Source organism: Crassostrea angulata, chromosome 1 (genome assembly GCF_025612915.1).
Source record: "Crassostrea angulata isolate pt1a10 chromosome 1, ASM2561291v2, whole genome shotgun sequence".
NCBI lineage: Eukaryota > Metazoa > Mollusca > Bivalvia > Ostreida > Ostreidae > Magallana > Magallana angulata.
In genome coordinates this window covers 47,721,624-47,988,191 of record NC_069111.1, presented here as the reverse complement: position 1 = coordinate 47,988,191, position 266,568 = coordinate 47,721,624, and the positions used below count along the sequence as shown (strand labels likewise).

The 266,568-nt window shown below is 34.0% G+C and overlaps 13 protein-coding genes, 3 long non-coding RNA genes and 1 other non-coding gene across 28 annotated transcripts; 7 read left to right on the top strand and 10 right to left on the bottom strand.

Annotated features, from left to right (window-relative positions):
- Nucleotides 1-7,124: 7,124 nt before the first annotated feature.
- Nucleotides 7,125-19,297, bottom strand: LOC128181268 (triadin-like). 5 transcript variants are annotated; one of them, XM_052849610.1, is made up of 11 exons: nt 19,140-19,295; nt 18,108-18,293; nt 15,986-16,085; nt 13,362-15,071; nt 11,830-11,935; nt 11,449-11,527; nt 11,177-11,218; nt 10,701-10,757; nt 8,729-8,874; nt 8,422-8,553; nt 7,125-7,974 (listed from the first exon to the last, which is right to left on the bottom strand). In XM_052849610.1, exons 1-11 carry the CDS (start codon nt 19,152-19,154, stop codon nt 7,734-7,736), a joined length of 2,814 nt encoding a protein of 937 aa, XP_052705570.1. In that variant the 5' UTR covers nt 19,155-19,295; the 3' UTR covers nt 7,125-7,733. The 5 variants fall into 5 exon arrangements, with proteins under 5 accessions (XP_052705570.1, XP_052705600.1, XP_052705583.1 ...); XM_052849640.1 differs by lacking the exon at nt 18,108-18,293 and having other exon boundaries at nt 19,140-19,297; XM_052849623.1 differs by lacking the exon at nt 10,701-10,757.
- Nucleotides 19,298-28,607: 9,310 nt separating this feature from the next.
- LOC128155245 (uncharacterized) lies at nt 28,608-30,459 on the top strand. Its single transcript, XR_008239585.1, has 2 exons — nt 28,608-28,900; nt 29,936-30,459. It is a non-coding gene; the product is annotated as an uncharacterized LOC128155245 (long non-coding RNA).
- Nucleotides 30,460-40,365: 9,906 nt separating this feature from the next.
- LOC128174230 (uncharacterized) lies at nt 40,366-60,115 on the bottom strand. The gene is made up of 9 exons (XM_052839831.1): nt 59,990-60,115; nt 59,055-59,225; nt 56,273-57,615; nt 55,636-55,829; nt 53,447-53,716; nt 50,965-51,169; nt 50,412-50,785; nt 48,781-48,812; nt 40,366-41,739 (listed from the first exon to the last, which is right to left on the bottom strand). Exons 2-9 carry the CDS (start codon nt 59,178-59,180, stop codon nt 40,609-40,611), a joined length of 3,675 nt encoding a protein of 1,224 aa, XP_052695791.1. The 5' UTR covers nt 59,181-59,225; nt 59,990-60,115; the 3' UTR covers nt 40,366-40,608.
- Nucleotides 60,116-72,674: 12,559 nt separating this feature from the next.
- Nucleotides 72,675-78,585, bottom strand: LOC128168120 (eukaryotic translation initiation factor 3 subunit M-like). The gene is made up of 10 exons (XM_052834229.1): nt 78,471-78,585; nt 76,697-76,838; nt 76,315-76,456; nt 75,844-75,967; nt 75,602-75,696; nt 74,779-74,862; nt 74,132-74,231; nt 73,615-73,696; nt 73,345-73,488; nt 72,675-73,007 (listed from the first exon to the last, which is right to left on the bottom strand). The coding sequence occupies exons 1-10, from the start codon at nt 78,510-78,512 to the stop codon at nt 72,808-72,810; spliced, it is 1,155 nt and encodes a 384-aa protein (XP_052690189.1). The 5' UTR covers nt 78,513-78,585; the 3' UTR covers nt 72,675-72,807.
- LOC128170259 (small nucleolar RNA SNORA14) lies at nt 73,967-74,096 on the bottom strand. The gene has a single exon (XR_008241768.1). It is a non-coding gene; the product is annotated as a small nucleolar RNA SNORA14 (small nucleolar RNA).
- Nucleotides 78,586-80,094: 1,509 nt separating the features above from the next.
- LOC128168630 (cysteine--tRNA ligase, cytoplasmic-like) lies at nt 80,095-154,205 on the top strand. 3 transcript variants are annotated; one of them, XM_052834789.1, is made up of 21 exons: nt 80,095-80,192; nt 81,383-81,532; nt 81,829-81,920; nt 143,687-143,872; nt 144,187-144,285; nt 144,372-144,500; nt 144,612-144,752; nt 145,074-145,162; nt 146,716-146,837; nt 148,654-148,766; nt 149,318-149,446; nt 149,890-150,123; nt 150,501-150,601; nt 151,144-151,184; nt 151,373-151,521; nt 151,959-152,024; nt 152,120-152,201; nt 152,673-152,818; nt 153,253-153,300; nt 153,408-153,491; nt 153,697-154,205. In XM_052834789.1, the coding sequence occupies exons 2-21, from the start codon at nt 81,394-81,396 to the stop codon at nt 153,829-153,831; spliced, it is 2,325 nt and encodes a 774-aa protein (XP_052690749.1). In that variant the 5' UTR covers nt 80,095-80,192; nt 81,383-81,393; the 3' UTR covers nt 153,832-154,205. The 3 variants fall into 3 exon arrangements, with proteins under 3 accessions (XP_052690749.1, XP_052690746.1, XP_052690757.1); XM_052834786.1 differs by lacking the exon at nt 80,095-80,192 and adding an exon at nt 80,993-81,145; XM_052834797.1 differs by lacking the exons at nt 80,095-80,192; nt 81,383-81,532; nt 81,829-81,920 and adding an exon at nt 142,723-142,862.
- On the bottom strand, nt 89,733-136,295 carry LOC128168661 (uncharacterized). The gene is made up of 7 exons (XM_052834815.1): nt 135,995-136,295; nt 107,273-107,359; nt 96,997-97,094; nt 93,912-94,029; nt 93,380-93,556; nt 90,522-90,700; nt 89,733-90,325 (listed from the first exon to the last, which is right to left on the bottom strand). Exons 1-7 carry the CDS (start codon nt 136,092-136,094, stop codon nt 89,936-89,938), a joined length of 1,149 nt encoding a protein of 382 aa, XP_052690775.1. The 5' UTR covers nt 136,095-136,295; the 3' UTR covers nt 89,733-89,935.
- Nucleotides 90,872-142,662, top strand: LOC128168683 (uncharacterized). Its single transcript, XR_008241432.1, has 6 exons — nt 90,872-90,928; nt 106,012-106,097; nt 127,125-127,262; nt 136,345-136,478; nt 137,061-137,163; nt 142,524-142,662. It is a non-coding gene; the product is annotated as an uncharacterized LOC128168683 (long non-coding RNA).
- Nucleotides 137,376-141,965, bottom strand: LOC128168652 (DC-STAMP domain-containing protein 2-like). The gene is made up of 4 exons (XM_052834809.1): nt 141,843-141,965; nt 139,998-140,130; nt 139,568-139,763; nt 137,376-139,470 (listed from the first exon to the last, which is right to left on the bottom strand). The coding sequence occupies exons 1-4, from the start codon at nt 141,921-141,923 to the stop codon at nt 137,571-137,573; spliced, it is 2,310 nt and encodes a 769-aa protein (XP_052690769.1). The 5' UTR covers nt 141,924-141,965; the 3' UTR covers nt 137,376-137,570.
- On the bottom strand, nt 142,455-143,655 carry LOC128168672 (E3 ubiquitin-protein ligase DCST1-like). The gene is made up of 2 exons (XM_052834825.1): nt 143,155-143,655; nt 142,455-142,978 (listed from the first exon to the last, which is right to left on the bottom strand). Exons 1-2 carry the CDS (start codon nt 143,156-143,158, stop codon nt 142,455-142,457), a joined length of 528 nt encoding a protein of 175 aa, XP_052690785.1. The 5' UTR covers nt 143,159-143,655.
- A 2,571-nt stretch (nt 154,206-156,776) lies between the features above and the next one.
- LOC128190034 (histone-lysine N-trimethyltransferase SMYD5-like) lies at nt 156,777-160,145 on the top strand. The gene is made up of 3 exons (XM_052861948.1): nt 156,777-157,453; nt 158,326-159,058; nt 159,227-160,145. The coding sequence occupies exons 1-3, from the start codon at nt 156,916-156,918 to the stop codon at nt 159,888-159,890; spliced, it is 1,935 nt and encodes a 644-aa protein (XP_052717908.1). The 5' UTR covers nt 156,777-156,915; the 3' UTR covers nt 159,891-160,145.
- A 699-nt stretch (nt 160,146-160,844) lies between these two features.
- LOC128190109 (DDB1- and CUL4-associated factor 7) lies at nt 160,845-168,200 on the bottom strand. Of its 2 annotated transcripts, none has more exons than XM_052862054.1 (10): nt 168,106-168,200; nt 167,732-167,857; nt 167,399-167,559; nt 167,069-167,170; nt 166,873-166,971; nt 166,452-166,565; nt 166,033-166,165; nt 165,378-165,529; nt 163,211-163,328; nt 160,845-162,724 (listed from the first exon to the last, which is right to left on the bottom strand). In XM_052862054.1, the coding sequence occupies exons 3-10, from the start codon at nt 167,552-167,554 to the stop codon at nt 162,552-162,554; spliced, it is 1,047 nt and encodes a 348-aa protein (XP_052718014.1). In that variant the 5' UTR covers nt 167,555-167,559; nt 167,732-167,857; nt 168,106-168,200; the 3' UTR covers nt 160,845-162,551. The 2 variants fall into 2 exon arrangements, with proteins under 2 accessions (XP_052718014.1, XP_052718091.1); XM_052862131.1 differs by having other exon boundaries at nt 167,732-167,853; nt 168,106-168,198.
- Nucleotides 168,201-176,888: 8,688 nt separating this feature from the next.
- Nucleotides 176,889-195,276, bottom strand: LOC128189954 (uncharacterized). The gene is made up of 6 exons (XM_052861824.1): nt 194,895-195,276; nt 193,564-193,681; nt 185,735-185,932; nt 185,482-185,608; nt 184,350-184,455; nt 176,889-182,028 (listed from the first exon to the last, which is right to left on the bottom strand). Exons 1-6 carry the CDS (start codon nt 194,973-194,975, stop codon nt 180,253-180,255), a joined length of 2,406 nt encoding a protein of 801 aa, XP_052717784.1. The 5' UTR covers nt 194,976-195,276; the 3' UTR covers nt 176,889-180,252.
- A 262-nt stretch (nt 195,277-195,538) lies between these two features.
- On the top strand, nt 195,539-240,477 carry LOC128167815 (transmembrane 9 superfamily member 1-like). Its single transcript, XM_052833743.1, has 15 exons — nt 195,539-195,811; nt 201,311-201,400; nt 201,506-201,587; nt 221,221-221,325; nt 221,800-221,918; nt 225,435-225,544; nt 226,638-226,701; nt 229,437-229,508; nt 231,129-231,276; nt 231,558-231,683; nt 232,514-232,606; nt 232,864-232,974; nt 233,885-234,047; nt 237,084-237,275; nt 239,525-240,477. The coding sequence occupies exons 1-15, from the start codon at nt 195,719-195,721 to the stop codon at nt 239,724-239,726; spliced, it is 1,770 nt and encodes a 589-aa protein (XP_052689703.1). The 5' UTR covers nt 195,539-195,718; the 3' UTR covers nt 239,727-240,477.
- On the top strand, nt 204,976-212,875 carry LOC128167857 (uncharacterized). 2 transcript variants are annotated; one of them, XR_008241264.1, is made up of 5 exons: nt 204,976-205,063; nt 211,575-211,617; nt 211,951-212,019; nt 212,371-212,445; nt 212,698-212,875. It is a non-coding gene; the product is annotated as an uncharacterized LOC128167857 (long non-coding RNA). The 2 variants fall into 2 exon arrangements; XR_008241267.1 differs by having other exon boundaries at nt 211,951-212,025.
- Nucleotides 206,109-209,633, top strand: LOC128167825 (uncharacterized). Its single transcript, XM_052833754.1, has 3 exons — nt 206,109-206,530; nt 206,724-206,797; nt 207,194-209,633. Exons 1-3 carry the CDS (start codon nt 206,186-206,188, stop codon nt 208,194-208,196), a joined length of 1,422 nt encoding a protein of 473 aa, XP_052689714.1. The 5' UTR covers nt 206,109-206,185; the 3' UTR covers nt 208,197-209,633.
- Nucleotides 240,478-241,610: 1,133 nt separating the features above from the next.
- Nucleotides 241,611-258,898, bottom strand: LOC128167834 (uncharacterized). Of its 4 annotated transcripts, none has more exons than XM_052833784.1 (5): nt 258,775-258,898; nt 248,133-248,217; nt 247,904-247,969; nt 247,414-247,607; nt 241,611-243,688 (listed from the first exon to the last, which is right to left on the bottom strand). In XM_052833784.1, exons 2-5 carry the CDS (start codon nt 248,212-248,214, stop codon nt 243,239-243,241), a joined length of 792 nt encoding a protein of 263 aa, XP_052689744.1. In that variant the 5' UTR covers nt 248,215-248,217; nt 258,775-258,898; the 3' UTR covers nt 241,611-243,238. The 4 variants fall into 4 exon arrangements, with proteins under 4 accessions (XP_052689744.1, XP_052689726.1, XP_052689734.1 ...); XM_052833766.1 differs by having other exon boundaries at nt 258,757-258,880; XM_052833774.1 differs by lacking the exon at nt 258,775-258,898 and adding an exon at nt 251,785-251,831.
- Between the last annotated feature and the right edge of the window lie 7,670 nt (nt 258,899-266,568).

Genomic DNA, 266,568 nt, shown 5'->3' with positions numbered 1-266,568 from the left:
GAAAATGTAAATGAGTTGAAATATTTGGGCATTATATTTTCCTCATAAGGTTCTTTTTTTAAGGTGACTCTATACACCCAAGTTTATTCCAATTTTCAATAGAAGACCACAAAACATATACTTATCAAATATTAAAGTGATGATAGGGATACTCTAGGTATTTTTAAAGAATTTTTAAATGTTTTTTCGTGTTTTTGTAAAATATTTTTTAAAAAGTTAGCTATTAACAAATTGAGAGAATTTTTTTTTGTCATATGATGGATATTTTCTTCGGATACATAAAAAAATATAACACTTCTTAACATTTAAAAATGTTATTGCAATTTTTTTTAGTATTTCCCCAAAACATAATTTTTCATATTTTCTTACTCTGTTGACAAATCATCTGAAAAAGTTGCTTGATGTTATAAGACAATGTATTTTGATAACTGTGACATAAAAAATTGAATGAAAATCATTGCAAATAAACACAAAAAATATTTTAAATTTTATTTGGTATAAAAGTTCCTCAGGTAAGGGTTATCGTTCCTAAGTTCCAAGGCCCAAACACCTTGAGGACTTTTCATTTCTGAGTTGAAGAAAATTTCCTAAATATAATGTTGGAATGATAAATACATACGTATTTCATTATAGGCCTGTAAAAGTGAATATATTCGCTTAAATGCAAAACTAAGTCAACTAAATAAAGGGGAAAATTGACTAGGCTAATAGGATTTATGTATCCCAACCTGAGAGAAATTCAAAGCCACCCTCCCATCCCCTTAAGGTGGTAAGGAACATCTTTCGATATTAATGTGCATTAAAGTATATTATAATTGAAACACTTTCACTGGTTTAGAATTTTCCTTCACAGTATTCAACCAAAAATTACGGTTTAGAAAATTTTGGAAAGTTAAAAAATTTATGGTTCTCAACGGGAATCGCACTCATGACTACAAGATTGTAGGGAATCAACTAAACCACTGCGCTACGCTTTTACATGTCGATGGTGGGAAAGAAACTATTTTTAAATTTATACTTGATTTTATTGTTATTTCGAAAAATAAAACAACACAACGTGAAGGTGTCATATACCATAACTTGAAAGTAATGAATTTTCCAATTATGAAATTCAATCTATTCATTTAACAATTTCATTTTTCAAAAGAGCGGTCCCCACACAATTTGCCTCGGTTTAAATCAGTCAGACTGGGTTTAAATAAGCCAGTACCGGAATTGCATGCTTCCAGGTTTACTTTTTTGCGTACTGCGTCATCAAAAAGTGGTGTATAGAGCCACCTTAAAGCAAAAAAAAAAAAAAAACAACAACAACAAAAAAAACAACAACAACAACAAAAACCTACAATCCCAGAAAGCCATGCACGTTGTTAAATATAGGAAACGATATCTGCATAGTAAATAATGTACAGAGCACATGTTTTAAAAGATTCAAGAAATGATGCCTTGTAGTAATGTAAAAACTTGTTTTTTATTACCAAAATACATTTGTTAGTCTGCTATCTTAAAATCTTTACATGCCATATCTACGATGGCCGATACTCTACACTATAACGTTTTGTGTGTAGCGTGTACAACGTTTCACTGAAACCTTACTGACACATTACAACTATAAGTAAAAGTGTACATGGTCGTATCGAAAGTCCATGTACACTCTACATCAACATTGTGTGAAGAGTTTCATGTACACTCTACATCTAAAGGTGGTATCAAATAACAAGACACAAAATATAACCACGTGGTTTCTTTGAATTAGGTGCCTCTTTGGGCGTTTTACAACAGACTGTGACATAGTAAAATGGCGACAAGATCACATGGTAAGTTAATGAATTGAAACAAAGCAATATTTTTGTCTATTTACATGTATAGGCTATAGAAATTTATTACCTTTTTTCAGCAAATGAAAAATGCATTGGAGATGAATCCAAAAATACATTGACAAAGAAAACCATAAGTACAATTTACACGCATTTCTATCCAATCAAATGAGGAGTTACTTTTATTATAAATATAAAATCAAATTTATTTTATAAAGAAGACAAGTAGGATAGATATAATTATGTATATAGATTAACATTTTTATTTTGAAAATTAAATGGGAAGCACCGCATGTTAGGATTATCCAGGAAACAGTAGCAATGAATTGTAAATAACTATATAAATATCTATTTATTATATATTAATTATATTCTGCAAAATTAAACGACCAAAATCTAGTTTACTCATTTTGGTTTGCCGTTTTTGACAAAATGCGATGAGTATTCTAACTGATTGTCTTTGTAAACATGTAATACTATGACAATACATATCATTACATTAGCAATTAACATTTGTATTTTATTTTAAAAATAAAGTGAACTGTAAAGTTTTTGTTCGATAATAGAGATTATGTGATTAATAATATAGCGGACAAAATGGAATGTAAATATTTTTAAAAGCCAAGCAGTATTTATGAAAGTCCCTGATTGTCAAAGGACGGTCCTTTGGAATAGGAAACAAAACAATCGTTTCATTATCATCCCCCGAATTACGTATTGGAATGCACGAAGACCTACAAACAAACAAAAAATAGGCAATTTCCCTCTTTGTTTTCGATTGCGCATAAATTTGGAAATTATACTAATTAATTATATTTAAAATCTAAACATTTCAACATTTAAAAATTACATGTAGTAACTTACATGCTCCATTTTAAGAGTTTTCTCAAGAATTTTCAAGTCTGTCGCATAAGCTACTGTGAATCCAATAAACACGTAAACTTAAAACTAAGGTTCGACGATTTATGAACCAATCAAAATAGGAAAGGGGGACCGATGGGGGAGAAGAGAAAGAAAAAAAATAGAATATTACTTTCCATATTGTTACTTGATACCACCTTTAGATTTCCTGACAAATTATGCACATAACATTGGTGTAGAGTGTACATGGAATTTTGCAATGACATTGTACACTTTGTACACTTTTACTTTTTAGGTGTAATGTGTCGGTAAGTTTCAGTGAAAATGCTGTAAACGTTACACACAATACATTTGTGTAATTTATAAACATAATTCTTGCATCAACAATCGACCATTCATATCATAATGTCACTTCATATTTTTTTTTGTAGGGGGGGGGATACTGTAACTTCTTATGACGTTATATTGTGTGATTTTATAATATGTTTTAAACTTTATCTACCATCTTTAGTATGGTCTGAATGAATAAACTAGACATGAACTTGAACAGCGTTACATGTAACTATATATAGTTGTGAACTGTGGTTTATCCATATGAAATATAGAATAGCGTCGTAACATAAGTTTACAGCCGATTATAATTCAAAGTTGATTATATTTTTAGCTCATTTTTATGAAAATTTGTGTACCATAATTAACCAAGTAATTTTTTTTATTTACTGATGATGGTTTGGACTAATCAAACAGAGCTTAGTATACATTTTTGCACAAGCAGGGTTTTTTATTCACGTCAAAAAATATTTATTAAACATTCTCGATATTTCTTACTCAGAATTTAACTTTCCCATATATTATAAATATGAAGTCATGTGAATCGTTTTTGTTGAAGGTCTACTGGAAAAATAATAATAGAATTTCAACAGTCTAAGTCATATGAGCTATTATACGTGTACTTTTGTCCTTGATACATCTAAATCTAGGGCAAGATGAGGTTGATTGTTCACGGTCTCTTTATTATATAGTAAGTGCACAAACAGCCCCATAATAGCTACTAGTATATAGGTCTGAAATAATTAAGATGAACAACTCTCCATGAAACAATGTGCACATTTTGTGTTTATGAGAGAGAGAGAGAGAGAGAGAGAGAGAGAGAGAGACTGTTTCATTCGTATAATTAGTGAATTTGTTTGGGGTTTTTTACATGAGAGCATTTATAAGCATTTTATTTTATGCTCAGCTCTTAGAATGATTTATTACAAACTCACTGACTTCATAGTGATCTTAAAATGTTAAAAGTTTTATAAGTTTTACTCATCGTTTACCGATGATAATGACAACAGAACGATTCTTAATGAGTTCGTGTTTCTTTTGACTGGATGGAGAAGCGGCTATGAACACAAATGTATAATATACAAATTAGCTTACATAATTATGCTTTGTAATAAAATATTAACGTATTATATAGACTTAAAATTGTAATAATTGATATAAAAACTATATTTTTATTTCGTTTGCATGTCAACATTCCCGTTAAAACGATTTTTTAAGTACAGGTTTATCTAACAACCATGCAATAGGTGATAAGTCCAAGTGGTTGGATTTACTTCATATATTGCATACAAGTTAGGAATAAAGCCAATTATAAATTTATGACCTTATTTTAATATTTCCTTTGTAATGATTACCATGGCAACAGCATAAGTTTTCAGGAACAGACGTACTTAATTTCAATGAAAAATTCTGATTTTTTTTACAATATTAAAACTATGTTTTTAAAAGATGTTAAGTATTTACCTTCATTTTTTTCACTATTGATTAACGAAGTAACAATCTTTTAAAACCTGTTTGTGTTTTGCAGGCACGTAGCATCAGGGGGGGGCGGGGGGGGGGGGCTGGCCCCCCCCCCCCCCCACTTTTTCTCGCAGCAGCAAATTTTTTAAAATTTACATATAAAAAAATGAATTATAATGGAGTTGGCCCCCCCACTTATTTGGAAGTTAGTAAAAAATTGGTATGAAAATTAGGAAATGAGTAGTCAAATTGAAGTTACCCCCCCCCCCCCCCCCCCCCCCACGGATTAGGAATTTCATGATTTGGAGGGAAAAAAATTTTGGTAGGGAAGAATTTATTTTTTTTTAGCTGAGTCTACCCCCACCCCCCCCCCACCCCCCCCCCCCACCCCCCACCCCAACGGATTAGGATTTTGAAGATTTTTGGAAAACTTTAAATTTTTTTTTTTTGCTTGTCAAGATTTTTTGGATGGGTCTGGCCCCCCCACTTTCAAAAACGATGCTACGTGCCTGTTTTGTTAGTTAAAGCTTGACTTATCTTGTAAATGATTCCAGAGTAATCCCGATACCTATTTTCAATTTGAAATCATTTTAAGGGAAGGTCAAGAGCTTGTTTAATTCCGTTTTGGGGGAGACTGTAGGCATTCTAGATATATTTTATTAGTCAAAAATTGAGAAAATTCCGAATTTTGTTCCTCAATTCCTTCATATTTTATTGAAAATGACAGTTTAAAACATGATTTTTCATTGTGTTTAACAAAAATTTTAAGCCCGGCACACCCTATCAAACAAAGCTATTGTTATCAGAATCAGAAATGTTGATAAGGACTAAAAGAACTCGACAGAAACGGAAATATATGACCTTAAAAAACTCGAAAGAGTCGGGAATATTTGATCAGGACTAAAAAAAAAAAACTCGACAAAAGTGGAAATCTGTGATTAGGACTAAAGGAAAACTCAAAAAAAGAAAAACCAAAGGTATAATTACGTCACAATTATATGTTGATATTATAGTAAATACATACACTCAAAACATTTTCAATAATTGTTTGCGCACTAGTATCAAAACCTATGAATATGATGTTCAAATAATCGTTATGTTTAAAAAAGAAATATGAATATAATGTTTAAATACTGTTCAAACAGTTTTTGTGTATAAAACCTATTAACAAACATGTATTCTTTGACCAAATTCAATTTTGATTTATTTTTAACATTTCTTTAGCTCATCATCATTCCAATTGCTATGTTGCGTGGAAAACTACATGAATTTTAATCAGATTGACCATATTCATATCAGTATCTTCAACAACCAGACAATGTTTACAAAGCGAGCTGACATCTATGTTCCATTCACTCATGAATATTCAGATAATTATATAAATGCGGTTCAAAAGATAATTACCTATTTTTATAATGGTGATAGGCAAGCCACATACACCACATAAACTGTTTGCCTTAGCATCTGAAGCATAATTTACTTTATTATACTTTCATGTTAAATACTGAAATCTTATTGGTTTAGACGCAGTTGATAATCCGTTTTGTTATACTTTCATGTTAAATACTGAAATCTGATTGGTTAAGACGGAGTTCATAATCCGTTCTATTACCCTCAGCGTTAGCAACACACTTAGCAACGGGTAACATTAAAAATTGTTACATGCGCGAAAACTATGCGCGTACGCTTCGCTGTAGAATTCACGTTATTCCTATATAAAAGCAGTAACATTTTCTTAAAAATTAAGACATTCAGTATAAAAAATAAAAAGTGCCTGTTTGGGAGGGTAACAGTTGAAATTGACACCCCGAGAAAACCATTGTCAACCGACGCGAAGCGGAGGTTGACAATGGTTTTCGAGGGGTGTCAATTTCAACTGTTACCCTCCCAAACAGGCAATATTTATATAATAGCAGTAAATGACATGCAGCCAGTAAAGAGTTTAAACTGACTAGTGTGCAGTATTTAGATAAGCGTTTAACATGTCAATATTCATTAGCAAAAGGCCAAGAAAATACAATCTATTCTATTGATACCGGTGTGTGATTAAGTAAATAACATCCGTCGGATGATTTTAAAACACTGCCATTTTCATCACTCTGAAAAGCGGTTGTTTTTAAATTGTTACTAGACATGACCAGGGAAAGAATGTTTCAGTAGTTTAAATCTATGTCTAGACACAACACTGAATAGTTTTTAACCTTCAGCAGACTCATTTTGGAAAGTATGCCACATTTCTATTACTGAATTATCCTAAACATGGTTCAATAAATAGTAGTATCTGGTCGTGTTCTATAAGATCCATATTTGATAAAAGTTATTTAGTTGTTTCTTATGATGCAACTTACGATAAGGACATGACTGTGTATAATTTTTATAATGGGGGGAGGGGCAATTTTATTTTCATGTTTCGAATAAAATAAACGGTATCCAGCATTGTATAGAACCCTTCTTTATAATGTTTTGTTAATATTTGCACTCGCACAGAATGTGTGCATATCAAACAAATGAGAGCAAGCAGTTGGCAGTAAGCTGTGAACAGAAAGTAACAGCTAGTAAGCAGTTTTACTGTCAACGGTAGTCAGCAGTCGGCATCCTACAATCGTACATCGAATTCTATTATTGTATTTATAAAAAAAAAAAAACAAAAAAAAAACCTTCTTAAAAATATATTTTAATGTGGTACATACGTTCGTGTAAACGTGAATCAATACATGCAAGCGTTTACACCTTAGACAGAAAACACATGCATGATGAAAAGGAATCTGTCGACTTTATGCTCAGTAAACATGTTTATCAAACTTGTCAATACAGAAGAGGTGCAATGCCAATGCATTCAGAGTTATCGTTCTTGCAATGCCATTGGTGACAAAGACTGTTTCTTATGCAGCACTGTTTTTTACCGTGTAAAAAAAAAACGACAAAAAATTAAAATAGCGAAAAATGATGTAGAGTTGGCCTATTTTGAACTCTGTAGGGAGTAATGATTGACTTATATCACAGTTTCGCCCTTTCTATTATAAATCATGTTCTAGTAATCTCTTGAATATTAGAGGGATTAAAATTTACAAATCACAGAGAGTCCCTCATATAAATATCTACTTTCCTGTCATACGTTAAGACATTTTCAAATGACCTAACCACCATACAAGTTTTTTTTATAACAATAAAATATAAGAAGTAAAATAAAGATAAAAGTTCCTGAATATCACAGACATAAACTATAGATTGAAGCAAGCACTGTCTCTCTTTGAACACGACCTCCCTTCAGTGAACTTTCTGCTCTTGCTCGCCGTTCAGGTCTTTCACACATTCTTTGATCGCCTTCTTCGACCCGGGCGTATTCTGAAGGTAAGCAAAGTAGGCTTTGCGCATGTGCCGGCGGTTAATAGGATGGACCTCGTCAAGTCTGTCCAAATCCATGCGGTAAAAGTCGTCCTTGGTTCGACTGTAGTCGGCATTCACCTTTTTGGGAGCATCATGCTTGTAGCGACCCATGACCTCCTGCCTGTTTTAAAAAAGACAATTCAATTTCAAATTATTTTAGCGTTAATTTTATGAATATATAAATGCAGCCGTATACACAGTAACGATTGTCAGGAAAAATAAAAGTTATCTACGATTAATGAGAACGAGAACCATTATGATTATGCATAAAAAATACACCAGATTAGAAACTTTCTTTACAACCCGGTACGACATAAAATGTCTATCAGATGACCTCTTAAGCTTTTGAAATAAGAATGCATCTCGTATCTAATATATAATACTAGTATGTTAATCAATCCTATTTTTATGAATACGTATTCTTAGAGCCTCAATTATAGTTTACGTGAATTTAGGCACCCCGCTGTACATGCGGTTTACATTAGTTGAGTCAAACTAGCGTGTACTTTTAGGCCTTTTTGTAACTACAGTACTAAAATCTGGACATTTTGCTGTACGTAATATTTACCTAAATTTGGGCACTTCGCTGTACGGGAAACATTTGGTGGCGTTTTCTTTGCCGGAGGAGAATTCCACCACTGGGAACTTTGGCAGTCGGGTGCTTCCCTGTTTTGGTGGTTTCTCCTTTTTACCCTTTTTGCTTTAAAATGAAATTAGCTTTTAGGAAATATACTAACTTCATAACTAGTTGAATGTAAAAAAAAAAATGTACCTGAGCCATAGCTTGACTTTATGAATACACAACTAATCATTCAGATCATTTTAAATGTTAAAAATTTCTAAATACACTGTACATAAACTATTAATATACTGACGCATTCTGTTGGCCCTTCGCCCGGGACTTCTTCGAGGGAGTTTCCAACCGCGGCAAGAGTTCCCGGTCCATCCGGAGGTCAGTCCATGGATCGCAGAGTCCGATTGCGGTGTTCCTGCTGACGTATCCGGGCTGGGGGTCCTCCGCCTGTTAACAGACACCAGGTCAAATCCTGTAGTTTACAGCATTTACAGCAAAGTTACATTTACACCTGTCAGTACATGTCTGTTTTATATATTTTACAGGCATTAAGGGTATGTTTACCGTATTTTACAGCCATTTACAGCATCATTCTCAAAATATCCATGTATATGATGTATGCCTAATTTTCAATTAGTTCAATTAGTTCTACCGTACTTAAATACATTTCCTGTTTACGATATAATTTGCAGGCATTTACATTAATGTCACTGTAGAACTGTAAACAAAACGAATGATTGCAGTTTTGATGAATTAACTAGTTATTGAAATGAGCACTCAATACTATGATTATGTCTATCTGGTTTTACAACAACTAGATTTAAGAAAATTATACATGTATTAAAACTACCACAAGTACTCTAGGTTCTTGCTCACAAATGCATAAATAAAAAATCTTTAAAATCTGCACTGAAATTCCTGAAATGTACTTAATGTCACTGAAACAAATTAACAATAAATGAGTGTAACCTTGGGTAAGGCGTAATTAGTGCAAAATCATATGGCTATACGTGCATGTTATTGGGAAGTAAATCAGCATCAGTATGTGTCTATCAGTTCCAAGATATGCATTAATATATATTTCATGGATGAAAGATTACATGTGATTGTATTTAAACAACTTACTTCAGATCACATAATTAAAATGTAAGACAAGGAACGCGTGAATGGTACAATTGCTTATCGAAAATTAGATGTACAAGAGAAATCATCTAACCTCCACAATAGAAATGACAGAGGAACAGAAGCACAACGCCAACTCACTTTCCAGTCCCAAATTAATAGTATGGTTTTCTTTAACAGCTAGGGTAATTAAATTGTGTTTTCAAAATACTTCTTTGTTCTATTTCCAGGTTTAAAACATAGTTGGATATTAATGTTCTTTATTAATGAAGCACATTTTCCAGAATCACCACATTAATAGCAAAAATAGTCACCATTTGCACAATTTCTAATAATAAAATGAATTGGGTTTTTTTTTCAAAAACAATATTTCTATAATAAGATAAACCATGCATTGCTTCGGCGGACTTGAAAAAACGAATGTTAGAAAGGGACACTTCCTGAAAAACAAGTACTCAGATATGTTTTAGGCACATGCATTTGATAAGAGAGATTGCCGTGTATTATTTGATAATCTTCAAGGAGATAAGTAATGTATGGATGGATTGTTATCAAAGGTCAAATGCGAAACTAGAGGATTGGCTTTACTTAGAGAAATAGCAAGGGACATAACTGAGGACAATTTGGTTGGGTATAATAAACGCGATATTTTGGTGGTATAATACACGCGATATATTGGTGGTATAATGCACGCGATATATTGGTGGTATATTGCACGCGATATATTGGTGAGAGACTGACATGTTAAACTGCATCAGGTACGTGGATTCTCAACTCTTTGTCAAACCAAAATCTTATAAATATGAAAACCACAGCAAGGTATATTACAAGGACGAAGTTTAATGGATCTTTTAAGGACTGATTTTAAGATACAGGTGACGAAAACCTGAGTTGAGAAATTCCACGGACAGTGCTGATTCGACCCCCCCCCCCCCCCAAAAAAAAACAAAAAACAAAAAAAAAACCCAAAACAAAACAAAACAAAACAGTGTCATCTTTTTTAGACTCCAGGCAATAAATAAAACTGAAATTTGGAGTAGCGTTAAGACAAACAGTGCTCATGACAACGGAAAAAAAATTGTGCTGTGGAATGCATTGTACTATGGCCCAAATGATGTGATTCCCACAATGGCGAGTGAGGAATATCTTACATAGAGCTTGCCCCGACTTATGGGTCGGGCGCGGCTGACAGGTCGCTCAGTCTCCGACTGGAAGAATAAATAGGTCAAGCTATAGTCTACATTGCCACACACTTTAACCTACTACATGTAATCTACTGGGGCTGTAAATTAAACATCAAGTGCGAGGGGCACATCAAAGTAAATAACAGGAGTAGTAAATAGCTGAAAACCAACAGAAGCGAGTGGACACAGGGTTTAAGATTGTTGATTGTATTTTGTTATGCCACCGAAGTCGGTCAAGATAGGTAAACTACATGTTTTACTCAAACAACTACCCCCAACTCCCCATCCCCACCCCACCCCCGAAAAACTTGTCGCTGTCAGAAAGGTAGAATCACAAACTGAGCGACAAGTTGCTGGGTACACAGAGTAAGAAATTATACAAAAGCATCCTACAACATCGTCCTAAGGGGACGCAGATACAGATATCAAATCAAGCTTCTTACGGGGGTTTTCCGTGTAATAGGGTGGTAAATGGCTTCTTCTTGCTAAAATGTACAAGATCATAAATGCAACAAACAATTCAAGGCCATCACAAATCTTTAATTTTTTTACTGTAAAAACCTAATGCCTAATTCAAAAAGCAAGTTTGTGTCCTAATTGTAACATATTTCGCACGGACAGCTGTCGTTTAAAAGCAAAGTGAAACAATATATCCGAGAGCAAGTTGACCAACGAGCGACACCGGAAGTCGCCCGGTTGACATTTGAATACTTACAGCATCGATCAAAAAGCGAGCCACGTATGTATTGTAGTAAGGCTCGAGACTAGTCCACACAAACGGGTAGTGTTCTCTACTGCAAGAGAAGAAATAGTCCCAGTTAGTAATTATCGAACTTGTCCTTGTTTAAAAGGATTCTACAGTAATATTTATTATACTTGTAAGAAAACAGATACTACTAGAATTTTAACACGCGGTATAAGTAATTTGTTTCTGTTTATAACCATTCTTAATTTACAAAGAAAATTGCAAAGACTGTTCGACAACTGTTCGTGTATATGTACATTAGAAACAGTGTATTGTTATTTTGATTTATCATTTTGGATTACGCAATTATTTGAAATAATGCAAGTTAATAAAAATATGTCGTGGACTAACTGTTTGGGTTTGGATATTTTGGATGATTCGTCCTTCAGGCTTCTCTGTAGCCTGGTCAGCTCTGCTTTGAAGAACTCCTTCTGTCTCTTCTGTCCATCTTCTGAACCTATTGTCATTATCATAAACAAACTTTAGAATGAAAAATCCATAATTTTCTCATATAGTTTTATAAGTTTTACTTTTAGGATGGTGTGTGGTTCTCAATGGTTGTTAAATGTTTCAGCAAACAAAATAAGTGTGAAAGAGAGTCAAAGTTTCGTTAAAGTGATAGAATCAAACAAATGTCAAATATGTTTTCAAATTCAAAAAGTAAATAACAGATCAAAGTGAAATTGGCTTTGGTGCATTCCACATGCAAGTTAGACAACTCTGACTATTGAAGATCATGCTTTGACAGAGGAGTACGGAGAGAGGGATTCTCTATGGGTATCCAGATGTGTGAACATTTCTGTTTGACTTTTTAGTGAGTGTTGCTAATATTAATTGACAATTAACTGTTACGTTAGTTCACACATACAGACTTCAGATAAAGTGACATAACTGTAAGTTTTGTGGTGTTAGTTTTACACTCTATGATACTTATTTTGATTGATAGTTTTGTGAAAATACTGAACTGCATTGGATTAAATAAAACTGTATAAAAGTGGTACGTTAAGTAAAATACTAAATGCCTGGTCACAAAAAAGCAACATACATAATAACATAAAAATGCCTTGCATTAACAAAACAAATATTCATGACCATAAAACATGCGCAGCTTCTACGTAAAAACCATGGCAACACTTACCCGATTTCTTACCAGTCTGAAATTTTACTTTCTTTTTCGCGGATTTTTTTCCTAGCATTTGGGAAGGGACAATTTAAAATTAATTTCAAATCAGAAACCTACAACACTACATGCAACCTGGAAATTAAAATTTTTGTTATCTAAAGATTTAGTTGTTCATGCAAAATAATTGGTAAAAATTGTTGTAATGAAAGGTAAGACTCTTGAATACAAACTATACAGAACTGAAACAATACAAAGCCGGTGTTAAATACTAGTAATATAATTAGAACAATAGAATAATAAAGAATAAATACAAGTGGACAATACACGAGATACCTAAAGCTATGAGGCAAAAGAAGCATATTAGCCTTCACTATAATTTTACTTACATTACCACCAAACGTGACGTCACTGACAACGCATGGACATATTTGAGCATCAAATATTGTAAGTAAACCTTTGACTACAATCAAGTAAGTGATAAAATACGTGTACGAGACGTGAGCATTAGTAAAGTGATGTTTGAGTGGAAATACGGAGGTCTACCAGAAATGCATCACACACCTGTCGTACTGTCTTGTGGGGTCACTGAGATTATTTCTACACCCTAAGATTTTTTTTACTTCTGGCTAAACTTGTAAGATTTTCTCCGACCGAGCTAGCTACGCTCTACACATTTCCAAATAAAGATCTGATAGCATATATAAGAAAAAGTCTGGCTGTCTAAATTGCATGCGTGAATGGCTAGGATTGCTTTTGTCACCTATTCTCGAGTGAACTCGTGGTCCCCCTGGCGTGGTCTTTGGTCTCTGTCGTGATCTAGGAGTGCTTTGATTTCTAGGAGACTTCATCTGAGCGGGGGAGAGAGCTCTGCGGGATTCGCCGGGTCGACTGGTTGGCTGGGCACTCCGAGCTACCGGTCTCTGAGTGTTCCTGTTGGGTTGGGAAGAAGGCCGTGGGGAGGGGGAGGGATAGGAACCTTTCTTTGGCTGGTCTTTCTTCTTCTTCGTCTGTGGTTCTTTGGTTTGTTTTACAGGTTCTTGCTCGGGTTCCCTTTGAGGCTCTTCCTTGTATTGTGTAGTGTCATGCACTGATATGTCGTCTTCCGATTCGGAATCGAATTTCTTCTCGTTGTATTCATCTTCTTGATGAGCAATGGGGATCGTCACCTCCTCGTTTTCTCTATTATCATCATTGTCAGAAATTTTATCTTCATATCGCCAGTCATCTTCATCAACCTCGTTTTTCCTATCTCTATCTGCGATTTTTTTCTCATTTGTAGCTTCCTCCGTTTCGTTTTGGGAATAATCGGTTTTCGATTGATCTTTTTGTTTTGGAGAACCGCAAGATTCTGCTGTATTTTCACTGTCAGACACTCTTCGTTGAGCGTTAGACGACTCTTTTGAATTTCGTGCTTCTTTATTATAATCAGAAACATCTTTGGCATCATCTTCATCATTAGCTTTTGACGGTTCAACAACATTTGGCTTTCTTTCTTCGTTTTTACCATCATCTTCTTTGCTGTCTTTTGTATCACCAATAGGTTGAATTAACGTTTTATTGTCACTTGAATTAAGACTAGTTTCTTTCACACTATCATCCCTCTGTTCCTCGGGTTTCTCTGATTCAGTTTGAGAAGCTGCTTTTGCTCTTTCTTCTGATCTTTTCCTTTCAAGATAAGAGGAGGTTGATACAGAACTGCTTTTGCGTTCCGGTCTTTTTTCAGGTTCACCTGATTCAGTTTGAGACTCTGTCCTTGCTTTTTCTTCTAACCTTTTCCTTTCAAGGTAAGAAGAAGTTGACACAGTACTGTACTGGCGCTCCACTCTTTTTCCAGGTTCATCTGATTCTGTTTGAGACTCTGCCCTTGCTTTTTCTTCTGATTTTTTCCGTTCGAGGTAAGACGAGGTTGATACAGAACTGTACTGTCGCTCCACTCTTTTTTCAGACCCATCAGATTCTGTTTGAGACTCTGTCTTTGCTTTTTCTTCAGATCTTTTCCGTTCAAGATAAGACGAGGTTGATACAGTACTATACTGGCGTTCCGATCCTTTGAATTCCCTCTTGGGACTGGACCATAATTGGTCCAATGGCACATATCCGTCGCCTCCTTTCTCTTCACTTTTATTTTTATCACCGTTATTTTCTTTATTGTCATTGTCCTTAGACGTAGATTCTGTAACGTGTTTGGATTGCTCGGGCTCTGGGGAGCCTTTGCGTTTGGAATTTTGTTCGGGTTCAGTATTTGAGTTTGAATCATGAGTTTCTGTGTTAACAGTCTGGTTCTCACTTTCTATACGTTCTAAATCCACTAAGTCCATGTTATTGCCTTTCTCTGCTTCTTTATCTTGTTGTTTGTTCTCTGTTCCATTTTTATTTTTAAGCATATCATTATTCTCTGCGCTTGGATCAACTTGAGTTTTGCTTTCATTGGAGTTATCACCATGAGAATCGAAAGTTACCTTACGCGCACCTGTTTTCAAATCAAATTGGTCCCAAAATAAGCATACGAATAAAAGTGCACATAACAATAACAATGATAAATCTATAGCTGTTAGTAAACATTAAATACTACTTACTTTGTCATGATCTATTTTCAAAAAGATGCATATTTGCTATACAAACGTGAAGATCGCAATGTACAAAATTAAGTCGTTAGTTATAACATAGTACATATTTTATACCGTCAGTATTACTATATAACATATTAAAAGCTAAATAAAGGCATATTACCTTGCAACACGTCATACATATATCTGAAAAGTATTGCTATAAATCGAAGTGACCAGTACGCATGCGTGATGCATTTCTCCTAGACAATTCAAAAGAAATTTCAATCCCAAAAGCGAATATTTTTCCATATCTACGTAATATACATAACGATCCGTGAACCGAGCCTCGTTTTGACCACTGCTGCAGAGTAACCAGGTCTTTATACATTTGGTAGTGCATCAAATTAGAAAAAGCCCCATGCAATGATAGTAATTACAATACTATAGTGTTGATTATTGGTGCTAAATCAACCCCAATATTGACCGTTGTTCATGCATCATCATTATTTGTGCCATTCTAGATACAGTTGATTACAAGCATCGTAGTAGTATAATAAATTAATCTGAGACAGGGAGACCGATGATCTCGTTTAAAATGTTAGTACAAAGCTGTTGATATTCTCATAAATTTCCCCACCGAGATTTCACAAGCTTTAGTATACCTAGTGTTTTTTTTGCATTATTTTACTGTTGTTACTTATTATGATAAATCCTTGTCTGTTATTGATTACCGACGATGCCCCATTGTAAGATAATGTTAGGTATGAACTCGGAATTATGTTTGATTAATTATGCAGTGGTAGGTTTGGTCCACTTTATCACGTGACATATTTACCCGTGTCGTCATCCTTTTCCTTGTCGTCTGCTGTATGTCTCTGCTCATCGTCTGCTTCCTCCTTTGACTTCTGCTGCTCCTTTTTGTCATCTTTTTCTTTCTGCATAAAAAATATAGTACCTCTAAATTATTTGTTGCGTTTAAAAGTAAGTTTATCTACAACTTTAAGTCAATACATGTAATATCGATGAATTAGACGTTGCAAAAATTGCTAATTATTCATTTAAATCAAGTTTTCAAGTCGGGTTTGACATACATCTTGAAATTTATTGTGTGATTAATAACTACGGTTTCAAATCTTCACCTTTAACGTATTGTAACTAATATGTTTGGTTCTTGTTTTTATATTTTAAAAACCACAATAGGAAATATGCATTGGCATGTAACCTTAGCTTAGAATAGGTTACAGCGAGATAACACCGACAAACAGCCAGCCGGATAAAACTGATAAAGGTAATCGATCTATCTGCTACTGTATCTAGAATTCTGTATCCACGCTATGTCAAATATGTTAGGTATATATGTGAAGCATACTTGGTTTCATTCAATTTTGTTATTATTTTACTTTTTTGTAATTATTTTATGAGTTAAAATGAAATAATTAGAAACTAGTGCATACTTGTATTAAGTTGACTAGAATTTATTTCATGTACAAGTCAATTGGTACCATACTATAATAACTTCAAATATTTAACATTCTTTTCATAATAAATAGGATAAACTCCATACGACCGCCCCAAAGTAGGCGCTTTAGAATGAAACCTAACATCGACTGAAAAACAAACAGAATTACATGAGTTTTTGTATAAGCTTAAAACATCAATAAGTCTAAACATATACGTAGCTCGAGACTTGGAGCTTTGTTGCTTATGATTGAGAATAAAAGAGCAGAAATCGAACGCCAATTTCAGTCAGTGAAATTTTAAATGTCGATGGGCAGTTCAATAGGCTATGTGTTCTTAATGCACAGTGTTTTGTGCCGAAATGGTGAGAAAATGAGCCATTGTTTAAAGGGACTTGGACACGATTTGACTTCAAATTTTCCAAGTGTTTGTGTTATTTTTCCAAGTTATTTTTCTATTTTCAATGTTTATACTGATAAATATAGAAGTTTATAATCCTATGTCAAAATTTGAAAGTCAAATATCAAGTTATAAGCAAGATACAGAGTTCATAATTCTTTGTTTTGTAAACAAAGCTCAGATATTGCCATTTTTACATATGTGTTGTATTGGTGTAAGTTTCAATCAAATGTATCTTTCTTTTGTTGATAATAGTATTTATGAAGATACTGAATTAGTTTAAATTGTTTTTTACACGTCATTTTGTCCAAGAATGGTAATTCTCTACATGACATTTTTTGTAAACAACTATAAGACTCGAGCTTTGTTTACATAACAATCAATTCTTACCTCTGTATCTCGCTAGTAATTTGACTTGAACATTCAATATTTTGGTCAATCATTTAAAATGCACCAGTCAACCAGTTTATACATAAAATATAAAAATAAAATTTTTGATCTCAAATCGTGTCCAAGTCCCTTTAATAACCCCTAGAGTACAAATTCTTCGTTGTTCTTTCGAACAGACATAAGCTAGTCTGTCTCACTCTGAGCTTATATAGCATACATATATTAAAGATAGTGTAATGTTCTTCACTTATCCAATGGTTGCTTTATCTGAGTTGTGAAATCAAATCTAAAAACAGTTTATTTCTCTTCCCTAGCTTGTGTAATCATTGCAGGGTTCGTGCGCTGTGTACAGAAGGGATCAATTTTTTTTCTTTCCATACATAGAAGACAAACAATATTTTACATTAGTTACTCAATTATTTACATCATTAAATGGTCGACAAATTGCTGTAAGCCTTTATGTTATTCCTGCAATGCTTTCCTATCGACGTCGTGCCCCGTTGGTGAGTGAAAATATTAGTGCTAATCAGTCGATAATTCCCTTGTCCAATTATTTAATGCAGAGTGAACCAACGTGAACGCGCCGTGAAAATTGAAAAATGACCATATTCATTTTCCTTCTTTGGCCCACACAGTGCGGCTTTGTGAGTTCGGGGTGAGGCACGGCACAAACACTTGGACCACGTGACGTGTAACTTGTAAAACTGTACCGTCTTCTCGGTGTTTGCTACAGGAGCCTTTTGAGGAGCAGGTTGCTCCTCCTTAGGCGCCGCAGCTGATAAAGGCTTTTGAGGAGTGGATTCCTCTTTCTTCGAAGGACTTTCTTCTGTTTTAGATTCCGATTCGTTTTTAGAATCGGAGGAATTCTCGTGGCGGTTGTTGTCTTCAATGTCTTTCTTTAAATCAAAGTAATACACATGTAATTCATTTTCCGTTTTTCTTTAATAATCGTTGTTTTAGGACTTGTCAATTCTTTCAAAATGCTGCTCATAATGATTGTGTATCGTTGGATTTAAGTCATAATGCATGTATAAAATGCTTAAGTGAGACATTCTCGACAGTTTAAGCTAGTTCTAACGTACGTTATGTTAAACAGATTACACATGATCTGGAATTTGGAAAAGATTTTGTAACAAATAAATAAAATCAATTGTAATCAATATATATATATATATATATTAATGCGCAATTATTTTACCCATACAATAGACGTATTTATATGTGTTCAATACAAGCAACACTCATTTTAAATATCTTGCAAATCTTTTTTTATACGGGCTAATGACAACTTTGCGATTTAAATGTCTTTATTCTCAGCCCCATAAAACTTCAAATCCATGAAATTATGAAGCATTTTATGTGCTTTGTACGACCACGAAACTAAATTTATAGAGAAAAAGTGAAAATAGATTTAAAACGCACTAGATTCACCTAAAAATAGAAAAAAATTTATGACGATTCTCGGTTTGCAATTATTTCATGTTGTCTTTGGATAAAAATTTAATGTTTTCTTTGGATTAAAAGAATTCTAAAAAAAAGATAATTTGATAAAACACGAACAAATGGCAGACTTTCCCGTACTTTAATCTGGTCTTCATGGCTTTCCGTATAAATCCATTCAATGTTCGTGTAGAGATCTACCCCTTGTGTTAAATAACAGAGATAAGCCTACCGTGCATGTATAAACCCCTCGTCGAGGTCCCATCTTACTCCGAACACTCATAATTAAAAGTCTTGCTTACCTCTGTATCCGACATTATGGCAGTTTAGAGTATTTTCACTTATATTCTTTCCAAACTTCTTTTATTATTTTGTTTCTTAACGTGTCACAAATACCATGATCGAGCAGGTAGCGTCACGTCGCCTTGGTGACAACCGGGAACGGAACACTCAAGAAACAGTTCAGTTGATTGGTTTAGATTTCTGTTTAAAAGCCACCTATGTTTGATTTTTATTTTAACCCAGTGTGTGGCTATCGAACTATACTTAAATGTTACAGGATATTTAAATTAACAAAGATTGTTCTGTCCAGAAGGTTTTAATTACAGATTTAATGGCTAACGAACTATGAAGTAAACGCTATCACAGACACTCAGGTGTTTTTCTATTATACCTGATAGTGTGGACTATCACGCCAGTTTTATTCAAAACTTTGTCCCAAGGTAAAGTTTGTTGCATGAAAATCAATGGATTTGTTTTTTATGTAGACTGTTTTATAGATTTTTATGTTGCTGAGTTGATAAAAGGAAACGTCTCAATTTTTGTTCTTCCAAGTGTCATTTCAAAATCGATAATTTCAAGACGCCCTCTTTTTTGCATTTGGTACGTGAAAATAATTCATTTGCAATAATAAAAATGTTTTAAAAGTTAAAATCAATTCTATTCTCTGAAGGATTTAAATTCAGTAATTCAAAGCCATGCTATAATATGAATATTAGACCACTATCGATTGCAGGTATAACGATAAATGTTACCTTTTTGTCTATGAATGAGAGTTCGCGTACTAAATATTTAATTGAGTTCTTAAAGGACCTAATGCTGAACAATTATTGTTGAGCTCCTTTTCATATTGCACCTTGTTGCATTGATCATTCATGGATATTCTCAGAATGCAGAATGACTTACATTATTATGTTATTACGAACATTTTTAAATAAAGAATGAGCTACGAACACACAATCTCTCTCTCCTCTCTCTCTCTCTCTCTCTCTCTCTCTCTCTCTCTCATTTATAGCAGTTTATTAATAATTTTACTTTTACATCTTTCTTTTAACATATTAATGAACTGATTGTGAAAAGTAAGTAAAAATCACTAAATTACTGTTAATGTACATCTGTACGTTAGCTAAAAGAAAACAGCCGGTCTCCGGTGGGAATTTGAGTCTGACATCATCATGATTACAGTGTAGTCCGTGATTATTCATAGGTTGCTGTAGGTTTTGACCAATCGATAAACGGGGCGTGTAGATTTCAGTCTGCCTGTTTCTATAAATTTATGAAAGCATACAGTTGTTAAAAGATGTGCACAAATCAACGTGGTTGGTGTCTTCATAAAAGTGCGAGGGGCCCAGTCGGTATACACGAGAACAAAAGCATCATTTAGTTGCAGTGGTCCTTATTCAGCAAGGTGTAAGCAAAAATAAGTTTCAAACAAAGGGTGTTTGTATTCAGGAAAGCATTATAGGTAGTTTCGCTTACGATTTATTGATTAATTGTAAGAATGATCTGATATGTATAAGTTTCAGACCATGACAAGATGACGTGTTTGCTTGTATTCTTGAATTTTTGTTGATATTCTAACCAAAAACAATTTTTCTACTTTATTCTAAAGTGAACTACAACAAAAGTAAAACTCTTTTTCATACAAATTGTTTTTTATTTTAAATATTTTGTTGCATTTCACATGAACTTTTAACCTTGAATTTGGATAATTATTGCTTTTACTAAAGTGAACTACATGAAATGTCTTCCTTATACATATATTTGGATGACTCTCTCTCTCTCTCTCTCTCTCTCTCTCTCTCTCTCTCTCTCTCTCTCTCTCTCTCTCTCTCTCTCTCTCTCTCTCTCTCTCTGTTGTAAGTCTAGCCTCAAATAGGAAAATATATATACAGATACAGAAATATGTGGATATATGGTGTGTACATGCATATAGCAAAAATTGAAATTACGGATTGCTTTAAATAATAATTAACTGACATGGTTATGGGTAGATCTTCGAACGCATCTGAATAACTACCACATTAAAACTGAAAAAAAAGTTTTAAATCTTGCAAACAAAAGGAAACAAAAAAACCCATATTCCTTTAGAAATTATCGAAAGCCTTCTAAGCTCCTGTTGTAGGTACATATTTGAAAGGCTAAATACATAAAATTCAGTCAAAGGAGTATACGTGTTCTCGACAAACCACGTACATGTAATTATACCGCTATCTCTGGTCTACCAATCCCTTACAAACCGACAGAGTATCAATGTGCTGTCCTCTGATTCAGTCATTCATTCGTTCAATGTTAGCGTGGCGACATTACGATGCATTGCGTTGTCTTTCTTTTACCCTGTGCCTGGCTCTGAAATGACAACGTCCGTGTTTACAAATCTGGCGGAACAATTGTCGTTAACTCTGAACCTCTTCTTCTGTCTGAATGTCAACAATGGATGACCAAATGTACTTATAGTATATCTCATTGAACAATATTTAATTTAAAGAGTCAAACAGGGTCAGTGAGTAGGCTTTAAATGAACCATTTGTAAACTTTGATAGATTATGGTAATTAGAATAAAGTCTGGGTTTTTTTTTCTTTTTTAAAACTCTGATCGTTGCACAAAATAAATATTACATTGTAGAAAAACTAACAACTATACAGTTCTAGATTTTATGAAGCAAAATACCTGTTGCAATGACATGAGTGGTCAAAATCATTGTCAAGTTTAGTAAACAAAAAATATATTAGTTTTGAAAGATCACTGTTTTGGATGCATACTGAGTAAGTAAGTAAGTAAATATTTTATTATACTGACATGTGTATGTCAAAAGTATACTTGCAATACAATATTATACATCATCGAATGACACCCGGTCCATTGGACCTATATGTCACTTTGAAATCTTAGAATATACAAATATAGTATGTACAGTAGATTGAGCGCATGAGTTTACATTGATTGGTACAGATAATTTTGTCTTACTGAATAAATTAAATTGAGATATTTGGCAGCTATTTCATAAATTTCATAATAAATGGACATGTCTCTACGCGATCATTTCGCCTTCATTTTGGGTTTTTTTTTCACAAACATGTACACAATCATGGTGAATAGTGGTGCTCTATGTATGTACAAAAAATGCATACCCACAAATGATGTCAATCTTGAGGTTTACATGTATGCACAATTAAGATAAACTGTTTATAAATAAGAAAGCGTACTCTTGGTTTTATTAATAATTGTGAAAATCATCCCTAAACACACTACTATAAGGTTATTAAAACATGTTAAAAGAAATGAGAACAAACACAAAATAGTCTTAGCAATTTTCTCGTTATCTCCGGTAATGTTGGATTTAATTAATTTCTTTAGTAAACCTTTTTTATATGTATTAAGTATGTTCGTGTAATTTTCTGCTCTTCGAATCATATTATTTCCAGTTCAACCAGGAGAGGGTCAACAAAAAGGTCATTTGTCTTACGAGTCACATTATGGGGGAAGAAACAGAGATATACCATAATGTAGTTTGCGTGAGACCAAAACCGAATTCTTTGTTCTAAACTCTCCACAAAGTGAAATAAATTTATGTTTTTGGTTAGATTTAATGTATTTCTCACTATTACACAAGTCTTATCACGATGACGTAATCTGTGGGAACGCGGTCATTGGTGCATGTTTAATTAAAGGTATGTTTATCATCATGATTTATCTCATAATTTAAGAAAAATGAGCAAATACGTATTCCAAAGGCTGCTTGCTTTCGAGATACTACCGGTATATGTAGTTCATGTTGGGGAATGCAAAATAAAAATCAAATATTGTTTTCACAGTAAAAAATTTCAAGCTTGACACATTATAACATGATGCATAAACTGCTTTGTTAATTATGTTCAAAAAGTTTTACCTTCAAATTAATACATATATTTCCTCTTTCTCTGTACAGCGGAAGTCATGGTATAATTGATATAGACAAAACTAAAATACATATCCACTAATCTCATTCTCCAAAAACAGAAATTGTTTATATTAAGATATTATTCGCATCATATTAGCATAATCCTTACTACAACTTTCTGATCAGGCCTGAAAGGGTAAAATAAAACACACAAACCCTTTAAATATACTTTTTGAGTGTTTCAGCGTTTATGGCATACTATGTCTACACAAACACTACTCCGAGACTGCGTAATTATGATATTTTGCATTAGATCGTTGTAAAAGCTAGTGAATTCCGTGTTCTTTCTGTCATTTTTTTTATGTTGTCAGAAATGAAATTGCAAATTCTATTGAAGTAATAAATATGTCAGACATGACATTGAGCATCAGCGTGCATATCTACATATTATACAGAACTGTTTTAATAAATTAACACGAACTTTTATTTAGATTAAAAAAAAAACTCAAGGTATATTGTCTTTAGTTCATACTAACAGTCTTGAACCAATCAAATCAAGGTACTGAAGGTAGAAATACAAACAGAACCACATTTTAACAAGACCTTGGACTTTCAGTAGGACGTAGCTATCTATTTTTGCGCCAAAACAAGTTTAAAATGACGCGATTTTAACGAAATATGCACCGAGTGCGTAGTCTTAGCTCAAAAGCCAGACAAATCTCTATGATTACAAAAAGCCATGGCTGAGTGACCAGCAATGAAATAGACAGGCCTACGTCACAGTGCTGTTTGACACAACTACCTAAAGTCCAAGCTTTATCTTGTCGACCTACACAGACTAAAGTATCATTGAACCTAAGTTTACAGTAGTTTTTGGCCTATATCGTGACAACTGAATTTATAATTACCTGATTCGTTCACTCCTAGCTCTTTGATTGGGTGAAAACCAACAATCTAGAAATAATCAAATGTTATATTTACCTGCATAGACTTACCAGGTGTATATCATATTCAATTTTTTTTCTACATGGGACAAACTGAGATCGAGGATTTCCAAAATTTTGCGATTGGTTAATATTCCTGTTGTCCAATGAAATTGTGAGCTTCTCATGACTTAAGGTTGCAGGTATCAGTTTTATTTACAACAATTCACTGTAGCCAACAAAGGGTTGACCTTCCGTACAGTGTGCATGTTGCACCATCACATGTCAGAAACTTACCGGTGTATAGTTTACAATGTCCCACCCAACTACTTTTCGTGTTATTTACCCTCCCGTCTGTAACTTTCAACTCCACTGTGTAGAGTCAACACACCAGTCTTAGCCGCAAGTTTTTACATTTTACGTCTGATTCTCATGTACTTATCATTGGGGGCCTACAAATTGCATAGAATTTTAAACAAGAGACACCCCTCTCACTAAAGATAATCATTACAAATCATTTTATGAATTTTAGCAACACTCATAACCCTTCAAGTACAGCAACTCTCAATTTTACAAAAATATTGACCAGGGGCTCATAACGGACAATTTACCTAAAACTTAGGCGGCCGGTAGAGGTGACTTAAGTATGTCTTAAGTATTGTTTTCACTCATTTAAAAGTTTTATTGTTAATTATTTCATTTCAGCATTTGATTACAGAGTATTAATCACATGTTTACAAAGAATCAATATCTTAATATTCACCAAAATAAAAATTTTGATTTGATTGATTTAAATATTAACAGTGGTCGTAGTGATATGTAATATTTTCTATATACCGGTAGTATTCAAGTGGGCTGCTGAATAGGTTGTAAACAAGTAATGGTCGGTTTACAAGAAGTCACTGTATACATAAAGTCGCGAAACTTGAGAAATTAAAAAAGGACATTTGAAGACAGAAAAACCCTCTCAGTCTGTGATTTTTAAGAAAACGATTGCCTCCTTTCAATATATCGGCTTAAAAAGAAAATATACCCAGAGTAGGTAAATTGCCTTATTGGTGAGGTAAGATGTAGAACAAAAGATAAAAAGAAATCCACTATATAATCATATCAAGTTCTAACGGCGTCGCGATATTACGCCACAGGCACTCTTCGAGAAGGACTAAAATAGTGAATATTCGTCAAAACAAAGAAGGAACAACAATAGACTGAAAACATTGCCTAAGATCCATCGCTTTGAGCCTTTTAAAATTGTATGTATACTCATGCTACCTTGAATGTTGTGTCTGTACATTTACATTTACCCCATCTAATATCAAAGATGTCATGCACGTGTATCTATAAAAATATATTTTTTTACCAATGCATTCAAATTCGACAAAAGAAATGAAAATCACGTTTTTACTTTATAGCATAAACATTACTTAGCTAAGACATTGCTAAGTTTGCTTTATGTTATGGTATAAGACATACTTAAGCAGGACTTATGTAGGTCCTAATATTCGGCCTAAGTCCTACTTATGACCCTACTTAAGGTCAGACGACACGTTCCTCAATTTTAGATAACTTTTTCCAGGAATTTGTTAATGGTTTACTACTACTTTGACAAGCTTTCTTTCAAAAAATTAGGGTACCTTACTAGGCATTTCTGCAAAATACTAGAGTATGCAGTTTCCTATATAATCTTCTTGAAAATACACTTGAATTGCCGATATAAAAATAAATAAATGTACAGCACAGCGAATTTCACTATATAAGACTTATATCTCCGCCGGGGCGAAGTTTTGAACTCACGACCTCTAGAACCTATACACTTCTGGTAGGGTGCGGCCACGGTTCTAACCACTCGACCATCTAGACACGTAACCAAATCTAAGTAAATTTTGAACACTTTTAAAGTAATTATAAAATTTATATTTTTTATTAGAACTCTTTATTACGAGGAGATAGAAAAAAGATTCTCGAGGAACGTGTCGTCTGACCTTAAGTCAAAATCTTAGCATGCTTTATGTTACGAGCCCCAGGTGTTTGTCCGAAACTGTCCCTTGCTACCTTATCCTGAGCAATAACAAACTAAACTTCGGGCTCGGTGAATGGGTAGCTAAATCATCGTTTTGGCCTTATAAACAGCAATGATTGTATTATAACTTGGGTCCTCGGTATATGTAAAGTAGTGTTTGCTTCTTTATCGTGCCTACACAGACGGACGTACTGTTATATTTCATTTTATAGAGGTGATGGTATTTGTCCGTGTCATTCATTCGGGAGTTCGTTTCACTAAAGAACTTGCGATATTTTCTCATGGAAAGCTCTTTCATGAACAAAAATTTATAACCGTTAGTTTATGCTTGTTAAGATTTTACAGCCATTTATTTGAATTAATGTTAAGTTTGTAGGTAATAGGCATTCATTTATTTGGTTGTAGGTTCTTTTGTAAAACGCAGTCCTAATTAAAATTATCATGCCTACACTGACAGAGAAGGGACATGACGACATAGAACAATCTCGATCATATAGAATACACTTACTAATTGGCCTATGTTAAAAGAATCAATGGTTTTATTTAAACCTTACTTCATAATTAAAGCCTCCCACAAAAATAATATTATTCATGTAGAAAGAATTACTCATAAAGATGAAAAAAAAAATTATTTCAATGTATTTTTTCATTATCTAATGTATCATTGAAATGTAGAATGTGAAACTTGTGAATGTTTTGTGCCAATCAAACTGAAATAAAACATTACCACAAGATTTTTTTCCATTGGATATTTTGTTTTTATTTATTTATCAGTTATTTGTATTTCAATTATTAGATTTTTAATGTGATCACAACCAATCCATTCTTATTATCGTATACATTTAACTTGTTTAGAAACCATCAATCATTAATGAATGATTTGATAGTTAGAAAAAAAATACATGTAAACACACGATTCGTGAATAATCGCTGGAGCCTCGGGTCAAAAAGCAAGTACACCGTTACTCTTTTTATGTAAATTAAAACAATGTCATGTAACTAAATAGAATGTCGATTTTGCGCACAGGGAGGGGATTACTTTTTAAAAAAAATCGCCGTTCTCGTTGAATTCGTTACAATTCGTGCAACGTTATTTGTGATGGAAAAAGTACGTGTACCTACCCCCCCCCCCCCCCCAGCCTTTCATATCAATAGGCACTTGTGATTACAATGTACAATTTATCGGTCGCATACATACATGTATTTTTAAATTTTATAGAATTGTTGTATGAAATGTCTATGCAATGCGCAATGCATTCTTTCTTTCGCTGAATATTTGGAGCATATTCAGTAAATTATAACTCCATTATAATATTTTTTGTAATCTCTAGCTCTCTCCCCCTCCCCCCCCCCCCCTCTCTCTCTCTCTCTCTCTCTCTCTCTCTCTCTCTCTCTCTCGGATGGGCAATGTTCACATCGTACATGAAACGGCATCTTTTGTTACAATGCCTAATTCTGACTTTTGTTATGGATTGATCACTAATTATAAACGTGTGGTTGGGTGTGTCAGATTAAATCAGCATTATGCACATTGAAAATGTTCACTGAATACATATAATAGCTAAAATTCCTTAAATGGTTTATGTATGATCGATACTGATAACTCTCTCTATTCAAAAGTTATATACTTGTGTTCTTTTTGAAATTAAATTAAATGAGCATAATTTAAAAGGTGAGATTAAATCTGTCGAAAACATTTTGCTTATAAATAAATAGGAAATCTGGATTCACTGGCAGTTTATTATTGACAACCTATTAATGATCATGGGAAAAACTTAAGAAAAATTTAGAACTTCTTCTCACTCTTTGAATATTGAAAAAGTCAGACATAATGATATAAATAGAAGAGATTTTGTATTATGTATAACCATATTGATATAGAGGATGAGTTCCATATTATTTTGAAAATGTCCATTTTATCAGGAATTAAGAAAGAAATATATTGAACGTTTTTACTACGTAAAACCTAATGTGTAAATGTAGATAATACAAAAGAACTCAATCTTTACTCCTAGCTGTAAAATTGAGAAATGCAACATTGAATTTTTTTTCATTGTTATTTATTCATCTTCTCTGTCTTTTTACCAATGTTACCTCGTTTATCGATTGTTCTTATAATGTTATGTACTCTTATAAGTTGTACAAATTAAAGTAATAAATTGAATTGACAATTTAAAAAAGACACTTATGTAGTTCATTCATATATCCTCTTTATATTCTCAGATCTTTCATCTTCTTTTTGATATATTGACTACCAAAGAATGAGATAGATGCCTTTTAAAAGCAATAATGGAACCTTTCTTCAGACCGGAACGAAGGCCATGTCTGAGGTCAAATTCTTTGTTTCTGAGTCGACACGAATGATCGCATTGCTTGTAGCGGGGGCGTGGATGATTTGATCACACCCCCCCCTCCCTTAACAAATATTCCCTATAGTTTATACATCAGATTAAAGTGGCCAAATTTCCAAGAATACCAATCAGAAATATTCAAAATTTCTATATGCATGTTTGTATGTTTTACCTTACGCTTATCATAAATTACATTAAAAAAGCAGATTGTTCCGGAACAAAAACGCATGCAGTACATATATGGTAATAAACTTGCTGCATATTTTGTTATCTTGTTTTGTTACCATTTTTTGAATGTGTGGCAATTCATTAAAACTATCCGCGACCTCATACGTCAAATCTAGAATAGAAAATGAATTCTCGTTTGAATACATCAGAAATGTGGCGCGGTAACGCCCAGCTAATTATGCGCGGCTGTTCCGATGTGTATATATACTCCATCGTTCGGAACGGGGCTAGACAGGTTTGTCAACACACATAAATTAGCGGTGTAATCAGCCTTGTGCCCTCCGTGAAGACTTCGGACGAGGACAACTTTGCAGTGTAACATGGAAATGTATAGAGCTTTCTGTGTAGCCTTTCTGGTTGTTTTTATCTTCTCTCAAACAGGTAAGATTATTACGGGTTTCTTATATTTTTTTCTCATGTTTCAGATTCATAAATTTCATTTCATTAGCCTGAGTGAATTGTTTGGGACGATATAAATGATCTCCTAGTGAACAAAACTAGTATGATTGAGGCGTAAGCCATGGATGTAGGAATATAATGATAGTGTGCTTTATTGTCGGAAATAAGTAAAACGTACAGTTGATTATTATGTATTTAAGGTTTATTAACCCTCTTAAAGTCAAGTGTTACTCCATTTGACTATTTAACTAATATCAAATTCCCCCAATCTATACAAGGTTAAATTAATTAAAACAAATTGAAATTAATAAATCTATTGAGGTTACAGGGGAGCAATTTGTGAGGTGAATAATTTATCGAGCTGTTTAATCTCGCCAGTTGTTACCAGGCTATACATCAAAGCACGTCAAAAATTCGACCTCGTCAATAAATCTGTACCTACATATATATATATATATATATATATATATATATATATATATATATATATATATATATATATATATATATGCTTCAATATCGTTTATCTCATAATCAAAACTTTACATGTAATCTGTAAGTAACACCTTTACCTGTTAAATAATTCTGCAGCTCGTGATGTATCAATCATTCCCGATTTTTGAACGCTCTACTTTATGCCATAGAGCCCTAGTTTTGTGATATGGTTTTTGTAGGATAACATAGTGACTACGATAGAGCAGGTGTTCACTACTTCCATATCATTGTTATGTAGCACTTCTCTTAAAATTCAGAGCTTTTTAATATATCATAGCAAAGTCTTAAGATGTTAGTTGATAGAAACTAACAGAACCTTGAAATAAAGGGGGTAACGGTAAAAACATTTAATATTTACGAAGTTTAAAAACTAGAAAATCGGGGGAAAATGTCTTTGAGCTTCTATAAGTCCATTCTCAGAATGGTCTTGGGGCCTGAATAACTTTGATATGATACGACAAGTACCAAACATTTGTCTAGTTTCATTACAGTACATGTATATCTTTTACTCTTTTTTCTTAGGCGAGACCATTCCACTTCGTTTAAAAAGGGATACGAAAAAATATGTTTCTCCAATTGAAAATTTCATTATTCTGACCAACAAATACAGAGTGCAACTTGAGACAATTCAGAACGCAACAGACCCAAAAAATGGCACCGAAACAGCTAGTAATATAGCTGTCCAGAATCTTCAAGATAGCAACACACAAACTGATGACGTCACAACTACACAGGGAACAACCTCCTTAATTTAGACAAGCAAATTGTCGTGATTGCAAAAGCTAGGAGACTTTTTACTCTCCCAAACAAAACTTGCCCAATGAAGATATGAATAGGTGCGAGGCAAGGGGGAGTCTGTGTAATCCAGTCGGAAGAAATCCAATTTTTTTATTTCGTCTTCTGTTGTGTTTGCTGGCGAACAACAACTAGTGACTATGAACTTGTAGACACAATATTTATTTATTACAATTGCAGCTTTCATTCTATCATTTCGTTCATAAGTTTTCATATGTCAAATTGTGTTTCATTAAATTATTCTTCATGATTTTCAAATGATTTTGTATTATTTATTTCATATGCTCAGGAGGAAGTTTTCAGTTATATAATAGTTTAATTAAACCATCATTTGAATAAATCTACAAACCGGTTCTTACTATTAACATGTCTACACATCATTTTGTATCTACATTGAAATGAATAAAATATATGCGTTGACAATAAATTACACAGTCTATTCTTATATTACCAGTGTCAGATTAATTAAGAAATTTTAATTAAGAAATGTTTATTAAGAGAATTATTCTAAACTGAGCAGAAAAACGGATTGCTAGATTAACAAACGTTCAAACAGGTTATTAATATTTTATTACTTGGAAAAACAGTAATTTACTGTTCCATAAGGCGGAGTCGCTTGTATGCTATCTTTTTAATGAAAACTATCATTTATCACACTAGTCATTTGAAGTTGCATTAATAACGACTGCAGTATATAAAAATATTTTATGCTATATATACACATGCACGTGTATATTATTAGCAATAATGAATATTACATCTTCGGTTCGTCTATCTTCTCAACAAATGTAAATAGTCATTTCAAAATCCTGCAAGCTTTAATCTCAACCATAATAATTGCTTTGAACGAACAGTAAACAGTTCGATCTTGTTCCTTATCATCAGTAGAAACTTCGGCGATTGTTAACAACTACATGTAGCTAAAAATCACATTCACTTATATTGCTACCATCAATTACTTAAGTCAGTCAAAAACTAATGTCATATTTGGCATGTAAATTTACTGACTTTATTTTAACAGCTATCAATAATTCTCAATAACATTTTAGAGACAGCCATTGCTCTCTTCAACAGTAGAAGGCATTTCAATATCGTGTATCATCAATAACCTTAGCTTCACCAACGGTAACTTATATTTTTTGGACCAAATAATTAATAAATAACCTGGACAATTTAAAATAAAATTTGCTAAAGCGTATGAATGGTCTTTCATTTAGTTAGAAACAACAAGGAAAGGTCACCAAGAAGGAAAGACTAAAAATTAGAGCATTGCAAGTAATTGATTGAGAAACTATATCGGTTAGACCTGATGGTGTGTTATGACTAGAAATATATCGACTACTGCATGTAAACTTACCTAATGAAGAAAGGACTATATATGATAAGGGCCTAAAATGGCCCCCTAAAATGAACATCATCATTTTACTATCATTCTTTGTTTTCTTAGTACAGATATGTATGTGATGTGTTTACATAATAATCATTTTAGTTCAAGTGCCCACAATTTAGAAACATGACATTGTAAAGACAACCTTTTCCCGCCATTTTTGCATTTTTAGCGTAAAACAGCTTGTTTTCAAGCAGTTTTTCCTTCCGAAAACATAGAGCGCATTCTTGAACAAATAAAATATTTTAATCAGAGATGTATCTAGCCAAGACTGATGAGTGACAAAAAAAATTTCCTTGTTCAAGCATGCGCTCTATATTTCCCATTAGTAAATAGATAAGAAAAATGTCAATTTTTGGCTGATTTTGATTGAATTATAGAAAGGGCGTCACTTCTGACGTCATATACTGCCAGTGAGTGCAGATAAATCAAATAGATAGATGAAAAATATATTTTATATCAACTCTTCTGAAAAAATTAGTTAACATTTTATTGTACCCGAAACTCTTAAAAAATGGCGAATTATAGGGGCCAAATTGAACTCTTATCATATATAGTTCTTTCCTAGATGGAGTATTTGAAATATTTGATTTTTATTGTTCAAAGCCATCGAAATTATAAACAATGTCACAAAACACGAAACAGCTGGTTCGCTTGCTCTAGATAACAAAATTCATACTAGTATATATTTTTCGTTTCAAACTAAAAGTGCAAACTATATACCCTAAAACTACTTTAAATTCATCCTGAGGATAACTCGACTGAAATAACATATAATTATGCATGTATTTGCTCTCAGGTTTTGTACACGTACGTCAAAAATACCGCGTCAGGTTTGACTTATTTCTGACTTATTTTATTTTGTTTTAGAAAAATGGTTCACGATATTTTTAAGAAATAAAACACGCAAAAAGACCACAAGCCTACGTTAGAATTCTTATACCTTTTTAACATATTAAAGAAAATAATTGTATATTAACAGCTAGCTAATGGTCGCTCTGTACTTCAGTACTGTGGAGTTGGGCGACAAGACTTCATTATTAATTATCCAATATTTCGATCAGGGGTCAATAAAATACAAACGCCCTCTCACGCACAGGTCGATGAGACAGGCATGTTTAATGGCGTGTCAAACAAGCTTTACTGACAACCCGGCCCATTATGTACTTTCAATGAACGATTATTTCCTAGATTACCGTGACGGCGGTATAACAAGGTGAGCGAGGTAACGGGGATCACATTTTTACACATATACGTGATCTGGCGACGAGCATATGAAATATAACCTTATAAAACAATGTCCTTGTTTACTTTGACGCCATTTGACCAGTAGTGACGTCATATCGTTCCAAAAAGATATTTCTAAAAATAAGAGTGTGTATGTTTTATGTCAAATGATAATGACGAAAGCCTTATTTTAATAATAAAAAAGAGTATAGAAAACGGCTTATGCCCTGAATTGACGATAAACTAGATAATTATTTTAATAAGTAAGGAATTATATTTTTGTAAAGAAATTGCGAGGTAATTGCATACCTAAGTTTTGAGTTTTTTTAAAAATAATTTTTAAAATTTAAAGCATCAAACAAACAAAACTAATCAAATTAAAGGAAGTTGAGAGGGTGCTCCGATGAAAAAGGATATTTTTTTTTCCTTTTGATCACCTGGCTAATCATAACCCAAATACTAGTACTTGAATGTCATCTGATTTTTTGTCGGTAGATTTGATATATAAAGTACACCTGTAGTTAATAAGTTACACAATGAAAAGTTGGAGACAACATAAGTTCAACATATATTGGGATTACAACAATAGCATCAAGATAACAGGTAAACTCTTGGATGCTCCCATTGCCAACAAGTGCTTCAATTAAGCCCTAAAACCTCGACATATCGGTCGCTTCTAGTCGGCCTGCTTTTAGAGATTGTTTACCTTTTTGGCTGTATGTCGAGATACCGGTAATTCTGTACATAGTAAATAAAACACATTTCTCCTAAATAATTTTTTTGTAAATAACTATTTTCCCTAGAATGAATAAAAACTGATTACAACAAAAACAACGTGACATGTCCCGTGAGCCAATTTGCGTTGATCTGTTTACCATAATGTATATTCAAGGTATTATAGATAAGTGTACTAATATATGTGTTTTTGATTTTTTGTACTTTTTTGATTGAAATGTTGTTGTTGTTTTTCTAACCTTCATTGAATCTCCATGTACGTGTATCATATGTATCTACGGACCACGAAGTTGTCAATTCATCACAAGCAAAACGCAATTAGGAATCCGTCGGCGTGTTGCACAAAAACAATGAACTCAGGAAACCGATAACACCTTAAAAGTCCCACTGATTATTAATGATAAGTAACATTTAATATATTAGACAGTCTGACCTTGTCTATTAATGTCCCGTTTATATATATATTTTTGTTCTTAACTTTAGAAGAAAAAAACCTTTTTTGTCTATAGTTTGCATGACAGCTATTATATCATTGACACTGGCGTCGGAAGCAAATTGAAAGTGGGGGGGGGGGGGGGGGCTAGACTAATCCTCAGAAATATTGAGGAAAAAAAACTAATTCCGGAAATCATGGAAATCCAAATCCGGGGGGGGGGGGGGGGGGGGGGGAGGGGAAGTATACCTATACTTCCAAAAAAAAATCTTACATTCCAAATTTTTCTCCCCCAATTCCTAAATCATGGGGGGGGGGGGGGGGCTAGTTTGCCTATAACTCCAACTTCTCAGTCTTTCAAGGTAAATTTAGGAACAATTATCTTTGCTCCGAGATAAAGTGGGGGGGGGGGGGGGGGGGGGGCTGAACCCTATATGATGCTATGTCCCTAATGGTTAGGTCTAACTTTGCAAAAAAAAGTGGGGGGGGGGGGGGGCTAAGCCTTAAAATTTATAGTATTTACATATACTTTAAACTGGCAAATTTGAAATGACAATCACGTACTCATTTAAAGAGTTTAAATACAAAAATGTTGATTACTTTCTAAAAATATTTTATTTACTAATTTACTCAGTCATCATATACAACCCCTAACGCAGGGGAGTCGACAAAGAGTATGGGGGAGTCGATTCCACCATTTGTAGTAGTCGATTTTTTCCGCTTCGGAAACAGGAGGAATTAAGGTAACACCTTTTGTAGGAATTTAAAACAAGTTTTTCCAAAAAAAAATGAGTGGCGTCGGAATCAAATTGAAAGTGGGGGGGGGGGGGACTAGACTTGTACAAAATATTGACAAGCAAAAAAAGGTCTTTGGAATGTATAAATTTTGCAAAAAAAAGTTAAGAAGGGGACTTGTTATTCGTCACTGGTCTTACTTTGTGTTGGTCATTGGTCCGAGTGGTCTATGTGTCTTCTGGTACAACTACTATGCTTTTTCTTTCACAACAAAACACGCATTTGTAATGTGATTTTCCTGCCGATACAATTGGAAGTGAAATACATGCCTAATTAATCGTTGAATTTTCATTCAGCGCACACTGTACGTTTGACTTAGCTTGTATTCTGCATTTTGAGCACAACTACATGCTTTTGTCCAGCGTATGTCCCTGTTGTGTTAACAAGACTCTCAAGAATTCAGAGATGGAACGTTTTATCTTGCCATTTAATTGTTTCTTGCATGCACAACAACCATCTGTTTACAATATGAAATCGTGCAATCTTAAAGAGAATAACATACATTTCATATTTTATAAAAGTAGTAGAAAACGCATATCAAATAATTTCAAGTTATTATTAGCAAATTTTTAATTATTCAGAAAAGAAAAGAAATATACATTTTAACAATGTATATTATTAAGTATAAAAAGAAAATTACATTTTAACAATGTAAACAAAAAGATAAACAAAAAACCCAAAACGCGTACGATTCGAACACCCGCTTTTACAGTGACATTTGTTCAAAGAACTCCTCGCTTACCACTACACCACCGATTCACTTGTTTAGAGGGTATAATATAGCTGATTGTATTGTTATCACTATTACTCAAACAACTGGACTTAGCCATTTAAAGACCAATCTTAAAAATTAAAAGAAGAAAACTTACTTTTTACCATAGAGTGGGTTTTCGTACCAATTTTTGGAAAATCGAAAAAGATAGACGTTAATATGTGTTATCAATATTCGTTCTTTAAAAAATGGTACGATGACCCACTCTATGAAAAAATATAATTTGAACATCCGATTTCTATATCATTTTGTTGCCAAATAAGCATATAACTATTTTGTTGTCTTAATAACAATTAAATGTGAAGTTACTTTTTGTGGGTTATGGCAGCACTGAATGTATATGATTACATATGTTTAATAAATGTAACAAAAGTGAAATTTGTTAGCAAAAAAAATGTTAGTTTTTTTAATGGACCTGTGTGGTTTTTTGCCCCGGCTTATTCCCCCAGATTCTTTGATCCAAATTAAAGGAAAATGCAATATATTTAATTTTGCTTTATAAAAGAAATAGTTATTCTATTAGCAAATAATATCAAAACAAACCGAAATCAAGAGCAAGTTTACAAACAAATCTTGCCGTTTTGATAAACATGTATTGTACTTGTATACACCAATATAAATGTCACTCAAAATTCATTCTCCTTTAATATAAAAACAAATCAAAGCAAAAAATCCCGATGATATTATATGAAGCTTTAAAATATCTATTTTGTTAGGGTTTATTTTGTACTAGTATACTGTTATGCAACATATTGCCTCTGACAAGGGAACCCTCACGAATTTTTCTTCTGATCGTCCTGCACTCTTTTACTGTTCTACTTAGTCTATAATACTGGTCTGTAGTATATGGTCTATTTTCATCATTACAGGATGTCCCTTTCTGTGGACGGCTTGTACTTACCGGTAGTTAATAAACCGATACACTTTTTTAAACTTTAAATCAATTTGATATTTGTTCACTCACAGGACTCGGTATGCATATACTGGGATAAGTCCCCATGGGTCATGCTTGATGTCCACGTTAACTTCTATGGAAACTTTTTTACATTTTACTCACAGACTTGAAAACGTAATTTACCTATATCAGCTACTTTTTTAAAAAATGACCCAACCTATATTTATATACGAAGATACCCTTATATAAATACAGTAAAAAACCAACATATGCTTGGAACAATGTACTTATATAAAATAACCTTTCTAGAATCTTTACCAGGGCAATAGTTTTTAAACAGATTTCTCAGAGATCAATCCTCGATTACGTCATGAAGTTAGATTCTAAATTATATGTTCTCCGAATTCATTTGTGTTTTGTATGAAGGAAAGTACGGGGATGTTTTCCGTTTGCAGAAATTGAATGAAATTCGTCAAAACATGCGAACTTCCTCAGGTATAAACACATCCGCATGGTCAAGATATGCATTGCAGTAGTTTTATTCGTGTATGACAACAAAAAGGAATTTAAAGGAGGAATGTCTTGTTCGACGTTTAAAGTTAAGGGAATTTTCCTAATGATTGCAATGTACTATACAGTGCAACACACAAGCAATATTATTATACTTTCATGTTAAATACTGAAATCTGATTGGTTTAGATGCAGTTGATATTCCGTTCTATTACCCTCAGCAACACACTTAGCTACGGGTAACACAACGAATTGTTACATGCGCGTAAATCATGCGCGTACGGTTCGCCGTAGAATTCATGTCATTTCTATATAACACTAGTAACAAATTCTCTAAAATTAAGTAATTCAGTATAATAAAATAAATAGTGCCTGTTTGGGAGGATAACAGTTGAAATTGACACCCCGAGGAAACCATTATCAACCTACGGTTACCCTCCCAAACAGGCACTATTTATATACTAGTACATGTAATGCTGAAGTGTGGCCCAGATGTGGCTCGTCGCAGCTTTTGTGCTGCAGTTGTAGATAAGGTGTCGTATGTACAATATATCTCCAATTATGAGTGCTTTCACTTTACTAAAATATGCTTTAAATTTATATAGATTTCAATCAGATATTTCAATATTATTCGAAGACGGCTATAACGTAACTAATGTTTACTACATTGCGGGATGTATTGTTCAATTCTTCTAAAACTTGCTTCATATATTTGTAATGTGTGAAATTAATCAAATTTTAGAAAGTGATATACATATACGATCAAAACACGGCCTGCACAAAATAATATTGATGATGTTAGGCTCAAATCCAATATAAGACAATTTGGTTATTTTTTTTTTATATAACGTAATGATGTAATTTAGCTATTTTACTTTTTACGATTAATGCATTCGTTGTTAAAAGAACGATGTAAATATTATAATAAACTGCTTTATTTGAGTTAAGACGGAAGCGATCTTTGAAGAAAAAAACATAACCTGCGTCAGCAATTTTTTTCTGTTTAGATAACGACAAATAACACAACTTGTGTTTATCAAATGACAGTTCTATAACAGATTTCACATTGTATTCGTTTCCTTGCCAAAATTACTATCATTTCTATCAGTATCGGTCTGTAAAACTCTTCAATTACAACACTGTGGTTTCATCAATATTTGTTGATTACTACTGATTTTTGTGGATTTCGTTGTTGAGTTGATCCACAATTAATCTAAATGTTCATTAAGTACAATATCCATATACTTATTTTCTAATTTGTTTATGGTGAAAAATTGATAGGATCGTTGTCCACGAATTGAAGTCTCCTTGAAACTGTACTTTTTTTTTATTTATTCACGAAGACTTATTCTAGCGAATATTGAAGAAACTACATAAGTTATAGAAGTGTTGTACAGCGAAACATCTAAGCTTTTCATCTCGTACAGGAAATAATACTTTAAGATCTTCATGGATACGTTAAAGTGTACAAGGAAGGCAGTTCACTCCAGAAATGTCCACTTCCTAATAGAGGTCATGAAAATTAAAGCTACTTATGAGACCCTATATCCCTCTAAAAAAATGAATCCTTTATTTATAAATATATTTGTGCATTTTAAAGTCAATATGCATTTCTATATCTTTTAAACACATAGCATTTTCCAACACATTTCTTCGATTTTAACACCATAATCGGAAATAGTAATATAAAAAATCAATAGCACTTTCCTTGTACTAAACAAACGTCATCCTGTTTACGTTTAGTTACGGACCTCGTTTAAAACACGGTCTGTGTGTGCGGAAAGTTAGTTCTTAAGTGTTGTTGTTGTTTTGTTGCTGTGTTTTTGTTGTTGTTGTTGTTGTTGTTGTTGTTAACTTTCAGTTCACTATTTGCTAGACAGATACCTACCCCACCCCGTCTTTCAGATATGTTAATATACTGAATGGCCGTACCCATTGTATGACTACCGGGTATTTAAAACTTCTAGGAAAAAGCAACCATCTAAGAAAATAAAGGTTGAAAATTCAAATAAGATTTAAATTGTTTTTTATGCATGAAACACTCGGACTCTTTCCTGGGTCTCACTGTACGCCTCTACACGACGGTAAAATGCTCTTTACAATATGAATATTAAGTTTTTACTACGAAAAATTATTTTCATGTTTTATTGGCCGATTTTATTGAGCTGATAATCCTTATCGAACTTATTGTCTGGAGTTTCCAATTTTTAAGTAATATTTCCCTTTTCCGCCGCAATCTCTGCATTGTAACTAATTAATTTTTTTAAATGAGTGTTATATCAAATAATATAGAGTTAATGGTTTACATTGCTGCAGTGTAATTAGATATCAGGAGGGAAAGTACAGGAACAACCATTCAACTATAAACGCCATTAGACATGTTCTCTGTCTTAGTTCCTGTAAACTAATATTTCAAGTTGTCTGTGGTATAATCTTCTAGTTCCTTTGTTAGTTTCCTATTAAACAGGCTATAGTAACTACACATTTGGAGAATGCACAAATTATTTTCCATATTCAGCAGTAACTGTCTCGGCTACAGATCGAAAAAGAACCAACCCCTACCCACGAAACATTCCCCATGTAGGGTCATTTTCACCCTGCATTCGCCTCAGAAGGACATTTTATGCCCCCCCCCACCTCCTCCAGTGCAAAAACAACTACCGACACTGTTCCTGTAAGTGTTTTACAGAGAAGGAAATGATATGTAAGACATTTTCATAGTTTTAAACTAATTAATCAATTTTTAAAAAAAAAAAGGGGGGAGGGGGGAGGTTATTCTCTGAAAATGCGATAATTCTTTAGGATCAATGGGTTATATCACCTTCCGGGAAAACACATAGGGTTTTAAAATACTGCCAAAAAAGTAAGCGATGCAAACCAAAACTATATCGAATGCAATTACATGAAAACTTTTTACCGGAAGGGGCGGGGTGATGGTTCATTGCCGTCAAGGAAATTGTTTGTAAAAATCATTCGAAGAATGGCTATTAATTATTCCAAAGATTCAGAATTTTTGACATGTTCAAGATTTGTCAACTAGCTTTCACAAGGAGCAAGCAATATCCCAATATAGTCCTAAAGAGACAACTCGAGCGAGAGCTGTCTTGAGGGACTCGGTTGGATTCATCGCACTCGTTACCCCAAACCAAGAGCCCCAAAAATGAACAATTGGTTTTTATGTGGTATCGTTAACTTAAAAAAAAACAAAGAACAAAACATGTCTCTGTAAGTGCATTTATGTGCAGTGATATCCGTTAGTACTTCAACTCCATTACATACAACGCTTAATTAAGAAGATCTGCAATAAACGCTAGTAAATCGCTTTTGGAATAATTAAAAAATGAAGTAATTTAAAAACGACGTATATATACTTGGATTATTCGTGAACTGGTGTTATTAAAACAAATGTTATTTGCTCTCTCTCTCTCTCTCTCTCTCTCTCTCTCTCTCTCTCTCTCTCTCTCTGAGTCAGAGGCCACTCTCTCAGTAGATGATATCACCCCATAATATAGATGACAGATGCATCCTATTGTTCTTCGGTCATTCCTCTTTTGATTGCACTCTATCTTTTCTATATAGGTTACTACTTCCTTGCACTATACACCCCATGAGAACGTCAATTACTTTCTACGCCAACGTGAACGTCTCAGTTACTACCACTGCCGTTCATGACGTACTGTTGGCCGCGGAACTCGCACAGCCCCGTGCGGAGGTGCTTGCGGAACGTTTTGTCCAGCAGTCCGTATATTACTGGGTTCGTGATATGGCTGAGTATGTAGAGATACCGAAGAATCAACAGTTGATTGTTCAGCTCTGTCCACGGAGTTTTGTCGTTTGACTTCACTATCACCAGAATCCACGGCACTACGTACGACAATATGGCTTTGATTGTTATAATCATAAATATATAGGAGTATCTGTACAAAGAAAAATGGCCTTTCCGCTTGTGGCAGCTCTTGCGCCTGAGTTGTAGCGTATCGTAAGTGTCTGTAATAGCGGGCGTCTTAATCAGCTGTTCTATCTGCTGTTCTTTAGACATGGCGTCGGCGCCATTGTTCTTGGCGTCCATTCGTACAATCACGGCGCTGTGAAGTGTCTGTGAGCTATGGATCTCTTTCCTTTTACGTGAGGCTTTTATTCTCACCCGTAAAGTTCTGGCTACGAAGAAATACATGATGGCCATGGAGATAATTGATATTAAATAAATGCAAATTAGGAGCCCCTGAAACACAAACATGGCTCGCTTGGAGATACCTTTGCTTGGGGCAGAGCATGTATAATAAGTCATATTTGTGTTAAGGTCTGAGATTTCTTTTATCCCATACACGTAAAACACAGGTGAGAACAGTACATATGATATGAATCCAACCACAAGTATAGTATATTGTTTAGCCCGGAGGCTCAGCTGGTACCCGAATGGTCGGACGATCTTCTGGAATCGGTGAAACGCTATAACGGCCAACATAAAGAGCGCCATGGAAGACGTGGAGAATCCGAAGTAAGTCAATATTTTACAGGCAGATTGATCGCGAAACTTGGCGGGGTAGAAAGACTTGGCCAACATCACTGCGGACACCATAATGCAGGCAAGGAGATCGAGAAAAGCCAGGATCGGAATGAAGAATCTCTCTTCGATTTTCGACTTTAACTTCGTGTGGTACACTAGGATCACAACAGAGTTCCCAACGATACCGAAGACCAAACAGAGTACACAAAACACGATGTTCCACCAGAAATCCTTGACCAGGCTGTAGTTAAAGTCACTGAGGGTCAAGGGCTGACCGAGGGTTGATGTATTCCAAGACATGATTATCACCAGAGTTCTTCCAATGTTTTTTTAAAATCCATTTTAAACTTCAGGGAAAAAAATACTATATAATTTTACAAGCAGCTGTGCCTCGCGTGTCAGGGTTTAAAATACTTATGCGAGACTGTGAATCAGAGCGGAAGCGGTCCAATTGACGCTCACTTTACCCACATCCTGCAATACCATCAGGCCCGTTAGCACTGGTACTGTGACTGTCTAATGATCAAAATCAAAGTATTCGTAGTACCAACACACACAATAAATGTCCAATGGCCTTGGCGCACGACTAAAACCTTAGAGAAGTTTCGTTTTACTCACGATGACCTTATTAGGGAGTTGCTTGTTTATCGGACCATCAGACTTCCTCTTTAGAAATGTTCTGCGATTGCAATCACACGTATGCATTTTTCAGTAACAATAACGACCGTGATTTAAAGCGGGGAGAAAAGGATTTTTGTAAGGTATGCGTATCTTTGGAATACATCAAAAGACAAAACTTAACATGATTTTTGTTTATAAAGTTTTAATGATTTCTCACTATGAGAAAGATGTCAGATAGTATACAGTCACTAAATATTCATGAAAGGTTCTTTCGAACAGAAAAATCCACACAAAATGAGCAATAATTTCTGACACAAGCACTGAAGGAATGTTGTCAACTAGGGTATACAATATATCTCTGAATAATCAACTAAAAATCTTATCACACACTGGTTCCTTGCTATTTATCAACCTAACAAGTCCTCAAAGGTAAATCAAACATGAGGTATATTAATAACTCGCACGCTATCTACAACACACTGTCTCTAAATCTGCACAAAAAACAATAAACGTGCATGTGTAAATTGTATAAAACATAAACACTTTGAATAAAAATGAAAGAGATCTATAAATACAAAAGAAAAGTTTCAAAATAAAACTATCTGGGAGCGTCATTTTTGGTTATGCTCGGGAGAGTCGAATGACGGCTGCTTCTCGGCAGACGACGAACGTGGTGACGTAGCCGATGACTCAGCAGTGGAGGCTCGGGCTAATAACAGTAAACTATCTGTCTCATGAACCGTCTCCTCCATAGAAGCTCGTCTGGATCTTTCCCTGGAAAATTGGTCTTTCTGTTTTGGTCCATCTAAAATGTCAGCGGACAATTCTTCGGATTTTTCAATAAAGCTGGGGATGTTAAACGTCATTTCCAGTTGACGATCGGGCGGAAAGGGGGGTCCCGTCACTTCCGGACTGAAAACGATATATCGACTCAGCTGATCCAAGATCCATGCCATATCGATGTGTGTCTTTGGTCATTCCCATTAAAGCGCGCTCTTGACCGACAGACTTTCTGCCTGCTTTACGAGACATTTGTTCTGTGTTAAGTTCACTTATTCTTCTCATAAAACTACTGGATTTCTCTAGAATAGATTCATTGGATCGTTTTTCTGTGGGTTTCCGCCTACTTTCTATCTTTGGTTTCAGCACAAGGTTTAGAGGGGCCTCCGTATTAGGGAATGGTAACCAGTTGTGAGCCTTTGGTCCAAACTTAAAGCAAAGTTTCTTTGGATAGCCTGCCCCTTTTGGCAATTCAGCAAAATAACCCATCGTCTTACTGTACCTAAATAAATTTATACACAAAATACATAATTTAAACTATTGAATTCAATTAGGCAAAAACTAATATATCAAATGCAAATATTGGTTCTGATTTATTACCTGAAAGCTCTCCCCATGTGATCGTAAGTCATTTTGGTGAATTTCTTGGTCTTTCCCCACAGTCTGGCTACTTCCGCGGAATCCACGATTCTGAACACGCCGTCTAAGATGTTCTCCCATTGGATGATGGAAGGGTTATACTTGGGGTCATGCAGAAGGTCCCGGATAAACTCCCACAGCTGGTACTTATCATGCGAAAACTGTGCTGTAAATAAAAATAAGAAAAGAGTTATATTTCAGGAACATCAATATAAGATTATACAAAGATGTGTACATAAAACGCTAATTTCTTCAGTGTTTTACTCTCGTCAGGAAGGTGGCGATCATTGCAGCAAAAAAAAAATAGCATGAACTGCCGGCGGGGGTTATGAATTTTTCTGCATTAACCAAAAACCTCATACCTGCATGAACCACCAGCGAATGTATTGCTAAAACAGTTGTTTGTTGTTTAACATCGCTGTAGCGAATTTCCAGGGATTGCATAACAGTTAATTACAAACATAAATGCAACAGAAAAATTGTGTCAACAAAAAGGTCAAAATCGGGAAAGGGGCGGTGGTGTGTGTGTGGGGGGGGGGGGGGGGGGCGTCGTCAGGTTAATAAAGCACACTCGGAGTAAACCTCGGCATCTCATATCGTGTAAAAACGTTGGCTAAATATGAAAATAAGCGATAGCCTAAATGCAAGTTACATAACTTGCTGTTACTCGGAAATGAATAGATTAGAGATCGGAGCCTTAGTTCTATTTTAGTAGTAATATTTCTGGTGACGATTAATATTTAATCTTAAATTATTGTTACACAAATATACAAATATTTCCCTATAACAAACTGCAGGCACGTAGCGACATCTGAGGCTGAGGGCAGGCACGTACATGTACAATTAACATCGGGGGGGGGGGGAGGGGGGGCTGGCCCCCCTCACTTTTGGCGCAGCAAAATTTTTCTTTAATTTACATGCAAAAAATAAAATTAACATGGAATCCCCCCCCCCCTTTTATGGGACCTGTAAAAAAATTGAATGGAACTAAGGAAATAAACAGTGAAGTTATAAGTAAACTTGTCCCCCTCGCCCACGGATTAGAATTTTTAGGATTTTGGAAAGTAATCTTGTCAAGACTTTTTTATGACCCCCCCCCCCTCGGCACACGCACACACACTTTCCATAGGCGTCGGAACCGGGGGGGCTAGGGGGGGCTTAGCCCCCCCACTTTTTTTGCAAAGTTATACCTAACCATTAGAAACATAGCATGATAGAGGGTTCAGCCCCCCCACTTTTTCTCGCAGGAAAGATTATTGTTCCTAAATTTGCCTTGAAATATTGAGAAGTTGGATTCAGAAGCATACTAGCCCCCCCCCCCCCCCCCCCACGGATTAGGAATTTCATGATAACATAGCATGATAGAGGGTTCAGCCTCCCCACTTTTTCTCGCAGGAAAGATTATTGTTCCTAAATTTGCCTTGAAATATTGAGAAGTTGGATTCAGAAGCATACTAGCCCCCCCCCCCCCCCCCCCCCCCCCCCCACGGATTAGGAATTTCATGATTTTGGGAAAAAAATTAGGGTAAGTAGTTTTTTTTCTTTTGGAAGTATAGGTATAACCCCCCCCCCCCCCCCCCCCCCCCCACGGATTAGGATTTCCATGATTTTGGGAATTACTTTTTTCTCAATATTTCTGAGGATTCGTCTAGCCCCCCCACTTTCAATTTGCTTCCGACGCCAGTGCTTTCAAAAACGGTGCTACGCGCCTGGAGGGAGGAATAGTTCCTCCACATCTTCCGCTTCCTTTTATCTACATAGAAAAAATAAATATTTTATCTATATAGAAAAAATAACGATGCTACTAATATAATCTTGTTACTATTCTGCGATCAGTGCGTCCTTGCTCCTAGCACTGACTGGTTCTCGGTCAGCCAGTGCAAATACATGTTGGATTTTAAAATGATAAAACAAAACATCATCCACAAATTCATATCCTGTTTCTCACTTTTTAAAAGTGCATGCACTTGTGATGAGAGTTATGGGAGATAACACCAATCTTTTATACTGTCCGCTATTTCGTCATCCTTCATGACTTGCCATAACCTTTACCTGAACCCCAGGAAAATGGTTCACATGTTTCAAAGTTTCAAATATTGGAAGAAACATCCGGGCTGGGTTGCTCAAAACTCTGGTTAACTTTAACCACTGGTTAAATTAACAATTGGTCAAAGTCAGTATAGAATATCATCTACAATCCACATCAGCTAGTGCTAAGATATCATCTACAATCCACACCAGCTAACTCTAGGACATCATATACAATTCACATCAGCTAATGCTAGGATATCATCGATAATCCAGATCAGCTAATGCTAGGATATCATCTACAATCACATTTACTAATGCTAGGATATCATCTACAATCCTCATCAGCTAGTCATAGGTTATCATCTACAATCCACATTTGCTAATGCTAGGATATCATCTACAATCCACATTTGCTAATGTTAGGTATCATCTACAATCCAAATTTGCTAATGCTAGGATATCATCTACAATCCATATTTGCTAATGCTAGGATTTCTTCTACAATCCACAACAGCTAATGCTAAGATATCATCTATAATCCACATTTGCTAATGCTAGGATATCATCTATAATCCACATTTGCTAATGCTAGGATATCATCTATAATCCACATCAGCTAGCGCTTATAGTTTTCTTTTCAAACCATTTATATACTATAAAAGGGTTTTCTATGCAATCTATAATGACGAATGATATGTTAGATATGTTATTTTTTCGCATTTCTACATGTACATGTAGTATCCTTTGCAATCCACATTTGCGAATAAGAGAATATTTCAATCCATATCAACTAATGCTAGGATATCATCTACAATCCAACTTTGCTAAAGCTAGGATATCATCTACAGTCCATATGAGCTAATGCTAGAATATCATCTACAATCCAAATTTGCTAATGCTAGAATATCATCTACAATCCAAATTTGCTAATGCTAGGATATCATCTACAATCCAAATTTGCTAATGCTAGGATATCATCTACAATCCAAATTTGCTAATGCTAGGATATCATCTACAATCCAAATTTGCTAATGCTAGGATATCATCTACAATCCAAATTTGCTAATGCTAGGATATCATCTACAATCCACATCAACTATCACTAAGAAATTTCCTGAATTCCATATCTGCTTATTGTAGGACACTTGCTACACTACCAATGCTAGGATATCATCTTCAATCCACATATGCCATTGTTTTCCCTTGGACTGAAATGTCACACTTTCATTGGTTTAAACATAGCATGTGATTGCTTCATATATCTCTATATTTGTTCAGTGAGGAATAATATTAGGCAATATGGGCGTCATTGGCCGACGCTTCGCTTACTCATTTCGACATTTCATAGTATTTAATACATAAACCCGCATGCTGTAAGTTCGTAAAGTATTTGGAGTAGTTGCCCTTTGAAATTCTTTAAAATTAGAGTAGTTGCCCTTAGGATATTGACGTCACATTGTTTTGTCTGGAGCAGAACAAAATGGCAGTGTCGAAATTTGCTCAAATTTCTGGAGAGGAAAGGGAGAAAACATTTAAAATTGAATAGCAACAAAACATTGTAAGTATACTTGGGTGATGCAAAGATTTTTAAAGAGTATTTGAAAGGTGAGATTGAAAATTTTGAAGAGTTTAAATGAGTTAAATCGGACAAGATGTTAGGCATCTTTTACATGGCTTTGCATAGATCACCGCTATTTGTGAATAAATATGTCGCTTGATAGTCCTCGGGAAAACAAAACACTTATTAGGTTAGTTACTGACTCACTACGGAAATATATTGGGTTGATCAATCTCATAGACAGCTCCGCTTCACCTCGCCATCTATGAGATAGATCAACCCAATATAACTAACCCAATAAGTAATAATGCTAGGATACTTTTTGCAACCCATATTGACTATTGCAAAGATATCTCCTGCAATCTGTACAGGCTAACTGTTACACTAAGATATCTCTTGCAATCCATATCTGCCAGTAATGAGATGTTCTAATGCAGTCAAGTACTGCATCAAAGGAAGTTAAGTCAAGAAGGTACTTTAAAATTATATAAAATCTGAGGGATATAATACAAAAATAAACAGAAGTTTCAATGTTTATCCCTCTAACAAAACAAGAACTAAAGGGTCACATTTTTATTTCAAAATAGACTTTATTCAAAATTTATGTAAGCACTGGAGATGACATAAAGTGTGAAAAAATAACAAAGCTTTAAAAAGTACATACTGGTACAAAGTGCACCATCCAATTAATATTATATCTCTATAGCTGATGTATAATAAAATGTCTGATAAATCCAGAGAATTATCATACAAAGACAATTCTTTAAAGTATCTGTACAATTAAATTATCCAGATAAATCTTCAAAATCTCCATAATAGGAATAGAGTATAATAACTTAACATTTTGTACTTTCATTATTCCATGAAATAGACATGTTTTTTTTCCTACTTTCTGTTAGCATAAAATTGCTTTGTGTTGTATTATAGCTAGATTTTCATTATATACATGACAATAAGTTCAGCGCCAAACTATTTGTAATTTAAATTCAACAGGTAATGCCCAAGGAGAACATATAAGAAACTCTGTTAACAATACACTACATATTTCAGTGAAAACAAATTCAAATGCCCATGTTCATTTCTCTTAGTAGTCAATTCTTCAGATGGGGACATCTCAAGATACTTGAGAACTCATGATTAAGGGGGAAAAACCACAAGGTCCTTTTACAAATATAAGATACTCAAATCTTATGTCACTTTGTATAATAAACAAACCATCGAACAAAAGATAATCTAATCAAACTGACTAAATTGAATTCACCATTAATAGCTATTTGGTAAATGCAAGAAAAGTAACTCTAGGATAAGCAATAAGCAATTTTATGTAAGAAATCTCAAAACGTATATAGTATGAAAAACTATATATATAAGCTTGCGATAAGTAAAGCTATATTTCATCACTTTTCAAAATAAGTAAAATGGAATGCTTCATAACAGTCTTCAAATATCTTTAATGGTAATAACATATATTTAGAAAAATACGATATACGCCCCTGTGAAAAGCAAATAACCAAATCTATGTACTCAGTGTATTCTCTCTTTACTTTTATCAAGGCATAATTATTGATTGGTTGATCCAATCAATCTGTAAGATGAGCAATAAGTATATCAAGTATTGGTGAGTAACATTTTTCAAAAAATGAAAAATAAATTTCATTTTTTTAAATGTTTTGAAGTCCTACCCCATATATCCCATACATGGAAACTCCATAACCTGCACCCAAATATTCACTATTTTATGACAAACAAGACTAGAGTTTGAAAAGAACTCAGACTGAGAAGAAAAAAATAAGCATAGATCAGCTGTTTCACTGGTTATCTAAGCAAAACACAGGAATCATGGGAACAAAGGTAGACAACTCCGCTGATGTAATCAACACAAACACTTATATTACAACCATTTATATAAAAGATATATGAGGCCAAAAAAAAATCATCTTAAATTTAGTTTCTCAGGTCAAAAATTTCAAATTATATTATGACAGGCAGACATTTTATTTTTAAAACAACTCAGTTTTTTCTTAATTTGACTTATAATGGAGAAAATGAGCCATTTCCCATTTTAATACATCAATAAATATACATGAATGTTGCATTATTTTACCAGATGTAGCATTGACTGAGAAACTATTTTTATGCTATCAATAACAGTTTTAGTGAAAAATGACCTCAACCAAAATATAAAGTTCATTTTCTATGTTGTTCAACCAATTCAATGAAATATAAAATGTTAAACAACCTACTAACAACAAAACCTTTTAGTTTCTGTAAATCATATACATGTATGAAAAAAATTCTTCGATTAAAATAAAGGAGAATACATTTTTCTGCTTAAGGGTAAATAATCTGTATACTGAAGATTTTTTATTGAGTGTGAAGTAATGAATACTTAGATATTATTTATACTGAAAGATTAGTGAGTTCAGATTTTCACAAATACATGTGCATTTTAACTACCAAGTACTAAAAAGCACCTTTTATTTCATTAGAACTTTATTCAAATGTAATTAATTGAGACTTGGCAATAGGATATATACCTTATAAAAGTTAAACTTCTGATCATTTATTTTTCAACAACATAAATAAATCAAAAATTGTATTCATGTGAACAAATTTTTTTTAAAATCTGACAAAATAAACTTGAATTAAAGTATTAAAGAAATAAAGAACTAAAAAATGTTTAACCTCATAATTAAACCTGGATTTCCTTTTACTGTCGCAAAAGTTGAGAATTTTATGTATCATTAGTCATGTTCGTAGTTTGTATTTGGTAGCTTTTAGCACAAAACTGTTTTTGTTTAAAATCTGCATGCTTCAGAGAATTTACTAAAGTATACCAATACGAAATATCTTTCAAAATAAATTATTTCTTTGGTAAAAGAATCCTTATAAAAATGAGCTCATTAAAGCTATATAACAGATGCACAGAGGCTACAATTAAGACTTAGACAAACAGAGAACAATATATGAAGTCTAGACTACAAGAAAAGAGAAGAGATAAGATTTTCCAGCAATTTAAAGCAAACTAAGAATATGCTAGAGAGGTGTGTAAAGCACATTGATAAATGTTCGTCTATGATCATTCACAATTAAACTAATAATAAGCAGTAGACTTCTTATGTATATATACATATAAATACACAATCAACCAGTAAATAAAAATGAAATGTGACCTGCTACATACTGAATATAGGTCATGTAAGACCAATGCAAAATACAAATGTTATATGATAAATAATACATAAGAGTGTACAATATTTTTTAATCCTTGCAAGTTTGATACCACTAAATTTCCACAGCGATCAAGTCTTACTGCAGTCTGAATCGTCTGAAGAAGTCTGCTGTTGTTTTTGTCTTTTCTCAATTGATGCTGCAGCTGCCAAAAAATGTTCTCCTACGATTCTCGAGTGTTCGCTCACGTTAAGTGACGAGACATTCTCATGGGAACTGTGCACAGACTCGCTCTGATTGGTCGGTTTTCGTGTCACAAGGTTCATTGGTTCGTCGTCCTTCTGTGAGGTTTTCATGGTGATCCAGCTAGGTGGCGCTGGCGGTTCCGAGTCCTGCTCTTTGTGATCCGTTCTTGGATGCCACCCATGAGCCTTGGGGCCAAATTTGAAGCACAGCTTCTTTGGGTAGCCTGCATTTTTGGGGAGATCAGCAAAGTAGCCCAAAGTTCTACAGTACCTAAGGATTTAATTGTTTCTATTAAATATAAAAGTTACATAAAACTCTCTGGTAGGATGCAAATCACTGAACAAAAACCAGAGAGCTAGTCGATCGAGGAAAAATTTATAAATTGGAATTAGAAATAATGGTATGAAATTTCTTATTACTTTGAAAAAAGTAATTTCTACAAAACTTACCTGAGAGAGCGACTCATATATTCATAAGTCATTTTGGTTGATTTCTTAGTTTTCCCCCAGAGACTCGCAACCTCTGCTGAGTCGACAACTCGAAACACCCCATCGTCTGCGTTCTCCCAGCGAATTATCCGAGGGCAGTACTTAGGGTCATGTAAAAGGTCTCGAATGAACTCCCACAGATGATAAACATCGTGTACAGCATGGGCTGAAAACCACGGCAGAGCATTATTTGTAATGGCATGCAGGGGACCAGTTTATCTGTTCACTTAATTCAGTGGATATCATCATACTAAAACATTTTCTCTCTACAGGGTTAATCAATTCATGCATGGAAAAGGAACTGAAGGCTCATAATATTTTTTTTACTTTGTCCCTTTGTACATGTACAGTTTCGTATGGAGGATATGAGCAACAAATATCTTCTTTCATTATGCAATTTACGATTCCATTCTTTACTTTTGCAAAACTCTCTAAAAGAGGACCATAGAACATAATGAATTGTTTATCAGAAAAGAGATCTGTATTCGCTCCATAAGTTACCTAGTTTAAACAGTGGGACACTTCCTTTGGAAACATATAAGCAATAAAACTACACCCCCATGCCATCCTCAATATTCAGAAGTAATTCACAATTCACTCTTAATAACATCATAAATACATTGCCATGCTTTCAAAAACTGTCAAGACACTTCGGTCATTCTTATGTAATATAAGGAAAAGACAGTTTATTTTCAGAAAAGGAACCTTGATTCACAATTCATTTCCCTGATACTCAGGTGTATCTCTGTTTTTAAGTCCACTTGCTCTTGCTTGTCATCATAAATCTTCAGATTAAAAAAATTCTCTTTGCATTTTCTATCCTGACAAAGTTTCTTACAACATTGCAATATCTAAAGACTTCATACTAGTATAGATCGTAAACTTTTTAAGACAATGTAAGGAGTCTTTAGCTGAGAGTCACATGACCCTCCTTAAGTGACCGTGAAAGTACTTCCTTATATTATCCACTTTGTAGTTGTTGATTTTTTCAAATATTTGATGGTAAAGAGGTAAATCTGATTTAATACTACATTAATATTGTTTGGAGAATGCAACAATAGTTTAACACAATATACATATGGTTATACTAATTCTTATCATCTTTTAAAAATCAAATCAATTTGACCTAATTACAGTTCAAACAAATATTCAACAGGCCAAGAGATTATGCATAAAGGTTAAGAAATCCTTTAATTTAACAGGTGCATGGCATGCCAGATAGACTTCCTTTACTTTCTGTCCTAATTTTCATATTTCTTAATACACACACATACAAAGACCAAATTTAATATTCATTGAAAATGTGGTATAACTTGTGCTATGGATGGGCCAACAAACTTTACGTAACCAGAGTTTTACCCACAGGACGGTAGCTTGTCTATTAATTAACTGAATGTCAAACCATTTCCTTAATTAATTCACCTAAGGATTGGCTACATGCTCAGAAATGCTACCTTTAGAATTTTGCATCTGCACGTTCTAAAACACTTCTATACCTTCTCCATTTATTTTTATAATTCATTCCAAGTGCATTATAAAAATAAAACAAATTTCAATTTTAAAGTCTACATTCCTTTGAGGAACAACCATTATACACAATGCTGAATTCAACCGTGACCTTTTAACGACACATCTCACCATTTCAATAGTTTTTTAAACTTTACTTCCCCTGTCAATTTCCTGGTTGTTATTCAGAGTCATAAAAAGCAGGATATTTAAAAGAATAAAAAAATAACATGATAAAACTAAGTAAGCCCAGTGGCCTGGAACTGTTACGATTGCGTCGCCATGCCGATTCACTGCTAACCTTTCTCAAGAGAGGAAAAAAAAATGCTTGTCATGTCATCAGACATTTATTGCAAAGTATTTAAGGAAAGTAAAACTAATTTACAAAGTTAATTATAATGAATACAAATATTTTAAGTTTATTTTGATTAAAAACTACTCATAAAACGCTTTTGTTTCAAATGCGATACACATAGGGATACTGTTAAACATGCATTCACCAATACTGATAGTTTTTCGTCATCATCCTTTTAAGGAAGGAACAAACATGTTGGTTTATATTTTGATTCTTCAATTCAGTCCTTAATCATATAACTGGTACAAGTTCAAATAGGTTACATATTTACAAAAAGGCTGGATGAGCAGAGCTAGATTATTAGGGGAGGTAAAAATCTACCAACTTTTATAATTGGTTTTTCAGTGATTAAGGGATCTAATCATCTAAATCAAGTAACATCTCATTAACATATTAAACCTGAAAAGAAATTAAAATGCAGTTGGCCAATCTTTCATATAGTTCATTGCTTAGAAGCAGGGTTCACATGACATCCTAGCATGTGTCTCTTCAAGTGATACTGGTTTTTGAAGCCTTTGCGACATCTATAGCAATGGAACGGTCGCACTGTGGAATGAGTTCGACGATGAGAAACAAGATTACTCACAGCAGGAAAGCGCTTGCCACAAATGTCACAAGACGGACAGTCTGTTGCATCCGTGTGCTGCATTTTGCAATGATTACGATAACCTTTACTCGACTTGAATCCCTTGTAGCACTGTGGACATATTTCAGAGAAATCGTGATTGTGAACAGAAGAGAAGTGTGCCATAATGGCGAGATGGTCTGAGAATTGGGAGATACAGTAACGACATTTGAACTCGGCCATTTCCACTCCACAGAGGTCAACTATGCCATATGATTCATCTTCATCTAAAACAAAAACAAAACTGCCTTCAGAATTCCTGGGAGGGGAAATTTTTTTAAAATGCTATGTTATACAAAGCATGCAGGATCATCTTTACCCAGTAAACATCATTACAATGTATAAAAGGGAAGCATCAATCCATTGTTGTTCATTTACCAAAAAGTAAACTAGTACTTGAGACGTAGTGATGGAACTCATTGAGCCCCCGTCCCTTATGGAATAGTTCTGTGGAGTGGAAAACATGCCTGATGACAGAGACACTTTAGAGTAACTGTTTACTTTAGTCACTGGCTATTTTTACAACTTTGTTCAGAGCAAAAGCAGCAGACTTTGGGATCAAGCATGCATGAAACAAATCTAGAAATTTCATTTATTGTTCATATCAATGCACTTGCAACACAGTATGATAATAAGTAAGACGGGTGTAGCCTCCAAACAAAAACTTCAGGCATTCTAAAAGACTTGATATCCAACACCCCGTTCTTGTGTCTATTCAAATCAAATTACATTCGCAATACTCCAGATTTAAAAGTCTAACTTTAAGGATTAGGGCTTGTGAGCATGAAAAGGTTGCGTGGGAAGTGGTAACAATGGAGCTACAAATAACTCCGTAAAACTGCACAGATCTTTTTTCTATTTTTTAGCTCAATCTGACATACAGGTTCAACAAAGTTTAATGATATGTTAAAAAGTCTTGTAAAGAATTATCTAAATAAAGGACTAGGTTTATCAAACACACTCCTTCAAAATTTTCCATTTCAACATTAACTTGACCCTTTTCGAACAATATCATGATAATATCATAATGAAAACAGGTTTTTATGGCAGAAAGTTAACTGCTTGATTAATTCTATCTTCTGGGCAAGGCAACATAACGTCAAACATACTAGCTATCATGACTACAGTAGTTCAATTCAAATCTAAATCAGGCTTTGAAATACATGTACAAATTTTCTTTGCACTTTCAAAATGAAACTCCAAAAGTATCAGTAATTTCTCAGCTATATTAGTTACAAGATTTGTGATCACCTTGTAGTGTACTTAGTATGTCTGTACATGTAATATCATCATAATTTATATAATCGTTTATTGAATCAAATAATAATTGATGAAGACTAAAATGTTGCTATGTATTTTAAAGCTATAACCAAAGTCTGGCAAGTACAACTTTTTTATATGAAAGTTCACTGACTTACATGTATGGGTCAAAAGTAAAACAAAGCAATGCAAGGAAATGGATATCATATACAACACCTCATTGGTCAATCTTATATATTATAGTTGAATAGGAGAACTGCATTTCATTATTTTCATTATTTATATCAGGGTAAATACCAGTATCATGAAAGATCAAGCATGTAGGATAATCTTAAAATTACATAATACACATATCAATTGCGCTTTGCAGCATTCACAAAATAATAATGCACATTTATTACCGGAAAACAAACACCATGCGCTTGTAACCATGATAATTGATGCTCTATATCATAGCTTTGTATCAACTTCAGTTCTTGTTTCATAGATAAATGAACATGCTAGCACAAACCCTTTTTATTTTACAAGCATGTTCATATGAAAGTGTAAAAAGGGGAAGGGTGTAAAAAACCACACCAGGTAACTTTAATAACATCCCAGGAAAACAATATTCATTTTTTCAATGTTTCTAAAGGCTAAATGAACTAAAACTAAAGTCAATGATATATTTTTCGTCAAGAAAAAAAAAAGCAAGCATTTGTTAGATGTAAGAATTGAATAAATGAGAAAAATAAGCAAAGAAGAGGGTGTATTATCCTAAACAAGAGGTGAAAGAGAATAACAAGTACTGCTGTCATGTGAAATCTTCAGAATGTTGATGAAGAGAGCTGCAGCCATGTAACAGGTGAGAGAGGACATGAGGAATTAATGTGCAACTGTTATTTACCTTTAACAGAGTTGTCCTGCCACAGCGACCCCCCGTCACTTCCCTGATTACTGCTGTCGTCACCAGGGGGCTCTTCCTCCGTGTTGTTGTGTGGTGACGTTGCTCCAGAGGCAGAGCTTTCCTCCGGAATGTCGATGTGGAGCTCCTCGCTCTCCCGCAGCTCCTCTGTTTTGATGATGGACATATCAGGACCACTGTTAACAAAGGCAGCCACATATCAATGCCATCAAGGAAATATTAGAAAAATTTGGAAGAACGTTATCAATTTACATGTATGCAGGCCTCAGTATGTTAAATGTTTGTCAAAGTTATACACAGCCTTTGAATTCTGACTTCTGGATTTTATTACCCCCCCCCCCTTTTGTTGTTCCATATAATGAAAGTACAGTCAAACTTCTTTATCTCAAACTAGACGAGACTGTTAAAAACTTTGAAATATCTGAGTAATCGAGATAATGAGGGTAAAATACTTTTTTAAAAAAGGGGGCAGGGACTTACAAAACACTTCAACATATCTATTGTATTTGAGATACCGTATATCAGTGTTCGAGATATTGAAGATTATCTGTATACCCATATGAAAACAATGAACAAACTTTGTATTACAATGTTACATTGTGTATTGTTTTTACAGTACCTTGGAGTACAAGGAGAGCTGGGTACAGACGGACCACTACCGTGGTCCTTGATGGAGTCCTCAGCATTGTACGACATTGGTAGAGGTGGGGCCATTGATGTAGGCAGCAGACCAGCTAGATGCGACAGAGAACCCATTGGAACACCAGCAAACGAGCGGCCGTCATATGGCATCCCTGTTCTAAACATTGGCTGGAGGAAAGATTTCTGCATCTGGGCTGCATTGGGTTGTCGGTGAGAGAGAGGGATGGGGGGTCTGTAGGGAGAGGAGGGTTGGGAGGAGACTGTGGGGGAGCATATGGACTTAGAGCTCAGGTCATGTAGACCTGTAGTCCCCAGTATTTCACTGCAAGGTAGGTTAGATGGGTATGATTCATGCTTTCGTGAAGGCATCTCGTGGGAGTTCTGTCGTATGTGATGTCTGGAATGTGTCTCCCCCGTTAGTAGATGTCGCCTGTCTTGATTTTTGTGAGTGTCGGGCGTCCTGGGTTCAGACTCTATGGAATGTGCCGTTTCTGGTTTACGTAAAGAGGAAGAGGAATGTGGTGAGCCTTGAATGTGAAGATTTTTTGTGGAGGATACTCTGGAATGAGGTAGAACATTTGACATATTTACAATCTGTGTATTCCGATCACTAGGAATTTTACTGGCCACTGATAGACCCATAGTCTGTTGTACTGGAGGCTCTGATTGGTTGATATTGTTAGGATCAGGTGGTTCCCTGTGCACAATTTCTATACTGTCCTTCATTATTTCAGCTTCACTTGTAGATGATCTAGAGCTTTGAATAACCTGAGGTGAATATTCAGCTTCCATTAATCTGTCTGTGTCAGAAATCCTTGACATATCAATGCCATGTGACGACACTCTCTCGTTGTTTGTTGGATTTTGCATGGGCAGTAGCAAGGGTGGGGGAGGGGTGGGTCTGTTGGTCTTCTGTCGCTTCCTCTCTCCCTCTGGGCTCACGGTCTCTTCCTCTGAATGTCGCTTCACCGTTTCCTGAACTTTGAGCAGATCAGAGGACCTGACATAAACAGAGTCCGAGTTCTCACCAAATCCAAACCTTTTTTCACAAGGAACACCTGTTTTTTCACTGAGGCACTTGCTGAAGTCTACACAACATCGCACAACACTCTCCACTTGTAACAGTTTGGCAATTTTTTCCACGTCTTTATAATTGTCTCCAGTTAGCATCATAAAGCCCTCGTATAAATATTTCAGGAAAGTTTGAACAGACTCTGGTTTAATTTCTGCAGAGAGCCGAACTTCTAAATGAGAGCCTATGGCTGCATTTTCCATGGTCTGTAGCATTGGACAAGCTGCTACTAGCACTAGTCTGTGGGCCTGGAAAAGGACCAGAATAAGAAATGAACATGAACCTCTACAATCCTTTACATTTCAATACCATTGTCCAATAATTCGATAAAAATTTATCTGCTTTAGTGTGAAATTACATTGTATTTGATGTTAATCATCAATTTATCAACGTTTACTAGAATAAACAATGTCTTCCATTCTTCTCCTATTGAAATTCCGAGGCTTAAATCTTTATCAACTGCATAAACTGAGTAAGAAAACAAGTGATGTAGCTAAAATTCACTTAGTTCTAAAATTGTAGCAAACAATCAGGGACTATGTGCCCTATTTAGAAGATAAGACCCCAGCCTGACCTTAACTTCCTTCCCAGAACAAGCAGAAAAGTTCTTTATTACAGTCCTTATCAAGATTTCCTGTGTCCATTTAAATCTGGCATGCCAAAACTTTTCTGTATACAAACTATTGATCACTGGACATACCCATGACTTCCAACTCTGAATATGATCGATCAAGAAGATTTTAACTTGTACCATTTTACAGTCTATTGGCTGGTTTCATATAAAAAATGATTATTTTTTTACAGTTAAACAAACAAGATATCTGTGAGCCCATGCTCATTAGTGATACAAGTTCACTCTAATGTGAATATACAAAATAAGCAAATTCAACATCTAACAGGAATTTTAAAAAAAATAAAAAATCCCACCATATGGCATGCCTAAACAAAGTCCAGTGCGCTAAAATTTCAACCATCTGCAATGAATAGTTGCTGAAAAATCTTTGATGAATATCTGTTTGAAAATTTTCGGCTTAAAATAAACAAAGTCGTTATTTAACAGGAAGTTGATGTCTGATTTGTATTAAAAATGAATCCTACCATGTGGCATACCTAAACAAAGAGTGTGTTGAAATTTCAAACAACTTTGATTAATAGTTGCTAAGAAAATTGCGACAAATTTGCTAAGAATGGACAAGCACACAAGTGTAAAACAATCTACCACCCACTCCTTCAGAGTGGGGGAATAATAACACTTTTATTATCAATCTTATGATATTATGAAGAGAAATAAATGCATTTAGCCTTTTTACCTCAAATCTTTAAATAACAAAGAATTAAAGGAAGAAATTGTTTGAATAAATACGGGATTTAGAACTATCTACATACCAGATTTCAAAATGCAAAATTTAATGAAATGACAGCTTTAGATTGCAAGTCTACATCCAGTATTAACTGTAACACAGTGAAATTTAATACACAAGTGTTAGTTTGAGAAAGATATTCTACAACACTTCACAACCATTTCTTGCTACTGTCAGTATAAATCTGTCACACTCAGTAGTTTTAATTTCACAAGTTCGATCTTTTCAGCAGAGCTAACTAGGTTTTGACACATTAAGTACTCAACACCTAAGTGACTATAGCTTAAGGATCAGAGATATCTTATTGATTGTGGTCAGTTCCATACCTTGGTGTCTGTGGTACCAGTTTTGATAATGGCGTCACACAGAAGCTGGTTCCGCCACATCTCTGCTACCTGTCCCATCAGAGAGCTAGAGAATATCTGGTTCATATACGCTTTCTGGTAATTCATGGTTGTTCTCCTGTGATGCTGTCCGAAAAGTCAACCTTAGTAGTACTACAAAATATCAAGACATTACAATCAAGTCCCTGATTGAACATCAACAATTCTTCAAACAAAATTTGAATTTGAAAATCATTGGTATATTCATGGGAAAGTACACAGAACCATTTCTGCAGAAAAAGCATTAAAGATTTATGAATAAAATATGGCAATTGCAACAGGTATGAAGACAATCTTGAAATCATTACCTCTAATTTGCAAGCATTTCAATTAATTTTCACATTTGCATATTTTAAGAGTCAAAAGTCACCTATAGAGAGTGTGTGATTGAAATGAAAATGGTCTCATTTACAGGGATGCAGTAATCTGTACTAGTAGTCTAGTACATACTGTTCTCGAACATTCTATCAAAGTAATATAGGTGATCGTTGAAGGATTTAACAAAACTTAAGACGACTCGCTCAGCATATGACTATAGATTTTATCTGCGTTATCAATCGAAACAGAAAACAAATAGGACGGGACCATTAAAAGGCGTATGAGAATATTCAGAATACGCTTCAAACAGATTAACTAATCTCAAGATAACAGCGATTAACTATCGAGAGGAGTGTCTCCCCAGTGACTGATATGTTGTGTGTCATGCACCAGTACGCGAAAACTGGACCATGAAAAAAAACATGGTGCCTGGGTTATTTTCATTTGACATGAATGGACATATTATATAAACGGAAAACATAAACAGGATCTCAACAATCAATGCAATAGAAGCAGAGAAAAGAAAATAAATACATAACAAGCAAATAACACAATCTTACTTGGTTTTTATCTTGTTTTCTTGACATATTTCCGAAGTGGGGCAAACATGTTTTGTTGTGACGCGTTTTGGAGTAACTAGTAGTCGAGTCGAGTCGCGATTGATAATTCCGGTTGCATACAAGGAAGGTCATGAACCCGGGGATCATTTTGCAGGGCGGATACTTCCTGCCTGGATTAAAAATAAAAACACGACATTTTATGATACATAAATCCTTATGGTCCATTTAATGACGATATACATTTATTTTCTAATTTTTTATCAAATGAATATTCAATATTGTGAACCATGATTCATCAGAGTTAATGGAATAAATGATGAGTGATTTTATGACTTCGTTAAGGATGGATCAGGTGTAACATGACCGTGCAGTTTTGAAGTTTGGGTTTTGGAGGATGTTTTCTAAGTATATGAATTGTGCCTGAAACATCTTTATTGACAGCAGACTGAATGTTCTCAATACACGCCACTCTATCTCCGCTCAGTTTCTCTCTCTCTCTCTCTCTCACACACAACTGTAGCATTATTTTAATACTTTTTTTATTTTTTATTTCATTTTATTCAGTAGATTAGTTTGTTTTCATTATTTTATGCGTATCCCTTAGCTTAGATTAATTGCTTTGTTAATCCTGACTGTGAACAGGTCATGGGGAGCAGTTAATTGCATTAGGAGGAGAGTGTTAGATAATAGATAGTGTGGGGAGCAAGGGGAGTAGTGATTTATAGTCTTTAGATTTATAGCTTAACCTTAGGAAAGTTCATGGGGAGTAAAGGAGGAGTGAGAGGAGTAATTGGGTATATATAGCCGGGATAATTAGAGAGGGAGAGAGAAGTGAGAGTAGAAATGTTTTGATTGTTTAATTGGATTTTAGTGCCTTTCATTCATTTACACGTATTTTGGATTTATTATGTGATTTTTCATTTGAATTATATTTTATTCTACTTTTGGATTTTAAATAAACATTTGTATCTTTTTGAATTGCGTTTATCTTAAAGAAGAAATTAATTACTACAATGATTTACATTACGCTACCAAACAGAAGGAAATTATGAAAGTGGATTAATATATAAAGCTCGGAAACGCTACAAATGGTGGCAGCGGTGGGATAAAACAATGTGATTATCCTATGGATTCAGTGATTCGTTGGATTTATTTGTAAATATTTTATTGTGAACTACAATGGATGACAATGGATTTAAATTTGCAAAAGTGATGGATTACAGTGATAATGGAGAATTAATATTCATTGGATTTATTCCTGTGGATCATCGAAAAGAGTGTCCGAATTGTTTTGCTATGTTTTTGAAAATGGGAAATCGTCATAAAATCTTTGCGGACAATGGAAAAATTATTAGTGAATTCTACAGATGTTCGTTTTGTAAGTGCAGGATCAAGGCACACAGTGATTAAACTGAGAAATATTTCGATTGGAATTTTGTGATGTGTTTTGTGAAAACGTCTGTGTTGAAAAATGAATGAAACTTCTTATTCTTTAATGGATATGGAAATGACAAATTGTGTCAGAACTCCGAAAAGAAGGACACCAGGATTATTTTCTAATTCAGGAAATACAAGTGTGAGACGAAGATTGGAGGATTCATTCGAGGATGAAACTGTACAACATAGGAAATCTGAGGAGGAGGATTTAACAAACTCAAAATGGAATTTCTCTGTGTTAATATGGATTCTACTATTGACCATTGGATGTGTTTTTGTTCTTGGATAATATCATTATTTTCCGGGATATATGTTTCTGTGCTTGACCAAGGAATTTCTTATTTCCTTTGGAATTGTTACCGTGTGTGCGTTGTTCATAAATGTGATTACGAAAATTTCTACAAATCCAAACAAACCTATTACTACACCAGAAATCTATGGCAATGGAAAAGAACGCAATCTTGGAACACCTTATTCAGGAACTACGCATCAAATTAATGTCAAGCGTACTTTTAAAGGAGATGGAAATGAAATTTGGAGTGAATTCATCCGATATTTTGAAAATGTTGCTGTTCTTAATAACTGGAATTTGGATCACAGAAGACGGATTTTATTTACAACTTTCAGAGGCCAAGCTGAAACATATGCATATGGATTACCAGAGGAACAGAGAAATGATTATGAAGAACTTGTTAAAGCAATGGACAACAGGTTTGGACATAAGGCAATGAAAGAGAGTTATGTTGCTGAGGCAAAACTTAGAAGGAAGAAAGAAGGTGAATCGTATAGAGATTTTGCCCAATGTCTGGAGGATTTGTATCGACGTGCACATCCTGAGAGCAGAGAGTATGTTCAAGAATGTAGTCTAAAAACATTTCTTGATAACTGTAGTGAAATGGAAAATTTTAGACTTGCAGTTAGAAGAACTCGTCCTAAAACTCTACAAGAAGCAGTAACCGCAGCAATGCAAGAGGATTGCATACGGATCAGTGAGAAACAAAACAAAGATCCTAGAATTTTCACAAAGCCTAGAGTTTTCCAGGTTAGCCAATGGAATGATGGAAATAACGATATTGACAACAAAAGATCAGGTGTGAAGAAGACATGCTATAGATGTAATTCTACACAACATCTTATTAGGAATTGTCCTGTCAACAGTAATTTGAAAACAGGCAGTGCAGTGGAAGGAGGCACGCGATTTGGTAAAAAGCAGTTAAACAGCGGGAGACCGAGGCAGTAGGCCGTGCGTTGGTCGCTGATATGAATAGGCCTAGTACAGAACCAATCACTCACAATAATTTGCAAGTAGTTAATAACAGGGCTCATGATGAGGAACCGTGCAATTCTGATTATACGGCGGGAAAGCTCAATGAAAGTAAATATTGTGATGTTGAGAGGAAAACAGAGGTATGTGAAATTTTAATTCCAGGAAGAAAGGAATTTTTGATTAATGGTTTGATTCAGGGAACACCGTTAACATGGAAGATTGACACTGGAGCAAGGAAAACATTTATCACGGAGGAAACGTTTTATAGCATTCCTGAGGATAATAGACCTGTACTAGAGCAAGTGAAAAGTAAATTTTTATCAGCTGATGGACGTAAACTGAAAATTTTGGGAACTGCTAAAATGATTCTTACTTTGAAGGACATTGATATTGAATTTCGTGTATTTGTTGGAGGTGTCACACATGATTTATTAGGAGAAGATTTTATTGTGAAGTTCAAATGTAATTGGAATTATGAACTTTGTGCTTTGAGTTTGACTTATAATCAAGAAGAAGGTGCATATGTAAATGAAGTTTGTCCAACAAGGAAAATTTATAATTTGGATTCTGTTTCTATTCCTGGAAGACATGAAATTGTTGTGAGATCTGTGCTTAAGAATGCAAATGGAGAAATTGGAATTCCAATGCCGTTGACAGTTTTTGTGAATTCGTATAAACTAGGAGTTGCGAGAACACTTATCGATGCAAAGAATACAGAATTGTACATTCGTCTCTATAATCCAGGAGATCGTGAAATTACTGTACCAAGAAATACTGAAATTGCATTGTTTGTGCAAGTGACATATGTGAGTCAACCATTTTGTGACAAAGATGATATTGTAGCAGCAATTAGCAAGAGAGATACTCAAGAACTACCAGAGTATTTGAAACCAGTCTATGAAAATGGGATTGTGAATTTAAATTCACAGGAGTCTGAAAAGTTTAAGGAATTTCTCTATGAAAGGAGAAATGTGTTTGCTGACCCAGATGGAGTTTTGCAGAGAACTAGTGTTGGTGAGCATAGGATTAAGTTGAGTGATGGAATGCCGTTCAAGGAGGCGCCGCGGAGAGTTCCACTATTTAAGAGAGAGATTCTAGATCAAGAAATAGGGAAACTACTTGATCAGGGAATAATTGAGAAATCCAGCAGTCCATGGTCGTCGCAACTTGTTCTTGTACAAAAGAAGGATAAAAGTTGGCGAGTGTGCGTGGATTATCGTAGACTGAATGCAAAGACGATAAAGGATGCATATCCGATTCCTAGGATAGATGATAACCTGGATGCGTTGGCTGGATCAGTTTGGTTTTCGTCATTAGATTTGAATATGGCGTATCACCAAGTGTCTATGTCAAATGAGGACAAGGAGAAAACTGCCTTTGCTACACCAAGAGGAGGGTTATACCAATACAATGTTATGCCCTTTGGATTATGTAATGCTCCAGCGACTTTTCAGAGAATTATTGAGAGAACATTAAGTGGACTACAGTGGAATGTGGCTGTACTTTATCTAGATGATATAATTGTGTATGGGAAGAGTTTTGATGAGCATTTGGAGAATTTGAAGAAGGTGTTAGATAGACTGGATGGAGCTAATTTGAGGCTTAAAGCAAAGAAATGTTCATTTTTTAAGAAAGAAGTGTCATTTCTCGGATATGTGGTTTCTGAGACAGGAATAAAGACAGACCCTGCCAAAACTGAATCAATTGAAAAGATACCAACACCAAACAATGTCACAGAATTACGAAGTTTTCTTGGATTAGTATCTTATTATAGGAAATATATAAAGGATTTTGCCAGTATTGCAAAATGTTTGCACTCTCTAACGAGCAAAAACAACAAATGGATATGGACAGAGGAGTGTGATCGAGCTTTTGAAGAACTAAAGAAGAAATTACAAAATGCGCCAATTTTAGGATATCCAGATATTAATGATGGAAGTTTTATTCTAGACACAGATGCAAGTAATGAGGCCATAGGATGTGTTCTTTCACAAATTCAGAATGGAAGAGAAAAAGTTATAGCTTATGGAAGTAGAACATTGAGCTCCGCTGAGAAAAACTATTGTGTAACCCGAAAGGAAATGTTGGCAGTGATTTACTTTGTGAAATATTATAAGCATTATTTGTTAGGAAGAGAATTTATCTTGAGAACGGATCACGGATCGTTAACTTGGCTTCATAAATTCAAAGAACCAGATGGACAAATATGCCGATGGTTACAACAATTAGGACCATATAACTTTACAATCATTCATCGGGCAGGAAAACAACATGCAAATGCTGATGCACTTTCAAGATTACCCAAAGAAGGATCAACTGAGGGAATGTGTAAACAGTGTAAAGAAAATCATAAAGATTATGATGGTGATTTTGTAACACGTGTGAAAGATCTGCGGGAAAATTCAAATGAGACCAAAATGACGAACGACATCATATGTGATATTTTTCAGCTATTCAATGTGACAAATGAAGAGAAAATTGATTCTGAGCCTGAGGAAGTAACAACTAAAAAAAGGAAACAAAATCGTCCACGTCGCGCAAAACAACGAGAAATACCTGAATTACAACTTACTTATGAGGAAATCCGAAAACAGCAAGAAAATGACACAGGAATTGGACCTATTCTTCAATTATTTGAGAAATATGGATCTGAAAATAAACCACCTACTAGTGAAGTGACAAATTTTGACCCCGAGTGCAAATTTTGGTACAACAGATGGGAAATATTGGAGATATATCAACGTGTTTTGTGTATTAAGTGGGTTGAAATTGAAAATGTGAAATTAAGGATTTGTACACCAAAGAATATGCGTGACGTAGTGATGTGGTACCTACATGATTCGCCAGTTTCTGGACATCTTGGAATTCAGAGGATTATTCGAAAAATGAATCAAAGTTCGTATTATTGGCCAAAAATTCGAGAATTTGTGACCGATTATGTGAAATCGTGTCATGTGTGTGAGGAAAGGAAAAACCCACAACGAAAAAAACGAAGCGCTATGGAATCATTTATAACTGGAGGACGTTGGGAAAGAATTGCAGCAGACATCGCTGGACCGTTTCCAAAATCTGAGAGTGGAAATGTGTATATTCTTGTGGTAGCAGATTACTTTACCAAATTTGTGGAAATATTCCCGATTCCAAATATGGAAGCCGAAACTGTAGCCAATGTTATATTCAAAGGATGGATTAAACGTTATGGATGCCCTTATGCTTTGCATACAGATCAAGGTCGACAATTCGAAAGTCAACTTTTTCAAAACTTGTGTTCATTACTTGGAATCCATAAAACCCGTACAACTCCGTTTCATCCAAGATCAGATGGAATGGTAGAAAGGTTGAACCGCACAATAAAGGATATGCTGTCAAAATACATTTCATTACATCAGAATGATTGGGACAAATTCATTGATGGAATTTCAATGGCTTACAACAGTACAGTGCATGAAACAACTGGAATAAGTCCGTTCAGAATGTTATATGGATCAGAAATGGTGATGCCTGTGAATTTATTCTGTGATCAGGATAACAGTGTCATTAGTGATCAAATCAACTACCATAAATATGTCCGTGAGTTAAAACATGACTTAGAACAGTGTCATGAAGTTGCGAGGGAAGAAACAAAGAAAAACAGCCAAAATCAGAAGAGGTGTTACGATCTTAATGTGAAAAATATTAAGTATTGTGTTGGTGATATTGTGTGTCGTTTCCAACCACAACAGTTACTAGGAACAAAACTTAAATTGGCAAGAAATTGGAGTGGACCGTGGATAGTGATTAAAAAACTTAGTGATGTGTTATACAGGATTCAACATTCTATTTATTCTAAACCTGTTGTGATTCATGCAGACAATCTGAAACCATTGCAAGTGAATAAAACTGTGTATTTGAAACTTCAGCGTATAATTCGCCAGTGTCCGGAAGGTGATTCTGATGTCATTATTCCAAATTTATATCCCAGTGATGAAGTGGCAGGAGAGAACAATGAAGACCATTCAGACATTAGTGAAAATTCTGAGAGCCAAACCACCTTGCCAGATACAGATAAGATGCAGAAATTACCGTTAGAGAGGAGCAGGGAGGAGAATGATGGACATTTGTCACCACCAAAACAGATGGAACAAAAGAAGACAAGACATGGCAGGATTATAAAAACCCCAACCCGATTCAGAACATAAACATTTGGATATGTACCCACAGAGATGTACCAATGTTTTGAATGTAACATAACTTATAAATACAAAAGGAATTTACAGAGACATTTAGAAGAACATCATTTTTCGACAAAGAAAATTTTCAACTGTGAATATTTGTTTTTATAATGTTTTCGTAGCATTGTTAGATTTTTTTTCTTTTATTCTTGCTTATTTTATAAATGTATTATTTTTGTTTTTGATTTTTTACATATTTTTGTATATTGATTTTATGTTTGAAAGGCATATTTTATTCATGCGTATCATTTTTTAATTTGAATTTTTCTATTTTGAACGGTGTGCAAAATCTAAGTAGGGGGAAATGTAGCATTATTTTAATACTTTTTTATTTTTTATTTCATTTTATTCAGTAGATTAGTTTGTTTTCATTATTTTATGCGTATCCCTTAGCTTAGATTAATTGCTTTGTTAATCCTGACTGTGAACAGGTCATGGGGAGCAGTTAATTGCATTAGGAGGAGAGTGTTAGATAATAGATAGTGTGGGGAGCAAGGGGAGTAGTGATTTATAGTCTTTAGATTTATAGCTTAACCTTAGGAAAGTTCATGGGGAGTAAAGGAGGAGTGAGAGGAGTAATTGGGTATATATAGCCGGGATAATTAGAGAGGGAGAGAGAAGTGAGAGTAGAAATGTTTTGATTGTTTAATTGGATTTTAGTGCCTTTCATTCATTTACACGTATTTTGGATTTATTATGTGATTTTTCATTTGAATTATATTTTATTCTACTTTTGGATTTTAAATAAACATTTGTATCTTTTTGAATTGCGTTTATCTTAAAGAAGAAATTAATTACTACAAAGATTTACATTACGCTACCAAACAGAAGGAAATTATGAAAGTGGATTAATATATAAAGCTCGGAAACGCTACACAACTATAGTGATTATTCCCTGAACATCCATGCGGTTTCAAAAATTTCGTTTGTGGATTAATATTAAATGTATTACAGATCTAATTATGTATTTTGTTATTTCAATAAAGAGCGATCCCGTACCAGGAAGGTATATGAAATATACCCTCTTTGTTTCGTTATTTATAATATATCACTGTATTTGATAAAAGAAGACGGATGTATAAGCCAGCGCTTGCAAATGCTCATTTGGTTTAGTTGTAAAATAAAATTTCAAATTTATTTTTCCCCAATTAAATCTATTAGATAATGTTATAATACAAGTTTGTAGAACCACAATTTCTAACTGTATTCACGGTTTTGAACATTATAACAAACGATAAAAGCAACAATATTACTTGAAGATTTCGTGGTGTCGAGCCCACAACCTTAAAAGGACCCACTCTATACAAGAGGCCCAGGGGCCATATCGCTCACCTGAGCAACAATTGCCTTAATTCTGATCAAATTAGCATTACAGAACTAAAATATCTTGACAACTGAGTACAGTAGATCTTGCTAAAAAAAATTGAAAATCTGCCAATTTTTATCAACCTCTTATTTTTTGGTAAATACCAAGCCCCTTTTGTTGTTGTAACTGTAAGAAGATTTGTCTCTATTCCTATATACCCCCCCCCTCTCCTCATTTCATGGCCCCATTTTTCTCTAGGGAATCGTGGTTTCATCAGACTTAAATCTGCATAACCTTTGCTTTCACACTAAGTACTGAGTTTTGAACCGAACACTTTCCCAGAATAGTTTTAAAGATTTTCTCTTCATATTCCTATGTAAAAATTCAAACCGCCATCACGGTCCCGCCCTACCACTAGGGACTGTGATTTTGCAAACTTGAATTTACACTACCCGAGGATGCCTCTACACAAGTTTAAACCCTTTCTGGCCAAAAATTCTTTAAAAAGAAGATTTTTAAAGATTTTCTCTATATATTCCTAAGTAAAAATTCATCCCCCATTGTGGCCTCACCCTACCCCTGGACTATTATTTAAACAAACTTGAATCTATACGATCTGGGGATGCTTCCACTCAAATTTGGGCTTTCCTGGCCTAATAATTTTGAGAAGAAGACTTTTAAAGATTTTCTCTATCTATAAAAATTCATCCCCCATTGTGACCCCGCCCTACCCCCAGGGACCATGATTTGAACAAACTTGAATCTACACTTCCTAAGGATGGTTACATGCCAATTTGAGATTTCTTGGCCAAATATTTTTGAGAAGAAGATTTTTAAAAGATTTTCTCAATATATTCCTATGTAAAACTTGATCTCCCAATTGTGGCCCCACCCTACCCCCGGGGATCATGATTTGAACAAACTTGAATCTACACTACCTGAGGATGCTTTCATTTCAATTTGAACTTTTCTGGCCTAATAGTTTTTGAGAAGATTTTTAAAGATTTTCTCTATATATTCTTATGTAAAACATGATCCCCCTATTGTGGCCCCACCCTACCCCCGGGAACCATGATTTGAACAAACTTGAATCTACACTATCTGAGGATGCTTCCACTCAAATTTGAGCTTTCCTGGCCTAATAGTTTTTGAGAAGACTTTGGCTCAGGTGAGCTAAAAAAGGTTAAGTTTACAATGCAATAAGTTGTTAAAGTTGGTTTCTGAAAGAAGAGACTTTGAAAATTTTCTTAATAAATATTGAAATTTTTTTTTAGTTTTTTAATCTTTAGTTTTTAAGATCTGTGTACAAACATAGAATTGTGAGCAAATCTCTGTATCTTGCTTATAATTCGAAGCTTAACACTCAAATATGGTTAGTAAATAGAAATTGTAAACAATTATATAAAACACAAGAAACATGCACTATAACAAATAAAGAACACAATTTATTTTTTCGAAATGAATCATATATATACATGTACATGTATATACCTACATATTTCCGACAGCGATATCAAACTCTATTTAAATTGAATAAACTCGAGAAAATGCCGAGCATCTCAACAAAACCTATTGCATTAATATACCATTACGCAAAATATAATGCCGAATTACCGATAGAATGAATTGTATTTCAGTTCTTTTTTGATACATCAGATTTTGCTTAATTTGCGCAGGTAAACAGTTAACTGTTTGATTTACCGAAGTCTCTGTTTGATTTGATACGTAAAAATCACGAAATACAGACGATAGTTCCCAGGTTACAAAGCATAAATAATGAAAACGAAACGAAAATCAGAACAAGCTAACACCAACGTCATGTGTGAAAACTGTCAACGCATTGAAATATTTAGCCTCAATTTACTTCACAAAATCGGCACAAATACATTTTGCATGTTTCAAAACTCTCCCTTCATTCGCGAACTGTTGCAAAACAAGCAAATTCATCATAGTCAGATCGACCCTTTTTCGTATAATGTCATGGCTGCTTTAAACAAAGAACCTCGTTTTAGATGTATGGAATACGAGTCTTGGTAAAATGGGTACGCAAACCTGGGCCGTGGCAAAATAAAAGCCGGGGCAGATCGGCAATCGTCAATTCCAAATACGCATTATTTTGCAGCAATATTTACAGCAAATACAAATATACTGGTCCATCAAATATCCTGAAATTTTATATAATAACTGCCAATCTTTTGTTTTGCCGAGGCCAAGTCTTGTCTACCCATTTTACCGAATGCCGAATCCGAAGCTATTAAACTGATTGAAACACGCCTTTCCTTTATTATTATTTTCGTAATAACTCAGATTTGAAACATAATTAGACCTTAATTTTTGCAATTTATATTTTCCTTTCCATAAGGATAATTTATGCTAAACAACGTTGAATTGGAATCAGTAGTTCTTGAGAAGAAGATTGTTTAAAATGCACCCCCCTTTTTTTACAGTTTCAAAGTTTTCTCCGCTTTGAATACAGATCTGACTTTTATTTCTGCAATTTATATTCGCCCTCCCATAAGGATGCTTTGTGCCAAATTTGGTTGAAATTGGATAAGCGGTTTTAGAGAAGAAGTTCAAAATGTAAAAAGTTTACAGACGGACAGACAGACGGACAGACGGACGGACAGACGGACGGACGGACGGACGGACGACGGACAAAAAGTGATCAGAATAGCTCACTTGAGCTTTCAGCTCAGGTGAGCTAATAAAACGAAAGGCATTGAAGTACTAACAAAATGACACTATTTGGAGATTTTTATACCTAAATACGCAAGTTTAAATCAACATGTTCCAAGTATTTAACATATTAAATTAAGTGTTACAAATCGGTATCATTTTAAATATACATCGTTTTAAATGATTTTTAAAAAATATCAGATTTGTTTATATTTCATTTTTTAATATCTTATCAGTCCTTATAAGAAGGCATTTTACACGGTTTTATCCCCCATCTCCTTTTTGAAACAAACTCGTACATTTTAGGGCTTAAAGGCGTTTCACAATTCATATTTCTATGACCAGTTAAAAAGTTAGCTAAGAGATCACAGCACAGGAGTCTGAAGTTTTATCAAGCTTTTATAGAGCTTTTATAGAGCTCAACATTTTTAAAAATAATATTAATATACCCTCCATTACTGGTAGAAATACCAGGTGTTTTTTGGAAGGGGATGTATTTTCTGTGTGATCATCATCATCACAGTATAGTGAAAACTTCGTCACAGAAACATTTCAGTGTTTGTACTAAATGTGGATAAAGGACTTTTCTCCCTCTCAATGTTACGGCAACTAGTATTGGCCTTAAAAACAAAAGTCAGAAAGGAAACACCATTTGAATTGCCTCCTCAAAAAGTGACTGATAAATTTTGAGAAAGAAAACTTTGCAGTCCTTAGTTTTCTGACATGTCCAGATGTTCTGATTCAGTCAATAATTTCTCAGATTCTCAAGCCACGCTGCAAAATATACAAGCGAGTTTAAAACCTAATTCCTTTACGTTTTCGAAAAGTTTCAAAGGATCCTAATTTATTCATCTAACTGCATTTATTTTCCGTTGCCATTAAATCTGGACTGAGTTTGAACAAGCCGAATTGAATGTACGAGTATATTTTCAAAATTGAATCGAAATAGAATATTTTCAACCCTTTCTATAATCAGTTTGAAATGACAGATAACGGATGAACAGTGGTATATCGGTGGACTTGAAAACGTCGATAACCAATACTATAGTTTAGCAAGAGATCCTATACATCATGGTTCATAGGTTTAGTTTTTGCACGGATTCCTCTGCTCTCAATCCGACGCAACTCCTGGATATTGTATAGTTTGTAATACATGCATTTGAGCGACATTCCCTTTTGCGAACAGTGTTGTGCAAGTTTGTGCGGACCTGTACTACATGTAATATAGCAATCTGTCTGTTTTAGCCAAAAATGAGCATGTATCTGTCCTTTAACTGTTATAGTATTCAATATAGTATGTTTATATCAAATATACCTGTAAATACATTTATTTCAAATATTAATACCTTTGCACAAGAAATAAGTGGCTATTTAGTATGATTACATGTACATAAATCTACTTTATCAATTTTTAACAATGAGGGAAAAAATGGGGATATTCAGGCCAAAATTTCAATCATACAGGCATGCATCTTAAAATTGAAAAAAAATATTCCCCCTTTTAAAGTGGCAAAAAAATACATAAATGCAATCAATATGGCAGTGTCACTGACCATCTTTTATGGCATTTGCCACTTTGGGTAAAGTTTGTTAATAATACATTATTTTACACAAAAGAATTATAGAAGTCCATGTTCTGGGCATTCAGCCTCCCATCCGACATATTCATTAATACTTTTCCTCCAACTTTTAATGATCTTTCGATTATAGCTAGTGCACATACTCAGAGAAGATTTTTTATCTTCAGTCAAATGAGAATTTCATTTTTCTAATGAACAGACACGGGACTCCAGTTAATGAGTTTATTGTCTTTAAATACATGTACATGATTTGACATATTGATGTCCATTTATTACACTTATAGAGATTTAAATCAACAGTTTTGAGTCTCGCTGTTTTAATCCTCGGGTTATGCCTCGTTCTATGCTGGTGTTTGGGTCTGCATCAAGTCGAGCTGCTGAAGACTAGTCTGTACTTGGCCGAGATTTTCGCGCCACTGTGTCAGCGTCTGTCGCAGAATCTGCCACTGCTGTCGGCCGAACGTCCGGTGAATGGTGGACATAATCATCACCTTCTTCTGAAGCTGGTCAATCTTGGCTCTCACTGATTTAGTTCTGAGCACTGTAAGACAAAACCATCAAGCAATGAACAAAACATCAAGAGCTCTTGAAGAACTTTCAAATATATTTCATATTGATAAGTTTGTGTTATTCTTAATGGGTGTAAACTATACAAGTGGTTTACGTAATTAAAATTGAATTTCTAACATTTCTGCAGAAACAACATGAGACCTGAAAGAAATGAATAAATATACTTCAAAGACACTTCTTTTCAAACCCGATCTTGACAAATGTACATAAAAAGCTGATAATGATGGCAAATAAAACAGTTTTTTGATTTTACAACACAGAAGAAATGATTGTGTCACACTGGACTAGATATCAGATCAGACAATTACCATCAATGATGAAGTCCTCAATCTCAGCCTCTTCGAGCTGCATTTCCTTTTGAATGACAGCGTAATCTATTTCTTTCTTGTCCTCGGCTAGCTGGACAAATGACAGGAACCGCATCTTGCGTAAATTCTGCTCATGGGACAAACCTTCAGGGGACAGAAATTGAATGTGCTTTTGTGGAGGTTATAAAACACAACAAAGTGATTCAGTAACTTTAATAACATGCAACAGCTTTTTTTTCTGTAATCTTTAGATCAGTTTGTATCACCTACCTAAGGATTTAACAAAGTCTGTGTTATTCTTATAGTATTGTTGATACTGTGAAATCTTCCCAGACACAAAAATTGTCAGTAACTGAAAAAAAAACATGACAAGTTCATCTTAATATGAAATCTAAAAAAAATCTTTATATTGTCATAAAGACAAATGGCCAAACATTTACAGAAATCATACTTGGCTTTCCTTGCTATAAATTCTTTAATAACTTGTATTTTAAAATGTATTGCACAATAACTTTAATGTTATGATACCCAGCTCAGGATATACATGTATGTGTCTGAAATACAAGTCCTATCAAGCATTTATAATCTTATGTGTTTTTCTACTATCTTGTAGATAGTTCACTGATGTTCTTGGGGTGAAATGACAACCTCTTACAGAAAAAGAGGCCATCTTGGAATCCAAGGTTTCTGTTGCACCAGCGATTTTTCAGAGGAGCCAAAATAAGACATCTACTGAAATTTTCTTGATGCAAGGAATGGAAGACTGTGTTGTCTTTTTGTCACTTACTTCATGAATTAATTCTCCTTCCAGAAATTTGACCGGTTTTAGCAATAAAAGATGGTCCATCAAGAATGTGTTAGGATCTCCTAAATGTGTCACTATACACCTGAAGAGAAAAATGTCAAATGATTCATAAATAATCTGTTTAAGAAATGAAATGTGTTTGTTAATTTGCATCCAATCATCACCTCAAGAGATCAATTTTACCAAATACAACAATAACAGGGTATCATCACCTTTCTTTGATTTAGGGGCAGAATTTTAAGCATTGGATTTGAATTTGTTGTACAAAGACTTTCTGGTCAAATTAATTGAGAAACGTCTGACAGGATAAACTTGTGTGCAACAGGTTCTCCATGGCAGTACATTGTAACATTCTAGTATAAGTTTCAGTGTTGCCAGATCATTGCTTAAACTGTTACATGTAATGTTACAAGGACAGAATCATCATACCTAATGAATCTAAAACTATAGAACTGTCTTAATTGGACTAATACCCCCTACCAGGTTAATTTCAAATGGGAAATATATGAATTTAATTAAAATAACCAAAATAATTGAATCATATAGGCTTGTGACACATAAATAAAATTTTTTTCTATATGTACAGTTACAAGACTTAATGTATCTACAAAGAGGGACGACTGCCGTACCTGTGGGCATCATCTCTGGCCTGTGAGGCGTTGTCTTCTGTGTATGTACCTAGCAGATCTATCATCACTTTTGTGGCTTTATCACTGGAAGATAACGGATAAATGTAAACATTTCATACAGTTTATAACTACTCGTTAAAAGTTGAATGACCATTTCAATTTCTGAACTCCCGCTTTGAATTTCATATTTGAACTTTTAAAAATTGTTCAGACAAAAATGACTTTATATCCTGTTTCATAAGCTGGCAATTAACATGAGCATCATATAATCAAATAAAGACTTCTGTACTTCATTTATTTCAGAGCAATATCTGATGAAGTATATAAAGGATTTCACAAAAACATTTAGCACCAGGAAAAATCAACCCATTTAAACTATTTTATTTCAAATGAAGTATTCAGATAAATGTAAAAATTGAAACTTTGTTCCTGGGGTGAAATGACAACCTCTTACAGAAAAAGAGGCCATCTTGGAATCCAAGGTTTCTGTTGCATCAGTGATTTTTCAGATGAGCCAAAATAAGACATCTACTGAAATTTTCTTGATGCTTAATAGAGAATCATACTATTCAAATGATTGGACCTATTTTTCTTGCTCATTCATTTCAGCTATTTCTGACTAAAAGTTTAAAACGTCTGTATTTAACAAATCAACCAAAGATCTTATCAGAGGTTTTAACGGGCCAAAAAAGAAAGATGCTATCAAAAACAATACACATGGTACACTGTACAGGATTAAAATCATCTTAACCAATTCAAGATTGAAAATGGTATACTATACTCTGAAATTAAAAACTTTAATGTAATGTCCATTTTTACTTACCTCATTCCCCCCTCAACCAGGGCATCATGCACAGATCTGAGGAGATTCTGTAGTTTGGTGGTGCTAATATCCCACTGTGACACCCATTTCTTCACCTACAAAACCAAAAAGTAAAAGTGCTTTGCATAACTTTGATTTCTGTGCTCCAAACAAAACGTTCGGATTCTTTATATTACCAGTAAATTCAAAAGCACATATTATTATATGATAAACATCCAATTTGACAGACAAGTAAGAAGTACCTGTTCTATGTTAATGGCTAGCTGGGGGACCAGATCAGCCTGCTGTGCCAGTTTGACCATAGACACATACAAGTCAGCCCTTAATGGAGACCTCTCATCCAGTCCATAGAATAAATTAGATAAACTGAAACACAATTCAACATCAGCCCTCAGTGATACCCAACAAAATCAAATGTACAACTACTAATGTCTAATAGAGTAAATAAACTTGCATATAGCCTTCTACTGTCGATTCCAATTTAAATGCATGTATTTAATATAAATATTAACTTGCAAAAACATCCTTCAGGGAGTCTAAAATCTCCCTTTTATTTTCTGACAGTTGTGAAATATATTTAGTCATGACATAATATCAGAGATTGCAATTCATTTTTGTAAAAAGGAAATACAAAATGGTGGAATCACGGAATTTAAATTAATACTTGGTAAAATGAGAAATTCACGGTATCTCATGCCATAGTTGTAACTCACAGCTTTAGACGGAGAGAACCTCTGCGGTCCCCCTGTGGACACTTGACGACTTTCTCACAGAAATGTGTGACAGGTTCCAGCATTTCCTCGGGTGGCAGGACCAGGATGAGGGAAATGACACTATTGAATACCATCTCAACGTCTGAAAAAACAAAAAAAAAACAGTGTAAGGCACACCTTGCTATGAATTTCTCGATACAATCAACTCATAACTTAACCAACTCAACATATGAAAGAATAGTGCAATGTATAATAGGCTATGCTTATAAATCTTTTAATTTTATCTAATCAAAGATAAATTTTTTTTGAGAAATAATGATGATAAATAGTAAATTTGATATTGCAAAGATAAAATGTAAAAGAAGATTGACTTAATTTGTACCATTTTCATTGACATCTTTAGAATTCCAGCATATCGTGCTTGCTTCAATGATGTGTCGTAAATCTGTAAGAATGCCTGCTTCAGCTTTTTCTTCTGAAATGTCTGCACTCAGTGATTTGAGGTATATTCTTAGTTCTTGTGCCTGCAGTTGTTTGAAAAGAAAACAAATTGATAAAAAGGATAAAGCTATGTAGCAAAAGCTGAACTGAAGTTAAAAAATTTAATGTAAACGTTAGAGTAACTGAGTAAGTCTCCAAAAGATTTGGTTTAGTGGTTTTACTCCTATATGGCAAATCAATGCATATATGGTATCTTTAATATACCAACCTGGGGAAAATCAAATAATGTCAAACTATGGGGTAAGTACTCTAGCATATGTACTTCAAAAATAAATCTTCTCTTCAAAAATGTTAATTTGTTAATTTTTAAACTTATACCTTGCAAATAGCTACTAACTGTTTACAGGAATATATATGCCCCCGTTTTATTTTGCCCTTTTTGCCCTCATTTTCAGCAGGTGATTTTAAGATAGGGCAAATTCAGAACAATTTTTAATTAACTGTATTAATTAGAAAGTGTATCTATTTCTATAACTGTGTCTTGGCAAATTCAAGATGGGGCAAAACCATTAATAGCAAGTGCAGCTCGCTGGGGCGAACATCTCGCAAGCATTGAGAGCTCTAAGGACGATACTTTTGACACACTGAAAAATCTGTCGTCAGATTTGTACCCACAATTCCTTCTAAATTGCATATGTACACCAATGAAATGTCCTCCTGAGAATAGGTAAAGATATATATTAAGAATGTCATGCATTTAAGATGAATAAAACGTTCTGCTGATTCTATAAACAGGTTTTCAATTAGTCATTATAAGCTATTTTCTTAGCAAATTGTTCGAAACTTTGACAGAAATTGCTGAATGTCTGCTCTTCTAACGTGATGTCCCAATTAATGTTTAGACTGAGCATGTGACCTTTAGCGTAATGAATAAATATATAGTCGGATCCATTCACTATGCATTTTTCAAATGAATCTGATAGCTAAATTGTAATTGTGTTATTGTCTTGCATATCTTTCTCCACATGACCACACCCTAAACCAGAAGTGTTTATACATGTAAACTGGAGCGTAAAATTTTTATTTTCATATTTTTTTTTTTTATCATATTAATGCATCAATTTCGTAAACTACGCTTTAATTTATTATTTATCTGAAACATAAATACCCATGTGTATTGAATTCAATTTATGCTACACTTGCCCGAAAGGTTACATCGTAAAACATATTAACTCGGTATACAGTATTTAGAAAATAATTGAACCTTATCATGAAAATAATAACATTCGACTAGTACTTTCTCCTTTTTGATTAACAATCCGTCTACCATGACAGATTATATTTCACTGGAAAACTCAAAGAGTAAGACTGTATCCAAATTGAGGTTATAGCATACCTCTGTAAAAATCATGTGGTGGGCTGTGCCCAAGCTGTTTAATGCCAAATACACGTTTATAATTTTATATGGCACTTAATTGATACTTCAACAGCATATTTTATTGAAAAAAAATGTTCATCTTATCAATCAAATTCTATATAACAATGAATGAACGATTGACTATATTACAGGTTTTGTAAAATTAAGAGGAAATTCGAACTCATTAGACAGATGGCTGGCGATACCTCAGCATACTGGAAAGAAAACCATAAACATTACAGTAAACCATGCATATTGGAGTTGAAAGCACCACATGACGGTTTATTTTCTTGCGTACCTGTTCGGGAATAGGCAAATCTATGAACACCGGCGTACTCATGGTTCCTTCTCGTGGTTCCAGCGAGACTCAAAACGAGGTTTATGCAACTTCCGTCGTATTCTTATTTCTGGTGTATTCGATTTACAATTCTCCGTCATATGCATGTTATATAAATTATGAATGTATATTTACTGCTTATTAGTTTAGCAAAAATTTTACCAATTTATAAAAGTATAAAGACAGAAATTAGCCCTGAATTTTACCTATTTCCATTCGTAACCAGTAACATTAACTATTAGCCTAGATATATGAAACGCCAAATTAACATATCGGTTATAGTATACTGTACTCCATAATACACGATTTTCAAACTCTTATGTATTTGTTACCAAACACATTGCTTACTTGTAACATTATTGGTTAGGGTTACAGTTAGTAGTTACAGTAAGGGTTAAATGGTAAAGGAGTAGTATTTGGGGTTATACCTTACTATATAGAGTTGTAGGGGTCCCGGGTTCGATTCCAGCCATATGTTTTCAATGTATTTATATGCTCAGTCCTCCTTTCATGTTACAAAGGGTTTCGGTAACCAATGTAACTTGGAACGAAACCAAATAAAACTGATACGACGTACCCCTTTTAAATAGGAACTGAATAACACACTGTTATACTCTATATCACCAAGATAATATACACGTGCTCGTAATCATTGTATCAAATAAAATATGTATTTCACACATATAAAGTAGGCCACCACCACGTTACACTTTGTCATCATTAGAGTATATAACTGTAACCATTGTAACTGGATGAAAAAACCCCATCCAACTGGTAACAGCTAGTTTGGTCACATATCTTAAGTTACATTGGTTAGCAGAAAACATTTACAGAGCCTTGATATTGGGACTAAAAGTGACTAAGGTCTATTTATCGGCAACATGAAAATATGCTCAGCACATTTTCAGTATTCAGTTTGTTTGTTGATTAGCTCAGAGACCTAAATAACCGTTATTTATGTCTCTGATTAGTTTACCTCTTTGCAACAAACTAAATCCAAAATAACTCATAATATTATAATTCCTTGCTAGCATAGGCGCTAACAGTGGCTAAGTCACGTTTTCATCTGTAAAACTATACAATATAAAAATATATAAACATTTTACATTCGTTAATACTATAGTAATTTAAAGCTGTTTACCAATGTTTCGAAACATGAAACTATAAATATCAAATAAACTGTGTTTGCATACATCAGAGACATAAATTATGTCTCTGCATACATTCATTAAGTATTATATCTTGATTTTGGATGAAAACTAGCCATTGTAGCTATAGAAATATGCCATGATATGCCATGCATACTCATAAACTAAATTTATCAAGTTTACTATTCGTCACTACATCATCGCATATCATGCATATGCAGCTGCGATAATCATAATAATAACCATGATAATGATATAATAATTTATACAAAACTTTAATCTATGTCAATCGCTATAAATTATCATTCACATTTATGAACTATAAAGCCTGTTTTGATTTTTAAAATATCCATATTACTCTAGCAAACTGATGTGGTTTGTTCATACAATATGAGTGTACGAACTATCATTCCGCGTTTAAATCAAGTAAACCCAAATGAAAATTAACTCGCGTGAAACGCACAGGAAGTCGTTGGTCCATGTGTTTTCTGACCGTATTTCTTGCATCATCAAACCACTTAATAACGTTTCCCCGGTAAGTTCAAAACAATGCAATATTTACAAGAAAAGAAGAAACCATAACTCTTGTTTTCATGTCTTTAAGTGTACTTTGACATCTCATGTCATTCTATTGTGAAAAGAGCGAGCAGAAAAGTTTCACTTTCTAGTTTCTCTTCTCAATCTGTTAATGGTGATCTATGACAGTCACTCGCAGCACAGGCAATATGTAAGGAAGCAAGACATAAACAGATTGTTGAATCGAGACCAACACTCCCTCTTCTGATCAATATTTCAATGTCTTCAAGAAAGCAGGACTTCACTTCACGTTCTGTATAGCAATATTTAAGAAATCAAATTGATTCATGTTTAACTGTTTAAATAATCAACCAGTTGTTATGTGGCACATCTTGGAGCTAAATAGTTGTCAAGAGATCTGAATTTACATATATCACTCTACATTGAACACTAAACTGATTTATCTGCTGAAATAAGGTATAAAAAGAGATCTTCCACTAAACAGCACTATATTTATTAAAAAATAAAATGTGTTAAAAATTCCAACAAACAGTATATGTACAACAAACATTTCTTGATTTTCTTACACGTCCAATTATGTGCACAAGCAATGCATCAAGAATCTGTATTTCCATTTGTCATAAGTCTGTTTTTAAAGCCAAGTCACTACTTTCACAATGAGATGCATGTGTTTTCCAGTTTTACTTTCAGTTTCTAATTCATTTATGTACTTGTACCACATGGTAAACAGCACACAAACAATGAATTACCCGTTAGTTTCCTAGAAATGCCATGATGTCAGTTATAAATATATTTTTATCATATAACTGCAATTTCCTTGAGTTGCATCATTTTCCGTAAGGTCTTGTGTCTTGTTCAGGTGGACATAATATTTTAGCTGATCACTTGATATTTGTTCTTATTTTAGTATTCATTATTTTAGAGCTGTAAAGACATTTTATTATTATTCAGGTAGGTTGTTAATATGGTAATAAGTTTTTTAAAACTCATGCTTATTTAGTCCTTTTTTGTTTAAATTTCACCATTAAAATACCCAGCTGTGAAACCTAAAAATAATATTCTACACTGTGTATAAAAAAGATACATATTGAGGGATTTTGATTGCGTGTATTAATTGGCTGTCCATAATGCTATTTTTGTGAACTATTTCATTGTTTTGTTATCTGATGTTTGTTATTTGTTTTCCAGCATGGCAGTGAATGGCCATTATTAGATCAGTGGTTGGTGTGATACTTAAACAGCCTCTTGTGACAGGAGATCGTTTCATTTCTTTCCGATTTTTACACACCTCATCGTATAGTCTCAATAATATCAGGAGATTCAAAGAGAGAATGGCTGGTATGTATCAAAGTTGCACTTTGTAAGCAATTTTTTATTTAATCATTTACTGTAGCACTGTTGAATTGCTCAAAACTTTCAAGAATATTTACAAAGATTGTTACTGTAATTAATTTGTATATTTTATACATGTATCGGTACTACAAAGAGAAGGGATTGTTTTTGTTACAGGGTTTTATAATAATGCACACCTGTTAATCAGTTAGATGAGGGTGGCGCATGCAGATTAATTAGGATAGATACCAGTAATGCAGAGTGCAGACTTGGATAATTTTTACCATCTCCTTTTTTTCCAGCAAAATCCAAAAATGTCCAGCCCCCTTGGAGTCCCCCTGAGGGGACAGAGGTCCCTAAGTTAAAGCTGTACAACAGTCTAACCAGACAGAAGGTGGGTGCACTATAACATTGCTTTAACCCACAGCCCCCTTTCTTGGCTATCGTATATTGTACTCGCTGTATAGACTCACAGAGGGAAAAAGACACTGGCTGACATGGGTTGATTGCTATTGAAAATTTCCTATTCATTTGATAAGACATTTTACAAGATTTTTAAAGAAATGCTTTAAGCATATCAAGAGATGTCCCAAGTCTGTCGTGGCACACAGAATTGGATCAGCATCTTACAAAGATGGGAGATAAAGAATTAAGGGACCCATGTTCAGGCAATGTTCTGTACACTACACATTGTTATCTATTGCGATGAAATTAGATTGTTTTACAGGGAGGTAACACAGGTAGGTAATGTTTTTAATAGCGCCCCGTCTGGACTACATTGAAGGCCCAACTATTGTGTTATCCTCCACATTGTGGGAAAGAATCATCAAAAGTCTTTTAACCTATGACAAGAAAGATGCATGGAAGTTCCCAGAATCCTGCGCTGGGAAGGATATGCCTATGGAGTTTCCACATCTTACTATAATCCTCTGAGAGATGGAGTTTGTCAGTTTTTTGCTGTAAAAGAAAGCTTTAGTCCTTTGGGTTTTTTGGTCAACCATGCCATTTTCAGAGCAGAGAGGTATGTGTTATTTCTAAAAAATGGTGTTCTGGATTGATTTTGAATTAATGAAATCATGATCATGTTTAAATGAGCTTATTAAAGATGTACATGAACTAAAAGACAATGTATAAAAAAAATGATTGCAAAATCATAGTCAGGCTGAATTCTGCTGTATGTTGAAAATTTTTGTGCGTTATGCTATCTGAAAGCTTTAAATTATTATGTATGATTTTTCTTTTCAATTAATTTCAGACATAATCAATCTTTCTAAAAATTTGTGGACAAGACAACTAAATTTCTTATCAATTGTCTAGCTGGCAACTAATGGTTCATCATCAGTGTCAAAGAGAACAACAGTTTGATGCAGAACCAGTGACATCTTAAATCATGTTGCAGGTCAGTACATGTGCAGTGTGACTAAAGGTGTTCAGCTTCAAGGCTTTATTAAGATGGATCCACCGTTAAAACAAAAGTGGGGTAGCAAGGTTAAGCAAGTTCACACCAGGTAAACAACATGAGTTTATGATGGGAAAGACCAACTATTTAAAATGTTAAAATAAGCACAATGAGATACATTTTTAGCTCACCGAGACAAAGTCGGGGGGAGCTTATGCTATACCCTCGGCGTCAGCGTCGGCGTCCGGACCTGGTTAAAGTTTTTGTTGCAGGTCCTGTATCTAAGTTATTACTTGTCCTATCTTCACCAAACTTGCATGGATGATGCATCTTGACCTACTCATGGACTTGAAAGACTTGAATGCTGAATCAGGGCCATGAGTTTCAGATGCTGGAGGAGGTTAAGGTTTTTAGAGCAGGTTAAAGTTTTTGGTGCAGGTGCCCTTTGATAGCAATTTCTAGGTTACTACTGGTCCTAACTTCACCAAACTTGCATGGATGGTGCATCTTTTGATACTGATGCACCAGACATGCTTTAATGCTGAATCTGAGCCATAGGTTTCAGATGCTGGATGAGGTTAAGGTTTTTAGAGCTGGTTAAAGTTTTTGGAGCAGGTGCCCTTTGATGATTACTGGTCCTAACTTCACCGAACTTGCATAGATGGTGCGTCTTATGATACTGATGTACCTGGCAGGCTTGAATGCTGAATCTGAGCCATAGGTTTCTGATGCTGGATGAGGTTAAGGTTTTTAGAGCTGGTTAAAGTTTTTGGAGCAGGTGCCCTTTGATGATTATATCTTAGTTATTACTGGTCCTAACTTCAACGAACTTGCATAGATGGTGCGTCTTATGATACTGATGTACCTGGCAGGCAGGAATGTTGAATCTGAGCCATAGGTTTCAGATGCTGGATGAGGTTAAGGTTTTTAGAGCTGGTTAAAGTTTTTGGAGCAGGTGCACTTTGATGATTATAACTTAGTTATTACTGGTCCTAACTTCACCAAACTTATATGGATGGTGCGTCTTATAATACTGATGCACCTGACAGGCATGAATGCTGAATCTGAGCCATAGGTTACAGATGCTGAAGGAGGTTAAGGTTTTAAGAGCTTGTTAAAGCTTTTGGAGCAGGTGCCCTCTGATGATTATATCTTAGTTATTACTGGTCCTAACTTCATGCTGAATCTGAGCCAAAGGTTTCGGATGCTGGATTAGGTTAAGTTTTTTTGAAACAGGTCACATGTTTAATAAATATTAGTACTATTTCAAACTTGCATAGTTAATTGAACTATAATATAAATGAATCGCAGAGATAGCTTCAGATGCAGAGCCTGATCTTCATTATCAAGGATGCTAAAAAATATATCTTAGTTATTACTGGTCCTTACTTTACTAAACTTGCATGGATTGTGCGTATTATGATACTGATGCAGCTGAGAGGCATGAATGCTGAATTTGACCCATAGGTTTCGGATGCTGGAGGGAGGTTAAGGTTTTAAGAGCTGGTGTTTTTGGAGCAGGTGCTCTCTTATGATTATATCTTAGTTATTACTGGTCCTAACTTCACCAAACTTGCATGGATGATGCATCTTATGATACTTATGCACCTGGCAGGCTTGAATGCTGAATCTGAGACGTAGGTTTCGGATGCTGGAAGAGATTTGTTCTTTTGGAACAGGTCACATATTTTATAGATAATAGCTTGCATAGTTGATTTAACTATAATATTGATGAACTGCAGAGGTAGCTTCAGATGCAGATCTCCATTATCAAGGATGCTAAAGAAATTCTCCTATCTCAAACCTGCTTGATAGATGTGTTCGTTGTAAAATGATATAATATGATTCCTATGATATAGTATTGTATGATATGATACACTATTGTTCTATATGATACAATATTATATCATATATTATATTGTAAAAAGTTATATGATACAATATTATATTGTATCAATTTTTTTGTACATTATGATAAGATATTGTATCATGATATTGTTATGTTTAGTATTATTTATTATGATACAATATTGTATGATATGATATTGTATAATATCACATATAATATATTTTATCACATGCTATTTCATATGATATTGCAACATATAATATTGTATCATATGATATGATATTGTAAAATATGATATTGGTTTATATAATATATTATTATATCATACGAAAATGTATTATATGATATTGTATGATGTGATATTGTATCATATAATACAATATAGTATAATATGATTTTGTATGATATAATATAGTACTATATCACATGATATTGTATCTAATTTTATTGTATCATATCATACAATACAAATGTCATACTTTAATATTATACAATATAATATGTTACAATATTGTGATGTATTATGTGATATCATATTGTATCATATATTATTATATTGTATCATATAATATCAATATCATAATATATTATGATATTGTATTATGTGATCAAATACAATAATGTATAACAAGATACAATGTCAAATCATATGTTACAATATCATATTTCATCATTATTTATTACAGCATTTTATTGTAATATATGATATATATTGTAGGTATCATAGGATGCAATATCTTATTTTATATTATTGTATTGATGAACATTGTATCATATAATACCCTATGAAATGAACATATGATTATTATACAATTTTTAAACATATGATATTGTTATACGATATTGTGTCAAAACAGTATCCATGTATATCCAAGATCATTATTAAGTATGATTTTCAAATAATATGATAAAGGTGGTCTCATAAAGGTGATTCCTCATAAAGGTGATGCCTCGTCTCGCCGAGCTTTGTAATCTGTGATTACCTATGTTTCTTCTTTCACATATACATAGATTTTGATAAAAATACCCTGACCAGCTGAAAGCGGAAAATGTACTTAATTGTGCTTCTACATCTTAAAGGCCTTTTAGTTGGTGACGGAGCTTAAAGTCTACAGGAATTGAATGCAAACAGTGAACCCCTACTATAAATAATGATGCATATCTTTCATGTGGATGTTTTATTTTGGATTAGTAGGGATTCTATAAGGATACATATGATAAAGATTAAGTTCATGAAAAATGAAAAAGAAATTCCAATATTATTTTTTTGTTAATTTACTGAACGCTTTATTTCACATCATACTTTTACATACTTCATTTTCTGAGGTCAGTACGCATGTTTAAGAGAAAGTCTGGGGCAAGTAAAGTAACAACATCTGTAGTAAATTGTCTGCAGAATGTCATAGTGCTAATTCTGTCTCCATAATGTGATTGAAAATAAGTTAATCAATAGAAAATTATTGCAAGTTTTTGTGCGCCATAAATTGCAACTTTTTAGAAAGTAAGGAACTGTAACTCTGCGATCGCCCATCTGAATTTATTCTGAACAAGAGAGCTTAAGTTCTGAAGCTAGATTCATATATAGATTCATTCTTATCCATCATTTTGTCTCTCTGTCAGTGCAATCATGTCCAGTCATCCACATCTTTCTTATGGAGAAACATTGTAAGTTCATACTTCACACAAAGATTGCTTATGACCGGAGGGTGTATCATGGTTTGACTTAAGTTCATTTGGGCAATTTCAAGGTTGCTGGAAGGAAAAGTGCATAATTTGTGTCCAGTTTATATCTTTCTTATGGAGAATCACTGGAAGTTCATACTTCAATTAAAGATTGTTTATGACCTGGGGGTATGTCATGATCTTGACCCATGGTCATTTGTGCAAGTTCTTTGTCATTGTTAAAAAAATGCAAGATTCGCATCTAAGCCATATCTTGTAATGGACAATGATTAGAAGCTAACATTTGACTAAGAGATTGCCTATGACCTGAAACTATGTCCTGACCTTGAGCTTTGGTCATTTATGAAAGTTTAATGCCACTTTAAGAAAACTGGTGCATCCATTATTTCCAATAAAGAAATACTAGAGTTATTATATTTTCTTTTGGGAGGGGGGTATCATTTGTGAGCTTGCTAACAACAAAACCTCTAGTTTAGATTAGAGGTGTATTTCATTTTAGTTTTCTTTGAAATCTAGTTTACCAATAGGCTATTAGTAGGTAATAGGTATGCAGTGACCTTGAACCAAGTTTTTAATTATTTTTTAGTCAGAGATGAAAGTAATGGCACATCTGTGAAAATAATTGTGTCTGGACAGTTTTAAAATATTTCGCCTTTTGGCCATATCTGCCTTAAACTATGCCTATAGAGTGCTTGTTTGATAAAGGATGTGATATGAACTTGAACTTAATTTTGAGTAAGAGGTTAATGTCAAAGCAAAGTCTTCTAATGTGCTTTTTATCCATAATGTAGCTACTTTTCATCCTAAATGCATTTGCTGAGAATTTTTCTTTTTTACAAATACTGTAAATTCCTTATATTTTGCAAGAACTTAATTCCGCGATCCCACTGTTTTGTATCAAATCGCTAGTATATAAAATTGCGAATGCAGAACTTTTATCCTTATTTCTTATAGTTCTCAACTCTAAGAAAAATAATAGCGAGATTTTTAAACACGCGAAGGGTGCTTCTCATGATTTTACGCGGGTATAATTCCTCGCTTTTAATTAGGAATCTACAGTACTTTATTGAAAATTAGGCAAATTTTCCCAGCCAGCTCACCAACTTAAGTGTCAGTATTTTTTCTATCATGACAAGATTTAATGCTGGAAATTATAGAAAAATTGTCAATTGTTTACCATGTGATTCTAGAGAAGGTGTAGAACATAGGTAATGCTTGGACACATAAAAATTCAGTGTGCCACCCTATACTATATATATGTTGGGAAAGTGTTTTAATGCTGTTAAATTTTTACATAGTAATGTTTTCTCTTTTGTTTGTTTGTGGGAAACATTTTGATTCAGTACAACCTATGCCATCTTTATATATAGGTCTTGCATGATCTGTAGACACACCATACATATGGTAATCTGTGCGATTCTTTTACTCTGTTATTATGCAGTATATCAAAACATCATCATAAAATTATTCATAATTCGATATGGCTGCATGCATACATAAAATGATTTGCAATTCAAAAAAGGAACACTCAACTAATTAGCATTAATTTATTTTATGGTTTTTTGAAGTTAAAACAAACAAAGTCATTCATACATATTAATACATTTGTATCTATATACATTCATATCACAAACACACCTGTACAGGTAAGTAATAATTTTCATGTACCCCACCAAAAATCAAGTTCTCAATGTGTAAACTCACAACTGTTCATCTTACTACATCGGTCTACGTCCATTCACGATACTCTGGACACTTCAAATTAGTGAAAATTTTGTTTATCAGACAGACATATCACATTACATACTGACATGCAAGCATGAGATTCAAAACGACAAAACACTCAATGATACATCGATCGATATAGATACCCTCGGTGTTGTTGGAAATGGCCAACGTTCACAATCACATGTGTTTGATGTCTTTCTACATAATATAAAGATATGACTACATTATAAACGAACAAATCTCACGCACCAAACAGACCCATATATAAGGCTTGTGTCAATAATTATAGGAAAAAAACACGCAGAACAATTGCATTTAAAGTGAAAGTAAAATGCTGATGACTTATTTAAAGCGAAAGTAAAATGCTGATGACTTATTTACATTGAAATGATTTCCATACATGAAAAATAAATTTTCTAGATGAATCGATGAATATAAAACAAGGAATGAAAGTCATTTTCTTGGAAATCAGCAAGTCCGAAAAATTAGCACATTATCAATGCAATAAGGATTACAAAATGAATTAATCGTAAATTAAATTTTAATTTTTATTGAGTCCAGCTTTCATTGAAGGTGTAAAAGTTATAAAAATAACACTTTCAAGAAAATTTTGCAAAGTTCATAAGAACCTTGTTGTCAAAAATATTTTTTATGACAAGCAAACCAAACTTTCCTTGTGCCTGTCGTAAATTGTTGATCAAGTTGCTGTGAACCAGTTTATTACTTGTAAATTGTAAATTAGTCATAATAGAAGTTGGTTTTCTGTACTTAGGCATACTTAATTGGTATGTGTGAAAATTGCCTGTTCTGTTCTGTTTGACTGTAAATGTTTCATCCAAAACCTGTTTTGGTATTGAAGAGGTGACCACTTGCTTTTTTCAGTTCTCGATCTGCAGGATATTTTCAGATTATGTGAGTTAATAACTATGAAAAAATCTTAATACAGCTCAAGAAAAGAAATTCAACAGTTCAGTATGGCGAGGTTAAAGTAAATTGCTTGGATTCTTGTGAATTTTCAACTGAACAAAGGTATGCATCTAAACAGAAAAGAAGCAAATTACTGCTATCAAAGAAACAAACAAATGGTTGTAAGTTGCAGGAATAATTAGACAATTGTGTTTCATTTTGATGATGTTTAGAGTCACAGTTACTCCCCTTTGAGTTGAATGTTATATGTTCTAATCTACTTCATACAAAAACTCTGCCAACTAATATCACAGCATAGGTAGTTCATAATACATTGAATACAATACAAAACAAAATCATTCATTAATGTATGAAAATAGCTTAGAAATACATGTAACTTTGTAATTCAAACTTAAAGCATATAAACAATGTGAAATATAATACATGTAATAAACTTACAAATGCATGTTGAATGAATTGCAAAAATGTGAATGAATTTGCAAAGAAATGCATCACTATTTTTTAATATGTTTGGTGTGTCCTTTTCATTTAATATGATAGAAACTGACACCTTTGTTTTAAAAAGGATATAAAAAAAAAAAGAGTAAATTTTCTTTCTGCAGATTTTAAAAGTACCGTGGTACATAGGCAGAGAAAACAAATGGATCTGTAAAAATGTATTTACAAATTCAGCTAAAACTGTACGTAGCATAAACAAAACATTGATAACACAGGTGTAACCTAGTCCTCACGTTGAGCAGTTTCCTTCTTGTGTTTAAAATACTATTTCAAAGATGAAAAAAAAATTGTTTTACATTAACTTTATACAAGATATGATCATCTGTTATACATTTTGTACACTAAATTGAGATAAAATTGTCCTTAAAACAAAAACAAATAAAAACAAGCACTTGTTGAGGGAGTTGGGGACTGCTGAGTTTGTCCCCGATTTTTTGTTTGACAGCGGAGGCTGAATATTGTCTGACCTCCGATTTTTCACTATCTGGTCTTTATCACTTTGTTCAAAGCCCAGCTTGTCTTCATTTGGGCCTGCCCCACTGCCACTGTGGGGCTCTTTGTAGGTTACCGTGGTTCTCGGTTGTGGCGCTGGGGTGGAGGGAGGGTTGCACCTCATGTTGGTTTTGTTGTGGTTCTGGAGCCATATATGGACTCCGAACACACGGAAATTTGGGTTAAGCATGCATGGTGGAAGCTGATTCACATCAAAGATAAACTGAAATAATGGTAAATTTTACCGTTAAAAAGTATTTGAATTTTTAGAATGTATTTCAGTTACTAGATATATAATGTCAGCATTTATCCAAGCGAGTCATTAGCTTAATCCCAACTTGTGAAAAAAAAAAGATCATTTATCACACAAGTTAAAAGGCAATATGACATGGCAACAATTAAAAATTGATAAGTCTTACATAAAAAGTTTCGGGTCTGATTTGGTACCAGGAGACGATAGAGTTAGGCCCTTCGTAGGGCTCCCCCTGGAAACTCCACCCAAAGGCGGCCAGTTGTCCCTCACTGTCGTACATCAGAAACACCGGGTATAATCGCTCACACTGCATGTCTCTGGATACATTGTAAAAGTAGTGGGTGCCTGGGAATAGAAAAACAGGTTCTTAATTTAAACATGTTAAGTAACGGTATTACGTTGGATACTGAGCAATCAGTTTGGACATGTGATGAAACTGTATATTCATTGTAATAATGGCAGTTAAGGTTGATGTGAATCTAAATTAATTTTCAATTTTTAATTTGATTACAGGAATGAATTGCACACTGAGAAGATCAAAGCTGGGATTCTCCTGCATAGATGAAAGACCAGGTAATTCTTGTGCATAACAATTCTGTTGCTAGGCTTTGATCTGAACTATGTTCAGGTAACATGTTAGATATGTGGCTGGGTGATTGGAGCCAGAGGGTAGAGGTCTTGTATTGGAAGCTTAGGTGTACCAAGGCCGTTCTGAGGCAGATACTGTGATTCTCAGATAACAAAGGGAGAGAACTAAGGAAAGATCTCCCCAGACTCTCTTGTATAAAAGGTTACTTTAGATTTGAAATCTAATGGCTCTGTAATGATTCGTAAATGTACTTTTATGTTCTGCTTTTAAGTTGGTTTGACCATGAAAGTAAGATCTGCAGTGTGGAATGCAAATAAGAGGCAGTGTAGCTATTAATCAGTATCAATCTCAGGTAATGCTAAAGTTCCCCAGCAATTGTAATCAGAATGTCGTTACAGTAACATTAGCCAACAATAGAAGGAACGACATTTTTTGTTCATTTAATGAGATATCCTGTTTCTCTGGTTGAGGATTGAAATTAAAATTAATTTTCCATTTGTGATATTGATTTATATTTGAAAGAAAAGTTACTAGTGCATACAACATACTTGAATTAATTAATGGTCGAAATCAATCTTACACTTTTAATCATTGTAATGTTGCTACTACCTGGTAGTATGTAATAATCAAATTTAATTGTGATGGTTGAGGGTCAAGGTCAGTCAGATGAAACGTACTGAACAAGATGGGTGAGATTCCTATTGATATCTATAAAAGTTACTGTATACAGGTTCATTTAAACCGCGTGTTATTTTCGCCCTTCTACACTTGCAAACGGCTTCATCCATATTTTTTTTTATTCGCCCAGGTACAATCATGTTAAAAGAGATATAATTTGAGACATTGGAATTTGCCCAGTCTTAAGGTGGAATGACACACCTGGGAAAAGTCATTCAAATTAACAGTAAATTATTTGATTATGAAAGATATAATGACAAATAAACTGTACATATGTCAAATAAGCGAAAAATTTGCAGTTTGGGGATAAAAAAAGGAATATCAAAAAATTCAATTCAGTAAGCAACAACAAAATTTTAAGCCACTGCAAGATTCGAACTTGGGATGTACGGATCGCAAGCCCAGCACTTTATCCACTCGGCTATAGAGTATGTTAATTATTGCTGTCGATAAAATCCTTTAGTAAAACGAAATGTCGTTTCAATCAGAGGTCAGCCATTTTGTGATGATGTGTTATTGCACCTTAAATTTGCCCACTTAAAACGAGGGTATAAAGGCCAAGGGCAAAAATAAAATTAGGGCGAATATATCCCTGCATACACTGTGTTTCATTGTTGTCACTGCCATTGTCTTAAGCTCCTAACAAATCAGATGGAAGTTTACGTAGAGTCTAAGAGTAGATATAGAGGACCCAATATTTTTAGATACTAGTAATCATCACTTACATAAGGCTTTGATCAGGAGATTTATCAGTGAAGTTTTTCTGATTATCAACAGTAGTAGAACAAACAAGTTATACCTAGAATTAATGGCCATTGCATGCAAACAATCTAATAAAAATTAGAGCTTTCATCTTGTTCTTTGATTTGATTATGTCAATAGAAAAAAGCTAGTCAATCTGATTTGGGTTCTTGTGTAATTTCTTTATGTATGTACTAACATTTACAGTATATAAATAGAATTGTAGGGCCTTTGATGTTTTACTGGAAGTTATAGAAAAGTATATTGTTATAATTAAATGGGATATTTCAAGGAGCAAATAATTCTATGAAATAAGTTTTACAGGATGTTTATACATGTACCACATTTAAATGAAGAGTACAGTTTTGAGGCTTTATGAACAATATATGATTCAGAAAAATTTTTGTTTTTCTTTATCGCCGTGGATTTTTTGTTTTTCTTTATCGCTCTGGATTTTACCTCGCACTCATAAAATTTTCACACACTTCACATAAAGTAGGATTTATGATAATAAAATATCAGAAAATCGTGCTAGGTGGATATTAGGAAAGATTTTACTCTGTGTCTCATGGAGGGTAGTCTCGCAATAAAAACGGATTGTGATGATTACATGCACTGAGGATGGAAAACTTTAGTGCTGGATGCTAAGCTCCAGTTTGATTAACAGTAAATAATGAATGATTGAGCAGAAATAAAAATGGGCTGAGTTTCGTAGAAGATTGAGAATGTTCTTGAAAATTAACTTTGAACTCATCAGAAGTGTACAGCTTCATCTATGTGCTAGTGTTGAATTAATCTTAGGACAACAAGAATTAATGTTTAGATTCTCAGGCTCTGCAGTGGTAAGGCTGAATACAACACTAATCAATGTTAGAAGGGGAATAACTCTTTCTATTTCTAACTATAAAATGATCAGCCAAGTATTTGATGCACAGTCTTTAAATTCTGGCTACGGACCATATTCAAGCTCAGATTGGTTGATCATGTGATAGACAGAGTATTCAGTAGCTGATTACCCATAGTTGTGAGACAGAGGGCCTTTTTCCATAACGAGGACAGGTTTTTTGCTTCTAGAGGAATTTGTTCGTGGTGCTTTATTGGATCATATCCGGTCTGGATATGTAGTCCCTTCCCTGTGGGCACATTGCTGAGATAGGTCGGACTACACAGCAACTGGGGATGCTTGAAATATGCTGGAATAGAGAAATACACAGTATATGTCATCAATATACATTGATGTATTAGTTACACATGTTGCTCCATTATCAAAATACATTAAATGTTTAGCAATTTTCATATCATGTAGCATTACCTCTATTAATATTAAAATGCAAATCATAATTATAGCAACATGACTACCGGTAGTTGAAATTTTTATACAACTATTTTAGCTTAATTGTAATAAACATGTTGACTATATCTATATATTATATATTTATTCTTTGAATATTTGAATTTTTCCAGTGAAAGCCCACTTTGTTAGCAGATCTAAGACAATTGAATTTTGTCTACCTGTCTGTAATTGTCTATGTGACTAGAACTGTCTACCTGTAATGGTGTAGGTTTGTATGTCTGATTTGCCTACTAAGACAGGTGGCATGATTTCATGAGGTGGAAGCTCAATGGACTCATTGAAGGAGTTATACCCTTTCATATCGGAGGGAATCTGAAACAAATTATACCGTTATTATGATTGGCAAGTAAAATCAAATATTTGATGTCGGCCATCAAATTACATAATATGCTGAGAATGATGCATCATTTTCAAAGGAATTTCTAAAATTGTAATTTGATATACCAGAGATGAATTTTTGTTGGAATATGATTGGATGTAAACTTTTACGGGAATAGAAAATTAGCTTTGTTATTTTCTCTATACGAATAAAATGTTATTACAAGCTTTTTATGAAGAGAGTAAAAAGAAATGAAGTTATCATAAAATTCTGATTAGCTTAATTTACTTTGTTTTTATTATCTTGGGTTTTATGGCGCTACTTTTCTGTCGGCATTAGAAATCAGTGAAACACCTTGAATCTGTGCACTTTCTGATTAGGGGAAGTTCTGTCCAATTACATTTCAGCCATAGAATGACAATTGTTTTAAAGCTTAAAGAAAATACCAAATAATATACTGTAAATTGAAAATTGAATTCAAGATAATCCTGAAATATTCAGAGCTAAAGGCTTCAGATTTTCTGATGGGAAATCTGTAGTTGAGAGTGTCACTTGTCTTGAATGAGACATCCCCCCTAGGATTAAATAACTACGGTAGTAAGACTGAAATTAGATAAACAGTTTTAAAACGTCTCAATATATTTCTGTCATACATTGCAGAAAACCTGCTGAGAGAAAGGGACTAAAAGCTGCAAAGCCCCAACGCCTTCAATTAAAATGTAAGAACAGAACCTCATCTTTTCCTGAAAGTGAGGTGTTTCATTATCACTTCCAGATATAGTATGATGAAAAATAGATGATGTTTTCTTGTTTCTGAGATTTTTTTCTTCTGTCCCAATCAATGTAAGTGGTATTGAGATAATCAGATGACAAAGCTCCTTCTCTCGAAAGACAGGATTAGACAAATATGTTTTTTAATAATTAGAAAGAACATTTTCCCTGCTGAAACCCATGCATCTTATAAACTCCAGATGCCATTACTGTTGCTGATGTGAGTTGTAGCCTACAAGATTTGCAGTAGATCAGGGATATACTGCTATTGGTCTGTAGCCCAATCCATTCTCCCTCTTCCTTGGGTGGCAGAAAGATAGATGGGAATATCAATGGAAATATGAATGAGAGTAATCTGCAAGCACCTGCTGCTAGCTTCTGATGTATGTATACACAGAAAAGGGGGAACTTGAAGTTACAGTGGACAGGAGAGAAATATGTCACTGTTTCCTGAGGGTCGGATCTCCTATTGTGCATTTGGTTATCAAGCCGAAGCAGTTGTATCAGACTTATGTGTTACATGTACCAATGTATTCCAATCTCCATTTATCTCCAGAACAAAGAATATCTCAAATTATGGTAAAAACAAGATTGCTATTCCTTCTCTGGGGAATAAATGGAATTAGAAAAACTGTAAAAGAAATGGGGTTTTTGGTTATGAAGAAATGGAAGGAAGCAAAAAAAGTAAAATTTTGATAGATGATGTGCAAAAGATGGCCGATGCAAAGGAGAGATAATTATGATGTGTAAATGGTTTGTTTATGGTCTTGTTGGCCCCTTATGTCCATTATGAGCATTAGGAATTGCCAAATTTGGTGCATATCCACAGTTTAATGAGGCATCCCTGGAACTGATCCATTTTAAGCAGTGTTAATTCGATATTAAGATGTGTTAATTTCACCCAATTGGAGCTCCTTTCAGGGCGAGACGTTTGCTTGGGGTCTCTGTCTGAAGACAGAATTTGACAAGACCGGTGACTCGACAAATGGCTAATGGTATATTATAATGGAGGCCTTCTCACAATGCTCAAATAAACAGTCCCCAGGAGCTATATAATCTAAGGGCATACTGTGGATGTCATCGCGCTAATTATAGTAATGGATTCAGTAATCTCCACTGCACTCACTTTCCTTTGTCTTGACTATGTCTGAATTTGAAGTGGGTAAAATAAGATGCCACATTTAGACCATTGAGGTATGATTTAAACAGGATTGATGTATATAGACAAAGAAAGTGGTCATAAATCATATGTGCATTGAAAATTTTTTTCTTCACCAGTTTGATACTGGTACATTACAATGATAGAATATACAGAGTACATGATAACATTATTTTATACACTTAATATGCACATACTATTAATCTTGTACACAATTTTTTTTTTATCAAAAAAAGAAATGATTTAGTTCTGAGATAGTCTATGATACCTATGGAAAGGAATATTTCTGGATTCTACAGACATCAAGTGTATTGTTATTGCATTTCACTAAATTTAAACCGACTCCAAGTGACTTCTAATAACCGACTACACTTTTCACTTGGGTGTATCTGTACTATTGATTTAAATCTATTGCAGTCCGTTCTTCTCTTGTCTTTATTGGAGAGAATTTTAAGACCCCAAAATCAAGAATATATGCTTGCTGTCAGTTCACTTTCCAGACTAAGTAAATTATCATTACTGCCATGAAAAAGGGTCCGTAAATCAGGCTAAACTGGTCCTCTAATAATATGCTGCGGTGGCTTAGTTAGCGTTAATTACGGATTGCATGTCTGGTGATCATTTAGGGGGTCACAGTCAGAATATCTGTTAATATAATTAAATTAGGATGAGTGTTATATAAAGTTACTACAGAAATTGCTTAGCTAGGATGTGACATCATTGCTATTGCATGTTTACATGGCGTCTCGGTCCGCTTTCTTCCTCCATTAACAAGCTCTTTTTGCTATTGATGTATCATGTCGAGAAGACCATCAATGGAAATTTAATCGACCATACCGTCTTTGTCAACGATTGAGGCTGAAATGTTCTCCATTTTGTTTTTTCCTGCCGGGATAGTTGAACTGCACTAGATCATGATGTACTTTTTTAGTTCTGACATAAGCGATAAGTACTAATTTACCATGTTGTGTTAACGTGCTGGTATTTATAAGTAAAAAAGGTGTACTTATAAAGTTATTTGGATACTTACAATGGCTTGTATTCCAGACAAGTAGCCATTCAAATCGTAGATTGGTAACAACTTGGAGTCATCCTCTAGGCGATACAGAAAACCATGGTAGTTGTCCGCTAAAAAAATAAAATGAAATTCAAACATGTATCTCGGTACTTCAATTCAAAAAGTTTCTCTATCAAACATTGTAAATGCAATTTTTCAGCAATGTTGCACGGTTGATTCTAAATTAGAGCAAAGGTATATGCATATTTAGATGTACACATTTATCATTTAAAAAATAAATTTAAAAAAAATAATTTGGATTCCTTTACTTAAAATTTGTATGATTTATTGAAATATGTAAATGAGGTATGCATGGATTTGACAATTCTGTCCTTTAATATTAGATACAAAGATGGAAATGAACTGGAATGATGAATTGAAGGACCCCAATACAATTTAATAAGTGAGAAATTCAGAGGAAAATATCAATAGCCAGAGTAATTTAGTCTTCAAGAGTTTTAAATAGAGGAAATTGTGCTTCACAAGTGAATTTGCATATGTATGCAAATGATATGTAAATATCTATTGGTCTGATTCAGGTGGGAGCTTTTCATTATGTTATTTATTTTACCAGCTACATATAATCTCAGCTTTTCCTCATCCAATTCATTTAGAAGCTTTTCATAGACATGTTAGATCAAGTCTTATTATATTTGAAAGATGCTGAAATGTCTGCTGCTTTATTTTGGGAAGTATATGTTATAAGTTTGCACTGGATGACAACTCTCCATTTATGATATATATTCATAAACTTCTAGTGATAAATTCAAACTTCTTAATTGTCTCTTAAACTCTGGTTATATTACAGACAAATTGATCCCTGTGGAAATTAGAATTGTTGTAACTTGTCATCGTTTGACACAGTGTATGCCAGCTTGAATGCTAATACTTGTGCAAACTTTCAAAATGCAATACACATCCATAGTTTTTACTCATCAAGTTTTGCAAAATGATATATGACTTGAAAGGCTGTTTGTGAAAGCCTATTTCTTAATTATGAAAAACTGCAGCATATCAACAGTAAACAGATTTATTTGTTCCATAAATTATTGTTATCTGTCTAAAATTGGAATAAAATGGAGAAAGCTGAAACTTTAAAACTTGTTACTTGGAAAATCTTTGAAGAACATCATTTCATAGAAATGGCAGAGGCAGAAAACCTTGTAAATTAGACACAATATTGAAATTCATTCTTTTTAGTCTGAGACAGCATTAGCACTTTGATGTTACTTCAAGTATTAATGAGGACCAGCAATGCTTTATGGAATGCCAGCTTAGCTGTCTGATGAACAAAGGGTTCAATAGACTCGGTAACTTGGACTTGATACTAGTAGCTGTGTCTTACAGGTTAAAATGCAGAAGTTACACATGGACTGAAGCCATTTATATATTTATCTAAGGTGCTAGATAATTACAATCTACTATCATCTGATATAAGGCAAAACTATATTATAAATACAGGGTTGGTGCTGGGGTTATGATTGATTTAGATTTGTTATCAATTTTGATTCCAAGTAATTGTAATTTTAAGGGTGGTGAGAGTTGATTCAGCTCCATAAATTACTTAAAAGATTGTTTAAGTCATAATACTCATATGTAGACCAATAATAATGAAGTTAGTGATTCCATGGATATGAACAAAGAAGAAGGTTACTTATTGGTGAATCTATTGCAACTGAATTTGAACCATTCACCTTATGGTTTGATAACCACTAGGCAATTGGTGAATCTATTGCAACTGAATTTGAACCATTCACCTTATGGTTTGATAACCACTAGGCAAATGGCCATGATAGAAGATTTTGTTGTGAAAGAAAAGATAATTGAGGTCCTCCGAGAGATGCAAAAAATACAAGTATAATAGATGAACAGATGACAATTGAAGCATATCAGGTCAATGGATCTAAATTTGATTGGTCGATATCTATTGTTCTTAGACAGGATTGGTTCTTTAATCCATCATCTCTACACAGGATGTCTCTCCCTCTCTCTGTCTCCTGTCTTCCCAACAGATCCAGGAGCTTGGTCAATAACAACTCTACATTCATCACAAGCAACCCCTCAATATCCATTCGGATTCAATATTTCTTATCAACTGAAGAGCGGGAATAGATTTACACAGGAAAACATGATCAAAGCAACTCATGTGCTTACCAGTATTGACTGTATCAAATTAGTCCTGTACCCCCAAACCCTTGAGTTATTACTTCTCTGTGTAATTCTTTCAGAATCTTTACATTGGGATAAACTGGTCTGAATAAGATCTTGTACTGTCTGGAGAGGGGAAAGGTTTTTCTTTTATATTTCAGCACTAAAGAATGTATATAAATTGGCTGATTAACACAATCTTCACCCCTAGGTTTGCCCTCTCCCCCTCTAACTGAGAGCCTTGATGTGTCCTAATGGACAGAGTTGGGATCATCAGTCACTGGGATAATTGTCATCATGGTGGCGGGGAGAGGAGATTCCCATGTAGCAGTGTCATCATTATCCCATAGCTATAAAAAATGGCCTCCAATGAATTACATATTGAGACGTTGTCAACAAAACAATAATTAGTGGGCATTGTCATCAAAAAGGGAGGGTTGGTTGGAGAGCGGTCATTAGATCTATGAAAAGAAAAAAAAGGAAAGTGAGATGCCTGAGCAATATGGTTTTTCAGGGAACTTTTTTGTCAAGAATAATTAAAAGTTGTTGAGATGTTTGTTTGTAAATAGTTGCTGAGCAGATATTTAATTATAACCAAGTCTTAATCAGTGAGCAGACTGTGCTTAGTTGTTCATTCTCTTTTATTTTCACGAAATCAAGAGGGACTGTCTTTGAAGACAGGAGACAAGCACTGTGACCAAATCATTGCATGGGCATCAAATTAATTAACTCTATAGTACATGTTCACTTGGCAAACGATCTTCTCAGTTAAACAAAAAAAGACTAATTAGTCCAATACAAGAGTTGAAAATCTGAAAAGAAATTAGGCATGCACGATGGCAGATAATGTGTGATATTTCAATGGGAGATGAATTCTTCCATCATTATAAAGGCAGGAATTCAATTAGAGGTGATTGCTTGTCGTGAGTTTGTGAAGCACCATCTATTAAAAACATGATCTGGTTTGATGGAGTGAAAGAACAAAAGATGTGGCCTTCTGAAGATGGTTGTAATTGATAAATTATGTCCCCCCAACATCCCAAGCAAACCTGGATGGATGGATGGCTACAAAGTGAGATTGACCTCGGTGACCTCTGTCGTTTGTGGAAAGGTCAAGAAGAAGACAATGCCGGAAAGAAGGAGGGGCAATTGTCAGATAGAAGAGACGAGAATAATTCTTGAGGTTTCTATTGATAATTTTTTTGATTCCAAAGTCTTAAGGACTGTCATGCACAGAAACCATTGATCCGAACTGTCAAAAACAAATGAAAATGCTTGAAAAAAGAAGAAATCATTTTGAACTTTAATAACAAACTTCTCTTTCATGAAATATATTTTTTTTTACATATGACACTGTTAATAAAGTTTATTGCTGTGGAGAACATCAAAGTCTCAGTTTTTTGTTGTCTGATGTCCTGCAGTTGCCTAGGAGAAACACATCTCAAAAAGTGTCATTTCTAATTCATATTCTGACACTACTCTTTCAAGTAACTTTTCAAAATGAGAATATAAATGACTTGTTAAGACAAGTAGCGGAGGCAGTAGCCTATTGATTTATCCCCGTTGAGTGAAATGATTGTGAAAACCCCTGCAGCACGGTGCACCTCTTAATGTTTTTGACAGATGCAGCTAAACACCCTAACAACCCCACTGGGAGCAGAAACAAATTAAAGGTCAATATAATTTTCTTATCATTTCTACATTCTTCATAAACATTTCACATTAAAGTGATTAATTCTCTGCTGATCTATGGATTAGAGGTCTTTATCTAAAAGCAGATTCAGAGCATAATGATCTGTTTAACATCAGCTAACCCCCCTGATGATGAATTGCCTCCCTTTCTTCAAGGCAAGTGTGACTTGATGAATTATCTCCTCCTTTGCTGTTGTTCAAAAGACCAAAGCATGCTTATCAGGTTCTGAATTTGAAACAGGTTCTGTTAGTTTTATGTGAGTAGCTGCTTGTTTCATGGGGAATTGAGTAACATACTGTACAGAGTTTATGAACTTGTTGGTCACCAAAGTAAAGTGGATGTTTGGGATTCATAGACTTAATGAGCAAATTAAGCTGCCATGATACTTAGTTGATAATGCTGAATGTGTGTGCTAGTGCCAGAAAAACGGATGATGGATGGGCCATTGGATGTGATGGTCAGTAGCTTACATTGTAACCGGTGACAGAGAGATGTGCTGCATCGGTATGGAGGCCATTATCGTTGCATACATAACCAGATGTGGGGTTAATGAAGGGGAGATAAGAACATCACAGGAAATGTTGACAGAAGAAAGGGGGCATAACTGATGTCAGCCTGACAAATACATGTACAGTTATCATCTGTTTCCTTACAATCTTGTCAATCTCTTCCAATGGTCGTATAAAAAATACTGACCCAATGCATGTGAACCATGCATCATGGGGTACCAAGAGATGCTTGTATCTCACCAGAACTCACACATTCCATCGTAGATTTTTTGGTGATAATGTTGGACACTCAAATAGATTTTTTTTATAGCAGTTGATGAGGTGATAGGCAGTTGACAATGGATGTTGGGGTTAAAAGGGGTCAAGGATCAGTAGAGCTCATGATTTGAAGCAGTTACTTATAAAAGTGGCATCATCATTTCAGTGTGTTTCATAGAATCAATGTGCTTTAATTGTTTTGAGCTGTACGTAATGAAAATCACCATTTATTATGGTACTAAACATTTAAATCATTACCTAAACTACCCCTTTAATTGAAATACCATTGATCAAATATTACTTAATTACAGATGTTGTTGATCAAAAACTGCCAAAAAATGGCTCGCTATTGTCCAGGCCCTAGTTAATTGAGATACCACTTTTTTATTGGTAATTTTAATCTGATGAACAGGATTGAATTGAAACTAGAGTTGGTGATTATGGCGGTGTTTGATTTGCATTAAGTGAGAGGTTCATTGCTGAGCCTCCACATGCACAATGAAGATTCAGGCTACGGATAATTTGAGAAGTTATGATTTTATAAAAGAGATCAAGGCATTGGGGAATTTATGTGCCTATAACCAACGACATTGAAATGTCAAACAATTCAAGTAAACATTAGAGTTGTAATTCATTTGGAAATTCAGATAATTAAATCTCAGATTAGATGTATAAGATCCTTTTTTTAGGAGGGAGAGTTATTGATTTTGTTAATTGGAGCCTGTACATAGGGTGTACAAAATATCGGATTGTAGTGTAGGGTTAATTGGTGCTGTCATCTTTTGCTTGATCAGAGAAAATGTTTTGAAGCAGAAATTGGAGATTTCGATTGCATAGAAAATATATACTGTTTATCTAAGTTATCTGCTTACAGATAGCATGCAAGATAAAAGCTAATAAGACAGAATAAGATTGCTTCAAGTGAAGTAGTTGTAAGAAGAGATACTAGGTCTAAGCGGAAATTCTTTTGAATATGGCATATCATTCCAAATGAATAGACATGATATCGGCATGTATACATCATTTTGCCCTGTATTTTCCTACTAGCGAGCCATCTTTCCTGTGACTTTCTAACGTGACAAAGAAACATCAAGCGACCAGTGTCCTCGTGCATGGTCATATCTTTGCTCTTCGGTTAAGGAGGTGAATATGTTCCATCTGAGTTAATGGTTGAAACTCCATCTTTTACAGAAGGGACAAAATATGCCCAGAGCTACACATAATGACCTGTGTTAAATTTCAGAGGAATCCATTTTATTTCTCTACTGTTAATTTGTAGTATCACATCAAACAAAAACTAGCATTGCCTATAATTAGTTTTGTTTCCAATGCATCACCATTGGGTATTGTTTCTCAAAGAAATATGTTTTGGTATTTAAAAGGACTAAGATAACAGTGTTGATACAATATTGATAATTCCAAGAATATAAAAAATGCAGAAGAAAAAATTCAGTAAAAACATTAGATACTCATCTTCTGTGTTTTTCGATTTTTGTTTGTTTGATGTTGGAGACACCAAAGAGCAAATATAAACACCAAACATGGTTAGCATATGTATAATTGATGAGCCGCTGATTAGACGAGGTGACAAACAGACTATTAAAACTGATGCCGCAATGCATGACTTCAGGCGCAAGATTCTTATATCTGAATATATTTGGGAACTAATGGTCATAAAGGATCAATGTAGGCAGCTCCAGTGCTCCATCATCCAGATTTGTTTGAATTTTTTATGCCCAGAAATTTTCATATTTTCTTGAAATGGGAACTGGGTAGATTGATGTGGTACTAAATTGATATTTACACATTATGTTTAAATTTTTTATGAGCTGTAATTGACAGGATCAAAAGTTGATTGATGTTATTGCAAATTACAATGATCTAGTAAACATTTTAAGTGATACTTTCTATGAACAGACAAAAAATAGATGATTAGTAATTTTCCTATATAATTGAAACACTACCAGTACATTATAAAAATTTCTCCAAATGTTCTGCTTTTTAGCTCACCTGAGCCAAAGGCTCAAGTGAGCTTTTCTGATCACAATTTGTCCGTTGTCTGTCGTTGTCGTTGTCGTAGTCGTCGTCGTTGTTGTCGTCGTCGTTGTAAACTTTTCACATTTTCATCTTCTTCTCAAGAACCACTGGGCAAATTTCAACCAAATTTGGCACAAAGCACCACTAGGTGAAGGGGATTCAAGTTTGTTCAAATGAAGGGCCACACCCTCTTTAAAGGGGAGGTAATTGAGAATTATTGAAAATTTGTTGGTATTTTTCAAAAATCTTCTTCTCAAAAACTAATCGGCCTGAAAAGCTTAAACTTGTGTGGAGGCATCCTCAGGTAGTGTAGATTCAAGTTTGTTCAAATCATGGTCCCCGGGGGTAGGGTGGGGCCACAAGAGGTGGATCAAGTTTAACATAGGAATATATAGAGAAAATCTTTAAAAATCTTCTTCTCAAAAACTATTAGGCCAGAAAAGCTAAAATTAAAATGGAAGCATCCTCAGATAGTGTAGATTCAAGTTTGTTCAAATCATAGTCCCCGAAGGTAGGGCGGGGCCACAATTGGGGGATCAAGTTTAACATAGGAATATATAGAGAAAATCTTTAAAAATCTTCTTTTCAAAAACTATTAGGCCAGAAAAGCTAAAATTAAAATGGCAGCATCCTCAGATAGTGTAGATTCAAGTTTGTTCAAATCATGGTCCCTCGGGGTAGGGTGGGGCCACAATTGGGGGATAAATTTTATACAGGAATATATAGAGAAAATCTTTAAAAAAATTCTTTTAATAACTATTTGGCCAAGAAAGTTCAAATTGGTGTGTAACCATCCTCAGATAATGTAGATTTAAGTTTGTTCAAATCATGGTCCCTGGGGGTAGGGCGGGACCACAATGGGGGATGAATTTTTATAAATAGAGAAAATCTTTAAAAATCTTCTTCTCAAAACTATTAGGCCAGGAAAGCCCAAATTTGAGTGGAAGCATCCCCAGATCATATAGATTCAAGTTTGTTTAAATAATAGTCCAGGGGTAGGGTGAGGCCACAATGGGGGATGAATTTTTACATAGGAATATATTGAGAAAATCTTTAAAAATCTTCTTTTTAAAGACTATTTGGCCAGAAAAGCTTAAAGTTGTGTACAGGCATCCTTGGGTAGTGTAAATTCAAGTTTTCAAAATCACAGTCCCTAGTGGTAGGGCGGGGCCATGATGGCGGTTTGAATTTTTACATAGGAATATATAGAGAAAATCTTAAAAAATATTCTGGGAAAGTTTTCAGTACGAAACTCAGTACTATGTGTGAAAGCACAGGTTATGCAGATTTAAGTTTGATGAAACCATGATTCCCTAGAGAAAAGTGGGGCCACGAAATGGGGGGTAGGGGTATATAGGATAGAGAAAAATCTTCTTACAGGTACAACAACAAAAGGGGCTTGGTATTTACCAAAAAAAAGAGGTGGATAAAAATTTGCAGATTTTCAATTTTTTTTTAGCAAGATCTACTGTACTTAGTTGTCAAGATATTTTGATACTGTAATGCTAATTTGATCAGAATTAAGGCAATTGTTGCTCAGGTGAGCGATGTGGCCCCTGGGCCTCTTGTTTTTCTTTTTTCATTTTCATGAGAGCTCTGGAAATAAAAAAAAAAAAAAAAAGGAATTTTTGAAAATTTAACATTTCTGGTCACATCACTTCCAATCGGTAATCCATCAAAAGTGGTTCTATAAATGGGAATATTTTAAATTTATACTTTTTTGAAAAATTCATTTGATTTTTTTTAATTAGAGAAAATATTTTCTTAGGAGGAACTCATCTTTTGATGGGTTAATGCTATTAAAACCTGGATGTGAATATCATGAAGTTTCATTAAGATTGAGATAACTGATTTGCATAATCAGGTATTAGTATTCTAGCACCAGTGACAACCTCAACAGAAAAGCCGTTTTATGATCTGATCTTTTGTCTGTGACAAAGGAAGGTTCCTCTCTTTCTCTTTGCCCAACTTGCTTATGATGGCATCTTTACGAGTCCCCAGAATGTTTATAAATACATCCATGAAAACTGAGACGTAGCTTGATGACACAATTGGTTTCAGTGGCTGCCATGATCCCTGTAATGCTTCCGGAGGATTTAAAAGATTACGTTTTTTTGCTCCAGCACACAGATGTTGCAGATTTTCTTTTTACAGCTTCGGCACATGGATATCAAAATGTCTGGGGACAATCTTTGCCCCATTCTTTGTTATCATCCTGTAACCTTTGATCCGGACTTGAATTCAGAGACAAACATTTCTTGATTTGACTGATACATCTTGATCATCAGGGATTTTTTTTATTTTATGTCTTTTATTTTATCCTTTTTTTTTTTCTCGCTTCAGAGGTTGCAATGCCAGCTGTGTTCTACGGAAGGCCATCACAGAAAATATGCAGATTTACCACAACTGAGTGATCAGTGACCATTAAGGTGAGAGACAGGGCCAGTCCAGCAAGAAGTGCATTCACATGATGAGGAATTTTTAAGATTTGTAACTAATCCAATGTCCCCACATCAGTCCATTTCTTTTGATTCGAGAAAAAAATCCCCCCTGTCCTCTGTTGAAGGCTATTGATCAATTTCTGATAAAAAATTGAAAAACAGATTTGTTTGGCATTGGAAAAAGTAAATTATTCAGTGGTGGGTATCTGCTAAATCACTGCAAGCCCTGCTAAAGAAGTCTTAGATTGTCGCTCAACAGAGTCATGAGGATCTCTGGCTACCTTTGCTTGACCATCCAGCATCAATCCATGTTTAGGCCTAGCATCATTAAAATTGTAACAATCTTTACATTAATGTTGTCCTTAGAAAGGTGGCAAGAAAAACAAGTCCATGCAATAACCATTGAATATACAATTTTTCGAATGAACATGTATTACGGTATTTGAAGTAAGCTTGGTAAAATCATAAATTAACCTATTTGTTAGAAAGGGAAAAAGATAATGATTGGTTTTGCATGGAAAAGAAACAAGTTTAAGGAGATAAAATCAGTTAGTTTTATGCCCTATTGTGGGGAGATTAGTCTGCTCATAGAGAGGCCCCTCCTGGATTCCCTGCTGTTGTTGAGGTTTTACTAGAGATTAACTTTATGTGCTATTGAATAAACACCACACATCCCATAGACACCCTGGTATAAAGACATTATAAATGACAACATGGAAGGGGAATAAAAAAAAATGTAGTTTGGTTCCTCTGGGAACAATCAATACGAAACATCAAATATTCATGGCAAAAGATTCGTTAATCATCTAATACCGGTAAAGTGCGCAGGAGAAAGGGCCCACTACCTACTTGTATTATGTGATGGTTTAATAGGAGGAAATTAGATTTGGTCTGGCAGGAAGGTTTGTAAAAAACTTGTGGTCTGACCAGACATGCAAAAGGAACCAGTTGACAACCTTGGATTGCTATTGATAACTTTGTAAACAGTTTGGGAGAGCACCTATCTGTTGTGCTTTTTAAAATTATATAAAGTTGTTTAATTTTCAAGATTAATAATAAAAAGGCAAACTGCAATAAATGTATGTGTATTTTCTTATAATCTATTATTGTATGTGAATGGTATGCTGGTACACAATAGAATATCTTTGAGTTTCTACACTTACTTCTGCAGATGTCATTTTGCCTTTTATAATTTTCTTTTTCTGCATCTTCTTTTCGCTTTGGTAAGGGTCTGTGCTTTCCAAATTTTACTGAAATTACAAGAAAAGCCATTAAGAACACACAGTACCTGACACTTAGTTAAATGATATGAGGAATATATCCATCTCGGTCAGAATTTAAGTCAGAGTAATCGAAATACAAAATGAATTAAGATGGTATGATGCATCTGTGCTGCTGAATTAAGATTATGTTGTCGGTGATAGGTTCATCAATCACCAGGCCACCTTATACACATAGTCTGGAGACGGACAAACAACTCTATTGCCGATTATGACTCCAATGCGGTATTACCATATTTATGATAGGGGCTTACAACTATTGACACATTTCTTTTCACTCTGCTTAAGCCTAGGAAACACTTTCCGTGTGCAGTGCAGATTCGCTGTTGTGGGAAGACCCCCATTAGAATTATTGTTTTAAGACTTGGTGGAAACATGAATCATTATTTTTCATGGATTTTAACAGGTCTAATTTATTTTTTATTGATTCTCCATCTTTATTGTGGCACGAAACACTTTGTAATGAAGCATCAAGTCATATCGCCATTGTGGAGAAGGACAAAAACATGTTGTAATGCTCTTCCTGAGAGTGACGCGAGCGTAACATGTTACACCGCACACTCCATAATATTTCTCCATTAGATTCTAAAAATCAATGAAATTTCTCTACAAAAATGCATCATTTTTATTAAAGTCAACATATTATGTATATTTTTTTTGATCTAGCAACATAATGATGTCAACATGAAAGCATTCCTATAGGAAAAGTAAAAGGGGTTCATGCATTAATGACAAACGTAGTATTCTGCCCGCAGATGGTTTTATTTTCATTTTCAATTTGCCATATCCTAATTCTTCTACACCTTATCCCAGACAGACTGCTACATTTACTCTGGAACACCTGCACATGCAGGGAATTTTTAAGATTTGTAACTAATCCAATGTCCCCGCATCAATACATTTCTTTTGATTATAGAAGAAAATCCCCCCTGTCCTCTATTGAAGGATATTGATTAATTTCTGATAAAAATTGAAATACAGATTTGTTTGGCATGGGAAAAAGTAAAGAAAATTTTTCAGTGGTGGGTATCTGCTAAATCACTGGCCTTGCTAAAATTGATCCCAGATTTTCGTGCAGTATGCATGTGCTGCCGGTGTGTTCATATTTCGCTTTCTCATACTGAGCCCAGGTCTATCATTACCCTATAATCACAGAGATCTGTCAGACCCAGGCAGATGGACAGATTTCGGCCCTCTCTGATTTTGTGATTGTAATCTAACACACCCTCATTTATTAATGTCCATTTGTGTTTTATCTGGACCAGTCCTGGGTTGTCCCCCCTTGACTGTGGCACCACCTGTCCACATTAATCAGTTGAACTGCACAGACAGAAGCCATTAATGTGAAAATGATAAACAGCAAAAAATTATTGAAGAAGCATTTTACTGTGACATTAATCTGATAATCCTGTTAATTTCTATAGATTTATTTTTCATTCTTTCAGTCAAATGCATTACTTTTGTGTTGCACCCATTGCAGTAAAAATGCTACCCCTCCCCATCCTGACCTCTGGGTGAGCTCTTTGACTTGTAGAATGCATTGTGTGGAATCCAATTTAACAGTCTAGTTACATTTTATTTGTACCACAAAACCAAAAAAATATGCTTTTCATCAGAGAAGGAATTCTGACATTTGGAGTTTGGACACTACAAAGGGCTAATATTGCACAAGTCATTTCTCACAGACTGATTTCCTCTCACGTTTTGAGAAAATGGTCGTTCTAATGGCTAAAATTATTTTCTATTTTATAGTTTTCCTATAGTCTGAGGCTGTAAAAATCAGGGAATTGTCTGAGAATGCTACTCTGGATTTGATGTATTCGATGTATTGCCGCTTTCTCTGATCCTGTAGGGTTTCAGCCATCAAGCTGTGTTACTTAGGCATCCCTTCCAGACTTACAGAAGAACCTATTTTAAACAGCCAATTGTATATCTTGACTGTACTCTTTATCACAAGACTTTCCGCTTATCAAATACCAATATAATTAGGTTCCTATGAATTAAATATTAATGCTCTATTTCAGTATAATTGCAAGTTATAATGAAATACTTCTGCATTTTAGGTTGAAAGTTAGGTTGCAGGTTCTAATCTTTGACAAAGCAGAATGTGGTTGAATCTGAGGAAAGATTTAATCAATTTAACCTAAAAAATTCTTAATTTCAATTCTTCCCGGATTGTGTTCCAACATTCATGTTGTGCATCTTGTGTCCTTGCCATCTACAAATGAAGACTGCCTTGGAATTGGTCTACATTGCCTTAATCCCCTGTTATCTATATATTATCTGCTACTGTGTCATTGTCTCTGATATATCAATAATGACAGAGTTCTCAGAATCCTCTCCCTTCCCATAAATGAGCTTAATTTGATCTCTCCCCACCAGTCCTTTCTTGTCTATTGACAGCCTATGTATGGCTGTACTGAAGTCTTTTGATCGGCACCACTGTCAGTTTCTGCTCCCGAGATATAATTATGGAAATATTCTCAAGTATTCGGCTATTTGGAGAAGTGATCGCTAAACAACTAGATGGGTATTCTGTGAACAAAATCAATTAGAAATTCCCTCCAGTTGGGTTAAACTCTGATTTTTCTCCTTTTGGACATGCATAATTCATGCACTCTCTTTGCGAACTGTTAATGCACGTCTCCAAGATGATGGAGCGACTAACTGTTGGATCTCGATGGACCAACTTCATCACTATAACTGCTCTCTGAGTCGAAGAGCCCAGTGTTGGGAATGTCACCCACATGTGTTAGTGGTGCATTCAGTGCAGCTTGGGCTTTCTTTTTTGTCGTAAATGGCACCAAAACTCATCCAAGTCTCTGTCTGAGCAGGGCATCAAGGGACTTTTAGAGCAGGGATAATACAGATTGACGCCCATTATATTTTTTTTTGTAATAAGGAGCATCAAATTATCTATAATTTAGAGAACCACTCTTTCTTTAAACACAAATAACTGGTAGTCAATTTACTGGTCAATGGTTAAAGGAAAGAGGAGGTTGTCTAGTGTACCGATGTAGCCAGTGAATAGAAAGTCCATTAAATGCCCTCCCAAGCTGTCTCACCCCGGGCCAAACGGACCATTATGTAGAATTTTTATGGCTTGAGGCTCAGACCAGCAATATGGTCCGCCTGCCCCAGTCTTGGACCAGTCTGGTCAGAATGCTATAACCTGTCACAGTGGTCCCCATCAGTGGCATGCTCTGTGACTCAGCAGGTGCTCTATAGCCAAAGAATGCTGCACACCCAATCACCAGGACTAATCAGGTTTTGGTAGAATGTCATTTCCTTCCTTTTTGTGTTAATGTCAGTGCTATAACTTGCCTTTGTAGGGTTGTAACTGTTTTGCCCTATGGCTGTTCAGAGAAATGATTCATGACCAATATTTTGATTTAACAGCTTGTTCTTGCACACTATAAAAGGAAACGTTGGCCAATTTTACTTTTTATGAAACAACAGCTGTTGAAACCACTTAAATTTCTTTTCTTTATTTTATTTGGTAACCATTACCAAACGGTACTCGGGAGCATTAAACCTTTGAAGGAAAAAACCCTCATTATCGACCAAGTGTGAATGTATACTAAATGTTATAAATGATTTGTCAATTTTAAGCTTACTGGAAAACAGCATTAGATCAGGGAACTGAGTGTGTGGAGAAGGGCTTTTACCACTTTGCACTGTTTTGAGAATTCCCTCCTAGAATCAGAGACATTGAATGATGTTAATTCCCACAAGAATCGTATGTGTCGCAGTAAATTTAACTGCAAAACCCTTCTCAATTGAATTTTATAAACAAATGGGATTTTTTTCAGTCTGCCTTAAGTTTTCTGGTGATTTAAATCTTTTTAGTGATCAGGAAAGTATTATCAGAGTGCAGTGAATGGTACAGGCAAAATTTGTCAGTTTGATCTAGAAATAACTGTGATATCCCTCACAAGGCATAGACAGATATATGTAACATTTAGAAGAGGACTGGTTTTTCGTCAAATTCTGAATAATTGCTGGTTCACTTGACCGATGATAAAGATCGGTCTGTCCATCAAGTAACCAGTCAATTGATCAAGTAACACTATCACTGGATACGATATTTCATTTGATACAACTTGAGATGGTCACATATATCTTGATTATCAGGAGGTTTTTTCCTCGTTTTTTGTTAACATTGACATTGATCCATGTGCCTAAGTGGCCACAGATTAAACTGATCTATATATTCTGTCAACTTACACTACACAGCCAATATTGGTGTTTTCACTTTACAAAAGAAAAAAAACTCTTAATTTTTCAAACAGATATCTCCAGACTAATGATTATACGATTCATCACCTTATGGATCTGTAAAATCTTGGAGCAAGACGGCAATATATTCTCTCTCTCTCTCCACATAATCTAAAAGATCTAAGCTTCAGGCAACTATACCCAGGTATAAATCAAGAAATTTTAATAACTGAAACAGGTATTGTTCCCAGAGGATATACACAGGGCTGCAGGGATAACTTTATAGGAAATTCCAGCAACAGGGATGCTGCCGTTTCATGAAGCCTCATTTTACAGACAGAAACAGAATCAGGAAGAAAATTGTTTCAGCTACAATTTCTAGTGCAATTTTATTTGTCAAGGTAGTGCTGAAAATAGAAAGAATATTGTTTCTTAGAAGTGATTTGGCTTCTGTAATTTCAGAATATTTCCTTTGTCTATCTGTCTTTCTCATATCGTTATTTTTTTCCAAGGTAGATGAAAATTGCTGAAATAATGTTGACTCCACCAACCTACAAATCAGGGCTGAATTTAGTTAGTAACCAGTATCAGGGTATTTATTGTAATGATGTTGCTAGAGCATATGTTCAGATGAAATCCAGATTTGTAGAACTGTTAGCTCTGAATCAGCTGTTACCACAGATGTCCAGTAAGTCTGAATCTACCGAAACAGAAACCCAATTAACCTATTACACCTGACTAAAAAACAGTTCTACTGGTGGAAAATAAACCCTGATATATATAAGCACCACTCAATTTATGTGACAGTAACTTGATGAATTAGACAGATTGTATCTTGGAGGAGAATCAAGTTGGTGGTTTTCTGACTGGCAAACGAGGATAATTGAATTAATTAAAGGTTTGTTTTATATAAATTGTGTTTCATGTTACAGCAGCTTTAAATATAAGATAAAGAAAGTTCTGCTGGATGCTCTTCATTTGATATGTGTGAACAAGTTCTTGTTTTTAGAATGAAAGGATAACCTGTTAAAGTTTGATATTGCAGTATTTTAGTTTATGTACAATCCACAGTACTCCTATTTAATATATAAACAGCTTTCTAATAATTTGATTCACTTAAATAAGGAACCTGGAGTACCAGTAGTTTTTTTCAATCTTCAAAACTTTATCATGCTTATATTAATGATTCTCAGAATGTCTTTGATCTGTTAGCTATCAGAACAAAGCAGCTATATGCCAGGTATTACTATAGATTGGTATGAGCCAGCTATGGTATGAACCAGAAATCAGTACAGGAATATTGATTGGCATGAGCCAGAAATCAATACAGGGGTATAGATTGGAAGAAGCCAGAAATCAGTATTGGGGTATAGATTGGTGTGAGCCAGAAATCAATACAGGGGTATAGATTGGTGTGAGCCAGAAATCAGTACAGGGGTGTAGATTGGTGTGAGCCATCTATAAGCCAGAAATCAGTATAGGGGTATAGATTGGTGTGAGCCAGCTATAAGCCAGAAATCAGTATAGGGTGTAGATTGGTGTGAGCCAGCTATAAGCCAGATATCAGTACAGGGGTATAGATTGGTGTGAGCCAGCTATAAGCCGGAAATCACTACAGGGTTATAGATTGGTGTGAGCCAGCTATTAGCCAGAAATCAGTATAGGGGTATAGATTGGTGTGAGCCAGCTATTAGCCAGAAATCAGTATAGGGGTATAGATTGGTTTAAGCCAGAAATCAGTATAGGGGTATAGATTGGTTTAAGCCAGATATCAGTATAGGGGTATAGATTGGTGTGAGCCAGAAATCAGTATAGGGGTATAGATTGGTCTGAGCCAGCTATAAGCCAGAAATCAGTACAGGTGTATAGATTGGTGTAAGCCAGCTATAAGCCAGAAATCAGTACATTGGTGTGAGCCAGCTATTAGCCAGAAATCAGTACAGGGGTATAGATTGGTGTGAGCCAGAAATCAGTATAGGGGTATAGATTGGTGTGAGCCAGCTATAAGCCAGAAATCAGTACATTGGTGTGAGCCAGCTATAAGCCAGAAATCAGTACAGGGGTATAGATTGGTGTGAGCCAGAAATCAGTATAGGGGTATAGATTGGTGTGAGCCAGCTATTAGCCAGAAATCGGTATAGGGGTATAGATTGGTGTGAGCCAGCTATAAGCCGGAAATCACTACAGGGTTATAGATTGGTGTGAGCCAGCTATTAGCCAGAAATCAGTATAGGGGTATAGATTGGTGTGAGCCAGCTATTAGCCAGAAATCAGTATAGGGGTATAGATTGGTTTAAGCCAGAAATCAGTATAGGGGTATAGATTGGTGTGAGCCAGAAATCAGTATAGGGGTATAGATTGGTGTGAGCCAGCTATAAGCCAGAAATCAGTACAGGGGTATAGATTGGTATAAGCCAGCTATAAGCCAGAAATCAGTACATTGGTGTGAGCCAGCTATTAGCCAGAAATCAGTACAGGGGTATAGATTGGTGTGAGCCAGAAATCAGTATAGGGGTATAGATTGGTGTGAGCCAGCTATAAGCCAGAAATCAGTACATTGGTGTGAGCCAGCTATAAGCCAGAAATCAGTACAGGGGTATAGATTGGTGTGAGCCAGAAATCAGTATAGGGGTATAGATTGGTGTGAGCCAGCTATTAGCCAGAAATCAGTATAGGGGTATAGATTGGTTTAAGCCAGAAATCAGTATAGGGGTATAGATTGGTGTGAGCCAGCTATTAGCCAGAAATCAGTATAGGGGTATAGATTGGTTTAAGCCAGAAATCAGTATAGGGGTATAGATTGGTTTAAGCCAGATATCAGTATAGGGGTATAGATTGGTGTGAGCCAGAAATCAGTATAGGGGTATAGATTGGTGTGAGCCAGCTATTAGCCAGAAATCAGTATAGGGGTATAGATTGGTTTAAGCCAGATATCAGTATAGGGGTATAGATTGGTTTGATCCAGCAGTTATTACAATGGTAAATGTATACAGAACGGTGTTAGCTGTGATGTACTGGGGAAGCTTGAGTTACCACTGACAGATCTGGGGAGGGAGTGAGAGACGTCCATCAGTGCTGTGTCAGGATCCCCCAGATCTTACCAAGATCTGTCCCGCTCTAATGAGTGGCTGACTAGATTATCACAGGGGGTCACTGATTAATCTCCAGGACTGAGGTAATTAGGGCTATATGCAGGCTCCCCTGGCTGATGTGTATTGGTTGGTCAATGAATCAGAGGTAAACTAAGACCCGGCTGGGGATGGTCAGGAGTAGAGTTAATGACTCAGTCCACAAGAAATAGCTGTCACTATTCTATATACAGTGTAAGGGGTGTTGTATCTGTTAAAATACAGTGTTCCATTGAAATTGATTTGAGATTACGTATCTAGGAAATTAAAATATGATAAATTTAAGTTGATTCCACTATCAGTATAGGCTTAGGAAGAATTGAAGAGCTCTAATCCCTATCTGAGAATCATTGAATTTACTGAAAATCTAATAGTCTTCACTTCAATTTTCCTGACTGGTTCTGATACAGAATTATTGTTTAGTTATTTGAAATTTGTGGTCCTTTCAGCACAGTAAAACAAATGTCAAAACACTTAAACCTAATAAAAATCACCTTAAATGTCAATCACTTGATGGACTGGCAAGATGGGTGTCTATAAAATGGAAGGAATTAGTTTCATTGGTGCAATTGAAGCTGGTTTCATTTGTAACAGTGGGTAGAGGTGATCTTAATCCAATCAGTTCTTTCCTCTTGATGTTAGGACTTCTAAAGCTATGAATAAAAAACGGACTAAAACCTTGAAAAAATTGATTGATATTGTACAGACTGTATCCTAGAATTGTAAATATGCATGTCTCACTATATGACCGACATGTTTGATGTGAATAAAGATTGAAAAACACCTAAATTATTTTCTCTGTTATACATTATTGAACTTGCGTTTTTGAAGAATTTGAAAATTCAAAACACTGTGTGTACAAAATTACAGTTTCATTTTATCATAGCAGAGAAATAACAACTCTACTCTTTTGAGTTTGAGTTTCTTGGTTTTACTGCATGCTCATGATAAGTAGGTTTTACTGTATGCAAGTAAGATGAATTAGAACGGAGATACCGTTGTGTATATCCTCTCCATCACTTGATCTCAATGCATAGCTAAGGCAGAAGAAACAGTGGAGTAGGCGAGCTAGTTGTCAATCAGTGATAATCTCCTCAGTTCTGACAAGCAGGAGACATGAAATATTTATGCGCCTCATAGAACATCAAAGTCGTGAGGGACTGTGTTTACACTCACAGCAGGGAAGAAAAAAAACACTGGTTTTAATCGGCTGCATTAGTTTTGCCTGGTTACATTCTAACAAGATGTGAGCACAAACTGTTAGATTGTCTCAAGTTGCAGAATAGATGTGATGTAACACCATAAACAAAACCTTTATTTAAAACAAACACTAATTGACTAGGCTACTTTGGCCAACTGGAAGCCACTGCTTCAACATTTGCTTCCTACTCATGCATCAGTTAATGTGATAATTTTATCACCTACAACATTTCTAACATTAAGTGTTGACCCAATCTAATGACCATGGGTTTATGTAACTGGAGGGTTTTCAGGTCTGCAGCACATAGCTTTTTTGAAGTGTTCTAACACAAATAGAGTTAATTATGAGATGCTTGTTAAAGTTTTATGAAGCAGAATAATTCTTTCCCTTCAGGAAGCAGGCAATGATGCATGGGTCTGGTGACTTCCCCGTTCTGTCAGCAGACGAGTCGTAGAACGAGACATTGGTGTTAGTGCCAGCATTCTCTGTGACATCACATTACAGACGAAAAATTACAAGAAATGATTCAAATATCTTTAAAAGTCAACAACATGCTTTTAATTACTGATCATTTTAGCATCTCTTGATTTCTGATAGCTTCCATATTGTTCTTGACAATTCTGCGGCAGATTGGCAGAGACATTTGTAGCTTGACTATCCCCTCTGCCTTAACTTGTCTCAGTAGATTGACTGTGCCTGTTGTGATGTTTCCTAGATGACTCTCTGCCATGTTTTCCTGACAGTCCCAGATGCTGGTCTGGTTAAGAAGCTCACATCTGGATACTTGTAACTGCTGTAGTGAGATATGGTATCAGGCCTGAAACTTTCCCTGTAATCCAGATGATGTAACCCATCTGGTGCTGACCTCTTGCACAATTTGGCTGCAGATAAGGACAGTGACATAATTTCTAAATTCATGTCATATTTTTATGAGCTACGCAGATGTTTTTTGTCGTAGGTACAATTTAGTCGGCAATCATGTCACTTTAGATCTACATAGTTTTATGCAATTTTCTGCCCAAGACAATTAAACGCTGTCACTCTAGCATATGTGCATTACATTTCTGGAAGATCAAGAGAAAACATTTGTAAATCAAGGCTTTTCTTTTTTTTTCTTTTTACTTGCGGTAGTAACTTGGCAAGCTGTTGACAGTATGTGGAACACATCTTGCAGAGAAATAAATAGATCATAAACTAATGATATCTAAAGCCTAATTAATTCAATATGGAAATCAATATCTTTATATATCAGATATTTTATGACTTATGAATATTTCAGAGTTTAATTGTCCATACTGTCACATTTCGTGAATACACTCTTCTTTGATTTACTGGAGAAATCAATGCTGGGATTACGACACTGAACCGGATCCCACAAAGCCGGATTATCTGAAGGTACCCTCACTGTTCCTTGTTGTCATTAGAGAGGACCCTCAGCTGAGACATAATCACTGACCACGGTATACCTCAGCAGGGCCCTATCAGTTAGGGTCTGTCCTCATTGTCTGGAACCGGACATTTTACAGGCAATGAGCCATGTAATGTATAGTTTTCCCTCGCCAATTTGTAGAGGCCTCCATTTACAACAGCTTTTTATCACCTGTCATGCTGTAACTTGAGAGCATTAAGAGCCTAGATTGAACAAATATTTTTCAAATCCTGCCAAGAGTAGTCCCACCCATCAAATTCTTTCTCTATCCTTATATTGGTCTGATTATTAACATTTCTACCTAATTGTTTCTACTAATCTACAGAAATTTTTCCATGAGAAAATGAAGCTTCATAGTCCAAGAGGTATCAAACTGTTTTGGAGTCAGAAAAAACAATAACCATGTGTTTCTTTTTCTAAGTATTGAATTGACAGCTGAAATCTGCATTTAGGAATCACAACCAAAACAACAGGCACACAGCATGTTTTTTTCATTTTTAGCTGATTATATTTCTCTGAAACCCATGGATAACACAGATTTTATAATATTGTAACCGAGGGTTTTTATGACCTGCCATTACAAGTGATGGATTTTGCAGACCATTGTTTGTAACGTAAAGTATTGTGTATACTCGGAGCTGTCTCTGGTCTATGTATTAGCACAGCCACTAGGGTCTAAGGCAGCTTGAATTGTCACTGGCAATAGCTAAAACGTGAAGGAAGGCCTCTTGCAAAATTGGAATTCAGCAGAACTCTTCAGTTCTCTTTGAGAGTGTTCTAATTTAGAACCAAATATTTTTCATGATAATTATTCTTGTTTTTCATTAAAAGTTGGTAAAGACTAAGCTTAGAGATGTGGACGGACATCAAAACAAAATTTGAGTACTAGGTCACTGTTGCCAAAGTAACCACAGACAAGAATTCTGCAGACGTAATTTCAGCAAATTGAAATGTAGATAAATATTTCCTCTCGTAGATGAAGTAAAGAAATAAGATTACAAGACCTTGCACAACCTCAAAGCTATGACAGAAATAACAGCTAATCACACTTAATGCCGCATCTGCTTCATATTCATACAATAAAAAATAGAGTTCTCTATGGAACAGTCATATATCTAAACAATGTCTGGAGGATTTTGAAGATCTCTGTTCATTATTAATATTGGACTCAGCTTTTTGAGAGAGAGAGAGAGAGAGAGAGAGAGAGAGAGAGAGAGAGAGAGAGAGAGAGAGAGCAGAAGTAATTCTGATGATTTCAATTTATAGTTTTAATGAATCCCTGTATTCTTTTCAAGAATTTAATTGATTTAAGTGGTCTATTTTTATTTTAGTGAAAGGTCTTTATTTCATGCAATTAGAATATTTATACTATTAGTACATCTATGATGCAATTTATTTTTTTCTCCTAATGACATTTGAGAATGATTATAGTAAATCGGCGTTGTTCCGTTGTCAGTAAAAACCTCATTGCTGTTTGTAATTCTACTACAAACTGAAAAATTATATACCATAGAATCAAATTGAACTGCAAAATAACTTTGATCACGAAAAAGATATTTCCAAATTGGCGTAATTTGTCTAGATTCATTCGAACAGATTGAAAAATATCAGATTTTAAAAAGAGTGGATTAGATAAAAAAAAAGAAGAAGCTAGAACATTGAATATTGACTTACGTAATAATTGTGCCGATTCCTCAAGTTTGATCTTATTCAGTTACGCCATAAAACAATTTACCGATTCCAAATCTAATTTTCAATACTGTGCGTGTAATTGAATGCTTCATTGCCATGTTTTATGGAATAACACGGAGAAAAAGGGGGTGGGTAGTTTGCAGTTTGCATCAGATTTCATTCTCAGAACTGTGATTCTGTGTTTGATGCATCACAAATGTCCTTTCCTATCAGAGTTGGAAGAACTTTTATGTTGACAATGAACTTATGTAGTTATGTAATATGAAGTTTGCGACATCTGGGAAATCTTAGAATAAATCACCAAGAACAATGTTAGGAATGGCCTGTTTTGTCAGTAAAATGTAGTTGTACCTGGAGATTGTCTCATTGGTGGGGTTTATAAATTGCCTCTGGGTATGAGGTAGAGGTGGGCAGTGCAACTCATTAATGCTCAGAATACTGTAGATTCCTAGGTGTGTTCTGTATTTGTATGGGAATTTGCACTCTTAGATTCTTTGGCAAGTTTATTGTAGATGAATGTTTGATGATTGACAGTGATTTACAGAGAATTGAAAATCTAGCAATGAACAGAACTATTTTATGAGTCATTCATAGTACAAAGTATTTAGTTTAATAATTTTTAATGCTTTACATGATCATTATCAGATTTTGTTGATGGCTACTGGTAATGAATGTCTCAAGAGAAAAATGACTAATACAACTATTATATTCCAAAAAACCAAAATGATTAGCAAAATATGAATAATGGTAAAGAATGAGGGTGTTTCTCCAGACATTATACAAACAATAAGTACAATTGCCTGGGCTTTGGGGGACTTGTGGAAGGTTTAAGACAAATTGATATTTTTCATTACAACAATAATGATGTTTGACATTGCTGCCTTTTCCTGCAGTGTACAATGTTTGTTCTTATCGGTCCTAAGCTTCTGTGGTAAGCTCCTACAATTTAAAGTTTTTCCTTACAGATAGTTGCCTCAAATTGGATTAAGTAATGGAATTGTAGTTTTATACTTTTCTCTGCTATGGCTCAAATCAGCATTTTGGTAATTGGTGATGGCATTTGGATGAGTAAGTGCACTATCGCAGTGGACTTAAACTGAGGATTTCAGCATCAATTTAATTTGTATACACTTAGTTTTGATCTACGACATCTTTGCTTTGCCATGAAAACCAATTTTAAATAATCTTGAACATAAGCTTCATTTGTCTGTTGAAAATATGAGAGATATATCGGAATACACTAAGACATTTGACTACCACGTCATGTCTGTCATAAATACTCATCCACATCAGCATTTCCAATCTCTTCCTGTATGATGTAATTATCAAATTATCTTTTCATGTAAATAGGATTCCGGTACATGATTTAGTCATAAAGAAAAATGACATATGAAACACAAAGTATTTCCCAGAAGTTGGCTGATCAGATGAATTTTGTGATTAAAATAGGGGATAACCTTGTTTGTCCTTGTTATAAAAGTTACTGTTGCACTATTACTGCATAGGCATGCACTAAAAATAAAAACAAAGTGACAGCTCAGATTCATTGCAACACCTATTACAATGGCTTTAGTTTCATGCATCCTTTAATCACTGGGCGAAGTGAATTTGCATATTTCAGCATTTAAGTTAACATTTGTTTAATTAAAAATTAATTTGAATTCCAAGTCTGCGGTTAAGTACTATTTGACACCCATTGAATTGAAGTCGAGACCTTAGTCATTTACAAAGGTTTTATGTAATGTAATGTCAAAACCTGAACAATTACCATTAAAATGTTGTTTGTGCCCGCAATGTAAATGCTTGGCCAGGCCTGATACGTAAGCCTGATATTGTTTTTATCATATTAATCTGACGAGAATTTCATTACTAATTCTTTTGATTTGTCAATTGAGGTGTCCGCTTTTTACATTGAGTATTGATCCTTTTCTATATTTCTGTCAATTAGATTAATCCTGCCCATTTTTTATCGCTGCATGTTAAATTTACTATTGCCGTTAGCTGATTAGGGCCAGAGCTGTGAGGAAGAATGGGACTAAATTAAGCATAGCATGACTATTTTATTGAAAACATGATCAACTTATTTGGCTTTTTTTATGTGTCGTTGGAGGACAGGTATCCAGGCTAGAAAATTGAAATAATTTCTGTCCAAACGGTTCAATCACCCATCGCTGGAGTGAGAATTATGACACAATAAAACATGACTGCGCTGTGTATTCTGTAAGACGCAAGAGTCTGATCCAGACTCTTCACATGCAAATTTCCCATTTGTAAGCCTGATTTAATGAACTTGTGATGTCTTGAACTGAATTGCATTTATCCATATTTTGATGCTACTTAATTGTCTGCAAACTTAGCAAAACATTGACTCGTAGTTTTTGTACATTTGAGATATCTAATCAAGATTTCGGCAGATGTATGCAGATTGCAGTGTTAACATGAAGTAGCTTAAGTTTCTACATGGGGGGTTCTTGCAATCCAAGAAAACTACTTGAATTAGCAAACAATTGTGATTTTAGAAATAGAATTATGATAATGGCTATTGTTGCTGACCCATGTACCCTTATAATCTGAATCTTGTTGTTCCATCAGGTGCCCCTGACACCCTATATTTGCCTGTGCATTATGTGATTTCCATTATCCTGTAACTTCATGACAAAGTGTGACATCCATCACAAAATTGATCTGGTACCCACATCTCCATTTGGTAACCATGATATTGCTTAAGCCATCATCACAAACTCATCAGCCAGAGATTCCCTCAAAGAAAGGGGCCACAGAGAAGTTGATCTGACATGATAACCCTCCTGCCTGTTCAAGAATCCTGTGCCCTGAAAGTGATAGGGCCTTGTGGTCTTTTTGTTATTGATATTAAAATCTCGGATTTCCCCGCCAGTAGAGCGGACTGTCTGGGTGAGGTGACTCCGGGATTCGAGGTCCTCCGGCAGCCTGCACTGACTTAGAAGATTCCATTAGGACGACTCCAATTTTTAGCAAATTTTGATTATATCTTGACAGTTAATTTCTCATAATTGTGATTAAAATTATGAGAGGACCTATGAAAGAGGGGTAACATATGAAACTGGTTTTCTCATAAATCCTGGACCACCACTCCAGGGCCTGACAATTCTGCACAATTTTTACCACTGATGGAAAAAATGAAACTGGTTTTTCTAATAAATTCTACTTTAACCACCATTCCAATGGCGGCGTAGCTTTTCTATTTTTTAATCTGCAGAAAAATCTTTATAACAGAGAGGAAGGGAAAAGTAATACATTATTTTATTTTGTCAAGGCATTGTAGAAAGCTGTTTAGTTTCCGAAAATAGCAATATCATCAAGAGTTATGGCATGATTCTTTTTCTATAGGGATATTTTTCTGTATAAGGAAGGGATAAAATACACAGTAGATCTCAAATCCAGACGTGGAATTCATTAGAAAGCTGCTCTTTTCACAATTATGGATTCCTAGATCAATCCAAATTGAATGCGCATTCACGGGCCTGTATTATTACAAGTAGACATGGTCCCTGGACGTGTTGCAGAATCCAGATTGTTATTGGACATTCTGTCACATCCCATCTAAGTCTGTATTCACCCAGGGGGGAGGGTTTTGTATACAGGCTGGGGTTAGGATCCTAGCTTTGTATTGGGGATATCCTGTTCTTGTGATATATACATTGTTCCTACCAGAGGCTCGAGTGAAATGAGAAACAGAACAGTAATGTTTGCATTTTTCTTGAATCAGCAAAACAGGGATTTTGGATTGGGGCTTTCATTAGCAGACTTCTTACATAAACATACAAAGACGGACATACATTGTCCCGAAGTGTATGCAAAGTTTGTTTCCGTCTCGATTGGTCTCGGAAAAAACTTTAATAAGCTGTTATAAGATGTATGAAATCAATTTCTGCTGAGTTCTTTGAAAGCAAGATCTCCCTTGCTTACCAGTGTGTGAGACTCTGTTTACCATCTCCGCAAAAAACTGAATGGGTGAAAAGTCTCTTGTTCAACCCTTTGAATTGTTTCCGTTGGGAAACCTAACGTGTGAAGATGATTTCTCAGTTTCTAATTTGGTCCCCTTTCAGTTGGTCACGTTTCTGACAGTAGTGCTGAATTTTGCCTTTTGTCTGGGGCATTCTGAGCTATTCATGGAATTGGACTTGCATCATGCACTGATGTGATTGTCGTTTGGGAACCTTTAACTTGTGTCAACAAAATGAGATATTCAAATTTACATTATTTTCTCAGTAGGACATTTTTGAATTTATTGGGGTGACAAGTTGAATAGGAAATGCAGTTTGGTTAAGAAGAAAGCAAATATTGGTCCAGTTGATTTTTCACTCAATCAAAAACCTGCTGTTTTACAAAAAGTGAAACTCTGATTGCTTTCATGTCAACTTTTTTTGAATGCTGTAAAATATGACTTTGGCGAAACAGATGGCTGGTATTTAGATTGAGTTTCAGTCTTAGATTGCCTGTATATCAACTGAAGTTGTACGACTGAGTTGAAATTTGATTTGCACTTAATCCTTTATTTACAAACAGAGACAATATTGGAGGGGACCACTGCTGTGTCCTCAAACAACCTGATGCAAGATATAGGTCGCCCCTGCTGGGCTTTTCATCAGCGTCTAATGAGACACCCAGCCCTTGCTCCCTGCTCTGTGGCTCCCCATAGGAACATCAAATTGAAGTCATCAGAGGCTTGCTGAGAGCCGCCTGTTTACGAAGATCTGACATTCTCACACAGCCTCAGGTGACCTCTTCTTGGAATCCTAAATCACTCCAAACATTTCCTGCTGTCCCAGAAGAACAACATCGGAGTTCCTTTGTTGTTGTATAAACAGAACTCCAAGGTTGCTTTTTTATAATGAAACTCAAGTTTCTTGTATATTTTAGTAAGGATTTATTGGCTACACATTAGGAGTGTTGACACAGGGTAACAAACAGATGCCAACAGAGAAAGTACAGAAGTGTGTTTGAGATGTTTTCCTGGATGATCTTTTGGGGGGCTGTTTGATACTCTTTTTGTCTGGAATGTTTTCCAAGTTGATCTTTGTGGTGAGTCTACAGAATTAAAGTGCAAGACCAGAGTTGGAGTTGAATTACCTAACTTATCGTAGAAAAGTTTTTCTCTAACTGCTGTTTTGTTTCTTGTAGCTAGATAATTTTTGAGATGGCATCCTCCAATAAACAGTCCCTGACACAAAAATTACACACCTCCCCACAATACATCATAGGCTGGCCTATCTCCTTATGTCATTATGTCTGAAGGATTCAATGGGATTCCACCCTAATTGTGTGCATGCAGATATTTGTTCTAGAACTTGATCTTTTTTATGTAAGAAATACATTTTTCCGTTGAATTAAACTAATTCTGTTATTATCACTCACTCGATAAGCTATCTAATGCTTTAAGCTGTTTTTTGGCAACATGGGGGGTAATTTACAGTCTTGAAATTTTCAAGTTAATGATAAAAACTACATATCTGAGACAAAAGATTTGTTTGACATTTTGAAAGATTAATGATTATTTATAATAGTAATGGGAGTAATTATTTGATTACCTAAATACCAGGTTATTGTGCAGCTGTTGTGTTATAACACTTGTTAGCCATGTAGATGGTTGCATGTTTGAATCTCTCTTGGTCACATAGAAAGGTGAAAGTGTATTATGTAGTTGAAATTCCTGTCTGTTTGTAAGATAAGTGGAAATTCTGAAATTCAACATTGGTGACTATGGTATTTCTACATTTGGCTGTTCCTGGTTTTATTGGTAATATTTTCACTGCAGTATGTTCCATGATGGGAACAAATAGCAATCCTTAGGGGACAATTGTTTTCTTCTTTAGCCCTGCAACTTCCCAGATCTGAGAAGTTGATGTTCACTAGAAAGATATTTTTTTTTCTCTTTGACTATGAAAAATGTATCATGAAGAATCGGCCTGTCTCTGTGGCTGTAAATGACAGTGTTCCGGAGAAGAATGTTGGGAAAAGTCTATGATTACTGGAAGAAGCCATTGATCAGGTCCTGTCACTGCTGCACAAGATCCCAGAGGGATGATACACTGAAGCCTTGTTTATTTCAGTGTTGTGCAACAATTGACATCCTTGTCTTTGGTGTACGCCATCTATTTCAGTCTTGTGCATTATAATTACCTTTCTGATCTACATGTATTGCACACTGCCTTGTCAGACTTACAGAGACTCAGATTATCAGGTGTCTAGAGTGTTCTCCAACAGGGCTTTTAGAGTCCAGATATCAGACACTGGGCTGCTAAATCAATTGATTATTTGTGAAGAAACTAATCCTCTGCAATTCTGTATGCAAGATTGTTACAAGATTGAGGACCAGATGCCTGGTGTGTAAGAAAAAATGGCATATTCTGTTGTTATCAGTAGTAGAAAGGGGCCACTTTCAAAGTAAATTTCTTAAAGGAAAATGAAACCTGGCATAACTGAACTGTCTGTCTCAGACTGGATGCTGTATTTATTCTCTCAAAAAGTGCAATTGAACTTGATGTATCAAGAGTTAAAACACTGAATGATTTGTCCTTCTCAAAAGGGGATAATCTCCAACTTACAAATATACATAGAATATGTTTGGGAATTTTTCCTCTTTTGCACAGATCTCACTTGAGGAATTTTATTGGTTGCTTAGGTTTAGTGGATGCATTAGTCAGGGTAAGCTCAGCATTGAACCACATTTTCCAGGGCATGAGAACAAAACTGGAAGTATTCAATCAGTATTAGATGTACATAATGGTAATTTGTTTAGTGAAGTCAATACAAACAAAATGATGAGCCAGTGAAAGTGAAATGCTCTTGGTGCTTGAATGGCCAACTCAATCTCTTCCCATTTAAAAATCCATTTATTGAGCCCAAGAGGACTGCTAAATGTACAAACGTGTAAGAAATGAATTGTTCTGGGATGTCGTTATATGCTATAAGGGGTTTAATGCGATGTTTTAGTCGTTGCTGGTTTACGCACAATTTACATACTTTTAAATCATTAAAACCAGCGTATCTTAAGACTCTGTCTTTAGAACAACTACACTGTAAAATGTAAATGGCAGGGATCGGAATTGTTTTAAATATTTGAATATTGGTTATATATTGTTGCAAATTGGAAAAGAAAAACACTTGAACCAATCCTATGCATTGATTATTTCTAATAGGATTCTCAGAAGCTAAATGAACATTACAGCTTTTGCAGGAATATATGTTCCAAGAACTTTGGTCTTTATAAATATACAAAAATAAAGACCAGCCATAGAGAGGTCAGATCAAAAATGGCCACCCCCTCCTTCAAACTTTTTGAGGTAGCCAATAAAGTAAACTGCATCCAGATGGGATATTAAAACATTGTCATTAATCTTCACCCAGAAGAACCCCACTGACAGATTCACCCACCCAACGTCTTTGATAATGAGATGAAGGATCAGCCGTAAAACCCTCTCAATCACACACACAGGTTGAGGACTTTTTTGGGGATGACGAGGAGCAGAGGTTATGTAACACCTGTCACCTCAGTGGTTTATCATTGCTACCTTTCATTCTTACATAATTTACAAGTTCACGGCTAGTGAAGTTTTTTTTTACTTCCTGTGTATAGAAATTCTACATCAAAGCCCACTCAAACATTTTTTTTTAAGTTTAAAATAAAATCTAACATTGTATCAACCTCAGGTCTTTAATATTTCTTAGAATGAAAAAATAAATAAATCTACAATGTAGTTCTTGGATATCTGTGTATGATGGATCAGTATGTGGCTGTATTGAATGATAAGTCATCCTTATTTCTCTATCAAAACTAGTTCCAGTCCTTAGGATGTAGGGTAATACCAATGTCACGGGATTGTAAAGAATTTGAATTAAGACTTGTAATATTAAAGTGGAAAGGAAGGGTTGTAAACCAAGTCATACTCTTCTTCTCATACCCTTACATTCCTTTTCATGCTGCAAAAAAATATGGTTTAATAATAATTACCTTGTTAGAAAACTCCAATGAAATTCAGGATTAATCTGTATTTTGACTAATGGAATCGGCTTTTTATTTTTCAGCTGCAAAACATTATCAAGATAACTTTAAGTAAAAACACAGAGGGATATTGGAGAGGAGAATTTGTCCAGATCTTGACCGGGGTTGACTTCTGAACGAGGAATGGTTGCTGTGTTTGAAATGCTCTCCAGCTTAATCAGGTAAAGAGAAAAACAAACTACTTGTCTTGTTAACTTGAAGACCTCAGCTAGTGATCAGAGCAGGAAAGTGAAAATTGATCAGGCTCCTCAGTAAACAATTGTTGGAGGATCTGTTTGACTAGTGTCTAAAGCTCACTGAAAGACAAGGGCTGATAGCTATAGCATACATTAGCAGTTAGCTATAGCAATGGAACAGCTACATAAACATATAACAAGAGCAATCTTTAGCAGATTTGTGACAATGCTATTATTGTTGAAAAGACAATCAGCTACAACTGTTATTAGGGACTGGAATCCTTTGAATTTTTTTAGCTGTGGGATCTTTTTTGTGGGGGGCTCAACCTTGTAGATACCCCTCACCTACAGATCCCAAACAAATTATAAAACAGACTTCATTCAATAAACCTAGAGGCATACATTCTTAAAAAAGAACTCCACAAAATAACCTCCAAGTAAACCAATGAGAAATTGACAATACCCCATAAATCTAAATGATTCCACAGTATTGGACCTGACTGTATATATCTTCTGCAAATTGAAATATGGTTTCTAAAGATTTCCAATAATATTCAATATTGGATTTTCAGGGTAATTGATGCAAATTTTTCCTTTTTGAGAGATAATCCATTAAAAGACCTACGCATATACACTTTGGTTTAATATGTCAAAGATGGTAGGTGGTATAACAAGGTTCCTAAAAGGCTGCTGAAGGAATCGACAAAATCTGATAACATGTGGTGTAAAATAGCAAGTTATTTACAAGACTCCATAATAAAATCTCTAGCTTGTTGAAAAATCAGTGAAGGATTAAAATAATAAAACACAATGCATCATGCAGAAATCCATTTTGTAATATATCTGTATGATAACACTGCACATATCATCAGGCCTAAGCTGCAGCATATGATAGCACTAAAAGGTCTGCATGCTTGATAGCATAGTGAAGGAAGGATGCACATCTGATGAGGGCAGATATTTAACATTGTGTTGTTCAGAATGAATGACAATCATGCTTTGATACACACACATTAGTTGCTGGTTTCGATTTTAGCTTCAGTGCTGCAATGCATTACTTGTGCAGATCAGCCAAGAAGATAAGGGGCATCCCAGCGTAAATCAGTCCAGATTGTAATTCTTTTGTCATCGTACAACAAGTCGAATGCTCATGCATCTGCACAAGTTAAACAGTGCATTTTTTCTTCAAAAACTCCTAGCTGATAGCAACATCAAGAAGTTGTAGCTGCTGGGCTCTTAATTTCTCAGAAATTGAACAATAGCCATGCCTCTCATTCCAGTCTTTAACTCTGGGCGTAGTTTGACATAGTTGTTGTCATAACCATTCTTTTCATTAACAGAATTAGATTTTTTGAGTTTTTACGGGCTTGTGATGTTCCTGTGCCTTTCCTGTGCTGCAGGTTCCCCCCATTGAACCTGACCAATCTGAACTCTTCCATATTTGATATCTATATTGTCATCTGGTTGTTGCTGTTGGAAGCTTTCGATTAAATGCTTGATAAATCCCCTGGATGACGAAGCCCTCTCTGGGGCCCTGGGGGCTGGTTCATTTTTACCTGTCCATAATACCTGTTTATTTTAATGTTACCATTAGTCATACGTGATTGCCACTACATCACACAGTCCCCAGTGTCACGGGGACCAGTTTTTGCCGACAGACTCCCAATGAATCAGTTTGGAAACACTTCTGCACCAGCTGCAGTGACGAGAATGGTTTGGAAAAATTTCTAATTAAGCCCCATGGAGATGCGACAGGAATTATGTAGCTTTGATCAAATAATTACACAAAAGAGACATATTGATCTCTTCAAAAAACTCTATGGCCTCCAGGCATGATCAGGTGTAGCGCATCATACAAAAGGCGGAGCATTCATTACTGTTGATTGTAGGGTAGCGAGAGTAGAGGGTTCCCAAGGACTGCAATTATCCAGAAAGGTCCTAAATATTCAGAAAATAGTCTCCACAGAGACCATACCCATTAACATGAATTATCTCCCCTTATTATTTTTCGTTTGACTCCCAATTCAATCAGCAGTCACCCTTTCAACTTTTTATAACATTCAATAACTTTAACTGAAAACTTTAGGGCACAAAGATAGAAAATTGAAACATTTAAGAGAAGAATTCCATTGCAAGAAAACAAAAGGAGAACCTGTGGCCATTCGAAATTACATTGGATGATCCAGATGATGTCCAAGAAAAATACCTTTCTTGCAATGGTGATGTGACCAATGTTTGAACCTTGGAGATTTGATTCGAGGCAAGATAATTCAGATCAAAGAAGAGAGAGAGACGTAAGCTGGATATAAACTCACCATCCCCATCAAATATAGATAGTGAAGATATCGAATAAAGGCCTCAGTTTTATGTCCGTCTGTCAAGAAGTCTTACAGTAATTTGTGTTTTATGACTCTGTAGCTTGCCTTTTGGTTACCTCTGAGACTGAGTTTTAATGTCCTGTCTTCATTTAACATGCAGGGCATATTGGCCAAACTTTTCCTCATTCAGTAATGAAGGATGCTGTGGGGAGGGGTGTCTGTGTGCTTACACCTCTTTTGATGTTTATGCCTTCAACCTGGACAGTTTTTGGTCACTCCCGAGTGTTAGAGATAACGCCTCCATAATGCTGCAATTTCCTGGAAATGATGCACAGCTTCTGTACTGCATTACATCCATACAGGCAAAGAAATTTATTTTCTTACCAATTTGCTGGATAATCACTCATTGTGCATTTTTTTCCTATCACTGTGGAGAGGCTTCCATAATAAAAGTGCATTTAGCACCAATGTCTGGTGCATGTCTGCAGGGCTTCGGTGGACAATGGCTGGGGATAGGGACAGGATTTCCTTGATGCCTATAAATATTTAATTTTTTGTTTTTGGAGGGATCTCCTGAGAGCGAGCCCTGATTGGCTGAAGTGGTCAGTTCTGTGCATCACAGAGATCAATAGGACTTAGATGGGGGTCTCTGCTGACATATTCTATTGCTCATTGTACGTCATATCATACTGTGTTATCAAGCCATTATTGTCTTCAAATGTACCTCACTACGTATAATTAGAAAATCGTAATTACCCATGATGCAGTACTAAAGTTCGTCAAGAGGCCATTGTAGGCCAACAAACAATAATGAGATTTGCTTACCTCTCTGGTAAAAGGAAAATAATTTTGTTCTTTCTCATATTCCTCCATAACATTTTGAGATAATGAGATTCCCTACCTATTCTTAATGAAAAGATTCTATTACCATTCTCACATTTCTTATCATACTAAAAGTAATCATTGTGGCCGCTATAACAGGGAAGTTCATTAGAAGAAAAAAGCTAGCACTATTCACTGTTATATATTTCTCTTATACCGGTAGCTATACTCATCATGTTATCATGACTGTCATTGCTGAATGTTATTTTTTTTTTTTTCATTTTAAGAAAGTTGTTACATTCAACCTTTTGTTTCTATTTTAATAACAGTGGGCGGGGGACAGTCTTTCTCGGCTCTGGGTGACAGCCCTGTGTCATGGACAGTCTCTCTTAGCCCAGGATGACAGTCCGTGTCATGTCCAGCTGGCAGTCTAAGCCTGATTTCCATATTGACTCTCCATCTGTTCACCGATCTGGCAGTGCTTCCTGCTTTCTGCTGCATTGTTGATAATTTCTGTGGCTGGGTGAGGGTCTCCTCTCTCTCTGACCTGAGGTGACCCCTCTGTCACAGTCTCCAGAGGCAGCCTCACTGACCCAATTTCTTGAGAACATCTCTGGAGAGTGAGGCTCTAATGGAGGTAGACTGTCCATCACTGGAAAGTCATGTACTATAGGGTCCCTGTCTGAGGAGGTTATAATGGACAGACAAGATGGGAAATTCTACAGATGTGGTGCATCTCTGTGTGTTTCATCCATTTCATTAAACGGGCCCCTTTCACAAATTACAGGTTATAGTTGGTTCCCTCCAACTTTGTTCGACTGATTTTGATAGGTATACATGTAATTAAGAAATATGGTGTGAGTTGTCACACAATTCACCTAACAACATACATCTACTTACATTCAGTAACAATTCACAAGAAAATATGAACAGCAATTAAAAGGCTAAATAAATACAGAGTATTTGATCATCACTTACAGAGTCAATATGGTTAAAAATGTGTGAAACCAAGCTCTTAAGAAGTTAATGAGGTGGGAGAGAGGTCCTTAGACTCTAAGAAGGGGGCAATTTCTTATCCTTTCATTGTCTCCAAAAATACAATAGGATGTCGAAATCCGACATTACAAGCGATTTAATTGTGAATCTCTTTTCTATATTTATTTTTGACTTACCTGTCAAAAGTTCAACAAAAGATTGTTATTTTTCCTCTCATGTATCACAATTAGATCGAGTTACATGAATGTTTATTTTGTTGACATCTGCATAGAAGGTATTTTGAAAGCAGATAATACTAACACAAAGGTATTGACTAGGATTAAAGCTTTTATATAACCTGATCAGCTACTGTCAGCAGGGGTAAAATGGGCCAAAAAATGGTTGCTGCAATATGAGTTTGATTTATCGGAATTAGGAGACAAGCATAGATACATAGGAAGTGCCTCAGTAATTGGCACTTTTCTTTCAAGCCACCAAATAGAAAGGGGATTATCAAAGAGAAAAAAAGAAGTGCTGTGTGTTTCCTGCTTGCCTCACATCACAGACACATTGATCTGCTATTGTTTTCCCTGCTATCTGCCCAATCAGCCAGGGAGGAATATTTTCTTGATGTGCTCTCTTGTGAAAAACTGAAATTGAGACCCAAAAATAAATGCTTCTGTGTAAAAATAATGCTCCATTTGTTTTCACAGTTCAGCCTGGTAAGCTTACAAAGTCATGAAATAAATTGTGATCTTCTATTGCCTGTTGTCACTTAACCTAGAATTCTGTTCGAGATGACTGGACTTTTGTTCTATATCACTTAAATTTCTGTGAGAAGGAAATATCAATATTTCTGAAGTGGGGGACACATACATTAGCCCCATAGTTTGAATCATCTCCTCAGAAGCACCTTGAGATCTCCAGATAATGAAATATTCCGCAGGATACGGTGCATATACCAGTACTTCAAAGTTAATTATTTTGCAAACCTACTTGATTCTAAAATAAGAATTGCTTCATAATTTCAGGGAGTTTTACTGATTATCTGCGAGGTCTTTCTGACATTTACAGAGCTCATTTAGATGATAACTTGCTATTTCCATGAAATACATTCCAAATGTACAATGTAGCAGCATAATAGTGCTGTCAAACCAGCAGAAGACATTTTGATAGGACTTAATCATCGTATGATAGGTTGCTACTAGTAGGAAAACATGAGGAATGAATGTCGCACTCGCATAATTACCCTGCCAAAAGTAACAGAGTATATTATCATAGGACTTCATTGTCTTCCAACATGATACAAGTACAAAAACATAGCAGAGATAATTCTGACAATGATACTCCCCATGATCTGCATCTATCTCTCGGAAGTAACAGTAGAAACATCTGGACAATGAGTAGAGATCCTTTCTCTCTGTCTCAAATCCCTGTCTCAACAATATCCCTGATAAATGTAGTGATGGAGAAGGGATATTTGAAGCCTCTTTGCACAGATTGTATTGTAATTGAGAAAGTTTATTGTAACTGCTCACTGACCAGTTATTAATTATTGTATTAAAGCCGCTTGTCTGTGGGAAGTCCTGAGGGCATATTAATTGTATGGAGGGTAGAGCTGATTCACAGTGCTTTATGAGATGTGAGCGTGCTCATAACTAGGGATTTTGTGATTTACGATTGTGCCGATGTCATGGCTTGATCCTGATAATATCTACCTGTGCAGCCATAACAAAAGGCAAGTTGTCATCTTACTAGAGGAGACAAATTACATAATGACACAGTCCTGCTGATTGATTGTCACAGAGAAGGCACATTTCAAAAGACCACAATGTAATGATGTTCTGGTCCTATATCATATGTATTAAATGCTCCGAGTACAGGTCTATCAGGTGTCATAAGACCTGAAATACACAAGTTCCCGGCGCCTCTGATCGTCCCATTCACAAAGAAGCGGGATGTTTAGTTCATTGATACTATGTTGATACTGTTTAATTGCTCTAAGGAAAAATCAGACTTTGATTCAAACAGCTTATATATATAAAAGTATAAACTTTTATAATCTCATTTAGAATTATCTAAATATCCAATATGTATAAAGAGTTGATCACTTTGATATAAGCCTTCGGGAAGAAAACTTGTTCTCATATTTTTACCGGGGAATCGATCATTAAAATTTATTTCAAATTGTCTAAAAAAATTGAATTCAACACATTAACAAATGGAAATGTATCGATTCATTTGTAAAAATGCATCTGCCTGTGCAAAAAGGGAGGAATCCTAATTGTTGTAAGATAAAAACCCTAATGTGAATCCAGGTGATCAGAAAATAAGGTGGAAAGTTTGATTAGAAAAAAAACCCGCTTCCATTAAGTGATGCCTGCAGGGAGGTCAAAATTTGTCAAGGAACAAAGAGAAAATTAGTCTAGGTCCAATTTTTTGGAGCAATCAGATTTTGTTTATCCTCTGACAATTATCCCACCTAGCACCTTCTTGGTTCATTGTCGAAGACTGTTAACAGAAAATTTTGTAATCGATTTTCAAAGCTCTACATTCGATATCTCACAAAAGAGAAGGCCTTTTAATTTCATTTTCTAATGGGCTTTATGTCTTGGGGACATTGAGAGTTTGGAATTAAAACAAGCTATGTTAATTGGATTGTGATATTTGTTTGGATTAAGGTATTTTTTTATTTCAAAAGATGATGTCTGTAATGAATTGCCTGGGCAACATTGAAAGCAGTCCCAATCTTAGGGTACATCAATGATTCAATGAATGATTTTCACTAATTTTCATTCCATTGGTATTTATATATTTATCTAAGGTAACTTACTTATTATCATCACTGATAAATGATAAACACAGGTGTCTTGTGCTCACACAATTTTCTCACCTGCATTGTCTTCAATGTACATATTTATCTTAAGAATTTTAAAGTCCTTCGTATTAAAATCTGCTGAAATGTGGAGGTCAATTTCTACAATTTCAAAAGGAAAATCGCTGAAGTTAAATGTAAAGATTGTTGATTATTGAAGGGTGACTTACAGGAGTCATTCTTTGTGTTTATTTTTGGCCAGGTGATTCTGCCTTTGATCTGGAAGCTCTTTTTAATTGGATTGGTTTTGTGTATTGATTGCCTGTGTCTGCTGTCTCTGAATGACAGAGAACTTACTAAATTATTAATGATTTATCCACTCGGATATTATCCCTCAAATCCAGCCCTGTCTCCTGCATTACTTGAGATTTTTATCCGAGTCTTGTCCTTAGACAGAGGTCATGACCTAAGAAAACTCATTACTCTGGCGATAAGTTCAGGTAAATTATTGTTCATTTACCTGGGATGTTATCATTTGGATTAATGAGTCGTTATTCCTCAGAAGAGATTAATTCTCGTTTAAGTAAATGTACACTCCAATCCCTGTTTAATGAAAAAGGTTTTCAAAAACTTGATAATATTTAGTGCTTATTTGGTTGGCGTATTTGTCAAATGGGGGTTTTGGTGTTGGTATCCCAGAGACTTTTAAGAGATAACATTTTTAGTAGTAGTCTCGGAGGACCATTTTGATGGCTGTTGGGTAATTCCTCACTGATTAGAAACCTAGTGTTCCTTTTATATCGCTGGCAAAAAAACATGCTCAAAATGTATGACTAAGAAATTCGAAAGTGGCCTGAGCCATTGTGAGTTCTGATCTATGTTTATGTTTTCTATTAGCAATAAAAACGGCAAACGGCATCCATTATGTAGAACAGAATAGGAAGGCTTTAGCGGACTTTCTCCTGGGTCTGAGTGTAAGAGTGATTGTGACCATGGCCGTGTGATTTCCTGTCACTATCCCAGTGTGTACCAGAGATCACAATTTCCCACACTTGGTTCGCTGCGACTACTTGGACTCCAGAGGGAAATTCAGCAGCCAACATTTTAGTGGAAATCAGCAGTTATTTGAATTAATTGATCTCATCCTTAGCTGAGCAGTTTCTCTTTCTCTTATTTTTTTCTTTAAATTCGAATATCTTTTTTTGTCTTTAAAATTTAAAAGCAGAGATAATAAGGCTCTAGCAATTTTGCTTTCCTAATTGAAACACTATCAGATATGCTTTGTAATATGATCACATTAGTTAATAAGCTGTTCTAGGGGGTCCCACCTATTTCTTAAAGTGGAAGATCTTTTTACAAGAACTGTTTAAGGTTTACTAGTTGTAATATAGATGAAATTAAATCTTTCAATACTAATTCTCTTTGAGTTTTCCAAAAGTAAAATTCATGACATACCTATGATCTCGTTTAATTACAAATCTTGCTTTGAAATCCAGGTTTTGAAAAGGAGGGCTTTGGAGTTTAATTGAATGAGGAATGTAAAGGAGTTCTTGTTTTGTATGGTTCATTAAAAAGATTATCAGATTAAATCCACCCTCAGAATGCTTAGAAGTGATAATGACATTAAAGAATTAAGATAACATTGATATTGTGTCACACCTTGTCAATTAACTGTGGGGACCAAAGTAGAATTAAAATTAAAATTCACAAAATTTCCTTGGAAAAATGCTGCTTTGATGTGTTTTCTTTTTTAGTTTTAATTAGAAATATAAATAAATTGAACTTACTGTTTAATCCATCCCACATATCATCTACTCCGGCGCTGACCAGCGCGGTCCAAATAGGTAACAATAACAGAAATACTGAAGTCATAGTTAGATCCATCATCAAAAAATCAAGAGAAAAAAAACAGAGAATTCCTAATCCACAAACATTGTCATCAGAGGCCAATGTAAGACTTGTGTAATCAGATGATATATCTCGGTTCTCTCCGGCTACTCCATGTTTACTCGGACCATTGTCTCTAGCTATAAACCTTTTAGAAATTTGTGTCCATTAAATTTACTGTGAGCCATGCCATTGTAAGCACATGTGTTCAGTGTTGTGTTTATAATAGCTACTGTCATTTTTCTTCCAGGCATTTCATCAGCCAATAGAATCGCAGGAGAAAATGGGCTGGTCTTAAGCTATGCTGGAGTTGTCTGCCCTTGTGTGTGTTCAGATCGCTAAACACCTTATGTTCTGTTATGGAGACTTTGTTTATTGTGACAGGTAAGCTGTTAATTAGTTTAATTAGTTCGTGAAAGACATTTCACAATCTGACTGATAATTTGGCAGTAATCATTTATTTATTAGTTACCCGTGAGTCACTCTCAGATATATACACTCTGAGAGCATGGAACCATGCATGTATACATGTATGTATAAAAAGAAATAAATGTAGTAATTCAAGAAGAAACAAAGTAGTTTGGAACAATTTAATTTAAAAGTGATTAAACCATTATGTTTAATAAATGTACCAAGAATGCGATATGAGCCTAGCATGTCCTAATACAAGACAGTTGTACATGTAAATTATGATACAGTGCAGAGTCTAAGGAAAGCAAAGTCATTGATAATGGTTTTCTGAGTTCTTTTTTTCCACCTCTTTTTTTTAATGTTCAGCAAATATCTGTTAAGTTTTTTCAAAATAAGTAAAAAAAAATTTAAACAAATCATTTCCATCTTATTTAATTCCCAGTGTGTGAGCCGGTATCACAAAAAAGCATTCTCTGGCAAGAACAGAGGAGTTATTTCCCTTAAGCTGTGTGGTTTCTATCTTCGAGTCATTGTTGTTTCACTTTCATGTTACAGAATTTTGGATGAGGTCACATTGTGTGTTGCATCATACATGTGAAACTGACACTGGAAAAACCATTAGGATTTTTAACACAGGTGGAAGGAATGGCACACAAATGTAAGTTTCTCTCTTAATAAGTATCGGTATATGGAGAACATAGCAGTAGGTAAGAACACCATGCCTTTAGGATTTTTGGTTACTTCTTGTTCCTCTGTTTAACTTGTCTTTGTTTGTTTATTTATTTATTTATTTTATTTGGTCATCATTATTACTTATTACAAGAATATTTTGAAGTTATTAATTGAAGAAGAAAAATAATTGTATTTTTATAAATATCAATGGATAAAAGTTAAAGAAATAATATTTTTATAAATTTTCTAAAGAAAAAAATTGATAAGAGATATATCATTAATAAGCATCATGCTCGTACATTGTAATACTGAATAACCAGTTGGATGCTTTCTTTTAAATGTTCTCATCTGTAGTGATACCTCTTTATAATTTTGATTGATAACTTATTGTCATCAAAATTTTGTGGACTTGTTAGTTGCTATGGAACCCTGTTGAGGCATCTGTGACCTTGTGTCCATTTCAATAGGAGACTCTTTCTTTTTGCCTTGACCTTCTTGAATTGACCTTGAACTTGTTTTCTTTTCAGTGGTTGCCATATGGTGACTATCTTGGTGTGACTTTGAAGCTATGTTCATTTTTTGAGGAGACTCCTCATTAGATTTTAAACTTCTATTTGTTTCATGCAAAGGCACCTCCGTTTGACCTTCATGAGTTAACCTTGACCCTGTATCATCATTGATGTGTGTTTTGTGTGTGGTTTTCTCCTGATCAGAAGACGCTGACTCAGAAAATGTTGAGAGACTCTCAGGATGGAGGACTGCAGCCAAGGTAGAGCTGGTTTTCCCTGTAAGTGTAGGGGGAGTGTGGCCCTTTAATTTACTGTCTAGCCCCAAGGAGGAACCTGGGTTAGAAGGTTGTGGTTCGCCAGAAAAAGCGAGGTTGTTTAGTCCCTGAAAGGTGAGGGCATTTCCTTCAGTACCATGCAACAGAGGTAGTTTGTCAGACGTGTCTATCCTTGCTTCAGATTCATGTTTGCTTTCAAAAGATGAGGAAAATGGTAAGTCAAGTGAAATATCTTCCCACAATTCCCCTTCGTTTGGCCAGTGATCTTTCTTTGAGCACAACAGACATTGTTTTCCCATTTCATTGAAGCAGTTTTCACAGTAGTCAGTATAGCAGCTGGTTCTTGAACAAGTGTAAAAATGTGGAGCATCTTCATCCAAAACTCCACAGTGTAAACAGGAGCGCTTGTGACTTTTGTCATGGAATATTTTCCCAATCAGAGGCATCTTGGCCAGTGTCTGATGGGCATCACGCTCTTGTTTGGAATTCTTGAGTCGAAACTTCATTTGTTGAAGTTTGAATTTCCTGTGGTGCAGTATTTTGTTGTGAAGGTATCGAATTCTCTCCTCCTCGCGTGTTTTGTAAAAGAGTCCACACAGAGCTCGCTTAAGTCGATAACAGTAACTCTGCAGCAGTATTGTTGCAAGTACACCGCCATTGAGCGCCAGTAGAAGGTAGAAGTTGTTGGTGTCTGGATAGGACGGGTTAGGTAGACATTTGGTCACATTGTACTGAGTGTAGTAGTTATCCTTGATGTTGATTCCTGAGATTAAGCCTTGGAGAAGATTTGCGATCCATCCGTTTCCTGTTATAGCAAAGTAAATGTTGATTGAACCAGAGAAATCAATGTAAACATTTCCATATGTGTGGACCAAATAAACAACGTAGTAAAATACATAGTCAAAGAACACTACAACAGCATAGAATATGATGTTCAGTAACAGCTGAAGTATACTCAGGATGCTCTTTTTGATTTCTGTTCCATTTAAAGCAATGGTGGCTGTAGAGATATACTGAGAGGTTTCGTTTTTTTGGAGGGGTAGAGCTGATGCTTTACCAAGTCGTCTGCAGTCCCGATCGAAACGTCTGAAGTTTAGAGAGATGTAGTTGTTGTCAAAGTCTATTTGAGAGAGATAGTGTTGGAGGTAGAGGGCGCTTTGTAAAAGCATCAGAATGAGGAGAAGGGAAGTCCATTTAGTGAGGAAGGAGAGACTGGTGTAAATGATATAGCTGTGAAAAGAGAAGTAGGAGGCGATTTCTGCCACCATTGCTGCTGCAGTTTTGCTGACATCATTCAGACCTATCAGATACCATTTCTTGATGATGTTGAAGTAGAAGGCATTCTTGATGGTTTCATACAGTGCGTTGAGGCCTGATCCTATGAAGTCCAGGGCATCTGAGATAGTTTCCAGAGGAGTACATATCCCGCTGGTCAGCTTCAGAGGGGCACAAAACGCTCCGCCCACATTGACCACCTCACATATAGCTGAGACAGCCCCGCGCCGAAATCTGGGCAAAGATGGAAATTAAATTGCAGTGGTTCATCAATATGCACACTTAAGTAACTCCAATATTAGCTATTATTACTGTGAATTAAAGTTCTCACCTACGAACTGTCATATTTAAGTATTTTTCTTTCAAACGAGGTTGTACTGGTAGTTTTTGATTTGGATATAGGGTTAAGTATTCATTCAAAGTCTCCTCCAGAATTTCCTCTGCTTGAGTTTCCCAGAGCTGTCTGTGTTTCTCATCTTCCATTTCATTCCATTGAATAAAGACATCTTGAATGAATACAATTTTACCTGCAAACAAACGTTTAAATTTGAGCATTTCTTGTTGTTTAGGAATCTTGTCTATTGCGTTTAAATTTGAGCATTTTTTGTTGTTTAGCGGAAACAGCAACCCTCTTTTATATCTGAAAAAGTTCATTTAGCAGAAACAGCACCTCATCTTTTATATCTGAAATTCATTACTTTTTATTTGGGGTTTGGACAGTACTTTGATGCATTGAACACCAGGCTTGGTCTTAATACTACCTTCACTATTCCTCTTCCTTCTGAGACTGCCAACCACAGGAATCTTGTCTATTGCAGATTTGCACTTCTTGTAGGCTTTACTGAAGAAATTAGTGCAGGAGTTATAGGCGCTGTTGAACATGTTTTTGCAATCCTAAAATATTAAGAATCACTATAATTATGCAAGTGAATGTTTGCAGTGGTAAATCATAATACAGCTCAAAAGCTGTGGTGATTCTTGTGAAGTTTGAGCATAGAATTCAATAACTAAGTATTTCTTTGTCTTTAGCTCACCTGAGCTGAAAGCTCAAGTGAGCTATTCTGATCACATTTTGTCTGTCGTCCGTCTGTCCGTAAACTTGTCACATTTTCATTCTTGGGCAAAGGGGATTCAAAGTTGTGAAAATTAAGGTCCACACCCATTTGCAAGGGGAGATAATTAGAAATTAATGAACAATTTCGAGAAATTTTCAAAAATCTTCTGTTCAAGATCCATAAAGCCAGGAAAGCTGAAACTTGTGTGGAAGCATCCTCAGGTAGTGTAGATTCAAAGTTGTGAAATTCATGACCCCCGGGGGTAGGGTGGGGCCACAATGGGGGTCGAAGTTTTACATAGGAATATATAGAGTAAATCTTTAAAAATCTTCTTCTCAGAAACTAATCAGCCAGGAAAGCTGAAACTTGTGTGGAAGTATCCTCAGGTAGTGTAGATTCAAAGTTGTGAAAATCATGATCCCTGGGGGTAGGGTTGGGCCACATTGGGGGGGGGGGTGTTAAAGTTTTACATAGAAATATATAGAGTAAATCTTTTAAAATCTTCTCAGAAACTAATCAGCCAGCTGATTCTTCATAATTGTTAAGACTTTGGCTCCAGGACAATTCTTCGGCCTCACAAGAAGTTTCAGAGTTTGATGTAGCTTTATATCCCATATATAAACAATTATAAAGGATCTTTTTGAGACTGCAATACTCATAATGTGATATCACTATAAAATCAGCCTGTTAGAAAAGGGACTAATGATTATAAACATAAGAATATCCAGGGGGAAAATGGATTTTATTTATACAGGATCTACATGTAATATTGTACATTGTCCAGATAGTTTGTATTATGACTCCATTATGCTGATTTTATCATACCTATTGCTCCTCAGGTGAGCGATGTGGCCCATGGGCCTCTTGTTTAAAGTTTACAGTATCCTATATTTAAAGCTGCTTGATCCGATTTTTTTTTGTAATTACAGTATCAAATTTTTTTTCCATACAAATCATTTATCTTAGAAAGTTATGGACTTTCTCCTATTTACACCAGCAGAATCAGTCTCCTTTCAAAGTTAGAAATATTCAAAGTAAATAAAAATAATTTTTCTTTGGGCAAACGAAAAAACAAACCAAAATGCATCACGGGAATGTTTAGAAAAGGAAACCGCATGGTTTCATCCCCCGAATGATTGTAAAGAAAGCAGACTTCAGAAATATTGGCTTACAAAACATACACATGTTTATTTGTAATTTGTCTGATCATTTCGACCTTTATTTAAAGCAATGTCAAATTTGTAATACAACCATACCCGTCTCGTCGTCAGGGGTGAAATTTAACATGAGGCAAAATAACGCGGTACCTTTTAATGTCGTTTTGTTTTGTTAGCAAATTTTGTACGTATTTTTCTTCATTGAAATTTGGCATAATTGACGGGTAAAACTACTGCAATGTCTATTATTATACATATACTAAGCATAGCCATCGTTTAAAAGCGTGCATAAAATTTGATATAAAATCGGACCAAGCAGCTTTAAGCATAGTAGTAAAGTATTATAGCTTTATATGAGGATGCTGATTTTGTACTTAATAGAGTAAGAGCATACATCTGCCGCTTTTTTGAGGTAGTTAGCTGCATCTTTGACCCCTGAAGCAGTGGCAGCGATGGCATTTGTGATAGGTTTCATGGCTGTCTCAATGACTTTCGCAACAAGTTTTATCTTGTTTTCTATTTTTATGACCTCTTCCTGAAAACATCAATGAAAAAGTAAACTTAACAACAACAAAAAACAATAGTTAGAGTCCATTCTGTAAACCAGCTACTGTAAATTACTAATTAAACATGTAGAATTAATATCCGTGTAAAATCGGGAGAAGCATCCTTCGCGGATTTTAAAATCTTGCCATTATTTACTGAGAGTTGAAAGCTATAAGAAATAAGGAGAAAAGTTCAACGTTCATAATTTTATATTCTCGGGATTTTATACAAACCAGCAGGATCGCGGAATTAAGTACTCGCATAATATAAGGAATTTACAGTATTATTTGCTATTTGATAGAAAATTTCACAAGGTTGGCAAGAACATCATAGTTGCAAAAATGCATGCCATTTTTAGTCAATTTTACATAGGTTCTGTCATGAAAATGAAAATAAGTCACCATAACTGATTGATTACAGGTAATTTTTTTAAAAAGTCACCACAAATTAAAGTTCTTTATCATGGTATCCCATGCAAGAAGCCACTTGCCTTGATGTCATTGAAAGGGTCGAGGAACTGTTGTTGTAGGTCCCTTGTCTGGTTTTTGATCATCTCCACGCTACAGCTCATGCTGTTGGACATGCGCTCCATGTTGGTGGAGATATTGGACACTGGCCCACTGACCAGGGCTGCCAGGAGGAGGGAGTAAAGCACCCACCGCCCGTACTTACCCAGGAGCTCGGGGACCAGGATACAGATGATGCACCGGCATGCCACAGAGAGACTCATCCCAATCAGCAGCAGGAGGGCCATCGGACCGGCGATGTACACGGAGAGGAGGAACTCTATGCCATAGAAGTACCAGAGGATCCCCAGGAGGGCACCCCCGGCCAGTAGTCCCCCTAGGGCCCCATATAGGCCGCTCAGGTACGGGTTCTCATCAAAGTGGAAGGTGTGCCAGTCAGGCGGGATCTGGGGCTCCTCAGGGGGTAGGGGGTCTGTAGGGGGGAGAATCAGTTCTTGCGAAGGGGATCTTGTGTGAACTATTAAATAAATTTTTTTCACAAGCTTTTGAAAAATCAACTTGACATTTGAAATCAATGCTAATCAAAACCATTAAAATCAGTAACATTTATTGAACTAATGTTTAATTTATGCATATAGAGAAAAGTCCCTAAACAATTAAAAATTGGAAATGATAAGTTTAAAAACTACTTACCCATGATGATTCCCTTGTGAATGACATCAACCTGATATATTTTTTTCTGTTTGCAGCAATTTACATGTTTCTTGTATTTTCAGTTTCCTGTAAAAGGAAAGCGAGGAAATAAAACTGTCCCATGAGAGGATGTTGTCCTTGTTACTGAAATGCTTGATTTATTTCTTGTTTTTGAAAATGTTATTAATAATTTCTTGATTTTAATAGACTGCAAACATTTTGCTGATTGTGCCACTCAGATCAGTGAAATGTTACCAGTCTAGACTTGTGATCAGTTTATTAGTACCAGTGTATTATCTGTATAGGTATCCCTCTGTGAGACTATGTATGAGTACATGTATATGTACTAGATTACATATCTATTTTTTATCATGATTAATGTGCTGTTTTTTTATGTTCAACACCATTTATTTAAATGCTACTATAATACATTATTGATACTTCAATCAGTATGCACAGACAGTAAGCACAGTTTACCCGATTACTAAAGCTATTGATGAATGCGTAACCTTTATAATTGGCCTGTTTACAGGAGGTGTTTGTGCCCCAGAGTGGGCGTCGGGTCCTGTGGTACAGCTGTGGCCCCACGGTCTACGATTCTTCCCACATGGGCCACGCCCGGTCCTTCATTTCTATTGACATCCTGCGGAGAGTCCTACAGGACTATTTCAATTATGAGGTCTTCTATTGCATGAACATCACAGATATTGACGACAAGGTGTGTAGATACTGATATTGATGACCTTCAAGGCATTTCAGGGAGGGAAACTGAAAATGCACAACAAATTTTGTTAAATGTTTTTTAAGCAAGAAGTTTTATTTTTAACCTTAAAATATCTTGAAATTTTATCAGTATGTTTTATAACCAAATTGATAATTGGAAATCTATGGGAAGTCAGTTGAAGTAGGATAATATAGGTAATTTATGTTATTAGTTACTGATTTGCTCTTGTTATATTACACATGTAGAATCATCTGAATAAAATGTTGATATATCCTTAAACATGTACAACTATACTTTCTGTGATATAGATCATCAAAAGAGCTCGCCAGAACCACCTGTATGAGCAGTACCTCACTAAGAACCTGGCTCTCTCCAAGATCTTGGAAGATGTTGAGTCTGCTATGAAGGTATTAAAGCATTTTGACTTATGGTTCTATTTAATTCATTCTTTCACTTTTTAAGTCAATCATCTTATTTCCCCCCATTTTTTCAGCCATTTATTGTAAAACTGGAAAAAGAGGAAGACCCAGACAAAAAAGGCATGTATGTAAAAATCAAGGCCAAAGTTGAGAAAGCCCTGTCCGAGGTCAAGGCCAGTCAAGATGAAGGTCAAAGTAGAGAGGTAAGAGAACCGGGTTGATCACTCAAGATTTTGTACACCTGTCATAGACTATGCATGATACTTTTTCGCAGATTTTTGTTTTTAATTTTTGCATATCTTTTTACAATTTAGAGACTGTGCGTAGATGGGAAGGATGTGCTCTGTGATTGGTTGGATAAAACTCATGGGTCAGAAGTCACGGACAACTCCATATTTGCCAGACTTCCTCAGTTTTTTGAGGAAGACTTTCACAAAGACATGGAATCTTTGAATGTTAGTTTTGGAATAACTCCATTAAGATCTACATGTATATAGTTCATCAATATTAAACATTGATTTTGTTTTCACTACAAAATCATTCATTTTTACGGACCCAAATTTTTGGGTTGTCCAAAATTTACCAATATATTGGGAAGTAAATATTTGTGGATAGATGATCTTGTATTAAATGATAGTGCCTCAATTTTCTGAGATTAGCTTTTCTGGATTTGCTGAACTTCTCAAGACCTTAAAATAAATTAAAGATGTTTAATTTTAAAATATAACATAAGAGATGGATTGTATGTGAATAGATTTGGTTTTCTACGGAACTAGGTTTTGCCAGCAGATGTCCTGACTCGGGTCAGTGAGTACGTCCCAGAAATTGTCGAGTACATCAAGAAGATCATGGACAATGGATATGGGTAAGAAAAAGGAAATCGGTATGGGTGCTTGTGGAATTTTCCTAAAGTTTATTCTTTGTGCTGATTGATAGAAAACTTGGAGAAGAGAAGGGGACTCAATGGAGTTATGGGTTCTTAGTTTTTGGCAATATGATAAAAAGAAAATAAATTGGTACATTTCATTTTCATTTAGTCAAGATTACAGGTAAACTGTAACACCAACATTGAAACTCCTTTGGAATCTTAGTTCAGACGTTTACTGTAGCATTCATAGGATATACGTACAGTTATGTCACCGTGTTTCTCTATGAATGATTTAATCACAATAAACATCATTAAAGTAAGGTTTGTGGCTACAGGGAGATAACTCAAATTTTCATTTTGACATGACACTAGCTACCCTTTATTTCAAATGACTTCAAGATTTAAATGCGTAATAACTGACAAGCAATTCATTTGGTGTGGTTTTGTAGTTTACTGTGCTAAAAGGGACAGGACACAAGTGTTATTTCCTGTTTTAAAATAATTCCTTGGAGATTGATATAGAAATGAGTCATAAAATAAATGATTTTCATACATTTTTTGAATAGATAGCCCTTAAACCTGTCGCGTAATGTACATATTTTGACCAAATTGTTTACATCTTCATCAAAATGTAAAACAGGTCGGACAAAATCATTTGTATTTTATAACAAAAAAGGCTTTTTTTAGTTAAGAAAATAACTATGTAACTAAAATGAAAAATCAATGCAAGCTGGAAACCTTACCTTAAGCTTTGAGATTGCATTTATTTAGAAATTGAATTTAATCCTCTCATGCATTTTGTTGTGAAAGGAAATTTGTGTGCTATATTGAAAGAAAATTTGAGCACTTAGAATCATTAAACATTTGTGTATAAAAAACTCAAATTAAATGTATGAGTTAACAATAAAAGACAATAAACTAATGAGTTGACATGATTCACAGCCTTTTTAGCTCACCTGAGCTGAAAGCTCATGTGAGCTTTTCTGATCAAAATTTGTCCTTGGTCTGTCGGCGTTGTCGTTGTCATTGTTGTAAACTTTTCACATTTTCATCTTCTTCTCCTGAACCACTGGGCAGATTTCAAGCAAACTTGGCACAAAGCATCACTGGATAAAGGGGATTCAAGTTTGTTCAAATGAAGGGCCACACCCTCTTTAAAGGGGAGATGATTTAGAATTATTAAAAATTTGTAGGTATTTTTCAAAAATCTTCTCCTCCAAAAATATAAGGCCAGAAAAGCTGTAACTTGTATGGAAGCATCCTCGAGTATTGTAGATTTAAGTTTGTTCAAATCATGGTCCCCGGGGGTAGGGTGGGGCCACAATGGGGATGAATTTTTACATAGGAATATATACCATAACAATATGTGGATAAAAATCGGCAGATTTAAAAAAAATTTTGAGCAAGATCTTCTGTCCTTAGTTGTCAGAATATTTTGATTTGATACTGTAATGCTAATTTGATCAGAGTTAAGGCTATTGTTGATGTGAGGTCCATATTGTACCCTGCCAGTATCAGTACACATTCCAGTTTATTTTTGGTGTTGACAGGTACGAGTCCAATAGGTCTGTATACTTTGACACGGCCGCCTTCAATGCAGCAGAGGGTCACAGTTACGCCAAGATTGTCCCGGAGGCTTATGGGGACAAGGCTGCCCTGAATGAAGGAGAGGGTATGTATAACTTATAACTAGTTAGGTGGTCAATGAGTAACTGGCTAAAGATTATAGGGTAGGTAATATATAAGTACCGTAGTAGGGTTGTCAATTAGTAACTGGTTGAAGGAGAGGGTATGTAATGTAAAGCTAGTAGGGTTGTCAATGAGTAATGGGTGTCAAGGATTTGTCGGTCAGTTCTAGGTAACTCTATAAAAATTTAACGAATTAATTAAGGAGGATTACTTTTCTGTTGTCATTATTTTACTAGTCTAGCACATCATATAGATTTCATCATGTTTCTACCACATAATAATTTCATTCATTAGCACATTATTTTAATATTTCTATATCAGTAATCAGCTTGGAAATAAAGTTAAACCTACGCCTTTTTGGAAATAAAAATAAAGGTGTTAATTAGCAGCAGAATTAGTGCGAACTCATTACATTATTATCGTTATTAGCACATTGTCATGCTGTTAACTAATTCATTAGCTTTTAATCTACTAGACTTTGACCCATGCGTGCACGGGTAGACTTTGCAAATGATATCAGACATTTACGAAATAGATGCATCGACACACCGTAATGTTGACATTTACATACCCAATTAAACTTACAATAATGCTATTAATTTCACTACACTCTGCTTAGTTAGAATAATCTACTTGTGTCTCAAGACAGGCCTTCATCACAGTTAAAATGCCTCCCATATACCCGTAATGTAGCAAAAAATTGCAGAATCGCTCCGAAATGATTTTGGAGAAAATTAATAAAGCTGCATTGAAAATAACAGTCAAATTATTCATAAAAAACCATTTTGAGGCTGTAGATACCAAGATATTTTAAAATACCAATCATGCAATACTAAGTAATATGTGACACATAATGGACTTTTACACTTGCTCTTACATAATTATTTAGCATTGCATTGGTCGCTAATACTTACTAAGTAGGCATATGCTGTGATTGGAATTCAAACGCTGAATAAAGCAGACTATTGGTCTCTCCAAAAAAAAAAATAACACTAGTCTCTCTGAAGTCTGAAAATAATTAAAATTTTTAAGGTACCTCACTACACCCAGACTTATACTTTTTAGACACTACGTCACAAGATGGCGATTTAAATGTTTATATCATTCTATTCGGCTGTATATTGTCGTAGCTGAGTGGTTAAAGTATTGGGTTTCTGAACAGCAGATCATGAATTTGAATCTGCCTGGAGCTTTTGTTCATGTTTTCGAAATTAAATTTTCGGAAATGTTATTTTTCATCCAAAATTGCACATTTGTTGGCCTATTTGACTTAAATACTTCTTATCCATTATGATATCTATCATAATCAATGAATTTTCTGCTGATTTGAGAAAATAATTCAAGGTGTAGTGAGCCACCTTAAGTTAGTCAAATGTCAACCGACATTTTTGTGTGAATTTGAACTGATTTACATAGCAGTAAATGTTAAACCCAAGATGCATTTAGCATACCTGTAAAGACATTAAAAAAAAAAAATGAGAAAAACATCCATCGTTTTTAAACTTCATGAATATTTTTTGTTTTATTTGTATAAATATATTTAACACGATTTCTAAAATGGATATCTTTTTGCTCTCAATCATAATGTTTTGATTGACCATCAAAGAACATTGATACATTTGTGTTGATGGAGAGGTGTAAATTTTGAACCGTTTCTTGAGTACTGGCTGAAATCTCAATCAGAGAAAAGTAACCAGTTACCAGATGTGACTCAATTTAATGACCCTGATAATTTGAGTCATTCATAGATCTGTGTAACAATTTCATTGAGTATTGTTGTTTTTATTTGATGTGGTTAGGAGAACTGACGGTGTCTGCAGAGAGACAGGAGGAGAAGAGGAACCCGACTGACTTTGTCCTGTGGAAGGCCTCCAAGCCTGGCGAGCCCTCCTGGGACTCACCCTGGGGAAAGGTAGATAATGAACAATTCTCTGTTCTTACTGTAAGAATATGTCTGGTAGTCAGCCTGTTCACTATATATCTTTAAAATAGTGATCTAAAAATTTGATGTTACATAAGAAACACGTTTTCCAGTTTCCAATGAAATATAAAAAGACAGTGCTTAAATAGTTCTTGTAATTTGTATATGCTTGATATTTTGGTACTCGATTTGTAGAACAGTTTAGAGGTTTGGGATACATATGTGAGACCAAGATATTTGTGTAGGGATGACCTGGCTGGCACATCGAGTGCTCTGTGGTTGCTATAGAGATATTTGTGTTGTAGGGACGACCAGAGGCGTGTTCAACAGAGCGAGCGCTCACGATCGCTCGCCAAAATTTGTGTTGCAGGTATTGGGAATTTTGGCGAGCGCTCGCGAGCGCTTGCACTGTTGAACTCGCCTCAGGCTGGCACATTGAGTGCTCTGTGGTTGCTATAGAGATATTATTTGTGTTGTAGGGACGACCTGGCTGGCACATTGAGTGCTCTGTGGTTGCTATAGAGATATTATTTGTGTTGTAGGGACGACCAGGCTGGCACATTGAGTGCTCTGTCATGGCCAGCAGTATACAAGGAGAATCTCTGGATATCCACACGGGAGGATTCGATCTCAGATTCCCTCACCATGATAACGAGCTCGCTCAGGCAGAGGTCAGAGGATAACATTGAAATCAAATATGAAATTGTTTAACACTGGAAAGAAGTACATATACCATCACAAAAAATAACCAATAATGTCAAGAGAATCCAAAGCTACATTTACCTACAATTGTTAGAATTGCATAAATAGAATACTGTATATTCACGTTTTTTTCGCGTGTCACAAAATTTGCGAAAATGGGGAAAATGTGAAGCATTTTTCATTTGCGTCAAAGCGAAAATTAGATCATCGTGAAAATTACCAGATATACGGTATTACATGTTCAGATTTTACGTGAAATAGTTGCAAAACACTGCTCACTTGGGACAACCATTTTTGCCTTTGAAGATGATTCTTCAAACAACTTAAAGAAAAGCAAAAACTTTATAGAACCTTGTACCGTTCCTGTTCTTCATTTTGAATTGTTTTAATTTTTAAGTTATTTGACTTTTAGGCTTACTTCAACAATGATCACTGGGTGAGGTATTTCTTGCATGCTGGCCATCTGACCATCGAAGGCTGCAAGATGTCCAAATCTCTCAAGAATTTCATCACCATTAAAGATGCACTAAAGAAGCACACCGCGCGACAGTTACGTCTGCTATTCCTGCTCCATCAGTGGAAGGATACGCTGGATTATGGTGAAAACAGCATGGAGATTGCCATCCGATACGAAAAGATGGTCAACGTGAGTGGGTCTATTTATACAGTCTGAAGGCTTCATGTTGGTAGAGTATAATCCTCAAAAAAGTAGTGTTTTCTCATTGAAGATACATTGATTAAAGTATTAATAAAAGATGAATTTTTATAGACAATTACAAAGAAAAATGTATAATCCTCAACTCAGTTACATTATTTACATAAGTACTAAATCCATGATGAAAACAATTTGGTATTTTTCCACAACATAGATACGCCTTTCTACAATATTTTATATGCACATTCACAAGTTCAAGGGTTATTGTTCTTTACCTGCAAACTTACTATTGGAATTTTTTTAGTTTACAGCCTAGAGGAAGTGGAATGTTATTCAGTAATTTCTGTGATTATTATTCTGTTTGACAGGAGTTCTTCCTGAATGTGAAGAATTTACTGAGGACGACCCCAGGGACCGGGGTTGCAGCCTTCGAGAAGTGGAACCCCGAGGATGTGGAGCTCAACAAAAAGTAAGATTTAAAGTAATACTGGGGAAGTCTTTAGTTAGTCCGGCTGAAAATGTTCAGAGTTTATGACAAGATATTCATTTATAAATCTAATGAGAGATTCAGTCGTAAATGACAAGATCTTCATTTCTTAGTCTGTACATTACTGTGTTTGTGTGAAGTCTGAGATACTGTGATAATCAGGAAGATGACTCAATAAATTTAAGAGTTCATACAGTTCATCAAAATTACAGTTTCATCAATGTGTAAATTTGTAGCTAATGATCCAATCAATACAATACATTAGTAGAAATTGCACTTAGTCACACACTGTATCGATGAAACTGTCATTTTCACTAAAACCATGAAAACTGATTCCAATGAAATATGAAAACACAGAATAAATGTGGAAATAATGAACTCCAATGAACATTTAATTTCGTTGATTAACTCAACAATGAAATCCACGAAAATTGATATTCAACAAATATTGATGAAACCCCAGTAGCTGTTTTAGTTGTAGTCAAATTTGATGAGTATTTAGATATTTGTTGTCATCTTTTCAGATACCTACAGACAAAGGACGCTGTGCATGAGGCTCTCTGTGGTAGGTTAAGGTGTCCGTTCTAAGGATATTTATACTATACTTGTATGCAAATAAAGTCATTGTGAACTTACGATTTGAGAAATTCTCAAAAAGGGAGCACAGTATCCAATTTGCCCAGTAGGTAGAAGATTATTCTAATTTACTCAGCAATGTTTTTTATTTCTACTGAATTCAAAATAAATCTTTAGATAACGTCAACACAAGGACAGCTCTAGAAAGCTTGAGGGAGTTGATCGGAGAGGCAAACATCTACATGGCCAATGCCCGGGGTGCCAATAGGACCCCCAACAGGATGATCCTCAAGAACATCGCCAGCTACATCACGTATCTACTGAAGGTCAGTACTGTAGAGGCAGGGGATACTGTAGAATAGAACCAATGTAATACAACTCCCTTTACCCTCTATACATGTACTAACAGTTGAACTTCGATATCTTGAACACTGATATCTCGAATACAATGGATATGTCAAAGTGATTTGTAAGTCCCAACCACTTATTTTTGAAGTATTTTACCCTTGATATCTCGAATACTCAAATATCTCGAAGTTTTTAAACAGTCCCATCTAGTTCGAGATACTGAAGTTTGACTGTACATGATTATTGAAAAAGCTCCATTACATTACTACATACTAGTATGAATATCAAATTGTCTACCAAAAGATATTCATCTATCGATACATTTTTATTTCCGTCAGCTCATAAAATATTAATCAACTTGTATTACTAAACATGATTATTTTTTAAAACTGCATTTTCTGGGGGTTTTTTTCAGGTGTTTGGAGCTATTGAAGTGGAGGAAGAGATTGGATTCCCGCAGTCTACAACACAGAATGTTAATGTGAGCTTGCCTTCATGAATGTTACTGTCAGAGACAAAGATGTTGGACGTTTCCCTGTCTGGAGTTTCTCACTGTATGCCCCTTTTGTCTTTCAGATTGAGGAAGCAGTGATGCCTTTCCTGTCAGCCTTTGCACAGTTCAGAGAGGACGTCAGGACAATATCAAGGGAACAGAAAGGTCTGTCAACCAAAATGGAACCTGTTACATTATGTTGAAATAACTTTCAAACATCTTTAACAAAAATTGAGTTGAATGAGGATAAACAAATTCTGAAATGTTTTTGTGTAAGATTTCTTTGCAAATGTTATGATGACTGAACTTTGGCAAAATTTCATCATGTAAAAACTTTCAAAATGCATATGAAAGGATACATCTCGGAATTATTAAATTTATAAAAATATTCCATATGAATGCACCATGACACAATTAACCTCTTAAAAATATCCATGTTAACAACAATCCAAACTAGTACAAGGAAATCAACCACAGAGAACTCAGCTATTGACAAATAGTTTAGATCTGTTTCCATATTTTTGAGACAAAATCCAACACTATAATATTTTTTTCTTACAGATTGAAATTCAAAATTTATTTATTCGTCTCCTTTTTGTTTTTATTTGTTCTCATTGTGCCTCTTAATTTATGTAGCCACAGGAATCTTGAAACTCTGTGACGAGTTGAGAGATGATGTTTTACCCAATCTCGGGGTGCGACTTGAGGATGGGATCTCCCCTCCTACAATCAAACTTGTCGACAGAGATACTCTGCTGAAAGAACGGGAAGAAAAACTCAAGGTGCTGAATTCAATCTGTTTTTGGGAATAAACATTTATATTTAATAGTAACTGAATATTACTGGTTTGAATTTTGTGACTAATCAAAAAAAAGGTTAAAAAGTATAAAAAATTTGTGATAGATTAATATATTGTAGATTGCTAATCAAGCATGTGGAAATATTATCCGCATAAAATTGCAAGAATCAATTCTCATGGATTTTAAAATCTCACTTTTATTTTTCAGACAGTTTTTGATTATATAAAATAATAAATATAACAAAAAATTGGTGCTTGCGATTTAACATTCTTGCAATTTGATACAAAATAGTGGAAGCGCAGAATACAGTACTCGCATTAAATAAGGAATTTACAGGATTCAAATAATCCTTATCTGTATTCTATTCATAATAAAGATGTTTTGTTATTAAAATGAGTGTATGTTTCTTATTACAGAAAGAGGAGTTGAAGAGACTTGAAAAAGAGAAGAAGAAACAGGAAATGGTAAATGAATTACAAAAATTGTAACTGGTCAAACATATATAGCCCAGCTACTATTTTGTTTCTTTACAGCCGTATTCATATATATCTTCGTTCTGTTTTCTTATCAGGAAGCAAAGTTAGCTCAGGAGAAAATTCCACCGTGGGAGCTCTTCAAGAAAGAAACAGACAAATATTCTCAATTTGATGATAAGGTTGGCATAATTGTTATCACTGACCTTAAAGTGAAATTATTTCTGTCACTTTGTTACTTCTACTATTATTTAGTTACTTAAGTATTAAAAGGATTTTTTGCAAAGAACACATGTATTGCCAGAGTGATAAGTCTTTCACCTCATTAGTACGGTATAAATTATGTGAATTCTATGCTTAAAACTTCTTCCTTTGATATTTCCTCAGGGAATTCCCACACATGATGCAGATGGAAAAGAAATATCCAAAGGACAGATCAAGAAACTAACCAAGCTTTACGAGAAACAGGAAAAGAGTTACAACAAGCACATGGGGATAACCGGAAAGGAGGGTGGCTCGTAATTGCCCTGCCCCCAAGCCCCACCCTTATACTAGTGAAAGGACCTCATTATTTATTTGTTTCTAATCAATCAGTGTATACACTCAATCTTTATGTTTGTGTGTCAGATTTCATTGTGGTATCCATGTGTGAAACCAAAAACCATGTACCGGTATTATTATTAAGATTAACTTCGGAAGTTGTTGCCCTCAAAGACCAAGTTTTAATTGAATGCTCTTATGAAGAATTTCATTTGAGAACAAAATGCTTTAGAAGGTGATTAATGTGTTAAAGTTTATATGTAGATGAAAAATTGAAGACATAGTGAAATTAAAAAAGAATTGCAAGGAACAATTACAGCAATATATATAAGCTGATGCTGTATAGTCATTCTGATTTTTAAAAAAATGTCCTTTGTAAGATATTTTTCCTGTTTTGTATTGTAGCTAATTCTAACAGTCAATCATTGTTATTATTGTATTTGATATCAGTCTGTTGACATGTATGATAATTTAAGACACTGATATTAGTTTGAATTAAGAGATGGATGTGGTTTATGTGTTGTATGCTCATGCATGAACATATTTTTTTATTACTTCCTCTAAAACAAAATTTTCTGAGTACCGGTAGTCTCTTTTTACATGGTTAGGCATTTGACCTTAAAAACAAATATGTCATCAAACAGATTTGCATCAGACTGAGTATAAATTTTGTGAAATCTATGTATTTCTGCTGCAAAATAGTAGATGTCAAACATTTACTGTAGTGACTAAATGTTCATGAATGGAAATGCTTGTTAATATAATTAAACATGGTTTCAGGCATCAGTCATTAAAAGTATTACTGTGAAATTCAGTCTGGTTTTTTTTTTTTTTTAGATTTTCATAGATGAATTTGAATTAATTGTATATCAAACGAGTTGAAATTATACAAAAGGAGGCAAGACTGGAATCAGTCAAATATGTTTATTTCAACAAGAGTTTTACAATGAATGCTAGAATGCTTTCCAACGTTGCATCAATCTCTTCAGAGATTTCACGGTTCGATTCAATATTGGCTGACCTGAAATAACACAATTACGAAGAGAATGTCATCATTGCATGTTAGCACTGATAAAATGATATATCAGCAGCTGATTTATCATTTTATGTTCAGCTGACAACTGAATATAAATACCATTGATATTCATGTAATTAAATGGTAAGTATTAACCGTCTTTTCTACACCACTTGAAAGCTTAAAAAATAATACAACTTTGTGTAGCAGTGTCTTCCGTGCAATATTTCATTGAAAATGACTGTTAATAACACAATTTTTCATTTTTGAGTCACCTGAAAATTAAGCAGGGATACATCTCATCAACCAAGTATTTACATCTTCAATGAGAGAATTTTGATATATAACATCAGATTGAACAGAAATACTTGTACATTGGTGTGCACTTGGATAACATTTGGATTGATTTTCCATATGGTCTTGCAACAGAATTTGTTGATACATGTATCATAAATTCAATTTATTCGCAACAACAATTTATGTAGATGTAAAAAAGAAACCTCTAGTACAATTTTTTATTTTTTTTTTATGAAATAATCACAGCCAACGATATGCACATAAGTTTTAGTTACTGTTCCATTTTGTTGATTTGCTGATACTTGTTGACTACAAAGGATGTTGCACTTTGATTGGCAGCACATCCGCGTCACAGTCCGGCGGCGTATAGGGTTATCTCATCCTAGAAGCAGTCTATAGAGACATAATTCCAGTTGACTACTCCTTTTTCAAACATTCCGATCATTTATTTTTAATCATATGGTTTCTTCAATGTCGCCTGTTAGTGTAGTTTGACATATTAACAACGATGACGTTGAAATACACGTCCGAAGCGTGAATGCGTTCACGGTAAACTGATAGTTGAATGTCAATTAAATAGGTCACTAGATTTCTTTTACGTATTGCGTATTTTTTGTTGTTCCTAAAATCCACAGTAGCTTTTGTTTCGGGAGATGCTTACGTATATACTGATGTTCGTGATCACGGATGGGTTCAAGGTATTGTCCGAAACGAGAATTTGTCAGTTGAATTGTAATGAAAGTTTTGTGTGTATGAAGAAGTTGCACTAAGTCCTATTTCTTACCACAAATATAATAATTACAATGTTTATCTGAATATGATCAATTGGCCCGATTTACTGACACTTGTTCACTCCATAGAATAGTTTTATATCATACTATGGGGTAAACTAGTGCCTTTGTCCGATGAACCTCTAGTCCAGCCCCAACTTTCCTCGGTTCAGCTCTGGTCAAAATCTATATATAAAAAAGGTGAAAAAATATACAGATTCCCAGTATATTAATTAAACACAGTTAAACCCATGGTATTCAAATATGAATTGAAAACGTATCCCTTGAAACTTTGGTTTCAAAAAGCCACTTTAAGCTAATGCATTTATTGAATCTTACCTGAATAAAGAGAGGGGAAAAAGACGATGATTCCGATTGTGTAAAGGAGAGTTCCGCCTTCACACACCACACTCTTACAATTATGGTTTCATCACTGTAATTTTCTCAACATATGCATGAACCCAAACGCATGCTATAACTCACCATGGTCAGTTATCTGACCCCGAGCTCACATGCTGAGAACGTCATTGGACTCGTAAATACTTTTCTACTCAAACCCATTCCAAACACATGGTTTAATAATCATTTTCCATAGATTGTTTGTTCAAGTCGCCAAACAAGTAATTTTTCCATCTTTTGAATAGTTGCAATTTACATTAAATATTTCTATAAAATAAAAATGATAAATGCAAGTCCGACTGTATAGAAACTATAAGTCTACGTTATGGGGGGAGGGGGGGGGGATCCCGCTATCAGCCGTTAATGAGAATAAACCAAGAACAGATGATGTCAGTTATCACCAATGGAAACAATAGCAGAATTTTACAACCTTACGACCGCCTCAATGCATCTGGATCTGTTGGCGAAATACCACTACATGCAGACAGTCAGAACATGTGCCGAGGATCCACCGCGCCTTAGAGTACATTGTCATTTTTTTTTTTACTGAAGTATTAAAAATACCGTGTTGATTTATTTACAATTATGGAGGACGAATTACAAAAATGTATCATAAAAGCTAAAGAATTTGTGGATGCGCAAAATTTCCAAAAGGCATACGAGGTCTATGAGGAGGCTTTGATAAAATTTCCGGCGAATTCCGAGTTGAACGATGGACTCCGAAATATGCAGGAGAATGTACTCGAAAGGATTTCTCCAAAGCCCATGGTTTCTCCTACGTCGATCCACTATGGAGATCTACCAGGGGACAACGTCATTCTACGACACGAGGAGGGGAAAGTAAAACAATGGCTTGAAACAACGGATGAGAATAGCGACACAAACCAATCAAATTCTCAAGTGCACTCTGAAATGGGGCTAGAAGAAGCTCTAAACCTTTTCAAGAATGGCGAAATTCACAGAGGTAGACACGCCCTGCGTTCTTTCTGCAACTCTTCCGACCACGATGTCGACATTGTGATGAAATCGCTGTATGACATGACCTTGTACAAGGAATGCATTATTTACTTGTTTACAAGTCTGCACCCTAAGAAGAATTCGGTCTCTGTATGGATTCTAGGAGGTATGCTTTTTAGTCCACCCAAGTTTCAACTTTTCTGATCAAATTTTGTCCGTCCGTTTTTTTTTTAATATCAATTTTCAACTTCTTCCAACCTATTAAAACTTAAATGTTCCGAATCCACTTCCACTGTATAGCGGATTCGGAACATCTAATTTTAATTAAATCAAACTTCTTTCCCAGAATAACTGGGTCATCTTCAATCAACCCTGGTACAATGCAAACCTGCAAACGTGAAGCAAATTCAGTATTGTTCAAATAGAAGACCCCCCCCCCCCGTTTCCAATGCGGAGATATTAGGCATTACATATGAAAAATAATGCAAGTTCAAACCACGCTTTTGGGGTCAGAAAGAAACCATCAGGGTTCAAGTGTAATACAGAAATGCATAAATATCTTGTTTTAAAGAACGGAAAAGAAAGAACTCATTAAATTATTATGAAAGTAAGCAACGGTAATATATAGAAGTTTCATGTTTGTTATAGCCATGGTCAACGGGTGTTCAGAGTAAGCCAATGTCCCCCTCCCCACCCCAAACAAAACAAAAAGGAAGCTCGTGAAGATATGAAGGCTGTTTGTGAAATGAACAAACGAGCAAATTAGTGTTTTTAAGTTTAATCACGCCTTGATCATTTGGGATCATGTAGAGGTTACAATTTTGATGGTGGAGAAGTGTGAAAAAAAATAAATGGACTTCATGGGTCAAGTTAGATACTAGTATTGTTGCCTAGCTGAGCGATGTGGCCCATCGGTCTCTTAAAACTCATTGGCAAATCTTTCCTTTCTTTCAACATTCATTGAAAATATCATATTCTGTAATATACTGTTGCATCATTTTAATGCTAGTTTGATCAAAGAAAGTGTGTTCTTTGCAGCAAAAGCAGCGAAAGAGCTGTCTCTCCATGCCACTGCTGAGCACTGGATAAAGAAGGCATTACAATCAGATGACTTTAACAGTGATGACCAAGAAGAATTGATGCAGTTGTTTTTCAAAATCAGGACAGCACGGCTTTTTGATAACCTTCCATCAGAAGAAGGCATTGAGGTTAACTTGTCGGAGAAAGGTCGAAGTGTTCGGGCCTTGTGCAGCTATGAAAGCCAGTCAGTTATCTTTCAAGAAGGACCAGTTCTTATCTCCCAGGCTCTTGATTCAGGCTATGATGATATCCCGGCCTGCAGTCATTGCGCAAAATGCTTGGTTTCTGCTGAACAGTTCTTTGGTGGAAAGAGCCTTAAAGGCAACAAGACATTGAAGAACGCCGTGAATCAGTTCTGGACCAATCGAACACCACTGAGGTGTGAGCAATGCTCAATGGAACTATATTGTTCAGAGAAATGTAAGCTTGATTCCTGGAAGAAATATCATCGACTCATTTGTCCATCCCAAAACAAACACGCTGCCAAACTCTACGAGATTTGTACAGAGTTCAAAAAAGCTTCAGTTAAAAGTTCCGGAAAAGTTGAGGGATGGTGGTATGACAATTTCAGTCCAATCGTCTTGGCAAAACTATGGGCTTCCATCCTCTGTGATGCAAATTCTAAAGTAGAGAGCATCGAAGAAGTTGTCAGTGATGTACTAATTGCCATATCCAAAAGAAAGTTCGACAGGTAAAAGAAGCTTGGTTAATTTGATTTTTGATTTATTTGCAACCTGTGTTTCTACAACCAAACCACCTGCAACGTTGGCGTTCTGTTTTATAATTGTGTTAAAATTTCTTCATTTTTCCTCATATTAACAAGAAAATATTTTATCATGAATTGGTTGTTTATATTCAGTTTTCAGGTTTGCAGTCAGGGAGGGATAACAAAACGTATTCCCCAAATGTATGACCTCATGGTAAAGATTTTCACCAACAAGGACAAACGTAAACAGTACATAATTACCCCCGGGGAATTCAACTTCCGTTACAGCCAGGTCAGCAGAAGCATACAGGTGTTCTCTGATCCTAACCATCCATACTTTCTGTTCCGGAAACAAGTGGATAAAATACCAGAAATGCAACATTTGAAGAGGATTCTCCCAAACACAATACCAGAAGCAGTTTTTACTGGTATATTTCGCATACAGTCAAGCTTAAATCATTCCTGCGCCAACAACGTGGAAATCATATCTGGAGACGTAAACGAGGCTCCCGGTATACATGTGATTTCAAAAAGACCAATCAAAGAGGGGGATGAGTTGTTTACATCATTTGTGGATACGTCACTAAACCGCCAACAAAGACGCGGCTTCCTCTATCGTATGTACCATTTTTGGTGCGAATGCCCTCGCTGTATGTTTGAGGGAGATGATTCGGACACCTGCACTCAATGTCGGAAGGAAGCGGACGACGAGAAAGGGTTCCCATCCTGTGGGAGGTGTCACAAAGCCTGGTACTGCTCTAAGGCATGTCAAAAAGCCGCTTGGAAGAAAGGACATAAAGAGATATGCTTATATTGATAGCTAAATATTGAATTGTAAGAGAACCTGAAGTGAATCCTCATTTTCCTATTAAATTGCAGTTTAAAGCAAACATTTCTTTAGATGGTAAATTGTATTTTTGACAGCTTTTTCCCTTGTAACAAGAACGAGTGAGAGTTTACAGGGTGAAATGGCTGTGATTTAATATACCATGTATCTTGACAATAGTGTGTGCTTGATAAAATTCTTAAAATACGACAATAATTGATGGTGATGAAAATTGTCTGGGTTTCTTTGAAATTATGGGTAATGAAAGAGGACATGAGCCGCTCGATATACAAGTAAATATAGGAGATTGAGGACAATCCAAAAATGAAATCATGTATGGCATATCTTTTCTTTATTAGTATACCAGCTGAATATAGAGGTCCCAGGGATTCTGGCTAAACTATTATATGTCTAAAGATTAAAACAATTTAATGAGACACACATTTACAACAAACTAGTGTTTCGCTCATCTGAGCTTACGTGAGATTTCCTAGTCACCCGACGTTATAAGGAATTCCATCCATTCTACTGTATTCTGTCTACCCACCTCAAAATCTCTAAATCTTTGCTCTGGCTTATTGTATGTTTTCCAATTGTGATTATATAGTGGCAATTTCCGAAAGTGGTAAACATGTCAACTTCGTCGGAAACCCACGGTTAGTTACGCCCTTTCCCTATCTCCATCACCGGGTTATGGAGAGAGGGAGAAGGCGTAATTAACCGTCAATGAAACTGTTCTCTTGTCATCATATGATACAAATCTCTATTAATTGATAGGAAATACAAACCTTGTTAGTTCACTCTCTAGACAACAACCTATCTGACACAACTATATGTTACTTAGTACTACCTGGTATATACCATACACAAGTACCAGTATCAGTTTTAACTTTATAATCCCAAATCACCAGTCTGCAATTCTTTAATGAATGAATAGCCTATAAAAAAGGTTGTAATATCTAGAATTTATTTATTTATCATTTGATAATTACAGGAAAAGTGAAGCATGAGCTATGTACACAAATTTACATAAAATAATATTTTTGTCATGATCCAAGCCTGGTAAAAATGCATATCCCATATAGAAAATTGGTGATCATTTAGTCTCCACTTTTACAATTCTTACAATTATTACATGAACAAATGTTAAAACTTTGCATTCAGTTACAATATATGGATTCAAAAATTAAGAATGCCTTATTCTAGATTATACATGTGTATGAGAATTTCTTTCTTCATTTTCAAAATAATTAAAGGTATTTTTGCAAAAAACCATAACATTGTAGAATAATAGAGGTCTACCAAAATTCATGTGTTTACCAACAGTTTCATAATGCTGATACTGGGCAAAGGATTAGAGATCCTTTGTGATGTATGTAAATTTTCACACATTCAAAGCAGATTTCTTGCATGCAGTTTTACAGCCCTTATAAAGAGTTATTAATGTTTGGTGAGAATCAAACATTGTTAAAAAAAAAAATCTTCTACAAGAATGCAACTTCTTAAGTTAAATCACATATATAAAAACACAGTTTTTTAAAGACATGAAATTTGGATTAAATAAAGCATTAAATGAAATGTCAAAACTCATGCTATGACAATGTAAGCATTGCTAAAAACAGTACATCCCCTCAATTTCTTCTTATTCAATAAACAGTTAAAATGAATACTGTGGAATCATTTTTATTCAAGGGGGTCAATGTTCGTGGGCAGCCAAAATTTTCCTGGTTCATGGGGACGTAATTTCGTTGGTGGTATAATCATGATAATATTAATAAATATTAAATAAATGAATTTAATACGTTTATGGGGATGTTAATTTGTAGACAAGGGTTACCAATAAAATCCATGAACATTGGTCCCCATGAACAATGATGATTCCACAGTAGTAAAGAGATATAGAAGCTCATAAAGTTTTAGTTCATCCAATGCTTTACAGAGAAAAACTCATTATTAAAATTTGAATCTTTATGAAAAAAAAAACACATTCTTAAAAATTCAAGAAAAAGTATTAATTTTCATCAAAATTTTAGATAACACATCAGATATATAGTGGCAAAACCAAAAATGCAATAAATAAAATAAACTTATGATTATACCTGTATAAAAAAATGTACTTCATGCTTAATATGGTTAAGTACATATATGTAGTATCTTTTTTAAAAAAATCAAACATGCATAGTCGTTAATAGTTTAAAAAATTCCTTTTCAGAATAATTATCAAAAATTTTGCCATTAAACATGCACAACCTCTTGTAATGCATATGCTGTACAACTTTAAGTTTTTGATATTATGACAATGTCGATACCATAAATCAGGGTTTTTTTCATGATGATCTATGGTTTGTAACTTTTGTAATCATTCTATGCCAATTTTGCCATTTACCAAGCAATAATGACTTTTACATTGTTTCTGATTTACTGTTCATGGACATTATTTGTTCATAATCTTTGAACAAGAACACAATACAAAGACAACTACATGATCTTGAACAAACTACACGTAATTAAGACAGTTTATAAAATGTCTAATGCAAAACATCATCTTTAATTTTAATTCACCATCTTTTGATGCTGAGAAAATTAAATAAAGTATTTAACATGATCTCTATCCAATAAATAGCATGGGTGAGGGTGAGGGGTGAACTTTGTCTAGACACGTAAGATTTCGAGACAGTTGTTGTAACAAATGGCGATCCAGTCGGGTTGAGTGGATGACCACTGGATTTGGTTTATCTCCCCTGCTGCGGTGTAAGCTAGTATGGGGTCCTCGATGGCCCGTGGCATAGACTGGATGTCCCAGATCAGGGCCTGGTGGTCATCAGCTGGCCAAAGGTAAACAAACATATATATAAAAACCGCATATTGATATTCAAACAAGTTTTCGTTTTCATTTACAGTGAAATCGGTCAATGATCGTGGGTAGCCAAAATTTTCCTGGTTCGTCGGGACATAATTTCGTTGGTAGTATAATCAGGATAATTTAAATAGATATTAAACAAATGATTGTATATAGGTTTGTTGGGATGTAAATTCGTGGGCAAGGGTTACCCACAAAAGCCATGAACATTGGTCCCCCTTGAACAATGATGATTCCACAGTATCTAACAAAATTGGTATACAACGTCATAATATATATAAAATGGAACGTTCTATTATTAAAATGATAATGTTCTATAGGGCATGGCCTGGTTACACTAAGATAATTCCTTCCACACAATTTAAATTATATTTATTTAATGGTTATAGATTGAGTAAAATGAGACTTGAAAATCAGTCCATAATGACAGTACTGAGAATACTGACAGTACCTGCTGTACAGATGTGGCAGCTGGAGTGTGGGGCCCAAGCGATTCCATTCACACAGGCTCGGTGGTTGTTCAGGCGGGCCACAGGAGTACAGGGGACCCTCACGTCCAAGATAATGACCTAAAGAACAATCGGCTAAATACAATATCAAATAAGATATGACCCTCATCAATTTACTGTAATTCTTTGCTTCCTTTGTACAGATATAAATGCGAAGTTTTTTCATAATTTTCATTTTGATCCAAATGCCCACAACTTTGAAATATGACATCAAAAGGTTAACCTTTTCCTGTCATTTTTGCATTTTTAGCGTAAAATGGCATTTTTCAAGCAGATTTTCTGTCACAAAACATTGAGTGATTTCTTGAACAAACAAAATATTTCCATCAAAGATGTAGCTATCCAAGACTTATAAAAATTGACAAAAAGTTTGTTCTTGTTCAAAGCATTGCTCTATATTTCCCATTAAAAAAAAAACTACAAAAAATGTCAAATTTGACCGATTTTGATTGAATTACAAAAATAGCATCACTTCTGATGTCTTGTACTGCCAGTGAGTGCAAATTAATCAAAAAATAGGCGGAGAACATGTATAATATCAACTATTCTAATAAATAACATAACAATTTAACCTACCTGAAACACAATGGTATTTTAAAGCATATTTTGCAGATTCCCGTTTGTAAAATGACTGTTAAATCATAACTGAATGCATGGCAATTCCTCAATGACACTTATTTAAATTCGGTTATATCAATTAAGTTTAGACCAGTAATATTTATCAGTCATAGATAAAGAGTACAGTTCTAGGCCTCTGACCATTGGAGACACGACCAATCTGGCGGTCTTACTGACCCTGTGCCAACTCGTTGACTTTTTCTTGTTCTCATGTTTTATTTATGCCTCTGATTGTTTCTTTACATATTTTGTAAAGGAAATGTTATCAGTTGCATTAATGCTTACAATGCATAAATAACAATTGCATGCTTTAATTAACCAATTTTCATTTCATACCTTAAAGGTATATGTGGCGTATATTTTCATGCTAAGAAACATTTAATTGACTTATTTATTTACATATGTTATATAAAGATATATCTTCACAATTAATTATGCAGTTTATATCAATCGGGTTAAAAAGATATAGAAGTTAATAAATAATTTTTAAAATTATTGTGGAGTCGACAATAAATCTAACATTTGAATAAACCCCGCCTTAAATCGGTCACGTGATACCATGCTCCGTCTATCACAACAACAATGGTGACGACAGAAAGATAGGTATACCGTTAAGTTTGACAGTTTTGGCAATGAAAGGAAAAAAGAGACAGACTGACAAGGATAGGAACAAAGGAAAGATTGTCATTGGAGACCATGTAGTTTGAGGGAATAGGAATTAAAGCCGAATTCAACTTAATTCTTTATCATAAAGTTGTAGGCCAGGTTTTGCTAGTCAGGTTCGTATGTGCTCCATGTGTTCCATGTCTTTGCTTTATAAGTTATAAACCACAAATGGATTTTCGTTGAGAGGAATTTTTGAATTAAAAATAAAGAAACAGTCTCAGTACATGCATCCCTCAGGGAGACGGGGTATTCACTCATTTTACCGTGTCGTTGATGCTAAAATCGTGTTTCATCTTTATTAAACATAATTAGCAATTTATATCGTTCTACATAAATGAATAACGGTATAATAATACTTCAGGTATCATCTGATATAAGAATTATCTATCTTCAAGACATAAAAAAAACGTGATTCTAATTTGTAAACAAACTGTTCATCCATCGTGTTTTCAATACTAGGTTTTCCCGCACTCATGCGCAGTGGCGTTACAAATGGGGGATCACATTAATATTCATCAGACGTGTAGCAAAGTTTAGAGACAAAAAACTAAAGAAAGAACGTGTTTTACGGGCCGAGAGTTTGTGAAACGTCTAATTATAAGAAGCATGATGTATATTTTTACTCAAACTCATGTCAAAAATTTTACTCCAAATACGCCACATACATCTTTAAAACAATATAGAGTTTTGCTTAATATTCATTATTAAATTGATAATAATACTAGTAAATATTCTGGAAAACAAAAAAAAGATCAATGAGTTGGCCCACAGTCAGTTAGCATATGTGAGATTGGCCATAGTTTCTGACAACAAAAGCCTCTCTACCTCCATAGCATCCATAGCCATCGTAGCCAGGTAGTTGGGATCCTGCTTGTTCCAACAGAGTCGTAAGAGGGGGTGGTGCTGGGCGTCCTCGTAGATAATAGTGGAGTGTTCCAGATGACGGAGGTCAAACATACGGACAGAGCCATCAGCACCTGCGTCGTCACAAAAATCAGCATGATGAATCAACTATTCCAATATCATTGTCTTTTATCTTGCATGCTTTCATGTACATGTGTATCTGCTATATCATTTCATTAAACTGGTATCAGTGGTACTTAATTCTTAGGAAATAAAAAAAGACCTCATTATCATTAATAAAAATTGGTAATCAGTTTGATTCTAATTACTTTTATGCATACACATGTATGTACTAATGTATGTAAATTCATATTTTAAGATTAATTCTTTTCGTTGTCTAACTGACTGTCAAGTTACGTACCGACACTAGCAAACATATCTCTTCCACCCCCTGCCCGACTGTCAAGTTACATACAGACACTAGCAAACATATCTCTTCCACCCCCTGCCCGACTGTCAAGTTACATACCGACACTAGCAAAAATATCTCTTCCACCCCCTGCCCGACTGTCAAGTTACATACCGACACTAGCAAACATATCTCTTCCACCCCCTGCCCGACTGTCAAGTTACATACCGACACTAGCAAACATATCTCTTCCACCTCCTGCCCGACTGAAAGCAATGTCATACACCTCCTTGTCGTGTGCAATCAACTGAGTTTTCACATGACCAGAGACCACATTGACTCGACCGAGAACTTGTCCTGTCTGTAAAAGTATCAAATTAAACAAAATTCATGTATCATGTATGTTTTTCAAATGACTATTTTATTGAAACACTCATCAATGCCAAGATTTTGCAATTTTGAGCAAATGTAATACTTTATCCACTGATGAAATACTGTAGATTCCTAATTAAACATGAGGAATTAATTTCCCTACAAAATCACGAGAGGCAACCTTTGCAACATTTAAAATCTAGCTTTTATTTTTCAGGCAGTTTTGAACGATAGGAAATTAAGACAAAAAATATATTTAAAGGCAATACACCTACCTCCAGACCCCATATTGTACATGTTGTATCGATGCTGGACGTTCCTAGCAGGTTAGGGTCCACTTCATTCCAATCAAATGAAGTCAGTGGAGCACAAAAATCTGAATTCTTATTCTATTTAAAATAAAACAATACATAACTAGTACCTTTTAGATTTCCGATATGAAATTTAACATACACAATAACTATCTCTTTACTATATGCTCTGATAGTTACATGTTAGTGACTACATATATATAATCATAATTTTGCTACATGTTCTTTAAAAAACTATTATTTTTCTTTTGTTTATGGCATTTTAAGAACTTTTTCATTGTTACATGACAAAATATGGGAAGTTAGTGTCGTTGGTGCAACAAATCTTAACAAAAAATGTTTAATTTCTTCCCTGAAATGCTTTCTTTGATTGACCTGGACTTACATTGTTCAGGAGACACTCGAGGCGAGATTCATTTTCACTGACCCTCCAAACCCGCAGGTAATCCCCACTGGTGGCCAGCAAATCGGGATAGCCTCCCTTCTGTATAGATAAAAAAAATGTAATCTCCATCACAACTAGACAGTTCAATGAAAAAGGAAATAATGGAGAAGAATTAATATCAATATAAAATACTCACAGCATCAGGGATCCACATTATTTTTGTTGTTGGGTATGGATGATCGAATGTGCTCTTTGAGGTAAACTCTGATGTTTCTTCATCAAGGGAAACAATTTGTACCTTTAAAAAAAGTTAATTAATCAGGATTTTACAATACATGTATCTACATTTACAGAAAATTCTTTACTTATTTATTCAATGCTGTGTACAATTTTAGCAATCACCCAATGCACTATTTTCAGAAAAATTCAATTCATAATTTTATGCCCATTTTTGTAACTCTCACTGTTGAAGAGTATGGTTCTATCTTATATTTTTTCAATGTACTATCAAGCTTTGATTAATTACTTTATTATTGTACTCCTCCACAAAGCTTCCTAAAGCCAAACGGAATCTTTTGTCTGGGCGTATACTCCAGTTCATGCTGTAAACCGTCCATGGTGCCTCGTACTTGTAAATTTCCTTCCGCTTCCCTTGGCCACCTGGACCAGGTAGAGCACACATGGTGCCTAGAAATATGTCAAATATCAAAAGTGTAAGAATACATATACTTTATAACCAGACAATACTAAATGCTTTAAAATTTCCTATCTAATGCAATTAGAATAAGCTGAAGCTTCATTATTTGACAAAATAATTTTATGTGAATAATATAAAAACCAATGTAACTGACAGCCTTACCTTTATTTGTCTTCCACAGTTAAATGGGGCTCTGTGGATTATGATTATATGACGCGGGTTGAGTTCTCAACATGAAATCATCGGGAAATTGAATGGTTAACACCTCTTCGAATTCAGTCTTACTGCCTTCAAAGAAAGTAATGGCTCTTATTAAATGTACGAAAAATCTGTCAAAAATTTGACTCAAATGCAATAGAAAGTCGGTTCAAGTGGAAGCTTTCATTTGTTGATTTGATCACAGGTCAACTTTAAAGCTTGATTTCAATTAATCATGCTACTGCTCATAGAAACAAAGCGTGTATTCTTATTAACGACATAGAAGTACCAATGACGTGTGTATATTTGTGTGATTCTGATTCAAGTAGGATACTCACCGAAAAAAAGAAATTAATGTGCTTTAATAATTATTTCCAAACAAAATCGAAAAGGAGTTTTGACATGTCGTTCTTTATCACATTCGCGTATGCCGGGTCTTACTAATTGACGAAAAAAAAAAGATGATTGAGAGTTGGCTCCCTTCCGTCAAAACGAGTTGAGGCATCCACCATATTCTATTGTGATTTAGGATAATAATGTATGTCGATAACATGCGCTTGTTGTTTTAATTTTAATTAAATCGGAAAAATAGGAGCTTCGAATATCATAACAAAACAAACAAACAAAGAAAAACCTTTTGCATGTCTTGTTCTTGTACGTCTCATATTTGTCTGCTTTGAGTCCAAATTGAGATTAATCATTCATACAAAAACAGAAAACATTAATTATCCACGAATTGCTAGGCTATATATATATTTTTTCTGCGATCATATCCTCATGAAACACCAAAAGAAAGCAATGAATACAAATAATGATTTTTCGCTCTATTTTTTTTTTAGGAATTTTAAGTTTACTTAAAATGCTTTATATATATATATATATTGATTTTACAATTTTTCGCACTACGAGTTATTGTGTATTATCAAGAAGAAGAGAGTGCTCTATTTGGTCACGTAATGTTGGTGTCATCATTTGACCAATGAAATTAAACGCGGGAATTCTAGCGATTCTCTTTGTTTAAAAAGATGCGCTAATTCACTTTCTTTCAGGACGCCGCACGGGTAACACCTTTGAATACTGATTCTGTTCCTTCGGACCATTTCTTTACAAATATATAAGAAAGTTACCAATAAAAAACCCCAGATGTCTTTGGAAAGTATATGTTTCTATTTCCAAGTACAAAGTTTCACATATTCTTGTGTAACACTCAGTGCAAAACGTGTTGGATAAAAAAATGTAAAATCATTATAGTGTTTTTTTTTTAAATGGAATTCCAAATGCTTGGTGTATTGATATGTCATGTATGCAATTTTCAATGCATTTCAAGAAGTAAATTAAAATAGCACTTTTAAAACCAATACAAAAAAATTGGGGGGGGGGGGTGCATTTGGGATATGTGCACTTCCTTTATCATGTTTATATCATTTTGCTTGAATATACTAATTCTCTTAAGCGACATCAAATAAAATGACTGTATAGTATAATGATTTCTTCATATAAATATACCCTTCAAAAATATTACCTGAACCGTTTTTATTTATTTTTTGATACTAATTTATATATTTTTGGCTATCAAGTTGAAATTTTTAAAATGTTATGAAAGTTATTTTCTTTTATAACCACTTTGATATATTTTGATAACGTATCCTTATAGAGTATATATACATGTATATTCAGAATGTTCAAATCATTTCAGGACTGCGTTATACAGATTAATTCGAAATTGCGACTTTGCTCAATTAGGGTCAATCATGCTACACGAATAACTATCAGGTATACCTATTTATATAACTTATATTATAACCAGTAGAATATACTTATAGAGACTGAAATAGTGAAAATCAATTTTTGTAAATTATTTGCTAAACACCCTATACATACGTGTCTCGAGTTAACACGTGCTTTGTATCGCGTGTTCACAGTTGTACGCTTCTATTTTGATTATTAATTTCTTTAATTCTTTTATTTTCAACTACTTGGCAAAAGGTTATATGGTGCTTACGTGATTTTTAGCACATGGAGTGCTTCAGTTTACGCAGATGTAAATTAGTTTTGATCTCTTATTGAAACTCTCCCGTATCCCCATGGGTCAGGCTTCGACAAACTTGAATCTACTACCTGTATGAAAGTGCTTGTATACTTTAGAATTTTAATAACTTTCTCTTTTAATATTCTTAAGAAATCTGATTTCGATCTTACAGCCATTGACATAGCTGAATAACACGATCTAATTAATAAAAATCCGCCTTCAAACCCATTATATCTAGCAGTGTTCATTTCACAAAGTGATACCAATTCCTCATAAACTAGTACCTATGTTATAATAAAGTAGTTTTTAATTCTATAAAGGTATATTTCATGATGGAACCTGTGGCTACAATAAAAACACAGTCTGCAGACTGCACCGACTGACGTCATACTTCCAAATAGTAAGACTTCCGTCAATCCAAAACATCAGCTTACTCCGCATATCGACATGCATTTTACATTTTCACTAACTTTATATAGATGTCTTCTTGTTCATTTTTACATACAAGCTATAAATGTAGCAATCATTGCATGAAAAGATTACACATACTCCCATGTATACTTTCAAGAAATACATCTCCATGTAAAAGTTATATCTTCTGTAAGTTCCCAACTCTACTCCCAGGGGCCATAATCTTTAAGGAAAAAACGTTAATCTATAATCACCAGCTTCATAAGGACGCTTCCCTTAAATGTGACTAATAATACTAAGTAGTCTTAATTTTTTTTCGTGAACATTTTTTGAAAATATTTTTTTTCTATATATCTTATGGAAAATTATGATCCTCTTTTAACGTAGATGACCCGACCTTATTTGAAATTTATGATAAAAAAAACCCACAACAATATTGAATCTACATGGACAAGTCTTGTGGATGCTTCCCTAGAAGTATGACATGTTCTTTGGACGATTTTAATATCCATTATGTTTTATTTAACGCAATGTAAAAGTTTGATCCCTTGTTGTAGCCTCTTCTGTCCATGAGTTTCATAAATTGAACAAAGATTAATCTTCACTGTATACAAATAATATACTTATACCTTACATCATTCTTAACGCAGGAGTTCTAGAGAAGAATTCTTTTTTTAACAAATCACAAAATCTGTTAAATCAGCCCTTGAGAGATGCCTTGGCACTTCATTTAATGAAACTTGCATCCACTATACCAAAGGATGCACTGTGTCCATTTTGGAAAAATTGCCTTATTGGTTTTTAAGACAATACTGAAAAGTTTACGACTCGACGAAAAAACGACGACAGATAACGGAAAAGCTTTGGATCAGGTGAGCTAATAAAAACAAACTGCAACCGGCACAGTACTCACTACTGTCTTATATGAAAATGATAGACCAAACCTTTTTGATTCAATGTAAACACAAAACATTTTCAATTCCATAACAACAAGAAATAAATGAAACAGAATACAATCAAAGTTGAGAGTCTAGTGAAATGTAACTCTTGATCCTATTGCATAGGTAACAAAACGAAGGTTTGGTTTGGGGTTGGTTGACATATTGATAGAACATCTCTCATCATAATTAACCACATTTGTCTTTTGTAGAGGTTAGTTCTACTTTCGTCAATGTTAAGGTCATTACAGGTTATTTTTACTCCGAGGTACGCGACCTTTGTGGTATCAAGGTCGTTACCATGTAACTCAATGTGTCCAGTAACATTATATAAGTTTCCAAAATGTTGACTATATTTGATATATTTGTGATGAATAATCATTAAAAATAAATTCCTTCAATATATTCACTGAATATGTTTCTGTTCAAATCCAGAATAATTTGCAAAGCAATCCTCTGGACATCGATGTCAGTGCTTTATTCAGTGAAAATCTGCGTCATGGAACAAGTCGCCCGTATTCGATCCATCACTGGAAAAGCTATTCTTACATAATAATTCAGACGTAAGCAAATCGTTCGATACGTTTGTAAGTTCGACGTATGATTTGGATGTTGAGGCAATTTCGTCTGATGATGTTGACGGCTGGGATTCATCTTCATCGCATTTCCCGCCATGAGCCTCGTTTTCGGATTGCGTCTGCTGCTGCATTCGTTTTTCTCTTTGTCGTTCATTTTTCCACCATATCTTGAGTTTAGCAACAGTCACGTTCGGTCTCTCTTGTCTCACGTGACCTTTATTCAGTTCAGCTGCAAAAAACTTCAATTTTTCATCAGAAGGAGTCTTGCATGAATGGAACCATTTCCTCATTTGCGGAATTTCATGTTGGGGGTGAAATGTCAATCTTGAATCCTTGGGTATCCCAAAATTTTCACCACGAATCTCTGAAAGTAAAAGGGAACATTCAAAATCATATGAAAACCAGCTTCTGGTGGCGTACAATTCCTGCCCCTTTAGCCGAATTCAATTATCGATAATAAATAAGGAGGGGATACTTGATAGAACGTATAATAGGAGATACAATCAAATCCGAATGAATTAAATCATTAAGAATTTCATATAATATAAATTCCCTCCGAGTTAACGGACTCTGCTGTAACTCACGTATCCTTACTTTTGAACTGTTATTCACAAATCATCGAGCGAAACTCTTAACGTCTTAAGAACAAATTTTACTCATGATATTGAAATTTTCTAAACACAGAATGTATTTATAAAATGAATTATTGTTGATACATGTACATTTTCTCATGTTGTGCAAAATGCCATAAGATGTACATCTTAAGCACATAAAGAATATAATATAATTGCTAGTATTTATGAGAACAAGAAATATTCAGGCGAGTTGACCCACGGTCAGTAAGTTATGCGAAACTGTCGGCGAGTTTCGGACGATGGATTCATTTAAAAAACAACAATACATGAATATTGGTATAGAGTGTACATGCGTGAAGTCATACCTTTCATCGAATGGTATTGTTTATACCAAACACCGAACTCCTTACATTTATCGGCACTGACCTTGCTTGTGTATTTCCAGTTGGCAATATTGGAGATCGCAGACTGAAAAAGAGGCCACGGATTTGTAAAAAGGATATGATTGTTACGCGGCTCGTCGTAGACATTTCATTTAAACTGAACAATCGTACGTGTTGCTTATATAAGGGTTAAAATTTATAATTAATAAATTTACGTGATAAGTTCCCAAAGCCTCCTGAGAACGGATACAGCACAAATAACCTTTTCAGAGGAATATTGTTTATTAACGCTGTATGATCCCAACAATAAATTATTTGTTCACAAATTGATTTTAGAGCTACAACCCGGTGGCCTTTCGACACATCCACCGTTGATATATCTTGTAAACAATTTTCATAAACTTGAAATCGAAATGAAAAGCTCTATTTCTAATCTAAATGGAACGTGATTGAAAACAGTCTTATCATGCGGACTATCAAAATTCACAAGGCTGGTTGGAAAACAACTGTGATTTTTGATGATGACGATTGCAAAGTACATGAAGCGCTTACCTGAGTAAGAGGACACAATTTGGCAAGAGTTGACTGGCTCATTTCCTTTAGTAGAGCAAGCACGGCACACCTCACGGTCTGGTCGGTCCATTTCTCGGGAGAAATCAGCCCAGGTGAGCTAAAACACAACAAAACATTCAATGACCGGACACCTGACTGCTTGGAAGTTTGACCTTAAATGACTAACGCGTCCATGACAACACCTTCCCATTGTGTAATCATTGAAATATATTCTAGTATATAGAGTAGACTACCACTTGTTGAGATTGGGGCTAAAATTAATTATTTTAATCAAAGACATAACTTAAAACATATACTTCGGTAGAGATGTTGACCTCTGTCAATTGAATACTTTGTTTGGGTTGGTGGTGGTGGTGGGGGGGGGGGGGGGGTGGTGGTGGTGGTGCTGATTTTGTGCAGTTAAAACGTCTGTTGAATGTATAAAATTTAAGGCGCTCTTTCCGAGACCCGCCGGAACGACTATAGGGAAGGTACGGTTGTTCAAGTTTTGTTTGTCTATCTCTTTTAATACACCACAAATACACCACACATTAATTATATGTGTTGTTGATCTCTGGAGCTAGGCTGCAGCTGGATGACATTAAGCAGAATCACAAATAAAATATTTTACGGTACATTTGAAGAACTTTTATTCATACAAGTGACACGATGCTTCAAAATAAATTAATCGGAATGAACATACATGTACACTTCCAAATAATATCAACTGAAACTTCACTTTTGCCGTTGGTTATGACGTTTTTAAAAAATTTAATATATATTTTCTGAATGAATTTCCGAGTCCAAATATTTTTTAGGCAACGACAGATTCATGTTGCTGCATAATGCTTACATGCCTTCAAATAGCAAACAAAGAATGGTATGGTTCCTCTAAATTGTCGTTAAACCTAATACTAAATTTCGCATTTTAGAATCACTTCTTCTTAATTTTAACCTTGTTTCCATATAGCAACAGGTCTCATTTACAATGTTTTAAAAAACACTATATACATTTATTACTTTGATTTTATGTTAACTTCGGTAAACAAAACAAAAAATCAACAGGCCCCCGGGCCACATCGCTCACCTGAACAACAATAATACATTAAAACAATAAATGTAAACAGAAGCCTTCACTTTTGGATATCATTTCCTAATATGTATACGAATCATCAACTGGCCAATCTTATCAGTCAAGGCCTCCATGTATGAAAGATAACAAATTAAGAAATTTAAGTACAAATAATTATAAAAAGTGAAAGAAGGTCACTGTGACCTTGAATTGAGGGTATGAAGATATGAGGATGCTTACATAGTAACATTTATAAACGTATCATTGTAGTTCTCCAGGAAAAGAATCTAAACATTTTTTCCTATATATATATCTATGTTAAATTTTGAACCCTTCTTGTGGCCCCAAATTTGGTATGGGTTTGGGTTATGGTTTGAACAATTTACAACCTATGCCATTGGAGGATTCCTGCATAGAAATCTCACAAAGAACTATACACAGGTACATGTTATGAGCCTAACATGACCCCCTAAAATGAACATCATCAAATTACTGTAATAATTTTTTGCTTCCTATGTACAAATAAGCATGTGAATTTTTTTTTCTTCATAATTCTTATTTTAATCCAAATGCATGTGATTTTGAATATGACATCAAAAAGTTCACCAATTTTCTACCTTTTTTTTGCATTTTTAGCATAAAAAGATTTGTTTTCAAGCAGTGTTTCTATCAGAAAACATTGAGCAATTGCTTAAACAAAATATTTTGATCAAAGATGTATTTCACCAAGACTTGACAAATACTTTGTTCTTGTTCAAAGCTTCGCTCAATATTTTTTATTAAAAAAATGCAAATAAAAGTTAATTTTTGACTGATTTTGATTGAATTACAATGGTAGCTTCACTTCTGATGTCATATACTGCCATTGGGTACAAATAAATTAACTGGTGAAAACATGTATAATATAATCAATTCTAAATATAACAACAATTTAATGTACCTGAAACACTTTAAAAATAGCAAATTATGGGGGCCAAATGCCTGAGAAGAAGATCTTTAAAGATTTTCCCTACCGGTATATATTTCTATGAAAAACAATGAACTCTTCTTGGGGCCCCCAAATGGTCCCGGGTTAAGGTCTGAATAATTTACAATTTATACTATCTGAGAATGCCTGCATAGTAATCTCACAGTTTGTGGTATTAATGTTTTTAAAAAGAAGATTTTTGATAACTTTCCCCATATATTCCCTATGTTCTTTGTTAAACTTTGAATTCCTCTTCCGGTACGAGGGTCACGGTTTTAACAACTTCAAATATATACTACTGTGGTTTCATCAATATTTGTTGAAGACCAATTTTCATGGATTTCATTGTAAAGTTGATCCATGAAATTAAATATTCATTGAAGTGCATTGCAAATACCATATTGTGTAGATAGGATCATTGCCGACAAATTTACATATCCTTGATTTTCACTTAATCCACGAAAACTGATACCCTTCAATATAAATGAAACCACAGTATATTAGGATGCTTGCTTAGTAATCTTACACATTGTGTCATTGTAGTTCGATCTTGAAAAGAATTTTAAACATTATCCCTATTTAATTCTATGTTGAACTTTGTCTTTTATTTTTAACAATTTAAAACCCCCTTTACATAAATATACTTTGCACTATTTCTAGGGAAGTAAAAATGTGTAAAAGTTTATAGACAGATAGATAGACAGACAAATGGATGGACCCTGAACAACAGGTGATCAGAAAAGCTCACTTGAACCTTCTGTTCAGTTGAGCCTAAAAAAATAAAGTTTTAAAAAATCATTATTGGTTTCCATGGTAACATTTTTTACATTTTAAACTTAGTTTGAAATTTGACCACATAGTTAAATTTATATTTTATTAAAAAAACTTACATAAGCAGCGATTATTTCCTCTACAGTAAAATACTGTTAAAGCTAACAAGCTTATAATGAATTGAATCATTTTGTCAGGTAGTTCAATATTTTTAGCTGTTTATGCGGAATTTTTCTCCATATGATTGATTCATGTTTATCTACCACTGAAGTTACAAGTAGCTACATTCCAATTAAGGTAAAAAACCATTCAGTTGTTTCAACCAAGTTAAAAATATTAAAAACTTAACTTAAATAAGGGTTAACATTCATAAAAAACTTATTCAAGAGAGAGTGAGCAAAATATGAGTTTAAGGGTCCTTGGCACCCCATTTCTTTTACTTCTTATGACAGTATATACATGTAGTGATTTCAACCCATTTTGAAACTGTTTATATCAATTTGGTTGTGGAACTCTGTAGTGCAATTGGTATAGCTATAGGCAACTGACCCACAGGTCCCGAGTTAGAATACAGCAGGGCTTTTGTTTTATATCTACCACCTCTGTACAATATAATATTTATTGTATAGAGGTGGTAGATATAAAAACTTAAAAACACTTCGTGACAGGCCCCTGTGCCCTAAATTAATTTTTTTTCTGTCATTTTCAAGTAGAATGCATGCTAGAATTCATATCTCTAGTTAATATAGAAGTTAGGACTTGTATGCTTAACTTTTCTGAAAGGTGTGGAGAACCCTTAAAAACAAAGGTACGAACACCTGAAAGATGAAATCTGAACAAATGCGCAAGTTCTGACGATCATATTTTTATTGCATATATCTGACATAACAACAAAATTTTTTGGCTTCTTATTTTTTTGTATAAAGTTCCTGATGATGAAATGCAAAGGCAACTATTGTTGAGAACAAAAGATTTAATCTCAGTGCATAATTAACAAGTTCTCTAAAAAATTCTGCACTTTTGTTCGTTTCTGCGTTCTGGCCAGATTGAACCACATAAAATGCAAAAATAAGATCACATGTCGGGATATACAAAAAGTTACACCTGATTCTTAAAGAGATAAAAACCGTCTACCTGTCAATAGTCACAGAGTTACTCATAAAAGGAAAAAATAGTCATAATATTTAATAATAATAATGTCTCTATAAATTATAGAGTCAACAAAAAAGACAATATTCTAAGACATCTGAACTACACAAAAAAAAAAGGCAAAAAGAAAAAAAAACAGCTAACAAGAGAAAAACTACAGACAACCACCAAAGATGTACATTTCGTGTGGGTCCATTACCCACAATTCATTTCCCAAAATTAAAAAAAATATGAACACATTCCTGCTAAAAAGGAAGTCAATTAAGAAAAAAAAAGTTGAGTAGAACAAAACCATAAAAAGTAAACAGTTCATCTATTGCCCATAACCCTTTAAAACTAGCTTTGACAAGACTTCAATATTTCTCTATCATTTGTTTGTTTATCTCAGCACTATAAAAAGGAGGTGAGATGCGGTAGATTAAAATCAGTAAAGCTTAAAATAAAAAAAGAAAACCACATAGATTCGGTAGGAGGAGAAGACTAACATGACCACTGGCCTAATAAATATTCAATTGAATACATAATTAATTACTTAGGTGCCTGCTGAAACAGAGCTATTCGGTAGACTTGAGTAAGTCATATACAATAAATAGTTTGATTGATAAAAACAGGTTATATAATTGATTATAGCACTTGAAGTAAACCTTAACAAACATGTTATGTTTCAAGACATTAATTAAAAATACTGACTTCACATATCCAAAACTGCTATGTTTTTTTCCAGTTCATGGCTAATATCTAAATTATCATGTAAAAATAAATTCACCGACAATAAATCTCAATATATAACTCTGTTTAAAAATTTTTCAATGGAATGTAAAGTGTCTATTTTTTGTTGTTGTTTTAAACCAAAACGGTTTTTTTATTCACCAATTTCTGTCGCACTTGAAAAACTGGTATCGTGGTGAGAGGAGCACAGAGAATATGAATTCACTGCTGTCAAAGAAATAGATGACTTGTTTGGATACTCAACAAGTCAAGAAAATACCACTTGAGCAGAACTATTATGGGGAATCATTTAAAAGAGTCTCGGTTCATCAACCATAGTTTCTGATTTCAGTCCTTTGTATTCATATGACTTTATAAACCAATCATAGAAAAAAAAATAGTTATCTTACATTATTTCATGATAAAAAGCAATAACCTAGGGTTAATTTTCATCTAAAACAATCTCAAATCTTGAGGTATTTATGAGCATTAAGAAATATTAGGAGCAACAGTTGCTTCTACAACTTGAAAAAAGTTTGAGATTATAATCAGCCCTTAATCAGATAAAATAAAACTATTGTGATTTTTATAAAACATATATATATAAAAAAAATTCAGAAGGAAAATGCTTGTTATGGGTACAAAGAATACATAGATCTAAACACTAGTAAAAGCAGGATAACTGGAGCCTAAAAGTGAAAGTAGTACAGATGAATTTAAGTCATCTGGCGTCTGTGTGATGCAACAGAAATCATGCAAACAGTAAGCTCTTCAAATTTAAGTACAATTGTTTTCTTCTACCATTATATTCAATCATGATTCAGTATAATTTTGGGAAAACTGACTTCAAATATAATTTGTTTATCAAATTTACACTGAACTCCCTCTTAAACTTAAAGAAATCTATTTCTGATAGATTAAAAAAATTAAAAATTGTCTTACAGAAGTTTCAATTTTTATAAAGACCAGCTATAGATCACCCAGAAATTGCAAAAAGAAAAAAACATTTATCACTTTACCGACTTCGACAAATCGACAAACTTAACAAAGCATACAAACTAAATCATGATTGAATATAAGGAATCAAAATATTAATGATCAAATATACATATATGTTTTATTAGCAGACAAAAACTGTCTTTGTTATCAATAGATGGTTGTAGAAATAATTTCTATAGTTATGAATCAAAGGTTTAGAGATTTCCAAACAGTCCAAAATTCTATCACGAAGAAGAAAAATAAAAATAATCAGGAGATAGAGAGAGCTGTTAAAAATATATTACCCTCCTGTGGAGCAACCAGAATGTGGTTTTGTCACGTGGAATGTAAATTAAACAGAAGTATCAGATATCCAGTTTTCCTGTACCTTGTTAGTTTATAACCAAGAAGTTGCATTTCTAGGTACAGAGAGAGCTCATAGCCCTGTTATACATGTAGCATTGACCCTGCATCCACCTAATTAACCAGTACCCCTTTGGTCATTCAAAGAAAAATAACACTAAAACAATTTGAAATAAAATGAGCTAGAGTGTACTTAAGCTGAAATTAGATTTCAAACTTTACATGGAGTAGCGCTATTATTTCAAGAAAAATATCTTGGAAAACAATCTTTTAAGTAGATAAATAATTTTTTTTTCTGTTGTACAATTCTTAATAAAAGAAATATTATTCCCTTTGATTCGTAAAAGCATCTTATGCAATTTTTATAAAAATGTCAGCAATTGCATTAATGGGCAGTGATGTTATGACAACTAGGTTCCAACAGCGGATGAATGTATGAACAATGTTAAAACATGTATCAGAAATTGTTTCTTAAAATAGCACCTTCAACCACATAGAACAATATGTAAACTACGTATATTAAAAAGTTAATCAATTGCAAAGGGGAAAAGTTCTAGTAAATAACAAAAATGTGACTAACTTTGGGCCTATAGAACCCAGTGTGAACATCTAACCAAACATAATTATGCGGTAGTTTCATGAGAATTGCCAGTAGCCCCCGACTGTAAACAACACGTTAATAAATATGGGGTGTAACAATAATATCTTAAACACATCCACTGGAGATAAAAACACACAACCTGACATTTCAAGATGACAATAACAGACATATTATTTTTCTCTTACCCCAGAGTGCGTACCTGAACAGGCCAAGCTCTCACCTCAGGTAAAAATAACCTACTGACCTAACACTCAAAATTCTGATACAATTTTTTATAACAAAAACTTGTTACATATCAGAAATTCCTATCAATAACAAGTACTTTGAGATACATAGAAACAAGTGTACCAAAACAATATTCAATGTGTAGACCTTCAAATGAAGTTAAATAATGCACAAACAAATTTCTGTTAACATTTCTCCATCCTATACTCCATCCCATGTAAATCTACAGAGGACACCCTCATTCTCTTCACTTTTGCCCGGTGGTTCTTGAACCACAGCTGTACATTTTTGGCTTCTAGCTTTGGGAACTTTTGGCGGTATTCAGATTTATTCAGCTCTTCACAGTACTTATCAATCATATAGGATGAAGGGTGGGTGTCCTCTGCGAACCATTTCTCCAACTTGGGTATCTCAGACATCGGGTCTATGAAGACTCGAGTTCGTCGCTTGCGATGAGAAGAACTGAGGCTGCCGGACTTGATGTGATGATCGGTAGGAGATTCGTCACTGGACATAGCTTGAGAGTTCTGCTGTTGCTGGTATCTTGTTGTTTGCTGTAAAAAATGACTATTCATGGGGAAATAAGTCATGGCCAATGGATGGGGGAAATGGGGAATGTGGAGAGGATGATGTAATCCTGCTGCACCGTGCTGTTGCTGCAGTCGTGAGAGAGCGTTTGCATTGTAACTGCCCATGTGGGCCTCCCTTATAAAGGTTCCATCTTTGGCTTCATGACTAGATTCTGATCCTGCGTAGGACTGGCTATCATCCATATCGGATTCCAGATCATTGTCATCATCAGATCCTGAGTGAAAAACCTCCGAATTTCCATTGCTGGAGCGGCTGGAGTGGTTGGGATAATCTTGTGATGAGGACCTCTGCTTCTCAGTGTTGTACCTGTTCAGCGAGTCGGCCTTTCCATTGGAGTTTTCTTTCTCCTGCTCATCATCTGATGAATTCTTTCTTTTCCTGTTGTTGTTTGCTGTGTCCAAAATGTCTTTTTTTACTTGACTAGATTTATGAGAATTTGACAAGTCACATGGTTCCCTGGGTTCTTCGTCGGCATCCTGACCGTTCTTATACTGGCTGTACTGATGAGGCAGAACATACACAGCATTTCTGTTGGGTAGGTATGGAGTATCGCCAGTATCAGGAGTCTTTTCACCATCAGATGGTGAAGAACTTTCCTTTTTAATGGATACTGTATGCCCCTCTTTGTCCCCTTCATCATCATCTGATTTGTCCAGGTCTGTATCTGCACTTTTTGATTCTGTTCTTTCTCCTTCAACTTTACTCGTCCGTTCTGCTTCATCCTCTTTTTTCATGCCATTCATCCTTGCCCTTTGACCTGCCTGAGAAAGGTCACATGGCTCTTTAAGAGTATCTCCTAAAATATCATGAGAACCATAGATACCCTGAAATGGGTAAGGCAACATGTATGGAAGGCCCCTGGTACCCATAAAACAGCCATTCTCTTGAGTATTAGTACTCTCGTCATTAATTTCATCCCCTTCAAATGAGGTGTCACCATCAAAGCACTTGGATGCTCTTCTGTGCGCAGCTCTAGCATTCTTAAACCAGTATATGATGTTGGTCAGATCCAATGGCCTTCGTCCTTTTCTAGAGTCAAGAGAATTTAACTCCTCTAGGTATTTTATCATCACCTCTCTAGGAGGGTGCTGATTCTCAGCAAACCACTTCTGCAACCGTGGAATTTCATGCTCGGGGTCAAACGACGTTCTCATTCTGGTTTTGCCATGCAGGGGAGCATGGTTTGTGGAGTAACTTTGCTGTTCCCTCTGGGGTGAGGCTGGGAGCTTCTCTGGGGTAGAGGTGTTCGAATGCCTTGCCTCCTCACTGTGCTGTTTATGCAGGTCTTGATACCATTTGTCAAATGATTTTCTGATTTCTAGGGGCAAATTAGAAAAGCTGTCCCCTTTGCTCAAAGATGTTAAGAGATCCTGCAAAATATAAAATGAAAACATATTTTCATTAAATAATTTTTAGCAATCATTATGAATCTAATTTCTTGAAGAAAATAATCATAAATCCATAGCAATAGAAAGGTGGGGACAACTTCAAAATTCTTTTTTCCGCTTAAAAAACACAATATTTTACACCAAGGATAACACTTTGAAAAAGTGGTATATTTGTTTTGAAAACTTCTTCCTAAAGCTACCGGTATTGATAATACAGTTGTAGAGTTATATAAATAAATGAAGTATTTTTCAATGGCAATATATGTATTCAGTAATTTAATCTGCAGTCTTAAACAATGATCATTACTGCATGTGAACAATTTGACAATTTGGAGTTATTTCCTCAAATTTGAGATTATATCAAGGGTTTATTAGTTCCAATACATAATGATAAAAAGAATTCCTTCCTATTGTAGGAATCTATCTACACACTAACTCAATCATTACTTTTCATATTTCAACTGTCAGTGTCTGATTTATACCATATTTTAATATATAAAAATATGAGTTTGAAGACCAAGTTACAGGTGTTACTAAGTATCTGACCGGGAATTAACACTGATCCCAGGTGTTTAATTATTTACCGATACTATTTGCAGAAATCTTGGTTACTTTCACATTACTTTCATATTATCAGATCCATAACCTTTAAAGTATTTAATAAACAGCTGTCATTTATAAGTACGTTATAAAAGTTTCATCTGTAATCATCTACGAGTATTTAAAATTATCATGAAATAAATCTTCATCAAGAAAAATGAAAGAATCTTTAAAATAAGCTTTAATTCATTAGAAAAATAAAACCCACTCTTAAAACACTTGAATGATCATATTTAACTTTATTTCTCATTCAGTGGATTCTGCTGGACATTTGAGAATGACATTTTAACAGCCCAGTACATCACCATTAAGCCTGTAGTATACAGACAGAGTGAGCTGTTACTGCTATTATGACCAGGTCAAGTTACATTTGCTTTTTAAATACAGAATGCTCCTATCACACAGGTGAGAAAAAACGAAATACACTTTATAATGAGCTTGGATACATTTTATAATGAAGCCGTAGAAGGATCCCTCCTCCATTATGTTCAGACTTTATATAAACCTGGCCCTGTCTGCTTCTACTATTTTATCACAGTAGAAGTTTACAATCTGTGGTGAATATTTAATGTCTCACTTTACACCTTAATCAGAGTGGTGTATCTCCTGTTTTATTTTTGTTCAGTACTTTTTTTTGGAATGCCTCTGCTAAATTAATGATAATATAAGGGGAAATAAATATTTTTTTGATATAATCTTGACAAAAAAACCCCGCTAGAAACTACATTAAGATTTGAGGATATGCTAATAAGAGTGCTTAATACCTTTATTTCCTATAAATGTATTAATATGAATGTAGCACATGGACACATGGGCCATTTTTGTATTTGAATCGCTGATGCATGGTTTATCAAATATGTCAAATGCTGTTATTGTCAAATATCCACATAAGTGATAAGATCTAGCTCCTGCCATAAAAAATATTCACTTATACATTTATGGACTTCAGTTCAAACTACAACACATCATGACAAGGTCTAAAATTTCTTGTTGCAGGTGCCAAATGGCAGATAAAAATATAGGCTTCCGCATGCTTTTTTTGAAATAACTTCATGGTCAAAAATAACTCTTAAAATTTATTATCTATAAAAACAATTTGCCCCCTAACAACTGAATACCAATTCAGCTAGCTATAAGAAACAAGGTTAAAAACAAAAGACGGGAGATCATGGCCATTTAAGGACATCTGAGTGACAGGTTTATACTGGATATGTAATTATTGATACAGTTCATTGGGTAGTATCTTAATACATGTATTCTTATTTAATTTTAACTTCTATATTTTGAAAAATATAAGGATTTGATCAAATAACCCTGATTTGATTTCCTATTCAATGTGCTTTAAATAATATGGAAGACAAGCTTTGCTTATTGTGTAGATCATTCAGTTCAGGTATGACTTCAACTAGTTAGGAATAAGACAATCCAATAACAGAAGGCAATACAATATACTCACATATAAAACCCCTTCTATTGCTAACAAAACAAACCAACCCAACCTCTTTAATTTTAATTATCTTGTCAATATATATAATGTTCATCACAAATTAAAATGACAAACCATCTAGGGGCTGTGGCACTAATTTAAAACAATTGCTTTAAACTCCTGCAGAGAAAGTATAAAAACTAGCAGCTATATTCATCCTCTTAGATTACTCCAGGCACAGCACTACCTGTCGCATTACAACATCTCCCTCACTCACCTTTTCAATCGGACAACCAGAGCTCATGAGGAGGCCTTGCGACTGAGTCAACAGAAGCTGGAGTAGTTTCCCTTTGATTTCATCGGTGGAGCTGAGTTTGGTACTACTGTAAAGAAGGAAAGTGAGAGTGGCAAGAAATGAAAGCGAGACTTTCAACGCAGCTCTCCAGAACATCGTCACAGTGATAAGGTACCGAAAAATGCTTCCAAAAGTTTTTGTGTTTTAAAGAGTATAAAATAAAAAAAAAGAAAATAACCAAAAGAAAAAAATGTAAATCTACATGTTCTTAAAATAACCACACTGTAAACAATGCTCACACAATAGTTGCCTTTGCTTTTTTGATATATAAAATACATTATACATAATGTTACCAGTAAATAAGGTAATATTCAAACATCATTTAAATATAATATGCAGTTTAAGAAAACCGTACAGAGCAATTTTTTTTTACTTTATAAATAATGCCACCTCCTTATATATTACAGTATTATCATTTGTATATTCTATCATTTGTTGTTTTTACATGTAATACCTTGTGAATCACTTTGAATATGCATACTGAGAGGGTCACACACTTTTTGTATAAACTCTCTTTTTTAATCGGTTTACTTTCTACCATTAATACATGTACAGTATATGGTAATAAAAGCCAACTGTCTACTGCAGTTTATCTTGTAACGATTATAGTGCAAGAGTACTGGTACATCTTGCAGTATAACGGTATCTTCTCAGGCAGTTGTACTTTTATTGCTTCATCAAATCAGTGTTGCATAGCTTTTAATCTCCTTATTTCATCAGATTTACACTCTACATAGACGATTGAAATCTAATATAGTTGAAGAAGATGCTTTTAGAGTTATAAATGTGTGTCTACAAAAATCATCAAAGTACATAAAGACACAGTGAGTCTTAGCCCATATCTGATCAGGTTTTAATCTTTTTTTTCATGACAGAAAATAAACGATAACAAAAGGAATTTGTTGAAATGATAAGTTTCAAATAATGTTCCTAAAATTTCATGTGTATATATGCGCAATATTTCCTGGAATCAAGTGAATAGAGAGGTTCACTCTCACGGCCTGACAGACGTCCATTTTTGTCTGTTTTTTTGGTCTCAGACAGACAAACTTACCTGCAGAGTCTGATCCTCAGTTTGGCTGTCTGTGTAAGGTCACCCAGAATGTCCTCAATTGTTGACTTACTGTCTTCAGTAATGGTTTCAAAACTGAGTGGCTTCCAGTTCTTGATCTGAATGGCACCTAGATTGAATGATTCAATTACATGGTTCTTGAAATAACTAATCTATTCAGAAATAATTAACAATGTCATTATTGTGCATATTTCTTGTTTAAAATGAAATGTGGAAATATGAAATTAATCAAAACCTTTTGCGTTCATGGCTTCGTTGGCGTTGTATCCAAGTTTGACGAGAGCTGTTCGTAAAAGCTCCGAGAACAGGGTTGTACATGGCAATATAGCATACGTATCCAACTCCACATTGTAGGTGGCAGTGTTGTCAGGTTCAAAGGTCAAAGGTCCATTTGTTTGCTCAATCACACAATGGATGGGCAAAGATTTAACTCCTAAGATTTGAAAAAAAAGTTTGAATTTAACATAAATTGGTATATAAAATGTAATACATTTGAGGGAACCCCCCCCCCCCCCCCATATAACTGAAGGGAAAAGATTTGTTTCAGTTTATCAACCATATGAAAGTCGCACTTCTCTCATTTTCTTGTATACCCCTTACATTTATACTACTGCTCTGAAGATCAGTGAAGTACGATTATACTAATGGTTGATCAAATGTTCATAGAATGGAGGATCAACAAAAATCTCAACATATTTCAAGAGCTCCGAACCTTGCTACTGCTCCTGACATGAGCTTGAGTAAACAACTCAGTTTTTTTTAAAAAACTTCTTATAAATTCATTCTTCACTCAAGAGGTATACATATTCCTAACTCGTCATCTAAATATTCTATTTTATCGAAAAGTAAAACAGATATCAAATCCATAAGCTTGGTGCAAATTAATCCCGTGATCGTAATTTTAAACATTTTGAGCTTATTTACTTTCTCTCTGTGTCGAGCATTTATAAAATTTAAAGTCGTCATTCAAAGAAGTCGGACAAAGATCATCCTTATAAGCACGGAGGAAATTATCTTAAATCCGTCCAGAGATTTTTCAATTTAACTGAAAGGGATAAATCCTCTTTAAAACCTCTAAAAATTTAAAATCCAGTTTTATTACAAAAGTAAATAAATTTAGGTCCTTATCCTCTCTGAAATACCAAGACTATTCTACCTCCCAGAAACTTCCTCTCTAATCTGCAAACAGGATAAGCCCCCATCAGAAATCCTTAGCAATAAAATTCTTTTCAGATAAATAATGAAATAATTCCAAAAACCACCCAATCTTTGCCCCAAAGCATGAATTTCCCAACATAAATTCTTCATTGTCTTCCTTAAGGAATCTTTTAGTGTTTTTTTTTTTTTCATTTTACAAAAATGTTCATGTCTTCCGATAAAAAGAATAAAATTCATAAAACATATATCACAATCTTTTTTGATAGGAAAGTATTGTAGTCAGTTCTTGAAATCATTCTATTTTATTTCTTACACTTTTTGACCAGCTGCGTTTTGATTTTTAATTTTTTTTTTGCACTATAAATAACAAATATATAGTAACCCAAACTTTGCTCTTTTGGGTAACTGGGTAATATTCTCATGTGGTATTTCCAGGATGAAGAAAAAACATCCTTCTATCTTTTCCATTTCGCTTTTCCAGTTTAATAATATACCAAAACCCAAGAGAGAGAGAGAGAGAGAGAGAGAGAGAGAGAGAGAGAGAGAGAGAGAGAGAGAGAGAGAGAGAGAGAGACTGTCAGAGACAAAGTCTGTGCTACATGTAGTAATTACTCGGTGGGGTGAACTCCATCACCTTACCACTGATTACATTTAATCAGCTTTGTTTAAGCTAGGGTGATGACAGATGGTCCAGGGTCTTAATCCGCCCAGAGACACAAATCTATAACACCTTGTCACCATCACCTATGAAAGGCCTGGTGGTCATTATTCTGTTAAAGCTTGTCAGGTACCAATTGGTCAATCTGCAGTCTTCATTGACCTAATCCATTAAACACTTCTGGAGACAATGATTTTTGAAAATATATATCAAAAACCAGCAGATAATTGAAAAAATATTCTTTCATTTGTTGTATGGTACATTTACAGTCAGTACAGGTATTTATGTACATGCATAAAATGATTCTTTTGCTTTTTTGGAAAACAGAAAAAAAAACCCCAAAAAACCCTTGAACTTATACAGGCCACAGCTCTGGACAAGAAGGAAAATGAAGATGCAAAAAAAAATATGGAGAAGGAATTAATACAAAGCGGATTAGGCCCAGCCTTTTTGGGGTTTGCTTTCTGTGCAAAAGGAGAAGACATCCCTCTAATTCCATTTTAACACTTCATATGTTCAGAGGACAGACTTAAGTAAAGCGATAAGGCAGATGCATGGTCGTTTAATCCGTCTATCCCCAGATTCATCCTCTTATGAGCAGCTGCTTTTGTGTCAGATTTGAATTAAAAGGGAAAAAAGTGAAAATAACAATCTCTCCTCTTTATGTCTCTCAGTGTCAAAGCTGGATCAGGCCATTTTAATTCCCTGACAGTTGTGATGGATTGCTGCTGTTGAGCAGTATCTCTGATCCTAATCTGCAGATTTTTGTACCTGAAAATCGGAGCATTTCCCCAACAGTTGTCATCTCCAAGTACTTCATACTAATCTTCACAATCCATCTGATATCAACAACATTATAAATGGCAAAACCAGAACATGCTCTTATATGCATTAACTGAAGGGAAAGAATTCAAAAATGTTCAAAAAATATACTAGGGGTGAGATAAAAAAAATTGACCAGTTAAAAAAAATAAAGGAATCTTTTATTCATTTATTAGATTACTCTGAACTATAGCTGAGAGAGAGAGAGAGAGAGAGAGAGAGAGAGAGAGAGAGAGAGAGAGAGAGACTAATTCTGAGTATTCTATTTTTGAGTGGCTTGTTGAAAACAAATATCCTGTCCTGGAACTTTAGAGCTGGATGACTATACAGCTTATTTCCTCATCTGTTTTAAATGAAATTATTTCAGTTGCACAACAACTTCCATAGGACAGATCTAACAGCAGAAATGACTGGCTACTTATATATTCCTGTGATGGTTATGATTACGATAATTTCAGAGCAGTGGGTGTCTTCACTTAACTTAGGCTTGAGATCTCTTTGAATCCGAAGAAACTGTCAAAAGTTGGGGGCTTATCATCAGTAATTAACAGCCAAACTTAAATCTCACAATTACATCAGGGGGAGAAAAAATAAAAGATCTGAGGGACAAACTTGTTGATGAAGTTGGCAAAATTACACAAATTCAAATAATCATAAGACCCAATGTTTTAGAGAAAATCTTGAATTATGTTATAACTTACATTAAGATTATTGAAATGATATTGCATTTGAACAGATCAAGACAAGGTTTTCATTAATTTCTAAATGACTGGTATAAAACTGACAGAACCACAAGATGATATCAAAAGAAACACATTTGGTTTGAGATTAAAACTTAGTAATTCACATCTTGAAGACTTTTGTATTTGGCTTAAGCAATCACATTTTCTTCAAAGATACTGCCAAATATATTCCAATATTATCTGCATTAAAACCAAATCTTCCAGAAGTTCACAGCTGTCCTGAATTTACCTATCGGCTCTACCTTAATTCTTCTAATTCCTGAGATTACACACACTTGTGATATTGTTTTACACTTGCACTACCAGCATACATCCTATTTTATGATCTCTTACATAATATTCATCTTTAGTTTTTATGTTTTTTTTTTTCTTTGGAGAATGACTAAGTTCAAGTTTCTTTTCATTTCATTGAGGTTTTCCTGTAAGCATATGCACTCTTAATCATAAAGTTAGAATTTAAAAAAAAAAACATGAAAATTTGATAGTAAATGAAACAGTAAGAAAGTATTTAAAGAAATCAAATGTTTTTAAATTATTTAAAATAAGTGTTGTATGAAAGTTTTATACTTGCTTGCAATTATTCAGATTAAGTTAATGTCTCTTCATTTTCATAACCTTTATTATATTAAGTTAATTATCACTCTACAAATTCAAGATCTAATTAAACCACATGTGCTTATGTGTCTTTAAAAATTATCTGGCTCCTAATTATAAGGCAGACAAAAAACTGTAGGTAATAAAAAGAAAATAATCCCATATTAAACAGCTAAAAAATTTTGCAATATATCTTGCAGTATATAAATCATTTGCAATTTGAATAGAAAAAATGACTATATAATCTTCAATTCATTTCCTTGAGTGGCTCTTTCAGTTTATCACATCATAAAAAACCACAAGAGAACAAATTGATTAATAAAAACCACCTACACCTGAACAACACCAAAAAGAAATTAAACTGTTTAGTATCATGATTGTTTCCTTATTCGCAGTTTTGTCAAGATTTTTTTTTTATCTTAAGATGGGAAGATAGAGTTAGAGCCCACCAATGGTCGATGTGCAGAAGTACATGTATATACATTTAGATGGGCAGTGCAGATATGTCACGTACATATATAACCCTTAATTTAGAAGAAAAAATAAATTACTCCGAATCTATGAGGTTTGGCATACAATCTGGTTATCATTAACAGTAAATAAATCAATATATATTTCTGATATATACCAAATTTAAAGCTGTAACAAATAGAACTGAACTTGACATTAGACATTTAAGTTCAATTTCATCAGTTTTTACTTGATTTCAAATGCATCTTATATTCATGGTTATTTAAAAAAAATTGTCATTTGAAGCGTGCTTTCATAGTCTGATCACTTAAATCTCACTGCTAAGTGTTCCGTTCTCGGTGGGACCCGCGGTATTAACTAAATGGAAAATTCAGGTCGGCAGGATTAGAGACAAGAGTGGGAGAATAGAAGATATGTAAACACATAAAGGATAGACACTTAATCCAGGGTCGATTTAATCCCCAGGAATGAATGCCCTGCACACACAAAATCCTAATTTAGACAGTCTTTTCACGATCAGGGTTTAAGGTTGGTTTGTTGATAGTGTTGTCTTCATCTTCTGTTCTTATGAACTTAATCTTCAACTACAGGACATCGAAATATAAAGCCTCTTACCCCAAGTCTTTGACCCCCCCCCCTCCTCCTACCCTCCCTTTATTTCAATTTAAAAAAAAATCATTTCAGATTTTTCTACCTCTTTAGCAAACAGTTCTCTTGTTAAAATAATGCTGTAAAAGATCAAATAAAAAGAGACTGGTACTGCATTTATCTGTGTCTCTAGAAATGGGGATTCACATAATACACCATTATCAAAACATTTTGTCATAAAGCCAATATTTTTATATCCTAAATGCTCTCAGGAGACAGACATATTTAACGTACAATGCCAGATTCTGTCGACACTGTAACAATTGTTTATCAACAGGCAAAGTTATGTTTATTTAACAACATGGGATAAACTCCTTTATTATGCAGGTAAAGAAATTCAAAATCCACAATGTTCAAATCCAATGAAAAGCAGAATGGATCCTTGTTTGCCAACGGAGGCCATAATTACACGTTGACTCCCCAAGTGTTACAGTTTAATCTCAAATCCATCAGAAGTTAGCGCTTACCAGACAATCATTCATTTCATACCAACACTACATAATCAATGTAATTATACTTTAATGTCCTTGGAAGTCAACAAAATTTTTCTTTTTAATTTTGATTTTTAAAAACCTAGAGGAGTGACACAATGTTTGAGTTTCATATTTAAAAAAGAAAATCAATTCTCAACCCCTTCTTTTAATCAGCATTAAGAAAATGATTGCCCAAATCAACACAGACTATTTTCCTCCTCTACCGAAACATTCTTTCTCAGTGATCAAACAGATAAATGCTATAAAAGTCCCAAAGATATCTAGGATTTTCTTGTAATTGCGAAAAAAGATGACATTAGGAAAAATCATACCTAAGAACTTGTCTGATAAAATACAATTTGAATACGGTAATAATCTAACAATTTTCTCCACTTGTGGGTATGCAAACAGATGACTGATCTATCTTTGCCAATGCAAGGCATTGCATTTGAGCAGGGCAAAAATCAGAAAGCTGGCTTAGTCCCTCAATGTCATTTAATTGATCAGACTTTGAGGATTAGGAAATCTCAGGCAAAGATGCCTGCTTCATCTCCCCCAATTAGGGAAGTCTTAAGATTATCCCCGCATATGTAAGATAAGATCGCCGGGCCAAATTGAACATAAATCCCCATTTTATCTGTTCCCAACCACTGTAATATCCCCAGAAAATTACATTTCTTGGCCATTTCTTATTTTGGAGAATGAAAAGGTTTGGATTTTATGAGTGATAAATTATTGATGACAGTTTCCTCTTTACTACAAAAATGTTCAGGAAAGGTCTAGAGAATTACCTGTATGGACTAATGAATGTAAGAGACAAATTCTAATGATGAGAAATTCTCATTCAAAAGTATTACACTGTCGCCAATATCTAGTAACAAAGGGATAAAGATCTGTGCCAGCTCATTAATTTTCATGCTACTAATTCACATCATTAATTAAAATGTAAAATCACTTCTCAAGATAGAAAAATGTCATTGAAAATAATAATTGAAACATCATTAATGTCCATCATGATAAAGTTTCCACCAATCAAGAACTCCTAACAAGATTTCCTACTAAGAAAATTATGTATGCTCCAAGGAGCATTACAGCTGTTGATAGTGACAATTCTCACCAAAAAACTGAGGTAAATCATGCTTTTAATGGACACCATTTCTGATTAAGATGGACTCCAGTCTGCTGTGAGAAAATTTGCTAATCTTTTTGGTAAACATCCAATACCCTAATCTCTTGCCTAACTAACCCACAATAGAAGGATAATCCCATGAAAGTAAATTTTGTTATTTTAAGAGATTAACCATTTAAGAACAGTTAACAGGCTGTTTGTATTTGAAATAATCATATTTAATCTAGTCCTCTTTTCCTGACAGTTAAGTGGATTAAAAGCTATTCCTCATAGCAAGGAAATGTACCAATCACACGATCTCTTATCTACTTCTAATAGCCTTATAAAATGTGTGTAAATTTTTATTTCAGCTTCACTAAGAATACAAAGCATAGAAAAAAAGATTTAGCACTTGTAAATTTCATGAATGTTCATTTGAGGAATAATATTCATCCTAATTTTTTCATTTTTTGAATCTTCTACTTGTATAACAAATCCCACATTGAAGAAAGAGAACAAATGCTGGTAACTTAAAATAAATACAACGTTTGATTAAAATCTTTTAATATTCTTGCTTAAAAGTCAACGTATATAGAAAACAAAATCATATCTTTTCATATAAATTTCAAGATAAGCAAGACATATACACATAATCATTAATTATGAAAATTTCATACAGTTAATGTATGTTTTGCTTTGTTTTTCATTTTTTTTAAAAAATCAAAATGACTTGCTATGTATTATCATATCTTCCAACAAAAAATTGAAATTCATTCAAAGAAACTATATTACTTATTATCAATCTAAAGAAAAATGAACATGTAGTTTATTTGTTTTTATGTAAAAGAAACACATGTATATAATTTACTTTCTTTTTTCTCCTTCTATTTAATGAATTTTATAAAGTCAGGATAGAATTTGAAATCACTAACATAACACAATCCAAATAATTAAACCTCTAATCCAATTTTTTGATTGTGATAATTTTACTTTTTTAAAAAGTAGTTTCTTTTCAAAACAATTACTCTACATGTATTTAATATCATTAAATGACAATAAAAAGTATGAAAGAGACCTTTTTTCAGGTGCATAAGTTGTTTTTTATTTTTTTTTTTTATTTTTTTTTTGTCTATTCATAGTTAAGAAATGTATGCATATAAACAAGCAAGTTTTGACCACATCAATTGTTAAAAAATAACAGACAAATATTATACTCTTTTTACTAAGAGATAATTTTATCAATTAAAAAAAATATACCCCCCCCCAAAAAAAATAAAAATAAAACCTAACTGGCTTTTAAATAATATTTTTTAATATTAATATAGTCAAGCTTCAAATATATGAAGATCTTCACATTTATTTAAAAAGAAAAAAAAAAGAAAAACATACCAGTTGTAGCAGCTGTAGATTGCCCCTGGCCAGGGGAATGGATGTTACTTCTCTTTTTGATTTTCTGCTCCATCTGAATTTGTGAGGGTATATCTTCAGCAAGGGAAACCTGAGGAATCTGTTCATAAGAAAACATCAAGATCTAGCATCAAATGCTGCATCAGAAAGTTTTGTCAAAGATAGTCTGATCAAGATCATCTTTTCTTTTATACTACATGTAATATCCTTAATACAAACTGATAATTATGTAGTTAATGTCACTATCAAGCCCACAGAGACTATAGCCCAATAGATACTATTAGGATTAACAAGTAACTCGTTCATATTGTTTTTCATTACTAACTCCTCCCATATTTGTCCAATCTATCGATACAATTCTATGCTATGACATAGTTGTGATTTGATAATGAACCCTAACTGCTTTTAAGATTTAGAGAAGTAATAAACATCTTTTTGTTTATAATTTGTTTTCTTTCAATTTTCTTAGTATGCCACTGTTAAATAATATAAATGGAAAGTAAGAATTAGAGTTATTAATAAGTAAAAATTTTATTCATCCCTTGTCTAAACAGGGTAGGCCAACTGCTCAAATGGGTCATCCAGATAGCTCGTTTAGGATACAGTATGCCCACAATTGGATATAGTTAACAGTAAAAAAAGGACTGTTTTACTTGGTGTCTAAATCTAAAAATCTGCAAAAATATACACTAAATCCTATAACTTTAGGTAAGACAATTTAAACCTACATTTTGCTGACTGACATGACTGACCCTTAATGCTAAAATGATTCTACTGACAAGGAATTAACTTCATACAATTAGGTTGCAGAAAAACAGTTCCTACTTTCCATGTATTCAATTTTAATGTTGATTTGAAGTACTTCTTAAAAAATGAGAATTTAATGGGTTTTTGTTGTTGTTGAGTTTTGGTGGGTTTTTTTTGCGTGATAAACTTATCCTTTCTAAGATGTACATACACCAATAGGGCTAATATCCCATTGGGACAATTAGTTCCAACCTGCTGTAAGTGCTGTAATGTTTAGACAATATCAAATTCCAAAGATGGCCAATATTATTTACAAAAAAGCTTCTGAAGACATTTATCAATATCTAATCAACACCAAAGCTACATATACAATTTACACATACATGCATGTACCCAGAAATGCATTGTAAATGTGAAAAACTTGATATTTAATTTTTAAAAGAATATCAATCTCTATTATTACACTGACACCAAAAATTAGGATTAAAATTCATGATATTTCTAATGTAACAATCCTTTGAGAAATCAGTGGGATTTATTGATATCGTATACAATGAAAGTCTTACCTCGCTTGCATTGACAGCTGTGGGGGTATTCGCCGCCACCCATGCTTCAGCGAAGGTTTCCATTGCTGCATGGAAATCCATCTTATTGATTCGAAAGTTTGGTTGAAGATTTTAAACTCATGAAAACGCCTGAGTACGATACAATATGTTGAAGCATAAGGAGGGCGGATTAACGCTAACAGACGGCATGAGGAAAACTTGGAAATGTTTGAATGAATAAATGAGAAGAGTTTCTAAAAGTCACTATGCATGAAATGTTGGACAATCGATGATAAAGGTACAACGACACACCCGATGTTTGCGCGCCTAACATTTCAATAACATCCAAATCCCTAACCCTGGCCAGTTAAAGACATCGTTTATCCCTAAGAGGATTAGCAGTCCTTTTCACAAACAATAATATTAACTCCGCGGTACTATATTTTTCTATTTCTACAAAATTCAGCCGCATAAAAGCTTGATCGATACAATTTTACAACTATTTGTATTTCATTAATTAATGATTATATTGATATAAAATTATTTGCTTTAATTATAATTAACCATCAGACTGCGTATGAATACTCTTGTCTAGAAATAAGCCGGAAAAGCTTGGAAAAATGCTATGTCAATGAAACGTTTAAAGGAGAGAACATTTTACATAGATATCTGGAAGCATTAAAACGACTTTGATGTCAATAATGTCCGTAAAATGATAATATACAGTTCTTGTTTAGCAAACACTTGTCTTGGTTGATACTGTTTAGACTTTGATAATTTTTTCTTTTACTTCAACAACACTATTTTCATAGAAATTTAGTAAATATACAGCCGTACTTCTTTTAATGACAACAACAAACATGGCGGTCAGATTCCTTGTTGTCGTGTTGGCAGTAATATCAACAGCAAATGCAGTGAAATACAAGCAAGGAGAAAAGGTTTGAAATGACATATGCAACAAAATGTATTTATATATCCCTTTTTTATACATGCACGACAAATCCCCACCAACTACTAGTGAAAACACTTGGTTTGCAGGTATTTTTTTTGAACCATTCTCTCGAATTTTCTCTATAATTCAATACCCGGCATTTTGCGGCATTTTGTATAATTTAAATATAACAAACATACATGTTAATCAATAATGTATTTGATTAAGTTATAGTTTGGACTAATGTAGCATAATAACTAGCAAAGCAAGCTCCATAGGCTAATATATGAGAAAAAGAAAAAGCTTAATAGATACAAGATCATCACTGAGCAATCCAAGAACACTTGGGTTACTGACTTATTGCCCAAAAAGCTTAGTGGCCAAATCAGTACCATGCATAAGCATTCTCCTCAAATTTTGATTGGGGCCCCATTCACATTTCACTTGGCCCCAACGTCAGGACCTCACTATTACTTTACATTTCAAAAACTTTTGTGTGTGCCCCGAAATAGGTTAATCTGAATTTGTTATTCTTTGAAATTCATGAATTTGTTTTATGTTTAATTCTAAGCTATTTCATAAACCCTCTTCAGCTCCAATTTGCCTTGATTTTGTTAATTGTACATGCACCTCAAAAATTTTGTATATAGAATAGAAAGTTATTTAAAGTATTTGTTATATTTTCGTGATTGACTTATCGTAGTGTTGTGTATTGGTAAAGATTCTCCAATACGATACGATACAATATTTTCAGATGCAATATCTGATTTATTGGATTTGCAATTAAGTTTAGCATTTTCAAGAATAAAGAACCATAATAAACCAAAAAGTGGGATTTTTAAAATAACAAAACAAACACTCAGTCTGGCTTTTTGAGTCAATGAAAGTAAAAGAAAAAGAATCATTTAGGTGATTCTACATATTTCACTATTATATTTGGGACATATACTGACTAATACAATGCTATATATGAATAGCTGCAGGTCTATAGCGCCTGGTCTGAAAAAAACTCAGATGGACAACCTGGGAGCTACAGTTCATTATGTGTAAAAAAGTTGAATTTATGGCGTACAAAAATTGTGCTAGTTTTGGACTGATTAACCTTATTTCTACAATAATTCTGTACAAATATTTGATTCAAAAAATTACTCTGACATTTTACTTCAGATATCACTCTTAACTTGAATATGATATTCTTTTAAACACCATCACAAACCTCGTATAGTGAAGTGGTCAATTTGTTTATATGTAAAAATGGCAACTTTTGATTTTGATATGAATTTAACATGCTTCATTTCCAAGGTTGGTTAGCGTGTTTGGGAGAAAGTCTGATGCAAGTGAAGAGACAATTTCAGTATTGAATTGACTAAAGAATTTTTTCCACAGGGTTTGTGTATAAATAAGGTTAATCAGTCCAAAATGAGTGTAATTTTTTGTATGCCTATTGCAGTTTTTGGGAGTTGATTTTAATCAACTCTCCTTTGCAGTTACTCTGGCAAACCGAAACTGAAACAGTGTTGGACCTAAGCACAAATCATCACCGCTGAGAAGAGTTAGTTCTTGAAAATAATCGATAAATTCGATGTAATGTACGCTGAAGCATTTTTTAAAGGAAAATTATTTATAAGTACCTAAGAAATAGTCAGATTTTAAATACTACGAACAATTCAGAAGTTTTTTGCAGTCGTATGTTTTCCTACGCCAGAGTTCAATATTTTCTCGTTCAACCATCGGCTGTCTCCATACATTTCCGACAAGCAGAGAGTCAGTCTATATTTAGAGGTCGCATCATCAAGCTATCATGTGACCTGGTATCTCTTACTTGTCGGAGATTAACGGAGACAGTCGAGCATCTGTTTGAACGAGACTAGAGTTCATTATTGGTTGGATCCATAGTTTGATGAAATCAATTCTTTTTTAAATATTACACAACATGATTCATAAGAGGTTTTCTCGAAATTCTTGTCGGAAAAGTCAGAGAATCCATATTATAAAAATGTGCGTAATTCAAATAGAGATTTTAAACTACTTGCCAAGCAAAATAACAAATCGTTGATTTTAAGATAAATAATAATCGATAAAGTCAATTCACCGTCAGTACTTCAGTACTTTGATTTACTATGGGAGGCACTGTAGCTCCAAGGTTGTCCATCTGATTTTTTTTCAGACCTGGAGCTATAGACCAGCAGCTTATATATGAACTGATCATTGTGATACCTTTCATCGAAAACAAGGGAAAATATGATCATGTTACTTAAATGAAAATTTATAAGCAAAACTCCCAACAATGCTATTTTTTAACTCGTGTTTTTATTAAAAAAAAAAAGGAAATTTACATTTTCAAGGCTCAGCACTTGCAGTTGAATTTTTGAAAATTTGAATATCGATTGTTTTGTTCATTTTTATTCGACATTAAGTGAGTATTTCTTTATGCTTATGAAGATGGAGTTATAAACAATCCTACAGTCAAACTTTGTTATCTCGAACTAAATGGGACTGTTTAAAAACTAAAAGATATTAAGATATACAAGATATTGAAGGTAAAATACTTTAAAAAAAAAAGGCTGGGTCTTACAAATCACTTTGACATATCCATTATATTCGAGATATCAGTGTTTGAGATATCAAAGTTCAACTGTACTTGTATTTATTGTTTAACCGGTCTTCTTCAAAAGATGAGTAACATTCAGTGGAATTGATCAGAAGATGCTAGAAATAAAGTAGAGTTTAGGAGGATTACCTATCAGACATTAGCTTCAGTATGTAATGGTACTTAAAATAATGGTATGTGTACATCATGTATACACTGAGTAAACATTGTGTGTATAAGCTATCATGTTTTAGTTTCAATAATACATACATATAAGTCCCCAAGTACAACATAAAATGAAAAAATGAAATAAACTACTAAAAAAATACAAATTATAGATACATTATTTAAGTTTTAATTTTGTAAGAATTTTGTGTTTTTATTTACTCACCTGAGCTAAAAGCTCAAGTGAACTTTTCTTTTCCCTTTTTTGTTTAGCGGCTGCCAGTGTCTGTTCATCTGTAAGCTTTTCACATTTTTAGCTCACCGAGAGAAGTCGGGGGGAGCTTATGCTATACCCCTGGTGTCAGCGTCGGTGTCCGGGCTAGGTTAAAGTTTTTGTTGCAGGTCCTGTATCTAAGTTATTACTTGTCCTATCTTCACCAAACTTGCATGGATATTGCATTTGGACCTACTTATGGACTTGAACGACTTGGATGCTGAATCTGGGTTCTGAATTTTAGATGCTGGAGGCCGGAGGTTAAGGTTTTTGGAGAAGGTTAAAGTTTTTGTTGCAGGTGCCCTTTGATAGCAATATCTAAGTTACTGCTAGTCCTAACTTCACCAAACTTGCATGGATGGTGTATCTTATGATACTGATGCACCAGGCAGGCTTGAATGCTGAATCTGAGCTATAGGTTTCGGAAGCTGGATAAGGTAAAGTTTTTTCGAACAGGTCACCTATTTAATAGATAATATTACTATTTCAAACTTGCATAGTTGATTAAACTATAATATGAATGAATCGCAGTGGTAGCTTCAGATGCAGAGCTTGAACTCCATTATCAAGGATGCTAAACAATATATCTTCGTTATTACTGGTCCTAACTTCACCAAACTTGCACGAATGGTGCGTCTTATGATACTGATGCACCTGACAGGCTTGGATGCTGAATTGAAGCCATAGGTTTCAGATGCTGGAGGAGGTTAAGGTTTTAAGACCAGGTTAAAGTTTTTGCTGCAGGTGCTCTCTAATGATGATATCTTAATTATTACTGGTCCTTAATTCCCTAAACTTGGATGGATGATGCCTCATATGATACTGATGCACCTGACAGACTTGGATGCTGAATCTGAGCCATAGGTTCAGATGCTGGAGGAGGTTAAGTTTTTTGGAACAGGTCACATGTTTTGTAAATAATAGCTTGCATAGTTGATTTAAATTTAATATAAATGATTTGTAGAGAAAGCTTCAAATGCAGAGCCTGATCTCCATTATCAAGGATGCTAAAAAAAATCTCCTACCTCACTCAAACCTGCTTGATTGATGTGTTTGTTGTTAAATGATATTTATAACATGATTTCTATGATATAGTATTTTATGATATGGTACACCGTTGTTTAATATGATACAATATTATATCATACTTAATATTGGAAAAAGTTATATAATATGATATTGTATCAATTTTTTTTTATTTTATGATAAGATATAGTTTCATGATATTGTTATGTATAGTATTGTATATTATAATACAATGTTGTATTATATGATATTGTATCATTAACATATTATTTTATCACATGGTACTGTTACAATTGATAAATGTATTGCAATATATATTATTGTATCATAATATACGTTAGTGTATCATATGATATTGTAAAATATTATATTGGTTTATATAATATATTATCATATTAAATGAAATTGTATTATATGATAATGAAATATATAATATTTTACCATATGATACAATATGTTTTATATGATATTGTATCATATAATATTTTAGTATATCACACAATATTGTATCATATGATATGATACAACGTTGAATCAAATTATATTGTATCATATAATACAATATCATATTATGTATCAAATTTGATGTGTCATACAATACAATATCATGCTATGTTAAACAATATGATATCAAGATGTACGATATTGTGATGTTTAATGTAATATGATATTGTATCATATAATTTTATATTGTATCATATATTTTGTATTATGATATTGTATTATGTGATCAAATACAAAATCGAAAACACAATACAATGTCATATCATGCATTATGATATCATATCTCATCATTGTTTATTATGGTATTTTATTGTATTATATGATATATATTGTAAGTATGATTGGATGCAATATTGTATTTTATGTTATTGTACTGATAAACATTGTATCTTATAATACCATATGTATCCATGAATATCTAAGATCATAAAGTATGATTTTCATATAATATGATAAAGGCAGTTTCATAAAGGTGATGCCTCATAAAGGTGATGCCTCGTCTCGATGAGCTTTGTAATCTGTGATTACCCTAATATGTTTTCTTCATTGTTTAGGTCACTCAGATGACCAATAAGGAAGTTTTCATCCATTTTCCATTTGAATTTTCCATCTAGTTTGCTTTCAACTATATAAATCTGTATTGTGTGAAAAGCCATGTAGGAATTCCACTGCAAAATCTGAAAGTTCTTTTAGAATCGGATTGAGTCCTTTTTGACAAGAAACTTGAAGTAAAAATTACATTTTTGCAATAAAAAGGGTGAAAATTAAACAAAAATCTGATTTTTATATAAGAAATAATGATAAGAATTTCAAATTCACTTTCACATATCCATGATATGTTGAAGGACTTTTTTTTATAAATGTACCAAAGGTATTTAATGTTTACAATTTTAAGTACACAATACAAAGGGATTTCAGCGAATATTTTATTTAGCACTATTTTGCAGGTTGTTCTCTATGTGAACAAAGTTGGTCCATACTTCAATCCACATGAAACATATCACTATTACCAACTGCCAGTTTGTCGGCCAAAAAAGGTATGCAGTTTTTGCACAGAGTTTTAATTTATCAAAACGCCATATTGTTATTGGAAATATGTTTTCAGAATGTAAAGCTATTTATTTGTTTGTGTGTATTCACAGATTGAGCACAAAAGTCTGACTTTAGGAGAGGTTTTAGATGGAGATCGGATGGCTGTTTCTTTATATGAAATTAATTTCAAGCGTAAGTTTCTCTTATTACACATCTTGCACAATTTAACTTGAAATTTTTATACTAACTGGTACTTCTGAAACTGCTATAATAAAATGAGATACTATTCAGTATTTAATATTGAACTGCTACAAATACTGACACTGGCCTATAAGAAAAGTTGTACAGAGAGTGTCTCAGTTAGTACCCAAATGAAAGTCAGGTATCAAAAAGGTTCAGCCAAAGGACTAATAAGTTCATAATACCAAGATAGTAAATCGATATTATCATTACAATTCATTAGGAAGCTTACTTAAGAAGGGAGATCCATTCTATCACAAAATCTAACTGGACAACCTGTAAGAGCATTTATGTAATTTTGTCATCCCTCAGCTCTTTAAAGAGGTACTTAAGCGATAAAACTGGATATTGCATGACTTTTCATTCCATGGGGATGATTCTCATGACATGAAGCATCATTTTACAGCTATTTTTAGGCCTCAGCATGTACCTTACTAGATTTTTTTCAAATGCAATTTTAATTATAGAAAGGCATGGTTTTTTAAGAAGTGCTGTGATTTGCAAACGTTTTGCTATAATTTTCATTCTTTGATAAAAATGATAAATATTTATGACTTCTATTGATATATTAATGTCAATCTTATGTTTATCCTATAATCCTTTATTTTCATGTAAATTAATTACAATGTAGAACACAATATAATTGGCCATAGCGGGATATCGTACATTATGCATACTGTTAATTCCTAGTTTGATGCGAATACTTAATTCTATGGTTTTTCTGTTTTCTAACAAACTGCAAGAACATACTAGTAGGCTAATTGTTCGAGAACAATTAGAGGTCTTTCCACCTAATATTTTAATGAATTGCTAGATTGCTCTATAAGATTTACAAAACATTACTATACCTATGATATATGTTGTACTATAAAATGGGAAAACCACAAGGCCATTAATTGATAAATGGTTTTAAAAGAGATTTTTTATTTTTATTATTATCAAGCCATTTTTTTTTAAATTCCATGTTGTATATAACGGTAAAGATTTATCTAATTACTTTTCTGAATTTTTTTCCACTTACTATGAACAAAACTGAGCCAAGTGAATATTCTTTACACAATCGTATAAACAGTAAAGCTAACAATAGAAGAGAGTGTTCTACAGGCTAGCTGTCTTTGTACAAAATGAATAACAAGTTCCACCTGAGTAACCACAGGACTTGATGTGATACCTGGCTGACCCAATTGAATACCTTATTGCGCAATCCAGCAAGCTATTGAAACCCTTACTATAATTCTGTATTTCAAATATGAAAATTCATTAATTAAAATACTTCTAAATGACGTTGACCTTTGACCTTTATGTCATTTTGTTTGGCCAAGGTAGACGCTTCTATTCCAAGTGGTCCGAAGTCTGTACGACAAATAATAAAAAAGTTGGAAATGATTTTATAGAAAATTAAAAACGTTCAGGGGGAATAACTACTAGAAGAGGGCCTCAGATCCTTTCGGTATGAATAGATTGAAGAACCCTCTAAGTATACTGAATACATTGGTAAAAGTTCCAAGTCTTCATCTCTTATGGTTTCAGAGGAGTAGCGATAACAAGCATTTCGTACAATAGGGGCTATAACTCTGTAATTATTCAAAGGTATGAGCCAAGGGGTTATATTTTAAAATGTCTTAAGATGTCCTACTACATCCATAAAAATGTTTTTCTCTACCACCCTAAACAAAAGAGATATAAAAACTCGTTAATTAACAGCTTCTCAAATGACCTTGACCTTTGACCTTTATGTCATTTTGTTCGGCCAAGGTAGACTCTTCCATCCCAAGTGGTCCGAAGTCTCTATGATAAATAATAAAAAAGTTGGAAGTGATTTTATGGAAATTTAAATACTTTCAGGGGCAATAACTACTACAAGGGGGCCTCAAATCCTTTTGGTATGATAGATTGAAGAACAATCTAAGTGTAATGAAGACATTGGTAAAAGTTCCAAATCCGTATCTCTTATGGTTTCAGAGGAGTAGCGATAACAAGCATTTTCTTCTCAAAGGGCAATAACTCTGTAAGTTCTGGGAGTTCTTTGACACAGGGTCAATTGGTACCATAACTTTTAATGAGCAATTACATAAAGTTTAAATTGTTTGGATAACTCTAATAATAAAAAAGTCACCCCGAGCTAAATAGAAAAAAAGAAGAAGAAGAAGAAGAAAAAAAAACATAAAGAAAACAAGAGGTCTTTCACCTGAAAGGTGGAAAGACCTAAAAATCACAAATTTGTTCTTATGACTTCATATAATTCAAAACTGTCTGGAAAATAAAAGGAAGATTTTGAAATCTTTGATGGTTGCTTCTCGCGATATTAATTCCATGCATTTAATAAAGATTCTACAGTGTGTGTTTGTATTTGCATGCAAATGGATCATGTAAACTGGTTTGTGACAATTATACACAGCTCAATACTCTAGAGTTTTATGCTTACCAAAAAAAATTACCATAGATAAAAACAGGTGTACAGTCAATTGATATTTTTGTTTTCTTGAACAAGATCAAGCGAATAAAATTCTTTAAAATATCCAAGGATTGAAGAAAATGAGGTTGGAATACTGTAGATTCCTTATTTTACCAAGTAATTAATTTCGCGATCCCACTGTTTTGTAAAATGAAATGTGAGAATATAAAATCGCAAATGTGGAAATATATCCTAATCTCTATTAATGACTCTCAACTCTCAGAAAATAAAAGTGAGAGTTTAAAATCTGCAAGGGGTACTTCTCACAGTTTAATGCAGATATTAATTTCTTATGTTTAATTAAGAATCTACTGTGTGTGATAAAGAAACAGTCATGAGGACTTTTCACATATCCTTGGTTGTAGAGATACATGTGTTGATGATATCCATATTCAACAGGATTTCATATGAAATACTCTTTAACATGGATATCTTGATATTCTTATGAAAGAACTAGGAACATTTAGTATCTTAGGCAGAAGATGCAAATTGAAGCGTAATTTTTAGCTCACCTGAGCTGAAAGCTCAAGTGAGCTATTCTGATCACATTTTGTCCGTCGTCCGTCTGTCCGTCTGTCCGTCCGTGTTTACGAGAGTGCATGTATTGGGTTCTTTTTATACTTAATTGGTACTAATTGGGTACTTTTTTCTTATTGGGTATACCCAAGAGGAAGTGTCGCTTAATCTACTTAAAATGCCTTAATTGGGTACATGAAAGTTAGTACCCAACAAAACTTTGACACTGCGACTTGTCCAATAAAGTGTCTGAAAAAGTTGCTTCTATGGACGCACCATGTATTCACTTTTATATCATACTTTCGGAACACTAAATTTTGCTAAGCTGCGGTCATAGTAACTCCCGAGAGTTCCGAAAAGCAACCTCCGTCAATCTTGTTCTTTCAAGCGTTTGATGTCACACACAACAACAATGGCGTCTGCAAGGCATAGTGAGCACGAGGTCAAGATCCAAAAAGTAAGTTTCTTGATTTATTCACACTTTAAAAATAAGTCTTGCTTTGATACATTTTGTCAAACATAAGGATATTTTACTTTATTAATCAATTTTGAACTACATTCGGATAATTATAGTAATAAAAGGACTTATGTGTATTTCGAATTTCCTCTGTCTTGATCGTCTTAACATACATTGAATAGCGGATGCCCTTTTTATTGAAAGTAAATTCAATTCAAAACCACCATTGTCCTAGCCTCTGTTTTTTGCAAAGTTAAACCCGAACTTGCTGGACTTCACGCACGAGTGACCTGAGACAATAGACAATACAGTTAAACACTATAGAGAGGCCCAAGCTGAGGGGGTATACACAGCTGTCCTGCTAAATTGGTGATTTGACACCTAATTACTGATGCAATAATTTGATAAATAACAACTGTATTATCTCTTTGAAATTAGTAGGCTAATTGTACAAGTTAGATTAACACTGAGACATCGTAGGGTTATCTAAAAAATAGAATTAACACAAAAGAATATATTTTATGGAGAGAATTTGAAATTTCAACACCGAGGCATCTAAAACCATGATTTGACTAAAGAAACATTTTAATAAAAAACTAGATGTGAAGTTTTCCTATTCTTTTCTAAGCTTTTAAGCTATCGTCAGATTAACCAGAATTTTCTCTGTTTCCCAAAAAACGTAACTACACTTCTTGAAGAATGCAGAAACTTAATTCATAATAAAAGATTGCAATATTGTTTTGCAGATTTTAATGCCACTTGATTTTTAAAAAGCCTAAAATAACAATTTCAATATCCAAATTTCTGTGGTAAAAAGGGTTTAATAATTTTGCCATCAGTTGTCTACTTATTTTCTTTTGATTGAAAAGTGGACAGGCATAGTCTACACTCATGCTATGCCTGTCTACTTCTCAAAAGAGAATATTGTCTACATTATACATGTCCTATGATTCATTACTGGATACAGATGTGTTCAAGTTTACATATTCCGGATTTTCATAAAATAGAGTTATCGTTCGTTGTACGAGTTATCTTTTCCTTAGAGCAGGTATAGCGCGCCCATTTTGGTTTTTAGCGAAAGTAAACAAAAGGAACAAGTACGTGTTTTTCGTGTCGACAGCAATGGGAAAGGACTATTGTGCAATTAAAGATTGTCACAATACTACAGGGACTATAGGGCGATTTAACAAATCTGTTAAATTGCACCATTTGCCCAAAAAGCAGTCTTTGAGAAGTGCTTGGATTCGAGCCATAAGCAGGTCGAACTACAAAGGTGGACATCATACCTATGTTTGTTCTGACCATTTTCCGGATGGTGGGGGTCGGACTTGGAAGTATGAGGTGCCAACGTTATTCCTCCCCCAAAAGAAGGAGAAAGTCAACAAAAAACGTACAACAAGAAATAGCATAGAAACTATGACAGAGCCAAGTCCCTCGGGCCTTAGCAATTTTCTGCAGGAGAACAAAGTAGGCCAATAGCATCATTTACCACATGCATACTGAATTATTAATGCAATGCTAAAATGCTACAATTTAATGTATGTCAATCGTATTTTGCTGGGGGGGTGAATAACTATATAGTGTTTTCAACCCCCTCCCCCTCCATCTTGATATTACATATGACATATGTACGCTTGAAAATATTTATTTTGTTTTAAAGGATGATATTGCTGAAGCTTTATCAGCTGATCTGGCATTAAGTAGAAGTGCTGCGTCAGTTTTGATTGATCACCAGTAAGTACATTTATGAATTCTATGTTTGTGATTCCAGAAAAAATTTTTTTGATCTTTTTCACATTTCCACTTTCAGCTTACTCTAACTGATTTTCATCATTACTGGTAACAACATCAATTAATTATTGTGGCTGGTGTAGAAAACAAGTTATCTTTACAAAAGTGGGAACCTCTTTGAAAAAATGATATATTATTTACCAATGTTTACTGAGATACCCACTTTTTTAATACACAAGCCCCTGTGATTAAACTACACAGAGAGGTGATTTCAATGACTAAAATTAAGAATATATGGTAGAATAACTAATGGAAATAATTCAGATAACTTTCTCTTAAAGAGTTATTCATTCTTTACTTTTATGATTAATTTTGCATTGTTTTTTTTTTTCTCATAAGATATTCCAGTCAATCCCAGGTTCAAGAGACTGAGTCGAACCATCAAGAATTGCCATGCACTATTTGGACGCAGACTGAGACAACAAAGAAGGACCAAGCCACCCATGTTGCCCGACCTGAAATTGCAGTAGAAGATATTCAAAATTCAGATGACAGTGTACAATTTTATACTGGCCTACCCGATTTTGATACATTTAAAGCGCTTTTTGAAACTTTGTGTGAATATGGCATGGATGAAATAGAATCAGATCAACGTATGAAACTAAGACTTGTAGATCAATTTTTGTTGGTTTTAATGAGGCTGCGATTGGGGCTACTTGTTAAAGATCTTGCATATAGGTTCAAGTTATCTAGTTCATCAGTATCTAGGATATTCTTTAGATGGATTATCTTCATGAGACAGTGTTTGTCCTCTATTGTATTTTTACCTGAACTAAAGATATTGCAGCAGAGAATTCCAAGTTGTTTCCTTAACTTTTCTGACACACGCATTGTATTAGATTGCACAGAAATATTCATACAAACACCATCTTCATTAGAAAATAAGTCTCAGACTTTCTCCAACTACAAATCTCATAATACATTTAAGTCATTGATTGGAATCTCTATGACTGGAGCTGTTTGTTTAGTTTCCAAACTATGGGGTGGATCAACATCTGATGTGCATATTACTAGAAATTGTGGTCTGTTAGAAGCTTTACAGCCAGGTGATGCAGTAATGGTTGATAAAGGGTTTGTTCACTTAAAAGCTGATTTCGAAAGAAAGTGTGTAAAGTTGTATTGTCCCCCGTTTAAAACAAAGAGTCAGTTCACAAAAGAGGAAGTTGAAATTACTAGACGCATCGCCTCAGCCAGGATCCATGTTGAAAGAAAGATGGAACAAATTAAAAATTTTAGAATATTGCAAGGCATTATGCCACTGGCACTTGCTCCTATTGCAAATGACATATTTTTTGTATGTGCAGCACTTACCAATGTTTTACCACCACTTGTCAGTCAATGAATAACTATACGTTAAAAGTATTTGTGTGGATAACTCATAGAATAATAATTCTTAATTGTATTTTTGGTGAAATCATTTTCATTGAAGAATTTGGTGAAAGCATATTGAAATATATATATTTCATGAAAAGAACATAGAATCATCAAATTTTACTATACTGTTGTTTAGTATGCATATATCATACACACAAGCATTGGGTTATGTAAAACATTTTCAGTTATGTATAACATATTCTGATGGCTTCATAATATAATACTGCAGTTATGTACTTTGTACTTGTATATTTACTATTATCAAATTTTACACAGTACATTAAATCTATAACTGTTGAATAACTAAAAAACAAACATTAGTTAATTGTTTTAAGTGTGTTTATTTTTCAACTGTTGCATTCAAACATGGAATGACAAATTTCATGTAGAATGTTTTTAATTTTGACAGAAGTGACTCCCAAAACACAGCATTAAATGGGATTTCAATAACAGTCAGGTCTTGCAATGTATACAAAACAAGATGACACACCTTGTACTGACATACACCCATTTGACCCTGAATTTGGGTGTAATATCTGTGATTTTGTTTTAATTGGATTTTATTGTTTGAATCTAGATAACAATAAAAATCTGGGGATTTGCAAGCTTCAAGTATAGTACTATTTCTCCACTTGAATGGGCATTTGATTTCAACTAGATATGTATTTGTGTTTGTCTGCACTATACCATCAGGACTTGCTCCAATAGCAATAAATGACTGGAGTAAGAACAAGCCACAGTTTTTTACCGATATTTTCTCTTTGCCGTGGAGTCTCATGTGTGCTTGATAACGCTTCTTGGCGATATTTTCATGTTTTAGCCCCCATTTTATTGCTGCTGTGGTTAATTGCTCATTATTCTCACCTATGATTTTTTCAACCAATTTACCTGGGTTAGTGCTTTCTTTGCGTTTTAGTACATCATGAAACAATGATGCAGTTATTCTGCCTTTTCGTGCCTCAAACCACAGCTTGTTGTCAGACTGTCCCCTTGTTCTTAATTCAACCTCATTACAGACGTCAGTGGAAAGGGGCATTTGATTATCAGATGTAGTACAAGACTGAATAAATTGAAGACAGTTTTGAATTTCAATAAATTCATCTGATGCATATGTGATCGTATCTGAAGAAACTACTTCTTCTTCGTGCCCTACATTCAGATCCCCACTGACTTCAATATCATTATCAGGGGTATACAAAAGATGGTGAATAACAGCATTTTTGTTTTGTAACCTGCCACATAAACTATCGCGAAATGATTTGCAATCATTATTTTTCATTTCAATGATAGGAGTTTGATTTACATCTTGTTTATATTTTTTAAAGTTCAGCTGATCAATTGTTTTGCACTCTTTTGTTCTCTTGGAAGGTTTGTTCCAGGTGCACGGCTTTGATGTACAGGGCTTATTACGATGGTTCTCGTACAATTCCTCTAAAGTGAACAGAAGACCGGCGATATGTGTGCAACCTTCTCCGAGGCTTTAAAAGAAAAAATATTTTTTTTAAGCCCAAAATTTTTTTTAAACTGAAATCACAAATTCTATAAAAAAAACTTGTATTTATTAAAGCTGAACACACTCGTAAAAGGCGTTGTCCGCTACTGATATTTTTCTTTCATTGCCGATAATTCATACAACCCCAAATAAATGAGGTCTCACCTGGGTGAACGTACACCTCACATCGCAATTTTTCTCGATCGCGATGAAGTTATCGTATTATAAAATATACAGAATAATGCATTATTTACTAGTAAGAACAGAAAATGCACATATAAACAAGAAATAAATGTAAAAAATATATGACAAACAATGGGATACTACATGCACTTCGGCCGCGAGTTTTAGGTATGCATTCGGTTGTAACGAAATCGAAGGGTTTATTCCTGTGTGATGGTGCATGAATTATGAGTGGTGTTCAGCTTTGATAAATAGATTCACAATAAACTCTCGTTTTCATAATCTTCTTAAAAACTTTTGATCAACGTAGAATCAAATTATCGGTTTTGATTTATTGAATTGTCAAAATTTTATTTTGAGAAACTGAATGCTGTATTTAATTACCCTGCAGGGCATGTACAGCTGGCTGAGTGGATAACCATTGGTGACTCTTTGGAAACAACTACCCACTGTGTGTAAATTTCTTTTTTCAATGATGCATAACATTTTGACCGAATGTAACAAAAACGGTGTTCGTCTGTTATTTTATTTGCCATAATTTTATGAATATATTTTTCCTTGCAAAACTTATGTCCCTGTATGTACTGTCGATAGCAAGCCATTTTCTGGCGATCACACGTTCGGTTGCTACTTCTTATTAAATAATTTTCGATATCTTTCTGAGTTACAGGCGGGTTGATTTTTTCTGAAAAGTTACTTGACCATCCATCCGTAAGTTCTGCAAAAGACGGTATGGAAGAACAATCCTCAAACGATGCATCCGTGGGCGTTTCACTCGCATTGTTTATAATTTGATTGTGTTGTGATTGATTGTGATCAAATGCTCTCCTTGCTAATTCTTGTTTTGAGCCACTGATTTTTAAGTTTTCGGATTTAAGATAACTTTTGATTTCTTCCTTTTTAAAATTCAAAATATCCTCAAAGGTTGTTAAAGACGATAAATTCATGTCAATTTTGTATGTTCCCGCACTGATAACTTCGATTTACCGGAAGTGATCTATACCTGCTATAAGGAGTAGATAACTCTAAAAGTAACGATAACTCTATTTTATGGGAAGACCGAATAGCCTAAATGAAATAAAGAATTTTTAATGCATTATACTTTAAAACTAGTCAGACTGTTCTAAGGGATGAAAATAAATGTAAATCAATTTAAGAGAGAAAAAAAATGAAAAAAAAATATTGAATAACACTTAATATGTGAATGCAAAAGCAAATCATTTTTTGTACAATAATATTGTTTCATTACAGATCTTGAGGTCACATTTGATTACGATGCAAAATTTTCCTTAAAATACGCTTGTTTCCAAGGATTAATGATTTATAATATTACCGCAAAAAAAGGTGCCTCTTTCAAGGTGTTATAATATTTACCGCAGAGAAAAGTGCCCTTTTCACCATTATTTAACATGCCCTTTTCAAATCCTAGATTTAACACTATACCAGGCTATATATTAAAAACTATATTATTTATGAAAGTGAGAAATCGTAAATGTGGATTATAAATTTTTATACTATGCTAACATCTTGTATATTTTTGACGATGAATACATTGTTGGGTAGAATAATATTAATAAATCGCTTGTCCAATTTTTTTGTTGGATATCGTGAATCAGTAAGTCCATTATAAGTATAAATATAGAGATATATTTGCATTTTTATTATGCACAGGTGGATCAACTACCAAGAGAACAAAAGATGTGCTAATTTTAAGGTAAGAGCATATAATGATACGTGCCACATTAAATATTTTACTTTCTGTAGTAAATTGAAGGTAAAGAACATGGCGGTAGCGTGTTGTGAGGACCAAGCTGCTATGATTGTTGGTATCTTACACTTGTAAATTCATGTGTATTTGTGTGTTTGCATTTTAAACTCTAGATTAAATGGCCATAAAGAAACAAGAAGTTTGGTTTCTATGGTTAGAACACTGACAGGTGTACATCAAATAAATAGTGAATGTAACCTTGGCTTGAATTTAAGCAGAAGCATGACACAATGATCAAGCCTTATGAAATTTTTTTTAATCGATTTCCTTGTATTTCAGGAGATGCTGTAGCTCTTCTCCTGGATGGGGGTGTTTGGTGGCCAGGAGCATGTTCCTTGACGGAAAAAAGTAAGTGTATGTAATATTTTTTGTGCTTTTTTTCTTTTCTTAGAAACATCTTAATGCATGTTATCTTCAAGTGAAAAGCACATTAATTTGCTATTTCAAAAATTTTGAGAAATGGATTCCTGTATTTAATTTTCTCAATATTTCAGTGTGAATGCAGACAAAGGATAAAAATTGTAATGAACATTTTTTTACTGCTTCCTTGTTTACACCATCATAATTATATTCCTTTGATGAACAGTTAGATGTAAACCGTTTGTTGTAAAGGTGTTTGAAAATTTGGTTTCTGGAATTTGATAAATTGGGAAAAAAGCACTTTTCAGTTGCAATTAATTGAATAAAACTTTCTTGTAGTGATAGAAGAAGAAGACATACAGGAAGATGAATAAGAGGATACATCATTTCGAGGAAAGAAAACCTCCTAATCTAGTAAATATTTTTTTTCTTCATATCATACCACATGACTGATTTGAGTTAATCTATTATTTCAATTAACTTTTCTAATTTCAAACTCCATCCAAGCAGGATATTATCAGTCAAACTTTGTGTGCAAAGTAATTAATTGTAAATGAGGCCAAGTGTGTGTTTCAGTCCTTGTTAAGATATGATTTGAGTTATTTTATTTTCTATCTTTATTTAATTAACATATTTTATGTGACGTACAAATTTGTTTCATTGCAGCATGAATGAAATGGACGGAGGCTGAACTGGAGGAGGTTAAGGAATATTTCAGAGAATGTCTGATCTCGAACACCACTCCAGGAAGAATAACTTGCAATATGTGGATAGAGGAAAGCAGAGCTAATATAATAAGCTATGGGAAACTCTAAAGAAGAAAGTGTGGAGTCTGCCCCCCCCCCCCCCAAAAAAAAAAAAAAATAAAAAATAAAACCACCTTGACAGTTTTTGGATCTAAAACCTACAGCAAAACTTAATAATGTAAGGATGTTTGTTTTCATCTTCCTCCTTGCTCTTATTACAGTGAATTTTTATTTTTTTAGTTTTGAGACAATTTTTTTTCATTTTCATCACTGTTTACCATACTTTTCACTGAAATTGAATCAATTGTAATTTCTTTTATTGTGAGAAAGACATGCATTGTATCTTTTTAGAAAGGATGTAATCAGTTTGAGAATGTTATCATTCAAAAGTACATTTTCATTTTATTGGACATTTGATGAGAATTTTGTTTGATCAAGTCAAATTATTGCAAGATTGCAATTTATTTAGCAGTATGGTAGTATAAAATTATTTGTAGTATTTTCATGGATTTTCTTCATTTGATGAGAACTTCTTTTATTAAAGGACTGATTGCCAATTTTTGTAACTAAGGACTTGATTTATTTAAGACACCGTTTGCCCTTTGTCATAAATATATCTTTGTATCAAAGCCTAGATTATTATCTTTCTGTGTTTTGAAGATAAAAACAAAAGAAAGTTGACACCTCTTAGTTTGGTAATTACATATACTTTGTGGTAGATGAATTGAAGGTTTGTGGACAAAATATTTTCATTATATTGCTTGAATTTTCTTGAACTGTGGCCATGTTGCAATTATTTAAGATCCATGCTTAGAAAAATTGTTAATTGCTAAATTGTCATTTGCATAACAGCCAGGTAGTTGCAAAATGATGGTACATGTACCTTGACCTATCATAAATTGATATTTGTAAAGGTTTCTAGACCAGATATGTAGTGTTCAAAAAATATTTGAACTATTTATTTAATGCTTATAATGCTTATGAATGCCAATTTTTTTTTGAAAAATAAAAACGAAATGTTAAAATCTCGTGAGATTTGCTTCTTGTGATTCAATGTGGTTATAAATTCCTCGTATTTAATTAGGAATCTTCAGTACAAAACAAGGGCTATATAAATGCCCTCTACTGATTGGGTTGTATTCTAATGCAGGAGAACAGATATTGAAGAAAAATGCCGACAGATGTTCCAAATATCTGTTAAGTTATATATCAGTTAAGGAAGATAGGTAACAAAGAGGATTTGGAGAGCCAGGTGTCCAGATCTTGTTGGGTTGTATTTCAATTAGAGAAAAATAGGTTACCTAGAGGATTTGGACCGTGTCCAATTCTTGTTGAGTTGTATTATAGTTAAGGAAGGAAGGTAACCAAGAGGATTTGGACAGGTGTCCAACTTTTAGTGGGTTATATTCCAGTAAAGGAAGAAAGGTAACCAAGAGGATTTGGACAAGTGTCCAACTTTTATTGGGTTGTATTCTAGTATTAAAGGAAGAAAGGTAACCAAGAGGATTTGGACAAGTGTCCGACTTTTGTTGGGTTATATTCCAGTAAAGGAAGAAAGGTAACCAAGAAGATTTGGACAAGTGTCCAACTTTTATTGGGTTGTATTCTAGTAAAGGAAGAAAGGTAACCAAGAAGATTTGGACAAGTGTCCAACTTTTATTGGGTTGTATTCTAGTAAAGGAAGAAAGGTAACCAAGAAGATTTGGACAGGTGTCCGACTTTTGTTCGGTTATATTCCAGTAAAGGAAGAAAGGTAACCAAGAAGATTTAGACAGGTGTCCAACTTTTATTTGGTTGTATTCCAGTAAAGGAAGAAAAAGTAACCAAGAGGATTTGGACAAGTGTCCGACTTTTTTTGGGTTGTATTCCAGTAAAGGAAGAAAAAGTAACCAAGAGGATTTGGACAGGTTTCTTATTTCTATTGGTTTGTATTCCATTGAAGGAAGACAGGTAACCAAGAGGATTTGGACAGGTGTCCGATTTTCATTGGGTCGTATTCCAGTTAAGAAAGAAAGATAGCCAGGAGGATTTGGACAGGTGTCCAATATTTATTAGGTTGCATTCCATTTAAGGAAAATAAGTAATCAAGAAGAGTTGGACAGGTTTCTAATTCTTGTTGGGTTGTATTTACATTGATAGGATACAGGTAACCAAGAGAAGCTGGACAGGAGTAGAATACCTGTTGGCTACTTGTTTGTATCAAATATGAATGGGACTTTATCATAAGACTTGCTTAGTTTTCTTGTAATGAATAACATGCTTTTCAGTAGGAAGCACTTTAAGGTAAATTGTAGAAGGAAATAATATTTTTTTATCTTAGCAAAACAACTTCACAAAAAAATAGTTTGCCTCACACAAAACATTTGCAGTTTTGTCACAATATACCTACAAACAATAAAACAAGCATTAATTTGGAATGAATAAAGAAAAATAAAAAATAAATTCAATAAATGTGGACACTTAAATATATTTACCCAATTAGATTAAAACAGTTACAACCCAAAAACTACACTCTCGTATGTACGCCTTTTTCATATCCAATAAGCAATATCCAACAGAACTTGGACTTGACGAACCCAATAAATAGCCTAATGTGTGTCCGTCCGTCCGTCTGTCCGTCTGTCCGTCTGTAAACTTTTTACATTTTGAACTTCTTCTCTAAAACTGCTTATCCAATTTCAACCAAATTTGGCACAAAGCATCCTTATGGGAGGGCAAAAATAAATTGCAAAAATAAAAGTCCGATCTGTATTCAAAGCGGAGAAAACCTTGAAACTGTAGAAAAAGGGGGTGCATTTTTAAAAATCTTCTTCTCAAGAACTACCGAGGCAAATTCAACGTAGTTTAGCATAAATAATCCTTATGGGAAGGAAAATATAAATTGCAAAAATTAAGGTGTAATTTTGTTTCAAATCTAAGTTATTACGAAAATAATAATAAAGGAAAGGCGTGTTTCAATCAGTTTAATAGCTTCGGGCTCGGCATCCGGTTAAATGGGTAGGCAAGACTTGGCCTGGGCAAAACAAAAGATTGGCAGTTATAAATCTGCCAATCTCAATAAAATTTCAGGATATTTGATGGACTGGTATATTTGTATTCGCTGTAGATATTGCTGCAAAATAATGCGTATTTGGAATTGACGATTGCCGATCTGCCCCGGCATATATTTTGCCACGGCCCGGGTTTGCATATTTTACCAAGACTCGTATTCCATACTTCTAAAACGAGGTTCTTTGTTTAAAGCAGCCATGCCATTATACGAAAAAGGGTCGATCTGACTATGATGAATTTGCTTGTTGTGCAACAGTTCGCGTATGAAGGGAAATTTTGAAACATGAAAAATATATTAGTGCCGATTTTGTGAAGTAAATTGAGGCTAAATATTTCAATGCGTTGACAGTTTTTACACATGACGTTGGTGTTAGCTTGTTCCGATTTTCGTTTCGTTTTCATTATTTATGCTTTGTAACCTGGAAACTATCGTCTGTATTACGTATCAAATCAAACAGAGACTTCGGTAAATCAAACAGTTACGTTAACTGGTTACCTGCGCAAATTAAGCAAAACCTGATGTAGGGGTACTGAAATACAATTCATTCTATCGGCAATTCGGCATTATCTTTTGCGTAATGGTAGATTAATCCAATAGGTTTTGTTGAGATGCTCGGCATTTTCTCTAGTTTTACTCAGTTTAAATAGAGTTTGATATCGCTTACGGAAATATGTAGGTATATACATGTAAATATATGATTCATTTCGAAAAATTAAATTGTGTTCTTTATTTGTTATACATGTAGTGCATGTTTCTTGTGTTTAATTGTTTACAATTTTTATTTAGTAACCATATTTGAGTGTTAAGCTTCGAATTATAAGCAAGATACAGAGATTTGCTCACAATTCTATGTTTGTACACAGATCTTAAAAGCTAAAGATTAAAAAAGTAAAAAAAATTGTCAGTATTTATAACAAAAATTTTCAAAATCTGTTCTTCCAGAAACCAACTTATTGAATTGTAAACTTAACCTTTTTAGCTCACCTGATGATGGGGCCACAATGGGGGTCGAAGTTTAACATAGGAATATATAGAGTAAATCTTTAGAAATCTTCTTCTCAGAAACTAATCGGCCAGGAAAGCTGAAACTTGTGTGGAAGCATCCTCAGGTAGTGTAGATTCAAAGATGTGAAAATCATGACCCCTGGGGGTAGGGTGGGGCCACAATGGAGGGTCGAAGTTTAACATATGAATATAAAAAGCAATTCTTTAAAAATCTTCTTCTCAGAAACTAATCAGCCGGGAAAGCTGACACTTGTGTGGATGCATCCTTATGTAGTGAAGATTCAAATTTGTGAAAATCATGAGCCCCGGGGGTAGGGTGGGGCCACAATGGGGGATCGACGTTTTAAATAGGAATATATACAGTCAATCTTTAAAAATCTTTTTCTCAGAAACTAATCAGCCAGGAAAGCTGACACCAGTGTGGAAGCATCCTCAGGTAGTGTAGATTTAAAGTTGTGAAAATCATGACACCCGGGGGTAGGGTGGGGCCACAATGGGGGATCAAAGTTTAACATAGGAATATATACAGTAAATCTTTAAAAATCTTCTTCTCAGAAACAAATTCGCCGGCAAAGCTGGAACTTGTGTGAAAGCATCCTCAGGTAGTGTAGATTTAAAGTTATGAAAATCATGACCCCTGGGGGTAGGTTGGGGCCACAATGGGGGATCGAAGTTTAACATATGATTATATACAGTAAATCTTTAAAAATCTTCTTCTCAGAAACTAATTAGCCAGGTAAGCTAAAACTTGTGTGGAAGCATCCTCAGGTAGTGTAGATTTAAATTTGTGAAAATCATGACCCCTGGGGGTAGGTTTGGGCCACAATGGGAGGTCGATGTTTTACATAGGAATAAACAGAGTTATTCTTTAAAAATCTTCTTCTCAGAAACTAATCAGCCAGGAAAGCTGAAACTTTTGCGAAAGCATCCTCAGGTAGTGTAGATTCAAAGTTGTGAAAATAATGATCCCCAGGGGTAGTGTGGGGCCACAATGGGGGCGGGGGGTCAAAGTTTAACAAAGGGATATATAGGGTAAATCTTTAAAAATCTTCTCAGAAACTAATCAGCCAGATGATTCTTTATAATTGTTAAGACGTTGGCCCCAGGACAATTGTTTGGCCTCACGAGAAGGTTCAGAGTTTGATGTACGTTTATATCCCATATACAAACTATTGTTAGGAATCTTTTTTAGAACTGCAATACTCAACATATGATATGACTATAAAATCATTCTGTTAGAAAAGGGACTAATGATTATAAACATAAGAATATCCAGGGGAAAATGGATTTTATTTATACAGGATTTACATGAATTATTGTACATTGTCTAGATAGTTTGTATTATGACTCCATTGAGCTGATTTTATCATACCTATTGTTCCTCAGGTGAGCGATGTGGCCCATGGGCCTCTTGTTATTAACAGCAGGTGTAACGTGTTGTTTTGGTTGAGTCAGTTGTAAGTTTAGATGTTGAAGGACAGATCGGGAGACAGAGAGAATCGCAGAATAATTTTGCCTATTAGCTTCAAGTGAAACTTCTGCTTGATGTGACAGTTTTGAATAAATCCAAGATTGAATCATATGATTTGATATTGTATAATATTTTGAATTGTATCATATGAATCAATAATTTATAATGTGATATTCTGTTATAAATAATATATTGTTGTATTACATGTAATGGTAACTATATATTATATTTTAATTCATAATATTTTACCATATGATATGATATTGTATAATATGATATTGTATTTTATAATATATTGCTGTATCACATGATATTGCATTATATAATATGATACAATGTTGTATCAAATTATAATATATTATAATGATGTATCATATATGATACAATATCATATAGTATTATAATTCATAATCATAATATATCATTCTATATTATTAGCTCACCTGAGCCAAAGGCTCAAGTGAGCTTTTCTGATCACAATTTGTCCGTTGTCTGTCGTTGTTGTCGTCGTCGTCGTTGTAAACTTTTAACATTTTCATCTTCTTCTCAAGAACCACTGGGCAGATTTCAACCAAATTTGGCACAAAGCACCACTAGGTAAAGGGGATTCAAGTTTGTTCAAATGAAGGGCCACGCCCTCTTTAAAGGGGAGATAATTGAGAATTATTGAAAATTTGTTGGTATTTTTCAAAAATCTTCTTCTCAAAAACTATTCGGCCTGAAAAGCTTAAACTTGTGTGGAGGCATCCTCAGGTAGTGTAGATTCAAGTTTGTACAAATCATGGTCCCCGGGGTTAGGGTGGGGCCACAGTAGGGGGATCATGTTTTACATAGGAATATATAGAGAAAATCTTTAAAAATCTTCTTCTCAAAACTATTAGGCCAGGAAAGCCAAAATTTGAGTGGAAGCATCCCCAGATCGTATAGATTCAAGTTTGTTTAAATAATAGTCCTGGGGTAGGGTGAGGCCACAATGGGGATGAATTTTTACATAGGAATATATAGAGAAAATCTTTAAAAATCTTCTTTTTAAAGACTATTTGGCCAGGAAAGCTTAAACTTGTGTAGAGGCATCCTCCGGTAGTGTAAATTCAAGTTTGCAAAATCACAGTTCCTAGTGGTAGGGCGGGGCCGTGATGGCGGTTTGAATTTTTACATAGGAATATATAGAGAAAATCTTTAAAAATATTCTGGGAAAGTTTTCGGTCCAAAACTCAGTACTTAGTGTGAAAGCACAGGTTATGCAGATTTTTAAGTTTGATGAAACCATGATTCCCTAGAGAAAAGTGGGGCCACGAAATGGGGGGGGGGGGGGTATATAGGAATAGAGAAAAATCTTCTTACAGGTACAACAACAAAAGGGGCTTGGTATTTACCAAAAACAAAGAGGTGGATAAAAATTGGCAGATTTTCAATTTTTTTTCAGCAAGATCTATGTACTTAGTTGTCAAAATATTTTGATACTGTAATGCTAATTTGATCAGAATTTAGGCAATTGTTGCTCAGGTGAGTGATGTGGCCCCTGGGCCTCTTGTTTACCTTTTTACTGGCTATGAGTACAATAGCAATTTTATTGTCCCCCATTTTATCTTAGAGATATGACAAAATGTTGAAGTCATTATTCTTTTTGAAAACAAAATAAAAGTGTATTATTTTGTACTTAAGTGAGTGTCTCAGAGAAATTCATCCAAAACAGTCCACAAGCATAAAAACTTCATATTTTTGTTTTTCTGATGCTTTACAGATTTAACAAAGAATACTAAACTAATAACTTTTAGATAAGTTATGCAAATAATAATTTTTATATTTTCAAATACTAGTACAAAATTGGTTACTTAAATGAAAAAACATGTTTCCTAGAAAATACAGTCATTTGCGTTTGTTTAATTTTCTGAGAAAACCTTAATATATCAATGACAGTGTATTGAACCAAGAGGAATGAATTATTGCACAAACGTAAATTGTAAGTTGCCATGCTCACACAATCATAAAAGTTAAATTTATACCAAATATTATAAGAAATACATGCATGCTAAAATACAGAAACTGGATAGATATGTTGCAATTTAATCCCAGACCGGTCCTAATATCATTGAATGCCTCAGCTACATCTTGTACAAGGGTTCAATGCTTATATCTGAATGGATGAAATATTACAATTTGGATTAGAAGAGATATGGGAAGAAAGAGAGAAAAAAACAGGATTAGTGCTAGAAACATCCTCATTTCTGTCTGGCTTGTCAAAAGTTCAATACAATACAGTGAGGTACCATTGATTTCCTGACGTCTCTGACTGTAAATCCCTTGGTCAGCTCTTCATCCATGTACCTGCTAATCAGCGAGGATATATTTTATGATTTATTGGGGGAATACTTGTGGTTAAGCTGATTATGGAGACTTAATCTCCCATCAATCTGTCAGTTTGGATTAGTGAAGCTAGGCTTTGCCGGACTAATTAATAACTCTGGATTCAGAAAATCTGGGATTTTTTCCCTGCTCTGCTTTTGTCACAAATTGCATGATTTTTGCTGGGTTTATTGGCATATCTGATGTGGAGATTTGTCTTTGGTATGGCAGCCTAGTTGATGGGCTGACACGTTTACCTGTAACATGAAAAAGAAAGAAAAACATATTAAAATTGAAGACAATACAATAGGTAGTAATCAATACATGGTCTCAAACCTCACCCATTGTAGCGTAAGAGCCGCTTACACTAAATCCAGGCAAAAACAAAATTCAATCCAAATTTGATATAATGCTTATTTTTAAATTTTTGTTTTGCATTTATTACAAAATGCTATTGTTTATGACATGATAATTGTGTAAGAGTGTGTATGTGTGTGTGACAGTGTGTGTTTTGTTTGTTTGTTTCATTTTGAGACAAAAAAATTCAGACGATGTTGTTTTCTTTACAGAGGATGCAGACAAGAAAGAGTTGTGTAAAGTTACGTTTAAAGAGAATGACCTGCAATTACTGCGAGACGCCATTGAGGATCTGTACTACTTTGAATTTGTTATTGGTAACAAAGATAAAATAATAACTAGTATGTTAGCTAGATAGTTATCATCTCATTTAAACTGCAGTAGCCAATCCTTTTGTCCGTGAACAGCTAATTTAAAAATGTGTGAATGCAAATACAATGTTTACATCCAGGAAAAAAATAGCTTTAAATAGAAATATTTAACACAGACATTTACATTTCATTCCATTTAACTTTGCTGTGATGTCCAATGTTCTTATTGTCAAAAAACTAATCTTTGGTAGTCCAATATTAGTAAGCTCAGTCTTATGGGAAGTGTAGAAATGGACTGTCTTGTACTTACATGGACTGTCTTAGAATTGTTTGAAGTACGATATTTACTGACACTCAGGTATGAAAAATATTAGTTTTTGACCTAGACAAGCCTTTAACTGCCTGCTTTTTTTTCAAACAGAACTGCATCCAAAATGAATACCCATATGTACAGTGTATTTTATGTCTTTATATTTTTAGATGAAATTCCAGTGCGAGGGTTCATAGGTCATTTAGAAGAGGGCGGCTTTCTTCCACACAATCACAAAATTTTCCTCTGGGCACACCTTAGTTTTCATATTGAATACAATGGTGATCAGGTTAGTATAAAAACATAGTTTAATGAAAATTACGTCTACAAAATCAAAAGTTTGTGTTGGACGATTCAAAAATTTCCATTGCGCTGTGGTAAAAAAAAAAGAACTTTTAAAATTCAAATTGTGACACTTAAGATGTACTAACTGTAGATTCCTTATTTTATGCAAGTACTTAATTCTGTGATTTATCGCAAATCTTACATGAAAGTATTCGCTACGACCGATGTAGCATTGCGTTGAGTGATGACACTTTCTAATCGGTGTGTATTTCAATTGTGATTTGAAATAAAGATTCTGATTGGTGCATTTATATAGACCCGCCCATTTATCAAATGCATGTTGAGAACATGATGCTAACACGTGGAAAGGAAAACATCTCATAAAGTTGTACTAGCAAGTTAAAAATTTACGTACAGAGTTATTTAATAACAAACGGGGAGATGTTCACGTACATGTGTAAAATATTAATGAAAAGAAAAAGAAAAAGTTCTCTAAAAGCAGGGATCGGCACATATAGATTATCAGTCACAGAATAAGATTGTACTTCGCTTATCGAATAATGTCATTCAGTTCATTGTGAAAAAAAAATCGCCAGAAACTGTTTAGTGAACAAATAAATTTTACGTTACCGTTCATAATGTACCATATACTGTATATATTGAAAATCGCATGAGTTTAACTGTTTTTCCTCATAAAAAACTTGTTGCAAAATGTAGATCCACGGGAAAATTCGGGTTGACACGCCGTGAAATCCATTCGACGTTTTACAGCATATGTCTTCACTGTTTTATTTACAATAAATATGTATTGAAATCTTTGAAACATTGTCAACAGCTCCGCAAAATGAAGAAGTGTGGTTTGTTTATATTCATTGAAAACTGTAAAATGGCGACTCGATCTGCACGTGAATTATACAATCCGAGGTCGATTAGCGTGTCAGTCATGAGTGTCAACATCAGAAGTAAATATTGTGTGATTAATATCGAAGAACATATAATAAAATGAATGTTTATACAGACTAAGTGAGTTACAAAATAACGTTGATCACAGATCAGTCCAAAATTGAACACGTTTACATGCCGTAAAATTCAATTTTTTGGTATGTTTGAAAACACATGCACACTTGTAGTTTTAAGTGTGTCATATTAATCAGTTAAAGTTCAACAAAATGCAATATAGGCTATGTAATATTTATTGTCAGTATCTGTTGTGAATTCTTTGGAAAAAGCTACAACAAAATAAATATAGCCTCATCTTAATATTGATGCGTTTAACAGCTAAAAGGATTTGAATTTTTCGATGAAGTATGTATTATATTTAAAAATGAATTGGGGATTGAACCTGTCTTAACAGCGTGTTTTTGACAATTGTTTACACAAAAAAAGAAGATGCGATTATTGTGAGAACTCTTAGTCAATTATTGCAGAAACGACACAAATACCACGTCGGCAGGTAAGGGTGGGCGGGTACTAAAACGGCCAATGAAAATGCTTGTTTATATAACTGGAACTCGCAATCCCGATAGTGTCGTCACTCAACGCATCAGTTTATCACTCGCAGCGAATACACCCGTGTAAGATTTGCGATAACCGTTTTCCATCCAATCGTGAGAACATAAAATCGCAAATGCTGAATTTTTCATCCAGTTTCATGTAGTTTACATATGTATAAAAAATAAAAGAGAGATGTTGACATTTGCGATATTTGCTTCTCATGATTTTCCTTTGATATTAATTCCTCATGTTTAATTAGGAATCTACTGTGAGTGTGGGTCTTGTTGCCCCCAAAATTGATTCCACTAGCTATTAGGATAATTAATTAAACATCGTTAAATCAAAGCTGAACATGACTCTTAAATTGCGTTGTCTTCCAATATTCTTTTTCCTCACCCCTATATAAACCACTGATGATACTTACATCAACATTGTGACCCAGTCACAACAAAACCATCAATGATATGCTTTTAGAACTGTTTTAACAAGAGCTTGGACTTTGGGGAGGATGTGTCAAACTCCAATATGATGAAGACTGGGTTTATTCATGGTTAACTGTTCAGTCATTGGCTAATAGATTTGAATACAATGAATCCAGCTACACTTGTCTACACGGGCTTTATATGAAATAAAATTGTAGTTTGTTTTAAGTAACAAATAGTTGACCCCTTCAAATTTTGCTCATCAAACTGTATTTAAGTTTTTGGAGTGCAGTGTTGATTTGCAAAAGGACTATGTGTGATATTATGCATATTTTGCCCCCAAAATTTAAGTTTTTTGAAGCGCTTTAAAAATAAGTTGGCAGATAGTTGAAAAGATATTGAAAATAAGTGTGTAAAAGGTTATCACCACAGTGATATCATAATGTAGAAATGACATCATGAGAATTGTGTTATTTTGATAAAATCGAGTTTTGTAGCAAAATATGGGTGTTTTCGAGTAGTTTTTTGACTGGGAAACATTGAGCGCAGGCTTGCTCAAGTACCATTTTTAGGTATGATGTGTGTAATTATAGGACGAAAAACATATGTTAAAATCGTACTTGAGCAGACCTGCGCTCCATGCTTCCAAATGCAAAATATAAAGAAAAAACTATTTTCATCTTTTTGCAAAATTGCGGGAATTGTGTCTTTTAGGTGACATCATAGATTAACAACGAATGAGTAATGATGACTAAAATCAAGGTAGAGTGATAGGCATCCTCTGTACACTGATTTATGGAGATTTGATTTTTATACGGCACTATTAAAAAATTGGTTAAATTTCGGGGCAGATATTAAACCATACCAAATATAGTCCTTTGCCTATTTTGCAGTCATATCTTCACTAAGTAAGGAGTAAGCCCCCCCCAAACCACTGACCCCACTCCTCAGGTTTGATGATAACAGACAAGTTGCAGATCCTCATTTACAAATTGCTGTTTAATAGAAAAATCCCTATTATAAAGGATTGGTCTCTTTAAAATTTCCCCGAAAAAACGTTTTTTTCTTTTAATTACATGTTAAAGTAAATTAGATCAGTATGAAAAATTAATTGTACATGCAATTGAATACCAATGCATCTGGTGTTGTGTTTGACTTTGTACAGCTGTTTGGATCAAAGTTATGTCAATAGGACCATTTTTGCTCAGGTGAGTGATGTGACCCTTGGTCCTCTTGTAAAATTTTTGCCTAGACCATAGTTTCTGTCCCCTTGGCCCAGTCTGGCCTTCACTTCACCAGTTGAGTGAATTTAAAAGTCAATAGATGAAGTGACTTTGAACCAAAACTTTTTAGGACTGTTTTATATGTAGGTGACCTGTTGAATGTAAATATATATTTTTTTCACTTCAAATTTATATCCCATCTGGGCTATTTTATCCCAAACAGGCTACTTTATCCACTTTTGGCCTTTGGTCCCAACAAGTTATAGAGCTAGTGAATTTAGTGAATAAAGAAGTAAATTTCCCCTTGATGTAACATTAATAAAAGCAGAATGTGTCAGACCATGCAGATGATTGTTTTACAAGAATTGGTCAATTTTACAGATCATCTTTGCCAATGTTTCAACAAAAGAGCAAGCTCCAGTCGGTCTGGATTCAGTGTCAGCACCTTTTGAAGTTTCTTTCACCTACAGTGTAAAGTGGACCAAAACAAGGTATTTTATTCAAGAGGCAGTGGGCAGTAGGCAATACAAATGTAACACCATAACAGGCCACTATCATGTTGTCCTTATTTATCTAAAGAAAGTCAGTAAAACACAACTTGACACGATTTGAAGTACTAAACTGTTAAAACACAAACTCACCAGTATTGTCCAAAGGGGTTGAGGAAAAGTTCATTTTTGTTGTCTGATAATGTGGTTTGTCTGAGATAATGAATTAGATCCAGTTAAATTTCAATTTCTTCCTTTAAAAAAATGGGGATTTTGATTTGAAAATGACATGAAGTACATGTATCTGGTTGATAATGTTGAACAATTGTGCAAGGTGTTCTTCAAAGATCTGGATGGATCAAAATCAGATTATTTTATCCCTGTTTGAAATTTTTCTTCATTCTTGTCAATTTAACTTGGTAAAAAGACTTAAGATAGGCATAAAAAGAGAAATCTAGTTTTTCTGTATTGATTTTAATTTTTTTCTATCAATGGTTCTAGAATGTGTTATATTTATCGTTGAAAATTTGCCTAAAGGTAAAGCAGAAGAAATCAAAAGGATCAAACAGACTATTTGGTTTTTTATTTTTGCTTTCTGACAGCTTTCTCTATGGTTATATTTAAAGTTGTGGAGAACTTTTGAGCTTTATTCTTCTTTGACAGATATAGTTAATAATACAAAACTTGGTTTACTTCTCCTAATTTCCTCATTTCTTTACCTAATCTGCACTCTTTGTTTCTTACCTAGCCTTCTGAAAATGCCTCCTTAAACGCCATACATCATATTCCAAATAAATTGATACATTAAATTGCACTCATAGCATAGTGCCAGAGACGAGCACTTTGTATTTGTTATAAAGGATATTTGTAATATACAGTTAATACGTAACACATTTGAAGATTATGGCAAAGTGAATGAAATTGATATTATTGTAACACAGAGCACCTGTGCATTTTAAAGATAAACTCTCTTAAGGCTTGATTGTAGTAATCATGTACTACATACAGGTACTTTGTAAGTGATAAACATGTTAGTAGGCAGGTGAAAATACAGTGTTAATGAAATAATAATTATAATATCATGTATTCGTTTTAGCACACCTTTTGAAGAGCGTGGGAAGCGAGTTCGAGACACCAGTTTTTTCCCCAAGTATCTGGAGGTACATTTCATAATACATGTACTAAGAAAAATCATTAATGTTTTTAGACGGGTTCACGTGACCCCGTCTATTGGTTTACTGTCAGCTGAAGTCTCAAACCGGAAGGCACGCGTAGAACACATGAATTGAGTCTACGCATAAGAAAATAGTGCAGAAAGTTTTCATGCATTTCAGTAAATATGTATTATAAAAAATGCATTAAATCTTTTTCAGTCCTCTGTGTATAAACAAAATTCTACTTAGAAAATAAACAAATAGTTTTATTGATCAAAATATTCTTGCTGGGGTTCAAATGTGGAATGAGTTACGTCACTGAATGCACAGCGCTGTTGACGATTCAGTTGGTATACGAGCTAATTAATCAATGGAAGAGGTTGATGGTGGAATCGAAATTAAAGTTCGCAAACGCAATGTGCCATTATTGAAAAGTTGTGAATTTTATTTTGACAATCTTACACCTTAATACTACCAAACTTCATGCGCAAGCCTAAGTTAAAATCGGGACGGGTTATACACAGATGTTTTACAAATTAAATAGGTATTTCATTGGCTTCCAGTCTGCTTGCGGTATGACTGCTGTTCGTCTCGAAAGGGATTTTGTACAAAGAAAATAAAAACAAGTCTGAATTTGCCTTCTCGTTCGTTGGCTCTTTAGTTGATTAAACTGAATTTAAATTTTAAACAATGCATTGTAAGCAAAATCTATAATAGATTATACATTTTGGAAGACTTATACATCATATAATATATACAATCTTATCGATTGAAGAACTAAGTTAAATGTTTATGTTCATGTTTTCTGGCTTAGTTGGAATCAGGCTTGGGGTGAATTACATTGTAAAATAATGCATTACATTACCGTCTCTGTAATTTATGTTTCTGATTTTCGGAGTATATGATTTTCAATGAAAGAATGGTTGTATGGTAATTCGTGTAGGTGATGCGCGAGTTTACACAAAAAAGTAGTGAGTGGCAAACGGATTTATTTTTACCTATTAATTTTGCACGAATCGCAAATGAAGAAAATCGTGTCAGATAAGTCGGTTTTAAAAATCAAAATGGCGACCGTGACAAATCTTTTTATTGTCAAAGTTCTTGGAATCTTATAATAAAAAAAAATATTTCTAACGTCAGGTGCCTGTGTTTGTTATCAGTATACAAATGTTCACTTTGTTTGTTAATTTAGCAGTTTTAGAGTTTTCGGTGTTTTCATAATACTTTTATGACGGATACTGTCCGACTTGTGGATTTTCCCTTGGATCACAAAATTGAATAAATCTAATGATTAAAATTATCTACTTTGATATAGTTGTTTGATTTTCCCGGTTAGTAGTATTTTTTTTTTTATTTTTTCGTTGGTGTCTTATTTTACATAATATACCGTTGTGTCAATTTTCTACAATTATGAAGGCGGGAGTAAAATTTAGACAAAGAATCAGACAATTGCAAAAAAGACGAATTAACATAGATTGTAATAACTAATTCAAACTTATAAATTTTGGAAGCATATTCGAGGAAATCCAGGACAATTACAAATTCAAACTTTCAAGACCCCGTCTTTCAGTACTCTCAGTACTTTGATTAAGTAATATGAGGCAGTGTTTGTTGCAAGAATATTATGTTTTCTGTATAATTCAGATAATTGAACAGTAACTTATACCACACTCAACAAGTTTTGGGATGATGTTTTTGACCTGTGAAAAACTTAGACCCCATAGGCTAAAATAAAATTGTTTGTTTGGTATTGCCTTCGACCTCATTGAAAAACCCTCCCTGATAAAATTTTCTAAGCAAAAAAATAAAGGCCTTTTTTCCCATAAATGGAATTTTTTTTTCCCATTTTAAATTAAGTAAACTTCAGGTTTGAAAAATAAAAGAATATCTCCTCCATCCCTCCTGGGTCTAGAAACCTCCAGACGGCAATTCCAAACAAATATTATTTCAAGGATGGCCTTAGTAAAGAATCAAAGTCAATGTGTAGAGAGGGTGCTTAGGGACGATGGATCTATTTCACTTCTACAATAGGGGTTTTCATGAAAAATTTAAATGAGTTAGAGTTACAAAAGATATATTAAAATCAATAAACAAATAACATCAAATAAATAAAATCAAATTACATTTTTAGTAGGGACCATTTCAAAAAATGTTTGTATTAGTTCCCTCTTTCAGTTGAACATAATGGGAAGCGTTCTTTAAGGAATAAGGAATTATTCTTTGAGTATTATTAGGTGATAATTTTTTTTCGGGGCATGATCAAATCCAATAAATCACGAATGATTTATTAAGATATTTTATGTTCAAATTTCATTTTATCAAAAGCACAAGTTTTAGTAAATAAAGTAATTTAATGCATATTATAGGTTTGTACATTTGTAGTACATGCAAAATGCCAAATACAGTAAAACCCGCATATAACGAAGTGTCAGGGACGGGGAATATAACTTCGTTATAAGCGTAATTCATAATATTCGTCAATTTTACAACAAGTAAAAAAGTCTTAGGGCATGAAAATTACTTCGCTGTAAGCGTCAATTCATCATAAGCGTGGTAGCTATAAACGGGTTTTACTGTTACTGTATTTGCCACTAACATTTATTTCACATCAGAACAGAAGGACAAACTGGTTATTACTTAATTAAGTTTGGTAAGGATAATTATTAAGTGTGGCAAGATAACTGTTGCGTGAAGCAGGTTTCACTGTAGGTATATTTTGTAACAATTGACCTCTTTTTCAGATTCACTGGCTGTCCATCATTAACTCAATGGTCCTTGTGTTTCTTCTGATCGGGTTTGTGGTCATTATTCTGGTGAGCATTGTTTTAAGATGTTTATTGATTTCAGGTTACAATTTTTTTAAATTTTAAGATTCACCAAATTTGTTGATCTCCTCAGCAATGTTCGATAACTCTAAATTATCCAGATTTTTTTTATTCCTACCATAAATGTGCCTTTTATATGGACAAATTTGATTAGTCTTCTAGTGTTAACATCATGATCAGTTATTCAACGAAATGCGTGGCTTAATGTTTCCATTGAGATTTACATATACCGGAAGGTAAAGGCCTTAAGGTGTTCGTGCCACCGATGCTTCAGTTAAAATTTGATCTTAGCTTGTATATTTATTCCATAATATCCATCGTGGTCAAATTTGCAATAACTTTGTAAAAAGCATGGATACCATCAATAAATTTCTTTTCATTTCATTCATAAAGTTTGAAAGACAAATAACATTATAATGATTAAAAAAAATACTTTGAGTCTGATCTCAAGGGTCAGAGAACCTTAAGCTGAATAATTTTCCGTGGTTTAAAAATGCTTTTCCAATAAAATTTCATACAAAATGACGACATTTATTCATGTGTTTAAGGAAAATTGATACAGTAATCATGGTTTTGGGGCTATTTTAAAACTGTTTCATGTAAACCAAAAGTTTCTATCATTATAAGGAAATAATAATAATATCATTTCTAATAAAGAATTGAACTATTTTTAGAAGTTGTTTAAATTTATTAGTCAAGTAAATTGATGAAGTGACCCTATAGGGCATTAATTTAAATGAAATTCGAAACTACCGATACCGGTATATTTGTATTGTTTTGGCAATTTTAAAATTGTTTGTAATATTAAATTTTCTCTTTTAAATATTTTTACTAAGTATGGTAATTATGGTAATGTTTTGGGAGTTCAATAAATCTAACAAGCTCATCAAAGGAAATCTTAGTTCTATTGGATCAATTTTTTGATATGGAGTTGCATTGTACCATAGGAGAAAAGGAGGAAAATTTGAAACAACTAATTGCATCTGTCAAGACTCTTATTAGAAAGATATTCAAAGTTTTATCAACAGAAGAGCATTGCTTGGCTACCAGTATTTCCATTTACTGCAAAGGGAGGGGTTATTGTCATTTTGTTGGTTTTTCTTTAAAACAATGAAATAAAAAAAATATATCTTTAGATACATAAATTTGTTAATGTATTACTGTTATACATATGTGTTTACAGTGAAGTTCTCATGACAATTTTGATTTTAACTTTTTTTTTTTTTTTTTTTTTTTTACAATTCTTGTATTTTTCAAATTTATATATGTTGCAAACCTTTATTATTCAATTCAATTATTTGTCCTATTTGAAATTAGCCTTGCAGGGGTATTAGTCCCATTAGGACAGTTCTAGTTTGTAAATTTTATAATAAGGGATGTTATTGCTGATTACTAAGTTTGCCCTCAAACAATGAGGTTTTGGCAGTACCTGGTATTTTTTATATAAAATATAAAATTGTTTGTTTAAGATGTAAATGTTATCTAAATATAATGCTCCCATTATAACTATATTGTGGTCAAGACACATGTCAATTCAAACATTCATACTTTTTATTGTCATTGCTGATTGTATATCTTCAATACTGTGATCTCTGATGTGTTTTTCAGACTCGAGTATTAAAGAGTGACTTTGCTCGATACAATGTGGATGATGATGAAGCTGAAGCACTTGATTCGGATGAAAATGGATGGAAGATCATCCACACTGATGTTTTTCGGTTTCCTCCTCACAAAAATCTGTTTTGTGCAATATTAGGTAATGTTTTTAAATGCTATTCTAGCTGCTCTGGAAAAAAAAATCACATATTCCCCTGGTTATATTGGTAATTAGGGCTTGGCTTATGTTCTCGCCAAGCATTGACAATTTGCGTAATTGACCCCATTCCTGATAATAAGTATTACCCTTTTTAAGCAAGACTTTGTTACTGAAATTAAAGATGATGAAAGCATGTTTGCATGAGCAGATATAAAATAGGGTCAATTTATTCAATATAGACAAGAATGTTGAGTTTTTCTGTTCCTTTTTCCTGCTCCTAGGTGTAGGGAGCCAGTTTTTAGCCTTGGCTACTGGTATAATGGTCATGGCTGTTCTGGGGATGTTCAACGTTCACAGGCACGGGGCCATCAACTCGGCGGGAATTGTCCTTTATGCCTTCACGTCATGTAAGTCATATTTTTTGGGGGGTGCAATATAAAAGTGAATGACATTTTTGACACTAGATAAGGAATTTGACAATCTATATTCTCCCATTTATGATTAAAATTGTACTTGCTCATTTTAATTTGTGTTAAAAATATTTATATAATTTTATTTTATAATTCAATATGTGAACTGGATTTAATATGTACAGTAAACAGGTTTTGTGCTTATGAAATTCCTTTGCAATTAGCAGTGAAAATAAGGACATACATCAGAATATGTTTGCATGACAAGTAGCATAGACATATAGCATGACTGCATGTGTAATATCACAACACAACAACCTATCTTGGCCTTTCTGTCATTGACATTAAAAAAGAAAAACCAAATTCAAATGTCATCTAGGCAGCCATGACAAACCTTCTATTAATATGCATTTGAATATACATGTAGAAAAATTTATGTAATATTATGTAAGTAAAGAATCCAGTATTATTACTGGCAAAAAGATGATGCCAACTATTATGCACCACTGGGAGAAAATACATGTACATTGTGTTTCAAACTAATTGGAAGAAACTAAGTTTTATTTACAATTCATTCCTGTCCATTTAGGTTTAAACAACAGAGGTATTTCTATGGAGGTTATGTGTATGATACAGTACCTGCATAGAATTTAATTGCTCTGCAAGCTGCAGACTGCCTTAACTTACACATTTTGTCAGATTGGAAGATAATGCAATGTTTTATCATTCACTTTGGTTAAACAATTGATGACTGAAATTGAAGTGCCAAACACCTTGAAATTGAGTAATCTCATCTTTGAATGTTTTTATTATTATTTTACTTGTAGGCATAGCTGGATATGTTGCCACAAATACATACAGGAAACTGGGTGGAGAGAACTGGGTCTGGAATATAAATCTTACTTCCTGTCTGTTTGCAAGTATGTGCTATGTATACTGGACTGTAGCATTTTCATGTTTCCAGGACCATGTTGTGTCATGCAATTGTATGCTAAATAGTTAGATAGTCAATTTTGGATTTAAATTAAATTATCTAAGCCTTTATTTAATGGGATATGAACTGATTGCTACAATGCACTAGTTTGAGAGAAAATGTAATAAAATAGCATAAAAAACCCCAACAATTTTTAGGCATTAAGTTTTATAATCCAGATAACATTTATGTCTTTTTCCCCAGTGCCTTTCTTCTTGATCTGGGCAGTGATAAACTCGGTGGCTTGGGGCTATGGAACCACCCAGGCCCTACCTTGGACCACTGTTGTCTTGTTGATGTGTCTTTGGATGTTTGGTAGGTGTCTGTAATAAAGTATCTGCCCAATATGTTGCAAATTTTTGGGTTTTGATATTGATCATGTTTCAAGAAGAGCCCTCTTTGATATGGATCATGATTTTAAAAAAGTCCACTTTGATATGGATTATGACTTTAAAAAAGCCTACTTTGATATGGATCGTGATTTTTAAAAAAAGGCCACTTTGATATGGATCACAATTCAGGAATAGCCCTCTTTGATATGGATTGATATCATAATTCAAGATAGAGTACATTCCTTATTTAATGTGAGGAATTAATATCTGCATAAAATCACAAGAAGCAACCCTCACAGATTTAAAACTTGGGTCTGCGCTTTCATTTTCGAGGCAGTTTTGAACTTCATCTATATGAAATTATAAGCCAAAAAAAGGAGCTCATGATAGTGATTCAGGAATAATCAACTTTGATATGATTCATGATTCAAAAAGAACCCACTTTGATATGTATCTTGAATTAGGAGAAGCCCACTTTGATATTGGTAATAATTTAAAATTATCCCTATTTGATACACTCATGATCAGGAATAGCGCCCTTTTATATGAACCATGATTTAAGAATAGCCCACTTTAATATGGATCATGATTTAAGAATAGCCCACTTTAATATGGATTATGATTTAAGAAAAGGCCACTTTGATGCAAACCTTGATTCTATTATTTACTAGTTTGTGGGAATTTGAGAAAAAAAGACTTTTTCAACTTGCCAAAATAAAGGGTTGAATTGTTTTAGGTTCTGTAGTAACTTTACTACATTAATTGTTAAATTTTTTTTTACTTCTACTGATGGGTAACTCACCATTTGCTTCCAGGACAAGGACAAATTGAATGGTTTCCTTCTTCAGATATTTTAAATCTTTTAGAATTAAAATAAGCAAGTATTTTTTCAGTTGGATATCCCTTGACTGTAATTGGAGGGATTTTTGGGAAGAATTGGGCACATGGATTTGATGCTCCCTGCAGAACCAAGAACATAGCGCGGGAAATTCCGAGTGTTCCGTGGTACAGATCAGCATTCGCTCACTGTGTGGTCGGGGGGTTCCTGCCCTTCAGGTAAGCAAGGTCATCAGCTCAAAACCTGCAGACGATTGGTTTATAAATACCATAGTAAACATATATTTAGAAAAGTGTTGGCATATGAGGAAGGCATGCAGTCTTATTTAAATCAAACCATCCACTATATATTCCTAGCGGAAGGTTTGATTTTAATCAGACTGGCCGGGGAGGTTACTTAACATACAAAGTGAATATTTTTACATAGTAAAATTTCAGGGATTTCTATGTAATAACTGTTTGTATGGGGTTTGTATGTGGGATTGAATAATTTTATTTATTTTTTTAAATGTTTAAAATGTGTAGCTCAATATATGGATACCATTTATGTAATAAATTTTTGATATTACACTGTGTGTTCTTACGTCACATGATGACATAATTAAACATGATTAATTGTAGGCGGATAGTAGGCGGATGATGGACATAGAATGAAAAAATAACAAAGAATTCAGTTAAAAATGTAGAGTCATAAAATTAAATTTGTCTATTTATGAATAAAATGAAGTAGCATTAAATGCTTCACATTTGATTTGAAGCATTTAATGCTACTTCATTTTATTCATAAATTGACAAAAATCCATTTGTAAAGTTGTCGACGTCTTGTAGTAAATATTATATAAATAGTGCCTGTTTGGGAGGGTAACAGTTGAAATTGACACCCCGAGAAAACCATTGTCAACCGACGCGAAGCGGAGGTTGACAATGGTTTTCGAGGGGTGTCAATTTCAACTGTTATCCTCCCAAATAGGCACTATTTATTTTGTTATACTGAGTGTCTTTTTTAAAATTTTTAAGAAAATTTTACTGCTTTTTATATAGGAATAACGTGAATTCTACAGCGAACCATACGCGCATAATTTTCGCGCATGTAACATTTTTTAATGTTACCCATTGCCAAGTGCGTTGCTAACGCTGAGGGTAATAGTAAATATTATTAACTGCGTCTTAACCAATCAGATTTCAGTATTTAACATGAAAGTATAACAAAATGTAATATTAGCAGAATAGATTGAGGTTTAACAGAAAATGTGGTAAAATATGTGATAAAAAGAATCTCATGATTTGCAATGGTATACAAGTTTTATCTAACATGTTCTTTGTTTTCTATCCCCTCGTCTGTTCCCTTGCCTAGGCTTGGGGATAGAAAATGCTCACTCGTTGGATAAAAATCAAAATACATTGGATAAAAATTAAAATATGATCGCAAAATTTGTGTGTGTGTATGTATATGTGTGTATATATGAAAGTGCTATGCAAAAATTATATTTTGTACAGAAGTGTATTAGAGTTGCAGCAGCATCTTTTATTAATCAATCTAATTGTTACCCCAAATTATCTAATTGTTACCACAAATTATCTAATTGTTACCACAAATTATGTAATTGTTACCAAAACTTATCTAATTGTTACCACAAATTATCAAGTGATAATACAATTCTCAAATACCAGTTTTTAGTATAATGTGTATAACTATCTGAAAAAAATATATGTTTAAATCGCACTTGAGCAGACCTGCGCTCTATACTTCCAAATGCAAAATATAGAGCAAAAATGAGAATATTTTCATTTGTTTGCGAATTTGCAGGAATTAGGTCATTTAGGTGATGTCATAGATAAACAGCCAATGAGCAATGGTGACTAAAATCAAGATTAAAGTGTTAGGCATCCTCTATACAATGATTTGTGAAGATATGATTTTTATACAATACTATTTAAAAATTGGTTGAAATTAGAGGCAGATATTTGACCATACTGCACACAGTCCTTTATTAGACTTGTAGTGTTAATATTACATTGAACTGTTCAACTAACTGCTCAGCTTAATGGCTCCATAGAGACATACTCCTTAATGGTAAAGAGGTTCGAGGCACCAATGCACCAGAACAACCAGCTTTTTGGTTTTTTTCTCTAATCTGTTCTCAACTTGTATATTATTGCATTATATCCATTGTGGCCATTGAAATTGTAATAACTTCGCAAAATGCATGGATACTATTTAAAAATTTCTTTCTATTTTATTTCATTTATAAAGGTTGAAGACTACAAAACATTTTAATGATGAAAAAAATACTTACAGGATGAGGATCAAAGAATCCTATGTCTATTGACGTATAAGTTATTCATGATCTATTATTTGCTGTGTTTTGATTGCTTATTTGTTAGAATCAATTTGTCATATGCTATAACAAATAAATATTCTGAAACAACAAATCAGTAATTTAGCTGCAGCATTTGAACATGTTTTTCATTTTACTGAGCTCGCGTAGCAATAACAAAGAGCTGTTGCTGTGATTATCTGGCTCATTTGGTATTTGTTTCACATCCAGTATGCTTATTATACCCCACTACAACAGGTTCCGAGATATATAATGTTTTTTACCCATCTGTCAGCTAGTCAGTCCGTCAGTCCTGTTTTTTGTAATTTTCCATCCAGTAACCATAGATCTCCTTTCTCCTCATATTGAAAATTAAATGTTATTTAGAGGAGGGCCCCTGGGCCATGCCCTGATATGTTGAGTTCATTCTGGATTTCCATCCTCCAACCATGTATTTTATTCTTCTCTGTGAGGAAAATACCCTAGATGGCCTGTTCTAGTCTGTGTAAGACCATTTTAATATGGATTCTTACATCTTTATATAGAAAGATATTTCCAAATGAAAATCAAACGCATTCTTTGGTGAGTGATACAGGCAGTAGAAGATATGAAAAAGACTTTTATTGAATTTCTTATGGGTTTTGATATGAACAGACTTGAATATATGTATAATTATACATGTATATGATATTTTCTGAGATATTATTTCAGTTCTATAATCTAGTAATTTTTTATGATCCATCAATTATTGACTTGCTATAAGAAATTGATAATAAAAGATACTGCTGCAGCCTTATTTAAATCTGCTTCTGTATGTACTTTTGATTTTTGTTTTCAGACTAAGTCTTCTTTTGTCATACTTTCTATATAAGAACTTACTTGTATTGCACTGAAGAAAATAGAGTTTAAACAATTTTTCAATTTCATTTAAATACAGTGCCATATCAGTGGAAATGTATTACATCTTTGCAACCCTCTGGGGTCGGGAGCAGTACGCCCTCTACGGAATTCTTTTCATCGTTTACGGAATTCTGATTGGGGTTACGGCCTGCATCTCTGTGGCCTTGACCTACTTTCAGTTGTCAGCTGAGGACTATCGGTGGTGGTGGAGGTCGATTTTCAGTGCTGGGTAGGTATCTAGGGCTAAGTGTAACACTCCCTCCTCTTGAAATCATTTACTGCACCAAAAGATTTTTTTCTCGTTTATCACTTTTCCAGGAAAATATTTTTACTTTATGTAAAATATATAATTTGGGCTCAGGCATTTGCTGGTATTGAGGTGCTATTTCAATTTTGAAAGAAAAAAAATTTGAAAGCTATAAGGGCAGAATTTAGCACTTTGATTTTCGATTATTTCTCTATAATCTGTGATGAAAGGAAAATTTTAATATATACCAGTCAATGAAGGTAGCGATATTTGCAGAGAAAATTAACATAAACTACTAACATGGGTAACGATGTACAATGTACAATTTACATTTCCATTTCTCTCTGTAAAACATTAATCAGGGTATTCGATGCATAACATCCACATTTTGTACCCAATAAATGAATTGTCTGATATTCTTGACTATTTTTGCATTTTGAAGTTGTTATCAAATTAAAATACTCCACAAAAGGAATTTTTCAAAATTTTGATGATTGTCCAATAAATTTTACCTTTAATTTTACATTGAAGTCTACATGGTAAAACATGTTGTATTATGATATTGTAAACAGTAACTTGAAATTCATACAAATATCTTGGTGAATATATACATAAACTTTTTAGCTCACCTGAGCTGAAAGCTCAAGTGAGCTATTCTGATCACATTTTGTCCATCGTCCGTCCGTCCGTCCGTCTGTCTGTCCGTCCATCTGTCTGTTTGTAAACTTTTTACATTTTCGACTCCTTCTCCAAAACCACTTCGCCAATTTCAACCAAACTTGGCACAAATCTACAATTTGGTAGAGGGGATTCAAGTTTGCAAAAATAAAGAACCATTTCCTCTTTAAAGGGGAGATATTTAAGATTTATTGAAAATTTGCTGATATTTTTCAAAAATTTTCTCAAAAACCATTTGGCCAGAAAAGCTGAAACTTGTGTGGAAGCTTCCTCAGATAGTGTTTATTAAAGTTTATTCAAATCATGGTCCCTGGGGGTAGGACCACAATGGGAGGGGGGGGGTGGTTGAAGTTTTACATAGAATATATAGAGTAAATCTTTAAAAATCTTCTTCTCAGAAACCAATCAGCCAGGAAAGATGAAATTTAAGTGGAAGCATCCTCATGAAGTGTAAATTTCAAGTTTTGAAAATCATGACCCCCCCCCCCCGGGGTAGGGTAGGGCAACAATTGGGGGTCGAATTTTTACATAGGAATAAATAGAGTAAATCTTTAAAAATCTTCTTCTCAGAGACAAATTAGCCAGGAAATGTGAAACTTGTGTGGGTGCATCCTCAAATAGTGTAGATTTAAAGTTGTGATAATCATGACCATCGGTTGTAGGGTGGGGCCACAATGGGGGGGGGGTCGAATTTTTACATAATATTTAGAGAAAATCTTTAAAAATCTTCTTCTCAGAAACTAATCAACCAGGAAATGTGAGCTTGTGTGGGTGCACCTTATTATAAAGCTCTTTATAAAACTTTGATTTTGGGGGCAAAAAATCCATAATACCGCACATTGTCCTTTGTTTACTGTAGAAACAGAAATATTCGTTGAGGATTTAATTTCGTTATTTTCGTTGGCAGTATAAATCCGTGACGAAATTTTAACCCAAGTATTAATGAATACAAAGAGATTATGATATGATTAAATTAAATGCCAACGAAATCTTATTTTGGTAAAAACAAGGAAATCTTGACCCAATGAAAATCTGTGCTTCTACAGTATTATCCCTGCATTATACATTGAATACCCTAAATGCAGGCATATATCAAGGAGTTAATGAACCTGCTAGATTTTTTAAACATCTTATAAGCATAATAATTGATGCCCTCAAAATACAAGTAAAGGTGTTGTCTGTTTGTTGAACCCCATCTAGCTGTTTTTGATGTCAGACAATCGTTTTTATGTCTGTGCAGATGCTTGTTTTTTAAAGAAAAATCAATTATAATATTGTTAATGAGCATAATCCCTTGTTATGAACCATATGAAACAAACAGTACGTGATGTAGGTGAGAGACTATGTGACCAACTTGTACAGGTAAATATCATTGCTCTAGATCTTTAACCCACCAGAGCTTATGAACAAGATACTTGATTATCTTATCTTTAATTTCACTTTCTCTCAAATATTAAGATGCTGATATTCAACTGATTGATATCTCTTTCAAATTTGTTTTTATGTGAAGCAATGTTGAAAACACTGACGATTTTGGTCTATTTTACTTTCAGGTCCACTGGCCTTTTTGTGTTTCTGTATGCTCTGTTCTACTACTTCAAGAGGTCCAATATGTCGGGTGCCTTACAAACAATTGAGTTCTTCGGTTATACCTTTCTCACTTGTTATGTATTCTTCTTAATGCTGGGAACTGTTTCCTTTTTTGCATCTCTGCATTTCGTGCGATACATTTATGTAAATTTGAAAATGGACTGATTGGGAAAAATATCAAATACAAGCCTCAAGACCTTTTTCTCTTGAGGAGGGAATTGTTTATAGTCAGCTACACTACTGAGACTCATTTAAATCTGGTTCATAGTTTAAGGAGACCGGCTGGTCAGTTATTGATCCATGCAGGTGTCTTTAAACTATATGAACTACCGGTACATTAATCAAATTTAACAACGTAGTAAAAATCACTGATTATTGATTTATCAAGCTAAAAGTTAAGCAATTTCTTTGTCTTGAGGATGAAAGATGTTTTAAAAATCAATCCTGTTAGCGTCATCATAAATAAGAAATGAAACATTCACTGTCAACCTTCATACACATAGCTGAGGCAAAATAAGTTGGTAAGATCAAGCCTGAAGTCTCATTTGGATGTACCATATATCTTGTTTGTCTCTTTTTGATGAGTATTTTCACTATTTTTTTTTTATTTGCAATAGTTATGTTTTGTAATGATAAAAGGTTTTATATAGTACAGATTGACCAAAAAAATTCTGTTTTATTTTTGAGATTGGGAAATGATCAGGAAAAGTTAATATACATGAAGCATATGCAGTAGTTGCTTTTCACTTAAATTTTCAAATGATTTAGCTTTGGTGAGGAAGTAAATGTGATTGTCAAATGGGACCAAGGATTTAGATTAAAAAATGATTGTGTAAAATTTATTTTGATTCCGTTGAATAGAAATACATGCAATACTATGATATATGATTTTTGTGAAAGAAAGAAACTTTTTTTTTTTTAAAAATACATAGTTTATCATATTTTTGATAGGATAAAACTTATGTTTTTATTTTAGAATGGGTTGAATAGTGATTCTGATGCATGGTAATGATGATGAAGTTTAGTGTATTTTCAGACATTCCTCGTTGAGATTTATGTAATTTCAATTCAACTTTTCGCTTAAGTATATACTTATTGAATTATATAGGAATTGTAGAAAATAGTCAGTACTTGGTTTGGAGTCATAGCCTTTGTTAATAGGAGTTAAAGTTTTTCTTATCTGTGCTGATGAAGAATACATTTTTGTATGTATAGTAATACTCTGTAAATAAAAAAAAACTGTATTGAAAAACAGAAGAGGTTATGAAAACAATCCAAACTGAAATATTTTGATCTAGATATTAAAATATATTAATTTATTTATTAGGATAACAATTAAAGTGTCTAGGATCAAGTTGTTTTTATAGGTATTATGTATGTTAATATGAAAAATATATTTTCAAAGTGATTTTGCATGTTTGAAATGACTGTGTTCTTGTGATTGGAATTGATATTTTTTCTACTGGAAGAAATGTTTGGGACATTTGTATACTGCAAATTGAAAAATTAATGAATAGAGAAATATTGATCTAGAGGTTAAAAGACATATACTGTTGATGTCTTAGTTGCTGCTTAGAAACAAGGCATCTTGTTAACAATTGTTGCACAACACATTGTTGGATGTTTATAAGCGTTTTTGTGGACCTTGTCTATGTTTTGTTTGGGCTCTGTGTTAGTCTGTCCATATTGAGGTAATTTATTTGTGCATAATATGATGTGTTTGTTTGTGCAGTAAAACATGGTTATTACAAAGCTCCCAGGTCAAGAGTTTTGATTTGTTATATACCGGTACCATGAGGTTAAACTACAATTTAAAGATGAGGTGCATGTGTGAACTTGTTATAGGCATGTTTGCTGGAACTATGTTTTACTGTATAATGTGTAAATGTTAAAAGTGGACAATGTTGGACTACTTTCAGATTTGAATGTGCTTTGTGTAAATGCATACCCCCTGCACAGATATCATATGATGGTCTTATTTGTTTAGTTTTCAATGCAGAGAAAGTGTTTTGATTTAATATACCAATTTTTCTTTATCTATGAGGTGGAATGGGACATTTTGCTATATTTATGATAATGAAAGTACAAAATACATGTATATTCAGACAGTTATAAATTGAGCCTTTCAACGTTTTCAAAATTTTTGAAGATTACAAATTGGAGGCGCCCCATTCTGCCTTATGATTTTTATTTCCTTTACATTTTCCCCAATCAAGTTATTAGCACAGATAATCCAATGGTCTTCACCTATCCTATCTTGTATATAATCAATGTATGATGTATGTCTGCACATAGTATTTACATATATATTGATTTTACAAAAATCACTTTGTATGTTACAGTTTTTAAGTATTTATAATTATGCATTATTTCAACATGTACTACTGCTTCTGTTTAGATCTACATATAGAACACGTGATGTTCATCGGGAGGATTTCATTGGAAGTGATTCCTGTTACCCAAATTGTGAATCAGAATAACGTTAAAATTGTTTTGGGATGTCTGTTTAATAAATTTACTATATGGTTTGCTTTTTATATTTTATTGTACATGGAGATTTGATGATAAAACGGCAATTCATCAATCAGAGAAGGATATGCAAAACTTACCTATAAATGATGACCAAAATTGCAGTTGTCTTTACATCGTTAAGATAAACCGTTTGCAACTCGGGTATTATCTTTAATGAATTTAAATTTAATCAAATTAAAAAATAATAATAAATCTTAATTAATTAATCGAACTGACATATATGTCAAACTTAAGAGCAACATATTCCTGATGTTTTGAAGTCGTTTGAAAATCAGTTTATCCCTATTTATAAAACGCTGAATGTCATCCAATGAATTTGACTAAGTCAGTTTACTTATATTAATTTTACCAAAACTTCCAAACGTATACCAACTAATGACCGTGAAGAAAAACTATTTTTCAAATCGTACACAAATTACCACGATAAACTTGGCCTTAGGAAGGCTTGAGAAGGTGCATCCTCTCGGATCCTATCACATAGCTACATGTACAAGTAACCCATAACTCAAGTCAACGTTAAAACGTTGCTTCCTCTCTGCTCCTATTAGAGAGCTACACCTCTAGCCCTAGGCCTGTTTACAAGTAACCAATAGCTTAAGTCAACCATAAAACATGTCGTAATTTTCGTTTCTCTCGCATGTTATAATTCTTGGCCCTTCTTTTGGGGATTTTTTATACTTGCCCAGCACATTATAGAAGTGATAATATTTTTTATACAGGTCTTACAACCTTTCCGATCCAATTGATATATATAACAATCCGACATTTGAATGTGATTGTGTTTTAAAAAAACATGTTGCTGGTTACTTCCGATTTTGTCAAAGTTTCCTCAAAATGTTGGGATCAGCAAATAAGCATTTCATACGGATATTCTTCACAGTTTAATTAGCAGCCGCAGTTCTGAAATTTGTGTTACATTCGAGACATATAAATGTGTTTTTTTCTGTATTGTGTTTATGGGAGTTGGTGATTCATCCCAATTTCTAGTAAATACATCCATCCAGTATGGTACGCAGCTGTTAAAGCCTGTTGGACAGCTAGGTGGCACATATTAGACGGTACGTAGAAGAAGCGAATACGACCCAGTTTTACAAAAGAGGACATAACAATATGTTTTTACAGCATCTGTTAATTTATAGATAAACTCAGGCATCCTCCCCACTCCCCTCTATTATATCATTATGTCTTGAGTATGTCTTCAACAAAGGAAATTCTTTCTCATTCTCTATTTCACCCATTGTATGGGTAACTCGTTGTTTTTCACTGACTGTGTTGTTGAAAAACACGGGCATTTCTCGCCGGTTCTCGCTTTCACTTTTTGCGTTAACATCCGGATCGTTGACAAGATCTGGTTCCATTTGGTTAAAGTCCGTTGGGTTTGTTGCATTACTGGATGAATTAAAACTAGGTTGTTTAACTTCTTCACTTGTATTTTCAATTTTGCTCACACTCGAGCTGCTAGTAATGGATGATGTCTCTTTTTCCTGATTTGAGGTGACCGTTTCGATTATCATTGAACTAGACCTCTCTGATGAGTTGGTAGATGGAGAAAATGATGACGATGATGAATGGTTCGTTAAAATTTTTTTCCTTTTCTGAAAATAAGAAAGGAATTGATGTAAGTTGTACTGTTATTAACTGTGCCAGCTTTCACCATAGTCTTCGATTATTTGTAAAAACGGTGAATTCATAATACTTCTATGAATAATTGATTTTGAAATAAATGTACGGCTTGTATAACGGGCCAAATACCAGCATTAGCTTTTCTTGTCTATTTAAAATTATGTGCGTGATGGGTTTTCATACGTACTCGAATGGGTTTCGGGTCACGTGGTCAGGTAATATAAATAGTAGGACCATGCGATGGCGTGGCACTCTAAGCTCGCTCGCTAGTAGTAGTAGTTAAAGTGGCTGCAGATGACATGGAAAGTGTTGATTTTTGGCTGACAGATGGTTGTTTAATATGTGTTTTTGTGTATAAATAAAATAACGCTAGCGAGCAGCGTACCTATGTAGTACTTGTTGGTTTTATTCATTTAGCACTTTATTGTTTTATATTCGGACGAACGTAGTGAGGGAGGATATAATCCAACATTATCATCTAGGTACTTTTCATGTCGTTTGCAATGCGAAATCCCCGTACTTATTATAATTTTTGAATATGGGGTCGTTCAAAACAGAAAAACTGAACTTTTTACATTTTAGTGAATAAATGTAGTTTGGGAACAGAGGTATTTATGATTACTGAAAGCAAATATGATGGAAGCAGGAACTTTGGACAGTTAAGCTCTACTCGGTCCTAAGATATTAATTTGTGCAGCATGTTTTCGTAAATTATTTGAATACACTAACCTTACGGTAAAGCGATGTTTTTCACTAAAAGGAAAAAATCCCAAGATTTCTCTTTCGAAACGCCCCCTCTATCTTGTCAGGGTGAACGACATCGCAAAATAAAAATTCTATGCATGGAGACGCTGAATTGTAAACAAGATAAATGTACCCGGGACCCGTTTCACAAAACTATCTTATGACTAGGATCTGTCATAAAATTAAAATTTTTCATAAGATCTCATCAAAACTGTTTCACAAAACTGTCATATCTTATGATGATTATGTTAAGGTCGGTCTTTATCTTATGACAATCAAATATATTCAACAGACACTGTATACAACCCCTAACGCGGGGGAGTCGACAAAGAGTAAGGGGGAGTCGATTCCAACGTATAAGGGAGTCGATTTTCCCCGCTTCGGAGACGTGAGTAATTTAGGTTACACTTTTTTGAGATATTTATAACAAGTACTTCAAAAAGATATACTGCACGGAAGACAGCGATAGTCAAACTTTGTTATGGTCATTGGTCCGAGTGCTCTATGCGTCTAGTATTCTTAAACATATGGAATGCCATAGCTGTCTCAAGGATACGAACAACTTATTATGTAATGTATAAACTTCATTGTGTTTAACCATTATACCATTAGGTTATCACTACATAACACGTTGATGAAATAGTATAATATGTTGTCGAAACAACATACTTAGTATTATTTGGTCCCTTGCATATAAAATATGGTCGAAAACATTTTTCATTAAGTAAATATCATACTTTATGAATTTCAAGCAGCATGTAGCCCCAAAAGCAATACAATGCTGTAAGACCTGTTATGAAGTAAGTCATATACTACCATATCATTAGGCGTTAATAGACTGTCAGATAATTGCACTACAAAGACGGATGTGTATAACATGGAGTGAAAATCTAACGTACATGTATAGGGTCAAAGTAATATCTTATGGAGTCAATTTTTATCGCATGCAGTTAAAAAAATAAGCTAGTTTGTCCAAACAAATCCTAATGCATCCGAACAAATAACTTATTTGTCAAAAAAAAGCTAATTAATCGTTGGAACAAATCCTAATTGACAGTCGTGAGATATGTCTTACGATAGATCTTACATGTATGATAGTTTTGTGAAACCCAGCCCTGGATCATAAAGTGAAAAAATTGGTCCGAAGTTACTTCCGAATTGAATGAAAATACTAGGGGGATTTTCCTATTTTAAATCTTTGATCGATTTTATGTGGGGAAGGAAGTGAATATATTGGTGCGGATCTAGCACTGAATATAAACATAAATAATGGGGGTGCAGATTTTGAAGTTTTCGTCCTACACGCAATTAATAATCTGACGTTTAAGAGATGGCAAAAAACCCCTAAATATATACATTAACCTATATTTGTTATCAATCAAAATTCTACGCGTTAGTCACAACAAATCAAACAAGACCTGTACAGTCTGCTTAATCAAACGACTGGTGAAAATCTGAGCTGTTTCACCCTGTGCTAATTTGTTAAAAGAGAGTTTTATCATGATTTTTTTTTCATCTTCTCAGCAGGCAGTGGTACTGTAGAAACTTTATCCCAATTTAGCCCGCAGTGAAAGCATACAGTTTGTACTTTTTATGTAATTTCCATGTTTTTTGTCGGCTTGTTTTCTGCTATTTGCCTTTCACATGTCGTTAAATAATACCCGAAACTTCATTTCTCGGTAAAAATGTTTAAGAATATATATATATATATATATATATATATATATATATATATATATATATATATATATATATATATATGAGCATATCTACTGGAGAAAAAGAGTAACGCAACTTAGTTGAAAAAAATACACCTGGAAAAAGTCACTTTAAATAAGAGTAAATTATTTGATAATGAAAGATATAATGATAAATGAACTGTACACATGTAAATCAAACAACAAAATTGCAATTTGGGGAAATAAAAAATGAATTTCTAAAAATTCAACGCTGTTAGTAACAACAAAAGCCCCTCTGAGATTCGAACTCGGGATGTACGACATTTTATCCACTCGGCTTCGGAGTAAGTTGATGCCGTCGATAAAATCGTTTTAATAAAACGAAATGTCATTTTGCTCAGAGGTCAGCCATTTTCTGATGATGTGTTATTCCAAATTAATCCGTCTATGTGAGAACAATTTGTGATGACTGTTGTCTGACACGTCCGTTAGTAAACTATCTAAAAGTATACTGAATGCTTATTTTTAGATATCGCCGTCGGTCCTTTAACACAGCAGGCCGTGCAGACAAATTGCATACCGCGCGTTAGCGCATTAACTGCCCATATTGATGTTTATTTGCAAGACGTATTTGTGAATCGTCGCTTTGTAGACATTATACATTTGTATACGCTGTTTGTCAGGGATGTGAATAAAAGAAGGAACAGCCTTGCCATTAAGTTCGCTTCCGCGGCTTAAAATATAGTGCCAAATACTTTGTCGAGAAACTCCTTTATATTTACAAATAGATATGATTAAACGACTATTTTTGACAAGTTCATATCAAATTGGCTACATAAGTTTCAGCGTTTCCTTTAATCTTCCAGTGGTAAATCTATTTAAACCGCGTGATGACGTTTACTTGTATACATACACCATGATCAGGTTTGGTGTGTTATTGAAAATTGAACGTCACAGATTCCAAATACAAAAGAAAGGGAAAATATACACTGAGTGTAAATATCATAATATAATTGATATGAAATCATAGTGTTCTTTGTACAACCCTTGTACCCTGTCTCTATTTCTCGCACTAGATAAAAACACTTTTAAATAAAGTCTGCTAATAGAAGACTTGTGTGTGAATTTCAAAGAGTATACATTTGTGATAAGAAATATTTATGTCTTAAAACCTTGTAAATGAGTAAAAAAAGTAAATTAATAATAGAAAAGAAAAAAATATCCCCCCCCAAACAAAATCATAATCAAATGGTAATACTTTGTTTGGCCCTTACTTCTGTTGTTAACAGACATTCAGTCTCTGGCTTACACTCAGGTCCACAAAATATCCACCCAAGGCGACAGCACTGACATATACTGTCATGCAGATAGCAGACCTTAGACGCAATCCTACAACATCCTTCATAGTTACCACAGCAACCAAGGTCTCGTCCGGTCAAATTCCACCCAGCGGATATGTTGCAACCTCCTAATAATGAAAGAACAAACAAATCAGTCCTAATCAACAAAGAAACAAATACACGCTGGAAGGGTTCAAGCTATGTCTACCCACCATATCCCCATCAAAATAGTTTTGATTCTATAAACAACAATTTACTAGTGACACAAGTTGTAAATTTTTATGATATACAGTACGGTTTAATACAAGACTTGTGGATTTTTGGGAAAGAGTTCTAAATTCGTTTTGATCAATATGTATAAAGAAGGATAGAACGATAACGCACTGTGAATAGTGAATACAATGTCTGAAGCGAGATGGCATACCTTTATTTACATCCAGTTCTTCGATTTTCTTTTCTTCTTCCTCACTCTTGACTATATTCTGCCAATCTGCCGATCAGAAATTGTGTATAAACAGTACACAAACACACACAGGCAATTATTTAGACTATCAAATTTAGTATTATTATCGTCAATAATAAAACATTATCAGGACGGTTTAAGCTTTTAAAACAAATAACATAAATGCATGCACAAGTCAGTCACATAATACCTTTTAGAATACGACACTCTCCATTAAAGAACACCCCGAAACAAAGAGTCAAACAAAGAATTTCCGTCAGTAATCTAATCATGCCCTACAAATATAAAAAGTATTCCTTGTTTCACGAGAAGTGTCTGGTTCTTACTGATAAACATGTAAAAAGAATATTCGAAAAAAAATGTCAAATATTTGGGACTTTAGGATTTTTAAAAAATATAATATTTTCTTTCCTTCTTACAATTGTGCAACTAGGTATTGAAATATGATTACGTTAAGTACTGACTATAGTTTTAGCAAAACACGTGCGTAGAAAAATAGCACATTTTTTCTTTAAAATTACTGTATTAAAACTAATTTTCTTTCACAATTCTAAGCAATAGAATTCATTCGTTTTTTTTAAAGTAGCTAAAATTAAGGACTTGTGTTGCAGTATGGCGTAACCAACTATGCCTTTTAAACAATATAGCTTTTATATGGTATTCAGTACATGTCTAGATTTGACGAATATAAAACCCACAAAAATATATCTGTATTTTGTTTTTAAGTACATGGTCAAAAGTTGCCCTTCTTTCAAATTACATCCCTATAAATATCTATAAAAAGATTTTCAACCTTAGAAGCATTATTAAAAAAAACCGAAATAGTTTAAAATTTTACCAAAATTACAGAAATTGCGGACCAAGAAATATTCATTTTAGTAAATCATGGATATATATAAAAATACACTTATATAAAACAACTTCTAAAAGTAATTATATATAATACATTATATTAAGGATGATGGATCCTGCAATCATTAGTCTTAAATATTTGTTTAAAGGTATTTATTTAAGAAATCTACACACACAGCTTAACCAAACTTCAGAACAAAACTTGGGGGGGGGGGGTCTTCATGCTTATTTTGGCACTACTGTGCATTAAACATGACTATTCTGCAATGAAAGTGAAATTGCTTTTCCATCTATAATTTTTTTCTATGGGAATGAACTATGTAATCAGATACAAACTTATTCTATTAAATGTTTAAAATTAATAAAAGTGAATAATCCAATTTTATTACTAATATTTAACATTTGTACTCTTTTGCAGTAATTAACGCTGTTTTCAGACATTAAAATTCAATGAAATAATTTAAAAGTTTCAAATTTATAACATACATGTCAAAAATTCTTATAAATTCACAAAGTATTATGTTTTTTGTTTATTTTCTATTTTTTTTTAAACTGAAACATTTAATTTATTGCCAAACAATTGCAAGGTCTTTAATTAACCCTATTTTAATGCAACTCAAGTTTAATTTCAATTTTAGAAACTGTTTAACTTTACAGTAGATAATGGAATACTTCTTTTGAATAACCTCGTACCGCTATTCGGGTATTCTATATGAAATACCATAAAAATTTCAAAAAATATTCCCTTACTGTTTTCAAACTTTACAATATGCTATCCAACCATTGCTTAAGACATCGAATGGTCTCTTTCTTTCATTTGTTTTTGCTCAAACTTTTATGTTTTGTATACTTTTGTTATTTAGTGATATTGAAAATAACCCATGTCCTTCCGCTGATTATTCCCTTGATATCAACATAAATAAGATAGACTCCTTATATAGTATCTAGTTGAAGACTTTGATGTAAAAGATTTTACTCAGACACATATGGATGCAATGACTGGAATGACAGTCTGAACATTAAAGGATATAAAGCTAGATTAAGGAATATATTGCAACTCCTACGAGGGAAGTAGGAACATTTATTTCTGAATCTATATTCGATTCTCCTAGGTTTGATTTAAAGCCTAACAATACCATCTTCCCAAGTCAAGAGTTTCTGATCCGCTCCGATCCCTTCTACATAAACCCTTAACCGAAAAGTCAGTACATATGCGGGTTAACGATCACGCCATCTAGTGAGAGTACTCATTTTTTAAAAACTTTTTGACCTCTTGTTCTGACCAATCAGTAAATGCGTTATAAAAAGAAATAATATAGCAATATGGCTGCTCTCATGAACAAAATCAAAGAACTATATATGATAAGAGCTAAATTTGGCCCCATAATTCACTATTGTTTAAAGTGTTTCGGGTACAATAAAATGTAATGTTATAATTTAGAAGAGTTGATATAAAATATATTTTTTACATATTTGTTTGATTTATTTGCACTCACTTGCAGTATATGACGTCAGAAGTGACGCTATTTTTATAATTCAATCAAAATTAGTCGAAAATTGACATTTTTCTTATCTTTTTACGAATGGGAAATATAGAACGCATGCTTGAACCAGGACAAATTTTTTGTCACTTATTAGACTTGACTAGATACATCTCTGATTAGAATATTTTGTTGGTTCAAGCATGCGCTCTATGTTTCCTGAAAGACAAACTGCTTGTAAACAAGCTTTTTCATGCTTTAATGCAAAAAATGGCGGGAAAAGGTTGTCTTTACAATGCCGTATTTCTAAATTCTGGGCACTTAAATCAAAACGAACATTAAATTTTATATCACAGATATATCTGTACAAAAAAACCCAAAGACTAACAGTAAAATAATGATATTCCTGTTAGGGGGCCATTTTAGGCCCATACCATATATAGTCCTTTGTGGAAAAGATGGATTCACTTAGACTAAAACCGATAGCAATAAGTCAAATCCTGACTAATCTGTCTAAAATTCATTGGACAGCAGTTCAACGTTGATCAATGCACAATTTACATCATTATTGAAACAACGTTTCTTATTGGATCATGCAAACTTATATGACACAAACCAGCGCGCGATGTTTCTAACCCCATTAAACTCTGCCTATTCGGTCAAGGGTTTTCGAGAGCGGGGCGGATCAGAAACCCTTGACTTGGGAAGATGAACAATACAGAAATGGTATGGATTGAAAAACCTCAGTCTAGTCAAAACATTCTTATATGTTGTGTATACCGTCCACCAAATACTACTTAGTACTATTTTTAAGATTTTCGTTGTCTATTGAAAAAGCTAATGATATATCTTCTAAAATTCATGGCGATTTGAATGTCAAATTTCTCAACCTTATTTCTACACTAGGTGTCCACACAACTGTATGATCACAATCAACTTTCTGAATACAATACATACACCTACAAGGATCACTGAGTACAATTATGTACTTCAAATTATCCTATTCTTGTAAGCAGAAACACCCAAACGCACGATTCAGACACTATTAGTCATATACTTAGTGATCACAAGGCTACTAACATATACATTCATCAAAATTCTGATATCAATGCTTCATACATATGAAAAGTTTGGAACTATAAGAAATCAAACTTAGATGTACTTAACAGTCTTATCAAAGATGTAATTGGGATACTATCATTCATGACACAGATAACATAGACACTGCAACACTTTTTTTCTTCAAATTAATATACATTAGAAGCAGACATATTAATTGAGGATTTAATTCCGTTATTTTCGTTGGAAGTATAAATTAAAAATGAACGAATTTAAACTCATCACGAATTTTTAACCCAAGTATCAATGAATCCAAGAGACAACGATATGACGAAATTAAATGCCAACGAAATTGTATTTGCTTAAATTTATCGAAATTTTGACCCAATTGAAATATGTGCTTCTACAGTATGTTTATTATAATCAACTGCTTGCCAGAAAAAAAATTACCATTAAATCAAATGATAAACCCTCGAAGGATTCACTCCTACGTAAAAATTTAAGGATCCTAAATAGGTTAAGGAAAAAAGGTCAGAAATCTTTTTTTAACATTAAAAAACATTTGCTAAATATACTAAAATAAGTCGATAGAATCATTAAAATATTATTAAAATATTATTAAAATATGTTTTTTGGAAAAAATGCACAAAATATCTGGAAGTTTGGTCTGCACTTAAAATTAGGAAGCTAAGTTTACATTGCTCTAAACTTATTAAATAAGAAAAATATTAAGTTTCTTCTCGAAAACTTCCGCCAAACAAAATAGTTCCTTAGTAAACTCTTTAAAAATGTTTTCCTTGACTATTTCATTGAATATAGTTTATTTGGCGTTTTATAATATAAATTATGAGTCAACTTAATGTATATAAAATTCCGTTTGCTAGAGTTGACCCAAAATATCAACTTAAAGGCAAAGGATCGAACCTCTTTAAAGGGACTTGGACACAATTTGAGCTCAAAATTTTAAATTTTATTTTTCCATTTTTAATGATAAACAAGGGCAGTTGTCTGACTGTCTGTCCTTGAACCAAGTAGCGCGCACAGTCTACGTAATTTTGGGACAACCGTCGCATTTTATGGTGACACCACTATTCCAAACCCTCTATTTGTGAGAGGATGTTCCATTTAATGCAGCTTAATGCAATAACGTAGATTTTGAATGCCAAGGTATCCCTCTTTGCAAGAACACTTTAGAATGACTTTATAAATAGCCGGGATAACGTGCGATATGTATTTCTTGTTCGTGTTTCACTATGTCGATGAGCGCTAATTTGAATAGTACCATTACGCACAACGCGTTGTTTTATTAAAGGGCAAAGGGAATGGTAAGGGATTGTTCGGAAATTATTGAGACAACACAAATATAATTTTCCTTTCTAAGTGACAAGTATTGGTGAAAATTGTCATAAACATTGAAGAAAGAAATCTAATAATGAAACAAAGTAATGAAATAAAGTATTCATTTTTAGCTCACCTGAGCCAAAGGCTTAAGTGAGCTTTTCTGATCACAATTTGTCCGTTGTCTGTCGTTGTCGTTGTCGTTGTAAACTTTTCACATTTTCATCTTCTTCACGCCCTCTTTAAAGGGGAGATAATTGAGAATTATTAAAAATTTGTTGGTATTTTTCAAAAATCTTCTTCTCAAAAACTATTCGGCCTGGAAAGCTTAAACTTGTGTGGAGGTATCCTCAGATAGTGTAGATTCAAGTTTGTTCAAATCATGGTCCCCGGGGGTAGGGTGGGGCCACAATTGGGGGATCAATTTTTACATAGGAATATATAGTGAAAATCTTTAAAAATCTTCTTCTCAAAAACTATTAGGCCAGAAAAGCTCTAATTAAAATGGAAGCATCCTCGGGTAGTGTAAATTCAAGTTTGTTCAATTCATAGTCCCTGGGGGTAGGGTGGGGCATTAATGGAGGGGATCAAGTTTTACATAGGAATATATAGAGAAAATCTTTAAAAATCTTCTTCTCAAAAACTATTAGGCCAGGAAAGCTCAAATTTAAGTGGGAGCATCCTCAGATAGTGCAGATTCAAGTTTGTTCAAATCATGGTCCCCGGGGGTAGAGTGGGCCCACAATTAGGGGATAAATTTTTATACAGGAATATATAGAGAAAATCTATAGAAAAAATTTCTTTTAAAAACTATTTGGCCAAGAAAGCTCAAATTGGCGTATAACTATCCTCAGATAATGTAGATTCAAGTTTGTTCAAATCTTGGTCCCTAGGGGTAGGGCGGGGCCACAATGGGGGATAAATTTTTATAAATAGAGAAAATCTTTAAAAATCTTCTTCTCAAAACTATTGGGCCAGGAAGGCCCAAATTTGAGTGGAAGCATCCCAAGATCGTATAGATTCAAGTTTGATTAAATAATAGTCCAGGGGTAGGTTGAGGCCACAATGGGGGATGAATTTTTACATAGGAATATATAGAGAAAATCTTTAAAAATCTTCTTTTTAAAGACTATTTGGCCAGAAAAGCTTAAACTTGTGTAGAGGCATAGCACTACTCGGGTAGTGTAAATTCAAGTTTGCAAAATCAGTCCCTAGTGGTTGGGCGGGGCCGTGATGGCGGTTTGAATTTTTACATAGGAATATATCAAGAAAAAAATATTCTGGGAAAGTTTTCGGTCCAAAACTCAGTACTTAGTGTGAAAGCACAGGTTATGCAGATTTAAGTTTGATGAAACCATGATTCCCTAGAGAAAAGTGGGGCCACGAAAGGGTGGGGGTATATAGGAATAGAGAAAAATCGTCTTACAGGTACAACAACAAAAGGGGCTTGGTATTTACCAAAAAAAAAAGAGGTGGATAAAAATTGGCAGATTTTCAATCTTTTTTTAGCAAGATCTACTGTACCTAGTTGTCAAGATATTTTGATACTGTAATGCTAATTTGGTCAGAATTAAGGCAATTGTTGCTCAGGTGAGCGATGTGGCCCTGGGCCTCTTGTTTTGTTTACGACGGTTCAAAAACAAGTCAGTGATCGGTGTACCCGGGCAGGCATAAACTCGGCGATAAATAAACTTAAACAATTACTTACTAAGTGTCGGTGGACCAACAAATAATAGTAAAGGAAATCAAATTATAAATGTTCATTTTGCTATTTATTGAGACTCACTAATGCGAACGTTTCACTTGTGCTTGAGTTGAAATACGAATACAGTACAAATATTTTTACCAAGCAATAGAAATCTGACCATGACGGTTCACTGAATTTTGACTTCAAGGTTGCGCAGCGAATACACATCAACTTGATTGGTAGGGAGACCTTCACAGGTCAAGTATAATAGCTGACACAAGAGCTGTACAATACAAAGGAGTCAAGAGCTTCATTTTATTGGTTTTTTTAAATGTTAAATACACTTAGATACACATTCTAAATTTATTTTTAAACCTTAGATACAAGAACACTAAACGGAAATATATATTTCAGATTTCTAAGATAAACTTTAATTTAGAACTTTGGAACTGTTCATTTTCTATATAGATATAGATATAGATATAGATATAGATATAGATATATATATATATATATATATATATATATATATATATAGTGCATTAGTGCATTGGACTCTCGGAGAAGCCTGAGAATGAATTTGTAGTGTTTCTTAAAGTATCTAGAGATCTGTGATGAATATCATGGATTAAGTATACCTTTTTTATTGTTTAATATATCATTTTTAAAGGTGAAAATTAAGAAAAAAGCAAAAAATTGTGAAAGGAAACAAACATATCGTGAACCGCACTCTGCTTGCATCACGCCAACTGATCTAGAAAGTTCTTGAATAGACATGTTTACATCGCCACCAATCCCTATCACTGGGCCCCAGTATCTCCTTAGTAGGTTCCTGGCAGCCAAGCTTAATTTCTCCATTTATTATATTTGCTATAACATGATCAATGGGTCCTCACTATGTTAACAGGTGATTCCAACGGCTATAAGTCTGTATCACCTGTACCCAAGTGATTTCAGATATTGCTATGACGGTCCTTCCATGTCAGGTACTGGTTGTCTTTCTTTCCCTTGATTCTTGCGTGCCAATATTGATTCGGCTCGATATCAAACATGAGGTTCCAAACCGACACTCTTCTTTAGACGTTGACGACAATGACATTCATCTTCATCTTCCTTTCGTTAAATTACTGTTAGATAGCTCTGTTAGAAGTTGTAGGTGAAGAGGTGGTCAAATTGAGTCAGAGTGGAAGGCTAAGGTCATGGAAACATTTGATTTGTGTTTCGCACTAGCAAGTTTGTTTAGAATTATGGGAGCCAAAAATGACAGTAATACCGACAGACATTGCTTGTTCCAAGTTCGTCATACATGGAAATACGGATGTTTATATTTACTCATTTCCTGTGGAACCATAATTCACAGGTTTTACAGACAGCCAACAGACAGGGAAAAGGATGAACAACAAACCAAAATAACTTAAGAACGCTTTATCGGTGTTTATCGGTCTGCACTTCTTAAGCAAATGATAAAATGAAATTAAAGAAATGCTATATTATGTATATAACAGTTAATTAGTTCATGTTTTTAAATGCTCCGTCTTTCTCATAGACAAATAAATAAATAAATATATATATATATATATATATATATATATATATATATATATATATATATATATATATATATATATATATATATATATATGTAATTTGAATTATCAAAATGTTTAAAAGTTAATAGATTTCAACTTGGTTAGTGTGTAAAAATATCTTCTTAGAAGCCATTGGTCCTCCAGAGTACTTGATCACGTAATCAATCAAGTTTATATCGTAGTGAACATCTAAAGGTTGCTGTTGATTTCTTTAATGTTTATTATTTCAGGGTGGTTAATTTCAGGACTTAAGAGCCAATAAGTCATCATCCGTTTACCTTTGTAAGATCTAATATTCAGAAGTAGGATTTATAATAGTAACAGATAAGGAGGTAAGATTTCTAGGCATTTATCCTTCCCACTCTTCAATGCATTATCAAATTCAAAATATATGATTTAAAAAGAATTTCAAAAATATTTCACTTATTAACTAAATAGACCACTGACCATTAATGAAAATTGTTTAGGGGTGTATTGTTAGGGGAATTTGCTTAACAATTCAATAATTAAAGAACGATATGCGATAAGGTCTAATTTCTGCCCCCGTATTTTTAAATTTGAAAAAAAAATCACATCATAAAGAAATTTTGATAAAACATAAATACTGATTATGCTAGTTACAGAAATCTAAACGTTTTACAACATCGATTATTCCTCGTGCTTCTATGACGTAAACGGGCCATTTCCCGCATCTTCTCAAAAGCGTGAAAATATCATCAATTTTTCTTTATAATCAAGAGTAGGAGGTATAGAACGCAATGTTCCCCCAACATCATTTTTACATATATAATTGTTCATATTATTTTGCATATCATATAAAAAAAATGGTGTTGGAGCAAGCATACGCTTGATGTTTCCTTTTCAAAAAACTGATGGGAAATCCCCCGTTTTTGGCTAAAATACGTACTTTTTGTGAAATAAGGTGATATAATATTTCTATTATGGCTTCAATTAGACAATTGATCTTTATAAACCTGAATTAGATATATATTAACTTATCTTTTAGCCAATTTTTAAATCTCTATTCATTACTTTGAATTTTGAGGCCTAAAACACTTTTTCTGCACTTAGTTCGCTGGCACCGTTTTCAATGAATAATTACTTTCATTTCATTTTTGACCTAACTCCCTAACCTGAATGGAAGTTCATATAACGTTCAATTATCTTTATAGATTTTGCATATAAAAGTCAATTAAAATTTGCTAAAAAGTATTTGACATGAAATTGAAACCGTTAAAATGTGAACGGACAACATCGGACGAACATGATTATTTCTAAATATCATCTGAGTATCCCAAATGACACAAAAGAATAAAAAACGTTTAGTTTCTTCAAATCTTTTATACTTCGGAATTCTCCAAGCGATAGAAGTACGAAAGTCAATTAAGCAATATACTTTTGTCAACTAATACTTGGTTTAATTGTGTCTTCCCACTAAATTAAAGGGACCTGGAAACGATTTGAGATTAAAAAAAATGTTATTTTTTACGTATAATATGGTTTACTGGTGCATTTTAAATGATTGACCAAAATATTAAATGTTAAAGTCAAGTTACAAGCGAGATACAGAGGTAAGAATTGATTGTTATGTAAACAAAGCTCGAGTCTTATAGTTGTTTACAAAAAATGTAATGTAGAGAATTACCATTTCTTAGACAAAATACCACGTAAAAACAGTTTAAACTAATTCAATATTTCATAAATACTATTATCAACAAAAGAACGATATATTTGATTGAAACTTACAATACTCTACGTATGTAAAAATGACAATATTCGAGCTTTGTTTAGAAAACAAAGAATTATGAACTCTGTATCTTGCTTATAACTTGATATTTGACAATCAAATTTTGCCATAGCATTGTAAACTTCTATATTCATCATTATAAACATTGAAAACAGAAAAATAAAATTTGAAAATTTGAAGTCAAATCGTGTCCAAGTCCCTTCAAAATGCAATTTCCACTCAAAGACATATGTCGCCAGTATTTATATCAAAGCGGAATAGCTACTTGAAATAAATGTATTGTTTTGAATTACGCACAATAATCAGGCTGAATGGGAAAACAAATGAAATATTTTGAACATAATTTAGTGACTTTTTGAAATCATTGAGGTCTTTTTTTATACATATAATAATAGTTCTGTTTGAAATAGATGCTTTAAACACAAGGTGTGATGGTTTGTGTCTTTCTGTCATACTGTAGGCAATGGAGGCAAAATCCTTTTGAGGCAGAATGAGTATAGTGACATACGTTATGCTGGGAAATATTTTTCTGGTCAATGACGAAATTTACCACGAAATTTCTTAAAAAGGGAGGGCAACAAATTTGAATCACTTAAATGTTTTTTTGTTTTGTTTAGAATTGATATCATAAAATAGTTTGATTTTTGATAGATTGGACAATTGCTGCATGTAAATGTATCCTTGAATCCTGAATTTTTATGCATGTAGAATTTTTTAAATGAGTGAATTTTAAATCTTAAAGGTAACCGAAATTATCATTATTATGAAATTCTTTCTATTACATATGGTTTTTAAATCAAATTTTAATGATAAGTCAAACGATTTGATCAAAATTTTTAACATTCCCGTATTAAATGACTTGATCTTAAGATGAATGCTGTTCATTAATAGTTGCTTTTTTGAGACCAGAGAACATTTCATAAATCTTATTTCCTAGACTCAATGAGGATTAACGCCAAAATATTTTTATAATTCTTTCTATGTAAATAATGTAAAGAAGGTTTTTGATCAAAATTTTAAACACAAACTTAAAAAATGTTACAACATTTTGCAAAACATACCATTCTAAGAGTACTCACGTTTTAATCAAGTGTCATCATTGTTAATTCATGAGGTCCCTTATCACTGTTAACAAAATGACGACGTTTTCTTTTTTAAGTAATTAGAGTATTTATTGAAAGGTGTCAGATATGTGGGTCAGAATACTTGTATGATAATTAAGAACAGGGACGCCAAACTGGCACCAAGGGATGGCGTTTATAAAGTGCTTTAGAGAGTTGGTATCAAGTACCTAATAGTGTCATTGTCATTAACACAATGCAATTCTCCAACAGTGACAAGTGGAAATAACCAATACATAAAAGTGTGTTACTGATTTTGCGTTATGTTAACTGAGAATATGTTGGGAATCCACGTCTACAAATTGCATATAAATTAAAACAATATTTGAAATTCTGTAGGGAAATCATTTTTGACATAAGAATTAGTTTGGTTTAAATGCTCCGATTCATAGAGGGTGAAAATTTCACAATTATTTTTTTCAATAAACTCAATAGATCAATATTAAAAGTAAATTTTTAGACAGCAAACATTTGGTTTGTAGAAGTATATCAATTGCTTAAAATCATTCATACTTAACACACGGTTCAATATATGCAACATGCCAATGAAAATTCAAGATACTTTCTTTTTAATCAATATGTTGTATTTCACTATACTTATGTTCATATGCAGTAAACCAAAGTGTTGGTAATAACATTTAAAACGGCCAAACTGATGTATTTCAGCTTCTGGCAATATTTTTTTAAATTAACCGTCCGTAAAACTTTCGTAATTATAAGTCAAATCATTTAACTTCGGGCTTCCATAGATCGCTATTTACATTTTCTTCACATAAGTTTATTGTTTGTTCACTGTAAACAAATTTCTAGATTCAAACTAGATTTTATGTAGAAGCCCGTTTCCTTCAGCAGTGTTGATAAAAATTATTTTCTGAGACGTGCGCTTTAATGACTTTAAATAAAATTTAGAAAAAGGGCTCCGTGATATGCGTTTAGGGAAGCTTTAATCACATAACATTTATGATTTCTTAATACATCGTCATTTGCTTAAAATAAATAAAATATTTTCAGTGAATATATGTATACTTTTTCATTGGGTTTTCCAAGAAAACATCAATCAGTCAACCTGTAAAGCTGAGTAAACAGATTAATTATGATATTGATATACACGAAAAATAACCGATACATAGACAATCCTTAAGGCCATTGACAAATGTTTTCATAGATTCTTCAGTGAGTGTATATGTGTCTATTTAGAAACATACAGAAACTGCAGACGCCTCGTTCCACCCTTATAAAAAATATTTTCAAAAACATTAATTTCGCATTCAACATTAATTTCAATGTTACAGTAATTCAAGGAACAAATCGCAGTAATTCATATTTGAAAGGAGCTATTTTTTATGAGTGAGATATGTGATTATAAATTAAATACACATTTTTGTAAATCGATTTTATTATGATATCCTACTGTTATTGAAAAATAGGGCTAAGATATACAAAAAGTGTGAACCTCAATTTGCTCTTTCCTATTTAAGAGTTACCGTCCTTGAAACTGATACTGTGCACAGACATTCAATAAATGATAAAGGTTATTGTAAAAGTCAACTTTAACACTACAAATCCTTGAGGTATCAAGTAAGTTTCTAATATTTTTTCATTCTAATTTAGCCTTTACGCGTGCTCTAGGACAGCAAAATTAGCACACTATTATCATTATTATCAGAAATGTCAATTTTACAAATAATGATTAAAATGTGAGACAATGATAATTCTGACTAAGCAATGGGGTAAGTTTAATTTTAAAATAATCTCACTGTCCACTAAATAAAGTAGCTAAGAGTAGTTTCTCTCTATGTAATCCACTTTCGGTTTACTAATTACTCATTTGTTAAAGAGTATCGTTAATTTACTCTTGTTTTTTTATTTTGTTCGTCAATATGTCGAAGATGTTGTAGTTGGTCTGACGCCCCCTTCCTTCCCGGTTGTCTGTCTGACCAATGTTAATTGTACATAGGAAAACGAAAGGTCATTTTAGAGGAATGTACGGTCATCTTTTACATTTAAATTTTAAAAATGTAGACATTTCTTGAACTGGCATGTCTCTGCCCAAAACTGACTAAAACTGTTGTCAAAAAATAAAAAGAGCAATAAATATGAAGTTTTCATGTTATTTTATTTGCAATTTACACATATACAAGAGCAGAACGATGCTTTTTATCATTTAGAGCTGTGCGGCTACAGACCTATTTTAAAGATTTAAAAATCTGAAAAAATATCAAAGGAGGTCTTTAATGTCCACTCATCATCGATTTGTTGAGAAAAAGGTCTGAAGCTGCTTATTTAAGTTGTAACTTTGTCTCAAAAGAGGGTACCCTATTCACAAAATTGGTCTCAAAACCATCATATCGCACGAGATATTTTTGTCTGTGGGAGTACATTGCAGTTATATTTTTTTGAAAAATTAATGAATATTTTTTATCAAAGACAATTATTGTTTGCGACCCTTACCCTTCATGTATACTAAAAAAACCTTTGAAACGGGTATAGGGATGTCTGTCACATTCAAGACAGATTATTTTGAATTGACATTTATTTTTCTATGAAAATATAACGTCAGTATGTTTATATGGATACAATAGATCTAAGTATAGACTAGATTTTTCTTGTTATAAAAATAGATCACATGCCAACTTATAAAAATAGGCAAAGTTAGTTATTACAATAATGTGCAAGATTCAACCGTTTGCTCCACAAATGGTTGAAGAGAGGACACAAATGAACCCTTTTCTTTTTTTCAGATTTTAAAGTCTTCAGGTTCGCAGCTTCGCAGTTTTACAGCTGTTGTAAATTATTAAAAAGGCATTGTTCTGTTCTTGTATGCAGTACTTTGCATACAAAACAACATGTAAAACCTCGCACTTATTGCTTTTTCATTTTTTGACAAAGTTTTTGGCCAATTTTGAGCAAAAACATGCGAGTTCAAGAAATATATACATTTTTATTCTCAATTTAACAAGATGGCCGCACATCGCGCTTAAAATCTTTCTCTTATTGTTTGCCATATAGGAATTAATTCCTCTCTGCTTTGAGGCTAATCTGCTTGGTGACGCAGAGCGATATATGAATACCGTTTCATCTTTGACATATTTTGTTTACCTTGGAAACATTGCTTTTTTATTAAAATATTTTTTAAAAAGCTCATTTTTCGGGAGATTACTCCCAGTTGGCAAACAATCAAACAGAGGTAACTCTAATTCATTGCATAAAAGAGAAAATGCAGGTGCTTATTTATTTTTTTATATCCAGGGCACCTCGTTGCCAATGCCCTTAAAAGAAGTGGATGGTCATGACCATTTATACCATTTTGATCTCATTGACAAGATTAGGAAAATATCAAAATAAAGATATAGGAAAATATTCTATCTTAAAAGCTAAAATATATTGAATTTGATTTGCCAATAATGATTCTTATCTAAAATAGTTGGGTCTGATGGGTTTGTTGACCCCCCCCCCCCGACCTCTCTTATTCTTCATTTTTAGAGTAAAGGTGAGAAGTGATATAACAAATATGACCTTAATCAAATTCACTAAGAGAACCACTACCACACATGCACTATTAAGAAGGTTCTTAGGAGATCTATTTTCCCCTACTTGCCCTTCTTCAAAAAATGGGGGAAGACAAACTCAATTTCATATTCAGTATACACCGATAATTAGTTTTTCAACAAACCGTGTATTAATTATGTAGTGGGTTGATATACATCACTTGATCAGTTGAAAAGAATATCAAAAAGAAGGTAGTTAGCTTTAATGAAAGTTTGCAACTGTCTATTAACAATGGAACACTGAATGTTTAAATATTTATGATAAAACGAAGTGTTAAATTAATCTAAAATGTTTATACATCCGACTAACATCTGGACCAAACCCGTAATTGTACACATATTTGAAAACTAATTTGATTACATTTATTTCTTACATATTTTCAGAAACATGCTATTGAAGTCAGATATAAATTCAAAACGCTCTTAAAATGTTTGAAATGTTTTGAATATATGGTGTATTTTTTATTGCTTATTGGCAGAAATTGACTTTTGATGACCGAAATTAGATATCTAAAATATCTTTAGATAAAAACATTATATGTACATGACCTATTGTAAACTATTTTACTGAATATTATTGTTTCCCTACTTACATAAGGATAGTCGAATTAATATGATTTAAAAAAAATTAAATACACCTTTTGACTTTTTAAGCAAGAAACAGTTTGACAATATCATGGGAAAAAATAAAACAAGCAGCCCATTGTAACAGTCATAATTAGAGGAATAAATTTTGAAATCGTAAAGATATTTGTCAATAAGTATCATACTGTGCTGTGTGCACCGTTTTCATTCTCGTATTGATACATTACTGGATGTAAATGTTGAATAGTTTGTTTAAAACTTATCTATCGATGAGCAACTCTTTAAAAATGTTAAATTGAGTTTTCGAAATTACACTAAGTGATGATGATTCCCATCTAGCATAACCAATTAAAAAATATTTGAAAAGAATCAAAAACATATATACATGTACAGAGTACTAGTAATAAAAAAACTCAGAGATTATTTATCTATTTCAAATAAACCTCTATTGGATTGACAAGTCATAACATTTTCACCTGGTAATTAATTTCAGTTGGTATAATTATCTTTTTCTTGTGAGTTTATGTGTATATATAATTATCACTTCAACAATGCAGCTTAAAAATTGTAATAAATTTTTAAAACTTCTGTTTTAACGCTTATTCTGAGCGTATATTACTTGGATTCAAGACTGTTTGTGACGTGAAGTAATGAAAATTTTATTTGTGATCGTATATACACAAAACAACAGAGAAAAGTATGTCATTTGTTGTTATCTATCATCAATGCACTTTCAAAACAATTCCATTAAATAGTCTATGTCGGTCAACGGTATATCGACAGAGTTGTCTTTCCTGTCTTAAGTCTTAAGATGTCTCATATTTTTATATTGACGAAGAAATTATTGAAAGGATGACTGTACTTAGCGCCGGGTTTTGTGCCCTTTTCAGTCGCTTCTGTTGCGTTTATTTCTGAACCCAATATCACTTTTGTTAAGTGTTTTAAAGAGTTTAGTCAATTTCCAACATGAATTAAGATTTTAGACTGTGATACAATAAGCTCATTCTATGTTTTTTTCTTTACAACTTTTGAAAAAAGGAGAATTTTCGCTTATCTGCTCTTGATATTATATCATAAGATTGATATTAATATGCATGAGAGGTAGAGTTGACATTTTCAGAATGGTACTAAAATTAGACTAGCATAAATACATGTAACAATGCCATGTATAAAAATGTGATCACTCTTTCACCATCTATTCTTTATGGTATATGTATGCTATTTACTATTGTTTCAACAATTAGACCACGTCCGTGTAAGTACAGAAGACTTTAAATCAATGCTTGACAACTTAACGTGTTCGAAAACATTGTCTTAGTTAGCACATAACATGCTATCTTACACATCACATGATAGAATTTTGTATTCACAAAGGTGAGAAATCACGTGGTGGATTATAATATTCAAGATACATCAACCCTTGGTTACAACAGGGAAAGCGAAAGTAAGAATAAGCAGTTTTTTTCTCATTTAAACCATGAGCGCATGCTTGCCTAATTATCTCCTTTTGATAATGCAAATATACAAATACTGTTAAACGGTGAACAATAGTCAAACATACGCTGACTATGTATGAAGTCAGTATAAAAGTGGGCGTCCTCATTATCGTATGGAGATTGAAGAAATCGTGATGACCCCCGCCTCTGAAAACAAATTCGTACTTGGTAACAACATACTTTTATTTAACGCGATAAAGTAAAGTTGCAGTTTAGATGTTGACCATCTCTGCAACTGAAAGTAAAATTCCTCTTTTAAAAGTTTATTTTCTCGCAAATATCGCATGAACTCATGTGCAGTCATCCTTTATTAACTATTTCATTCATTTATAATATGCATGAAATGCATAACAAAGATAAGTTTTCTAGTATTATAATAACAAACAAAGCAACGTTCACATTTCGGTGAACGGTTTTTTTAAGTGCACTTGTAGTTTTGAGGTTTACTTTGTAATCAGTAAGCCTATGTAAAATTACACAGCAACAAAAACCGCGAAATTTATATAGACATATAAGTAATCACAATTTTTAATAAGTCTGCGGGATAGTAATGTATAATAATGACAGTGATAAAGTAGAAATAATAAACAAAGTAATGAACCTAAAAATTGAGAAGAACTTCTGAAAACAAAAATGGTATGATATATTTTATCTTAATTTTGAGCACTTGTAAAGGTAATTGCCTAACTTATATAACTCTTTGGTATAATTTGTTGACAATCATTGAACAAGTTTAAAGCTGTAGAATTTTCAAAAAATTATTTTACACACATCTTCCTCATTATTCGTAAAATAGACATATAAGAAGAAAATGAATCTTCAATCTGTGATAGTGAACATATTTTACAAACTCTCTCGTTTCTAGGAATATTATACAATTTACCACGCTTAATCTTAACTTGATGAAAAGATAAGCAATATTTACTTGCATATATAAACTGTACATGCACAATCGGCATTGTTTGTTTTTTAATATACATGTTATTCATGATTATCAACCAAGTGCTTTTAATTTACAGTACACTTTTGGAAGATATTTAAAAGTAACAATGGTCTTCTTGTAAAAAGATATCATATCGTTTAACCTCTGAATTTCCTCAAGTAATAACAGAAGTTCATTAGATTGTTCTTTGCAGTTCCTTATGTACCCAAAACCTAAATATTAATCAACTGTTTTATGTAAGACAGCCAACAATAAGAAACTACATCTGATTTACATGTTTAACATATCTATGTACCTGTATATTTTGCTTAAAATAAAAATCTCACAATTCTCTAACCTTAACCAATATTTCAACATTCTGTATGTTCTGCTCAATTGCAATGGTTAATACCCCTGTTTAAAACATAACATCATCATTGTAACACTTTTCTTAACACCTGATACTTTCATGCAAAAATCTAAAAATGAATGGTGTAAGCGAATTGTACATGTATATATTTTTCCGCACGATTGCTTCCTTCATAGCTCATTAAATCACCAAAAGAAAGCAGTTTACTGCTTTATATTACATCTCTTTCTCTGATTTTTTTTTCAATTATTCAAATCATTAATATTTTCTATGATCTACACATGTTATACATACTTAATATCATGTATCAGATACATGTATAATACCAATGTTATTTAACGCATGTGATTCATATGTAGGGAAAAGACTTGCCATCACTCATGTCTGTTGACTTAAACTTTACATGTAATGATGAATATATGTGTAAAAAATATTAAATTAACATTCGCCATGTATCCTCTTAAAATTAATTTGTTAGGAAATCCAGATTTCAGCCTTATAATCAGCTTAAATTTCGTTCACAAATATACGTCATGTTTGTATGTCATGGGGTAAGATATCGGAGCTAAAGTTAAAGATTGCATTTTTATAAATTTTGCAATTAAAAATTATGCCCGATTGTATGTTGCAAAATAGACAGCCTACAACCTGTAGCTCATGGATTTATTTAAGTTCTTAATTTTGGATTTTAAAAACCATTATAGTCTGTCCCATATAACAGTTTCCATCACTTTTTCTTGATTGATTCACTTGTGATTCCAAATGGACCTCTTTTAAAACAATTACGTCCCATTGGCGGAATAAAAGTAATAAGGTCACAACTGTTGGGGT

Excerpts from the sequence above, each read along its gene's own strand:
- LOC128181268 (XM_052849610.1), bottom strand. Across the intron at positions 8,554-8,728 it reads GCGAAGGGCCAACAGAATGC|CAAAAAGGGTAAAAAGGAGA; the intron begins GTCAGTATATTA and ends TTCATTTTAAAG. Across the intron at positions 7,975-8,421 it reads AGCGAAGTGCCCAAATTTAG|GCAGGAGGTCATGGGTCGCT; the intron begins GTAAATATTACG and ends TTTTTAAAACAG.
- LOC128174230 (XM_052839831.1), bottom strand. The coding sequence starts at position 59,180 with ATGAATTACCAGAAAGCGTATATGAACCAGATATTCTCTAGCTCTCTG. Across the intron at positions 57,616-59,054 it reads CTGGTACCACAGACACCAAG|GCCCACAGACTAGTGCTAGT; the intron begins GTATGGAACTGA and ends GTCCTTTTCCAG. Across the intron at positions 53,717-55,635 it reads GCAGGACAACTCTGTTAAAG|ATGAAGATGAATCATATGGC; the intron begins GTAAATAACAGT and ends TTTTTGTTTTAG.
- LOC128168120 (XM_052834229.1), bottom strand. The coding sequence starts at position 78,512 with ATGAGTACGCCGGTGTTCATAGATTTGCCTATTCCCGAACAG. Across the intron at positions 76,839-78,470 it reads ATTTGCCTATTCCCGAACAG|GCACAAGAACTAAGAATATA; the intron begins GTACGCAAGAAA and ends AAACAACTGCAG. Across the intron at positions 76,457-76,696 it reads TAAAGATGTCAATGAAAATG|ACGTTGAGATGGTATTCAAT; the intron begins GTACAAATTAAG and ends TTGTTTTTTCAG.
- LOC128168630 (XM_052834789.1), top strand. The coding sequence starts at position 81,394 with ATGGCCATTATTAGATCAGTGGTTGGTGTGATACTTAAACAGCCTCTT. Across the intron at positions 81,533-81,828 it reads ATTCAAAGAGAGAATGGCTG|CAAAATCCAAAAATGTCCAG; the intron begins GTATGTATCAAA and ends CTTTTTTTCCAG. Across the intron at positions 148,767-149,317 it reads GGGACTCACCCTGGGGAAAG|GGACGACCAGGCTGGCACAT; the intron begins GTAGATAATGAA and ends TTTGTGTTGTAG.
- LOC128168661 (XM_052834815.1), bottom strand. The coding sequence starts at position 136,094 with ATGATGGATCTAACTATGACTTCAGTATTTCTGTTATTGTTACCTATT. Across the intron at positions 97,095-107,272 it reads GCAAAATGACATCTGCAGAA|CGGACAACTACCATGGTTTT; the intron begins GTAAGTGTAGAA and ends TTATTTTTTTAG. Across the intron at positions 90,701-93,379 it reads CCTCTGTCTCACAACTATGG|GCACCCACTACTTTTACAAT; the intron begins GTAATCAGCTAC and ends TTCTATTCCCAG.
- LOC128168652 (XM_052834809.1), bottom strand. The coding sequence starts at position 141,923 with ATGAAACCTATCACAAATGCCATCGCTGCCACTGCTTCAGGGGTCAAA. Across the intron at positions 139,764-139,997 it reads AAGGAAGAGGAATAGTGAAG|GTAAAATTGTATTCATTCAA; the intron begins GTAGTATTAAGA and ends GTTTGTTTGCAG. Across the intron at positions 139,471-139,567 it reads TTAAATATGACAGTTCGTAG|ATTTCGGCGCGGGGCTGTCT; the intron begins GTGAGAACTTTA and ends ATCTTTGCCCAG.
- LOC128190034 (XM_052861948.1), top strand. The coding sequence starts at position 156,916 with ATGGAGGACGAATTACAAAAATGTATCATAAAAGCTAAAGAATTTGTG. Across the intron at positions 157,454-158,325 it reads CTCTGTATGGATTCTAGGAG|CAAAAGCAGCGAAAGAGCTG; the intron begins GTATGCTTTTTA and ends TGTTCTTTGCAG. Across the intron at positions 159,059-159,226 it reads TCCAAAAGAAAGTTCGACAG|TTTTCAGGTTTGCAGTCAGG; the intron begins GTAAAAGAAGCT and ends GTTTATATTCAG.
- LOC128190109 (XM_052862054.1), bottom strand. The coding sequence starts at position 167,554 with ATGTGTGCTCTACCTGGTCCAGGTGGCCAAGGGAAGCGGAAGGAAATT. Across the intron at positions 167,171-167,398 it reads TGGAGGAGTACAATAATAAA|GTACAAATTGTTTCCCTTGA; the intron begins GTAATTAATCAA and ends CTTTTTTTAAAG. Across the intron at positions 166,566-166,872 it reads TCGAGTGTCTCCTGAACAAT|AATAAGAATTCAGATTTTTG; the intron begins GTAAGTCCAGGT and ends TATTTTAAATAG.
- LOC128189954 (XM_052861824.1), bottom strand. The coding sequence starts at position 194,975 with ATGGATTTCCATGCAGCAATGGAAACCTTCGCTGAAGCATGGGTGGCG. Across the intron at positions 185,933-193,563 it reads ATCTACAGCTGCTACAACTG|GAGTTAAATCTTTGCCCATC; the intron begins GTATGTTTTTCT and ends TTCAAATCTTAG. Across the intron at positions 185,609-185,734 it reads CGAAGCCATGAACGCAAAAG|GTGCCATTCAGATCAAGAAC; the intron begins GTTTTGATTAAT and ends CATTCAATCTAG.
- LOC128167815 (XM_052833743.1), top strand. The coding sequence starts at position 195,719 with ATGACAACAACAAACATGGCGGTCAGATTCCTTGTTGTCGTGTTGGCA. Across the intron at positions 229,509-231,128 it reads GGTTTGTGGTCATTATTCTG|ACTCGAGTATTAAAGAGTGA; the intron begins GTGAGCATTGTT and ends TGTGTTTTTCAG. Across the intron at positions 232,975-233,884 it reads GATGTGTCTTTGGATGTTTG|TTGGATATCCCTTGACTGTA; the intron begins GTAGGTGTCTGT and ends GTATTTTTTCAG.
- LOC128167825 (XM_052833754.1), top strand. The coding sequence starts at position 206,186 with ATGGGAAAGGACTATTGTGCAATTAAAGATTGTCACAATACTACAGGG. Across the intron at positions 206,531-206,723 it reads ATTTTCTGCAGGAGAACAAA|GATGATATTGCTGAAGCTTT; the intron begins GTAGGCCAATAG and ends TTTGTTTTAAAG. Across the intron at positions 206,798-207,193 it reads TCAGTTTTGATTGATCACCA|ATATTCCAGTCAATCCCAGG; the intron begins GTAAGTACATTT and ends TTTTCTCATAAG.
- LOC128167834 (XM_052833766.1), bottom strand. Across the intron at positions 247,970-248,132 it reads AGAGTGTCGTATTCTAAAAG|ATTGGCAGAATATAGTCAAG; the intron begins GTATTATGTGAC and ends TCTGATCGGCAG. Across the intron at positions 247,608-247,903 it reads AGAACTGGATGTAAATAAAG|GAGGTTGCAACATATCCGCT; the intron begins GTATGCCATCTC and ends TTTCATTATTAG.